We start from the raw sequence: 288,358 nt of genomic DNA, 5'->3' as shown, positions 1-288,358 counted from the left end.
AGAATTGGGATAATAATAAATTATTATTTCTACAATTCATCCGCTTGTATGAGAGGAAAAGGAAGAAGACATCGATATACGACTTTTTGGAATGATTTTCTTAAAAGAAAACAATATTTTCGGTTATAACGAAATGTTTTTTAAAAATTGGTTGAAAATGAAAAAATTTTATTTTCTCAACTGTTTCAGCACTTTATTCGCGTACGTAGCTTTGCCTTAATTCGATGTCAAGCTCAATTTCGTGGTTTATAAACGCTGCGTGTACAAGGACGAAACGAGGGGAAGTGGTTTTTTAATTGGGTATATTAAAGGACTGGCGATTCGCCAGTAGGTAAAAGAGCTTGCGTGGAGAGAGAGCACTTCGATGGTTCGTTTAAGCTACGAGCGAAGAACGGCTTAAGAGTACGTACATGTATGTATGTAGTCGCACAAACGATAACGAGGCGTAGGAAATGCTGTTCACTGTATTTAATTATAGCGACAAACATATTTTAAATGCGGACCAACTTTTTTGCGAATCGTTGGCCCGAGCACGAAAGACGTAATTCGGTTTAATTACGACGAGTAGAGAGTAGGAAATATATATATATATATATATATATATATATATATATGTATATATAGAGAGAGAGAGGGAGAAGCGCGTTATGAGCAAAAAGATGAAAAAAATATACTTCGTATATTTTCGATATGAATCTTTTTGAAAAAATGAACCCATGGCCGACGTGATATTGTTTTCAACAACACATCTCACTTTTAATATAGATAAGCCCTTAAGCGTATTCGAGTTGCGCGTTACTTGCAGCTTGTTGATTTTGACAATTTCATTTCTATCGGTCGAAGCGTCGTTCTATTGATCTTTCGAATCAAAACGTCGAATTAATAGCATTCTCGTTAAATTATTTTCCGATATTGAAATAATGCATAATTACGTTCGTATTAAGCGTTAAGTGTATCTTGTAGTTTCGATTCCCAGAAGGAATATGATATACTACGATTATCGTCGAAAATGGTTTCGTTACGTTGAGAATGTTCACGTCTGTTACATCTAAGAAACTTTAAAGCAATCAAAGGCAAGTTTCATTAGTGATAGCGATAGTTAAACTTTCCACGATTATCATGCTTCTCGATTTAATGATTTTATCTATGAAGCATGAAATAGAATCTTTTATAACATTTTGAATTTTTCAGACGTCCTTTCATTTACCCCAAAAATTCGTTCTTCGTTGATCAAAAGGAAGAAAATTCAATCTAAAATCAACTCTTTAGGAATGATTCGGAAAAGTTTGGTGTATCTTCGGTGACAGCAAAAAGTAGCTATAACAGATGGTTATCTCCGAAATTACTTGGGATATTTTTTGTTCGAAGCAAGGGACCGCTTTGACGGTTTGCTGATCCTTATTATCCCTTAATTTAAGATGTCACGTTTTTATCGTATCGTTCTTACACCTCGAAGAAAAATATAATTATATAAAGAAATATCACAGATGTCCTTGGGAGGAAAAAAAATGTTAACTTTTTCAACGGCATCAGTACCGAATACTCACCTATTTTTGTTTCAAATAATTTAAGAAACGACGAGACCGTGAAAATCAATGAAAGTAAAAAATATAATCTCTGAATTCGAGTTGAGCGAGTAAACGACAAACGGATGTGCTTTTAGAATATTTTTTGGCCTATATAAATTCTTAGAATTTAACTTGATAACTAAACAGATGCCGTACGAGATATCCGTTACTTATAAAAATTTCTTTTCCCTTTCTTTTTTTTGTATAGATTTAAAAAAATATAATATCCTTATTTTTGAAACGTTTAAAATGAACACCCATTTGTTTTAGGAAGAAGGTAAATAATTTATCGTTTTACTCGCAATTCGGATGCGCACGAGTGTTAACAAACCACGAGCATTAATGTTACAGCTGAATTGCACGGCGGGATTTATGCATATCATAATTTACAACACTCGTCTAATTTGGAACGCCTCTTGTACGAATTATTGACCGTTCCGTCGGCTAATCTAACTATTATATATCGTAGTTGACACCTCTCTGGAGATCAAATAGAAATAGAAATAATATTGATATTTTAGGATCGACTCGACGTACTCATTATTTTTTCTTTTGTTAAGTATCACGAAAATGATATATTATCACAATACAAAGCGATATTTGTATATTCTGGTAAATGATTATTAGATATCGAAGATCGATGTTGAAAATACTTTTCCTGTAATGAAAAACTCGGTTCGGATGAGGCGAGAGAGAATTCTTTTCGAAATGGCCAATCTCCCACGTACTTTACATTCTTTTTCTTTTTTCCTTTTTTTTTTTTTTTTTTTTTATCATCAAAAGCGAATTTTTTTATTTAATTTAATTACTTTAATTCTCGTATGTTCAAATAACAATGTGTATGAATAAATAAAGAGACAACGTATACAATTGAGTAACAAACAAAAAATACAGACGTTTTACGATGCGTTTTTCGATCTAAATGGTGGTTAAATGTGAGCAAATGATTCCAACTGATCTCCATCTCTGTTGCTTTTCTCAACGACGAGAGCCTCGTTTAGCGTGCTTATAGATTACGTTAATAGTATGTACAAAACTTTCCTGGTCTTGTATACGCTCACGTACGTTTTCAGTCGTGACTTTTTCTCTTCTTATTGTTAAAGCATCGACTTTTCGTTCTTATTTGATTGAAGAATTTTATAAATTCAAATTTTTTGAATTTCAATCACTCGAATAATTCGAGAAAAAAATCAAATGCAATTCGAAACTCGTTTAGAATTTCGTCCGATAGAAATTCACGGGTCTTCATGAAAGTGATAAACAATGGCAATGGTAAGTTGTTCGATGGTTTCAATATACTCAGCGCGAATCAGGGCTTCTCAATTTTTTTTTCTTTTTGCCTTTGACGGACGCATAGTTCTCGATCGTTCGCATTGCAATTGCGCGAAAGGAATGAAATAAACGTCAATCGAGTTAAAACGAAACGAATGGTAAATGTTTGTGTGTGCGTGTATGTATTTATTTTTCTTGAATTTTTCACGAGCGCAATTTCTGCTTACACACACACACGCACACAAGCGCGGGCGTTCGTGTAGTTTCAATAAAAAACGATTCAATGTGCGCAACTAAAAAACGAATCGCAAAGGTATGTATGCTTGAAAAGCTTTTTTGTCTGATATATGTGTATCTTGAATTACAAAATAACAAACGTACGTGAGTTCGTGGACGGTAAAGAAGAAAATAAAAAAAGAAGAAAAAAAAGAAATGAAAGAAAAAGAAGGCAGAGGATTCTCATAAAACTTTATCGATATGTCTTTATCTGATACAGGATCGATTGACATTCGTTTATGTGGATCACGTCGACTAGTCCGATTAATCAATTTAGACGCTTTTTCCTATCGGGGCTCGAAAAGTGCAATAGTGTTTTTCCTTCGACGATTATTCCAAACGCGTATCTCGTTAATATGCAATGCCATAACTCCTTGAAAATTTTACGAATCCGTCTAAGTGGTTACGGAAATTAATTTATTTTTTGTGATATGTTTTATTACAGAAAATTTCATCTCAGTGCATCTTTAAATGCAATCATTGATCGAACGAGAGGCTTCTTTGATAATTGGTCACATTCTTGTCGGATATTTTTATTTTCCTTTCTTTATTTTTTCGAATATTCTCTTTCTCTCATTGAATTACTACGTATGCTTTTTTTTTGCTCGTATTTCCTATCGAACAAACAGTTAACGTAATCGGAAGCCTCTCTCGCAGGATGTCCTGGAAGTTAATAAAAGCAAGAAAAGTGTGAAATGTCACTTGTCCTCCACGTTCTGTTCTCTCTCTCTCTCTCTCTCTCTATCTCCCTGTATCTCTATTTCCTCTTGGCTCATACTTTAGCTTGCAATTAAATTCGCCGAACTATAAATGAAAACCATAAAAACCAGATTGCCATCGATCGGCCCGTAACAAGTGGAAACAAAGGATATATGCCGCTTACTTCTATGCTATTGCGTTTTGAGAAAATAAAAGGATTGGAGGAAAGGAGGGGGCAAAGGTTGAAAAACGATTATCTTACTATTACTCGATTGTATATAAAACGAGGAACATTAATAACTACTGTCTGATACGCTTTTATTGCCTTTTTTTCTTCCAAATTGACCATCTACCTATTTTAAACTTTTTCCGATATTTTTTCTTACGGTCATTGCTTAAATACACATGAATAATTTCCTAATATCAGTTTAATTACGTTCCAAGAATACGCAAATGGACAACGTGAACTCGAAACACGTTGCGATTTGATTTTCTCTTACTCGCATCGTCGATCATAATTTTACCAACGTGTTCCACGTCGTTCGACGTTCGTCGATTTTGTGGTTTTGCTTTTGCGTTAAGACGTTACTCGTTTTACTAAAACTATTTCTATTGAAACAGTTATGATCTCGAGCCGTGCGCAACAGGTTCTTTGGTAGAGGAAAGAAAGATATAAGTTTTATTTATTAAAATAAAAGAGTTCTCTCGTAGGGACAAAGAAGAAAAGATAAGTTTCGATGGATTCGTACATCTTACGAAAAAGTAAATGTTCGTGTCGATTCGACTTTATTCATTTCGGTCAATTTCGATTTGTCTCTTGAGAGTTCGAAACAAATCGGCTATGTCGTTTTCTTCTCAACCTAATGGAGGTTTTTCTTGATCTTCTTCTTACTATCGGCCCTTCGTTCCACGAGCAATGTCGTTAAAACCAAATTTGATCTTCTTACTTTCTCAGGGAAAAAAGAACGTGAAGCTACCGGCACGTTTGATTAGACTCTATTAAAGATATTACGTGTCCGACGTAATCTTCACAGAAAACAGAAACGAGGAAAGTTTATTCGAGGAATAAGAATTGCGTTTGTCGAGCAGATTTTTATCCTCTACGTGAGGTAAATGGATCGGAAGATAAACTGAAATAAGTTTTATCGCAACGTCAGCACGTGCCAAAAATTTTTCATGATTTCCTTTTTTTTTCCTGAGGATCCTTACCAATGTAAAAACATTAATAAATAAATTTCTGTAAAGGGTAGAGGAGTCGATGTTAGTTACGTCGTAACGTTGCTCTATTCGTTGCTCTATTTAACGCGTCTTTAAAGAACGATTAAGTATCTAACATTTGTATCATCGAATAGTTAGAATTTTGTTAGATCTCTCTTTTAAATTCCCATAACTTTCTGCCGTTGATCTACAGATGTGTTATTTTCCCAAAGAAACGAGCAAAGTAAATATTTGAAAAAGAATTTAAAAGTATGATTTGACTCTGACGCATAATTTCTAAATAAAAATGTATTTCATATTCATATATGTAGGCGTATGTTTGTATAAAAAGAGAGTTTTCTTTTCTCCTGCGAATCCTTCCTCGTTATGTTTTAAGGATATTATCATAGATCTTATACTTTGGTTTTTAGGATGTGTTTCGCTTTCGCAACGAACTATCGTGACTAAAATTTGGATCCACTTTTCCGCAGATGACGTCAAAGTACCATTTTGACGTCGTTCTCATGGCGCTCAAGTCGTTAGAACTATCTTTACCGAGGGATCAACGTGTCTTTTCCTCTCTCTCTCTAGCGATACTCTTATGTTCTCATATCTAAATATGTGTATACGTACGTAGGCAAATTTTCAACACAGCATGTAAAGTAGCTCGGCCGAGAGTATCACGCGCAGAAGAAATTTAACATTGCCCGGAGCCGTGCCTGCCTTCCCAAAGCGAGCGTGCCAAATTTATAAAGACACAATATATATATATATATATACATATATATACGATGCTATATGATAATGCACACTCATATTCCTTACATCTCTTACACAGCAATGTATATAGGGATGTCTCTAAATATATATATATATATGTATATATATGTATGCATGTACATGTTTAACACTTGCCTATATGCATGTATCTATATACACATACGTGTTCAAAAAACAACAAAAACTAGAAGAAGACTTGGCGATTTTGGAGGCGAGTAGGCGACGAAAATTCCCGAGATGTTCGTCGGAGCGTATTATCGCTCCAAATCCCGTTTACAACAGTTCTTGTCCAGAATCAAATCCTCTTAGGCTTTTCCAGGACGCGTCTAGTCAGGAAGATAGATAAATAGAGAGAGAGAGAGAGAGAGAGAGAGAGAAAGAAACAACGTTCCCTGATACGAGAATTTCGATTTTGACGCGTACATATTTTCCAACTTTACATACGTCTCCAAACTTTTCTTTGGATTTCGGATAGGGACGCGAGGAATTTTCTCTAATTGCCAATAGAAGGAAGCGATCGTAATGGATGGCAAGTCTTCAAAGGCTGCGGCGCGTTAAAGTACTCGATGCTTTCAATCTATTAACGGTGACCTGTATAATGTATTAGCCAAAAGCTTTTAATAGCGTCAAAATGTAGAGTAATAACGAACTGTACCGCCGACGAGTGATCCACGCGCGAACACGTGCAACTTGACATTCTTTGTGACATTGGAAAGAAAAATCTTTAACGCGAGAGTACTTCTTTTCGACTCGAATGCTGCGACTCTGGATCATAAAGCGAAATTTTGTAGGATTTATATCTCGACCGAGAGAACACGTATTCCACGTATTTTAGCATGTGTTAATGAATGCACCAAAGAACGTTCTTTTGAAAATAGAAAAGAACAAAAAAAAGAAAATAAATATATATAATAATAACAGACAGAGACAGTAGCAGAAGAGATAGCTTTTATCGAAAAAATTTCATTTGATATTTAAACAAACTTTCGTAAAGATGTACAAAAGTATAGAAATCGAAATTTTGTTTCCTTCAATATTTGGTACTGCGATGAGTCAATAAAAAAAAAAATCAAAGACGTTGACATCAATGCAAAGGTCTCTAAAGGTAAAAAACATTCTACCATTTTCCAAATCACTTTATCGAACAATTTATGGACTCTCCATATCGGGTTATCGCTTTCACGGAGCTTTGTGGAAAACGGAAATGTCTTTGCCATCGTAGCGCTTCGTTTTTATCATGACCCTGCTTATGCGGAGTGGACTCAAATACTAGAATCCACTGTTGATCACAGAGCTAAGGAAAAGTTTGAGGAATAAATAAAGGCATCGATTGGATTTGAGTCGTCTTTACGATGTCTTTCGAAGCGCATCTGAAAGCACTTGGTGCCATCTTTCAATATCGTACAACACCGAACGTGCAAGGACATTACGTCTTCTTTTCTGTTCTGGCTCTTATCATGTAAACTTGATTAATCTTTTTGGTACTTTCCATTCTCCTGACCATTCTCCTGAAAAACTTCGATAAAAATAAACTGCTTTTTTTCTCGATAAGAACTAAACTTTCATTTACATAAATCAAAATCGAGAGAGAGAGAGAGAGAGAGAGAGAGAGAGAGAGAGAGAGAGAGAGAGAGAGAGAGAGAGAGAATGTCCACAACGATAATTAAAGTGAAAGATCTATGTGAGTTAATTTGTTACCAAAAAGAAAAAAGAAAAAGAAGAAAAGAGAAAAGAGTCGAGAATCTTTCCGATTCCGATGGAGAAACATAAAACAGCTTGGGAAGTCTTTAAAATTCCTTTTCACTGGTAACACCTACTTCTACCGGATTAAGTATTTACGATCGTAATCGTTTTTAGGATTAAAACGCAACGTGCACGAAATACCTTTCGACTTAGTTGCTCGCATTTCACCAACTCAAATTCCATTGTACGCTTTAATCGCAGCCCTACTCGTTACGTTCTTTTCTAAATCTCGCTTGAATACAGTTCATCGTGCATCCGAACAGCTGCTGAATTATGTTCGCGTTACTTATTTTTCTTAATATATATAATATCTTTGTAGATACTTTGAAATTTCTTATAAATCTTCCTCGTCGGGAAAGATTTCTTCGCGGAGGAATTTAATCGACGATGAAGTCCAGACGAGTGTTTCAAACGAACATTCGTTTCGGCTATATATGCGAACGTTCTTAATTATAGAAGGCAGATGCATAAGAAAAATAGAAGGCAAAATAAAATGAAGAAAAAGTTCTTTTGCGAGACATCGTTCGATCAACGAATACGTTGTGTCGTACGACAAATACGTATAAAAAGGCAGGAAAACGAAAAGGAAGACGAGTGTCTGCTTTTCTCGCTTGAAAGGTTAAAAACTGTTTACGTACGTATAGACGATCGAAGCGAGCGAAGGGAAGAAAAGGAACTTTAAAAGGTTTCTCCTCTTACAACGAGAAAATGTCTTTTCCTCGTTATAGAATCGGCAATTTATCTATAGAAGGAACTATTTCGAAAGAATTACGCATAATTTATTAAAAGACATTTCAAAGGAACGTTTCATTCAATTCTTCTGCTATATCTCGGATGAATTTTTTCAGGCGACGGGACCGTAAGTTTCGAGGAATTCGTTGAGATCGTCAGCAACATCGGCGACGAGAATTCCGGAACTTTGGCGGATCAGGATCAAGAGGAGCAAGAGTTGCGGGATGCTTTTCGCGTAAGTCCTCTTTCATTTTTATTTCAAGTAATTCCTAGGAGTTTCGAATTCTCTCTCGAAATTTTCACATCCACGTTCTCGTCATGTTTACGTGTACTTGCGTATGTACCTACTATATTATGATTATGACACGAAGTAAAGTCTTCATAAAATGTTGATTCTTTTATACGTAAACGAATGGAGGGTGGTTTCTGGTTTGTAAAGGCGAGAAAAAAAGATAAAAAGAAAAAGAAAATCGATACTCTTTTCCCCGTTTCTTCTTCATTTTCTCCATGTTCTTTCTTTCCTTTTCTTCGCGCGTCCGATTCACATAAGATGACGCAACGCTTACGTTCGAAAGGAAACGCGGAAATTCAGCGAAGTGCACGACGATACGGCTCATTGAATGTTTTTCAACCACATCATTCATCGGCTTTCTATCGCACGCCTTGCACGGAGGCCACCGATTTCCCATCTCGAATATAGACGCGTCCGTGTCAATGGCTTATTGCTCGATCTATTGAACGACACTTTTTAACACTTATTTCGAACGTATGTCCTTTCATCTCGGATAAAAAAATTTTTTTATTAAATTCTCCTTTATTTCGTGCGTTTATCGCTGGCCATGTACAAAAGATTGAAAAGATAATTACGGGCTTACTTTATTATATTTTTGTCCGCTCGTTAGTAAGAGTAATATCGTGAACGCCGTATACTTTCCATAACGTTAACGTAAACTCTATGAGATTTATCTGATTTTTCTCGGCTGTAACGGACGTAGGTATGAAAAACGAAAGGAAAGGACACGCTACGCGACGAGAACCATCCTTTTTCGATCCGCGTAAAATTGCATTCAAGCTGACGCGCGAACCTGCGAATAGCCGTGTCACCGAAGTGCTAATTAAAAGAACAGATTCACGCGCGAGAGATTTTATTGGACACTTTTCGACAGTTGAATATTCTCGCGTATACTTGGAAGTTCCTAATCCAGATAAAGTATTTATTTCTATAAAAAAAAATATTAATAATACGTCGAAGATGTTCAATTTTTTTTTCCTTCTCATTTATTACCAGGCACTATTGGTTCTCGCTTTGGAATAGGTGAGAAAAGTGGATACAGATGTTCGTTAGTTTAAGTGAAAAAGGTCGTAACGTGAATTGCAGCGAACGTAAAACGTCGAAGCAATTCGACGAGGAATTCGCTTCCTTCGTTGATTCAGTTGCGCCGATACATTTCGGTTGGATACTGAATAGTAAACTATGCCACAAAAATGACTTAAGAAGTTTTAAATGCGTTCGAGGATAATTTCGTTTAATGAGAGAGAGCAAGTTAATACCAAGATAAAGGAATTTTAAAGAAGAAGAAGAACGAGCGGTATGTTGTGTTAAAAGGAAGCTACGAACGATAGGGGAAGTTTTAAAGGGTATTACGTCTTGTCTCTATTCGAAAGATTGCAACTATTCCAAAAACGTTTCGCAGGTGCTTTATCGAAATGCAGAAAGTGAGAAGAAGGTGGAGGAAAAAGAAGCTACGGAGGAGATAGAAGTTGAGAGCTTAAAAAAGTTCGACTCGGAGTTATCTTATCGTAAAAGGAACGACGATCGCGAAATCTAGTTCGGATCCTAGTTGAAAGTTTCTAGATGAGGGCGCAAATCGCGACGAGTAAGAAGAGGACAAAATGTTGTTGCGTGCCGAAAGAGGAGGATCAAGTTTTGCCATTGGTGAATACTTGGCGGCGGTATGAGATGCGATCGAGCTTGGATCAAAACTCTACCATCCAGGCTTTTCCAGGCGTTTAAAGTCGCTGCCACTCGCCCCGAAAGGATCAACTCTTTCCTGATACTCTTTTTCTACTTTTGAGATTAAAGAGAGGATTGACGCATTGGGATGTAAATTTAATTAAAACTGATTTAATTTATATCGAAACTATAAGCGTTTATAATGTTATCCCATTAAATGGGAAATTTTCTTTCAGGAAACTTCATTTCGATTTATTATCTTCGACGAATTTCTTCTCTCTTCTTATTATCCTCTTCTTTCTTATCCTTCCCTTTGTCATTTTGATATAACATAAACGTATGCACGATTCGTATGCATATGCGATAGGACCAAACTTAAATCGCCCTACCAAAGTTACGTAAGTTATACAAGCGTGTTACTTAATACTCCTTCGTTGTAATAGCTTACTTTCAACATATTCCACGTTAAATACCTACGTGTTTAATATGGAAAAGTTATTTATTATGACCTTTTTATCGTCAGACAGAAATAAGAATCGACTTAAATATTATTTCAAAATATTCCTCCCCTTTATACGAAGGCATCAAGTTCGCGAATTAATTTATTCCATAAAATTTTTGTCATAGCCTTTCCCTCCGAAGCAAAAATGAGCTTCTTAGGAAGGATTTTAATAAGATCGTCGGTTACGCAAGATTTACTTTCTAGTTATATATTAGAATTGAATGTATTAATTAGAATGTCTTTAGCCGCTTTAAAGTAGCCGTATCCATCTTTGAAAAATTCAAAGTTCTCATAAAGTACGATATTATGCGAATACAATAAGAGGGGTTATAAAGGTTCCTCCGCGACTAGCTTTTTTCTGCTTGAAGAAAAATGTTCGGAAATTTTTCAAGCGTTCTACTGAAACGAGATAACGCTCCGTCGGGGAAAAAAGACCTATTTAGAGGCGCGAACTCAAGTAGAATTATGATATAATTCTCTTTCCGACCGAATTTAAGAACCTTCTTCTTCATCTCATGCGCGCGAGCGGCCTCTAAATTGGAGGAAGCGTAGAGTGCAAATAGTATTGGTAATACTCCTACTACGTTATGTATACGATTCGTGATATGGGAAAGGGTTAAACCTTGTAGACGCTGAAACTCGCTAACTTCGATTATAGCGCCCCTTAATGTCCTCACGAATCTGTTAATTACCAACACACACACATGCATGTATTTATATATATATATATATATATATATATATATATAGACAAATGGTGCCACAATGGAGTTTCCGTTATTTACAGACGTCTGGTTATTTGCATGGAGCGTAAAGCTCGTACGTCGTATCATCCTCGAGTATGCATCCACTTGCAACATTCATTAATGTGCGAAATATCAAAAGAAAAATGATTTTTGATCGTTATGAAAAATATCTTTGAAAAATTTTGGGCCGTCTGTTTATTTTGCGAGGATAGAATAAAAGGGAGTGATGTGATTGGAAAAATTTCATGTCATATACGATCGACGATATTTGCTTTCGTTTGAAATCGAAACGAACAAAATCCGATTTTCTCGTTTTCTCGAATCCAATAATCCGCTTCGACGCACGATCGTTTCTCGCGTTCGTCTTGATTTTTACGTTCGACGGAGAGAATATGTTCTCTATGTGCCGTCATCTTCGTGTTCGTTCGTTGCTTCGGTGGACTCTACTACGTTCGGCTAAGCCGTCACGTTTCTCCTTTTTTTCCTGTCCACATATGCATTTTTTAAATCTTGTCCTATCGAATGAAAATTTCTGTTAAAAGAAGACCCATGTCCTAAAGAGAGAGAATGAAACATATTTACACATCATAATGCAGCGATATGAGGTTTAGAAAGAACATGTCAACGATCTAATGACTTCTTTTTCTTCCTATGCGTTAATAATTCCAGAAAATTCATCAGAAAATCCTCGATTATATATATATATATATATATATAATTATATATATATATATTACGTCGGTTGGCTCGTCTAAGTGCGCGTAGGTACATACGTGCTTTCACGAAAATCTGCGTCGAATCGAGAGAAAGGAAATAGTGGAAGAGTGGTCGGTACCACCTGCAGGTGTAGCCCTGTGCAGCATAGAAAATGTGTTAAACCATTATGCGACAATACATTCTAATGACCGAATGCTGGTAACTTTAGTGGAGAACATAGTTCTATACTCGTGTTGTTCTCTTTTCGGCTTTTTACACTAATCTACTCTGCATGTAAGCTACTTCGTTCCTCTCTCTCTCTCTCTCTCTCTCTGTGCTTTTCTGAATTTCATTCGTTCATGCGTACAACATTTTTTGCTGCCTATTGTAATTCAGTAATTAATGAATTAAAATTGCGGCGATTCGTAAAACAGAATATAGAACGAAATTATTTCTCTCGATATCAAACGATACGGAAAATTAAACTTTTCTAAAGAAGAGAAAAATTTTAGAATTTGGAACTTGGAGAAGAATTGTGTATATATTTTTATATACCCATGTAGTTTATATATCTAGTGGTATACGCAATTCGCTCAAAGGCATCAGCTCTATTATCTCTTTTTCTTTTCCCTATTTATCATTCCCTATTTTTCCTCTTTTCTACTTTAACGCGGTAATTACCTACACTTACACTATCGTGCCAGTCGGAAGTACTTTTATTGCTCTATTTTTTACGCCTTTTCTCCCTTGCAATTTCTTCTGGCGAACTTTTAAAACTGTTGAATCGCTTGTAGTTTATTTAAAGACGATCAGCTTATTCTCGTAGATTCATCCATTATTGTGAACGACGATTACTTTACGTGATTTCCATATATCATGTAATTATGTTTTCTATAATTGGAAAAATTCGTACGAACGAAAAGTTCTCAATCAAGTTTTTGTTTTACGATAACGTTATAGAAATTTCCAACATTATCTTGGTCGATGATTCGAGTTTAAACGTTAAAGAGTTTAAACGTGCGGGCGATAGCATTGGGGTCAGGTTAGCCGTATTGTACTTACCAAGTCGATATTTTAATCTCCGCGACCTGGTCGTCGTACCAGTAGTGGATTGTGCCTACGACGAGAGAAAAAGGGACGGTGAATGAGGGAAATAAAGGGAGGTAAGAGTGTGACGAAGATAAAATAGGTAAAAAACGAATGGAGAGACGGTAGGATGGCATGGGAGGTGAATTAGAGGAAAACGAGAGAAAAATTCGCGTTAAAGTCGGTAGATAGTGAAATTTATTGCTTTTTCGACATGAAACGAGTGTTGAAAAACTCTTGTAATCGGTCTGACGTTAGTCGATCGGAAAAATACTCAGAGTTCGTGATCCTTCAGAAAAAATATATAATATATATTGGATACATTTCACAGACAAAGTAGATATCTATCGTTTTTATTTTGTTACGAAGGTCAGAGACTTTAAAAACTATAAGAGAAGTACAGAAATGCAAGAGGAGAATAAATCCGAGTTGACTAGCGACGAATTAGACGTGTCCGAAGGTTAAACGAGAAAATATGAGATGCTGTCTCGTCGGATAGCTTTCCTGTCTAAGGACGGCTAGGTACAACATTATCGGGATGTAAATTAGCCTTGGTATATGATACAAAAAAGACTCCGAGAGAGCAAAGAGGTCAACTGCAAATAAGGATAGGATAGAAGAAAGGAGAAAACGATGTTAGGTGTAAACAAATATAACCTTTTGGAACGAACGAGCGCTAAAGGAAAAGGGAAGAAAGTTAGGATCTGGGAGCGAAGCCGATTAGGGCAAAGGGCATAAACCGCTGACTCGAAATAAATACGTATTCCCCTCATTCTGTATTTTCCATTTTATTTCTATTCCTTCGTTTATCTTTTTCAGCTGATACTCTTCGACATTTTCATGCACTATTCTTTCGTATATTCAAATCTATGGAATTTCTTTTCCTCGCGGAAAATACTTCGACGAGATATATCCTACGTAACGTTACCATTTGTTATATACTGTTATATACTCTTTGATCGCAAGCCACTCTTTTCAATCGCATACTCTAATAATATCTTATGACACTCGTACGAATTGTTTATGTTAAACTTTTAAACTTCGTAATGTAAAAATAACGTCATTTCAATCCTTTAAAATGCAATTGTTATGAGAGGTAATTAATTAGATCAATTGTGAACTCTCGAGCCACGAAGTGCGACAAATGTTTCCGCTTGCCATGAAAAATACCGAAAAACTTATCTTCGTTTCTCCGTATTTTCTATTTTTACGTCTAACGTAAGAACTTTTCTCTTGACTTTTGTTTCGATGTATCGATCAGACCTCAGGCGGATACATAAGAGAATGAGATACCTATGTTTCTATGAAGTTTCCTTTATATCTTTACTTCGTTGGTTTGACGTGTTACATAGTACATACATACGAACATATATATATATATATATATATATATATATATATATTATGTAACGCCAAACAGTTTACCACATAATATTTGTCACGTTCGAACAGTCTCGATCTCTCCAAAGTTATAACAAGCAAAATGTAGTAGAGAAGTCAAACGTCGACGTTATTTATACAGTGGACAGGGAGTACACTCTTGTTCGCACGAAAGTACTAGTGAGAGACCCTCGACTATTTCGAGGTGTTTAATTGATCGTGTTCACGCGGTAACAGGAAACGAGGAGACGGCCCGTTGTTTTTCGAGTGATACGACTATACTAATTCATGATCGACTTAATCCACGAGAACAATTTTTATCGGTCCATCTCGATAACATAAATCGAGAATAATCGGGAAATATTATATTTTCAAATAATTTATCAGAATGATATTTCTCATTTCCTACGACGGGAGAGAACTTTCGATCGTCGATCATGGAATTCGAACGGAAATCTAAATGAGGATACGTAATTAGATAAAGTTCTACTGTCATACCTATAATACGTTTAAAAAATTCTATTTTCCGAAATATCTCTCTCTCTTTCTTTTTTATCATTACGATGTTTCTTCTTTCGTATAAAACGTAAGTTATCGAGTATTTTATTTATATACGATCTATCGTTATTTTCCTCCCCCGGTCGTATCCTTTTTTGTTTGTTATTCAGAAAATGATTCTTGAAACACGCTGACGTTTCACTACGTATGTTGACAGAGTTTTGGCTTGTACCAGTGAAAACATCTTCGTCGCGAATAAATTGATGCTGCGGTAAAATGAACTTTTAGTCGAATCGATATGCCAGCAATCAAATTTTGTTGAATTTTATTTAAGCTTTGAATCGAGTATATTCTACCCGCAATAATTAAACCTATTGAATTTGCGGTGTAAATGTTATAATGTAAATACTGTATATATTGTTTCAACGTCTATTGAAGTTTAACATTGAATGAAGCTGTTATACTATTCGGTATATAACGTATTTAACTTTTTCCAAAAAGCATATTATATGACATATGTTATGAAAGGATTTATAAATAAAACTAATAAAAAAGTTTTCGAATATTATACTATAATGATCTTTGAGTTTACATACGTATACGTATGATATATGCAGTCGATTCGGCAAAAGTAGTACCGAAAACTATGCACGAATGTAAAAAATGATGTCTTTTGTTTCAACGTAGTCTTTATATGCGCCCTGTATAAAAGCTTTCTACGTTACTTTTGTTCAAGGTTCTCAAAATGCATACTTTCGTGAGTTACTTGCGCGCAAGTGCGTAATACATACAAAAATAGAAAACGTATTTCCTTTTGTTCCCACGTTCCATCATTAAAGCTGATGAAACGTAGCATTCAAGTTTTATGAATCGTCTGTAAAATTAAAACGCGTATATACGTTAGCTTTTACGTATTTAGTTTTCATTAATCGTCTTATAGCAAGTATGTGTCCTCCAAAATTATTTATAATTTATACATTACAAATAATATAATTTATTAGTATGACTTTTAAGCTCGTTCTTTACGGGGATCAAATATCACGCCTAGGTCGTTTGTTAAAATTCTAATTTATTTCTATTTGAGAGGACGGTCAAATTTTTTTTTGCAACAGAATATTTTTATGAATGCAATGAATTGTTTTGTTTTTATTTTACAAATAAAAGAAAAAATATAGACAGACACACGTTTATGAAATTTGCTAATCAAAGGCTTTTCTTATTTCAGGTCTTCGACAAGCGTAATCGTGGTTACATCACCGCCTCCGATCTAAGAGTCGTTCTACAATGCTTAGGCGAAAACTTGTCGGAAGAAGAAAGTAAGTAATCTAATATCCGTCTCTATCGTCAAATTGTCTTATTGTTTCGCTGCATAAAAAATCTGAGGACAATGAGAGAAAGAGAGAGAGAGAGAGGGAGGGAGAGAGAGAGAGAGAAATAACGTGTTAATTTCGCAAAATAATTAGAGCCTATAAAGCATCGGTGCATAATATTCATCTTTTTGAAGAGTATCTACGTTTCACTGTGTAGCCAACCAGGTACCTAGCATGGAATGGATCAATCGAGGTTCATTCGTAGATATTCAAAGTTCGAGTATTTGCATACGGGCCAAAATGGACTTCAATAAATCAAGAATAACGATGTCGAATAACGTGAACAAACATCCCGCTCGTGTTAATACTTTGTAGAACAAAGTTTCTACATTGTTGCGAATTGATAATAGACGAGTATTATTTATTTTGAAGTTTTAACGATATAGAAGATTTGTCAAATCTTTTTCTGCTATTTCCTTTAGTTATGTCTTTAACTTTTCGTTGGAAAAATATTCCTGATATCATAGGAAGACTTCGTCAGGTGGTAAATGTACTACTTTGAAACAGAAGAAAGTGCAGAGAGAGAGAGAGAGAGAGAGAGAAAATTCTGTCAATGTTGCTCTTTGAAAGCATCCTCCTTTGCTACGTACAGGAGGAGCTTCGCTAGCAAATTTAACAATAACGAAGAATGGGAGATCGTTCTCGCAAGATGGAAATTCTTCGGTACATTTCTGAAGAATCACGAATAGAAGAAAGTACAAGCTAAAAAAGTTTAAAAGGATTTACGGTTAAGGAGATTTTTTAATAGAAGCTGTTCTCTTCCTTTTTCCCCCATCCTCTCTCACTCTCTCTTTCATTCGGCTTATTATAATGTAAAAAAAATCAGTAGTTGTAAAAGTAAAAAAAAAGTGTCTTATAAATAGACTTTTCAGAATCTTCAAAAATTTTAATTTATCTCGTTATGACTGGGAAATATTATTATATTATTATAGCTATATTATACGAAAAATCATGTAGGATTTATATTCGTTCCTTTTTTTATTTGACTATAAAACTGTCAAAACGGATAAGTTAAAGGTCGATGGAACGATAGCTTTGGTCGATTTATCGATCATTAAAGAAAGGTCAACGATAGGATTTTTTTCATACGTATTTGAAAGCAAAGGAAAAAAAAAAAATGAAATCTCCAAGGAATATCGAGATGATAAACGTACTTGCAGTGTCCTTCCCTAAAGTGTAGCTTTCGTCAACTAGAGAAGTATCTCTCAGAGATATTCTCTTCGTATATTGTATTCCCAACTTCTCTCCGAGTTCGATATTTCGAGAATCTTAACGCGTTTTCCCCTTTGGAAAGTTTGATCCTATGAATAATCTAAATGAAAAGATTTTTCGTTATTCAAATATGACAAGTTAACGTATATTTTTATCTCTTAAATATTCAATGCTATTATTACTTCGAATTATACCGAGAATTAATGATATCACTTCCATTATCTATTAACTAACGAATCAAAAAGTTCTCTGAAACTGATTTTCGAAACATTCAGATAAAAATTCTAATTTGAATCTTATTGTCATAAAGATTTTTCGCTCTCGATCGAATTTGCGACACGTCGAGTCGATTTTGAAACAATTCGATTAAATTCAATGATGCTGTCGTCGAGGAGGCACGAGAAAATACTCTAACAAAGTCCTTGGCGAAATCGATTAATCGTATTAAGATTATCTCGAAAAAGTTCTCCGCGTTGAAAAATAATTATCTCTCTTGGATGCATTTAAAGTACGATAAAAAAAAAAAAAAAAAAAAAGAACATACGATTCTCGAGAGTCGTAGTACTTATAGCTTTCCTATGACTGACGTCAGTTGGCATCGTCATTAAAAAAGTATCAATGATAGGATTCATTGAAATTATTGACATTTCGCGTAAACCTATTAATTAAGAGGATGATATTCACTAATTAGATGTCACCTTGGTTATAATCCTGTCCATTGAAATGCAAAGCTATACCTATATAATTTTTTTTTATCGATATACTACTGCAAATTATTCGTTTGACTCCGGCAATCGTGATGCAGACAACGTGACTCTAGTTCTTCGTCGAATACGAATCAAAAGTTGAACAAGGTCGCCAAGAACGACAAAGTTTTGCAACCTCCAAACACGTAATTGATTAGATTTGTCAAACTAGCGAACGATTGGAAATTGATGTAGCGACAACAATGATACAACGACATATATTTTTGATAAAAATTAAGGAAATTGGATTGTTTTGTTTTTAAACGTTATCGAGGAGAAAATAAAATATGAGATTGTAATGAGCTTGACGATAAAAGATGAAAAAGTTTGGTGATTAAAGGCTACCATTTAACAACTTTATATGTGTAACATTACGCGAATCAGTTTATCGCGGATGAATTAGCGTAAGCTGAGTATGACGGGCCGACAATTTTAATTAGTGAAATATGATTTTTGCTCTGCTCACCAAATGGCATTGTGTTCGGTGCTATATTATATCTTTCACCCGGCATTGTCACATCACTTTCCAATTACGACGATTAATCGGCGCGATATCGTGCTACCGACAAAACGCATGTTCATTATTAGGAACTTTTTATGATCGAACGTCTCGCTCTCTCTCTCTCTCTCTCTCTCTATGTCTCTTTTAAGCGAATTAACTTGACTTTGAAATGGAGAAAATGAAAAATGGACTAATCAAATGTCATTTGGTTTCAGTCGAGGATATGATCAAGGAGGTAGACGTTGACGGAGACGGCCGTATAGATTTCTATGGTAAATTCTTATTCTCTTCTTCGCTAACTTATCTTTCCAATATCGCAACGGTACGTTCATTTTGCATGCACTCATACAAAAAAATAAAAGAGAGAAGGAAAAGGGGCCTGTATGTATAAAGAGCTCGATTTCTTGATTTCTTTTTCTTCGAATGGGACCCTATCGTGAATACTCTTCACGATCCAATATACTTTAAAAAAGAGGTAGCACGATATTTCCATGAATACAAACGGTATACGGCGAAGGGTGCTAAAAAGAAACAAAACATTTTATAGACGACGGAGCTGAACGAAATTGTTAAATCGCTTCGAATGTTATTTGCACTTGGGATTCAATGTTTAGGCCGCGTAAAACGTCTCTCGTTGAAAGGAAACTCGAGGTAAAATCTTGATTAACGCTTTCTACCTTTGTCGTTCCTTTTTCTTTTTCATTCCTATTTTCGAACAAAGGAAAAGTATACATGTGTACATATATATATATATATATATATAGATATTCATAGATTTCGTCGATTACGGATTTCTCAGGCTAAACCTTCTTCTTAAGCGTTGATCAAGGTATAATCTTGGGATTAGCATCGAACCGGGAATTAATCCGATCGCTATTTAGGCTAGAAGAAGAATCAATTCGATTACGCGATGACGCGATCCTTTTGAACCTGCGATTTAGTCATTATTATTTGTACCGATTTGAACCCACTACAAAACTAATTTTGTTTTGTGTTTACGAAAGAAAATTGCACGATGCGAAAGTTACAATATTAGGAATGTAAAATGTAAAAAATATAGATGAACAATGTAAAATAAATTTTATACAAATTTATCTCTTTTAGAGTTCGTTCATGCTCTCGGTGAGCCTGGTATAGATGAGGACGAGGAAGATGAGGAAGAAGAGGAATCGCAGTCTCCGACATAGCGAGACTTTTCGATCGAAGAAATCGCACCAAGATTGAGGATCGTCGATCGTCGAAAGGAATCGTTTTCGCAACGATTCGTCTTTTATCTTTTTTTCCGTATATCTGTCTCTCTCTCTCTCTCTCTCTCCTTCGCACTGTTGTAATTAAAAATACTATGGGCAATTTAACTTTACAAAACAGAATATCGATCGTCGAACGATTACTTTTTCTTGTGAAATTTAGCACGGTAGAAAGTAGCGACCATCAATAATTTTGGATGTCGCTGCAATATTTTTTCCAATTCGATGGATAGCACTATTCATTGACTAGCACTATCAACGATAAAAGGAAGATTCTTCTATGTGATTCAATACGTTTTCTTTGTTGGTGCGAACGAGAGAAAATATTAATTAATAATATAAAAAATAAGAAAGTTGTTGGCATCGATATGCATGCACGCATGTAAGTATTTCGAATAGAAACTCAAAGTGGTTTCTTTAAACTTTTCATCGCACCAAAAAGCATTTTATTCTCGACGGTGATCGTGTCGTATATGTAATAGATCGTAAGCTCTAGGTTAATGTCTTTTCTCCAGCACACACCACTCTTGGAGTTTCTATTTCGAGATTGATCGACGTGAAATAAGATACGCGAATAGTCCGTTCCTCGAAATCTCGTCGTGGGATGCCGATAAGTAAGCGACTTTTGTGCTTGGTCATAGCATCTCTTTTCTAATTGTCTTCAAATAAAGATAATTCCAATCTTTTTAAGTAGATAAGTCGATCGATGTAATCCGATTCCAATTCGCCCGGGGAACCAATCGATCGTCGGGAACGAAAGAAATGATCGTTGATCGACGAGAAATATTTGGTAAATCAGTTTTCAATGGTCAAGCAAACAAATTCTTCGATCTTGCACTCTAATTAAAATCATTATATTAATAAAATATAAATAAATAAATGAATGAATAAATAAATAAATATAAAGTGGTTACTGCTAATTGCAATGATTAAGTCAATGATCTTTAATCTGTTATAAGCAATTGGCGATTCTCTCTTTTGCGATATCGCCTGTCTCATCCAATCAAGGGACGAATTTCGAAGATAAAGCACGAATTCAAATTCATTCTCAAATTTATCTGGACTGCTTTGTAACGCATCGAGCCTCGTACGACGTGTCTCGAACGATGTAATACTATTACACCGATAATAAAACTCGCATGCTATTTAAAATTACTTAAAGAACTAATAAATTAATAAGGAAAATCTTGTTAAGACCTTTTTGCTCACCTACCTTTCTCTCCCTCTCTCTCTCTCTCTCTCTCTCTCTATCTCTCTTAAAATAATAACTTTATCGAGATCAAATCTAGCGTATTTTCTTTAAACATTCGTTTTTATTAGCGATAAATAAACTTACATATCTTTACAGTAACAATGACCTCTCGCAATTCTCGGAAAATATAATAATATCTATTCGTAAGGATTTTATAGATCAAGATTTCCTTCTTTCACTCTCTCCCACTCTTTCTCTCTTTCTTTCGTTCTACCTCTTTTTTCCCTCCTTTTTTAGCTCTAAGCTCTCCCAATCTCTCCTTTCGTTCGTCCAATTGTCCAATTGTCTCTTTCGCGGCGTAGAGACAAAACGAACCCTTGAAAAAATCCACGCGGCACGAAGGACGTACGACAGATGGACGACTTATTTCTTTTTTTTTTTTTCTTTTTTTTTTCTTTTTTCTTTTTTTTTTCTTTTACGTTGCGTGCGTTTTACATGCGAGCTATAATGCGAGACTTACGAGTTCTAACAACAGCGAACATACAATAGCCGTATGGAACATTTGATCATACGTAAAAGAAGAGTTATGACGATTTTCCGGTTTTACTTTTCGACTATTCGCAGAATTTTTTTTCGATCGCAGCGACTTTGTAAAGGACTTTTTACGTAACGTAAGAGATTCGTCATAAACGAAGATACGATTCTCTTCTTCGCAGCAACGATCGTCCTTCCATTATTTTGACAAGATGCAGGACGGAAAAATGCTGTCGGATTTTTCTCGCGTTATGAGACAAAAATTGAAGGAAAAGAGGGAAAAAGAATCAACGAATAGACGAGAAGAAATCAATGTTATCGCCGTTTTTCTTTTACCTATGCTTCTGTATACGGCCCTGAACAAAGGAAAAAAAAAGAAAAATAAGGAAAGTTTTTACGTTAATTGAACGTGGCCGATCGGCTCGATCGAGCATTCCCTCTTATGGCCGATTAAAACGATTTAAATCGATTCATCGATACGCGACCACTTGATCTTTTTAAATTTTAAACCGGTCAGATCGAAATTAACTCTCTCGTTTGATATCCGGACGAATAATATTACGTTCGTCGTCAAGAAGTAAGAACTCCTCTGAACGATCGGTTTTTTTCTTTCTTTTTTTTTCCTTACATCTGTACCGTATTTACAACTAAGTACGTGTATAGAAAGTGCACATATTCTTCTCAATGAAAAAGTCGAACGACGGAAGATTTTTCAAAATTGTAGATCGTTTCTTCTACACAGGGACTTTCGATGCGCGCGATTCCATCTTTCCATTTTTTTTTTTTTTTGCGCATTTCATCTTCGCACTTTGCAAAATACACGATTCGCGATGGAAAAATCAATTTGAAATTTTCTTCTGCATCGTTCGAAATTCTTCCTTGCGACGAAACGTTTATCGCTCGAACGACTATTTTTACTTGGATCGGTCGCGTATCGTCTATCGCTTTACTTTGCTTTCTTTTCCTTTTTTTTCTCTCTTCTTTTTTCTTCTCTCTCCGTTCACGCCTTTCACCGCGCAAAATGTTCGTTCGCAACTACTAATGTCGGTCTAATGTAGATTACAGATATGAAGGAGCATGAATTAATGATAATGTCCATTAAGAGTTGAGTCAGATAATCCAGTTACGATAATTATCACTCGAGAAAGATAAGATTTTCGGTTGATTCGTTTAAACAGCGTTCGCTAATCTTTCATTTTCTTCGTCATTCTCCTCTTTTTGCATAAGCGTTTATGCGTGCATGCAATGCCGTGCGCCGCGGACTATCGAAATAAATGGAATCTGGAAAGCGTCGTAAAATTATCTCTCGATTCGATAATTATACGCGAGTGTATCTCTCGTAAAACGTTCGAACATATTAAGGCCGACAATTTTCTTGACCGCACGAAAAAAATCGTCTTAGAGCATTCGAAACGATACTCGAGACTCGTTTCACGGTAAGACAAATGCTTACCGTATATCTCGACGCTTTTCCATTTTCCTGCTTTTATCTACTAATCGATGAAGAATCCTAACGTCAAAATCCACTTCGAAATTCTTTCTAACGACATTATAGGCGCCAACAAGTGCGCTAAGCAGTCCGACAACCGTTCATCGCATGACAAATGCGACTAGTCACATCAGTAGATTTCCTATAGACGACTCTATGGATACCAAAAACACTCGTTATATCGTTCGTGTTTTCGTGAGTCGATCTTCGAAAAGACGACGTTTAGAACGAAAATCGATAGTAATTACCGACCAAGAGCTGTCCTTCTTCTTTTTAGATTCTCGCATGCTTTGTAACTGGCATGCCCTCTCTGTAGATCCTCCAAGTTTGCGCGCATAATACATAAACGTACATTTATTAGAAAAAGAAACCGAATGCGTTCGGCAGAAGAAAAAGAGAAGGTATTCGATGATCTCGTCGTCGCTCGTATTGTATCACATAAAGTTTCGAAGCGAACTCCAAAGTGAAAGTATGCGCGTCGTCGTCGCCGTCGTCGCCGTCGTCGCCGTCGTCGCCGTCGTTGTTCGCGGAAAAAGCGATGGGCAATCGTTTTTAGATTTTATTTCGTTTCCGTTCTTCGTTTTCCTTTCTCGTTCAACGCTCGAACGACTCCGATTCATTCGCAACGACGACAGCCGCGGTGGTCATAGCAGCGAAACGTTGTCGTCTTCTTCGTGCGAGAAGAGCTGACGTAGACGGCGGGGGTACTCGTCGACGTGCACGCGAAGATGAGACTGAAGGACGCCGCTTTGGGTCCCATCTCGCGGACGGTCCTCCTCAAAGGACCGGCTCCTCGTCGGTCTCGTCGTTGTCGTCGAGTCGTTGGGAGGACAAATGATGGACGGCCGACGACGAGGAAACCGAATTCGTTTTCGTCCTTCGATACCTCTTTTGTTGATTATTGCCGGCGCCGCCACCGCCGTTGATGCCGGTCGAGGCGGCGTTGCTGCTACTAGCGCTGCTGATGCTACTGACCCCGCTGCTACTGCTCGGGCTATTGGTCATATTACCGGAAATGTTGCTGCAAGTCACGTCGAAGTCTGGCAATTGTCCGTGTGAAATTATTAACGGGCGAAGGGCCGTACGTACGGACCAATATATACGTGGATAAGCTCGTTCCTGTTGGACCAATATATCTTTGCTGTGTTTCTGTTTCTGCAAGAGGATCGGATCGAATTAACGATTGATCGGTTCAATAAATTCCAACGATTGATCGGTTCAACGAAAAAAGAAACTCACCTCCGAAAGTTCAGCCGTTTTTGATTCGTGCGAGACAAATCGTTTGCCTCGTGAAAATTGTCTCAAAGCCTTTTCGCTGACGTAGACAAACGGTCTGATGACACGAAGATCTTGTCGACGAATATAATAATGAGCCTTCATGGTCTTTAGTTGGCCATCGTGAAAGACGGAGGATAGAAAGCTCTCGGTCAGATCGTCCAAGTGTTGCCCGAGTGCCAATACGTTGTAACCGTGACGTTTCGCGATCGCATATAATTGTGCTCTGATGGATCTGTTGCAAAAGCTGCAAGCTTCGTTGGAAAGGGATTCCTCGGCTTGACTTTCTGTACCTGTCGTCGTAGTAATATTCGTCGTCGTCGTCGTCGTCGTCGGCGTCGTAGTAACATTCGTCGTCGTCGTCGTCGTTTTCGTCTTCGTCTTCGTCTTCGTCGTCGTCGTCGTCGTCGTCGTCGTCGTCGGCGGCGGCGGCTCGACCGTCAACTCCTCGTAAAAGTAAGGAACGTCTAAAACCTTGAAATGTCTTATAGTCTCGAGCCGATCGAACGTCGTGCCACCGGTGTCGATCGTGGCAGCGCCGATCTCGAAATCGATCCCCTTTGACCTCGCGTGTAACCTGTACTGATGTAGCGTGTGCAAGAGAGACAGCGAATCCTTTCCAAGTATCGAGAGACACAGGAGTACCCTGTCGTTGTCCCGAATCATGTCGAATTCCTGTATGGCCTCCACCGTTGGTTTCCAAATGTTTCTCGGTGCCGAGTGCCACTGGACGCGCGGCTGAATGTTCCTCGTATCGTCTTTGCCTTCGAATTTCAAGCCCTCTTCCTCCGGATCGCCCTCCTCCTCTCGCAAGTCCGACGATAACTCCTCGTCCTCCGAGAGATCGTCGTTCTGACGTACGAGCTGTTTCGAGGAAGATTTACCGGATAAGCCAGACATCGAGTTCGTCGTTTTAGACTTTCGACCGTAACTGTTCGTAGAATTCGATTCGGCGCTACTGCTACGTTTCAATTCCGTCGATTCGATCGACTTGTCGCTTTCGTGAAAGGAAAGGTTGATCCCACTGTCCTGAGAACTTACCGAGTTCACGGCCGAATAAATCTTTGGTAGGATCTTCCTGGGGTCACCACCCATGTCCTCCGGTCCTCTACGCTCGTGGGAATCGTCGTCGTCCACGTCGTCGTCCACGTCGTTCTCGTCGTCGGTTTTGGCGGCACAATTACCGGCGGCGATCATCCGTTCGGTTTCGGTCGGTTTCATAACGAATATCACGGTCTCGTCGGAGGAACACTCGCTGGACATCTTGCTCTCCTGTTGCGTCAATTCGCCGATCTTGCCGGTTATCTCAGAGGTACCGTGTTTTCTAGAATTCAATAACCGAGGGGAAGCGTTCGATATGGTAACTCTACCTCTGTCTGGGGATTCACATCCGTTGGAGGATACGTCCGAGGCCGAAGCATCCGGCGAGTGCCTGTGAAGACCGTCGACCGCGTTCACCATACACCTGATCTCGGACTTAACCTCGCTCGCCATTTCCTTCGAAAATTCCATCAGATATTCGGCGATGTCGCTGGCCGTAAAGGAATCGTGCCTGAACTGCCTATCCTCGGTCGAGGACAATTGACTGATGGCGCTGTGATTCCGGGAATGATGCTGCGGCGTATTCTCGGACGTGTTCGCCTCCGATAGGGCATCGTCCACCTTCGATATCACCTCGCGAATCTCCGACTTTATCTCCGTCGCTAACTCCTTCGTAACTTCCTTCAAGTAAGCGCTCAAATCGTCGTCAGATCTTTGTCCGACGTTGGAGTATATTGGCGAGGACCTTCCACCGCCTATGAGCTTCTCCGTATATTCACCGACCGACGAATACGAGGAGGGCGGGGAGGCGACGCTGCTGTGATAATTGAAAGATGATATGGAATGGCTCAGATTACTCATCGCGTCCAACTCGAGAGAATTCAATTCCGTTTGGCTGCTGCAACTACAGTGAAGTCGTTGCTTCTGTCTCGAGGCGTTTAAGTCCGAACGCGGCGGCGTGAAACCCAAGCTCGTCAATGTTTGAGGGCTCAACGGAAGTACCGGTATGGGCGAGGACGAGGACGACATGCCGGATCGGTTGTTGGCCGCGTTATTATTCGTCCCCGTTGTACTCCCCAATGAATTGCACCTTGCACGTCCGCCGTCCCTCGCCTCTATCAAATCTCTTTGTTCCTTCAGCGGCCGACTGACCACCACCGTCGCGTGAGACATACACGATAGGGCCGAGGGAGTAACCGCTTCGCCAACGGCGAATCGTATTGGCATAGGCGAGCTCGGACAGGTGGCCGGGGATTTGTGACCGGTCGACGTATTCCCGGTCTCGGTACGTATCAATTGTTTATCATCGATCCCGTCGATCTCCGTGGGATTCGTTTTACTAGGCTCCGTCGTCGACCCAGCCACGCAGTTTCTCCTTATCGTACTCAACGCCGGAAGACTTCGATGTCGCGGCGAATTTGGCGATACCGGAATGTTTCCGGTTCGAGGAATGTCGCTGTTCAAACGTCTCATGCCGTTGGCCGAGGTCAAACTATTAACGAGACTCTCGTGCGTACTCGTAACCGGTGTCGTGTGCGCGATTCTGTGCGAAGCTAACGTAGGATTGAATGGTACTTCCTGCTTCACGTTTTGTGAATTACCTAGAAGCAGATCTTGCGCCTCGCTCGGTAACATAAACCAACGCAATGGTTCCGTTTCTTCCGAGATGAAGTTAAAGATACGATCGGTTTGCAGGGGATATCTCTGTGCTATTTTACGCGCACGATTGAAAATATTTCGAGCCATTTGTAGGCAGTCCGCGTAGCTTTGCGGAAATGCGCCCGATCCGGAGGCCCTCCTTTCGGACGCGTTCATTCTCCCGTCGGTATATCTTATCGTTCCCAACAATTTTCGTTCCTTCAATATACTGTTCGTGTGGTGTCGCCACTCCCCGGTCTGAGGATTTAAAACGTATTGCGGTAAGAGCTTCCATCCCTCGGTGGCCACCATCTTCAAGGCCTCCAAAATGAATGCGACTTCGGCCTCGGACATGAAGTAAGGGAAGGAAAGCTTAGCGAATCCCGGCCTCATTGCTTCGCTGTTAACCTCCTCGCTTGCAACTTCGTTGCGTCGACTTAAAGTAGAACGAAACGCCACTTGTTAATATTTCCAGACGTAATATACCGACGAAATAATAAAATATTTAACCTACCTCTGCGTCAATAAATCTTCGTACTCTTTCGCCAATTCCGCGTCTATTCCCATCAAATTGTGAGCGTATCGACCAACGCAAGCGCACCCACTTCTTGCCTGTATGCCGAAAACGTCGTTTAATACGGCGCACACGAAATTGTGATGGAGAAACGTGCCACGTGGGTGTCGGACCATAAACGAGAAGATGGGTAGCCTTTTAACATTTTGCGATGCACTACCGAGTAAAATCAGTTCTGGAATTGTGCGTACGTGGGCCAGCACTTGCCTGTACAGAACATAATAATAAAGAGAATTTATCTTTTATTAAGCTCGGAAAGCTCGCTATTGACGTACGGTCATGAAAGTTCACCTAGAAATTTTGTCTTGACGATTGACGATAGCCCGTGGCGTCACGTTCTCCTTCAATTGAATCGCCAATCCACAGCGAATACTTTCGACGACTCCGGCGGTTCCACTTTCGTCGCGAAGCTCGGGATTGGTCAGGTATCGGTGACTGTCTCTCATATCTTCGGCTCTTATTTCGACCATTAATAGAAATTTTTTACTGACGAGTACCCCAGGGGATTGGACGCCACCTACGAACTTGTGCCCAGCGAAGAAAATTGCATCTTTGTGCGCCGTGGATTCGCTCATACCCGGTAGATGTGGATTCATGTCGATCTGAGTGTACGGCGCTGAAACGCACAACAACGTTGATCGATGACTTTAGAAAGGAGGGAGAAAAGGGAGAAGCAAACGCTCTATGAAAATCAATCGCTCGTTCGTAATACTGAATCACTTTTCTTACCTGCAGTGGTATAATCCCAGATACTGAGGGCACCATATTGATGTAGAAGAAGGGTCGTAGCAACGTCATCCGCCAAAACCCCTGTTATACAACTGGCCGCACTAAAGCATCCGATCATTTGCGCGATGCCTTCTGCACGCATCTTGGCCAGACCTCGTTCAAGTTCGTTCAAATCCAAGAAACCCTCTCGGGTTTCGGACACTCGTACTATCTGTTAGATGTTAGGTAAAAACATATAGCTAGGCCAGAGTCTTTTTCGGGTCGAAAAGGTTAAGAGAAAGGATACGAAAGGAAAAGAAAAAAAAAAAAAAAAAAAAGGAAACGATCGAACGGTCATGATTTTCAATATCCAAGTTTTATTCTGCCTTACCTTGACACCATATTCACGCCACGGCTGTAGATTGTCGTGGTACTCGAACGGGCCCACGAAAACTACGGTGGATTTTGAGAGATCGAGATGTCGCAGAAGTGTGCGAAGGGCACCGGCCGAACCTTGACCCGTGAATAAAACCGCATCCTGGTCATCAGCACCAACGGCATGCCTAACGATGTCTCTTGTTTCGTGCCTGGAAAACAAATCCATTGATACGAGTTTAACGAAAATTCGATAACATAACGAAATAACGTTGATCGTATCGTATAATCGTTGCCATGCCATTACCTCTCGTCCAAAGTTTGCCACTTTGGAGAGGTAGCGAGCGTTTGATAATGCAGACTGAATATTGATCTATGGCACGTTAATGCCAATCTGAGCGAATCAACTTTACGCGTATAATATGCCGACATAATATATAATCACGGGAGATTAGGAACGAGCTGTGAAAAAGGGGGAGAGAGAGAGAGAGATAAACGCGAGAAACTTTGCACTTGCTAAATTTTCGTTACTTTTTTCTACATTTTTTTCTTTTTGCCAATGTAATCAAGAAATAAACGCATCGTACTCAAGAAATTTGTCATATTTGTCCATCGTATTTCGAGCGTGTAACAAACGCGCACGTTGAAAGCTCGATAGATATAAACGTTTATGAAATGACAAATCGTTTCTCGCGATCGCGAAAGGAGAATATTTCGTACGATAAGATCGTACGTTCGCTTTCGTAAGAACGCAATCCGAGTTATAGGGACCTTTAAGCGAAAACCATTCGCAGAATTGAGAACCAGGTGTATAATCGTATCGCTGACTCTAGCAGGTGGCCGCGGGCGATGCACACGTTCGCGTTTAAGAATGCATATAAGCGTTCTTTCGGCCTCGATCGTTATCGCGATCGTTCGGTGCTTGGTAGAACGGAAAAAAGAAAGAGTGAGAGTGTGGGGGCGAGGTGAAGGGGGAGGGGGGCAGCGGTTGGAAGGACACTGGGAACGGTCAGTCTATTAATTACCTGAAGAGAGAGGATTGTAGACTGCAGATGGACGTTGATGCTCGAGTGTCGCCCAAATATGGCAGGACCTCCTTCGCGATGTACTCTTCGAGAAATTGTAGCGACCTTCCTGTTGCCGTATAATCGCAAAAGACGACTGAAACAAATACATACACATATACACGCATATATGATGTAAACATCTAAGCGCGGGAGATTTGAAAAGCGTTTGAAATGACGTCATCGAATGATTTAGTCGATATACACGTTGTACTGGGATAATGAGATTCTCGAATGAAATCGAAAGTTTTTCGATAACTCCTCGACGATCGTAGAATTGTGAAAGTATTAATATCGATCCCGCCTACGAATCAACGTCAATCACAACGATCCTCCATTCATGACGGGAGAGGAGAACGTAGTAGCTGTTTTTTTTTCGCGTGCCGCAAATCGAATTGCCTTATGTCAGGGGAAAGCCAAGGTAGGTGAGGGATAATGACTCGCAGGTGTTTCTTACGAAAGAGCGAGCTCGATTGAAAGCCAACCGCTGCTGTTATACCTAGGTACATATGTATTATGTGCATATAATAAATTATACGTACACGCGTCGCTAATGTCTCGCGAAACTTTCGACGAATTAAAGAACGCCTTCTCATAGAATCTATGCTTCATCGTCCGGGAACGAGAGCCAACTTTCATTTATGAAAAAAGAACTATTATAATTACGACGCGTCGCGTCGAATTAAAAAAACAGAAAAACTTCTTGAAGAAACTTTCGTACATGTTCGTACATAATTAATCATTAATGATAGAATTTTTCAAACGCGTATGTACATATATATATATATATATATATATATAATATTGAATACGAAATCGCACGACATTCGTCGATCATAAATTCTTCGCGATATTCATTCTCCGTTCGACCGAAGAGAGAGAGAGAGAGAGAGAGAGAGAGAGAGAGAGGGAGAGGGGCGGGGAGAGAAAGAGTGAATCGGCACGTGATAAAAGCCAACAATGACGAACGGCGCATCGCATGTTATCGGAAGGTGTACGTCTAATGTCCGTTTTACGTAAGAAGGAAAGATGTTTCTCTTTCGTATACCTTTCAGGGAACGTCCGCTTTGGATTCGCGATAAAATGTATCTCGAAGCGCGATAGCGGTAAGATTTTCTATCGTGAATCCCACCGAATGCCGAAGCGTATACACCGAAGCTTGGTGTCCGTTATACGTGCGACTGAAATGCTTTCCAAGATTTACGATCGACGGGAGAACTCCTTCCTTCGAGAGGGCATTCGTCGTGACGCAATTACGCTCGGGCGTAAAGATATCTCAAGGAATAGGAACGGCGATTCTACTTTTCCGACGAAAGGAACTTGATCGATTCGTAGATCGAGCTAGATCATTAAATTTTCTATTTCGATTTGTTCGAAATAGCTTGCGCTTTGATATCATCTACTTCGATATTAGATAGGATTAATTTTGAATCGGATGATAGAAATAATTGAATAAAGATTACGAGCGTTAGGAATAGCGCTCGGAAAAATGCATCGATTTCACGTAGGACAATGGGTTAGACTTTCTCTTCTCGGGAAGAGAATCATTGTCGGTTTCGTAATCGACGCAAGAGAATCTCCGTTTCCGTTGGTTCCCGCGAAAGGATTCCTGGAGGATCATCGCCTTCCTCCTTCCTTTTCAAGTGTCTAATCGAGCCTAAAGGCGAAGCAACACGAGTTTCGCCGCAGGCATAGGTCGACCTAAATCCCGAGGGCGACGACGATTGGCCGAGCGACCGTTTGACCTCGAACGACTATCCGCTTCGAAACTGCACCGGAGAAGTTTGCAAGCAACGTACCGATTAACTAGTTCACAAGTGCAGAGAAAGAAGAAACCGAAAATGCTAAAAAGAAAATAAAATAAAATTTCGATGTCGAAAAGAAACGAATATAGGATGATCTCTTGGAAAATTGTCCTGACACTGCAAAAAAATGGTAACTACTCGCATTGCTATTATTGATGCATTTAATGAGAATTCGTTTTACGTTGGAAAAGAAACGGTTGGTTCGGTTCGTATCGAACAAATAGATGAGAATCACGCCATTTATTCACGGTATACGATTACTACCCACTGGCGACTACTTCCTCCGTTAGTCTCATTTCGCACGAACTATTTCGTCCATTGTTCACAAAGTGAATTCAGTCACGATGACACGAAACTATTGCGACGACTCATTCCAATTACACCGTATCGATATAATATGTCTGTTAGTATCGACTTTGTATGTTCTCCGGCTAATTTCTGTCTATGAAGAAAAATCAAAGAATTTGCGCACTTTAATAAAGAAAAAATAAGAAAGATTATTGGTTCGTTGGTAGAACTTTACGTTACTCGATCGTTAAATCTAGAAAGATTTCTTTTTTAAGCCAATAAACGTCGATTCTCATCGATCGAAAAGTAAAAAGATATTAGCTCGAATTTAATGCGCTTATCGACTTTAAAGCGTCGTCGCGTCGCGTTCCCTGACGAAAAAAAAAAAAAGAAAAATAATAAAAATAGAAAGAAACGTTCCGCCTCTGCCGTTGTCGTGGACTTCGTTCTCATTGCTGTAGCGTTCCTAAGCCTTATTATTTCCAGTTAGCGTGGCAACACTTTCGATGAGCGCATCGTTCAACGCCGATCGATCGGCCTGTTACGGTCTTCCAAGCCGAGCCAACGTTAAGATAATTGACTCGTAAAGTCGAAGAAATGCCTTTCGAGATTGTCACTTTACTCTTCTCTTATCTTCTTCGTATTCTCTCTCTCTCTCTCTCTCTCCCTATTTTCTATTTGGCTTAGCGTCGTTTTTCCGACTGGACTAGATCCGGACAAGATCGATGAAAATTACTCCAAGAGTAAATACGTTTGAATGCATGAGAGCACAAATTACATCTCACCTTCCAACATCGAATAATAATCGAAAGGATAATTGCACCAGGCGTGAACGCGTCTGCCGAGAAATCCAAGAGGATTTCGTAACGACGATGATGCGGATATTTCTAGATTAAAGGCAAGGCGTCAAGAGAGAGAGAGAGAGAGAGATAAAGAGATATCGATCGATCTATTGATCCGATTAACCGCATCGGAAAAAGCGCATCTTCTTCTTCGAAGCGCTCTTCTAGATTAATTAGTCCCGTCCCTTATAAGGATACCTACTCGTCATAGGCGAGATCGATGAAAGATTCATGCGAATGCAAGTAGGTACCGTTTCTTGAGAAACGAGTGGAAAATCCGGAAAAAAGAAAAGAGATAAGGGACAAGCGTAAACACCGAGCCGAGGTTAAAGAGACGACTCGATGTCGATCGAACGGTCGCGACCTAGTTTCCAGGTTCGATTATATAGCCTCTTCCCCACCTTCGTACTACCAGGAATCGGTACTATGGAATTTTCAACTCGTAAAAACACACACGCGCACAAGCTTCCATGGAATGTGTCCCTCGACACAATGGCCAACTTTGATGCCTCGTTGAGATTATTCTCGCGCGCGAATATTTCCTTTCTTTCTAAAGAAAAATGTTAACTTCGACTTAATATCGAGAATTAGTAATTATCGACAAAGAGAGAGAGAGAGAGAATATGAGCTCGCGTGATTCTATTGTCCTCGAAACAGTCGCATCCGAGATAGGACGATGAAATGTGAGATAGACGGATGCGTCAAAGATTCTTCATCGTGGAAAATGTTCTCTCCCGGAGAGAATTATTTCTGCAAGAACAATTTCCAATCCTTCTTAATAACCAATGTCGATTTCGCTCGGGTTTCTATTCTATTACTTCTAATAATTTTAATACGATTTAACTTTTACGACTATTCTTTATCTTGCATAAGTATCCGTAAAAGTAGAGTTTCGTCATATCATTGATCCTTCCGCAAATAAGCATGGTGCATAGACTCGATCACTTTTTACGATAGACCGAGTTGTAAAACTTTGCGAACGATATTATATAGTTCCAGGCTATATCCTTTGAAAGAGCTAAGAAATCGATCGTGGTCTAAATTCGTCTCACCTTGGTGGATATCGAGTTATCGGCACATTTTCGACTTTAGGTAGTCTAATTATTATTGAAACTTTTAAATTATCGCTTGCTGAGTAAGATGAAATCGACGAATAATAGTTTTTCCTCGTTAAAAATAGCTTCATTTTAAAAACAAATTGCGGGAGAAAAATTTAAAAATTTTCGATATCCTTCGAAAGGATATGCCGGATCGTAAATAGAGATAAGTGCGTGGACGTTCTACGTTCTCGATGAAAGGAAGGCACAGACGCACGATCTCTCACGTAAAGTATAAACAACTTACGTAAGTCCGATATGATTATGCGATTGATTATCATCGAATAATAGAAAGCGTAAAAGACAACGACCGAAAAGTTGTTTGTTACTTACCTCTTAAAAAACATACGTATACGTTCAATGGAGAACGACATAACATGATGAATGAAACATAATTTCTACTCTATTGTTTATTTGATACATTTACTATCGGACGTTAATTGTATTCAATAAGAAAGAATTTAATGATATGTAGATTTACATGACCGTAAATTATTAGCTCTTCTACGCGCGTTTAAATTTATTCGAATACAAAAGAAGGGAACTTGCGATTCGAGTATGACACCAAGATCGTAGAGCGAATAGGTACGTTTAGGGTAGAGAGAATAAACGATGTCGTCCTTATCTCGAATGGTTTGTTCGATATCGTTTATCGAAAGGGGTAGATTGTAAGCAATAAGTCTCACGGGAGAACGATCGCGTTCCCTCCTCTTTCTCTTCCTCCTCTTCTCTCTTTTGCACTCCTCGGTTGTTTCCTACGTGAACGACTAAATAAACAGAGTGATATACGCGGGAGGGTGGAAGCCTTTCGAGAGACCGAGCGTGTTACTAAATTTGGAACAAGGCTCATACCCAACGGCGTACGTTCCCGTGCACGGGGTGGTGCGACGAGTGTGTGCAAGCGGAGCGACCTAAATACGAAGGGAACGACGAGCGTGGACGATGCCGGGTCACTTCCATGAAGCGGCAGGACCGAAATAGTTCTTCTTTGTTCGCGTGATCGCCGCTTCTGCGAACGTTCTTCCATGTATCGCGAGAAAGTCAGCAGCTTCCTCTCGTTAACGATTCTTCCAACGAGAATGAAAGAGCTGCTGATATCTATCTGAGACGGTCCGTTGATTCTTTGTTCGTACGATTGATTTATCGTTGGTAACCAAACACGCGTAAACTTGACTCGCCCAATAGCTTCCTTCGCTTTTCTATTCATCATTTTTTACCTCATTTCTTTCTTCCGTTATAACAATATTCTGCAACATTTAACAAGTGCAACGATATTATGATTTCTATGCTTCTACGAATTCATTGTCATTGTCTCACGATCTTATAATTTGCAAGTATTGTATCGTACTCGAACGCTAACCATCGAATACCAATAGTTTATTGCATGTCTCTGATGTTTTAGCCCTTTCTCGCGTCCTTGACCGAGAGAAACAGCTATGAATGGACGGAGAAAAAGTTGGAGAATGCGGACCCATTGAAACGCATCGTTATAATCAGATGCACATCTCGCAGGATTGCAACATGTTACAAGTGAATATATATATATATATATATATATATATATATATATATATATATACATGTATATGAGCACGCACACACACGTGCGTAAGTAGGCTCTCGGACCTTGTCCGTCGTCGCAATTCGCTACGAGAGGAACGCATTGTTTCCAAGACAGTGTCCCCTTCTTCCAATATGCAGCTCGTAATCGTAAATCAAACGCCTATGCTCGCTCTTCTAGCGTAACCTGTTTGAGATTGGGTAACGAAAGTTTCTGCGATTGAATCACTGTCACGTCTGCCGAGCACTTAACCCTGGAGCAATGACGCATGAATGAAAATCGCAAAGACTAGAACGTTTAAGCTTGCACTCTCTACAATTTATATATCGATACAGATTTAGAACGACGATACTCTTATATAGCTATAATTGACGACGCTGATGAAATTGACATCCAAGTCGACGTACGAGTTATTCCGCAAGTTTTAAAACAAAATTATAGCAAGTTCTCGTGTCGCACGAATGTTTTAATTATCTAAATGCAAATCCAAGAATCGTCGAGTCCGAGTACCATATATCGACCTTTCGAACGAAATAGAACGTATTTACCGAGATGACTCATCGTAAAATTGAACGGATTTGAGCCGAGTTTACGTAGCAATCGTATAGCCACGACCGATAGCGAAGAAATCGTGCTAGCAACGTAAACTCGAGATTAAATCGAATCTAGGCTTTGCAAAGTAAGGAGAGCGCGTCCTACGTTATTTCTCAGCACCGTACTTAAATAAAAAAAGAATGAATCTTTCGACGACCAAGACGGCGACATTCGTGGTGGAACCACATAGCTTTCTTCGACCGCTCGGTCACGTGTTCCAAGGTGAAATCGCGACGAACAGCCGGCGAACCCGTTTTCTCTACATACACGCGCCTACGTGTTTACGTTGCCTTTAACATATGCGAAGAAACACGCAAATGACGAATCTTTGGCAAAACAAGCGAACGAGCCTGGAATATAGTAACAATGACGATGACAACACATCCGGTTCTTTTTCCTGGCGAGAGAGAGAGAGAGAGAGAGAGAGAGAGAGAGAGAGAGAACGAATCCATTCGTCTTCCACGCTTCTTTCTTTCTTAAAAAATACGAACCTACCGCGAGCGAGCGTCGCGCCACTTGCGATTGTGCATTCGTTCGTTTTAACGTGAAATTTAACGATTTTCAAAGAAACCATCGGAATTAGAGTCGTGACATTTGTAAATATGTATTTGCCATTAAAAATTAATGAATGATATCCATTACCATTAATTTTCATAATTCGAGATTCTAATCGTGAATATAATAAAATTCTATATCCCATAACATTGTTATATTTTTATCCGTGGATACATCGTAGGCATGCTGGAAACGATGGCTCGAGATCGTATCGAAGCGTCCTCGTCTCGACGAGGCTAAACGATCGCGAGTCAAAGCTCAACGAGCGCGCATCAATTTCGAATAAATTTGTCGCTAGGGAAACAAAGGAAGGACCATGAAAACTCGACGAGTTGACTCTTCGTACTAGATATTATATCGCGTACATATAAAATATTTATATGCAAGAAGATCTGGTTGCGTACCAGCAGAATTACACGGTCCGCTCGTGCTACTAGCAGCGACGAAGAGCGTGGACACGCGCGAGCAACCACATTAGGCGTGTGCTGCGTTAGCACGTGGCTCGTTCCGTTGGCAGTTGAATTACGTAAGCTCTCTGAGCCAGCTGAGGACAATGTCAAGGCTGAAAATCGCACTGCCGTGCACTGTTTCCGTCTCTTTCTCTTACGTGCACCCTTTCGTTTATCGATCTCTCTTCGACGATAAAGCGAGCGGGGGGATACGTTAGGCTTCGTTTCTTCGTTCCGATAACGCGAGAAACACAAAGATGCTGGTTAAATGATTTCAAGGACGAAACTAGCACGACTACTCGTTGTTTCACCGTTCGTGCCAAGAACCCCTTTCTAGATCCGATAGGCACGTATTCGAAGCTACTTTTTTACGATTTCTTTGATATATATATAAGCATTTTATATATATATATATATATATAGGTAGATACGTCATTACTTCTGGCTCGTAGACGCGTTAAAGAGATTTTCTTACTAATAGTCTCGACAACGACGCTGACGCTATGACACGATCTCAAAGACCGGACGTAGGCTGATTTTCGCAGGATTCTAGGTGTCGCCGTTGGCACGGAGTACCGTTAGATGTAATTGCGTAAACGCGGAGGCTTCCCATGTACGCCTACGTTGACGTGCCCGAAGATAACACGCGAACGTAAGTAGCTCGGCTGTAAGACGATTTCTAAGGTCTCCTCGATTCCATCGTAAACTCGAAAGCTACTTTACGAGAGAAAAGGAAAATCTTGCTCTTTAATCTCCATCTGTTTCGCTTTTCTTACGACTTTGAAAAACAAAACAAAACAAAACAAAAGAAAAAAGAAAAGAAAAAAAGAAAAAGAAAAGAGGAAAGATAAAAAAGGTTGAAATTTCTCGATCGTTCGTTGTTAGTTGGGAAACTAACGACGTACTACCTGCGTATACATGTGTTTAATATCGTTATTTTGTTACATCAACGAGTTCAGGATACGTGCACGTGACAAACCTGTTTGCACGCGTCAGGAAAGTTCTCGAATATAATTGTAAGCTGATGTTCGTGTCACGAGAAATATGCGAATCATATATCGTCGAACTACATATTATCACGAAATTTAAAATTTATGTCGCTCGTCGAAAGCAAAACGTTCGTATCGAGGGTAAACACGATTCTCTTTTTCCTTTCATCTCCATCCATCTCTTTCGCTTTTCTATTCCTTTAGCAGGCCTGCAGCTGTCGCGATCTTATCGGTGTTATTTTTAATGACATCACTCCTCCACGATCGAAGACCGAGAGAACGTATCCTTGAGCTCACACAACGAGTGTAAGAGTAAAGAGAGCGTTCTTGTTTTCTTCCATGGTGCCACTGTGTCTGCTAGAAACGTTCTTATCTATCGGTGATTAGCGTTCGCAAAAAAAGAAAAAGAAAATCCGCCATTCGACGTAAGCTTTGATCGTACGAGTCCACGTCGAGACGATCGACGTTTGTAAGAAATCTCGAAGGTCAAATTGATATCGGTGAGACGCGAAATCTGAGATCGAGATTGGTCAGGCTTCTTAATGCGTTCCATTGTTCGAATCGATCTTATATAATTCCGCATTCATCTAATATTTTTTCCCAATATTATTCTAAATAAAATATATGTATATATATATATATATATATATGTGTGTGTGTGTGTGTGTGTGTGTATAGTAAGGATTAACATTCGTACTCTTTTATTAATGTTAAGACATGAATTGAACAAAGTTTGCAAAACACCGTTGACTCTTGTAACGCGGTAAGCGCGTTAAATGCAACGATAAAAGACAAAGAATCTATGTTTGCACACGCTTTACGCGTATGTATTTTCCTTTAATATCTTTTCCATCGCATATTTGTAGGAGGAACAAAGCGTGCTCTTGTTTACGCTCGAGTAAATATCCACCTGCGAGAGGCGAGATTGCTATTTCGAATGGCGGATATTTCCGTCGTAAAGCGTGCTACTCCGAACGAAAGGAGACTATTTTCGTTAGGAGAAATTTATCGTTGTGGCCGCGACGAAAGTGTATATCTATTTCGAAATATTTGCAGATAGATTCGAAGAGGCGAATCGAACCGACGATATCACGAATGTGCCTTTCTCTTCGTCCTTATCGTTCTTCAAAGTATACAACTAACACAGAACGATTCTTAACAGTTGCTTTCAATAAACGTAGCGATAAGAATTGCAATCCGTACTATTACAAGTCGGTTCCTCTTCGCGTGCGTGCTCGTCTCTATTCGCAGTTACGTAAATTCAATCTCCGGCTTTTCGCGCGTGCGCGGAAAAGGCAAAAGGTGACTGTGTGTGTTTGTGTGTGCGCGCGTATAAGAGATAGGTGGTAATACAAGCAAAGCCCATTTTACGAAAGGAATTCGTCTCTTTTTTATATGCCGAAAGCAAAATACATATGATCCGATATATGTACCTACGTATAATATTTTTCTTTTGGTCTTCTGGATTTCACGAGATCGCAAAAGATACTCCGTCGTTGTAAATAGAACAAAAAAGAAAAGAAACTTATTTGCACGAGGACGCGTCTTAAACATTGACGTAAGTAGAGAAGAGAAAGAGCATTATATGATCCTACGTAGTACTTTTACGATGTGAAATCATCTTTGTAGGTGCAAATGTGAGATAATTTATGAACGAAAACCGAACGATCGTAATCGATTCTCGCAGGACGTTTCCGCGTTTCGCGGCGCAAGAAAATGGAGGAATTCGTCCTAGTCGTATCGCAATCGTCGAAAGCGTCGAAGAAAATGGTCGACACTTTGTTCGTCGATGCGTATGCGCGTGGTATATATCTCTATGTATAGTATTTATGCACGTAGACGGGTTTGCGAGTATGTAGGAAATACGCTGCCGAGAGTTACGTAAACTCTCGATACTTGGAGCGCGCGAAGAAGCGAGCAGTTCTACCAGCTGACTGACTCGTTCTCTTTGCCTCGAGGCCACTTTCCAGACGAGTCTGAGGAAGGTAACCGATTCTTACCTGGCAATACGTCGATGATATAATCGATTTCGCGTACGTACTTATCGATCGCAATGATCTAATTAACACCCGAGTTCTTTCCGTTTGTATGATAAAAATGAAGAAAAAACAAGGAAAAAAAAGAAAGAAAAAAACAAAGAAAAGAAGAAGAGGAATAGGACAGAGCGAGTTTGAAAAAAAGAAAAAAAATATTAATAGCTAATAATATCTGAGATTATCATAAAGGAGTAGCGAAAAATCCTATCACGTTGATCGATCCTGAAACTTTCTCTTCTTTTTTAGAGAAAGACTCTAAAGACTCTAAGACCTCTCAAGACGGTCGCTTGAAAGGAAAACTTTTAAAAGAATCGAAGAGGATCAGTTTATTGGGAGTAGGTACCTACTCGTTCGATTCTCTCGCGGGTCGATCATCCCGGACGAAAATAAACGAACGCCTCGAATCTTTGCCAACTGTACCCTCAAGAGATTAAGGCCGTTGTCTCCTACACGAGAAACATTCTAACAGCTGTAATTCGGCTGGTCGAGTGGACGAAGAGGAGAAAGATTTGTGGAAATACACCGGACGTCCCGGCGTCGTCGTCGAATTCGATATCTGCAATAATCTATATAATAAGCTCTATATACGCAAAGATTTATATGCATAACTACATAAATCAGAATCATCGATATCGCAGACCCAGTTAGACTCTCTAGGATAAATCGTTCAACGTTATAGATCGTATCAGAGATTTCCTTTTGTACAAAGACGTCCTGAAAAACGGACAGAAATAGTAATCTACCCGAATGCACCGCACTCGATTTAATTGACTGTCATCGAACAAGCTTTTCCTTGTGTACGGTGTAAAAGAAGCTCGTAGATTCGTAGATAGGAGCAATCAGAGCGAGAAAGAACATCGGAAAAACAACTTATCTTAGCATCTTTCCAATTAGTACGAATTAGTCACGCTAAATACAGAGATTTCGATCTAACAACGGAGTATCATGAAATTTTCAATACAAAAGAGGAAAATCTCTCCTTATGTAAAACCATTTTTCTCTGTCATTTCTCATGCGATCCTACCAAAAAATCTATCAGGAACGATCGAGGCGTGCATTCGCAAACCATTTCGAACGTCCCAATGCTCGCTAGTCATGCAACGTAGCTGGAAAATTCCGCTCGCAGCGATGTTTCAAAACTGATTCGCTTGGAGTTACGAAACATGTCGTTTGTTGCAATAACGATTGAAAGATTATACTCGTTGCGAACGATCGGCCAATTCGGAAATTTTCTTCATCGTTCTAAGTATTCTCTTATAAAAAGTAAGAGAAAAATACCTCTGGGCTAAACGAAGAAGAAAATTATCATTGTCTGGCTGTGATATGTCGAGGTATAAGAGTAAATTTGTTAAATTTTGCAGAAAATAAAAAATGAAAAGGATAAATGAGAGTAAAGAGAAAGAAACTAATAGCCTTCGCATTCGAAGCACATACGTGATTTATGCCCGAAAGAAAGGCAGACAATAGGAAAATATTATTCTGGCGAGTTAGAACGAGGGAATCGATTGTAGTAGGTCGAAGCAGGCGATTTCATGATTATGCGCTAAAAAACAAAATCGTGTAATTACACGCGTCAACGTCGTACGAACACGCTTCTCTCTCTCTCTCTCTCTCTCTCTCTCTCTCTCTATGTCTACAATCATCCTCCTACTTTGGAAGGTACGCTTGCGACAAAAGATATCGGCTAATGTCGCTCGGGTCTATCTTTGGTCTCGTTATCGAGCACTCTTAATATAGTCACTATCATTTATTATAAAGTGGAACAGATCCAAGTAGCGTATTCATAAAAATATTAACTCGTGTACAAGGGAAAACGTTCAGGAAGAAGGAGAACAAACTTGATAAACATGATCGATTAAAAAATATTTCTTACTGATCGTCTATCGACGAACAGAAAAAGCTGAGCCGATCCCATTTATGATAAATTTTTAAATGCGAACGAAAGGAACGTTAGATACAAGTAACTTCAATTACGTTTACACACTTTGCCCTGTATATGGGTACGTATACGGATATGAACACAGAGTCTAATTTAATAGCACAGAGGTGCGCGGCTTCGTTGGTTTCGATCTGTACGCTTACTTTCTCCAAGCCGATAAGAAATACGAATGTGTTCGTCCATCGAGTTCGAACATCGTGCTAGTTACCCTAAGATGTTTTCCATCCTATGCCGAGATAGGTGAAATATCAAAGATACTTAATCGCGAGGAACGCGTGCTCTCTCGAGATCCGTGCCAATTTCCGGTCATTGGACAAGAAGCACGAATCCCTCGATGTTATGTATATAAACGCTATTCGATATTAGAAAGTGATCGGGTCTTTTCCGGACGCGAGTTAACTACTCGTTGGCTGGCCCGGGAGCGCAGCCGGGCGTGCCGAGAACCAAGCCGAGCCGAGCCGATCGATAATCCGCAAGGAAGAGGATGGGGCTCGGAGCGTGAGCGTGCATACTACTATCTTTTTTCTGCTCGTTAGTTAGAATGCCCGAAGAGAGTCGGGGGTGGACCTTGTCGATAGCGGCTTTAAACGCGACAATGGATAAACATTTATACAAGAATATTCACGTTGTACCGATTATTCTTGTCGTTCTCACGTATCCTATCTTGAAATTTATCGAAACGATAAAATGAAATAAAATGGCAGAGATAATAGGACTAATGTTTTATAATAGAAAAAATTCGAGACAGGTCCAAGATTTCGTTTATCGAAGGCCGAATGGTATCGCGTGTTACAAGTCGACACAAGGTTTTCTTGTAATAAAAGAAATCGGAAGAGACGGAGCTAAAGAAACGCTCTTGTTTTCGAGAGAGAGAGAGAGAGAGAGAGAGAGATAAAAAGAGTGTCGAAGTTGGCATACCTCCAGATCGTTGTTTCTCTCTGCACACGACAGAGAGAAAGGGAAGGAGAAGTTCGTCCATGATCCGGAAGCAGAGGAGGACGAAGAAAATCGATCGGAATAATAGAAAGAGATTGAGCGGGAGGGAAAGGAGTAGTAGGATTCGCGAAGCTACGAATAGTCGTTTCGACGAGGGTACTCTGGGTCGATGTTCGAGGTCACGAATGAGAAGGAAGGATGGATGGATGGATAGATGGATGGATAGACGAACGGAACGAGTGGATGGATAGGTCGATCGGAGGAAACCCTACCTAGCATCGTCTATTTCCCGTTAACCGCGTGCTTGTAAATCTTCGAGAGACGGCGTGGTAGACCGAGATAAGGAGATGAAGTGACTGAATTATGACGAGAGATAGAATAACAACGATGGAAAGGTTTCGATCGGATGCACGGTTCTAACCTGATTTTTCCAATTCGATATTGCAACGAGGGAACTGAAATTTCACTCGCTCGTAGAGATAATCGATAGCGTTCTTAAGACGGGCGCTTCTATCAATTTCTGCTTCTTCTTACCGTTTGTTCGTCGGCTAATAAAGACTAACGCGTTAACGACTGAACGTTATGTAAGATTCTATTAACTGGATTGAGAGTGTTCAGAGATAACTTGAGAAAAATCAAAGGATAAGGAGGAACGAAAGATAAAATTTAGGACGGTGGGAGACGACGTTATCGAGTGTTTGCGAGCGGTGCGAAAGTCGAGACGAGCAATGGCGCGCGGAATCGGATACGAAATCGCTCGATCGATCCCTCCTCTTCCCGACGATGGCAATGCGATGAAGCGACGGATGGTGTGTGTGTGTGTGTGTGTGTGTGTGTGTGTGAGAGAGAGAGAGAGAGAGAGGGACCAGGAGACGAGGAAATAGAGAAAAAGAGAAAAGGAGAGAAGGAGAAGAGCGGGGCCTTCTTTTATAAACGCAGGCACTCGACGCGCGAGGAATGTGCTTGGCTGGCTCGAATAGGTGTGTAGGTACTACGAAGGCCGCCGCGGCGCTTCGCTCGGCACGATCGTGAAAGTGCATCGTCACAAGGTGCCGGTGCATAATGGCCGTGCAGCTTATTCCACTGTAAGCGCGCATCGATGACTACTGCCGGCCGCGAAAAATACTTTTTATCCGATGTGCCAGCCGCACGTTTCGATACCTTTGACGGGGACCGATGACGTGAAAAACGTCGAGAATTTTCTATTCGCTAAGTAACGATAACGAGCGTCGAACTTACGCAATTGTTATCAAGGATTTTGCTTTAAGATTTGTATGGTAATAAACTTGTCAAATAAAAGGCATCTAATACGGGAAAATAAACGAACGTTAAAAAAGAGCATTTTATTTTTTGACATCTCCTTTGAAATAGGATCGGCTTTTTTATTTGCACCTATGAGAGAGATTATGAAAACATTCTTGTATCGCAACGCGTGATATTTAGAAACGCGAAACGTCGCGCGAGACCACTCGCGTACCGAGCAGAAATATTATTCGATAGTCATTTCTACGCGTGCTATTAAAAGCGTAAACATTCCTACATTCGATCCATCTCGAAAATCCATGTCCAAAGAGCCCGATGGCCTTTAAAAGCGATTCTCCTAATCGAATATTATCAATCATGATCGTTTACGTGGAAGAAATATTTGCCTGTGGAAGATATTAATAAACCATATCGATAATCTAATCTCTTATTTCGGTGGCTCATTCATGAAATAGTTTTCGTTACTATTACACGAGACATCGTCGAATTGCTTCTTAAAAACGGACGATAACCGCCTATCGTTGATGTTTTCGTCATCCACTGACGCGTTTTATTTTTCTCTACGTGCATCATCGTTGCTGACGTTTCTTCTAAAAATTTATTTAGGTCAACGTCCATTCACGATTCTCTCTCGGCGACGCCAAGGTCGAATCTATCTGCAAATACACGTTCTTTCTCTTTTTTACTCGCATTAGCGAGAAAGAGAGAAAGATTTTCAAGTTTTGATCGTTCGCCTCGTTGAAATCTCGAGTCAGCTCAAAAGCCGATCGCGTTTCATTCCTTGGAATTCTCGCACGTTGGTGTCGTGAGATAAGGCCGTTCGGCCGTGATCTTTGAGCGACGGAACGCGATCTTGCATGCGAGGAGGTGAAGGGACAGGGAAGAAAAAAGAAACGGCTCGAGGGGAAAGAAGGGGCGCGGCTGTTGAAGGTAAGTACTTGCGTCCGAAGAAAAGACGGCGTCGTTTCGACGGACATAGATTATTCTCTTTGCGGATGCTCAATAACGAGCGAGCGAGTTGGCTCCTCGTTCGGCCACCCGCCGTTTCCAGGAAGAACGACGGCACGTATCTTCCATTGAGCCTCTTAAGACCTATTCTCAACGCGGATCTATCGAAACGTGACGTAAGATATGAGAGAGAGAGAGAGAGAGAGAGGGTGCCACCGACATTTCTCGATTGATCCCTTCAAGCGAGTTCAATTCTAATTAGACGTTAGAAAATGACGAAATAGACAGCGCAAAGCTTTGTTTTTACGCATTTCCCGGGAAAAAAACAAAGACGGAGAAACGAGGCTCAGCTCGCTGAATCAGCTTTTCTCTTTTGAAAGTACACACACGTCTCTTTTCGAGTTCGTCTTTCGTCTACCGTATCAACAAGGAGTTTCATCCGAGTCCGCAGTTTCGCTGCGATAAACGACTCTCTTCCGTCGTAGGAGAACTACTCCGATTCTGCTGATCTACACCGACTCGTTGTACTTGATTCAATAAATAATTCTTATCCAGTCTAAATATTTGATTAAGTTAAACCGATAACAGACGAGACGATGTCGTGCGAAAGGAGGGGCTAACGCGTATCGCCTTTAACGAATCTTCCGTCTCTCCCCTGGTCGATTCAAAGTCGACGAGATTGGCCGGAAGCGGGAAAGCTTGTCTCGGTATCCGTGTGTGTGCGCATACGTACTTACGTATACAGCTACGTACGTACATGTGACACGACGGCATACGACCCAAGACAAGACAGACGGTTTTAGGTCACGGACTATTCGAACTAACGAGCAAATATTTTCGCGCGCGTGTCGGTGCTTTTCACCAGGGAAAGGAGTCGCTCGGTCGGTCGCGCGTTATCGACGATCTTCGACGACGGGTGGATCGAACCGTCCCGACGGGCGAAAACGATGGATGCCATGGTAACGCCAGCTCTCTCTCTCTCTCTCTCTCTCCCTCTCTTTCGTTCTCGTTTCACTGCCCTCAGCACGATGTCGGCACAAAGCCTGCGACAAGGAGAAGGAGAGAGAGAGAGAGAGAGAGAGGCAAACTTTACAGGGCAAAGTCCTGTCGCTGTAAAAATGAACTTAATTCCAACACGATTTATACGTATAAGGATACAAGTTTTTAATTTTATTAAAAGAATAAAAAAAAATCTATAATTAGAGTATTAAAAATTACGCAATGTAAACATTACAAAGTGGATCGTAAAAAGAAAATTAAGCACAAGTAACTGAAGGAAAGTAGAAATTCGCGCGGTTTTACTTTATAAATAAGAATAAAAAAACGGAGAGAGAGAGAGAGAGAGAGAGAGAGAGAGAGAGAGAGTAGCCGGAAGCATAAAATCTAGCTTAGATCGAGCAAGGATAGAAATAGAAAGTGTAATCGGGACTGGAGCACGGTAAGCGAACGTTCTCACGATCGCCTTTCCTCATTTTTCTTTTTTTCTATCTCGGGAAAAGGAAAGAAAAAGGAAACTTTAACCCTTCGATAATAATTCGCGAAACGTCCTCGCGTGAAAGTTTGGCTCGCATGATTCATCGCTCGTATGTCCGGTTACGTGCATATTTTTAACCCACTTAGTTAGTTAGGATTTAAATAAAATGGAAAAAAAGAGAAGAAGAGGGAAAAATTGTTGAAGGAGTGGCAAATTTGATATACGTCTCTCTCTCTCTCTCTCTCTCTCTATCTATAGGTCTCTCAATATGCACGCGCACTCGATTCCACTGCACATTAATCGTATTATTTTTAGTTTTTCTACTTTCTATGTCTATTTACATTTATGCGACTGGTTTCATAGTCCACTTAGAATATTTCGATATATCTATAATAGTTTGTATCTTTAAAATACTATGGTAATGGACTAGTCAAAGCAGGTAATATTTTCAAACGGAAGATGAGAGAACAGGAAGCATTAGCAAAAAAGATAATAAATATTTTCAAACGACGCGAGTCACGCGCGACGAGTCGTCGGCGTAAAATCAGCTGTCGACGTCGAAAGTCAATCGGCTCTCGAACGTTGCTGCTGCCTCTGCTGTTTCCCGTCTGACGTTTAACAAGAATTTACATAGACACTTTAGAACCTGTTCGGCCGTGCAGAACTGCAAGGCGTGATTTAAATAAGCACGCCGTGTTGTCAATACCCTCACGTTCGTCTCTCGTAATATCGCTCTCTACTACTTGGCTGGGAATAATCGATATCTAGGAGAAGGGTGGTTGAATTCGGGGGTGGAGTAGAACAAAAGCAAATAAAATGGAACTGGCATGTATGTACGTCGTGGCTCGTTCGAACGTATCCGAGCCAAAGCACACCGTCTGAATTTTCGCAATCGGCCAAATTCAATTGTCGAACGTTCCAGAAATGTATATATACTCGCGTAGAATTAAGTTAACGAAGGACACTCGAGGCGAATGAAAAATTATAAAGCTAAGTTTACGGAAGGTCGCAAGACGAATTTAGTTTGGAGAGTACTGCTTGTATACGATTGGAACTCTTGACGTAGGGTCAAGGTCTCGCATATTACGATCGTTTCATTCGAAGGATACCAAATTTTAGAGAACATTTATTTCAGTCTCTTTAGAATTGGGTCGACCACGATGAGTTTTATTTCGATTACATTCGTGTCACCACCTGTTCGTCGTCGGTCAACGACTGATTACGAATTGTTAAACTAATTTTACAAAAATTGTTTGGATGCATCGAAGGAAGGCGTATAGAGATATGCGTGTTTAGAGAGCGCGCTCGGGGAACAAGATAAAACAGAGGTATACCGCTGGGAGATGAGTAGCTCGTGCGAGAGGAGGTCGGGACCAGGAGAGAGAGAGAGAGAGAGAGAGAGAGAGAGAGAGAGAGAGAGAGAGAGAGAGAGAGAGAGAGGGAGAGAGAGAGAGAGCGAGAGCGAGCGAGCGAGCGAGCGAGAAAGAGAGAAATACCCAGTCACCCCTGGCTTTGGGTCGATACCTCGACCTTGAGACGCGTCGCCGCCTCGGTACGCTCGAGCAACCTCTGCTTCTCGTAAAGGAGATTCAGCCTGGACGCATGTTACGGCATAATGTAAAAAAGCTTAACGTGAAACACTTTCGATATTAAAATCTTACATCCGTGTATACATTGGATACGGGTATTTCTTTAAACTAGGGGCCATTTCATTTATCGCATTAATGGAAAATAATAAAACTGTAAAATGTGTGAGAAAAGCTCGTTAAAAAAGAAAAAAAAAGAAAAGAAAAAAAAGGAAAAGAAAAAGAAAGGAAAAGAAAAGGGAGAAAAATAGCGCACTGCGTTGTCCCTTTCCTTCGTATCTCAAAGAAGCCTGTTGCTAAAGAAAAGAATGTATACCTATATAGATTCGCATAGATAAAATCTACTCTCGAAGATAGGTAAGCGCTTTACAAAGCGAATAGAGAATAAGAAGAATGAAGATTTTGAAAGTTGCGTTGAAAGACGACGATTCACGGTCTCGTATTTATCATTAGACGATCCTCCTTTCTTCGTGCGGTATAAAGATGAGAGACAGCTTTCTAGGCGTATAATCGATATGGAAAAGACGCGTAACGCTACGATCGAACGGTTATCGAGTTCTTCCTGCGCGAAACGTCATTCGCTTCGTCGCTCGTAAACCCTGGCCGACGATAAAGAAAGCGAAGCAAAAAAGGCATACGTCCCACAGCTCTGTTTGCGAAACAAACATTGCCTACCATTTTGATTAAATGAAACGTTAAAAGGACAATAAGAATCCTGTAGATCGCTATCGATTTAATATATATCGTAGTGCTCACTCCTATCGTACGAATACCAGGAAGTTGACGCTCGTACATCGAATTATTTTTATCGAATTTAATCTTCCGTTCTATTTCGAGAAATTTTTACCGCGCAAACAACGCGTGCGATCTTTCTCTTAGCAGCGTCATCTATTTATGGATCAGACGGTCGAATAATGCCGACTTCTAGCCTCTCCAATTTGCTCCCTTCGGCCATTTTGAGCGGACTATGACGTCAGCGTTTAGAAGCGGAAGAAGAATGTAGTAGTCACAAATTCGGGAATAAATGCCGTCTCGTTCTGGGACGGGCTTACGCCCACGCTCCTACGGTACTTTTAAAAGAAACGATGTCGTGGCTCAATTCCACTTTTCGGTACTATACAAATTTCTAGGACAATGCGTGGGAAAAGATCGATTTGTTTGAAGGATCCGAGATACAAAGAAAAAAAGGCTGTAACGAGCGCATCGGTGGTAACATTCTCGTATAACATTCTCGATAATGGACGTTAACGCTTGTTATATACCAAAATGATCGTCTTTGCTTAGATAGAGAGAAACCATCGTCCCGACTCGTAGAACAAACGACGATAACCAGAGTAACTGCTTGGAGTAGTAACATTGGCTATGTAACAGGTGCGCGCTCGAGTGTATATGTATATACTGAAAAGAAATACAGTAAGAGGGAGTATAGAGAGACGGAAAGAAGAATATACGTGCATGGTCTTGTGACGCTTCCGGTGTGCTCACGTGTGCGTAAAGGCGTTACGTAATGGCCGAGCGTGACGAACCGTGCGTGGCGATCCGTCCGGACGTCTACGGACGTAATGAAAATTCACGTTCGGCTTTCTTCGGGCGTGTCCGTGATACTAAATTCTGTCCGACTCGCATTTTGTTCCTTATTGTTAGTTTACACGACGCCCAATGGGCAAACAATGAAATTAAAGATCCAACTTTGCGCGTATTTTTGAGGCATCGCGTGCGCTACTGTCACACCCGAGACACGCAATGCGGACTTTTCCTATCGTAGGTATATAAGAGAGTTCTCTCGTTTCTTATTTCTTTCGTACGCTCGCTCTAAGACCTCAAACGACGTCCATCATTTTTATTCAAGATTTCTCACGTCCTATCATTTCTCACTCTTTCTTATTTACCGCATTTAACGTCATGCGTTATTTTATTTAGAGTACCATCGAGTATTATATACGAAGCCGATCGTGGATTATTGTGGAATACACATCGGTGATAAAGCTTCGTAATCGTTGTATGCACGCACGAGTGCGCGCGACGTGCCTCTTTGGCCATGACGTCGTACAAATGAGAACCTTCCATCGTCGCTTCATCGCGGTCGCTCTTTTCGTATCGTATCTATGCGCATATGTATGTTATATTTTCTATCGTCCTAAACTATATCCACGTCTAGCGTCTTAGTCGTACATGTACGTGCGACTAAATTTCCTTTGCCGAGCAATAACCATTCCCGTTGTCGTTACATCGACAAATAGAAACGCCGATCGATCGTCGTTGACGAGGACCACTCGACGAGGCTCGGGTCATTGCTTGCTCCACGATTGAAATGAAAAAAAAATTGATCGAGTTGGCGATAACGAAAATCGACGTCATAATAAGAAAATACTCGCATATAAGCGTCACTGCGTTTTACGCGTGTCGAAAAGGACGCTCTGACTCACGACCGCGAATACATATATAAAATGGCTCGATCGCGTTTTTTCTTCTTTTTCTTCGAGGGCCCGTCCTCGATATCGTCGACGGAGGAGCACAATCGTGTCCTTAAGAGGAAAAACCGGAACGCTCGAAGGACAAGATGGATCTCCTGAATTTTTACCCTGGAGTCGCGTTAACGGTATTTCGTCAAGTCCATCTCCTATCGCGTCGTCTACAAACGCGTTTCTTTGCCAAGTCGCTCCGAGTCGTCGGCCTCCTTTTTCTTCTTTCTTTCTTTCTTTCTTTCTTTCTTTCTTTCTTTTCTTTGTCTACTTTTTCGATCGAACTCTCGCGAACGACGAAGCTCGCCCTTTTATATTGTCGCCGACAAAGTTTTATTAGAATCATAAACGAGTCGACGATTTTCAACTTTTCCCTTTTACAACGTTTCGAACTAATTACGCCGCTTCGACCTTACGTTTAACGCGCGAGGTCACATTTTATGCAGATTCCGTGAAGCTCTTAAAAGATCTCGTAACGCGTGCACGGCATAGTAACACGGTTAAGTGGATCCTTTCCCGATTGTTAATACGCGATTGTTTCTTTTTATTCCTAGTCTTTCCGCCGAACCTTCCAACGTTTTCCTTCGACGCGGATAATAGTAATGTGCCAGTCGAGATCCGTGCGTGACGAGACTCGGTAATCTTACATTGTATGCGCTATCGTTATTTGCGTCGACGAATGCTTTTTTTTTTCTTTTTCTCGTTTTTTTTTTTTTTTTTTATCTGTTCGTACTTGAAAGAAAATAACGATCGTGGGCTGCAGGAAGATCGTACGTTCCGATTAACGTGAATTTCCGTTGCGATGGCCGACCGATTTAAGCCTCCTTGACCATTTATCGAATAAAACCATGATTTAATTATCCCATTTAATACCTTGTAAACTTTTCGCTTGTCATCGCTCGTTTAAAATTCCACGATGTCCTACTCTCCGTCTCCCTCCGTTCCTTTCTCCCAATCTTCCATGTAAAAGCGGTTTTCACCGGGACCGCTCGTGTAAGATCGAATCGGAAACTTATTGCACCGAGTCGATTCTATCTCTCGATAAATCGAAACACCTATCTTGTAAAACGTTCTCATTGAATCGTGACGCGATATGGAAAGATATTCGACGTAAATTAAGATAGCCACGTTGCCTTTTGTGAAAGTAGACACTACCGGGACGTTAAAACGCAAGATTCTATTCGAGATTGCTTTTAAAATTCGAAATTGAGAAGTTCGTGACGCTTTTTCGCTAGCGCATATAATAGGTACCTCGTCAATCAAAATGCATCTATAACGATACTAAAAGCGTTATTTAATATTTATGAATGATGCATTTGACCAAGTCTTCTTTTATACATTTGTACTTTTTCTTAATTCGATCATTCGCTTAACAAATTTCACAGTTTGTGTTACAATCCAAGACGGTAGATAAGCGACATTAATTCCTCGGATAATCTAATAAATATGCTGTCGAAAGCGATAAATTTTCTTTTACGCGTAAACGAAGAAACTTCTAATCGATCATATTTTAAGATGGACTATCTTTCTCCTCTCATATCGTACATCATAACGGATATTCGATAGCCGTGGCGTGCGTCTCTTAAAATAGGCGTGATGTCATTAAGAAGAAACGAAAGGAAATAATCGTCCTTCTTTCGGCCTGCGTTTTTCTCATCTATTTTTCGCGAGGAAGAGAAATAAAAAGAGGCGAGAGAGAGAGAGAGAGGGAGAGAGAGAGAGGAGGATAAGAGAAGAAAGGCCAAAAAATATATAAATGATAAAAAGCTACGTCTCGATACGTCCTTTAATCATTTCCCAACGACGTGGATCGTTGACGATGGAGAACGGCATATCAGATCGTGTCGGTAGCTTGAGGCGATCGTAATCTCGTTACAACCGCCACTGACGTCACTGCCGGAAGAATACGGACTCACACTTTTTCCAAGTTGCCCTCAATAAGTTTACCTTCGCGAGAAAGTCGAACTCGCCTTTTGCCAGTGCTTTGTCGTAGACATAGATCGATTCTTTTGGATTAACTATCAAAATGTTTGCTCCTACGTATATTTTAATTTATTCAAATGTACCTATACACACGGAATGTTTGTCTTCTGTTGCAAGAATAAAAATGGCCTGTACTTCCGAATTAAAATCACTCGCATGGACCGTGCTTGGAACGTTGAATGAAGACGTTTAAGTAATATTGCGTACGGTAAGGAAGTCTTTAAAGTGATAATAGTACTATGTGAGAAACTAAAAGAAAATTTACGTCGCAGGAAGAATATCTTTCAAAGTTGTACTCGTATAATGTATAAAGCAAGTAAATAAACGAAACAAAAAAAAAGAAAAAGAAAAGTACAATCAACTCCTTATAGTTTTCTTAATGATAAAGGAGATACACGACAATGTTAGCCTTGAGTACTTTATCGCTAAACTTTTAAAACTACCGAGTTCGAAGCTTTCTAAATAAAAATTGTTTGTAGACTGTGCAAGTTGAATGTCTAAAAAATGTCAAGTATCGTTGCTTCTCTTTTTACTTATCTAGTTCTAAGCGGGTAAATGTAGTTCGCTCGAAATATTCCTTAGGAAAAATTTAATCGAAACGTGTCTATGGTTTTTCCTTCTTTTTATATTTTACAAGTATGTAATATTCGAACAAATCTTCCTTCTCTCCTTTCACGGAGGAAACTTTAACAAAAGTATTTCTTTGTTTTACCAGAAAGAATTCAACCGTTCTATGTGCGTGCTTACAAATGTAGATATATTAAAGTGCCACACCTTTAAGGACCCCTGAGAATTACGTAGAACGGCTGTTAAGCGTGCAAAATAACGATGACGAAATAAGGACGGTGGCTCGAATTCCTGGCACGAGAAGGAAAAAGAACCTGTATAAAGTAACGTTATTTGCGTGTTATACGATGACGAGATTAATTCCATGGTGCGATAATAAAAAGCAGCGTTTTAAGTTCTTCAATTTCAATCGGCTTTGTCTTTTTCCTTACGAGGCGACATCTTGTAAAGTTACATCTCGTACAATGTATTCAATGTATACATCGATAAATCAATATGTGACAAGTGAATAATAAATCGAGGCAAATTTTTGTTTCTGTCGATAACTCTTTTATTCCCGCTTTCATATCTTTATGGATTGGTAAACGAGAAGAGAAGCTCGTACATATGTCGATAACGTGATTTTAGACGGAAGATTTTATTGGCTTGAGCAACGCAACAGAGAGAGAGCGAGAGAGAGATGAGATGAGAGTTCGATATTAAAATCGGTTTAACGGATCGAATTATGATCGAGTGTCACTTTGTAATAGCGTTAACGAAATCACAAACGTTCGTTAGGAAGCACGTTACGATGACGTCACTCTCCGAGATCGCTTCGACGCTTTCACGAGAGCTTAACGAATAGAACTTAAAAGCCGGTCGTTCACCCTGCTCTTCTCGTATCAACGAACCAACGTCGGACGGACAAACGGAATACCGACTGCGACGGTCTGTGCCACGCTAGGCAGGCAGAATTAAATGCTCTTTATCGAAGCATCGTACTGTGCCATTAACGAACCAGAATCGATTATAAGCAATTAACGACGATCGCGATAGATAGGGAATCGAACTTTAAACGAGATATTATTTCCTTCTTTTCTTTTTCTCATTTTATATAACGATGATCCAACCAGCTCGATAACTTTATCGAAAAGTTTTATCTGATAATAGTCTGTTTGCAAACACGTCTCTTTGACATTCGGTCCGATAGATAGGATGAGTTTCGCGTTTTTTCTCGATTGAATTTTATTGGCATCACGTAGACAAAATACGTTTACGTGTTTGCCATTTGTTCTTGGCGCATTTAGCACATAGGTGTGCCAAGCGCGACTTCACCATACACGCCAAGAGATACAAATTCCATTTCCATCGGTTTAATTTCTAAATGCTCAGCAAGAATCCAAGAAGAGAGACATCTTGGAATCATCGTCCAAGCTCTCTCTCTCTCTCTCTCTCTCTCTCGAGTCGAACGTCTCCCTTTCACGATATTCCTCAAGCGTAATAATCTCATTTTTATCGCTCTCTGCAACTCGATGATTTTTCAAAGCCATTTTAGAATTGTCCAGTCAAAATTTGTTTACTTCGCATAAGCTTCTCGAATGTTAATTAAATTATGAATAAAAGTAAAAGGGAAGGAAAAAGAAAGAAAAAAGAAAGAAATGCTCGACAGGTAAATTAATTTCAGAAAAGAGAGGGCAAATACCGAGCAAAATATCTCTACCCTTCGTACTTTTGAAGGAATGAGAAGAGGAGGAAAAAAAAAGAAAAGAAATAGTGAAAGGGCCTTGGTGTTCCGATGGAAGCCCCGGGGCCTATTCGCGGACGCCTTGAATATGGTTCTTTGTTTCGGCGTACAATGCAGGACACGAAGCAGAAATTATGCAGGAAGTCGTCGTCTCTGTATGTACTATGCACGTAATATCCACTTTTAGCTCTTCTATATACAGGGTGATCAAATAACTTTTGGCGCTTTAGTAATTAGATTTCCGAAAGAAGAAAGGAAAGAAAATCAATAAAAATTATAACAATAAGAAATTACAATGTAACGTTAGATATTTATATTTCATATTGCGAGGAAAAAGAAAAAAATAAAAAAGAAGAGCAACAAAAAACGTGAAATTTTTGTCCTCCAAATAGTTATATCGAGGAAAAAAATTGTTACCAACATTGCGTCTCTTTCTTTTTGAATAATATACATCCTTAAAATAAAAATAAAATAGTCTCCTTATGTATGTATGTATATAAACGTAATTTCGATGTCGTAGCCAACACGCGACTCCTACTGAAAGTTCCCCTTCTATCTTAACTTCCAAGGGGAGAAATAAATATTTTTTAATAACGGGTGGTCGAGCCACCCGACAAGAGATATGTTGAGCAGGACAGAAGTAGGTTAATGTTGTACTGTAACGAATTAAACTAGGTCACGCGTCTCTTCGCCCGCGCGTACATTTCTATGTTCGTGTGTGCCTGTATGGACGAGAAAAGAAGAAATGAAAGATGAAACTTAACTATAACTCGATCGTTTGAAAGAGTAAAAGCGAAAGTAAGATCGAAGATGATATAATCGAAATCGATTTTTCTCTCTCTCTCTCACTCTCTCGTTTAGATTTAGATTAAAACGTTCTTGTCTTAAAATAGATAAATCTTATCTCCATCTTTTTATCTCTTTAAGGTTACAAGAGTCATTTGTACGTCAGTATCTCAGCGAATGTGTTTTTTTCCGATAAAGAAAAAGAAGAAGAAACATCAGTTTTATTCATATCGCCAAAACGCTATTAAAAAGGGGGAATAAGTGGATATAACGTGTCTCTATAGATTACGATATCAGGCTCGACGTTGGTTGATGCGTCGGTTGCATGACGATCACGTGGCTACTACTTCGGCCCTGTACAACAACCGCGCATCTCTAGTCACGGCCAGAGAGAAATTTAATAATGCTCTGGGCTTGACCTTGAACTTGGTAAGAAAGAAACTCTCTCTCTCTCTCTGTCATCGCTTAAACGAGAGCACAATGACGTGGACTGACGGATGAAAAAATGTAAAAGGATAAAGAAACAGAGTTTCTCGAGTATGCAAGGGATAAGATCCTTTTGCTTCTTATCTTCGATAAGTCTGTCCTTCGCGAATCAAAACGCGTACATTCGTTATCGTTTACACCGTTTTAACGTATCATAAATAAATACGTAAGTTGGCACATACATATGCGTTTCTCTTTTTTTTTTTTTTTTTTTTTTTTTTTTTTACAACGATGACTCATCCCGGACAGCTGCCACTCGCAAAGCTATATTTTTGTCCAACTCTTTTCGTCCACCAACACGAGTTAGGACGAGGTCAAATACGAATTCTTCTATCCGTCCTATCGATCGATCGATCGAATTATTTTTATAACATCTCGCGATTAGTAATACTTCAGTCGATCCCTGACAACCTGTTTTTCTATCGTAGAGAAAAAGTTGCGTTCTCGTAGATAACTTTCAAAATCGTAATAAATGGACATAAATGTATTCGTAAAAATGTCTATAAACGTATTAATAAAAACACCTTGTTTTCGAGATAGCTAATGAATAACTCGAAGAATTCCACCGTAGATTCATCGTTGGCATGGCCATCAAATTCGTATTGTTTCGTGTCGACGAGCCAAGTTCTTTATCTTTAGCGCGAAAAGTCACTTATAAAATGGCTTTCGAAAGCGCAATGATCGAACTTCCTGTTGAACTAAGTCCTGCTCTTGTGTTTTCCGTTCGCTGCTCCAGTTTCCTCGCTGACTATTTGCACGGACATTATATATTTTATACATACACGCGTGTGTATATAAAGCTAAGCGACGCTTCCTGTTCTTTATATAATATTTCTTTTTTGTTTTGTTTTGTCTTTTTTCTTTTCTTTTATTCCAATCTACAAAATCCACTTCTCCATAGATAACAATTTACAGTTAGACAATGTATGTATATATACATATATATATATATATATATATATATATATATATATATATATAATTGTGTACGGATATTATGAGTAACTTCAACTCGAAATAGGCTAGAATTCATCTCTAGTTAGAACGTGCTAAACAACAGACCTCTGAGAAAAGAAACGTCGTCGATCTTTGCACGAGTAAATCTAGTTAGGAGGATTAATGGAAGGAATTTGTACGCGTGAGTACGTTCGCGGACGTTAATGATTGTGCGTGAGTAGGTAGCACTTTTAGCAATTCACTTTGCGACCACGTGGTTCGTCTCGAACGGATGTATGTACGTAAGTATACATGTATGCACGTACGTATATGCGTGCGCGTGTGTATGCTCTGTGTACGAGGCATCAAAGAGTATCATCAGAGTCGTTTGTCACTTCGTTTTACCCACTCGATTTCGAATACTCCATGTAGTCCGATGTATTTGTTTCCTTCGACGAGAAATACGATCTTGTTTCGAGAGCTCGGCCAATTCGATATTTTATCAGCCTTGCCGATTAACTTAATTGATTACACGAAATGTTTTCTTCTTTCTGATCCAAGTACACGTGCTCAGATAAGTAACAGAGAGTCGTATTTTCAACGTTCGTTTTACTGTTTTCGATCGTAGACAGAATAAAAAGATTACTACAATTAATTCCTCTCGAGAAAGATAATATCTTAGCACTATGTCCAATAAACGAGAATGATTCATTCGCTCGATCGGACGATAAAGTGAAAATAAAACTGTATGATCGATAGCGTAACGAGCAATATTTTTCTCAACGAACGACCTTGAGAACTTTGATAGTAAACAAATTCTGGCTGTTACCAAAAGTCCGAGTAGCCTTCGATAATTTGTAAAACGAAATAGTCTTTGAGAATCCGCTTGCAAAGTAAACTCGGTTAATGTTTTTTTTTTTTTTTTTTTTCTTTACATCTCGGAGGTACGAAAGAACATTATTGATCGGTCGATAAGGATAACGATAGTGTGCAGGTGCGATTGCAAGAACTCAGTTCTTTGCGAAAAAATCCTGAAAGGATTAATAAGTGAACGAGTGGTACGTTAATAAAACAAAAAAAAAAAAAAAAAAGAAACAAAAAGACCTCGAACGAGCGAAATACCGAACGGAGATCTTTTTAAGAATAAAAAACGCTACAAGAAATACAGAGTTAAACGGTGATAGGATAACAAAGAAATGGGCAGTCAAAGTAGCGCGATAATGATGTAAAAGCTTGGATAGGATTGGGGTAAATTTTCCAACACATTTGCAATTCTTACTTAATTAGCGTATATAAATTGCAAAATATAATTAAAAAAGCGGCATTATTCAGTCCGTCAATCTGTTCCTTTGTTTCGAACGATTCATCGAGGATCAATGATATCTCGAATTAGTTTTCAAAGTAGTAAAGAACAAACGAAAGGCATTTCGCGAGGAGGTGAATCAGAAAAAAAAGAAGGAAAGAAAAAGAAACACGGTACAAAAGTCCACGTTTATTAAGGACTTTGGACGATCAAAGCTACAAACGATTCACGATAATATCGATGGTCAAATGGGCTGTTTGTCGATGTTGACAAAATCGAGATAGGTGGGAAGCAAGGTGACTGAAGGATGACGAGGATAGTATGGAAGGCGTTGGTGGTGGTGGTGGTGGTGGTGGTGGTGGTGGTAGCGTTGCGCTGGAAGAACGCACATATTGATCACTGACCTTTCCTGCGGCCGAACGGTCCGAAGAAGGTGCCGTTCTTGCCGATGACGTTATCGTCGATATACTTGAGCAGCTTGCTCGTGTCTTCTCCTTTCTTCGTGGCGATCGACTTGACGGGGCGTGGCGTAGCGATCCTTTGACCGATGCCGCCTGCGGCGGTGCCACCGGCACCAAAAACACCAGCTACGTTAGCAGCCGCCGCAGCAGGACCGCCGATCGTCGTCGTCGTCGTCGTCGTCGTTGACGCCGTTGTCGCCGCCGTTGTTGTTGTAGTTATCGTTTCCAAACCCGTACTCGATGTAGTCGTGTACGTGGTGGCGAGCGAGGACGCGACCAATACGTTATTGGTCGTTTGAATCGTCTGTAAGAGGGCGCAACTCGAAGCAGCGCCGTTAGGAGAAGGGCATGTATTCTCCTCCGCCAACGAGCTGATTCTCCTCTGCGATCCGCTCCAACTCTTCCCAGACGAGATCTTTACCGAGCAGCTCATTATCTCATAGTAATAAACGTGCTCTCAGGGCGCATAGTAAGCGCGTACGAGTCAAGATATAGATACGGAAAAGAGCGAGCGGAAAGCTGCGTGCGTACGTGTGTGCGCGCGCGAGCGCGCGCAAGAGGGAGAGAGAGAGAGAGAGAGAGAGAAAGAGAACACAACGCATATATGTGTACCTGTATATATATATATATATATATATATATATATATATATATATGCGCAAGTATAGGAAAGGTGGACAGACCTTACGCGACACCACAGTGTTACATAAATCGATCTTTCGCGTCCAGAGATAAAAGTTAACACGCAGGACCCTTCTCCCCCTCTTCCTCCACAACTTTGTCCTCTTTCTTCACTTTTGGCTCCACAATGATTATCCTTTCAATCTTCGATCGGCCGCGCGACTATCTATTAAACTATCGTTGTCCCGAAATGACATCTAACACGTAGTATCACCTATTTCTTTCTCCCTTTTTTCCTTCTCGTCAATCACTATATCGCCAAATATCGTCACTTTTCTACGATCGCGTACGTTGAAACGAAAGAAAACGTATAGAGTTATGCCTCACTCCGATTGGCTCTCACAATGGAATTGACTTTCGCAAAAGGCGTAGATACCACGAGCAGGTGCGATAGCCCGACTTAGGATAGAACGACGATAGATATGTTCTCGCGCTCGTTATACTCGTTATATATCGTGTGATTTCGGCGTAGAGGGAGCGACGCGCGACAAACTTGCGACCTCTTCGAGTGCTAAGACGAGACTGAATGTCTGGCGGGTGATGGGCTGCCCGGTTCGCCAATGACGTCACTCGACCACGCAGGCGCCCAAGAGTCTCGCTTCGCCACGGGCGTATCTTACGCGCTCTCTGGGCTCGGTTGTACGTGTTGCCGTGGAAACTTGAAGTGCAAATTAACGAGAACTCGCCGATTAAAGTTCGCCGATCGCGACCTCGTAATCCTCCCGCTTCTTCCCTTACTTCTCCGCAGTCGGCTTTCCCGATCAACGCGATTTTATCGCGCAATAACGATTGCCTATGCGAATTAGTTCTTTCTCGAGAAAGAGAGAGGAGACTCGAGCCGATCGAACGACGCCTATTTATTTATTGGACTCGCGCCAAAATCGTTCGTTCCTTCGAACGAAATTATCCGAGCGAAACTAATGCGAATGCACGTAGGGTAACAATCGTCGAATCTTCATTTTATCGATTTATGCCTGATAAAAAAAAAAAAAGAAAAAACTATGCCCGAAGATCTTATTACCGTTTGGACGGACGATTTTATAATTCTTTTTTTTTTCTTCTTAACAACCTTATCCTTCGTATTCCCTCGTGTTATCGTTATATATTGTTGTCGTTATTATTATTATTATTCCGGTTTACTCATTACCATCCGACTCATTAATTTACGTTCCATCTGTCGAAGTTAGATATGCCTCGGGAGAGACATGCTATCTAGAATGATGTCAAAAGAGAGCGACCGGACATCGTCTGCACGAGCTCGCTTTATTTATTTATACGTATGACGGTATAACGAGTATGCTAAAATACGAAAACAAATACATATACTTCTGTAATGAACATCGTACTCGCATTACGAGGAGATAGCGATTATCTTTGCGTGCCAATTTCTCGTGGATATTCGCGTGCGATCGAAGAGGTCCTCCTCTTCGTTCGTATCGCTCCCGACTGCCACGACGGGAGCGATACGACGTTGTTTCGACTATAATCTCTCGTCCCTCTCCAATGACATAACGCGTATAGGTCATCGCTGTACGTGTCATTGATATTATCAGAAAGCTTCTCACAAATCGTATTTTCTATTTCGCCAATATGGAAAAGAAAATCGCAACGAGAAACGATAACGCGCATTGATCGCGTTGAAAATCAAAAAGTAGAGAAACACTTGATGAAACGTGACTCTTCATTTTTATACACCCAGTACATGTATATTATGATATTTTACTCGAATCGTACAACGACGAGCGAAAGCAAAACGAATTATTCTACGAAGAATAATGGATTATACATCGTCGCGATGGAAAGCCGTGGAGAAAGTGACATGTATTATGTCCAAGAATCGTAAGGATTCTCTTGCCGAATACGATCCCGAGTTGCTCGAATAACGATACATATATACGTATATATATATATATGTATATATAAAGCACGAACTCTTATTTATTCTTTACGCTCCGCTCGAGTCTCAAATAATGCCAACCGTCATTCTCTCTTCTTCGAGAATTTCCAAATTTTTCACTTCTACGGGACATTTCTCTTCTTTTTTCTTTCTTCTACTTCTCTATAATTTCATAATGTCTACGCGATCAAAGGGGCAATTAATGATAATGAGTAGTGGGAGAAAGGGAAGAGAAAGAGAGTTGATTGCGTTATCATCGGTGCAGACGTTAGATATGACTCTTGTTTATCCATACGATGTACAATTCGGTCGGCAAGCTTTTCTCATTTGCGCGTATCCGGAAGAAGATTTATAAGGTTCTTACGTAAGAAACGCGAACGTGCGGCATTAAAATCAAAATAGATCTTGGAAGTTGTAAAATTTGATTTCTGTAAATATCAACTGTTAAGAACGTAGACGAGAAGTGGATGTGCCACGTAATAAAGTATTGCTACTCTACGGAGAGTAGTTTTTTAGAAAATAAAAATTTCTAAAGTGACTGAAAAGAATATTTAAGGATATCGTCTCTTTGGGTCTTATTACAAAACGCGAAGCACGGCGGAGACAGCGCGCGATCGTGCCTTGCATCCGTTACTTTGTCTCTCTTCTCGCGTTCGTTTATGCATCACACATCGCGAGTATTCGCGATCATTTACGATCTTCGCTTTACACTTTGATGCACCGACACGATAACGAAGCAAACGCACACGCGTCGAACGCGTGCGATGCTCGTGTACGGCTAAGCTCCATTCCCGTTGAGACGCGCTTTAAACTCGAAGTAGCCCCCACATTAGCAAGATAATAAATGAAACACGTTCTGTTTTGAGGGAACCGATGAAAGAGCATCAAAGAAAAATGTCTAAATTTTCCTTCGACTTTCCCCTCTACGTAATGTATGTTTTTATTGAAATATTTATCGAAAATCCTCTCTCTATACGCATTTAATATATGCTTCGCCTATCGAGATCACTCTTCGTATTAAACGCTAATAAATCTAATGAGATTTCAATTAATGGAAGATATTTCATTCGCTTCTGTCAAAAGGAAAAAAAGAAAAAAAGAAAAAAAAAAAAAAGAAAGGAGAGAAATAAAGGAGAAAAAAAGGCGAACGACACGATTCGGAATCACGTTTCGTGATCAAACTCGCCATGGTAACCAAGTACGCCCTTTTATTCTCTCCCCTATTGCCCGTACGCCTTTTCGTAGGGTTTCTGTGAACATGCTCGCGCTCGACGATCGTTCGACGTTTTATTATAACCTGTACATACGCACAGCAAGAGACCGCTTGAATTGGCTCGTCGTCGAACTTGCATCGAGATGCTAAAATTTCCACGTACCACCGGGGAGGATCGAAGAATCGCGGCGAGTATCGAAAGGAGACGACAAATAGAAGAAGAAAGAAAAAAACGTATCTTTAATCCTCGCTTCAGAAATATCGGAGTGAGTTAATCGTCGCGAGCTATCTTTTATCAATTTTCCTAATATTTCCTTTTTCCCGAAATATTTATAAGATCGACAAGGAATTCTTGGATCGACAAGTGGAGGAAAAGAGACAGCAACGCGAGGAAGAACGCGCTAAGGAATGCCAGCTAGACGAGAGTCTTGTACGCAGCAGCAAGATAGCTTTGCAATTGGAAAAGGAACAAGCAGAGGTAAGAGGTTGACCTCGTTCGATCTAACGTTCTCATGAAATTCTTACAAAGCTTTCCTCCTAAGAGAATCGCTTCGTTCTTTCTCTTACCTTTTACTTCGCGTCCGTCAGGAAAAACGACGAATAAACGAAGAGATCGAAGCGTTTCGTCGACTCCATCAGAGACGCGAGGACCGTCGGGATTACGATCTTTACGATCCGGATGCTCTGAAGACGTCGCTACCTTGTCGAGTCAGTGACGATGATCCACGTTTGGGACTGGCCTCGGCCCAAAAGTATCCTACAATTACTTTTCGTCGTTATCCTGGTCATTAAAAAAAAAAAAAAAATATAGTTTAACTGACCGATAGGCATATACGTACCTTATCTTTATATTCCTCTTTCCTATAATTTGGCATATCGGCTTCGGCTGTTCGTCCAAGAATTTTAAATGCTGAAATAAATAAGGAATTAAGTATTTACTCCAATAGACTTTTTTACATAGAGACTTTCTAGACGTTCTGCAACTCTATTCCAAGTAACAAAAGGCAGAACATATAGACATAACATATAGCTCAATGTATTCGCAATTTATTACAAGCAGAGGCGTGCGTACTTTTGTATAGATTCGAAGGCGAGGATTACAACTTTCGAGAACAAGATCGAATGAAGAAAGAGGAAATGCGTTGGTGGGTCGAGAAGCAAAGGAAGGAACGCGAGATGGCGGAAAAGGAACGAAAGGATGCCGAGAAAGCGTACCAGGAAGCCGTTGTCTCGAGGGACAAACGTGCCGTCGAGTTGGAAAAGTTGGAGCGAGAATGTCGTCGAAGGTTGACCGAGGCCAACGCGAGTTTCAACAGGGCAATGGTGAGATCTCTTTAATCCTTTTAAAGAAAAACGAATAATTGCTCGCTCGAGAAAGAGAGCTTTTTTTTTTTTCTTGGATAATAATTTCATTTATAACGAAATTCGGTTTATAAATATCGTTGATATTCACGTTTCCCTTGATCCTCGAGTCCTTGATTTCACGCTCGCGAAGAAACTAGAATTTATAAAGCTTTCCATCGGTCGCAAGGCGGAGGAGCAAGAACACCGACGACTTTGCGAAGCCGCTCAAGACGAGGAGGACAAGAAGGCGGAAATCTACAATCACGTGACCGGAGATTTCCTGACGGAAGCCCCCGAGCAAGCGGAGAGCAACCGTGGACCGAAGAAACCGCTCGCATCGCGTTACAAGGGCATGACGGCCGATCAACTCAAGGTCTTCAGAGATGAGCAAGCACGACAAATGGAGGAAATCCAGGTAATAATACGAGCCACCCAATGATCTCTTCTCTCCTTCGAGTATATCCAGAAATAGACGTCTATAAATTTTCTCGGCCTTCTCGCGTCGAGGATCCTTGTCGAGGATCATAAAATCGTCTCCTTACTTTGTCCTTCCCTTGTCGTTCCCTCGTTAACTCGTTATTTTCTTCTTAGAAAATGAAATTGGATGAGAAACGAATAAATGTGGAATGGGACCGACTGATGAACGCGCACGCTCAAACTGCCGAGGCTTATCAACGTGAGCTCGATCGAAAGAAGACGTAAGAGATGTTTTCCCTTAACCTTTATTGGACTTGCTTACTATCAACGAAACATCTTTTAGGGAACTCAATAAGAAGATCGCGGAGGAAAACTTGAGGCTCGCCGAGCAACAAAAGTCTTATCAGGAGTATTTGAATCGCGTCGTATATAAGAACAAACCATCCCTTGAATATTTCTTGCAGTTCAACAAGGGAACGCGTTAAATGAATTATTTCCCTCCTGGAATATGAATTTGATTATTCTATGATTTTTATCATTACCTCATTATCCATTCCGTTTTTAATCGACTAAATACATATCTCGTCTCGTATTTCTCTCCATTCGAATGTATCTTATTAAATCCATAACTTTATGATAAAATAAATTCGAAGAAGGAGCAAACCCGTTATTTTACGGAATTCTTTCGAGGCGCCTTCTTAAAAAAAAAAAAAAAAAGGAATTCGCATTTCATCTCTTTCGTTATCTATGTTTGTTTTCTATCTGTTTGAAGAAATTTGCGTCACATATATGATTACCACGAGATTCTATTAACTCATGCATACGCTTTGTTACGCCGTCAGTTTCAGGTTAACGAACAACCAAGTACGCACACACTTGGAGGGAAATTAACGATAATGAGGTTTCGTAAAAAAGTCAAGTTATTCGCAAATATGCTTGGTAAAGCACTTGATAGATTTTTCGCTTAAACAGATGCATGTACCACCGGGACGGGTTTTGTTATGGCAAATTGTTATGCGAGAGTATTGTGACATAATCCGGCGGCATATATATATATATATATATATATATAAGATATTCACGTTATGCTGCACGCGGTTATAAATGCGTTACGTAGTCGCAATGGACACGCGCGCGCGCGCACATGCCTGCCTATAAGGTACATACAATATACAACCGGTGTCTGTTCGCGCGAAATGCAGTACGAACTAAAATGTTTGTGAGTAAACTCGAGCGATATAATTGATGGCAATTGAACAATTCGAAGAGAAACGCTATCCTTATCTACTTCCTATATTATCGTCGCTTATTAGCGACGCATAAGCGTTATCTCTTTCAACGAGTCGTATTCAACAAATTGTTTGTCCGGCTCGTGTCATTTGCATTTGCGAGATATTAAATCAAAAGGAAAAGATAGGAAAAATTTCGATGATAAAGAAGAAAGAAATGTATCATATAGATGTGCACAAATGTGTCATAGAGCAATCGTTTTATATACCTATATATCCTGATGGGTCGATTTCTTCCATTTGATGGAGGTTAATATCAAGGTTTTAAGACACGTTACTTAACTTACTCGTACCTTCCTTACTCTCTCTCTCTCTCTCTAATCATCCAAATCGTCCATTCTTTTTCTATTTTCTATCTATTATCTTCTATTCTAAAGAAATGAAGCGTTTCCCAATCGATTGCGGAATTACATTCTGTGCTCTGGCTTTGAGTGCGTCCGTCGTCTACTAGGTCGGTGTATGCAGACGCACGCACACGGTGGGTAAAAAGATGTGGCCGGTACGGTCGGTAAAGAAGTTCCGTTGTGTTTACAAAAGCAGACGTTTGCGTTTTCGGATAGACTTTTCGTTCCGATTGTTTGGCGAATTATACAGGCGAACGGGATATAAAATAATGCCCTTTTCCTATTAAACAACGTTCGCAAACGTCGTTCGTTTTTAAGTCATCGCACGAGTTAATATGATCGCTTCGGAACTGGAAAATATATCGAAAGACGGGTAAGTTTTGAGGTTATACGACATATATATATATATATATATGTATATATATATACCGATGATTTGTGTGCCTGTATCTAAATTTGTCATTGTTTATGATTTACATAAAAACAGTAACCACGACAAAAATACAATTTTACAAGAGTATGATGAAGTAGTGGAAACTCTTAAAAAAGACTTAACTATGTGCAAGGTAAAAGTTTTGCTAAAATATCTTTTTTCTTAGAATTAATATTCTATGAGTTTTGAAAGAAAACTTTTTCGTAGACGGAACAAAACAAGATCAGGTCTTTGCTGGAAGCTCTACAAAATGATAGCAGAGATACTGGTGATCAGATTAAGGATCATTTCTCTCGCATTCATATAGATACTTGTAGCAGCGAGAGCATACATAATAAGGAGCTTATAATGAATCTACAAGAACGCCTTGCTGTTTTACAAATGGAAAAAGATTCTGTCTTTCAATTATGGCAAATAGCATTGAAAACTGTGACTGCTCTGGAGGATGAATTAAGGTGTCTTAGAACCGATGGTAAAAGTACCAAGTTATACGAGGAGCATATCGATAATGTCAAAGAGACTTATTCCGAGGCTATCAAAGCATTGGAGGGCAAGTTATTACAAGCGAGGGAAAATTTTTTGAAGCAGCAAGCATTGTGGGAAACTAGCAAGGATAAAATTGAGGACTTGCTTAAAGAAAAAGCTGATATTACGAGGAAACATGAGGTTTATCAAAAGGACACTCTGGAAAAAGGTACGTCGAGGTATCTAATAATATTTTTGATTTATTACTATAGTAATGCATTATGTGCGTTTTTTTCATTTTTAAGATAGGAACAATATGCGGATAGTTGAAACGTTGAAAACCGAATTAGCTGCTGCAAAAGCGGATACCCAAAGGGCAATGGATTTAAAAGGAGAGTTGGAGAGTAAATTGAACGAAGCTATGAAATTTACGGCATCCTTGATAGCCAGAAATGAAGAAACAAAAAATAAAATGTCCGAGGCTTTGGAATTGGTAGAAATTGCGGTAAGAGAAAAGGATCTTGTATTACAAAGGGAAGCACATGTATTAGAGGAAAAAGGTAGGCTCGAGGTACGATTGTCTAAAATAACTGAAGAACATACCGTCATGTTACAAGATGAGATAACGAAAATGAAAGATGGTTATGAAAGAAGCGGGAAAAAATATATATCCGAAATCAAAGAGCTTAAAGCAGAATTAAGACAAAGAACGATGCTATTGGATAATGCGCAAAAAGATTATAGAGTTTCTCAGGAAGAACTTGAAAAGGTACGTCAGAATTCTGAGGATGTATTGCAAAAGTCGAGAACGAAAATATTGGATTTTGAACAAAAATTACACTGTATGGAACGACAACTTCGTGACAATGACGATACGCAGAGGAAGAAGTATGACGCGGAGATCAGGCATTTAGAAGCTAAAGTAATTGAATTAGAAGAAAAGTTGAGCGCCGCTAATGATGAATTAAGAAAAATGCAACAAGAGAATCGCGATAGTATGGAGCATCAGGTAAAACAAGCTAATGAAAAAACAAAAAACCTAATAGAGCAGTGCAATGATTTAGAGAAACGTTTGGCTAGATCTTTGGAAGATAGAGACAATTTTCAGACAGAAATCAAACGCCTACAAATGACTTGTGATCGTGAAATGCAAAAGCGAGAGTACGAGAGACATAGTCTTGAAAATAAAATTCGCGATTTAGAGATCAATTTTCAAAAAGCAACTTATTTGGCACAGGACGGTCCATATGCGAATGTACTTGCGACTCAAGTATATACCATGGAAAGGGAAACGAAGAAGCCCAGTTCACCCGTAACGTAATTATCGATCAATAAATCCCTTTTAGTTTCATTTACATTGATTCTTTCACAAATACTATAATGTATATTTCTTTCAGGATAGAAACCAAGGAACATTGTTGTCGACCGGTCCTATTGGAGCAGATGAATAAAGCGCAGGAACGATACGATAGGAAGATGAAGGAATTATCGCATCATGTGGAAGTTCATCGGAAACTTAGTAGAAAGTAATTGAAATGTATTTTCTTTTTCTTTTCTTTTCTTTTTTTTTTTTTTTTTTTATTTCTTCTTTTTTCCTGTTCCTTTTTCCACGTTTTTTTCCTTTTCTTTTTTTCTTCTGGTTGTTCAAGGTGGAAGGAAGAAGCCAAGTCAATGACAACGAAGTTTCAAGAAAAGTCTAAGGAACACAGAGCTAAAATAAATGCCCTAAGAAAGGAGAACGAGGAATTGAATAAACGATTATTTTCGTGTCAGCAAGAACTTACTAAACATAAAGTACAAAGTGTTCCGAGGTATGTTAAAATATTTATTTTATTGTCTATGGCGGATGTAGAATTTCTTTGTGTATTTAAGTATCTTTGTATGTTTTAGATGCAGCGAAGAAAATAAAGTCAGGTGACATTATAATGTCATACTCGTAGTAGGATTAATATCACGTCATCTTGGCTTCTGTAAATATCGCAAAATACGGCGGATTTGTCTATTTTGGAAATACATGTTCATACAGGAAATATAAACTAAATCTTAAATGTGATTCCTACCTGAGATAAAATCTATAAAAAATATTATTCTTTGGACGCGATGCAGCCCGTAAACAAACTAGGAAACCAATACAAGGCTTCATGTTCTCCTTGTTCGTCCAACCAAGCCAATCCTTCCTTCACCATGTGATCCAATGCTTTCTGAGCTCTCTCTCTTTCCCATCTTAATTCATTTTCTAGCATAGACCTTGATACGTGCGCATTTCCAGACAAGCTAGCTTGCTGCAGCACAGCGGTATGATCCATACTTAATTCACCTGGAACAGACTGGACTAGATGCTTTCCTCTACCTATTGGAACTATCGCGAATCCATTTCCAAAAATTTTCAATTTTTTAGATGCTGCCAGGAGATCCTCATTCGTTATCTCTTGATGTTCTTTACGACGGCCTCTTGCCTGTATCAAACGTGTCCTTAATTCGTCCAAAGATATGAGGCCACCATTTTTGTAATTGGTAGCCATACATACTTCCACAATCTGTACCGCTAGTTCGTAATAAAAGTCACCAATTCCTAACACCGACCAAAAACCTTTACCAGAGGCTAACGGATCTACACCTATGGAGGCACACATCTCGGTGAATTGACGGCGAAATTGAGCATTCTTTTTAATCTCGTTTTTGTGCTTCGTTGCAAATTCCTCCAAGTTAACACGAAACGTTTCCATTTGTTTGGTCATCTGCTCAAATTGATTTTCTTGTATCTCTGTACCCTTATCCTTGTATTTTTCTTGTTCAAGTTTCTGCTTGTGAATTGCGCCAATGCCTGCCTTTCTCCTCATATTTCAATCTTACGAAGGTACAAATATATTAAATTGAATTCGTAACAGGTGTATAGAATGATCGAGTACGTGCTTACGCTACGATAACCGTTGAATTAGTTCCAAAGAGTAATTTAAAATTCAAACTACTTGTTCGATAAAAATAACCTATCAATCGTACACGATCGTTTTATAATCGATGATGATAGGTGCGTGCGAGCGCATTTATTCGGTACGATACTATTAAGACGATACTGTATACCGTAACATGTTTTTCTTTTTTTTAATATCCAAAAGAACTCAATATTATTTACGCATTTCCAAATTTTCAGTCACTCTTATCAAGCATGTCGCTTTAAATACGGCCCAAGTACAACGCTAGATGTCATTCGGCTAAACATATCAAAATTTAAAGATGGCGTCCGCAATGGAAATCGACGACGAAGAGAGTGATTTGCCTACTTCGAGTAGCGGTAAAGGAGAAAAAAAGCGTTTCGAAGTGAAGAAGGTTCGTAACGTAGTGAAGAAAGAAAATATAAGTTTTATATTTATCTATTTTTATTCATCACGAATATACGATGCCAAATTTATAACCTCATTTTTGCCGTCTCATTATAACGCACGTTTGTTTGTTTCAGTGGAATGCCGTGGCACTTTGGGCTTGGGGTATGTATTCTATCTGGTAATATTGCTAAGTGCCAAAAAAACAAATGTAAACGATCAAGTATGTCCCGAAAGATGTCTTATTTAATAACATTCGTATAATTGTAACATTATTATTCTATTCCAGACATCGTCGTGGACAATTGTGCCATTTGCCGGAATCATATAATGGATTTATGTATAGAATGTCAGGCTAATCAAGCCTCTGCTACCAGCGACGAATGTACCGTAGCCTGGGGTGTATGCAATGTAAGCTTTAAATTGCTCCGTATAGATATTATTTTGAACAAATTTCTCTTATATATTTTCCATTCAAATATACCATAGAACGATACATCTATATTTATGTTTTTACAACGACATTATGTTTTATCTACTTAATAAATATAGCTTTGCATTTTGTTGCACAGCATGCGTTCCATTTCCATTGCATCTCTCGGTGGTTGAAGACCCGACAGGTTTGCCCTCTTGATAATCGCGAATGGGAATTTCAAAAGTAAGTATTATATTGTGAAATATCTACGATGGAAGCTTCTTATAGCTTTGAAAGTGCACATTGAATGTCTTTGTTGAAGCGATCCTACTTTTCTTAATGTATTTGGGAATTGTTTCTCAAATTTTCATCTTCTTTTTCTTTTTTTATTCTCAACAGATACGGTCATTAACCAGGTGTGTACCACAGCGACTAATGTCATAACTTATGGGAATTCGAAAAGCGACACAAGATATCATATAAGACGCGTGGATATGAAAAACAACTCTCGTAATAATATAATAAAGGTAATATCAATGGAAAGAGAAAAAGTAATGATGATTAAATTTGATGATAACGCATTGTCGAAATAAGAGGATACGAATAGGATCTTTAATTTGATATTTTATGTTATATGATATAAAGTATAATTGTAAGCTTTGGAATAAATAAGAATCTATGAAATAGAATTTACATTATACCTTGATATAAAAAGTTTGTTATATCTCTTGTCTAAGTCACGTATTTCGTCGAAAGAAAACTTAGTAATAACTGTATCATTGAATATACACGATATATATATATATATATATGTATATGTGTGTGTGTGTGTGTGTATATATATATATATATATATATATAATTTATTACTATATATATATTAGCCAATTCAGTTATATCATTTGCAAAATGAAAGCGACTCCTTTGCAGTGGCTGCGCCGAATACCCGCAACCTTTTTATTCGTGAGTCTTTTTACCGAAGCTACCGGATGATCCGATTATCCGCAAGATTCTCCCGAGCAAAAGTTTCGTCCTGTCGTCTCGAATCCCAATCTGTCTTATTCGAAAAGCGAAATAGAACGGCGCAATGCGAGACGTTTCTTTCGACTTTCGACGTTTTTAAATGTTAGTTTGAAAGAAAAAAGTTTTGTCGTTGATCTATTATGACATTGATAAATGTTCATAAATGATAGATAATTCAAAGTACGTTCGCTTGAATAAAATTTCTATCTAATAGTAATAAATGAAATTAATTTGTCGATCGTCCAATTGTCCAAATTCGCCATTTATCCTCGTCAGCGAGTAGATCTCTTTTTGTAGAGGAAAAATACGATTGTTCAATAAAGCTTATCTAACATTATCACAGGTTTAACGTTTTTAATGTCGGCTATGACGATATATTTCCAATCACGGATATTCTTCCTATATCCCAAAGAGACGTCTTCATTGAATGAGGTTCGAGCATGTACGAGGCAACGTCTCTTCTTGATAACGAATAGCCGGCCTTTGTATGAGCGGCGCGGTTCCTGACGTCATGTGGAGGCCGATCGATCGCTTCAAGATCATCTCGAATACCTTTTCCAGTCGCGACGCATTGAAGAAGAAGCATCGGGCAATACTTATCAGGCCGCAAAACGAGAACTCGACGAGCTGGCTTCTAATCCGGGCATACATAGCGAAAATTACATTCGCGAACGTCGACCGACTTTTACGATGGCCCTGAGAAAGAGTATCGACGAATGCGCGACGCACACGGAGAATTCTTCTCTTTCCTTTCCTTCCCTTTCCTTTCCTTTCCTTTTCTTTTTACGTTTAATCGCAGAACCTATATACTTTTCTCATTAAAAAGGCGATAACTACCTTTCGCGGTATATTAAGTAATATAAAAATTCTTTTTCCTTTCCTCTTTTCTTTTTTGCGTTCAAATACGTTAGAACGTAAAATAATTGGAGAAAATTTGTAAGCTCGTAAACCGTACTAGGCGGAAAATAGGACGCCCTTGGGGATAAAAAAGAAAGAAAAAAAAAGAAAAAAAAAAAAAAAAAAAAGAAAAAGATTTTTGGATAAATTCGTAAGACGCTCGGTAGCCCGTGGAACGACGTTGATTTTTAGGGTAGCTTCCCCCTTCTTGGAGAATTTCGTTTCGCGACACTCTCAGGTGCGTACCCACTGGAAATATTTACCTGAGCTCGAGAGATGGAATATAAATACGATTTTCGTCGTCCTTGTCGAACGCGAAAGGATGCTCGGTTATCGGGCAAAGAGGAGAACGGGGACGATAGAGGCGAGATAGGGGAGAGAGAGAGGAAAAGCGAAGCCCTCATTTCCTCCGGAAACAGAGGTTCTCTCAACCCCCACAATGGTCTGGCATCCCGCCTCGTCCTCTTGCCACCCTTCTCGTCTGCTTGCCCGATGGCGGCAAAGGCCAATCGAATTAAATACATTCTCAAGAATCGACCGATCGACCATCTCCCTTCTTTCCATTTCGATGTTATTCACTAGACGAGCATCCTCCGCGAGTCCCTGTGGCTTCTCTTTAACGTTCGCTCGAAGCACTTGAAACTTTGCCGTTCCGTCAAGAATGCGCTTAATAATCGGCATTAACTGAAAAAGGTCGGAGCTCCTCCGGGCTATTAGGTATATTTCCTTACGAATCTTATTTTCCATCCTGTCTACGTTTAAGTTTTAAAAAGAAACTAAGGCGATATCGACGACATTTACGTTTTAATGCGGAAACGTGTTCAGATTTTCGGACCCGTTGATCGTCTATGGTTGAGTACTTAACGTATTATTTAAAAAAGTGTTCTCGTCTAGACCATCCATTATCCGTAGTACCGATAAATCCGATGGGCGTTCGAGATCCCGCTGTTTGGCGGATATATCAGGGTTTCCTCGGTTCCTCGTCGTTTTATCCATCGTTCTCTTTTCCATACACCTGGAATCAGCGTAGGTTGTTGGCAGGGAGGGTGTCTCGGTACACCGATAAATCGTGAGATTTCTCGGTGTGAACGGCCGAACGGGCGGTTTGTCGACCCGCTTTCGCCAACGTCAAACATATAAAACGTCCGGGAAATCAAGGAAATCCTTCTCGAAGGAGCTTTGCATCGGAGAAAAAGAAAATAATTTTTACGACGTACGAACTACGAATGCTTTTTCCACGAAGACTTTATTCCAGACTACGGTGCATTGCATTTGAGGTTTGAGGGAGAATTTCACGAAGATCAAAATGAGAAAACATTATGAAAAGTTTTGAAAGAACCACGAAGAAGAGATATCACGTGCGAGAATGGCGATAAAACAATCGTGGCGATGGCGGTAATGGCGATAGTTCGCGGAGTTTAGCGCTAGTTGAGCTACGATAAATTCTCGTTAGATGCTAGTGGAAAAGAGAAAGAAAGAAAAAAATATAGGGGAAGGACACTCGAACGACCCTTCTACCACGTCGCTTTTCGAGTTCTTTAGCGGACCACTAACGAATTCGAACGATTTCCGACTTTTCTCGGACAGCTACTTTTCGTTTTCTTCAAACGAACCCTTGACCAGGACTCGACCGAAATCCGAATCAACCGTGCTCGAAAGAGCAACGTTAGATATAGATTGAGCCGAATAAAATCTTGGCACCAAAGGCCAACAGGGAGAAGGAAATCTCTAATGGGAGGTACTAATGGAGATCCTACCTGAATATATACTCGGTGCAAGGAAGAGAAAGAGAGAGAGAGAGAGAGAAATAGTTAATTTATGTAGGTTAGTTTATAAGGTAGCCGAGAAGACGTAGTCGTACAAGGTCGAAATTCGTCGAAAGCGGTAGCACGGTAGAACGACGGCACAGAGAAGCGTAGTTTGTAGTAGAAGCGCATATACAGTATTCTTGGGCGGACGAGTCCGAGAGCACTCGATGGGCTAAGTAAATCAGAGGGCTTTGGCCGAGAGAAGCCGGGTCGCCCTCTTCAGGGCCAGAGAGGCAGAGGTGCTAGGAGCAACACAAAGGGTTGGCTAAGAGCTCTTCACCGGGCACACTCGCTCTCTCCTCGTCTCTCTCCGAGTTAGCGAGCATCGGCTACTTCTCTTGCTCTCGGACCGACTTGCTCCCTTCGTGACGTGATTGCTACCGAAATGTGTTTACGGCGTAAACCGTATCAAAATGTCGACGTTCGCCATCGTTCGCAACCTCCTACGACGCTATCGTCCTTCGTCCCTTTTTTCTCGAGCACATCGATAAAACCTACTAAGGTCGGCCTTCCGTCAATTTCGAACCATTGCTATCCTTCTCTTTTTATCTCATTCTCATCGAGCCTTTCCACTCTCTTACTTTTCTTCGTCGTCTCGACTTTTTCAAAAGAGGGCCAAACTCCTTCCCTTCTCTCTTCTTCTATTTCAGTGGACGCGATCTTCGAAATTGCGGCTCGCCCCGTTTCTTTCATCCATGGCTGACTTTTCACGGGAAGGAACGAGAAGTTGTTCTGCGAGGGGGAGAGATAGAGAGAAAGCACAATGGAAATGCGTTTGCTCGAACTCGCGCAATAATATTTTTACATTTTACATTAAAAGCTTCGAACTCTGCTACGGTTTAAGATCGCGAATGATCGACGAACCTGTTTTTATTTTATTCGGAAAGGTTAGAAAGAAAGTAGAGGTTTCTTACTGTTAAAAGAAAATACTTTCTTTTTACACCGAAGATATTTTCAATTTAATACGTAGTAGAAAATATTTGCTAGCGACTACGTTATAGACAGAGAATCGACATCTTTTCAACAAAGTGTACGAGCATTTTCGTTGTACGGTCTGTACTTGTAGCAACTCTTCCACACCTCGAAGAGACAAATAGCGGAATGGAATCGATAAAAGATAGCGAGCGGCATGGAGACATGGGTAATAATGGTCCAAGCCCAGACACCAAACAAACGAAGATGATCCGGTCGCACACCTGCACGAGACTTCTCCAAGGTATTTACCGTCCATAGAGCTATATTCACGACGATGAGGAACGTGATCAGTTCCTTGCCCGGTTTCTCCTTTCCAGTGGTACAACGCCGTCTCCATGCGATCTAAACACGATACCATTCGTGGAATCAGAGAGAGAGAGAGAGAGAGAGAGAGAGAAAGCGTCAAAAGAAAATTTTCCGGACTTTTCTCGCGATAAAATCGATGAAATCGACGACAGCCTTTGAGCACTTCGAAAAGAGACTTACTTTAACGAGTAAAGTTTGACAGGTGCTCTGCAACAAAGCTAAGAAATCCGTAATTAACGACAGCACCCACATCGGACCCATGGTTAAGAGGCTACCGACTATTCCAAAAAGACAGTGCAGATAAATTCCAGCCTGAGCTGCCGTCAAAAGGGTCGAATCTAGTCGTGGCGCTTTCGACGATACTTTTTCCTCTAAATTTTGAATCTTCCAAGCACCGGATATCGAAGCAGCTACACCTGTTGTACGTAATATCGAATCATCGAGATATCAAAGTTCGATTAAATTAACGCCATGAGAGATTTAAATTTGTTACATCGGTTAAACTCGATTACCTAAGGATAAGATCGCGGCTTCTAGGGCAGTAACTTGTTGTATCGCCATCTTGTGCTTTGCTTCTTTCAGAACGAAAAACATGATCAAACTTAAAATCGTAGCAGCTACTAAAAGTATTCCACCAAAGAGGCCTCTGAAGAAAAAGGAAATGTTACGTTTAAATTACGGATTAAAGTTTCATTTTTCTCTTAAATTCCTAATAAATAATACCTATGAGCACTGGTGCAATCGATACTAAGTCTATGCATCGATCTTGCCGAATTTTCACTCTTCGTTTCGGTTCTTTCGTCCGTTCTCTTCCACATTTCGAAAAGTATTACCGAGCATATCAAACTGAACTCGATCGTGCAAGGGAAGAGAAAAGGACTTGCGTCGCTTAAAAGCGATTTCAGAATTCCTTCGTCGCCCTCGTATGCGTGGCCCAATTGATCGATCTCGTTGTGTGTTTCCTCGATGAGAGCCTGAAACCAAAGGTGTCATACAAGAAGCGTATACAGAAAATCGTACAAAATCTGGACGCTTTTTATTAATCGCTTTTATATCAATCAATTAGGAATTAATTTTGATCGCGAGAATCGCCCTTCTTTCTTTCTCGTTTTTACGACATACGTGTGTATATATTTTGTCGACACACACACACACACACACACGTATGCATCAATTGCTATTCATGTGACTCGTGGTAGACACGAATGCCGAAAGTTCATCTCGCTTTATCGCGAAATTATTATTTTCAATATCGATAAGCACCGACTTCGATTTCGACAAACATCGGGGTTGCGGGCTTTGCTTTATAAACGCATGAGACTTGTTTCCGATATTCATATCGAATTGAATACCGATAAATATTACGTTCGATTTCGATAAATACTAAATTCGTTTAATCGATTCACATAGGTATTAAAAGCTTATCGATCATGGGAAGGTAATTTGAATTTTGCATTTATTGGTCGAACCTTTGCCTCGTATTTTTATCTTTTCTCGAACAAAGTGTTCTTACATATTCTTTCTCACAATTTCCGATTTTTTCCGAATCGAGGCCGGAATAAAACAATAATCTTCCTAAAATATTTCTAAACGTAACATTTTTAAAACGTAGCATTGGTAAAGCCATCGGAAGGATTTTACCTAATATTTTTCAAATTAGTTTGAATTACTGCGCTCGAATTACGTCATATTGATTTGGACTGAGAGGAGGCGTACGAAGTACTCCATTATTCGCTGTGGAAGTAATGATATGTTGATAATATGCGCATCTATGTTGTACACTTAACGGATAACGTATATCGAAATTATCGTTTATGCGTGTAGGCATATAGGTAGATATATAGGTATACGAAAGGTGTACCACGTTCCCTAATGACTATTAACAGAAATTCAAAGTAGAGATAGTGAATTGTAAATAATTACGATGTAAATCACCTGAAATCGGGATCTTTGAAAAGAAGATAACATCGAGTTACTCGTCGATAGAAAAATATAGGGGGGAGGGGGGAAAAAAGGAAATAGTAGATAGGTGTTTTTGACTTACCTGAAGCCACTCGCAAAGATTCGTCGCGATCATATGCATCAGACCTAATTTTGCGAGTGCTCCGAGTCTCACAAATTCAAGATTTTTACTGTTAAGGAATATAAAGTGCATTTGAGCTGTGATCAGGAGTAATCTCGCGGCTGGTGTAATCGCCCTGAATGGCCCGGAAGCTATTTCCGCCCCAATTTGCAATCCGGTAAATACCAATGAACCGGCACCAAATCCTACAGCGCCGAATCTCAAACAAAAGCTTCCATATTGTTGTGCCTGAGAAAAGGAAAAAGAAGAAACCCCTACTTTGCTCTCTTTCGTTACTACAAATCTATATGTTCGAGCTAACGATGAGCAAATGAGTGGTAGTACGTTAATAAAGAATGACAAAAAATAATAGAGGGAATTGTACCTGGCTAGTGTGAACACGTGCACCCTTTTCATCAAAGGTAAAGGTCTCTTCCTGTCTTTTGCCTTGCAGTATCAGCTTTTTTACAGCTTTGTCTTTCAGCATGCTGGCGTACATGGCGATCACGAAAGTAACGCTTCCAAGGTAGAGGTATAAATAAAACCCCTGAAAAGTCGAGTTCCGTCGTATCCTTTGATGTATGGCATTTAAAAAAAGTACAACGGAGAAAGAGAGGGGAGAGAGAGAGAGAGAGAGAGAGAGAGAAAAGAAGGAATATTTAACTTTTAGCCTCAACGTCGCAAATTATCCAATTTTTTTTCTCTTTTCTTTTTTCTTCTTCATTCGACCATTATCAAATAATTTCCACTGCCATTCGATTCGTGAAAAGGAATAGAAAAGAAATGGATAAGCTTGCTCCGACGTACCTGATTCAAAGCAATCGGTACTTTATGACTGATGCTGGCTGTAACTGGCAATGCGAATCCTATCACTATCAACAATTTGGCGTAAAGCATGCTTACGGTGGATACCAGTTCTCTCGGATGTTTATGTTTTGATTCGTGCGTCGTGGATTGCGTGACTTTCAAGATCGGTGCTTTTGCTAATGTAATCGAGTACGTTTACATATCTTTTCCTTGAAAAAAATGTAAAGAATATTCTGGGAAAAGTGAAAAAAGATATTTACCTTTATCGACGTCGAGAGCGTTCAAAGACGCGCAAGCCGTATTGACTGGCGTTAATTGTAAATAATTTGTTCGCAACTTTCGACGATCATCGTCGGACTGATACTGATCTATGTGTTTTGGATTCGTACGGAGGGATATCGGTAGTCCTACGCTCGGGGCGTGTCCTTGCATGAAATCCTGATCGTGCGGCATACAAGAAGGCAACGACATATTACTGCCTATACCAGAAATAAGCGCTCTGCCGATAGATAAATGGAAAATCTTATATTTTCGTTTGCACGTTTCACATTTGCATGTCTTACGATTTCTTTTCCTTTTTGTCGAAACGTACGATAACGTAAATCTTGCTTTGGTTTATGCACGTTCTACGTATGTATGTTCAAAGGTATAATCCTTTTCGATATTCGCGCGGTGTTTCGACGAGACAATTTGAAACGAATCGAAGAAGGATCGATTCTCTTTGCGAGATATCTGTACGTACATATTCGAATAAGATCATTTGATAACGTTACCCTAGGAGACCCCGTTTGTGATGGATGACGGCATTAAATCCGTTGCTTTCTCTTCTAGGACCGTTGTTTCTTCCATGAGAGGAAGGCAAATACTTGTTGTTCTCTAGTTCCGTGGTGATCGTCATCGGGTTAGACACAACTCCCGTTGATTCCTTAAATTCAGAACTTTACGAGTGCCAAGGTATTAGTAATAAGGTAAGGACTTGTAACGAATAATCATCAATGAAAATTTGCAACTTACTTTGCGACGTTAGCCATTTGCTTAAATAAAATGAGTTAAGGATTAATATTTAGGCACGGATGCGAGAAGGAAAGAAACGCGTTTAAAATTCTCCCCTTTTCACGCTCTCTCTCACCTCCCCCGCCCTCTCTTTTCTTTATTCGAAGGTGGCGCGACAATCGCTTCCGATTATTCACCGACAATGCGTCAAACTTTTCAGGTTGGCCGTGCTTGGATGAGGCCAGAGAGGATTCGCCTTCTGACTGAAACTTGGAAATTTATTCTCTAGTAAATTCGCGAGTTTGAATTTTTAGCAGGGAGGCCAACTACTTTCTCTTCTTCTTCTCCTTCTCTTTTTTCCTCTTATTCGTCCTTTTTGTCCTCTATTTCGAAGTCATGCTCTTAATCGTTTCTCTCGAAATATAAATCGAGTGTGCGCGAACGTAAAAAGTTATTTTCTTTTTTTCTAACTATATCTCTTTACGTTAACGAAATACAAGACAAGGTTGGTTTATCGATGATAATTTGCACGGCGTGTAAAACTAGTCGATTGTGTCGGCGTTAAACTGACAAACTTTTGTTTAAATCGCTCTGAAAGGATCCTGGAAACTGTGACGTTATCATCAGAAACGCGTCACGGAGCGAAATGAAACGCGCATTATAGACGCGTAGCCTAGTTTGTTTCTGCTGTGGAAAGCACGATCGCGCACAATTCTCTTTGCGAAAATTAAGGAAACCGTTTCTATTCCGACGTTATAACTTTGCTTACTCGTTATCTTTGGAAAAAATCGAAGGATCTTATTCGGAAGGAGTAATGAAAGAAATACGAATGAAATAAAAAGCCAGAGGACGAGTCTTACTTCTTCTTTGACCGTTTCGATCGTACTCGCACCGATGATTCCTTCGACCGGCGAATGGAGTTTCGTTTTACTTGCACGTTTTATTAGCACTTTGTAAAACGAAGAATGAAGCGATATACATATATTTTAAACGCATTCGTTTTACCGGAATATTTAGCAGAAGCAGAGATAATCGATAATTCTCGATTGGACAAACGCGTGTAACGTTTCGGTCGTTTCTCGAAATTATAAATTTCATTCGGTCGAGCGAGTATCGTCCTAATGAGTTATCGATAATGGCGGCATCCTTTTAATTTGTGCGCCGAATGAAACGTGAAAATCGTTGCTCTTAAGCTAAATAGTACGAGTTATTCTCTCTGTTACAATACACATAAATACGATCGACTTTTTCCCATAAAGAGGTAGATCACAAAAGCGAATATGATTTGTCTTTCTCAAGTCGAGAGTTACGGAAGAGTAAAAAGTATCGTTCCTTACGAAATTCCTTGAGATTTCCTCGATTTTCGATAAAGTCGAGTGACAATCGGCAAGAGGAACGCTGAATTTTCAATGATATCGCATAGATTTTTATAAGATCGTACCAGTGAATTTCGCATAATTATATCAGACTTTTTTTAAGCAGACTTTATATAGGGCAATCTCTTAAAGGGTAACGAGTAAAAACGGGCGAGTGTTGGATGTGGACCGTAAACCGATAATGACGTCTGCATCATGCTTTGCTCGCGAGACTGCCCGGAATATACATATTTGCCGAAACGATTCGAAAATTTAGATTGTTCCCGCTAAACGATACTAATTGTAAGCATTGCCGATACTTGTTAACGAGCCAAGGCTCGATTATCGTCCGTTCCTCAGTTCGTACATCGTCGTACGTAATACAGGCATACATTTCGTTTATTCGGAAGAACGCGAATTTCGTTCCGATCCCTCGATGATTGACTTTCTTCCTTTGCTCACCTCTCCTTCTACTATCGTTTAACTCGAAATTACATACGGTCAAACATCGTCGCGCCAAAAATAAAAAGTTCGTCGAGAGAAACTAATCAATTTAAGCCACCGACGTGTTCGAGAATCTCATAATGTTAGATGGACGGAGAGTTAACGACTGTTTCATTATTTTCAATGGAAAAACGACGAAAGAAAGAACGTTGAGAGGCCGACTTACGTTCAGGTGAAACTCGGTTCCTCGATGATGTTCTATGGAGCGAAATGGATTCTGAAGAGGAGGACGAGGATGAGGAGAAGGGGATTGGGGAGGGAGCAACCGGAAAGGAGTTCGTCGCTCATCCGCGTTGCTCAGCTAGAAGAGCCATCCTCCATCGGGTTCGACTGCGATGGCGGCGGTGGCGGCGACAGCGGCGGCGGCGGTGGTTCCCTGTTTCTGGGACTCCTCGTCGTCCTTGAAAGAGAGAGAGAGAGAGAGAGAGAGAGAGCTCTTTCCTGGGGTGGGGACCAAAGCGATGGAAGAGGGAGAACCGGAAGTGCCCGGATATGAGTTTCCGGCAAGGACAATTTGCAGCGCGAAATTGAATGATCGACTTCGATAAGCGGTCGAAAGAGAGAGCGAGAGAGAGAGAGAGAGAGAGAGAGAGAGTGCAGGTCCTATATTGGGAAAAGAGGGGAAAGGAGAGAGAGAGGAGAGATAGAGTCGATCGTGACGACTCGAAATGTCGCTATTACGATGATTCGTTAGCGTCATTACCGCCTGTCGCAAGAACCGGGAAAGAGGGCGCGCCCGCGCGCATACGAAATCCATTTGTCCTCCGTTAATTGTTATAATCGCGGAGGTACGAGCCTATTCGCACCGGACAGAGCTTACATGCTGATCGGGGATTCAAAACATAGCCCGAAGCTAGTTAGCTCTTTCTGTATATCGCCGAAAATGATCTTCTTATTTTGTTATCATTCGCGAAAAATAAATAGCATATAGCGTATAATAGAGATTTTCCCTTCATTCGGCCAAATTTTCTTTAGTACGGACACATGTATAAAAATATATCACTCTGTGCTAATAACATGTTTACACACGTATCGAAGATGCGAAAAGCCAATGGTGTCAATTTTCTCGTTGCTATGATTATTTGTAAATAATAAAGTTTACAAATAGTCTGCTTGTCTGTACGTTAAACGAAAAGTAATTCTCGATTTAGATAAATATTGAATATCCATTCCATGCAATTATCATTATTACATGGTTGCTTTTAGATAGACCGGTCAGTAGCTTTTCACATTTTTGATCATACAAACATTATTGATACGAATTAATATTTGTCGTTGAATAAGATCAAAGGGATGACACAAGTGGTATAATAAATGAAATGGAGGGTGAAACTCCATTGTGCATCGATTTTTTCTACAGATGTATTTGCTTATATGGATAAAAAAGAAAAAAAAAGAAAAAGATTAGAGAATGTTTCGACGACTCCGATTTCTTTCTCTACACGGAACAACGATGACGATGATGCAATATACATATTTCGAATACGAGGCAACGGACCGAACTTGATTTGCCGGATCACTGAAATTGTTGATGCAACGCGTGCCGTGATTGTGTCGTGCGGAAATAAAGGTGAAAGAGAAATAGGCGCTGGCACCGATCGACCGACGACCGCTTGGTTGGCGCTCTTTCGATCGTCCAAAAACGCTCGAATGATTGCGAGAATCGAGTGTCATTTTTGCACGAACGATACGCGCCGTTATAAATCGAACCGCGAACGGGCTATTTACCTGTCCTTTCTCACCAACGTCCCTGCTCTCTCTATCTCTCTCTCTCTCTCTCTCTCTCTCTTTCTCTCGTTCTTTTTCTCTTTCATCTGTACATCGTGGTCAACGCAACCATCACTGGCCACCAGGCTCCGCGATACAGAGGCAGAGACAGAGAGAGAGAGAGAGAGAGAGAGAGAGAGAGAGAGAGAGAGAGAGAGAAAAGAGAAAGCGGCCACACGGCCTGCCGACAGTTTCATTGGCGGCATCTATTGGAAAATTTATTCCAATATTTTCAATTAAAGTTAGACAATGCTTGGTTTGATAACGCTACCTGCTATACGCCGTTCTAGTTTACCGAGAGAAAAATAATATAGTACGCGCGAATGATCAGGAACCGCTTTCAGAGGCCGTCCGCGGTTGCGTCGTCGTCGACGACGACGACGACGACGACGACGAACGAGAGGAAAAGAGAAGAAAGGAGCCCTCCGAGCGGAGAGAGAAGCATCGAAACGAGTGGTAGTGGTAGTAATCGTTCTATGCCAGCAACTACTGAGAACGAACGGAAGAAGAGGGTGGTATTGGTTGGCCGTCGTCGAGTTCTCGAACAATACCCGATTTTGTTCGGTTACGTAGCTATGTGAGCAAGCTATCGACCAACTTTTTGTTCAATCGACTAACGTAATTATAATTCATCCCTTTCGCGATATTGAGCCTTTACCTTCTTGATACGCAAACGAGAAATTGTACCTACTTTTTCGTCTATCCATAAACTATATTATATAACATGATTCGCGTGGTGCAAATCGTAATGACATCGGCAAAAATAGAGAATGACAACTTTCTTTGTAATACATCCACGTATTGTAGTACAACTTGTTTTACATTCAACACGTACACGGTGTTGCGTAACGGTATAAAGAAAATTGTACATACTCGTATTATCGTTCGCTCCGTTTCAGATGCATGTACCTAATCTTCTAGACGAAATCTGCCAAAGGATCGATTCCAAATACGCGTCCTAGCTTTTGAATGAAAAGACATCGACGTCTACTACTGGCAGGATATTTTGTAAAAGGACACCCGGTACTTTAGTCCGCCCACGCATGGAACGATAATTAGATGCCTACCGGCATGGCCGCAAACGTCACGTGGCTGTCACAAGAGCTGTCATCGCTTCCTGTTAGCGCCGACGTTCGCGAACAACCGAGAAGGAAAGAGAACGAGAGAATGGTCGAAGGTACGATAAGCGAGAGAGAAGGAGCGAAATACGAGAAGCGTAGAGAAGCTTAGTAGCGCGAACTGGACGATACTGTGATTTGCTCGGACAGTTCGATCACCGTTCTTCGTATACTTCGACTGTGGTCTGTGTCAGAGTATTTTCTGTCCCTCCACGGGTTCTTTCACGTAGAAATGTTGAGAATGCATCTTTAATGACGTTCGAATGTTTTCCTCAATTTTTTCTTCCCTAAAAATCCTAATGTACATATCGTTAAGTTTCAATTTATTGCATTATTATCAATATGCGTTCTTTTCAAACAAATTAATACCTTTGGAAATGAAAGAATTTTTCCGCATGTTCTTGAATAAAGATTATGAGTTGGTAGATAGACGGAATAAACGTATATATTAAGAGAGAGAGAGAGAGAGAGAGAGAGAGAGAGGGAGAGGGAGGGCAGAGAAGAGAAGTAAAAAGAGAGCCGACCAATAATATGTTACTGCGAAAAGAAGGAGAAGGGAAAAGGGAGAAATCGAATGAACGTACCGAGGAGATAGATGATCTAATGAAATAATAGGATCCAGCGAGGCAGCCAGCGAGTACGGCGAAGCAAGGGTGAAAAAGACTGCCCGAAGTTCAATGGAAGCGGATGAATGTCCTCGCGTGCAAAGCAGTCGTCGGTACGGGTTTCGGGAGAAAAAACGAAGCCTCTGGCTTTAATACCACGCCTGGTGCTCACCACTTTGCGATACAACACTGTTTATAATTGAAATCGTCCCTATCTACCATTCGTTCTGTCTTTCGATTTCTCTCCATTATACGCACTTATCGATATTCGCGTCTTTATATTCTGCTACCTACTCGCGCAGTCAATTATCCTGGATTTTGCGATAGAAAATCGTCGTATAAGGAATCCTTGAAACTACAAAGAAACTTATACGTATCTCCCTTTATTTGAATTATATTCGATATCGAAATTGTGCGTGACTTGTGTATCCTTCGTTTCGAAAGGCTAGAGAAAAGGATTCCAGCGATAGAGGCTGAAGTAAACGTGTTGCTGGCTTCGTATAGCCTGGTTCTTTTAAAGAACTCGAAAGAGTAAGAGAGAAGAATAAGAGAGGGAAGAAAGATAAAGTTCGATTTACGATATGCCGTGCAATTTAATACAGTGCATTTCAATGTGTTTACGTTTCGGTGCGAAGAGTTTTCGCGAAATTGTTAGGGATAAATCCACTCGTTGGTGGAAATGAGCGCGATCGTGCTTCAAGAGGAACCCTTCGAATGAGTTCGATGTCAAAAAAGAAGCTTCGAAATAGAAAATCTGTGAAATTGGATATCTACTATCGCGTATTACAATGAATCGTTAGATTACGAATCTGTAGATCAAAAGAGGAACAATTTTTTGTCTATCAGGAAAGAAGGAAATTCGTGAAACGATGTGGTTTCGTTTTATGCTCGGCGATTGGAAAGTTGTTCTCTGTCGGACAGGCGTGGTCCATTCGCGAGGTCGCTCGAATGACTCTTCGAGTGGCCGGGCGCTAGAATTTACGTTCCCGTTTTCACCGATGGACGATAGACGAACGATTCGTTATCGCTATTCTTACCGGCCGAATCGGACGCGTTACGCGCGAATTTCGATTGGCGTTTAAACGGAAAACGCGACCGGTCCACTCTTGGGGTCTCTTCTATTCAGAGAAATCCATGCTATTTTATAACCAACGAGCGATACGATTAGCGATCTCGCCTTCAACGAGATTGAATCGTATAGATGCGATCGAAAGGGAATTGAAGGGTATTCGTAGAATAGAAAAAAAATCTTTTCGTTTGGAGAATCGAACGGGGGAAAAAAAAAAGACAAAATAGTATACGATAATGAAAGGAAAAGAGAAACGTCATTGCAACGGAGGAACTCAGGAGAACGTTTATAGTCGCGTTTATGACTCATTCGCGAATGATCGTCATTGAGATTCGTTGTTATACGCCCAGACGCTTAATGATTTTCAAGCGATTCTAACGGCCTAACAGTTTTGTATTTTTTGTACGAACCAAGAGAAGAACCCCTGCTTGATTTTACGCTGAATTTTCTCCCGACTTCGTTTATTTCCGACTCTTGCGGAAATCCGAAAAAGTCGTTATTAGAGGCGACGAAGGTCGTCGGGAGGAAATAGAACGGTCTTACTACGTTCCTAAAATCTTCTCGTTAATTTTCGGATCTATCCGCTTTCTCATAGGGAATCTCCGACGGCTCGAGATAGCGTAGTTACGTGCAATAGAAAAGGAACGAGAGAAAGATACATATAGAAGGGAGCATATGTGAACAGAGTGGAAGGGGAAAGAGAGACGGTGCATGCCCTGGTAACGGGACTCGAGTAAACTGGTAATACTAATGCTAGTAGTAATACCTAATAGCAGCCCGAAGCAGTGCCCGAGCCCGACTCCTTCTAAGTGAATTAACCTCGAGCTAATCTCAAGTTAAGTAAACCCCTAAGCAGACCTCGAGTGATGCATACCTACTACTTCGTACCAACGCCGCACCGGTCCCCAATCTCCTTTCCCTTAACGCGTTTTCTCCTACCGTATGTCTGACGCATAACGAAAGGATAGAGCGAGTTTATCGGAAACGACTATGAGATAATAAAGCTTCTTGACTTTGAGCAAAAATTCTTGTCGAAGAATATTCGATCGCAGTAATATGCTTTACAACGTATCATGGCGAAAATTATAAAGAAAGGATATACGATATATAATATTTCGCCGATGGAAATAATTATTTTTGAATATTATCTTTATATCAGGTCTTAATGAATAAATCAAACAGCTCTCTTTTCCCGAGGAGTTCTTTATATACGTGCCCATTTCTTTGCGATCTTGTTACCACTTTTTTTCTCAAAAGAAATAAAAAAAGAAAAAAAAAAAAAAAGGCCACAGACTTTATTTTTATTCCATCAGACGCAGCCGCTACACGGCTGCGTTATACTATCGCTGCCGATATTAATCTCTCTCTAATTTCATAGTAGCGGGGAGACTTCGGTAATTAACGACGGCGTTGAATTTTTTTTTTCTTTTTTTCATTTCTTCTTTTTTCTTTTCTTTCTTTCTTTTTTTTTTTTTTTCTATACTCGCGACACGTGCCGCTTGACGTGGAAAGAAGCCAACATAGTATACGTACCTGCTAGCTGCGTTAATCATCGTCGGTGCAGGTGACACGCTTGGCCAGTCTTCCTTTTTCCTCGCCTTTTCTTTCTCGCGGTATCACATTTTCTCGCTCTCTCTCTCTCTCTCTCTCTCTCTCTCTCTCTCTCTCTCTCTCTCTCTCTCTCTCTTTACCGCTCGAAAATAATTCGCGATAAGGAGTCACAAGAGTAAAGATTCGTAACGACATACCTCTATGAATTTCTATTGGATCATTGCTCTTAAATCGCAGCAAGACCGTCTTCCCTCGTAGATTAATAAATTTCGAATCGTCGACGTGGTTACAGATCGTGCAGGTTTCGTCGACAACGAACCAAGTTTTATGGAACGGCTCGCCTGTCACGAAACCCGGACGTCTGCGTCCATGCTTGCTTCGCTTTTTCTCCGCTTTCTTTATTCCTTCTTCCGCTTTCTTTTCTTTGCGACTTATCCTCATAGGACCTCTCTACCTGGATTATGAAAAAACATGGAATCTTGTAATATCGATCTTCTCGGGGCGTCTACGTATTATTGTGTGCCTTACGTATCTAGTTATCGTTTTTCTAACGAGAGGAAATAAAATGAACGATGAGAGACGATGGTAACGTAGGTGCCATCCCGATTTTCTCAATCGAATATCATTTGATCCGTAACGAGGATCGTTTTTATTTAAAATTAAACGAACAGTTTTAGCTCTTACCTATCCTTTTTCTCTTCTCCCACCATAGTAGTTTAAATTAAATGCTCGATCGATCGTAAAATTCAACGATTTACCCGAACAACAACAATTATAGAAACAAAATATGCGTTCTCGTATTCCCCGAGCACACCTCCCCGATTAAGAGGACTTACCTGCTACGTTCACGCGTGCATAATTATTATTGATTCTATTACATCCCGGTGGTAATACGCAGTCAAATTACGCTAGTCGCCCTATCAGCGCGATCGTTACGCACGACTCGCATTTAATTAGTGCTTACGATATTATGTCGGGTATGCAACAAAATTATAACCCGGCGATCGTTAAACATTCTGTTTTGTCGATTAATCGTTGCCCTAATGAACTTGATAAGCGCGCCCGATATATGCACTATTATCGATGGCCTTTTATGACGCATCTACGTTTTGACGTAAATAACGGATATTCGTACGATACCCGTAGGTGGACGATTGGAAAAGACGAGAGGAAAAGATAGAATGATCAAATGTTGACGTAAAATTTATTTAATCGGGGATAATGAATGGAAAGAAAAAGAAATGGATGAGATGTCTGAAAGATAACTGAAATGAAAATGATAAGAAACCTAATGAAATTACAATGTTACTTCTTTGAAAGGTATATCCCAGGGGGAATGTGAGTGGTTAGATTGCGAGCCACTATAGCATAGCATTGTTACAACCTAGTCCAGAGTAACTTGTGCTCGGTGGTGACAATTTCGTACCAACACGGGTACGGATACTCGTCACGTATTCGTATGCGTGCGCGAGCGATTACGAGAAATAGTGGTAGAAGATCGTGTGCATCCTATGCACCCATACATTCCTGTCGTAACTGTGCTCTTTTTCCATAGAAAAGCCGTCTGTACAGAGAGAGAGAGAGAGAGAGAGAGAGAAGGAGAGACAGCTTCGTGAAAAGCGCAATTTGACAGGGCATCCTATTAGTAGACGAGAGAATATCGGGGAAAGGGAGACAGCGGCAGGGAAGCTTAAAAAGGCGACTTCATAGTGCCGAGGATCACCGAGAATCGACGAGAGTGTGAGTGCATGCGTGCGCGCGTGCATAGATCGAGGCGTCAGCTAAAGCGCTCGTTTTTTACATTAAGCGACTAAATTTCCTTCCCTCCGGCTATAGTGAATATTCGCCCGAAAAGCGATTCGATCGTTTCTCGTCCTTTGATTTCGTTCCCGCCTTCATTTTTTTTTTTTTCTGTAAGCGCGCTATACCGAAAACCTGGCATTTCGCTCTGGCTTTGGTCCTTCTCTTTGGTACTACTTCGATCGATCTTGTTCCAACGAGACAGAAGTGCAATTTTGACAATTGTCTCGGACTTCATAAAAAATTTCTACTCTTTTTAGATGATTATTGTTTCATCGATTATACCAATCGACAAATTTTGATAGGTGCACATTGCATAAATATATAGAAATGGTTCGTTACGTATATAGGAAATCGTAGAGAACCGGTCAGCATGGAGAAACGACGCGATCGCACCAAAGTTCGACCTTTATCGCCGCTTGTCCCGAAGGCATCGTGACGCGAAACAATGCGACAGCGTCCTGTAATTATGTTAAGTACGCCGGCGGAGCATGGAAACTACGGTGCGCCGACTAAACTACCACCGCGCTCGTAAGTAGTTTGGTTTACAGAGATTCGCCCTTGTATACAGGATGGGAAGGACCGGAGAAGGACCGAGAGAGTGACGTAGAAGGGGACGAGAGAACGAGTGTATATTGCAAGCTAGCCTATAACGTAACGCTGTTATGGAGCAGTACAACCGACCGCCCTTGTGATCAGACAGTAACTAGCTACTCCATTCTCGCATACATACTTAATATATAGGTTGAACGGGCTACCACTTTCCTTTCTACCTCCGGCTACAACGATCCGTTAACGTGTTTTTCGTGCTTTCTTAATAGATTTCCATCCTCTTCTTGAAATACAATCGGAACGTCGAATCGTCTTTTCTTCCTTTTAATGATTTTTCAACGTTCGATTTTGTGCTCGTTAATATGTACGAATGCATTTTACTCGAATAAAGGATAAAACAATGAAAATGTCATTCGAGAGGAAATGAAACTTATTTATGAAAATGTAAAATATTATTCTAATCTTCACAATTCACAAAGCTCGCATAAACTTTCTAGGGTACTTGTAACTTTCGATTGATGTTGCATATTACATATGCATATATCGATTAACTTTCGTATTCGTGATCGTTGCATAGACAACATTACTCTTCACTTTTCCATCGGAGGTGCTGGCCGGTCGAATACGTCGGTGCGCGTACGTTTATACAAATGAACGTGTTTCACGCTGACAGATGACACTAATGTTTCTCGATGACTGAATTACATCGATGACAAAATTACGGACCGTGCATAATCAGAATTGAATGACATTTCAACCGCAGTAAATCCGTTCCGTTACGTAGATGATGCCGCCATTTCAGTGGATGCGGGTCAACGCAGTCGTGAATTATGAAATATAATATAAGGTACTTAAATAACTTGTTAGAGTATCTTATAAGGGAACAAAATATTTTGAAAAATTTATAGGTGTTCTTAATAGGTATTCTTAATCATATATAATCGCGTAAAGTCGTAGGTTTAAAGGAAAATCAGGGGCTAGCATTAAAGCGACTCTTTTTTTCTCGCTTGCAAAGACGTAAAAAAAGGGGCCGTCCAGAAAGAAGAGTAACAATTACCGGTCGAGAGAGAAAAGGAATGACAAAGCCGCGAAGAGGAGGACATTGATGACTGACGTATCTGTATTCCACAGTGATGGCAGACAAGCACGTATATCAAATAATTAGATTGCAGACTGAAACGTCAATAACCATGTCAAACCATTACCCGTACGAGACCCTGTCGACCGGTTCGACGTTGGTCGGTAGAACGGATCGGGTGATAGCTGGTTGGCTGGCCGCCTGTCTGCCTGGCTGCTTGCGAATTTAACCGAGTTAGCAAACAACTCATTTAACGAAATTAGGGCTCGGAGCATCGCTTAAAATCGTAGAAATAAAATTACGTTCGGAGCAAGGGGTCGATCAGTCGGTCGGCCGGTCGGTCGGTCGGTCGATCATTTGGTTTTACGTCGGTTGGACGAGAAAATTAAAAAATATGAAAATTCATGTTTTGTCATATGAAAAACTTCTTTCTCTCTTATTTATTTCTCTATGTTTCCTTGAAAATTATTTTCTCCGAATGAAAGCCACTCTTAAAAGCGTCCTTTTATCTCGGAGAAGAAAAGTTTACCGCTAGGTTCTAGCGAGAAGAAGGCGTTAAGAGCGACGCCATTAGGTTAATAAATATAACGGCGAGTGTCTGGCAACAAGCGTGATTCCTCAACGTACCGGACAAGTCCCGCGGTCTCGTTATAAACGAGATGAAGAGCGTACCTATAAAGACGACCTTTCAATCTTTTTCATCGATCCTCTTCGTCACGGTTCCATGATCATCACCAACGTCGTACGCGTATAAGCCTAGCCTTACCCTCGAGTTTACAGAGCGCCGGCTCCGTCATCCCCCTACCTATTTGCTCCCTTCTCTTTCTACCTCCCTTTCCCACTATCTCTATCTTTCTTTAAGGTCTGCAATATCGTGCGTTCCTATCTGTTAATATAATTTGCAAAAACGTAAGAGCAAACAATGATAAATCGAACGCGTGGAATGAGTCGCGGAACGACGAATGAATAATATATATGTGAAAGTAATGCGAAAGACTAGGGAGCTAGTCTTCGGTGCGATTCAAAATTCAAAGGAGGAAAGAAGCTTTGTCGAAAAAGACAGAAAGGAAGGAAGAATTTTCTATTTGCTATTCTCAAGCAAAAAATATACTCGAGATACTCTCTGATGTGACAGCTTGAAGCATTGACCTCGGTCAGATCTCTCTCTCTCTCTCTGTCTCTCTCGGCACGTATCTACAATGCTCGCGATCGAACCGTCGTCGTCGTCCTCGTAGTTGTTCGCGTGGAAGCGCAGCGTAACGCTTCCGGCTGGCTGACTGGAGTCGAGTCGAGGCTGACTGCTCTTGGTGCTAGTCGAAGGGTCGGAGGTGATGCTCTTCCGAGGTCGCTCGTTCGCGAAGGGAGGAAGAGTCGCAAGGCGAGAGACGACGAGAGACAGCGAGCGGTTTAAGGCACCCACACGTCGGCGCACGCCTCGTTGCTCTCTCTCTCTCTCTCTCTCTCTCTCTCTCTTCTCGTTCGAACTAGACGCGAAGGGTAAAGCGGCCTGAGTGAACCGAGCGATAAGACGGATGAAACGAACGAACGAGGTGAACGGCTGCCTCGAGCATGCTTCCCTCTTTGAGGGTCCTCGCGCGCCCTCGAGGTCGAGATCGATTTTCACGCGATGTTAATCGTCGCTAAATCCTGAGACACGAGTTTTGCAAACGAACGAGACGAAATGGTACGACTAATATATCCTGTTGAATTTAAAAAAGACATTTTCAATGGAGAAGAATATGTGTAGTCGTTTCTAATCGCAGTATCGATCGAGTCCACGAGTTAAACATTTATATGAATACAATTCGAAGATACGAGACGTGGTAATAATCGAAAAGTTTCTAAAGGATCGCTTCAATTTAATAAGTTTGGATCAGTGCGATCGTATACGCGAGTGTACGCGTAGAAGTCGAAAGCGACGATCCAAACGATACAAGCAAGGGTGTCTATAAAGTTGCACGGTGGTTGGTTCGAAGGAAACGTCTGTTTCACCGGCGTCGTCAAACGTCGGGGAGCTCGGCGAAACAATGCGCATTGCGCCTTCCGTTTGAGATACGATTCGTCGTCGTCGTCGTCGGCGTCGTCGTCGTCGTCGTCGTCGTCGTGGTCGTCGTCGTCGTCGTCGTCGTTGGTGTCGTCGTCGTCGTTTGGTTGGTCGCTCGCTCGTGCACAAGTTGCCGTCTATGTTACTACTGTGACCGCACACATTGTGTCTTCGACGTGTGTATGGAGAGACGCGTTGTTCACGAATACTAGCTCGACACGGTGCGCATCGACTATCATGACTTTGCCATCTGACAGCCTTCTCTCCTTCTCCTCCTAACTTCATTGTCTCTGCTATATTGAGAGAGGGTGTGTGTGTGTGTGTCTGTGTGCGTGTACGTGAGCGAGAGAGAGAGAGAGAGAGAGAGAGAGAGAGAGCTTGCATGCGCGTCTCTTCATGTGTGCGTTCAAGCTATATACGTCTATGCCACTCGCACGTTCTCATTGTCACAGGGGGGTAACTTTGAAAAGCAATGTCCTTCTGGACGTTCTCATTTACATGGACGATTTCCCGCTCGAAAATTAGAACGATGCGGCGCGGCGCCGAGGCGATAATTGAGACGCGCTCTCTTTCTCTCTCTCTCTCCCTCTCTTTCTCTAGTATAAAGCAATAGATTAAGAAGATACAAGTTAAATTTGTACATTTTCTCCTTTTTTTCTTTCCACTTGTACTCTGATTAAACTGTACAATTGACGATGCATATTTATATTTAATCCTATTCCCCAGTGTGCGATCATTGATCTGGATTAAAGTCATACAACCGTGTTTCGTGCTACGATTCGTTGATTGCAGAATAAAATTTAGACAAACTTGTTTTCCAATATTTGTCGTACGCGTTATGAATTTTTACGCTACTCAAACTTGTCCGAATATCGAGCTAAACTTTTATTTTATTCTTTTGTTTCTTCTTGACTAGAACGTTCAAATGGCAAATGTTATGCATCTGATTTGAGAGTCATACATGTCGCAGGAGTAATGGATAGATTGTTTTTATGATTTTACGAGAAACATGTTCGAAAGCTCACTGATAGTATATACGATAGAAAAGTAATAATATTTGTAATTGATACATCCTATTGTTGTGAATTTCATTAATTGTTACATATTGTCAAAGTAAATTGTTCTTGTTAAAATTTCGAGATTGTTACAATTACGCATATTGCAATATCCGAGATTATTAAATTAGCTTTAAAGTTTCATTTTAATTTTGACGGACGTAAAGTTTTCACGAACAATTTCATATTTTTATGCTAGCTCATATCCTTGTCATTTATTTACAAATTTAAACGTATAAAACGTATAAGTGGAAAAAATAGAAAAGGCGCTCTTTAAACGTTCAAAAAAAAAAAAAAGAAAAAGAAGAAGAAAATTAAAGGACAGATATATATTTCTTTTTCTTTTTTGAAAAGAAAAAAAAACATAAACGCTTGTTCGGTTCGAAGCGTTCGACTTTCGATACTTTCGTTTCTTTCTCGAAAGCTTTATTGTCGTTTCTCCTTCGTTCTCCTTCTCCTCCGATCAACGAAAGATCCTCTTCCTTAGAGTTTCTTATTTAATTAAACTTCGCGAAATAGACTGTAATGAATTTAGATACACCTTCCGTCTTCCGCCTTTTCTCGTCTCTGAGATTCCATTAGGAATTACTCGATACTGGATAGGGATATGCTTCGAGATTAAGGCGACCACAGTAGTGTAAGTCGATATAAGCCGAGCAAGATACGGAAGTGGAAGTAGTTACGAACCGTTATGGTCGACCGACGATTTTTCTCCTTTTTATCTTTGGAAAATTCATTACGCGTTTAATCGCTTGCATATTAATTATTTTATCGGATTAACGCGGTATTCCGAGTTCACGAAATAAGTTGTCGGTCTTATCGCGATTATTATTATTATTATTATTATTATTATTATTATTATTATTATTATTATTATTATTGTAGAACGTTAAATCGTCTTAATACGATTCACCAAGATGATTTAATTTATTCGTGTCACGAACAAAGTTTCTAAGAGACCCTGACAAAAGTATTGAGTCAACGATCTGCTTGTTACTGAAATATTCAACGTCCCATGTTTCTTTCATTCTCATTGAACGACCGCGTAATCGTCTTCATACGTTACTGCTTCGCTTTGAAACTCGATTGCTCGCACGCAAAAGAGGGGACGATGGAGTACTTGCGTTTGAAAAGCTTGAAAAAGACAGAACGAGGAAGATTTTCGTCTCTCGCTCTTACGTCCTTTTCGTCCTTTCGCATAAGTCTCTGTCGTTTCCATTCATCTAATATCGACCGTGAAAGTAGCAAGCGACGAAAGAGAAAACTGAGATAGCGAAGGAAAGTCGAGAAAGGAATAAATTCGCGTAGACGTCCTGGCGAAACAATTTGATTGCAATTTTCTCTTCTCTTTTCTTTTTTCTTCTTTCACTCCTTTCTCTCGAAATTTTCGACCTACGTATCCAACGTTTTTGTTTGCCTCTTCTTTTTTTTTTTCTCTGTAATTTTAATTTAAAGAAAAGACGCGTTTGAGTGATTCGCGATTCAAGGTCGACGGCCGTCCATTCTCCTACTCCTCTTCGTCTTTTCCAATTAAAGACTTCGCTAAAGTTTCTGTAACTGCAAAGCATCAATCTCTTCCACTAGCTTGCGAAAGACCGGGTGCGAAATACTCGCCAATCTAAGTTCTCGTTGACTTTAATTATGCGTAGAGACTACGTCGATCGCGCGAGTCGAGTAAAAAAAGAAAAAGGAAAAGAAAGAAAAGAAAAAAGAAACGGAAAGAAATTCAAGTGCCATTAGAGGAGTATCGATGACCCAAGTAATAACTCGAAAATATTCTCTCTCGCGTTGTTTTTGCTTCTTGCTGGAAGGAATCGATACTCGTATTTTCGGGAGAAAAAAAGCACGTTCAGAGAATGCGAAACAAGGGAAAGAAATAGGTACGGGCTAAATCCGCTGGTCGAAAATATCGCGACGATAACTCCAAGGTATACTACACGTGCCTATACCATCGTGTTTGGAAACACGAGAAAGATAGAGAGATAGGATGTGGTAGGGACTGGATGGTTGCAGGAAGAATAAAAAAAAAAAAAAAAAAAAAGAAAAAAAAAAATACGTAGTAAATAGCAGCATAGCCCACGGTAGGAGTGTGCAACGAGTCATGGCAACGATCGTAAGCGATGTATAGTATCGTGGCTTTTCTCTCGTTGTACATACGTATATGTTCGCTGGATGCGCCGAATATCCGAGTGCTCTAACCCGAAGCTTATCGGGATCAACGATCGTTTAGAATTGCTTTATCTAGGGGGGCTTAAGCGTTAATTTTTGCGAACGAACTAGGTGACCTGCGTATGCGCATTGTTCCGCCGTTGTTACTCCGATTTACGATTTCGAGATCTACCTCGAATTTACTGCTCGAATCGAATGATTTTTCTCTCCCTTTCTCTCTCTCTCTCTCTCTCTCTCCACCCCTCTCCCCCGATTCTCAATGATGTTCGAACCTACGAATCGTATACCATTTCTCGATTAAAAAATATCGACGAGTTCTTGGAGGAGGAATTAACGATCAGTCCGCTCGGCCGTCGATGAATCGAACGACGAAGCGAAAGGGGCCGCATCGTTCCACAAGGTCAATTTCATCGGGACACGCAATTCCTCCGTGCATAGTAGCACGTTGAAAATCGTTGGATTCGAAGCAACGTTTTCCGTATATCGACGATTACAGGCGCGACTGTACTTAATGAGAGACACGGCTAATCGCTTACGGCTCGGCGAACGAACAAGCGGTTAATGATCCAACGTTACGGCTGGATTATGAAGTTGAACGACGCTCGTGATCGCGCCTATATGGCCGGCACGTGCGCCTATGTATTTACGTATCTAAATAAATGTAGATGCGTATATTCAGGTACGAGTGTACCGCAGAGCGGAACAATTTAAAATCGTAGAACCGCGATGTTTCCCAAACGCCAAAGTTAATGAGCGAGAATGAAACGAACGTGGTCAGAGTCGCCGATCGAACTTTAATCATTTATTAAACATGCCGCGTCATGAAACTTTGCAATTTTCCTCAAGAGCCTATCGGGGAGATCGTTAAAGTAAAGTCTAGGTAAGCATATCTAATTCCTCGAGAATTAGCTGTTAAGTACCTACATACGAACGAAAAGAAGCACGTACGTCGGCAATGAGCTTACGAAGAAATAAAATTGTTGGAAGATTGCGTCAAACAAGGAGATACGGTAATAGAGTGATATTCCTAGGAGAGAACTCGGTAATCGTAACTATTTGGCTCGGTAAAGCGGTAATCGCTGAGCGACGATTCTCCGCTCGCAAAGTGCCGGATCAAGATCAATTCTCTCTCTCTCTCTCTCTCCTTCTCGCATGCGCACTATAATAGGGGTGACCAGTCGAAGGCGACCCCACAGGTGCGGCCTAAAAAGAGTCAGCCTAAACGGGGATTGAGTACACGTAAATGGTCAGAAGGGTCTTGGTATGCATTGCGGCGTTGCTTGCGTATATCCATTATAATGCGTTCTCTCTTTTTATCTTTCACGCACGTTCTCTCCATCTCTCTCTCTCTCTCTGGATTCCTATACTTTACCGTATTCAGCGAAAGAGATTTTCTGCCGGATGGTTCAGCCGCTATTACTCGGGTGCCAGCTCGACTACCCTCCTCGTCACATACGCATATACGCGCGTACACACATACAGACACACTTTATTTCTCTCTCTCTCTCTATTCCCATGTACTTCTTCTTTAGGTACTCCCGTTATATAGAAAGGGTATTTACCAGAATGGGATTCCACCTCTCACGTGCTCTTCACGCAAGCCAACGCTTCCGTTCGACGATGCATCGTCGAGCATTTGTGGCAGGTAGCACCCGCTTCGAGCGCAATTCGTTCACGTTTATCGAGAATCTTTCTTTTCAGATGGGTTTGCACCGATCATCGATCGGGTATCATCGAGTTTCACTATTATTAATTCGTTTATTTTTACTACAGTTGAAATAATTTCGATAGGACGCACAATCGGCACGTATGGTTATAAGTTCTCGGAGGGGGAAATATTAGAGATTAGTAGAAGATAGGAAAACTGGACTATACGAGAAGGCGTTCCTTTCGAAGAACGATCGACGATGCACGTGAATGGTAAAGCTCGAAGCTGGCAACGACAAATCCAAAGCGAATTGCCGACCGACGAATAAAATAAAATTTTATAACTCTTCGAGGCTTCGCTTCTAATTTGATCCTCGGTCGTTTCCGACGAACGCCCGGTTGGCCGTTCTATTAGAGACGGAAGTGGGGAATTTAATTTTTTGCGCTTCGAATCGTTAAGACTCACGATTTTGGCCGCTCTTGAAACGATCGTTGTGAGTACCGACGTACTTTGTCCTTCGCTCTTACCAGAAATTCTCCTCGTTTGCCAACGAGCATCGTTATTTTTCTAATTGTAAGTCTGCTTAGGAAAAAGAAAGTGAAAGAGGGGGAAAAAGAGAGGAGTATTATAATAAATTTCGAAGGTAACGATTCAGTGATTTTTACACGATACTACCGAAGAAGATATCGATATGTACATAATCAGGAAGGCAATTCGGTGCATTCGTAAAAAGCTTCTCCTCCTTGCTGAATTCAAGCGCGAAGAAATATGGTTATCGTGGCACGAAGCGGAATTTATCTGCGAAATCAATCATCTTCTGAATTCAACGTTGCTCCTACTTACGTTCGAGTTCGAGACGATTCGACGGTCTTGACTCTTCACGGTTCCTTTCACGACACTCTCGATTCCTTTCGAGCCAGAGGAAAATACATAAACGAGGGCGGATGTATGCACGCAGATAGGATAGCCTGGCGCATATACTACCCTGCGTATAACTACATACTACGTCGAATGCTCTTCTATGCTCTTCCCTTTCGCTATGTAAGAATCGGTGCGAGCTGTCGACTATATACCTTCACCGTCGAGCGATATTCTTCGGAGAATGTTCTTCTAGACGAGTATGTTATATCTGCACGCGAAAATACTTTTACATCCGGAATACACGTACCTACGTATATACATATGCATACTTGTACATACATGCATATATATATATATATATAAATATATATATATAAATATATATATATATAAATATATATATATATAAATATATATATATATATATATATGCTCGATAATCACGTTTTCCGGCCGTTCCTTCCTCCTTTTTACCTTTTACGCCATTTTCACAATGACATCCTATTCCCTTCTCCTATCGATCTCATCTTCTTAGAGATTTTACCTTTTTATCGTCTAACTACTCGGTAATTTCGATTGCTCGAGGTGTTAGACTTATCGGAGGATGCTCGATAAATTCTTCGCCGACGGACACGCAATTCGCTAGAGTAGTCTTGTTTTCTTTTGGTTCCGGTCTCTTCATTTTCCTCTTCGTTTCTCCTTCGGCCCTCTCAGTCTAGTTCATTTCGTCTTTCTCTCTTCTTCCTTCTATCCCTTCGACGACGGCAAACCCGTGTCTAGTCAGCCATGTAAGAAGCTTCTTGCTTTTTCTAATCTAGCTGCTGGGATTGACGCGCACGATCGGGCTTTAAGCAGCAATTTACATGTAAGCCTCTACCTCGTACCTCGTCCTATCGTAATTACGTTCGCACCAGGGGTAATCGTTTCCTGTCTTTCCCGGAAAAATATATAGTCTCGCGCGTTCCACCCGACGACGCCCCTAATGCGTTTTCCCTTTTTTATATTCATCGCCGAATGCATTAAGGACGAGGCGTGAATCTTTCAAAGAGGCAAATTCTCTTATGTCGCTAACGTATTATTTATCGACTCGACTCAAACGAAAAGTATCGCTGGACGATCTTCTTTTAACTCGCGATACCTCCAATAATGGCACCAATGTCGAAGTCGCCGAGACTAACCGAGTATCTCCGACGAGCTCGCCGAGGGTTGCGGGCGTCGAACTTTTCCGACAGGACACAGATACCCTATCTAATTGCAATTACGTCATAATTAAGGGCGGTAGGAAGGCGCGATAATTAAAGATTAAGATATCACGAAGGCAAGTTGCCTTTAAAGGGACAACGTCGCCGGAAGCGGCCTGTGCAGGCGATAACGCCTTGATTTTCGATATTTCCTTCGACTCGAGTTTGAGCTAAGCCGTTTCGAGAAAAAAAAAAAAAAGACAAGACAAATGTATCGAGTTACGGATAAAAAATAATATATTTTTTTCTTCTTAACGCTTTCAATGAAATAATTGGATATATTTTACTGACGTAATATAAGAAAAAAAAAATATATTCGTATTAGACCGAATGACTTCATTTCTCGACACGAGAGACGAATGCGTATTTGTTTTGAAACACAGAGTCCGAATAAAAGTCTTACGCATCCTATTATATTCTCAAAGCGAAAGAGGCCAAAGGCAATAAATGAAACAGATAATAAATCTCATTCCTTTAAAAATTCCGTCAATTCCGTGTCTTATCGAGCGTCTGTTGGTCGATCTTGAAAATAATATATGCGAATATTAAAATGTTCGAAATAAATTAACTCTTGCGAGTATTAGGATCGTTTACTTATAGAAAATTCAATAATTTTGTAAACGAGAAAACACATTATCCCTTTGTTTCGAAGGACAAATTTCTTATTCGCGGAGCAAATAAAAAAATTGCCGAACGAGCAAACAAACAAGATGAGGTGCTGTCTCACGAGTACAACGATCGAACAACGAAAATTTAATTTCGCTAACGTACACTCGGCTGTGATTGTTATTGACTGGAAAGCTCAGCTTTCGCATCGTTGGTCTAGCGGTGACGCGCGCGAAGCATCGTAAAAACGACGAACCGATTCCCGATGTCATAAAATTTTAGGAGTTTCACAATGAAATATTTTATCCGTCGAGAAAAAGGAAAAAAAAAAAAAAGAAAGGCTCAGTGGGGACGCGTCGGCTTTTTTCATCGATGAGGGAACGAGCGAGGAACATAGAGGCAACCTTTTGTTGAAAGAAAAAAAAAATGGTTCGTCGGAAAAAGTCTTTCGATGCGTAACAATGAACGATACCGCCTGTTATTTAATCGGTGACCTATACGATGATAGATGGATCGTGAAAAATATAACTGGGATAATTTTAGGCTAGAAAGAAAAATCAAGTGGTTCGTACAATGGGGGCTCGTTACTTCCATCGCATTGCCCTTTCGCGCAGGAAAAACGAATTTTCCAGGAAGCGCGCGCAATCATCGAATCATTCAACGCTCGCTTTTCGACCTTTCACCCACTCGGCATGGCCATTCGCGAGCTAGTTCCGTTCCATCCTGTTTTACGTTTAATGAAGATCATCCTCCGGAATAAGATTTTCAATTATTGCCGATTGCAAATGTATCGCTCCATGCTTCTCTCTCTCTCTCTCTCTCTCTCTCTCTCTCTCTCTCTCTATTTTCTTTCTTTTTCTCTCGCAAGTATAAAATCCAACAATCTTTTTTCGACTACATCGAGCTCCTTTATCGTCGCTACGTCGTTACGTCCTTCGTCCGAGAAAGTCTCATTTGTTCGGATGCTTTGAATCTCGCTTTGCAAAACACGACGGCTTTGTGCGAACGATATCGTAATAAATTACGAAACGAGCGAGTCTATGTGCGTATGGTGTTCACGTTGGAAAATAGAACACGAAGCGTAGTGTAAATTGAACTTACAATCCAATCAGACAATTCGTTCCGTCTTTCTTTTGGTTGACTGTAGTGACTAGTTCTTTCCCGGAAACTGGAGGAGTGTTGGAGCGTGGGATACAAAAAGAAAGGAAAAGGGAGAAGGAGAAGGAAAGAGAGAGGAGAGTTAAGGAAAAGAAGGAAGGAGAGTGTCGAGTAAGGAGAGATGGGATAAAGGAGGATGATCGCTGGGCTGTAGAAATAGCCTAGGGGGTTAAAGGGGAGAAGAAAAGTAAAGAGAGAGAGAGAAAGAGGGTTGAGGAACAGACAGAGAGAGAGAGGTGGTGAAGGAAGGAACACGCAGATATTTCCAAGTACATTTTTGATGGGATTTTTAAATGAGCCCCAATTGCGTTAAACGGTACGGGCCTTCGACTTAAGGGAAGATTTCCTTAAACATCATTTCAGCTTCTCTCAGGAGTTTCTCGCTGTTTCATCGAGGGTCGAATATTACGGAGCTTGTCGTCATCGTACTCGTTGTCGTCGTCTCGTAGTTATTCTCATCTTTTTCATTTTCGTCACCTCATACTATCTCTCTCTCTCTCTCTCTCTCTCTCTCTCTCCCCCTCCCTCTCTGTCTTTCTCACATATACTACTCTTTCCGTCGAAATTCATTAGCGCGAAGATCGGGGAATGGTAATTAGCCGCGTAATGCAGCGATTCGTTTAACTTTTCCGGTCACATTAAATCAGAATACTCGTATTAAATCCTCGATTATCTTTATCAGAAACGTATAGATATATTCTACTTCTCTCTCTTTTTTCCCTTCCCTTTCTCCTGTCATCTTCTTTATTCCAATTCTTCTTCTCGTGCCCTTCTTAAACTATTACAATTATCTTAATAGTTGATTTAGCCAGAATTTTTCCTTCTATTTAACGAACTTTGCCTTCTAGATCGTTCGCTTTATCCTCTTATCTCTCAAAGAAAAAGTAAAAGTAAGTTTAAATTCCGTATTCTCCGAGTCAATGACGACGTGATATACGGACGAGAGGAACATCATTTTTACGTATAGCGAAGTTCGTGATAATAATCTTTCTCGCCTATAAAAACTCGTCGGACGAGTGTAACTCGTTTTATTCTTTTAAAAAAGAAAAAAATTTTCTGCTTTCGTCGTCTATCATTTCTCAATGATAAAAGTAGAGCTATGATAAGGGTAGATATATTCCATGTAGAAGGAATTAAATAGATGTATATACGAAGCGTATGTACAAAGGATTTAAATGCAACGTTTTCATGCAACGTTTCCTGTTCGTTATTCTACGTCCCGTTAACATCGAAGAGTATATCCTCGTATCATATATCCTTAGGACAATAACGAAAAGTCAGGAAAATTAAGTTAATTAAGTTAAGGAAACGGAAATAATGACGATGATATTATGAAATAATTTGCGAACGTTTTTACAATGCGACAATGGCAATACGGAGATTTTGAAACGTTAAAGTTTCATGATCGAGCGTCAAAAGTGATACGAAGGAAAGGATGGCCGGTGATAAGCGGAGATAGGAGGAGGGCTTGAAACTAGAAAGGAACGGTGCGTACTTGACGAGTAACGCAGCAGGCTCGAGAGGCCGGCTCTTCCGAACTTTCATTTCGGCCGCGAGCTCCACTTTTTAAAAGAGTTATACGTAGGTTTGACTAGATCGACGCAACGACGAGAAATCGATCCGTACGATCGATATCGGAAGAATTACGATCTCGATCGTTATCGATCCATACCTATATAACTACGTGCAACTACGTACGTCCGATCGAAAAGTTACGAGGAACTATGCATCTCGCATAGGAATTTCGCATATTAAGGAGCATGTTCCGTTAGAACGTCGTAAAGATTACAAATATGCGATTGTGCAAGACGCAAGAGAGATCTGCCTCTTTGCATCTGGTCGACTGGACGACGCGCCATATTCGCTTGTCTCTTGCTTATATACCTTCTTTGTTCTACGATCAAATATTCATTTAATTCTTTTTTCCTTTTATCCACTTTGATATCGTACTATACTTTATTACAAAATGATGTAAGAAAAAGTTGAGTTACAAAGTGTTGAGTTGATCATAGCGATATTAACATGTCGCACGGTATATACGATCTAAATATCTCTCAAGAATAGAATTCGAGAGATAACTCGGTATCGATACGACACGATATCGGTCGTTCGATGCGCGGTGAATAAAGGCGAGTTTACGTTCTGGCGTACGACGAAACGGTCTTTGGAAAATAGCGATCGTTTTCGATATATCCGAATGAAAGAAACGGTGCAAAGGAAGATGTGCTATAAAATCTATATTTGCTCGCGAGACGATGACACGACGACGTCGTAAAAGTTACGCGAATCGTGTAAATTGTAATTCGTTTTGTGTCGTTATGCGTTCGAAAAGAGCTTGGAGCAAAGAGCGCGCGATACACAGATACTGCCGATATCGATACAATAGTGATTCGAACGAGTAAAAAAAAGATCTAAGTCATAAAGTTTTATCTCGATCGAGTATTTTCTCCCTTGGGAGATAGTCCACGATGTTCCTTCGAGCTTCTACGAGGCGTATTCTCTTCTTCGAAACGATCGCGAGAAATATAATTAAACGAAGAGTTACCTTTGTCAATCTTTGAGGAGTTTTCTTTCGACGAGACCAAAGTATAAGCGCGTAGAAAAGATCTTCCGGAAAAGGATCTGCGCGATGGATCGTCGGCACCTGCTCCACTGACCGGGTCCAACGATTATGGGTCGGCACTCCTCTTGGCGAAAGGAGAAGAAGAAATGAAGGAGGAAAATAAAAGAAGAAGAAGAAAAAGAAGACGATTAGAAATAGATTGGACGACGACGAGAAAATAGTAGGCGGCACGTGATAAGCGAGTAGGTCGTAGAAAGGAAAAAGGAGTAGTGTGCGTCGGTCGACGAGAGAGGGAGCAGTTTCGGGGGTAGTTACGGCGGTAGCGTTACGTAGAACCTTCGTACGTGCTTTCCTTCGGGAGTTTGACGCGCGACTGGCATACTGGAGCCACCCCGGGCCACCATCAACCCTCTTATGGCTCTGTCCCTTCGTTCGAAGCCCCCTTCGCGCCTCTCCTCGCGGTGTCGTTCGTCTCCCACCCTTTCTCGCACTCCCACCACCGCCAGCACCACCGCCAGCATCGTGCCGTGACATCTTCCTCTACCTCTCTCTCTCTCTCTCTCTCTCTCTCTCTCTCTCTCCCTCTTCCTCGCCCTATCCCTCTCTGTTCTCTTCTCGCAGCTACCGTCTCTCTTTTTCTCCCTCTTTCAAGCGCCACCCCTTCGCCCTCTTTCCCTCTCTCTTTCGACCTGTTAGCAGCTTCCTCCTCGCTCTTCTCATCTTCATCGACCCATCTCTCGCGTCCGCGTCCCTTCCCGCGAGGCTTCATTACAACACCCTCTCTCTCTCTCTCTCTCTTTCTCTCCTTCGAGCCCTTTCGAGGCTCTCTCTTCTACTCTTCGCCGCTGCCATCTCCGTTCTCTCCTCTCGACCACTTTTGCCGAGCCATCCTACCGCTGTCCGCTTCCGCTTTTCTCTCGTATCCTCTCTCCTCCATTCTTTTCTCCTTCTACCCCACCTTCTACTTTGCGCCAGGTACCACCACCATCTCCTGCCGTTCTCCCTCCTAGCAACCCCTTCCTTTCTTTCTTCCTTCCTTCCTTCCTTCCTTCCTTCCTTCCTTCCTTCCTTCCTTCCTTTTCACCTAACTACCCTCCCTTATGCGATAGCCGTTGACGTGACCAACGGTTAGCGGCGATGCGCGCGCTGCGATTTAAAATTGCGATCTCGGCTAGGCTATAAGCTCGAGTCTGAAATCTAGCGAAACATCGCTTCTTAAGATTCCCTCCGAGTCTAAAGTTTTCTCTGTTCGATTAGGAAGCTCCGACATTTGCGATCACCGATCGGCAGTCTTTGCATTTGACAACGCCAAGCCCAACCCTCGAGTGGAAAGGAAACTGTCGTGAGTCGATGGCGTAAGTCGTGGCACAGCTCGCTTATAAATAAGGAAGGGCTAAGCCTCGTCCTGGCCTGTAATTACGAGCGAACTAAGCCGGGTATTCCGTGGATCGGTGATCCTTCGTCATGGGAGAGACACCGTTAGCGTCTCTCCGCTTGCCCAAAATCAATTTGGAATTAATGTAACGTCCTGCCGGAATTAACGCGATGTTCTCTCGGATGGAAACGACGATACTCTTCTCTCCCTCTTTCTCCCTATCTCTGGCCTTTGTAAAATTTCAGAAAAATTCTGCAGGATGGGTCGCTTCTCAAACGAAACGATTCTCGAGTCTCGATTAGCAACTATCCTGTGCAATATATTCGGTTGAATCCTCGTGGAAAGTTAAAAATTATGATAAAAATATTTAGGAGATTCCTCAGAAACCGGAAGGGTGGATAATGAATTACGTTTTATTTCCTCGCTAATTTCATGGTACGAATATAAAGGTACGATGGCTCGCGAGCGTTAGCATGCGACGTGCGTTATTTACGAATGAACGTCACGTCGGCTATTTGATTTAACGTGTACAATCGCACGCTATATCCCTTTCTCGACGGGACGAAGGGGGCACTGGGATTACTATTGCAAGATTAGTCCGTGGAACGAGGAAACGTTAAATGAAAGGAGACATCGAAAGCTGCCATTATTTCGTCTATGCGTCCAATACAGCCAAAATTGACTACTGAGCGATTATCCATAGTTTGTGTTTACACTTTTTCGAATAAGAGAAGACAAATAGTCTATTCGCTGCTCGGATATTTATGCAACGAGTTGCGATGCAACGAATTAACGCTGAATTAAATATTATAGATATATCGCTTTTTCTCTCTCTCTCTCTTTTTGTATATTTTTTTATATAATCTTTTAATTACAAATCTTTTCTTTTAGCTTCTTTATTGAACATTCTTTCCTCTACATATAGCATAAATTCAAAGGTTATTTTGTAAACCATTCCTCCCGGGTGAATGGAAAAATTTTATTTTACGGCCTCTTCAGCAACATTCATCGTCACTGGTGGCCGACGAAAGATCGAATGGATATATAAAGCGTCCTTGGTGGTTAATGAGGACAACGTTAACGATCCATTATACTTCCACATTAATTGTCATCCTCTTATAGATCGCGATTCATCGAATTCGTTCCAAGCGAATCGGCCTATTCCGAACGAGCTTACGTTTGTCAATGCTCATCGGAGATCAAACGAGACGTTTAAGCGTTAATTTACAAGAAGCTTCTAAGACGTCTAGAAACGTCGAAGAATCCGTGTCCTATTTCACATCGGATGTCCATTGTTTGGATGTCGACGAAAAACGAATGAGAGCGACGATAGTATACCTAAATATGAAACCCGATGGGAATTTTTAAAGGAAAGAGGGGTGGAGGAAAGGGAAGGAGAAACTGCAATGATTTACTAGAGAGCGAGAGAGAGAGAGAGAGAGAGAGAGAGATGAGGGGAAGGAAAAGAAAGAGTTGGCCTCTCCGGACGAAGCTTTCCCGATAACTTGACACGTTCCAAACCCTTTCCCCTGTTGACAGTTTACGCGCGGTTCGCTTGTCATCGGCAAAGATACAGAGATAATTGGTCATTGGGGTATGTCGTCGTGGGGAATAGAGAGAGATGGACGAAACGAAGTACTTTGAAGAGGGCAAGCACTTTGAGCAGATTTGCTTTGGCCGTTGTTTCGGGCTTGTATTTTAGTTTAGATCAAAAGACTGTCGCTATTGGTCAATTCGACCGTATCTAAGCCGTCGTCTCTTCGTCTATCGTTCGTCTCCCTCGTTTTCGCTTTCGTTCTCGCTTTCGCGCTTCGATCATCCACATCTATTTATCTATCCGTTCGTGAGCAGTCTCGACGTATCTAATTCGTTCGCACTTGCCGGAACGATATAGCGAATAATCCGATATCGGAGTGTTCCGCAGCAACAAGTCGTCGAATGAAACGGCATCAGCGGTACACCTGGCGAGCGGATGATCCTTCAAAAACGAAAGACGAGTTCTAACATAATTTAGACAAAAAGCAAAAGAGAGAGAGAGAGAGAGAGAGAGAGAGAGAGAGAAAATAATCAGAACGAAATCCAAGGATCAGAGGAGCGTTTCGGTTCGCCTCGAAATTCTATTCCTTCAAAGTGTAATTTTAAACGGTCGTACGGTCTCCGGTAGTGACCGCGTAGCGCAGAAATGAAAGAAATTACCGAGAAATGCGATGGCAAGAGGGGTCGAGGTAGAAGTCGTACAAAATTGTGGAACGAACAGAGTTTGAGGTAGGAGAGAGAGAGGGAGAAAAAGAGAGAGAGAGAGAGAGAGAGAGAGAGAGAGGGAAGAGGAAGAGGTGGGTGTCGGAAAGACGGACGAGTTAGGAGGGCGATGGGGTGGGCAGAGGTGTGAGCAGAGAGGTGGGCAGAGGGATGAGAGTAGTACCACGGAAGATATCAGGGACAGACATGCATGGCTCGCGTGGATTTGCATGTCAATGGCAAGTAATATAAATTACACGTAATTACCTTCCTATTCGAGAGAGCCGTGAATTTTATTCCGCTCTATTTCGAGGCGCAATCACATGACGGCGTACGAGGCGAGACTCGAGTTGGTTCCGCGAGCGAAGAATTTGTCCGCCGGGCTTATTTTGATCGTTACATTTTCCGACTGTTCTCTCTCTCTCTCTCTCTCTCTCTCTCTCTCCCTTTCTTTTTCTATTTTTCTCAAACTCCACCGAGCGAAATTGAATCGAAAATCCTTTTTTTTCCCTCTTTACTGCTTCAGATCCTTTTTCCATTTTCTTGGAAGATCGCCGCTCGACCTACGTACAAATCGATCCTTTTTTCGTGCCTCTCCGAGAACCTTCTTTCTTCTTCTTTACATGGTACCAATTTTTCGACTCTTTAAGACATCCAATTATCGTCCGAGCTTTCCAACTTCTTGTAATAAACATCGTGCACGATAACGAAGCTCGTTTCGGAAGCGAGGAAAGTGTAGTTGGCGAGATTCTTTCTTCTGTAAGGCGTCTAGAATAATAGTTGTCTTATATTCGTGGCCTGCCACTCCGACTAACTGTTATTGAATATTTTACAAGGCTAACGCTTTGTACGAGTATTATGCTTCGTTTTTATATCACTACTAGTTGCTTTGTTAAATCGGTAGTTAACATCTACTCGGTTTCCTCGTAATAGTGACAGATTTAAGGATCATGAAGATTTTACGAAAATTCAGCTTGAATTTTTGATAATTTGACGGCGATAACAATGGTAATAATGATAACAATGGTAATGATGACGATGACGATGACGATGACGATGACGATGACGACGATGATAATGGTAATGACAATGATAATAATTACAAAGACGAGCGTACCGAGTTAGACGCAATGTCTGTAGATTTCTTTTGCACAACATGCGGTATCATGGCGTTTAATTTCCCAACTTCTTTCTCGGAACATTGGAAGTTTCTTGCTTCTGAGCGGAAACAGAAAGTGAGAAGGAATAGGAAAGGAAATAATAAGAAAGAAGGGAAAGAGAAAGAGAAAAAAATACGAAGGCAAGCGTACTCGCTCGCATTCTCTTTTTCCGTTTCTCTGATGTTTATGTATCCGAGTAGCTTAACTTTCGACCAACGTGCACTTTTGCCGCTTTATGCGAGTACGCGTAGATTCGGATGCGCAAGGAGCACATCGTAAGAGAAATAATTAGGGAAATATCGCTTAATAAATATTGCTCGCGCTTGAGCACCAAACGCGAGGCAAGCGTACACCTGCTAACCAGCTCTCTCTCTCTCTCTCTCTCTCTCTCTCTCTCTATCTATCTATCTCTCGTTTGGCTGCTTCTTACCAGCCGAAGGAGACGATGAGGAGGCAACGTTTCTGGTATCATGCACGAAGAGTACAATTGAAACTTTGCTAAGCACCTGGCAACGGCTTGAATTACTCGAGCATGATATCTATTTCCGAGAGCTAAGTATCCAGGCAAAACGCTTAAATCTTCTTGATATCTCTCGTACGCATTCCTTTTACGTAAAAAGCTCTTCGATATTTCGATGCGTTTTCTATATATTTCCGAGGAATTTTATCCACAAAAAAGAGAGAGAGAGAGAAGAATTAAGAAAGGCACAATTTGGCGCGATATCAATCAAAGTTTATCTAAAATACATTTGCCGAAGTTTGTCAGGAAGCAGTACGGGTACGCAAGGGTCGCAGCCTTTTGACACTGATTTAGAAGCTATAAGTCAAACCCGACGCGCAATTACCCTCCTCCCCTCTTCGATCGTCAGTGACACCCTCGATCGCCCTCCGCCTTTTCCGTTCGCCACAGGATGCCTCGCGTGATTTTACCCCACGGGCTTATCTTACTCGAAAATGCTGAAAAATATGAGTCGAGAGAGAGAGAGAGAGAGACCCTTTCGATTGGTTCTCGGTGTCCTACAACCCCGAAGCGTTCGCGAGAAGTAAACTATCAGAGAAGGTCGTTTAGAAATTTTCTAACTTTTTCTATGATAACAAGTATGTTGTTTTATGGAGAAAATCGAGAAATAGAGAGTAGACGAGTTTCGATGAGTTTTGTCGATGAGAAAATAAAGTTCACGTGATGCGGAACGTCGAGGCGCGGGGTTTCGAAATTTCGTTTAGAAATTTCTACTCGAGGTGCACGGATTTGCGAGAGTATCATTCTAAATTCGGTCGAATAAGAGAACGATAGTGGATTCTCCGTCCAGCGGAGAATGCCGTGGCAGGAGACGAGTGCATGAATACTCGTGCAAAGTAAAGGCTTTGACCGAGGCTCCGTATGTAAATATACTTTGCGGCCTTCTCTGCAACGATGCGAACCTATGCCACCCTATGCAGAGCTCGGCATCCCCTATCGATCCCCCATACCCGTCGTTCGCTTCCAGAACGTAGGAGAAAGAGAAGCCCTCTGTCCGGGGTGTTGTAAGATCGAACACGTAGAGAGAACCAAGTGTGTATTGCGTTATGCACTTTTTCTACTAATGGATAATGCAAGTGCGTTTTCAATGTACGTATTCACGTCGTATACGGACGTAGAAAGTAAGGTAATACCTTTAGGATTTTCTTCGATGTATCCGATAACGCGTGTCTCGACGGCTATCTTCCAATGTACTCGTCGGATATGCGTCGTTTTATTTTATTTTTCTTGAAAATTGAAAAGAATGAAACTAATTTTCGATTGATGTTATCGCAATACAACTGCGTAATCTCAAGTGGTGTCCCATATACGTAAGTATATCGCATGCGGCAGGGACGTAACGCGTCCGGATCTCTCGAGAGACTAGGGGTTTGAAAAGAAGACGACGATGTATGCTCGTCCATGGTCGAGGGTTTGGTTAAACCAAGTGGAAGTGTCGACCACCCACTTTTCACCCGGCTTGCTCCCTTTTTACGCGCGCTTTCTCTCTCTCTCTCTCTCTCTCTCTCTCTCTCTATTTCTCATTCTCTTTCCTTCGTAATTCTGTCTAATTGCTTTGCTTACTTTTGAAGAAGGAGGGTCCCGATGTCAGGCGTTTGAGAGAAGTAGTAGCGTTTGAATAAGCCTACGCAAAAGCTCTCGTGCCTTTCTCTGTTTCTCTCTGTTTCTCTATCCATCCATCTTCTTTGCGATGCATAGAACTCAGAAACGTGGAAACGTAGAAAGGGATGGAAACCCGTCGAGTTTTCCACGTTCTTCGAAACACGTTAATTGTTCCTCCGAATAACGATTCCCTTGCCGAGGATCGATCGACTCGCTTAAAGCTTCAAATCCATTCGAGTTGAACGTCCAGAATGCCATTTTAAATAAGCTCCGTTAGAGCGTACCCTTTCACGAACGATCGCTTTCACGTACGATAGAAAATTTGGACGAACCTTTTGCTCGTTACTTTTTTCACATCGAATTCGATCGAGGAACGATCGCTAACCGCTTCTAACGCGATAGCTTTTACCATTTATCAAGCGTAAATCGATCGTACGTAAATTATTAAAACTGAACAGAGATGTCAACGGTTCAAAGGATACCGAGAGACTGAGCGACTCGGACAAAAGCGGAGAAGAGGAGGAAGAGGAGGAGGAAACAAGCTAAAGGCTCGTCATCAACGCTAGCGTCCTTTACAATAATACGTGACGCACGAACGAAACAGAAGAATCGTTGTTGGTTTCGGTGTGTTTGCATCGATGTAACGATACCGAGAGAGTCTACTGTAATGGGAGTGGCCTTCCGGGTAAAACCGGATGTCAGCCAAAGTTCATTACGGGCTTTGAATCGGCTACGAAAGCGAGATTCGTTTCTACAAGCGTTTATGAGAGCGCGGAGCGCAAAATGCGTTGGAATGGTTTGAAATTAACCGCCAGCAGGAAGAGCTCGAACTTACTTTCAACGTTTGCTTCTCTTTGGAACGAGATTATTACAAGGATCTTCTCTTCCTTTTTTAGGGACTCGAATCGATGCAAAAGTAAGAGAAAGAAAAAGATAAAAAAAAGAGTAGGACGAAGAAGAAGAGAGAAAGAAAGAAAAAAAAGAGAAAAAGAAAAAGCGTATCTTCATTTTCTTCCCACTCGCTGTAACTAATTCGCAAGGATAGGCATCGACGTTCCGTTTAGCGCCGGGCTAAATTTCATTCGAGCATCCTCGGTTCTTCATCTTCTTCATCACTGTTCGTCCTTTACAAGGATCCACTCTTATCCACTTTTGTACGTATGTGTTAACGATTCAATCGAAAAAAGTAGAGAAAATAAAGAGATTGAATGTTCTCTAGAGTTTTCGCGGGTTACGATATTTTCTTTTCTTTTTTCTCTTTTTTTTCCTTTTTTTCCTTTTTTTTTTTCTTCTCTCACCTCACATACTTTTTTCGGTTCCTGCCAATTAATTCGAGAACAAGCGGCTACGTTTTGTATCGTGGATCAAAAGAAACTCTCGTTTATTCGTTTGGTCCACACTTCGTTAGCTTTAACGTTGTTTTATCGTTGGACTGCTCCGGAAAACGATAACAGAGTTGCTCGCGGATCGATGGACCATAGGTGCCGACGCGTGGAAATCGGAAGAGTCGAGTATTGCATTTACGTGTGTACCAACATACATCATATCATTTATGTATTTACTCGTATATACGTGGGATACGTGTATGGGCGAAAGGAAAAGGAACGGACACAAAAGAGAGAGAGAGAGAGAGAGAGAGAGAGAGAGAGAGAGAGAAGCAGGGCTGCGAAAAGTGGCAACAACCATTGGCAAAGGCAATGAAGATAGAACTCATAATAGGCTCATGTGGACATTACGGGCACGGTTAGAGACTTTACAACAATAGATCGAACGAGCTCGTACTGCCAGCAGGAAACGCTTCCCATCTGATTTACGAAAGAGCATACATACGCGTCACTTTCTCCCCCACCAATTTTTTCTTCACATACATGTTCACATACATGATACTGTATGTACAAATAGATACGCTTACAACGTTCGCGCCGTTTCGTATGTCACGAGCAACGAACGTGTTACGAAGCGAATCGCCCTAGAAGCACGTTTCTTTTAGCCACCTGTATTTTAAAACGAAAAAAGGGATAGTTGGTTTTCATTGTTTGTCGGGATCGCTTCTCTCTTCCTTCGTCATTTTTTATTTCTCTTTCTTTTTTGAAAATAGTCGTTTCGACGAGTTGTCATCATTTGAATAAACCAAGGTTTATAAAAATCACGAGTTTGTTCCACTTACGCGAATGTGTACATATGTACATTATACACGTTATATAACTCCTCGACACGTACCAGGATCGTTCGTCCTAGTTTTATTCATGAAATCTTTAATAGGACGATCGACGAGAGGGAATAATAATAATAATAATAATTGTTTGAAATTGGAGTATAATATAAGAGAAAGGCACTAACAAAACGTAAAGAGATTTTGTAAAGAGATACGGAGAAAGGAAAGGGAGAATCGTCGATAGACAGGGAGGACGAATCCTCGTACACATTTCTATCTTGATACTAAACGAAACGACAGATTGTAATTACATGTACCGAGGCGATAATAGTAAAACCGCAGAACGATTTCAGGATCCAGTCGTTGTAAACGTACGAGAGACTGCAGTGTGTTTGCGAGCTTAATTTCGTATCGTATCGCTGCTAGGAACGCGTAATCGAAAGAACGATAAGGTATAATGCATTAACGTTTCGCTTACTGCGCCTTACACAATTAAGCGCGATTATCGTTTTTCGTTTCAATTTCATTGAGAGAATGCGACATTAAGTAGTGCGTTTTCTATCGTTATTTCAATCAATCGATTCTCTCTCTCTCTCTCTCTTTCTCTCTCTCTGAGATGATTCATTCAACGAGATCACTTTGCGAATGATATAGACATAAAGGTAATCGATGTTTCAGAAATTAGTCGATGCGTTGAGATTTACTCGTTGATCTCCCGTCGATACAAAAAATTTCAATTTCCCTTGAAATTCCACTCGATTCGCGATCTCGATCTCGTGTATTCATAGCAAAGAGTATGAGAGAGAGAGAGGGAGAGGAATAGAGGGGAAAGAAATAGAGCGTCGTGAAGCAATTCTTCGCGTATTCCCTTCGTATCTACTTTGCAGTCAATCTACTTTGCGAAGGGCCCGACTACCTACGTACGTACTTCCTTCCTTTGTGACTTTGCTTCGAAATCTCGAACGAGAAGTTGTGGCTCGAGATAGGCGATCGAAAGGCAGAATTTTTAAGTGCGAACTTGGCGAAATGAATAATACATGATGGGAAAACGGGAAAGAGAGAGAGAGAGAGAGAGAGAGAGAGAGAGAGAGAGAGAGAGAGAGAGAGATATGACGAGGAGATGGTTCGATCTACCAGACACGTTCGATGCTCCCGACAAATACATCGAATTTTCCAAAGACCTTCGAACGTCTCTTCGACCATTTATAAAATCAATGAGGGTGAAACAAAATTAACGGGCTTTGCTAGTGCTACCAAACTCGAGTTCATTAAGCGGAGGTACAAGGACGTTGACGTTGCGACATCGAACCCACTTAATTACTTAAAATCGAGCAAGCGATCGATAACGACTTTGTAAATTTTCTAATAAAGTGCCCGTAGACGAAGGCAATGATATAAGCAACGCACTTATTCTACATTACGTATGGATATTTTCGTCAGAAGGTTGACCGATTCGTTCCGAAAAGATACTTTTGCTCTCGTATGCAAGTCAAAAAGACGGACGGATAAACGAAGAGAAAGAGGAGATGACCAAGTGGAAGTTGAAATTGAAGTAATTAAAATCGGAGCATTCGACGGGGCACATAAAGTTGGCTATTGTCGGTCTCGGAAGCGTGTGCCTTGTTAAATTTCTCGCTCGAGCGCAAGTCTTCGTTCCAAGTGAAGCGAAACGAACGGGCGATGACCAATGCGCCAATACTCTCTTCTCTCCTCCCTCTCATACACCTCATTCAGCTTCGTTCTTCATGCTCGTCCTCTTTTCTCGTAGCACAGTCCCTTTGTGCTTTCTTTCGGGATCTCCATTCCGCCGCCCTTTCGTTCTCTTCCTCTCTCTTCAGCGCCACCAAGTGAGTGAGAAAGAGAGAGAGGAGAGAAAGGGCCGCTGGCCTCGTGGGAAATTCCTGGGAAAGAAAGAATAAAGAGCTGCGCGAATAACGAATAACCGAGTACGCAGGCAAACGTACGACGACGCTCTTTTTTCTTCTTTTTAGCTCAATTAACGTGAGGGAAAGGATTGAACGTGGCGGAGGAACGTCGAGGGCTGTCTTTGCGGTGAGCGGCTAGATTTTTCCACGTGTTTGCGCGTAACAATGACGAAGGAACAGCAGGCAGAACACATCCTTCTCCTTCGTCTCAAACCTTTTTTCTTTTCATCGTTTTATCATATATTTTTGACAAGAGCCTCTATTTTTCACAAGATTACTTTTCTTCAACAAATCGTCCAAGTTTTATACCTATTATCCTTCTATATTGCTACGTGGAAAGTTTAAAAAAATTTGAAAATCTTTATTCTCGCATCGAGTTGGTGGCACGAATGCGAAGCGTTTGACATCGATTCGATGCTCGTTATCACGAAATTATTTGCTAGGAGAGAAACGAAACCGAGAAGGTGGACGAAGCCTGCCAAAGAGAGAGAGAGAGAGAGAGAGAGAGAGAGAGAGAGAGAGAGGAAGAAAAGAGTTCTTCTTTTTTATTTATTTTTTCCTTATCTCGCCTCGGGTTTGAAACCAACGATAGAGAAGGCGATATCCCGAACGTGTTCCTGTCGTAAGCAGATGCTACGAGTCGAGTTTGGCTTTACGTTACGTTTTTTGATATTTCTTACGGTCGGGAGTCCTACGTCATTATCGACGGCGCGCTTAACGATGATCCATGATAAGTTACACGTCTAACGTGGAAGATACTCCGTTAATACCCTTCCACGAACGATTTTCGAGGTATATTTAATGCGTTCGATCGAGCGGGGAGAGGATCTAAGAAAAAAAAAAATAAATAAATAAAAACAAATAGAAGAAGGCGATAGATCAATTAAACAGACCGCGAGAGAACGTCATCGTTTATGATAGTTTTCGGTGAATAGTCACATTAACGCTATGGTTTCGCGCTCGTAGATTTTTCACCCTCGATTCCTAATCGTTCGGGATACTACGTTGGCTTTAGGGGTTAACCGTACGCCACATACACGAAACGGGCGTTTGGTATCGTGTCATCGAACGGTATTATTGGTTGGCACGCCTGCTCGTGTTTGCGCGTAGAAAATCCGAGCTAAACCATTGGTTACATGGTATCCCATCCAGAGACATTTTCTTCGTTATATTGTAAATCGATTAGCTCGTTTAGAAATCTCCGAACGTTAAATAATCTGACATAAATTTACGTTCGATGTTGTCCAGTATTGACGTCCTTTTATATATCTCTGCTATTTTCCTTGACAAACGCCAGTTTTCGGACGGTTTTCGGAAGTACAGCACGTTTGAACATTTTAGGTAGACTAACCTACAATGATTAAATATAGATCATCGATCGTTCGATCCTATAGAAATGAGAAAATAACATATGACCGATTAAATGAGATACCTTCGGGTGCATGCGTAAGCACTTAACGAAAGCTTGCACGCTCTCCAAATGAATTATCCCATCCCAAACTACGTCCATCGTTTCGAGTTCTCGTGGCACGTTTTTACACTTGAGCCAGGTTTCTCGAACGCGATTACTAGGCGGTATGAATAATAGATCGGTTGGCATTGATGTACCAAATGCCAAGGTGCGTTTAGGTCTACTTTCAGCCTTGGCATCCCTCTCGAGTTGTTTCCTCGTTGTCGCCAATACGCTCGTCCCGTGACACAATCTCGCCAATGCCACGTCCGTCGGAACGGTAGCCATCTCTTTCACACTGATCTATTTAAATATTATATTTAATCATTATACGAAATATCCCAATGTCGTCCAATAGAAATCGTTTACTCGCTTGTGTCGTTTTACAGGCGTCCGCTGAAAAATTAATTTCGAACATGTCCTTGAGAACCCTCTCATCGATGTCTCTTTCTAAGCCCCCCAAGCTTCTCAGCCAATCGCAAAATTCCATGCATATGTCCGTGGTAATCTTGTCGGCCCTCATGCGAAGAGTGGCTTGCGGATCGTAGCCCTTTAAGTCGAATTCCGTCAAGGGACGCCAAATGACAGCCTGGCAGACAACAAAGCGTAAACGTAGGATAAAGATAGGAAAATAATAAGTTTGAAAAATGGAGACTCTCTTTACCTTGCGTCTCTCTTTTCTCATAAAAAGTCCGTAAGGATTGTAACGCGCCGTTCCGATCTCATCGCACGAGACCGTGCTGTCCCTCGAAGACGGCGGGTGTACCTAGAAATTATAAAAGAAAATTTCTCGTCGTCGTCGGCAAAATAAAATCCAAGATTAATACCGAAGCGAAAGATCATCGTTGCGTTCTTAACAAATTGATTATCGAGCCGCGAGCGATCGGTATTAAACGCTTGGTTGGGTGTGTATGACGTAGCCCTACGTCACACCACTCCTATAGCTTTTGCATTATTTACGCTGTTCTAGCATGACCGTATAATATACCTCTAATAAAATGTCCGTTTCGTTTTCTATTAGACGATATGGATCTATTTATTATGTACGTACGATCAGATCGTCCAGAGTATCCTGGATCAAATCCAATTTATCGGATCGTTCCTTCGTCGATTCAACCGGTTTCTCCATTTTATGAGGGGCCATGTGTAACCTCGGGTAGTATTCGGGAATTCCCAGCAAAGGTGCGATCAGATTGTAAGAATCAAGGGGTAGGATGCGCCTTAATCGCTGCCCGTTCAACAACGGTCGCTGTTTCGAGGAAAATATCAGGTCAGATGGAAACTTATCAGGATTCGAATAACGTCTCGATTCTACTAATAATTTCACCAAGCGTTTCGCTATGTTATCGCGTCTCCTATCTCGCTTATCGTTCGACTCTAAAATTCGATTTAAAAACATATCGCAAAGAGTGGACAAAGCGAACGTCGGCGATGCGTTACGTTTCTCGAAATTTTTTAACGTTTCTTCGATCTCCTCCTTCGTAAACAACGGTTCGTCCTCGGCCAGCGAGCGTAAGACCGGCGGTGGCAACGACGTACCTCTCGTAGAATCCCTCAAAGTCCATTCGAAATTTTTACAACTGGAGCTCCTTCTGAACAGAGATTTTTTCTTTGCTTCGTTGACTTCGGCGTCGATGATCAAATTCTCCGAAACGGATTTTATTTTAATCAATTTTTTCATCGACTTGGAATCACCCTCGATTATCCCTCCTTTCGTATCCATCGGAATCGTCGTTTGTCCCGTTTTTTTCAATCCGATCTCACGACTTCTCTCGTTGGCCTCGATGATAGTCGGCGACTCGTCGTTGATTTCGTTGAAAGTCATGCGTGCTTGCATATTCGTCAACTTTTTTAATTTCAACGCTCTGAGAGGCTCCAAGGAGTGAGAAAAAATGGTCGGTGCGTGACAAGCCGGCCTGTATTTCGATCTCCTCGACGAATATTCCATATATGCGACGCTCGAGTCGTCGTCGTCGTCGTCCGTATTAGAGGTACTACCTCTAGATCTTTCCGACGACATGGATTTGAAAGCTATCCTCTTATCATTTGGACTCGTTGATTCTAATTCCGGAACTGGCAGACATCCTTCCGTCTCCTTAACTTCGTTGACGGACGTTCTCCTCTCTCCGGTTCCTTGTATATTCGGAAAGCCGAATTTGTTTGCCTCCTCTATATTATCGCCATTACTATCGCTACTATTACGTTCCGTTGCGAATCCAACCTCCTCGTTCACCCTGAAATCACACTGATTTTGTTCGTCTTTGAACTCGGCTAAACTAACGTCACCATTGCTCTCGCCCTCGACGGATATATTTCGTTGATACTTTCCTTCCTCCTCCCGTTCCTTCCTCCTATCGTATGCGTTCTTTCTCGAGGATATGCCGATCTCCTCGAGGGATTTATATAAACACGAGAGACATCGATCGCGTTTCTTTCGTGGAAAATACGACATCTTTGGTAATCCGTTTAGAAAATTCTCTGTTAGACTCAACGTATGCGGCAAATAATCTTCGACTTCCTCGATGCGATCGTGACTGGATAGAGGTTTCAACGAGATAGGGGAAATGTTTATAAACTTTTTTTCATATTTTTCAGAATCCTCCATTGTTCGAACCTTCTTCGTCATTTCGTTTATTCCCAAATTCCCAGAGCGCAAATCTTTCGTTACACGTTTCAATGCTTCGTGAGCATATCGAACGGAATATTTCAAGAAGTCGCCATCGGCCGAGGCTCCTTTATTTCGCTCGGTATGTTTCGTTAAAGCAGATATCGCGCATTCGGATTTATTTTCTAAATCTGAATTAAATTGTATTCGATCGTTATCCTTGTTTCGCGTCGTTCTAAATTGTAAATCGAAACGATCGTCGGTGTCGTCGAAATGAAAACTTTCTCGATTAAAATCAAAATCGTCGGACAATTCGATCTTATCGACGAGTTTCCCGATTGATTCTAAATCGTTTTTATTTAAAAGAGTCCCCCTGGTTTGACTCGTCGATGACTTCCTTCCATTTCGGCTCGTTCCTGTTGGACGATCGTTTTCATAAAAAGAACGACTTTTTTTCAAATAACTTTTTATCTTAATTTTCTCGTTCTCATTGGAAGCATTACGTGGGTTTACAGGAAAAAGAGAGGAATATACTTTTCGAAATGATATATCTTCAGCAAGAGCCCTCTTGTACTCCTCTTTGCGGGTACTAAATATTTTAGTAGGTCGTTTCGATGGCGTAGGAGGAAAGACCGTAACTATAGGCTGACTAATACTCGCGAGATCGTTTTCTTTGGTAAACGACTTTAACCTACAAGGCGGAAAATTCGTTGCGAAAGATTTTCTTTCGTTACCAGTTAAATAATCGACATTATTCGCGTCGTCGTCATTACGAATCCAACGATATAAACTTTGAGGATATCTGTGGATCGAAGGGAAATTGGTTAAATTTGGATAGGAATCTCTTACTATTAGGTTTTTTTCTTCCTTACGAATGTATCGCTCCCAATAATCCTCATCCTTTGGAATTTGACGTTCCCATCTGTAATAACGTGACATATGATAAAGAATAATTCATTCCAACGATTAGAACGTATTTTATACACACTTTGTGCTTGGAACGGATTTTATCTTCTTCGTGGAGTAACAATACGACCTCGGCTTCCATTTCGATCGATTGCACATACCAACGATAGAAAGTACACCTTGTTTTGTCGTAACGTTTATTTATAATTATCGTACCGTAGACGCTCCAATGATTTTTCTTCGACCTACTCCTCGACACGTAAATTTAGTAGCGACCGAAGTTTATACCGAATAAAAAACTTTGAAAGAGTTTATCGATCAAACGTAGATGCTCGTACGTTGATACGCTTTTTCGTTCCTTCGACTCTCCCAAAGAGGACACTTTCTTTTTAAGATTATGGAAGATGTGTTTCGTCTTTGTAATTCCTACATTGCCGGAAGTCGACCTCGTCGGTAACGTCCCTATCGATTTTTTCAATGGGTCGCTTCTCGACGGTTGGTTAAGTCTCAATGATTATACATTGGTGCAAAGGATAAAAACGGTTCGCAATTAATTGTAGTTATCCGAAGCGACGATTAAGGCCGCTGCGAAGATTCTCAGAAAAACGGCGCTCTCGAAAATACGTTGTGAAAATCGTTCTGCCTCTTCTCAAATTTATTAATTTACATCCATTACATCGCAGTTCGACTAAATGGTAAGAAGCATTAAGAATATTATATATATATATAATTAACACACGTGATAATTACTTGATATATATGTATATATATATATATCTTATCTATTTGCCCGTAAAAGTATTGTTGGTTATGTAAAGTGTTAATAATGCTTAGTGTTTGATCGGAACTAAATTGAAGGGATTTCGAAAATACATTGAAATATGCAGCCATTCAGTACTTGTAATAGTACTCGCATTACGTGATTTACAATTAGATTTCCATATATATCGCAAGTACTGCCAAGCCAGATCTGTAGTACTTGCAAGTTGTTGCATGTGGAGACTAACAATGACTCTATTCTAAAATCGGCATTCGCGACGTAATCCAATCGAATATTTCGAGCAAATAAAACGAAATCCCGAAGGTAGGAATTTTAATCATGCGCGCAAACGTTCTCTCTATCCTTTCCGTATTCTCGCAAAATAATCGATGATGAATCTATCCCTCGATGATACTTGGAAAAGAAGAAAAGAAAGATAAGATATATGAGATAGAAAAGAGAGCCGAAGAAAGAAAAGAATTGACCAATTTGATTGATAGACAAGATTTCATTTTTAAAGACCAAGATTTCATCTAGGATATAAAATATCATTTTTAAGACGACCTTTTTCTCAGAGAAGATGAAGACTTTTCTCAAAAATTCGAAAAAAAATATGTTCTAGGTTAAATTTGCGCCCTCTATATTGTGATCTCGTTCATCAAGATCGGTCACCATTATCCAAAGTAGGAGTAGCGAACAGCCTTAAATAAATTAAACGTCGAATGGAAGGCGTAAAGATTATGCGCATTTACGTGCACTTGGGCGAGATTAGAATGGTTCGGAAAGAAAAGTTAGTCGATCGACGTGACATCGACACGACGATTAATAAATGAAAAGAACAAATAAAATAAAGTTGATTTAACTGGATTCGTAAATGTTGCTTGTCGTTGACGTAGCTTTCGTCGCATGCTTCAACGATTTCACTCGAGCTGACGATAATGGGCGAGAATAGTCGTTGGTAGAATAGACGCCGGTGTGTAGTCGCCATCTTTCTTCCGGAGTCTCAGCTGCCGCCACTTCCTGTCGACCGGACTGCGTCGTCGTTCCTTCGTCTCCGTTCGTCGACGTCTCATTCGCTACTCGACGAAAGGGACAATGAGACGAAAATAATTGCTCGTCGGGGAAGGTTTCCGCATTGAAACTGCACGAACGCCGGAATCGTTGCTCCTTCTCAAAAGGATATACACTTTGCGATTTTCTCTCTTGAGCGATCAACGATTCTCCTACTTTTCTTTCTTTCCACGATAAAAAGCAATCTCTCTTTTCTTTCTTTCTTTCTTTCTTTCTTTCTTTCTTTCTTTCTTTCTTTCTTTCTTTTAATTCCCCTTTAATTTCTACGTGCATAGCACGTATAGTTATTTGCACTTGTATTTAAAAATATATTTCGATATTTTAACATTTCATTTTAACATTATTCTATTTCAGAAAACGAATACTTTTTTCTATAACTTATTGAATTTAAACGACTATTCAAATTAGAAAATAACGAAGAAACGAATGGTCGGAGCTCGGTCGTTTATATACACTCGCATGTTTTATATCTTTTTTCTACGCGTATTCATGGTTTACATTCGTATATATAATTTTTATTCTTTTCTATTTTTTATTTTTTCCATGTTTATGCCTATAAATATTATCGCCGACGCGATGACGTTTAGGGTGATAAACGATTGAACTAATAATATTCATGAAAATGTATCTACTCGCGTTCCCATTCGGAACGTAATATTTCCATTTATATCGTACAATATGGTATATGTATCTAGTACTTTTACTTATCGGTGGTAAATTCAAATTATTTTATACGCCAAATATGACTTTATTCATAGCGCACAAATATCAATATTCTATCGGAGAATTTCCTGTAATTTATGTTTCTTTTGATTTATTTATTCGTCCAACGATTTCACGATTGACGAACAGAATATTATTATATATGATAGTGTTCGAACTTCGATTGAGTCTTTTAAAGACCGTTGCTAAATTTTCAATGCATTTCATTTATTTAATAACAGTTTATAGAACGATGATATGACGATACGTCTGACGTTTGAAACGAAGTAAGCTTTCGGTCGATATTATTAAAGTAATGGAACATGGATACAAGCTCGAAGCTATTAAAATCGCGTTATGCGAAAAGGACGATCAAAAGTAAAATAAAAAGAAGAAAAGGAAACGAGGAAAAAGGAATGTGTAGTGGGTGGGGTGGGGTGGGGTGGGGTGGGGGGAAGGGAAAAAAAAACGCGTCAAAACGAACCGAGGAGATAAGGCGCAACAGGTCGAACGTGGCATAAATAAAATTACAAAGGAGCGTACGTGAGCGATCGATAGGTAGATGCCGATTCGCTATACTCCGATCGTCGTCTCTGCATTTTTCTTCTTATGCTACTTCCATTCCTCACGCTTTTTCTTCATATTTCTCACGCTGGTTCTTATAAAGCACCCTTCGAATTCCTTCGGACAGAGCTTAGATTTCCTTGAATCTGAACAATTTATATACTAGACGGTAAAAACTTTCTTTCATATTATTCCTAAATGAAATGTGAAACTAAAAAAAGAAAAGAAAAAATATTTCTCTCTTATATGCATCATATTATTTCATCATATACTCTCTTTATAGTCTCTTAGTAAACTCGGTCAATTACAATGAGCGATCGAATATCAATCAAATACATCCCCCTCTCGTCTCGCGCGATCGACTCTGTGGCATGATGGGCGGAAAAGGGAAGAGAAGTGAGCAGGGAGCTATCGGAAATGTACGTGTGTACGTGTGTGAGAAAGAGAGAGACAGCAGAAAACGAAATTGCAAACGGGATCGAAAGGTATTGTTAGAACTTTTTACATGAGACTTAATTAAATGAGATTTACAATACCCGATAGGAAAGAACGTAATAGGTTAACGCATTGGTTGCGGGTCAATCGGTTTACAATGAATGGCGTACGAAAAGCTTGAAATAATTCCTCCGAAAATAACTCATTCGTCTGTTTAGTTAAAGTCCTTCGATCGAAAATCGATAACATTTAGCAAGCGAAAGAGGATTGTATTTCTTTCAATGTTGATTGAAAGAGGAAAAGAGACGGACCAAAGTATGTTTCGTGTTTCTGAAATTCTAATCCATTTCGCGCTGGAGTCTTTGATCTCTGTTATGTTCAATGAAAGCGCACTGAGGGGAATGCGTTGGAACGAGTAATTCGTGGCTCGACAAAGTTTGACAGTTCACTAAAAAGTTCTCTCTCTCTCTCTCTCTCTCTCTCTCTCTCTCTCTACGTAGAAGTGGGAGTAAAAGCGGGAGTTTGGTCGACAGTCATGAGAATGCGTTAGAGATCGTCTTTCTCTTTCTCTCCTTTATCTCTATCTCTATCTTACTCTTACTGCGCATTTATACGTATGTGTGTCTTGGTGCAGTAAGTACCTGTCGTGTCAGGTTTGCATCCTTCGCACACCCTTGATACCTACGAGTCTTTTCTCTCTCTCTCTCTCTCTCTCTCTCTCTCTCTCTCTCTCTCTTTCCACGCTACTCGAGAATTGTTCCTTCTTGTAGAATTCTCTGTGTGTCCCGAGACGTTCGTTGTATGCGTCGCTTATAAATGTGTGTGCTCAGTTAGGTGTCTCCGGCGTCTCTGGCGATCCGCGCTCGAAGCACAAGCGGAGACTCCAGGAATATTTGAGCAGCGAATGTCTAAGCAGCATCGGATATCAGAACTGCTCCGATGTTGTTTCAACGCCGACTCCAACATACCTAAAGTTACTGTTAATTGCGTCGACAATGACGACAGCTGTCTCGCGATAAAGTTTTCTCAATCGTTCTCCGTACATCTTTCTGTGTTTCTTTCCCGTCTTTTTCTACAATTCGGGATCGTAGTTTACGCATATCGTTTATCGATGCTTTATAAAGGGAAAGGTAATTATGATAGTAAATATTTGTCTTGTTGAACTCTGCATAAATAAACTCGCTGCTCTTTCATTCTGAGAAACGACCTTTTTGTTACCTTTCTTCTTATGTTTTTAAATACACCTACTTATTATTTTCTATCAAAGAAAATAACCTTCTCAAAAGTATGCATTTGTTTATTAAGACAATTATGTCGTAAACAGTATTTTTCTTTCTAGTACGGTATACCATGGTTCTCGAGTTGTCGACTATAAATTCACCGACCGCGCTTCTCTTTATCTTTATTATATCGTTAATCTCAAGCAGAGAAAATTGAAAATTACATGGATAATGGAAGAGACCGCTTTATTTCCCTAAGAAACGTTACTACCACCGGCAAGAGTGGCATTCTCGCGTACCTACTCGAAAAAAAACTTTTATATATATATATATATATGTGTGTGTGTGTATACGCGCATACACAAACACACACACACACATTAGCTAGATTCTAATCCAAGAAACATGCTAGACTCGTCGCAGCCGTGTACAAATTTTCAAGTAGGCGAAGAAAGAGAGAGTTAGAGAAAAAACTAATGGATATTCGCGGCACATTCGTAATTCAAAGTTTTCTACGCTAATGCTAAACCAATTGGACGCTTTGGATCGTATCTAAATAGGAACGTCGCGAGAAACATTGATGTTTCCTAAAGAAAGAAAGTAAGTTTTGTTAAACGAGCTTAGAAGAGAATAACTATGTTCGTTAAATAGAATGAATGAAATACGACAAAAAATCGTAGGCTCATTTTACGGTTTCGATCTTATTAAATGTCAACAATAGTTTAAATTATTTTCAGTAATTGAAACTTTTCTTGATATTTCGAATAAAAGATCGCTCTTGTTTCCATAAATTGCACGCTTTTCTAATCGATTTTATGATTAATCTTTCTACTTTGTTCTTTTTTTCTCTCTTGCATTCTATCGAACGAACGCTTTCAAGTCGACGTTAGCGTATCGCTTGAAAAGTCGTAACGACACATAGAAATTATGGAGTGGGTGCGAGCCGGGTAGTAAATCAAGCGTTTTACATTTGCCCCATGTAAAACGTATGCGATGCGGAACAAGCAGCGAGCATGGAAATCAGTCCTGGCAGATAAATTTTCCCAACCGCGAAATGTAGCAAATTAATGCATGCAACCTACTTACTCAAAAACTAGCGTTACTTTTTTTTTTTTATATTCCCCGAAGCTTACTACAATAGCCATACGTTCCGTGTCGCTACGACCTCTCGATTTGCAATGCAAAGTCGTAAAAATTTAAGAACTCTTCTTGTTCTCTCTCTCTCTCTCTCTCTTTCTCTCCACCTTTCTTCTTATATAGAACGCTGCTTCGAAGGCGTTAGATAAAAGTTTACGACTACCGGAGTACGCTTCGTACTGCAGGTTCGATTACGTAGTTAACATACCGATCGCTACTACCTCTTTAAAATCTTATTTCACCTAGTAGAATGTGAACGGTGCGACGACACATCTATTGGAAAAGGGGAAGTCTTAGGTTAGGTAGATCTGCGAAAGGAAGAAAGGGCCGAAAGAAAGAGCTTGGCACGTTCACGAGAGTAGGAAGAGAACTGGTGAGATTCTCGGTCCGAGAAGGAGCTAGAGAAGCGAAGAGAGGAGGCTGACTGGAGCTAGGAGGGGAGAGGACTCGAATCACAGGAGAATGGACCATCTCCTGTTATCAGCTTGGAGCCAGCCGCCTTCCCAAGCCGACAAATTACTACATCCCCACTATCGCCGTTCTGTTACCGAATCAAAACCCCACCTATACTCTCGCTGTCTCTCTCTCCCTCTCTCTTTCTCACTTTCGCCGTCTTTCCCACTCCTATGCTTGTATGTTAACAATAGTCACCTTCTAGGGCTTTATTCTTTTGTCCTTCGTATAATTTACAAACTCGTAAGGCGAGATTCGGAGCAATGAATTCTTGGAAAAAGTCAAAAATAAGTATCGTTTGTAAACAAGCGTCGTCATTTCTTTTCTATTATTTTTCGTTATTGCGAAACTACGTTGTTGGTGCCTTTACCAGTATCAACTTGAGAAAGAGACCGGAGATTGTCCCGAGCTGAGGGCGAAACGACATCGAAACGTATGGCCGCTGATTTATAAGGGAAATAATTTCGCGAAAGCAATTCCTTACGTCTCGAGTACCGTGCAGCTCGTAACGTATATAGGTACATATACATATATCTGTACATAGACGAAGGATGTCCGCTCCTGCGAATGGCCGAGATGCGTGGTCAGAAATAGAAAAACTAGAGAATCATAAAAGTGCATCGCTGTTTAAAAAATTCACTACGGTCACTAAAAATACTATTTAATATTGTCTACATTCTTATTTTATATGTTAAAAGTATTACAATTAGTGTAATTAACGTATACTTATTTAATTTTTCTCTTTTGCGATAACAACAGAAATCACTCTTCTATAATTCTTGATTAGAAAATTCTTTTAAATATATTATTAAAACTATTTGGATTGGGATCATGAGTTGTCGTAAAAATAATAAGAGAAAAGAGACAAATGGATTAATTTAGATAAAGGGTCAAACAAAAGTTAATTTAAGTTAATTTATTTAGTTTAGCAAAAGTTAATTTATGAAACTTACTACATCGAATTCGTCGGTTTACGTTCCTTCCAAATTTGTTTCCTTTAATTTCGTTCGTTTTTGTTTTGCTACCAACACTGAACTCTATTTTTTTGTCAGTATATCTAAATATCGATAACGATAGATACACATATCGTCAACAAATACCACACGTCTATTGCTTTCATTTCTATATAAATAATAAAAAAAAGGGGGCCTCTTCTCAAACAGTTTTCAGTTAGAAATAGATAGATAGAATTAAATTCCTATCGAAAAAGCGGGAGATGAAAAATAAAAGAAGAGAAAGATGATCGAACGAAAGGGATGCTCGCCTGGAGAGAATTCGAATCGTTTCGCGAATTGTTCGCGAGGAAAATAGTTGAAAGAAAAGAAGAAAAATAGAGTGGAGATGAAGTGGATGGCATTTTCTTACGAACTGATTCTTGTAAAATACTTAGACATACTTTGCGCGTCCCATTCCCGTTCTTCGATAAGAGGTGGGATCAGGATAGGTTTCTCTTCCCAGGAGCGAGGACGACGAAGACGAGGAAATCCTGTAGGCAACAGGGACTCGATGCCAGTAAGAATTCAGGGGCATCTTCTCCCCTCCTTTCATATTTCCCTTCACTCTTACCATGCCTTCTTTCCATTCCTTTTCTTCGAGTCGAGGTGGGAAGGCGATTGGTGGGAGGAAAGCTCGAAGAAAGCAACGAAAAAGAAAGAATAAGAAAGTTGATGAAATATTGGAGAGCGGCTTAGACGGGACAATATTCCGTTGTAAACCGTCTTCCCTGCGCCAATAGATACTACTATACAGCCGATTGTATACCTCTCTCTCTCTCTCTCTCTCTCTCTAGCACTTTTCTTTTTCTCTCATTGTCTCTGTTTATCTGCTTTCTTTCGATCTCCCTTTGCTTTTCATTCTCTTGCTCTTTTTCTTGCTTCACGAAACACACTCCTAAAATCTGGCCGCCTGTGTCGTCGTCGTCGTCGTCGTCGTCGTAGTATTGGTCTTCTTGCGGGGAGAAACTCGGCGATGTAAGTAGGGATGATAAAATTCGATATATCGTAGCTACCCCATCCACCGTGTTGCAAATTTAAAGTTTACAACATGCTAGGAAAAAGCTAATATGCTTTCGGCGATATATATATATATATATATATATATATATATATATATATGTATATATAAATGTATATTTATATATTTATTTATTTATTTTGAATTTTATTCTCTCTTTTCTCAATTTTCATCTGTATATGTAACTCTTTCGCGAGCTCACGTATTTTGTTTGCGAACGAACGAACGCAAAACTTTTTCTCCGTAGAAAAGTTGAAAAACGAATGGCACAGGACGGAGTAGATGGAGTAGATTTTAGTCTCCTGGTATTCCTAGGCTACGGTTCGACGACTACCACGGCTCTTTCTCTCTCGGGCTATGATGGATAATGATACTCTAACGCGTAGAAACTCGTAGGAGGTTAACAAGAAAAAGCTCGTGCGAGAGACAAGAAAAAGAAGGAGAATGAACGTGCTAAAATAGTCGTTCGAATCGAGAGTAACGAGAAAAATAAAGGGATGTTATCATCCATAGAGTACGAGATTGTTTTTAAAGGTTTTTTCAAAACGAGCTTTTTCTCTTAATGAACGTTCCTATCGTCCCATCTTTACGTTATCTCTTCTAAAAAGTGAAAAAGAAATGAACACTTTCTGAATCATCCGTGAATGTCGATCATGTTACAGGAATAGATATCATCGATGGCAATTCAAAGACCTTCTCGTACGAGTGTCTCTTCGATTTCTAATAAACGACCACTGCTCTTTTTCAGTTTCTCCCCAACCCCCCCCTCTCTCTCTCTCTCTTATTTTCTCTTCACCATCATCCATCCATAACGTCTCTTTTCCCGCAATTAAATCGACGAAGAAAAATCTCGAACAAGACAAAAGCTTTAAGCTTCTCTTCTCTTTTCCCTGTATTCTAGTTCATTCTCCTCCTTTGTCTCTCTTTCCCCCATTTCGAAGGAACGATCCAAGAATACTTGAAATAAGAAAGAACGTCTTTTCGATTTGTATTTACGTGACAGTGTCTGGTATTTGGCCCTTTCTTTTCTTTTTTTTTTTCTATCTTCGCCTCTCTCGTGCTCTCGAAAGAAATATCGTCGGCATCTCTCAATTATTTCCATCTAACGAATGACTTAACGTTTCTTACAACGTCGTCGTATCTTTCTATTCATGATCGTGGTTATTTCGCCAGATGAACATTCTTTCGTAATGTAGAAGGGGAGAACTCAGGAGTACGCTTCTTTAAAAAATCGTGCATTATTTGTCCTTTCAACGAATCTTTCTCACGAATTTGATCGAAGATTTTCAAAGTTGAAAGGAAGAAGGAGTGAGAGAGAGTAGGGTGAGACAGGAACATCAAGGACGTCGAGAAGCTTGGAGCAAGTTTTATATTTGCAACTCGTTATCCTTCGTCCTGGATTACAGTGAATTCCTTCTCGTTGACTCTCGCGAAAGAAATAACGCACCACTCACGGTTGTCGTGACGTTTATTAGACATTAAGTAGTAATACCTGCGAATAAGGAAGACGGGAGTCTAGCAGGGTAATAAGAACAGGTCAGAAGAGCAGTCATACTAATTGTAGTAATTCCGGCATCCACTTTGGATATTTAATTAAGTTTCCGCTGACAAGCATCTACTTAGCGGGGAGACTCGTGGGTGGTGGTTCTTACATAGTGCCGTTCTCGATCTTCTCCTGCTTCGTTCTCTCTTCCCCCCCCCCCCCCCTCTCTCTCTCTCTCTCTCTCTCTCTCCGGTTCTCTCTCCTTAGAGCCACCGAAGCACTGCTTAGCTACTACCTACGTATAACGGAAGGACCGCTTAAATTAGGGCTTCGGCACTCCCACGGTATATACTAATTATTTATTAGAGTAAAGTAGGCATTCGTCGGAGGGTTGTATATTCGCCTTGCTAGGTCTATTCCATTTACAGGAACGAGCTAGAGGATAAAGGATATACTTTACATACATATGCGACGTGCGCTCCACAACTCTCTATATAGATAATAATGTGTATAATAATATCGTTTCTTTTCGATGTGACATGTCCGATATGCGATCGTATACATTGCTTTAAAAATAATTGAGAAAAATGTAATGAAACGCGCAATCGATACTTGCACATGCTCAAATATTACGCTGGACGATCGTTCTTTCGCGTGGACGAAGAGAATATTCCTTCTATTATCTATTGTCCCGGGCCAAGATTTTAGTGCAGCAGTATATAAAAGAAGGAGCTAGACACGATTGCGGACTTCTATTCGATTCTATAAAGTATGAAGCTATCAAAGGCAATGGTCCGAGAAGGCCAGTGCAATTACCGATAACTCTTTGACATGCTTCGTCTACGTATTTCTTTCTTCTCGAAACATTTCGCCGTCTTCCTCGTGTCTTTGTGTCTCGTATTACGTACAACGTGTCGTTAAAAACGTATTTTTTGTGAGCTTCGACGATTAAATTCGACTTTGGACTTTTTAAATCCAAATCCAGGGAGATTACGAGAATTCTCGATAAATCGGAATGTTTAAACGTTTTTAAATAATTTAATTCAATTTATCGTCGAGAGGAAATAATACTTTTATTGCTCTCTCAATTCCAAATATAAAAGAGAAAAGAAAAAGGGAGAGGTTAAGAGGGAAAATTCGAAAAGCAAGAGAGAAAGGCCTTCTCTTTTCGCTTCGATAAATTCCTTCTGTTAAGTAATCCCTGCTCGTGGATTCGAAATGGAAACAGTGCGAGAGCGAGGATAAGAGAGATAAGGATCCTCCGGCACCTCCTTCTGTTGTTCCTGTACCTTCCATCCTCTTGCCCTCTCCTATCCTTTCTGCGCTACATCCGTCTTCTCCTTGAGCAACCTCGCCTGTTTCACAGTCGAGATGTACATACATACAGGATGAACGGAAGTCTTACTTGGAGGCTTGCCATAGAATTGCTATTGTTTACCAAATATCGAAATCCAATCGAACGTCGATGGACCGTTGAAATACTCCACGGGGCGCTAAAACTAACAAGAAGATTCGATGCTACGATGAAATTATTTCAAACATTCGACGAATTCGTTAAAATCCTTGAATAATTATACCTTTATTTCGTAGTTAGATCGTCGCGTATTCTGTCGCGTTAATTCCAATGAAAGACAAGGATCGAGACAGATAGGAGTTACTTCTCCGCGTTCTTATTATATCTCCGGGATGTTCGAGTTGGAAAACGTATTGTGATACTAGTGCAGGCTAGAATAACATTTAAGCTTCTTCGTTGCCGTTTTGCCAGGTTCAATGAATATTCTCAACTCTTTCTCGCCTAACAATAGAAAAGTTACGTACTTCTGTTCGAAACTTTCATTTCTATAACGTGAGAGTGCATACGTATATGTATACTGTACATATGTACTGTAAGATCGCCGTATCTTTTTCGTACAATAAATTCTGGATCAAGAAGGAATCAACTATGCGACTATTCTGCATCTCCATTTAATCCCTCTTATCGTCTTGATTTTAAATTAGGGTAAAAAGTAGATCGATGAAGAAAACGGAACGAGATAAGCTTTGGTAAGACATAGACGTGGAAAAGAAAATGAATCGTCACGAATAGATATATCTATGTATATATACCTTTGTGCCGGGCGTCTCTACTGAAATAAAATAGCCGGCGTCGTTCTTTACTCGTTGGCACTTCCGAACGGTCGCTCGTGGCTCGACTTCCGGTAACCGAGATTGCACACTTGATCGATGGGATCGTGCAAAAATGGTGTAGGAGAAGATGTCGGCTCGGTGAATTTCGAGCGTAACGGCCTCGCCAAGAACGAACGAACCTCTTCGTTCGAACGGTCTTGATCTACATGCCGGAACCATTCGATTCCAGGCTCTCATTTTTAGGATGTTCCTGTATCGTTACTATTCTTTAAGTATCGATTATCAATGTGTATTATGACAATTGTCGAGCCGTAAGCTCGAATTCAATGAGGAGGCAATTGGAATTTCGTTGAATTTAATCACGTTGAATGAGTGCAACACGATCGCGCTATTCACATTTCATGTCGAAAAGTACCTGAGCATTGGCCTCGGTGTCCTTTGGTCTATCGAGGTTTATTGAAACAAGCGTTATCGCGCCGATACTTATTTTTTGACAAGATTTCATTAAAGATTGACTTGGCAGTCGACCAAGTTTATAAGTCATAATCTCGCATTAGATTGTCAAAATTGGTCGAATTTCATTAAATTGAAATTAGAAAGAAACGTAATGAGAAGACTGAAGAGACGTCGCGTTGGTAAAAGAGACAGACAAGTGACGCGAAACTGGAAAGAGACATTACCGTGTGACTGCGGCCAAGCGTGGAGCTGTAGACCATTTCGATCGGTCGTACGTCGCATTAATTACAGCCATTACGTGCGCGTCCGTCGGAACGAGCGTTACAAAGGCTATATATCCAGAGCTACGGACGTTACTCTCCCTCTCTCTCTCTCTCTCTCTCTCTCATCCTATAGCTCTCTCCTTACGTACGGTATAGCAGCTTCGCCATGCTCTCTCCTCCTATAGTCATGCTAAACAACACGGCTGCCTTGTGTAGGACGCTACAAAGTGACGGCGGCGCGCGTTTGGTGTCGGACGTTGAACGTGCATGAATAATTAATTTGTTACTTTCGTAGTTGTATTCACTATCACTGCTAATATCGTTGCTGTCCTCCTATTATTTCTCATCTTCTCCCCTATTTCTTTTTTTTTATTTTACCCTAATCATAAAACTTTCTTTATCGAAAATAAATGGCGTCTATATATTTCAAAGATTTATTTCGAAACTTAGGGTTTAAAGTATCACTTTATTTTTCCTTATTATTATATAGATATTCTCCCAACCAGTAGGCATTGTAGGCCGAATAACAGAAGGCACGCTGTTGTCTCTTCTCGTGAATAGGAAGCCTAATCACGTAATAATGCCCTTCATCGCTTTGTGCTCGCGATTCCACCTATAGTTGCATAGATACGCGCGTAATGTGTCCGACGATACAACGACATACATACATACATACATATAAGGGAAGGATTAATCTTAACGATCGTTTCTAATCGCAAACGATAAGGCTTGATAAAATAAATAACAAAGGGGAAAAAGTAATGTATGAGAAAGGTTGAGGATAAAGAACAGATTGTGATTTCCATAACAAGCGATGATTTGCGTTCGAGTTGAAAAAGGTGGGAAGAAGAAAAAAGAAGAAAATACAAAAAGGACATAAGCGGAAATCAACCATGCATATTTGGCGAAATTCGCGTAATCGAAAGCGTTTATTCGAATCGGTGCGAAAGACGGCCGAGGACCGACGTAATTACCAAGGGGTTTTCGATTATTAGCATTTTAATGTTAGCGGCCACGGCGCTTTAATGTTGGCGAGGGAAATTTGAAAATCGTAAAAGGCGTGAAGTATGCGCAATGAAGAAGAAAGAAGAAGAATTCGGACGAACATTAAGCATCGTCGCATCATGCATAATGCACGGAACATCGCACACCTGCTGCTCTTTCAAATATAAGTGGCTCTCGCTTTCAGAGAAAAGAAAGACCGATGCCTTCTTCTCTTTTGTCTTTTGCCTCCAAGTCCTCTCTCTCTCTCTCTCTCTCTCTCTCTCTCTCTCTCTTTCTCTCGCTCTACCTCGCACAGGATTCGTCGTCCTGGTGCTAAGTACCTTGGGAGAGAAAGCAGGCGGAAGAGGCTGAACAAGCCGGATTACGGATTAGGATCAATTTCGAGTACTCCAGGATACGCAGTGTCTTTACTCGCTGTCCGGAATTTACCCGTCGAGTATCTATCGACATAATATAATTAATTTGAATACAAAACGCTTTGGAATTGCATTATTATAGATTAGAAGTAGAAATCGCGTTTTTTACTAAACGATGAAGCGCGAAGCCCAATCTCTCTAATATCCCTTTTCTTGTTTTTCCAAATTAAATTCATACTATTGTGTTTCGTAAATAGTTATATTTCTTATTTTTATAAAATCTAGTTTTATTAAAGACATAGTCACGAAAGGTATAAAAAATGGCAATTGTGGGGATCACCGAAAAGGATTACCGAATGAAGGTGCGTATGGGGTTGAAACAAGCACATTAGAATGTGTCCCAAGATTCTCCCTTTGCCACGCGTTCCGCGAAAAGAATATTTGTTTAGATTAGGCTCGAAAATTTATCATTTTCTTGTACTTTTTTAATATTAAAGTAAATTAACTTCAAAATTTCACCTTTTATATATATACGTAAAGATATTTCTTTTTTTTTTTTTTCCTTATCTCTATCATTTTTTATAAAATCAAGTAATATCAGAGCTATTAAATTAGGGCTTTTCAAAAACGAATCACGGTAGTCGTATACGCTACGAGTGAAAGGTAGTGAATTTTTTTACTATTATCTCGCAGCTCCACTTTTGTTTTACTATTGTATGTATGCATGAAAATACACGAAAGAAAAAGAAAGAGAGAAAGTTGGCGTCAAAGAGAAAATGGCTTGTAAATGAATTAACTCGAACGGCAGTCGTCTTTGCATTCATGAAAATAATCATAATCATAAAAAATAAAGGAACGAAGGAGAGAAATGGAAGCTTTGTGAGAAACAAAAGGATAGCTAGTGAAACATTGCGTTCGTTCGCCCGGAATCGTTGCTTTCATGAGATCGACGTGCGCGAGAGATGAAATCTCATTTCTACGTACAATCGTGCGCGGATTTCACGATTTTCCCTCGGCGCACCGCACCGAGCGAATCGTCCAAAAGAGAGGAAGTGAAAGAGAGAGAGATGGCGAAAGAGGGGTTGAAGAGCAGCGATCGGGGACTCACTCCTTGCTCTCCATACAGAGGATGGTTATACGATATGGAGGGTTGATGCCTGACGAGAATGCAAGCTGGCTCGTTCGCGGAGACACGCCGCTAAACTTTGGATGACGGCAGTTAACCGAAATCAGGCCGAATCGATTATAACGGTCGGATCGTTGCCGCGAGATAGCACGAATTGACAGGAGGGAATTTAATGGGAAATTCCCACCCACTTCGCGTCCCACCTCTCGTTGTTGCTGTTGTCGCCAATGAAAGTTTGAACACGTTGCGGAGAAGAGCGATAGGAGTTGTCGTTTGTGTGTGTGTGTGTGTGTGTAAGATAGAGAGAGAGAGAGAGAGAGAGAGAGAGAAAAGGTATGAGAAGAAAGTAAAAAACAGCATTCTTCGTGAAAGAACCTTCTCGTCTCGCGAGTTTGCCTGTCTCTTCTTTCTTCATCTACCTCATTTTTTCTTTCTCCTGTTCCTTTTATATTTTCTTCTTTTTTTTCCTACTCGGCTCGTTAACGCGAAGTTTCAGCGGAGAACGCCAAGGTCTTTGCCGGATATCACGTCACAGACTTTCAATTTCCGGAATACGAAAGTTGCGCCCGGTAATTGAGAACCGCTGGTTTCTTTCTCTCTCTCTCTCTCTCTCTCTCTCTCTCTTTCCCTCTCTCTCTCTTTATATTACTTCTTTCTTTCTGGTTTATTCTTTATGCAAAATGATCGTTGACACTGATCGAGGGTACAAGATGCATCGCGAGAAAGTCTTTTTAAGGTTGACATACGAATAGAAATAAATTCACATAAGGGAGACTAAAATATAGGAACGTTAGGTATAATAGCGAACAAAAAATATCCTTTTCGTGGTTACAACAAATATTCCAAGGGAAACGAATGCGGGGAACATTGCGAGAAATTTTACGATATTGTACGAGATTCGTCAACGTCCGCGGTTATTTCGTTGGAAGGATTGCAAGTTCCGAGGAAATGGAAAAGGCGATTCGAAGTAAAATTTTCAAGAAGTAGACGATTTTGTTCATTGTAGGTAGATAGCTAAAAGTTCAAAAGGACGCGTAATGACGTATAATTGGTGTTTCTCTGAGCGTAAGCACTCTCGTCAGTGTTTTAGCTTTTCGCGTCTTTTTGGAAACTTGTGTTTCAACGTTGTAATGATTTTAATGCTAGCTAGTGTGTATGTGAGTGTCTTGTCTGAGGTTAGTATCAGAGTAGTATTATCGAAGGACAAAGTAGAGTAGCCGATGAGTGTGCCGGGTAGATATCGTGTAAGTCCGACTTAAACCCCTCCCGAGGCCTTTGCGGCGGGGTACCTTTCTTCCTTCTCTCTGTCTCTCTCTCTCTCTCTCTCTCTTTTCTTCCCTTTATGTCTTTCTCAACCCTCACCTTTCGACGAGAAACGGCTAGTAGCACACTCTCTAAAAAGTGCTCGCTTGGATTTCTAGCCTCGTCCATCCAGCAGGTTACAAGTGTTGGAGAGATCGAAAATGTGGCTCTTTCAACGGATGAACGAGAAAGTAACGAGAAATTGTGTTCAGGTTGATGCGACGTAAAAAGAAAAAATCTTTAATACGATTTTTTTCACTTCAAAGAGAAGTTATTATTTTACTTTTGGGCAATCGCAGGTTTGATTCTCTCTCTCTCTCTCTCTCTCTCTCGTTTCCATTAATTGCGATTAGCTTTTCCCGTATTCATTCTCTCTCTCTCTCTTTTGCTCTTCCATATTTTGACATTAAGTAAAATACCTATAGAAATACTATCGAAAACGAACTGGCAGGAACAGCGTATTTCTATACTTTGCGGGAATTATACATATCCATTCAAGCAGAGTCTCTATAGAAAGGTTTACATTGCAAATCGTTCCTTTCATTTGAATCGGTATGAATCAATTTAATAGACAGCGGATAATCGCGAACTGATCATTATTCAGCACGTTCATTAGGTTATCATGTCCGGACCAGTTCATGATTCGATCACGCGGTATCTCCTACACCATCTACACACATAACGGAATGATAAAGAGGTGGTTAACGTTACATTTACCTGTCGACGTATCCCGACTATTGCAAGGATTCGCCATAAGATTAATTAAATCGAACATCGATTGACGTAGACGTTCTCGTCACGCGATTTACGAGTTTCTAGGCCAGAAGGACGAGAAAAAGCACACTAAGCCTATGTGACTCGAGAGAATATCAAGAAAGATTGAATCGTTCGTAATACTTTCTTATCACGTAATTTGAATCCTCGAAAGGTATCATTCTCTTGTCAACAAGTAGTCTCGCGTGAACATTCAAAGTGTCCTATTCTCGTCGAAGTATACGTTTCTGAATAATCAGCCGACTGTCTTTTCTTTAAGTTTCCTTAGTATTTCGTAAAAGTTTGTTAAGAAGTGGTCGCGGAAAGGCGAGAAAAAACTTGGAAGAGAATGACGCAAAGAAAAAGAAAGAAGAGAAACAGAACGAACGAAAAAGAGAGAAAGGCGGGAGATTCGCAAAGAAGAGCGGTTGCGTCGTCCGGGACGGTCCGTTTCAAAGGTTTTCAAAACATTGTAAACCCCGCCTACTCTGTGTACGCGGATATACGTACGCGGGATACAAAGATAAGAGCTAAACTAGCGGCGAGCGACGTGTACACGCTGAGCTTCGTATTGTTGTCGTTGTCGAGGTGAGCTCGCTGGTAATGAAAAGAACTCCAAACTCTGCCTCTGTATTTCGCTTCTTCCTTCCTCTCTTTCTCCTCACTTTATCCTCTATCTTTCTCCCTCAGCCTATGGCAAGCCAACTCGGAGTAAAAGAGAAAAGAGACGAACATCCATTCCCTCTCTGCCTCCTCTTATTTTACCCCTCTTCTCTGTTTCTTTCTCTCCCTCCCTCCACCCCCCCCCCCCTCTCTCTCTCTCTCTCTCTCTCTCTCTCTCTCTTGCTCTCATGTTTCTTCATGCGCTCGTTGTGTTCGCCCTCTTGTTTTAATCACGACGCCACAAAGTACACCATTGTCTTTCTAGAATCGGTCCTGAGAAACTACCGTAGGAACGCTATAGCTCAACTCTTTTTCTCTCTATGCTCCAGTCCAGTGTGAGTAGATCGTAGAAAAATTCGCCTGAGATAGCAAACTGTTCATCGTCGCGCGCGACCTGCATCCGTTTTTTTCGATACTGATCCTCTTTTCTTTTCTCTGTTTCTCTCTTTCTTCTTCTTGTTTCTTTTTTTTTCTTTGCGAAAGCAATAAAAAATCAAAAAAGAAATTTTCTACAAGTCTATCCCTTTGGTCGCATTTGGCTTCGTTATAAACCAATTCCGTGCAATGATTTTGCTCGGAAAGCGAGGATTTATAGTGAAAATACGTGCACGAAAGGGTGGACTTCGGTGGAGGGATTCTTGTATAGGGAAAGGGATAAATTGAGAAGGACGCTTAGAGAAAGAAAGGGGGAGAATGAGAGAGAGAGAGAGAGAGAGAGAGAGAATATCGATCCTAGCGATCGCGTTTCATGGAAACTTGCGAAACGTTCCGTTCCACCGCGAACATCTACGTGCCGGATTGGTTTGTAATTCTATTACGTCGTCGGCGAGCCGTGGTAAGAGCAGTCGAGATGTGTATACACGTGGACGGGTTTACAAGAAAATGCATCGGTGCTCGTCCGGGTGCGAGTCTATCGGGTTTTAGTTTTCGATTCAATCGAACATTCCCCGAGACTCGATATTAATAACTGGAAATGTGCGATTTTCCTATCTTCTCCCTTTATCTCTATTTCTCTCAGCTTGCTCGAATACGAATAGAGAGAGAGAGAGAGAGAGAGAGAGAGAGAGAGAGTCCATCGTGAACACGCCCTAGCAAATCTTCTAGCGCGATCGTTTAAGGGCTCGATATAGATGACAAAGAATCGCGTTTGAAGGCTGAGAGTCTTTGAAGAGAGACGGAGAGCGGCACGACGGGAAGGAAGATTTTCTTTCTGAAGTATCTAAACGAGGAGCGCGCACGAAGAGTTAGAAGGGTGCGCCGAGTTTTGGAGACAAACGGCCGTAAGTTGTTGGCGCTGGCTGTCGAGGGATGTGGCGGCAGAAGTACCAGCGGCACTATCACTATCATTGGTCGTTCACCAATACACAGGCAACGGCACGTTGGAAGAAGGCAAACGTAAGGGAGACGAAGTTGCGCAGTGGTGTAAGAGAGGAGAGCTGGAGGGAAGAGAGGACAAGTAATTTCCTTGGAGGAGGCGTGAGGAGCATGCCGAAGGGGGTGGGTGCCGTGCAAGGAGGTGGAGGTGGTCCAAACTAAACTAAATAATATTGATGGCCAACGGAAATTGAAAGCCGTTAAGGTCTTCGGCGGTGTGAACTGCGAAAACGGCGGTGCTGCATAAATAAGACGACGTCGGTATTAGGATTAGGTCAATGCCTCTCGATTGTGAATTCATGAATATGATTTTACGCGAGAGAACTTTTTTTTCCAAGTGTCCTGGACATATTCGCCTGACTCACGAAAGGGAAAGAAGAAGAAGAAGAAGGAGAAAAAGTTATCGATACGAAATTTGTTGCAAAGACGAGACTCGATCGTTTTCACTTTTAAAGAATATTTATGTAGCGCCATTCGTTTGAATTTCTCGCGGCTTCATTTCTTTCTTGTTTTTAATCGATTCGGTGGATCGTCATATTTTCCTTTTCTTTTCGTAGCTAAAGATAGAACGTATTAAAAGGGAGCTGACTAAAGTTAAGGGTCAGGTGTGTGCCTGTCTCTAAGTACTCGCAGGTTGGAAGTTAAGCCCATACGGCTTTTCCAAGCGGTTTCGTAGAAACACCAAAAGTTTTGCGGAACAAGCCTCGAATCGTCGGTTCATGCAAATTCGACGTGGATGTATAGCACAAATGCTGAAAAATGGCCGGCTTAAAATATGCGAGAGTGTACCGGCGGCGATAGGTAAAGTTCTCGGCGCAATGCGCGTAATAAGCCTTTCCGATGTTTCAACCGTACCAGAACTCTTCTTTCTCTCTTTCTCCAGGGGAGAATCTTCAAAAGCGGACCTTTTTCGACCAAGTTCTTTAATGCACCCATGTGCATATTTTGTTAAGTATATATATGTCTGAATTAAAAAAACCGATTTATTTGAATTTTCGCGAGAAATCCCTTAATGGGAAACGCCTAATCAGATATCAATAATAAACATTTCCAATAATAGAGAATTCTTTGGCGCTAATTAACGTTTCCTTTCGATTCTCGAAAGTTTAGACCAAAAGTTTAGACTCGGCCGTGGATTTACAAATTTTTTCCATCGATATTAGCTTGTCCCGATATTCGTATCGACGTTCGTAGCAAGCTCACTTCGTTCCTCTACGCTTCCTATCGCTAGTACACCTAGTTCGTTGATGGAAATACGTCGATTAATCTTCCAACTTCAAGAAGATTCTATCGATGCGCGTAAAACAACTCTCGAGACGCAAAACGTAAAGAGAAAGATATCCTTGATATATTCGGTATATCGAGGTAAGAAGAGCAACGGCTTTAATTTCGAGCGGTCGTTATAGGAACGGTAGATATCCATCTGAGGCTACGTCACGAAGCATCGCGGGTCGATGAGGAGTGAGAGAGAATTTTCAAGATCCCCACGATCATTCATTCGAGATATCGTTTCGGTGTGCGCCGATGAAAAGAGAGAAATCTCGCCTTGGCTTCGTTATCCTGACAATGGCCGATGCCGGAATCCAAAGAGCACTTCCTCGTTCCAACCTTTCTAACGCCTTAGACTCCATCCCTTACCCTTATCCTCACTCTTTGCCTTTCGAGTCTCTCTCTCTCTCTCTCTCTCCATCTCTTTTTCTTTCTTCAGGTTCTGACTATCCGAAATCATATACGCTCGTTCACCGATGCGGCGTTCTCCATTAACGCGCAACCTGCAATCCTCCCTCGTCCCGACCACCAACGACCGGCCGATGCACGCATAATAGCGGCAAAGCCGTGCCATAAAGCGGTACCCAGTCATAAAGGCCTCTTCAATCTGAGAACGCGAAGGAAAAGCAGAATCGGAATGAGAATACTCCCACTCCGTATTCCCTGCTCTCCCTTTCCTTTTTTGTCGTTTTTCTCCGTTGCAAACGTACCACGAGATAGATATATATAGATGGATGGAGAGAGAGAGAGAGAGAGAGAAAGACGAGAGTATGAGACTCCGAGGAGTTCGCGGAGGTTATGCGAAGAAAAAGCGCGGTGGAGGAGAAGTGAGTTTTGTAGATAAAAAAGAAAGTAAAAAAAACACAAGGGAATTCTTGATCTCTTAGCGGGTTGACGCTTTTAATTCACGAGACGCGCGCGTCTCTTTTAATCGCGCCCCTTCCTCCACATCTTCCTTATCGCGACTCTTTTATTTATCTTTCTTCAAACTCTTTCTCCTCTCTATCTATCTCTTTCTTTCCTTTTTCCTATCCTTCATTCTCGGCACCTTCGAGCCCTCTCAGTTTAGCCCTTTTCCAGGTACCCCTTTCGCTTGCTCTTTGTACTACGAAGGTATTAGAATCCCCGATGTCGAGAGAATCGAGACGATAAAATCGTTCGATTAAATATAAATCACCGTCGATTCGGTACGTTCAAAGGAATTCGTGGATTCGTCGTCTTTCTCGTCCGACGATAAATTATACGAATCGTAGAACCACTTTGGGCTTATACATTATGTAAGAAGGGCATGATATTTGAGGACGGTGAGACTTCGAAAATGATGAGATAACATCTGGCTCAGCTTTCTGTTAATCGAATAAACCACTCGAGTGATATCTAACGTCAGTTAACTTATGGCTTATCAATTTTAATCGTGAACTTTAACATTTTCCATGTTTACTCGGAGGATGGATAAATTTTTCATTCGGTCGTTCCTATATTCTGTATATCCGGAGCGTGAAAGTATGATCTGAAGAAGAATGTGGAAGGAAGGAAGGAAGGAAGAAAGAAGAGAATCGGTAGTCGATGACCAAGGCAATGCGGAGGAAACAAAGGCAACGAAGAAGAAGAAGAGAATCTGTGTCCCTGGATTTTCCCTAGACGAAGCCAAGGACCGAGTTACGAGAGTCTTATATTTCAATTTGTCGAGTCCGGCATAAAATCGCGTTTTACGAGTCGTCGTTCGTGTTTCCGACCCACGGCGTCGATCTTCCTCGAATCTCTCGTCGTATCGCGCGGAAAATTCCTGTGGCGGTTAATCGCAGTGATTTTCTCGAGATCGACCGATAAGATCGAACGCACCAAAACTAACATTCAAGATAACACGTAAGTGAGCACTTACCTATCATCGATCGCGAAAAATCGATGAACGGATCGATCGAAAATATTTATTCTTTATTATTTGTTTTTTCACCTATTCGACTATCCCAAGAGACAAAAGTAATGGACAATTTCAATGGGAAATGAAAAATTTACGCAAGAACAGAGAAATTTTAAAGATACGTAAAGGAATCTGTATTTTTTTTTTTTTTTTTTTTTTTTTAAAGGTCAAAAGAAAATGGCCATTTTCGAGGAAATCTCTAAGAAATAATTCATCGGCAAGGTGATATAATTTTTTAATTACACAATGTCTTAGGATACGAATTTTTTAGCTTATTTAACAAACTTTCTTCGAATTTTCGATTAGAATAAACTATTCAAGAGAGTATGTATTTTTTTCTTGAAGTATTGAAAATAGATTCGAATAATTGACTCGGTCGAACGTTATTCTGTTAATTTTTCAGAAAACTATAATTCCTGCCGTAGATCGCATCGCGAAAGACTTGTGCTTGCGATAAGAAAGGATACTAAGATAAAGAATATGAAGAGGAGAGAAGGAAGAGAAAGGATGAGAGGCAGGTGGTAGAAGAACGCCAGAGTCGGAATGAAGGAAGGGGGAAAGAAAGAGGATGGTGGTAGGGGTAGAGTCTAGCGAGAGAGAGAGAGAGACTCGAAAAGTAGAAGACGGACGTAAAGTATCCTGGAGGGGGACGGGAGGAACGATAGGGAAAGGGAGGGAGAAGATAGGCGTCGGTGCATGCGCAAGAATTTCACACGTGAGCCCGCGAATCTGCGAGAGGCTCGCCTTGAGCGCGAGACTTCCTGCTGTTCAGTGTCGTGCGCGGTTTCGTACGCGACGCTTCGTTGTTATTATCGTCGTCCTTGTCGTCGTTCTCGCTGGCTCCTTCCCTACGGCTTCGATCCAGATACGACGATTGAAACTATTCGTCTTCCTGTTGGACACGTTTGTTTTCTGAATACGAAAACGAAATATGTCGAAGAAAGTAGCGTTTATAGGCGGATCGTTGCTTGAAACTATTAAAATTCTAAAAAAGTCTTTGATATTATCGGGCGTTTTTTGAAAGGTCACGTCTGCTCGGTCTGCTTCGTAATGCGAAGCTCCTCGAAAGAGAAAATCTTCCGAATAAGAACGAAAGACCGAGAGAGAATGGACCGATGGAACTTGCAAGGAGAAAAAGAACCTGATTCTCTGTACAATTAAATCCCTCAAAAGTGTTCGTTCACCGTAATCGAAGAGAGATCTCATTTCGATTCTCTTTAGATGAATTAATTCGGAAAACGTCAAAGGAAAGGGAGTCATTTGCGAGAAGTATTACATATTCGACGATATACCGATTTTAAAACGATAAAAGTGTTGAGAAAATCGTATGAAAAGGATCATCGTACCTTGTTCGATTTATCGAAAACGCGTTATCATCGTGTTACCGTCGAAGCGATCGAATCGATGACCGAATAACCGATAAGTGGCACTTCGCTGTAACGCCCGTGACGATCTAGTGCGTGAAATCTCAGCGCGTAATGACTCGTGATTGAAGGAAGGCCGTGAGTTCCGTTGGAACACGCTCGAGGGACACCTAGAGAGCGGGCATTTGCTGTATAATTGGACCTACCATAATGACAAGGTGCACGCGAGCCGGCGAATCGACTGCGTGACCGTGAGTGAGTAAAAGCAAACTGGAGAGAGAGAGAGAGAGAGAGAGAGAGAATCGGAGCACATTCAATGATTTTCTCGGCGTAAAACAAAGAAAAGTGTCCTCGTAACGGCGACAACTCTTCGCCCTAAAGCGCAAGGACACGGCAGGATTTAATTAAGGAGTAAGTGCTAGCATGGTCGCCATGGCTATTGTCATTCTACTCTTTCTTCCATTTTTCCTATCTTAATCGCGATGCGTTTCGTGTCGAGTCGTAGTCGGACATTCATCTCCTTAATGATCGTTGACGATCCTTAAATCCCATTGAAAAACGTACTCCACCACATTTTCTCCTATTATCTGAGATTTTCTTTCTAGGAAAAGCAGCTACCGTTCTTCACTCGAGATAACGAACTCGATTATCTAGCCTCATTGAATCCTTTCACTTAGCTTTGCAACATTTTCCGTTATCTCCTAATTTGCGTTCAATTATTTTCTCGATGTATCTATAATTTTTATTCTTTTATCTTTTGTATTGACCTTCGAGTATCCTCAATGTTTATCTTCCAATATATGTCCGTAGACGTGAGTAATATGCGTGCAAGTGACGATTCACTGAGGTTATTATCGTACTATCGCGAGTTCAGATAAGATCTCCAAAGTAGATTCTGCATACAGAAAGAGAGAAGAATAAGGGAAGAAGTAGAAGAATAGAGAGAGAGAGAGAGAAAGAGAGAGAGAGAGAGACAGAGGGAGAGGGAGAGGGAGAGAGGTATAGAGACACGTAATGTAATTTGGAACACCGGTGTGCGTTATATAACTTTATGGAACGAATAAACTTTTAATAGCTTCGTGATACGCATGGCCCAATCGTAATTTTCAAAATATTCGTACGCCACTGGTCTTTAAATGTATAATATTTTTCCGTAAAATTGTTTGAAATTTCACCGTCATTTTATTTATTCTTCATCGAGATAACAGTCGAGTACGCCTCTTACAGAATTTTTACGAAGAATAATAAATTGATTACAGCGTAGTTCGTTGTAATTACGAGATCGAAGAATAGGCGAAAAAAAAAAGAAAGAAAGAGCGCGTATTCAATGCCTCTTTCGATGCGCAATCTGAAGCTGACGGAGCTCGTTATTTTCGATGAATCCCGTCCAATCTCGTTTGCCTACTTATCACGCCGAAAAGCTCAAGAAGAAACGAAGTAGCTCGTTTCATCGACTAGCGAGCGTTTCGGTTTTTTAATTAATTTTTTTTTCTATCGATCAAACACGAAAGTTTCTCTTTGATGATGCACGCTGCAATACGGATCTTTCATTAACGAAACGCGATGCTTTTCTAAAACGATTAATGAAATCGAAATAACGAAGGACAACTTTTTTCATTCAATGAAAATATTCATAAGGTGTTAAAGAGCGAAGATATAATAGCAAGCGGTGTTTTTTTTACGTTTCTTTTTGTGACAGTAGTAAAATGGATACGTCACCGACTCTAAGTATTGGCGGATCGAGAGCCAGAGCAGCTCTTTTGACGACCACCGGCACAGGAAGTGGCGGTACCGACAGGAGGGTCGTTTTTCTGACGAGTCAAACGGTCGACGGTAATGGACACGAGACGAAAACTTGGCCGCATCATTGGTCACCCCACACGGTGAGTTGTTCTTTTTTTTTTTTTTTTATAAGTACCTTCGACGTCTTACGAAGGAAATTTTTGCAGCGAATCCTGCCAGAAATAGAGAAATCGTTGGGGGATGATTTTTTCCCCCTAATAATTTCAATACCCATGCGATATTTGTTTTTATGAATTCATGCTTTCTGATAATTAATAATTAATTAAAAATCAATATTATACGAAGTGATTCGTAATGATTCGTAAGAAAGAAATTTTTCGACATTACGAATCATTATGAAAGTGTTTTATTATTTCGTAGAGAATGGATCCTCCTTGAATTTGGTCAAAGTGCATTTCGTATGGGTCAAAGTATCGGCCATTATCGAGTATTTCGTGAAACATGACGGTGATAGGGGATCCCTTTAGCTATTGTGATTCCCCCTTTGGCGATTAGATATCGTACTTGGCCGCAAATTCTCCGTAATTCTGAATTCTGCTCATCACCCGCACGTATTCATACAACGCGTGCACATTTGAACCATACTATATAGATCAAATTCGCACGACTATATATTGTACCACTACATACGCTTCGAAATACATCTCGGTGGTACTCTTGGAGTTACTAGCGAAGAAAATAATAGTTGAATGAAATGGGTAGTTCTTGTAGCACTTACATCGAAATAGAAATGTGCGAGATAAAATGTTTTTATGATTATTCGAAAGGATTATTCGTGGGCGTTTAAAAATCATGAGAAAGGAATAGCTCGATCTCGAACGTGCGTGCATTTATGAGTCCGTTTCCTGATGGGCCAAAGCACACAAGAGAGAGAGAGAGAGAGAGAGAGAGAGTAAGGCGCCATCAGAGAAACCTTCGTACTTAGGTAACTCGTGGTAGAATTTGCATAGTTATTTGCCGTGCCGGATGAAAGTCGTTACAGGCTAGCTTCGAGAATTTCAAAGCCAAAATTACCTTAGAACTGGATCCCGTCTTCCGAGAGCATTGTGTTACTGTCATGATTTAAAGGATGGGCCTATAAACTGGCTTTACGCCTCGTAAACGCGTCTTATAATTTACCGTATTCCAACGTGATTCATCATGCGGCGAAAAAATTCATATCGCCTACCATCCGCGATATCATATAAAGCACTCGAATAAGTTATCACGCTGAATGAGTTTTGCATTTACTAGAACTCACGTACAAATATCTAATTTCGCGTAAATGAATATCTCGCTTGTGATCCTTACCCTTTGCGTCAATGAGGCGTACATGTTTCTGAAGAAAGACTGCATCCTTTTTATCCAAATCGAGAGGATATTCGTGAAAATGTTACATTCGCCGTTCTAATCGATCGTTTCGATATAAACTGAGAGAATGAAAAGTAAATGAGACTTTAGTTCCATTTAGTCGGTCCTACTTTTATCCTCGTATATCGATATAACTTTTCTATTTATAATTATTCGCTAATAAATGTGTTAGCAACGTAATGCGTTACGAATTTGTATAAGAGAATGCGACGATGATAGGTTATAAATCCATCGGAAAGCTCGGTACTTTTGTCGAATGAAATCGATCGAAAACGACATATCGAAGAGTACGGACCGCGGAGATACATTAAAAGCTCAGGACTTTGCCTTCCCTTTTTTCTCGTTTTAATCGTCGGTCGTTCCCGTCGAGTGCCGTGGAAAGCCACGGGAAAAAAAAATTTGTTGGCTCCCGTTTGCGAGCGCAAAGTTCACCGCACCGATTTCCTGCCACTGTAAATCAGGATCTTCCGATGACGTTTTTCCGTTCTCACGCAGTCTGTCCTTCTTTCTCCGACCGTCTCCACTTTTCTGCCCAATGGGCGCACATATTTTCTCTATTCTCTTCCTCTCTTCCTTCTCGCTATCCTGGACGCGAAACTTTTCCCGAAATCCCCCTCCACCTCTCTCCCCCGTCTCTCTGTGTCGTCGTTCGTAGCTCATATATATTCAGCTGCACGTTCGTTCGCGCCCATGGTCGAGAGTGAGAGAGAGAGAGAGAGAGAGAGAGAGAGAGAGAGAGAGAGAGAAAGAGCTATATCATAGCGTATCAACTGTTTTGTCAGTTTCTCGTAGGTACGCTGAATGAATGGGACTTGTTCCGTTTCTTCGTCCTCTCCTTCGGCCTTTATTCCCTTCTCTTTTCCATTGGAATTATCATCACTTCCCTCGTGTCACGATAGCTCGTACTTATCTGATATTTTTCTTTTATTCTCTGAATATTAATATTACAAGGTGAACCGTATAAATCTTTTTCTTTTCTTTTTCCTTTTTTTTTTTCTTCTTCTTTTTATTTCGAGCCTCTAAATGATCGAGTTAAATAAGTTACTTTCTATGTTAAAATATCGAGGAGTGGGCGAATCTTTCAAAAGTTCTTTAAAAGTTGACTTTAGAAATAATACAGTGACTGATAACTCTCGGATACGTTTCGATTACTCGGAGGAAAAGAGAAGAGTAAGAGGAGGAAGGCGAACGTCGTACGTGTTTTAGTTCTATCCACGTAGAAACGGTAAGGCGACGATCCGGCTCGATCGTGGAACTCCGATTTCAAGCGTGATGTATGGCCTCCTATTTATTTGGATCCCGGATCGAACGGAAAGCCTTCCTGTCTTTCGTACAACACATTGGTTAAAGGGGGTGAAGAGGGAGCTAAGAGTATACGAAGTTGGGACTTGACAAGGAGATCGGAGACAAGGGTACTGAATTAGTGCCACTCGACTAGAATAGCGAGATTGATGATTGCACGTACCTTCTGTTTCTCTCTTTTCCTCTTTCAGTTTCTACATATGTACTGAAATCTACGCATACGAATAGATACAGCTGATTAAGATCGGAGGAGGAACCCTTTCTGAAACTAGATTTAAACTATGATATATCGTAGAGAGAGAGAGAGAGAGAGAGAGAGAGAGAGAGAGAGAGAGAGAGAGAGAGAGATAGAGAGAAGGGGGGAGGGAGAGAGAGAGAGTGAGAGAGATTTGATTAATCGTGACGAATACATGAGATACATGGATATATCTAATTTAAATGAAAATACCAGGGTGCAAATGGCAGGGTCAAAGGTAGTGTAATTCAAAAGGATCGAAACGTTACGATTTATTCGCGGTATTCGAGAGGTAGGTTATATCGAATCCTACTTAAATTCCAAAATATAGGAGATTCGTACGGCGATCGATTCCGCTTCGGTCGACGAGTCGAGTTGGTTCGTTCGTTTTTGGTGACGCGCAGCCAGCAAGTATTTCGAGCATTTTGTCGTGATGTAAATAGGAACGGTTGGTCTTGTTGCGCAACAAACAACGCGATCTGCATCGAGCACGGAATCGTGTACTATCATAAATCAAGTACACGGTACGTTAAATCTAGCACGTAAAGGAGAGGATTAATTGAAGCGAGCATATCAATGAAGTTGCGTGCAAGTTCGGCCTTGTATTCCAAATCGAACTCAACTATCAAGCTTTTCGTGACGAGCAATGCCGGATTTCTCGAGTAATAAGCTGTCCGTGGTAAATGCAAAGGCCAAGACGCCGTTATCGTTTCCCTCTCGAACGAGTTCCGCGTTCCGATGGAACATGAGGAACGCGGCGCGTCGATAAAGTCCGCTATTCGTCTGGAATTAACGCTCCGATAAATTGAACGAACCGAATTCTTCTCTTCGTTTCTCTTCTAGTTCTCCTCGCGATTCCAAGATGTAAAGACTTCGCGAGAATCTATTTCCCGCGGACGAATCGAGTCGGCCCTCCCAGGAAATCGACTTTTCGTGTTTCATTCGCTGCCTTACGAGGTATTGCCCTTCTCGAAACGATAGGTCGGATCACGTTTTTTTTTTTTTTTCTTCCATCGAGCTGAAGCACGCATTTCATTTCCACGATAGATAAGCCGATGACTCCTCTCCTCTTATCTTTCGAAAACGATAGACAGGAATTCTATCTTTTTTTAACTTTTTTGTTTTAATCCTTCCCTCGGGTCGACTATAACAGGAAGTTATGTGTTCTTCTTTGAAGGTTCAAGAGGTACAAAAAATTGAATTTTACGATAATTAAGAATACTCCAAAGCAAATGCTTGGACCGAGGCTCGTATTCGACCATGGTTCGGAAACGATCTGGATTTAATTAGTTTCATGTTAATCGCGAAACTAATTGAAAATGGGAATTGATCCTTTGAAGTTTTTCTGACGGACTCTTCGTAATAATTGTGTTATCACTTTTTCTTTCTTTTGCCCTCTTATCGAGCTCTTCTCTTCGTTCTTTTTTAAATACTCATAAGATACCTTTCGATTCTATTCCTTCTGTTCCATGCGTATTTAAAGAATACGCGATGTCCCGTATTCGGGGTAAAGATTGAATATTTCCTATTCGATAGATCACCTCGATATTCGTAGACGAATGAGTTTCATCGAGTTGCGCATGAGTTGTTCGTGCGTATGGTAATTCGATTTCCCGGCAAAACCTCTGATAAAATTATTATACATTTCATCTTATACATAAGATATGAAAGAGAGAATCTTCGTTTGATGATTCAAACGAATTTTCGTATACATTGTCGTCGTAGATGCATAACGTGACCGTGTGTAAATTGAATCGAGGCAACAAACGTGATTCTTAAAAAAAAAAGACGGTCATGCTCGATCGAGTAGAATCTTGTCACGAAGCCTTTTATTCGATCGTCGACCTCGCAGTACGGCACGCGAAACTTTTTAGGCATCGCCGTAGAAAATTCCTTATGCAAAATAAGAAAAAATGATTATCCTCTGAACTAGCTGAGATATTTTTTCCTGGGAATAAGTTACTGTCTTTTGTATGTGCTTTAAAAAAATAATAATAATACGTAATTAAGTATGTCGCGTGTAAGAACGTAATTCGTATTGAGCAATTCGAGAGTTGGCTTCATCGAATCAAGGATAAAAGCGTGACACACGTATGTTTTCGACAAAATCCTTAGAAAAATTCATGTATTTTCGTTAGAAAAATTCAATTAGGGACATCGAAAAATAAATATTATTTCACGATGTACCAAGTAGAGAGACATCGCTGACCTATATACATTTTCAAATATCGACGTAAAATAGATTTTAACAAATTGTATCGCTGGCACCTATAAATTCATAGACTTTTATATATTGTCGATTAATACGTAGCCATCTACTAAAAATATTCTCCCTTTATATAAATTCTCAAAATTAGTCTTGTCATTCAACATTTATTTTAAGGATAACCGTATTCGTTCGTTCTAAATTAAAATCCACGTATTCATCGGTTTATTCTGCTTTTATTACAATAAGAGCTTTCTTTATAAAAAAAAAAAGTGCTTTCTTTGCTGGATGAAAAATTTTTTTATATCCTATGCCGAAATATACGTCGTCGTATTTATTACATTATAGTTCCTTTTTATTAAGTTCGATGTTATATCGGCGAGCGAAGGGTGTCTTTATGATCCCACAACGAGATCGGAAAGCTCGTAAAGAGGATATCGGACGAGGGTCGCGTTCCGATAGGAAGAGGAAGGCTAGTAAATGCGAGTCAAAACACAATTAGAAGTTCGAAAGGAAGGAATGAGAGAGAGAGAGAGAGAGAGAGAGAGAGAGGGAGGAAAACGCGTCAATGAATTTCTGACGATTTTTATAACATCGCATTCGTAATTGGGCATTGTATCGTAGCGTTTGCTTAAAGGAAAGATCAAAGTCGAATTGTTTACAATCGTTTGTGTTTTCCAGACTAAACAATGATAAATACTAAATGCCGATGCAACTAGACGTTGCCATGTGCTTGTTCAAACGAGAGAGAGAGAGAGAGAGAGTAACTCACGACAAACGCTTAAACGTGATTTATTAATGGTCGTAACGTGTTCAACATTGAGATCGTATCAGCTCGCTGCCTCTTTGTATATTCGTGTACTCACTTGATATCTCTACGAATGATATTTTTATCTTAACAACTTTCAACAAACTTGTAGTATCAAGGGTCGTATCTAAAAGAATTCCTTTCTTTAAAAATTGCACGTATTTAATTATCATTTAGATTGGCATTGTATATAAAATAACGCAATTACCGGATTGGATGATAGTACGATTTATGGTTTTAATTTTAGCCATTTAATCGTGGAAAGTTTGCAAGTACCCTTGGACGTTTTGTCTCTCGCTAGTTTTTGAGAGTCCATAATTCAAACGACATTCTCTGGTAAAAAAAAAAAAAAGAAAAATGAAAAGTTTTTCGGTTTTAAGTAAGGAATATTCGATCGATTGTTTCCTTTAAAAATTGCACGATTTTATTTATCATTTAGATTGGCATTGCATGGAAGTGAACGCAACGACCGATTGAAAGATCGTACGATTTATGGTTTTAATTTTATCCGTTTAACCATGGGAAATATGAAAGTATCCCTGTACGTTTCGTATTTCGTTGGAGCTCGCTTTTAAGAGTCCATGATTCAAACCGCATTCTCTATCTCAGACCCTTCCTCTCTCTCTCTCTCCCTTTTCGGTCTCTCCTCATCTCTAGAGCGGAAAATCTCTTTGACGATGTATACGTACGCTTGCACGTCCTTTCGTGCTTGAAAGTATGCGACAATAATAAAGTATCCGGGTGTAGCCAGGTCAGGAAAATAGGCGTCGTAAACTGAATTCATCGTCTTGCGAGAGTGCGCGCGCGCGCACGCCTTCTCCTATACTTGTTACTGCACTGCCGTATTATGAAGAGCTAGGGAAAGGAGAAGGGCCACATTCGAACGCTCGACGGTGTGTACGGCATTAAATATACTTTTAGATGAAATGCCCAAGGCAGTGTTAAGCGCCCGACACGCGGTACAACAACGTTTCCTCGTTCCTCCTCCTCGATACTTCTCTACCTACATCATATTCTCTTCCTCCTGACGAATATGAAAAAAAAAAGAAAAATAAAGAAAAAAAGAAATTAGATTCTTTTGAAGAAATACATTCTCTCTAATAGAACGCGTTTTCGAGAGGATAAAGCTTGAATTAAAAGTGATAAATACTTAATGACGTAGGGAACGAGAAAAAGAAGATGGAGAAAGGTGTAAGGGGAGGGGGCAAAAGTGGATCCTCTGCATCTCCTCTCTCTCTCGCTCCCTTCTCTAGCTATGCCCCGACGATCGGCAGAACGAGCTGGAATCGTTAATTCCATTTACCAGGAAGCACGAATAATTGGTTTAACGTCGAGCTTGACGATTGAAATGATCGTCGAATTCACGAAACGAGGCCCCCATCGTGCGTCGGCCGTTTTCTCCTTCCACCATTGCTCGTCGATCGAGTAACTCTGTACCTTCGACGGTACCTTCGAAACCAGTTCCGATAGATTTTAGTCCCCGAAACTGCGTGAACACTTCGAGAGTCAACGATCCTCGCTAAAGAGATTACGTGCATTAAATTTTTCCGTCGACTTTCTCTACCCGATGGAAATTTTACAATTCGATCTCAACCATAAGTTTTTTGCCCTCTGAATCGAGTCAATTACAAATTTAAAATGCATAAATTAATAAAAGAAAATGCTACTTACCTACGTATGCATTATTCCAATGAAATTGTATAAATCACGATTACATCTAGAATGCTCGGATCATCGGGCAAAAGAGAAAGATCTGCTGTTCGATCGAGTTGGAGTAAAAAAACTTAACATCGTTATCGACAAAGTATCCCTAGTCGATAACCACTATGATATTGTAAACTTTGCTATAGAATGGTTTACATGTACGAGAAAAAGACATAAAGAGAGAGAGAGAGAGAGAGAGAGAGAGAGAGAGAGAGAGAGCGCGAAAAAGATGAAAAATCCGCTCGTTTCTTTTTTTCTTTTCTTCTATCGTATCCGCTTCACTTACTCCAAAGGGGCGTGTCGATCGACGTCGTGTTTGACCCCGGAAGACAGGTCGTTAATTTTTTACGCGCTCAGCCAACGAGGGTGCAATGCAAACCGCCGAGCCTCTTTCACGTACAGTGAACCAGAATGATTAAAGATTCATACGCGTAGTTCTAAACGATAATAGTTAACGTTGAGAAATCCGGCTAAAGCGAGTCATCCACGTTTAAATCTATAGGAATACTTTATTTCTATCCCTTCGTCTTTCATTTGAACGATATGAAACAGAGAGGAGAATCTTATTTTATCCTTTTTCTTTGTTTTACCGTTTTATATATCGAAGAAAGATTCCCGGTCGTCTCGTTCGTCTCAGAAACGAAGTGGATCAAGCCTTAAGTCATCATACAATTTACATTTTATGGTAGTCTCGTTTTTCTACGAGGGTCACCGAAGGAAGAACTACGGGAAAGCAAGAAGGGGGAGGATGCCCTTACTAGGTAAACCTCAAGACAAGAAACCCTTGAATCGGTTCAATTGCTGTTCCGCTCGGATCGCGATTTCAATTTCGTTTCGTTCCATCTTTCGTTCGTTCGTTCGTTCGTTCGCCGAACAAAACTTCATTCCACGAAAGCAGCAATTTTGCGCGGGTTCTGCAAACAGGAATGCCGCTTCGATCTTACAGAGGCAGAACACCGAGCAAGTAGTTAAGTACGGGCGAAGGGTAGTCAGGTTTAAGCGCCACCTGTGCTTGTCAATTAAGTTTACGCGTCCCTCGTTCCAGCATTGTGCAGCCCTTGCCACTTTTCTCTCTCTCTCTCTCTCCCTCTCTCTCTTACCCTCTCTCTATCTTTCTCTGACTCAGTCACTCGCTCGCTCGCTCGTTCACTCACTCACTCACTCACTCTTTCGCTCCCATCACTGTTAGTTATTCTCGCCTTCGACTATCTCGCACCTTTTCTTCCTCTCAGCCTTTATCCGTTCACACTCTCACCCTTTTGTCTTTCTCCTTCCGCCCACCTACCGTCTTCTCAACCATTCTAATTTTCTCTCATTCACGTCTCTCTCTCTCTCTCTCTCTCTCTCTCTCTCTCTTACCCTTCTTCTCTTACCCGCTTCGACTTTCCCGGGCCAACGGTGGTGCTTCTAGTGCCGCTGCTGATGCTGCTGCAATAGTGGTAGTGATGCTTCTATAATCACTATACACCGACATATTTTTACATTTTATTTTCTAATTACGTATTATTTTCTGCATTATATTACCACTTTGAGTTTGACTCTTTCGATAGCGAAATTATTGCACTGAGAGAGATGGATAGAGAGGGAATAGTAACGGGCCTCGATTGCTTTACTACAGGCATCATCCTAGCGCTCTCATACTTTATCCTTTCTCTCTTTAATCTTGTTGTAGGCCACAAAGCCTTGCGCGCACGATGGGCTTTCGAGGCATCCCGGAACATTATGAGTTGCCGGTCATAAACGTAAAAATTTTTGCATGCACCTTCGGTAAATTGGATCACGCTTATATATCATAGCAATATCCATTTTTTAGTGGTCCGCATATTCGAAGAAGGAATATATGCATCTAGTAGAATGTACACATATGTATGAATTCGGAATAACGAGTGGCGATAGACAAGAGTATTCGGTATGGATCACTCGTTCGTTGTTTGTTCCGCGTATCTACTTTATATGGGTTAAATCTTTTAGATGTTTAGAAAATCATTAGAGGCTGAACAATAGAATTAATGATTCAGGAGGTCGTTTAACTTGCCTCTCGCGGCACGTTCCTTTTTTACTTTTCCCCGGGCGTTCGTTTTTCGTGCCACGGTAATACTGCATCGGATGATTGTAAACCGTGTTATTTCCTTTTGGCCATAACGCCAAATCGGAAGATACGAGCGTTTTACGATGTAAGGAATCTTCCCGTATCACTCCTAACTATACTTCGTAAGAAGACGTATCTCTGTCTCTTCTCTTTTCTTTCTCTAACGACCATATCATTTTTCTCATTTTTATGTACGCGCATTTATAAAGATACAGAGAGAATAATATCTTGCATAAGTGAAATGTCGAACGTTCTTGGTCTCATAAGCTTGTTCTCGCATGGTGCGCAGGACATCCTTTTCCTACTTTTAGATTGATTGTCCAAATAGGAGGCTGTTTTGTCCGCGCGTGCTCGAAAGAATCGTTGTGTTTTGGTATCGTCGGCTGTCCTCGTCTACGTACCATCTATTTCGGCCGCTTGTCTTCCATCCGATATCTGGAAAAATGCACTCGCAGATATTGGGCCGACGCGAAAGTAGTACTCCAGTCTCGGTTACCCCCACTCTCTCTCTCTCTCTCTCTCTTAGTCCGTTCCATCTTTCTCTTTTTCTCTCCCTTTATATCGAGCTTCTTCCTCCTGTTCAGCTGAGTGCACCGAATTGTTATTGCCGAACAATCGATTTCTGATTCCTGCAGCGACCGAAACTGTCCTCCTCTTCAAAGAGCGTCCATCATCGTGTCTCCGTGTTTCTTTTTTCTTCTTTTATCTCGCTTCGCCCTACTCTCTCGTGCATGTATATATACACACACACACACATATATATGTATATATGTATGTATATGTATAGGGGCCTTTATTATCCTAGATAATTATATGTTCAACGTACATTCTTTTAACTTACCTCTGATCGATGTGCACTTAAAGAGAATGGTGTTTCTTAAAAATTGATAAGATAGCATTGAGTTGTAGGGGTCTGGGAACAAACTGGTAAGTACTAAAACATTTAGAAAATCGGAAAGTACTGGTTGTAACTTTAGGTACGCATTGAAAACGATTCATAAAATTTCGAGTAAGTCGATCCACTGGAATACAAAGCGGAAGTTTAACAGACATCTTGTTAACGGTGGCAAAGGTAAAAATTTTAGTTGATACTTTGTTTTTATAAACGATCTATCGGACGTACAGATATCGGAGATCGCCCTGGGAGATAAAAATAAAAAACGACTTCGGTAAGAAAGTACGATCTATCATCGTTTGTCCCGCGTGTCCTTGCGATCGCGAGGATGCGGCTCAGAGATTTCCTTTCGCTCTTACTATCTCGAGTAAGGTCCGACCACAACCGATCGTTGTTTTCGAGATCTCTAGGGGCGCATAGATAATGATTGTACTCGCAGGAGATGGCATAGTGTTCGTGTTAGTTTTCATTTCTACTATTCTTCTTTTTGTCGTCGGCTTTCCTGTGATCTCAGGCCATTTTCAAAAGTTGCGAAATCGTAAAATCTTGAGAGACGACAAATCGTTCTTGTGCCAAATGTAATTCTTTATTTTTTCTTTCTTTTTTTTTTTTTCTTTTTTTTTTTTTTTTATAACAGGTTTTAATAATTCAACTCTCTTTCTCTCTCTGCCTCTGTCGAGTTGTCAAATGGATGCATAAATGATTAAAAAGGCGCGTAGATTAAAATGGCGTACGATTAAAGAAAAGCAATCTCCAAATTAACTTTAAAAATAATCAAGTTCTCTGTCCTTGAATGAAGAGGGAGAGGCTATTCATGACTTGATTGTTTCGTAACATTTTGCCGGTGAAAGCGATCAACATCGAACTCTATAGGAATCTACATCAATCTTGATTGACTTGCAAGAACCACGATCGATGGTGTATGTTTCGTAACCTTCGAGAGGTCCTATGTACTTCTATAGTCCAGGTTACTAAACGGTCGACACTGCTTGTGGCTTCGAGAGATGTCGAAGGAAGCTGGAAAAGCGAGTACTTGCATATCGATGGCAGTTACGTGTTGTCCTACCCATCCAACCCTCTCTGACTAGAGCGAGGTTGGCAACACCAACGGGAATGGCAGCTTTCTCGTCGACTGATTTACTACCGTTGCCTTTGCCACCGGTGTATCGGATTCGTCGAAGGTCCGGTCGAAGGTGCCGATCGGAAAGTAATATTAAAGCGATGCTGTCTAACGAGAGATTCGGCCATTCTTCTTTCACTGTCACCGACTTTTTCAGTTCTTTGAAACCTCCTATTATAAATTATCTCTTATCGCCCTTAGAGATAGGAAAGAATAATATTCGATATAAACTATACTTGTTCCTAAATCAATTTTTTTTACAAAATTGATTCCTTTTATATATCACTCTTGTAAAATATTAAGGAAAGTTTTTGGATAATGCCATTTTAATCGATCGTACGTGCGCACTTTTGTCTTTCCGATGACTCAGTAATATCCGAGTAATTGTTTAAATGGTCGTTCTTATCGCTTTCCGTTCGTTCATTCTCTAGTTCTCCGAATTACGACCAAATGAAAAACGACTTAAACAAATCTTTATAGCCGGCCGCTAAGGAATGTTACTTTATTCATCGGCTTCCTTTGTTTAAGTTCTTTGTGCTTGTTTCTTGCCAGAAGCAACGATCATTATACACAGTCGTAGAAAACGGTTCGATATCAGCTTAAAGCGATCAAGTATTGCGACTCGTACTATTACTTTTTTTTACACTCCAAATAATAAACACGTTGATAAAACAAATCCTATCCTTTTTTAATTGCAATATTTTAATAAAATCTAAAGGACGCAGAGAGAGAGAGAGAGAGAGAGAGAGAGAGAGAGAGAGAGAGAGAGAGAGAAATATACGTAGCTATTTCAACGTTCGTAATGAGTAAGCGCTCAAGATACGGACGAGTGTTGTCTATAGAAATCATATTTTGCTTAATTAGGGCAGAGAGCAGATCGCGTGCTATAACATTTATCACGATGATGGTAATCGACATATCAGCGCTTACGCGATATATAACAATGTTTTTATACGATTGGAATAAGAGATATTTTGATAGCAATATATTTTCATTTCGATACGAACGCACTCGTAGAACGAAATAGACGTTAATAACATCACATGATATATTGTCGACGCGCTAATGATCCAACTATACGTAACAGAAAAAAAATAATTGGTAATTAGCAGGATCGACCTTTTTATTTCTCCGTTGCCATTAATAACTCATTTCATTTTCTTCGTTTTTGTTGTATCGTTCACGAGAACATATTTATTCGAAGTTAAGGCTATATGGAGAGATCAACACGTATCTTAAAAATCACAATTCCACTATACCCAAATTCAGAGAACGGAATACAGTGCTGATCGGCTTTAAAATGGGTAAACCTACGCGAGATGTAAACTATTCAGGAAAGGTAGAAATATTTTGTGAATTTTCCTTCTCCAACGCCCTTCTCCTTTCCTTTTTCTCCCTTTATTCACCCAGCCGACCTACGCTTCTCTAGTTTCCTTCGTTGAAAAATATGCGGACGGAAATACGGTGCCATATCGTGCGAAATATTACCTGCGTATTTCGCGAAATACTGTTAAATAAATATGTTCCTAGTGAAACGAACGAGCGAATTAGCGAAGCTATAATGAGCATCGATACATAATTAAAAGGTCGATAGTGCGGGATGTGTATTACGAAAGGGTATAGAAAGGGGATTGTCGTCGAATGATCATGATCAGCTCGTCACGATTCGAACGAGCCCGTTGTTTCAACATTTTAAGATCAAAAAGATACGAAAGGTCGTTGAGAATCGAGGGAAAGTTTTGGGAGGAGCCGACACCCCGTTAAAAAAATTTCTCAAGGGAGACAAATGACAGTGATCCTTATCGCCAGTCGTACGAGTGCCTATTAACAACTGCCACAAAAACCTGCAATCTGAGGTCGAAGAGAAATAACCCCTCGGTGTGCCGCGATCTTCCTCGTAACTTGACGTAGCCGTCATTTGTTTAAGGCCACGAATCGCGGCTTCGCGTTACGCCACGCCTGAAAGGGCTCGTTTATTTTTATCACCTCGTTCTCGTTAAACGGATGAAGCAGAGATATCGGTGTCTAAAAAAAGAAAGGAAAAAAAAAAGGAAAGAAAAAAAAGGAAAAAAAGGAAATAAAAAAAAGAAAAAAAAAAAGAAGAAGGAAGAAAGAAAAATCGGAACGTATTACCTTTCAACGCTTGGTATTTCGAACGGAAATACGTTCTCGATTTTTCGCGACAAACCTTTCCGCGAGGTAGCGAGGAAGGCGAAAAGTATTACGTTACGCGGACCGGCTCGGCTCCGAATCTCGTAAAATCAGGAAAAATGAAATTCAAGAGGAGATAGATGTATACATGGTGGGTGTACACTTGCAGACATATCGGGCTGTGGGATCGCCGAAAAGGATGGATTCGAGAGGAACGTAAACGCATAAGGGTAAAGATCTCTGGGTCGCGGAGAGGTCATGGTGACGTATCCACCCGCGGTACGTCCTAAATATATTATACGGGAACAAGGTCTATAAATAATCCGAAGGTAGAGGCTCGAAATATCGTCCCTCGGTGGCCCCTGGTTACAAGAATTCCCGCGGATTAGAATTCGAATGTAGTCGCGCGAACTCGATCTCTCGCTAGAGAGAAAGCTAGAACGTATAATATAATGTATTATAAAATTTTTTCGAGTAAAAGAAAGAGGCAAAACACTCTTTCGAATAGCAGGCAGAGAGACAACGAGCACGAGAGGTTTCCTAAATAAATTGTGATATATCCGACGACTGAGAGAATAATTCGGCAATTTTTTTTTTTTTTAACTCCTCTTACCCGAGCGAATTTTCTCGCTTTTCTCTTCGTTTTCCCTCGACTCTTCTTCTCATTTCTCTAGTTCTATTCTTTTTCTATTTCGTTGTCTCCCTTCGAAAGGTTTATACAAACGTTTAAGGATTTTTACACCCGACGACGTTTATAGCAGAGCTTTTAAAAGCCTTAGGATATCTCGCATTTTCTTATGTTTCGTGAAAACAAAGGGAAAATGAGCGGGCGAATGACGATTGGGGAATCTCGAGACAGGAAATTTCTTTAGAGCTGCCCGCGAACTTTTCCAAGGCGTCGATACACCGAGTTATTATTTTGAAGTGGCCGAAGGAAATCTGAAAAACTACTTCTACCCGCGGAGTTGCTATCTCCTGAGAATACACCGGCGTATTATCGTCGCCATATTGTCCTCGAAATAATTTCTACGTTGAGAAAGAAAGAGAAAAGGGGAAAGGAAGTCACACCAACGACGGAAACGTAGTTTCTCCGCTTGTTTGCGTAAATGCCGAGAGGGTAAAGTCGACCGTCGGATTCCACCCCGAGGGACGATCCATCTCTGAAAGTTCTTGGAGATTACCCCGAGAAGGAAAGCACCGCGGACACGCTTCGCGTAGAAAAGTGATCGAGGAGAAGGGATGGGTTGAAAGGAGGAAAATAAAAAGGAGAAACAAGTTTCAAGCTTTTCACTCTCTCTCTCTCTCTCTCTCTCTCTCTCTCTCTCTCTCTCTCTCTCTCTCTCTCTCAACTCCCGTATATGTATCTATTATCAATAAAATCGGCTCGCGTACAAATTACTTATCGGATCGTTTCCTTATCGTCCTAAATATCTTTCCTATAGAGAGAAAGAGAAGGAAAGAAAAAAGAAAAAACTTGGAAGCTTGATACGTGTCGGAATCATTTAAGAAGGCGAAAGCTACGAAATTGCTACCTTCTCCGAAGTTGACATGGCAAAGTGGGGGAAGGAGAGAGAAAAGTTGGAGATGGAGAGTTAGAGGAGGGGTGGCTTGAAAGCGCAAGACAGGGGTTGCTCGTAAAACCACAGGTAGAGAGAACGTTTCTTCGGAGTATCTCGTAGATAGGATAGGGCTCGTCGAGGAAGGCGTCAAAGGACGTCAAAGGGATGTAGAAGGGATGTAGGAGAGGGAGAAGGTGACTCTTTGGAAGGCCTTACGGGTGAGAAGTCCGATCACGTCCGAAGCTCCTCAGGTGACACGAGTCTACCTTAACCTTTGCTTTTTCTTCCGACCTCTGTCAAAGCACTCGCATCCTTCTTCCTCTTTTTCTTCTTCTTTTTTCCTCTTTTCCCTCTCTTCTTTTTACGCTTTCATTGGTTCTCTTCTCGAATGTACTTTCCGGAGACACCTATACGAGTACGGAAACGTCGACGTCGAGAAAGCGAGAGAGGCCGAGAGAGAGAGAGAGAGAGAGAGAGAGAGAGAGACAGAGACGTGGAAGGGAGGACGACAGCTCGAGAACGTACGATCGCGTTGGACTTTCTTCACGGCACTATCTTCTCGCGATACATTAACCCATCCCACGCGTTGATAAACTACGATCTTTGCGTCAGTTTCAAGCGTACAGGGACACGTTCGCGGGATAAAAGTTTAAAGCTTTTTTCTACTCTACTCGTGCGCGTTAAGACGTTCGCTTTCACGCATACGAGAAACGTAATCCACGTTTTGATTTTTCATATTTCTCGCTTTCCTGTTTTTCTTTTTTATAATCCGAGAGAATAACATATTTCCGTTCGGTCCGAATGAGAAAAAGAAAATAAAGAGGAATATTTTCGATAATACGAAACAGCACCGATCGGAAAATTTGAATACGTGAGAGAGAAAGAGATGGTTGTCGAGGACGAATAGAGAAAAAAAATGGGGGTTGCTTTAGAAAAAGTCGACGAGTTTCCGGTAGAAAACAACGCCGTGCTGCGCTCGTTCGTCGCGCCTGGTTATTTAGCGAGCCGGGTCAGACGCGTTATTTGAACGAGCAAACCTCTCTTTCGTGCTTCGCTTTGTTTAGCATTTTACAACCAACGAATCGACGGTCTCTTCTCTCTTTCTCCCTTTCTCTCTCTCTCTCTCTCTCTCCTCATGGCTGGTCGGGAGCACTAGTCTGGTCATGGTAAATTTTTCAGACGCTCCTCTCAAATTCGTGTTTCCCGCCAAATAGAGAGCCGGTCGAAACGACAAATGCCATCTTCTCGAAATCATAATGACCGTATTATTTTATTATTATAGATATATGATTGTTCGTTAAACTTGTAAAGTTGTATAAGTTTTATTTAAAAAAATTTATTTGGTTTATTTAAATAATTTATGAATGAAATAATTTTGCATCAAATCGAATTGTAAGGTTTTTAACAATTGGTCCGACTGCGATAACAAATGGTACGTCCTAAAAGGGCTTAAGCGTTATTTGAGAAACATAGATATATTAAAAACTGGCTAGGTATAAATTCAGCGATGCGAGGGTTTTCGTGTAAAATGTGGCTCGCTTGAAGTTTCATTGTATAGTTTGCCCCTTGTCTAGAATTACATCGAGAATCGATAATATTTTATCAGAATATAATAAAATAATGTTCGAGATCGATATTCAAAGAGCTTTAGTACAACAGAACGTTTAAACTTTTATTTCATTTACTTTCGGTTCTTTAGTTTCTCTCTCTCTCTCTCTCTCTCCTTTTCTTTTTTAAAAATATTTATACATACATAGAAACGTACGAACAAATCGTGTATACGAGAGATTTTGCAGGTTATTTGCTCTTATCAAACGGAACAACGCGATAGGATTTATATGCATTTCATTTCGAAGGTGTGCGCGTGTGTGTCGAATAACCGGTCGCAATAACGAGTCAATTTATTATTAAAAAGTTAATAAATCATTCGGCGCAACGTTAGTTAGATGGAACGATGATGAAGCGCGCAAGATGTTAAATCGCATTTATCCAAATTTGGTCAAATTTGGGACAAGAGGTCGCGAGATCGCTGTATTTCTCTTTCGAAAATCTTCTTAGGGGATTAGCGAATGGTCGAGCAATGTTCTTTTCAACGATCGAATAACGATTAGCAGCATTCTCTTACGTTTCACGAGGTTGGTATGTTTATCTTACGGTATTTATCGTCGAGAACGTTTTCCCGCTTCCGTAATCACCCTGCTTTCTTTTTTCTCATAAATTGCCCGCAACTACCCCATTAACATGATGTATCTCGCGTAAGGAAAAAATATTAGGATAAAATATTTTGCAATCGCTGGCGATATTACGGCACATGGCCGTGCGCTCTTCTTTCCTCTCGGTTTTCCTTTTTTTTTCTCTCGACATGCCGAGTATCGAATTAAGAATGCAACGGTTAAGCGATATCGGTGAACCCGTTCTAAATTTGAACTATATGTAAGTGCACTCTAAAAGATCGATAAAGGTGTTTTTACTCGGGCGATTCTTCTGTCGGTTATCCTACATCTTTTTCGACATTTATCCGTTGTTGTTATTTTAGTTATTTTAAAATAGAAGAAAGAAGCTCAACGATCGCAATCTTCTTATACGTTACTTAAATAATTGCCTTAAGGCATGTATTATGTAATTATGTAGAATTTTAATAAATGTAGAAAATAATATAAGACGTAATCAAAATAGATATTGAAATATTTATGTAATATTTCTTGACACATTCGATCGCACAATCGTTCTTCTACAATGTTCAAATTATTTCTTATCGCTTTGGCATAACGTAGAGAGAGAGAGAGAGAGAGAGAGAGAGAGAGAGAGAGAGAGAGAGAGAGAGAGAGAGAGAGAGAGAAAGAGTCCTCTTCGAAAATAGGTGAACGTGTTACCCGCATGTATACATTCAATGTCACTCATACAATATTCATTCTCATACTTTATGTCATTCACTCTATAAAATTTCATTATTATATTATTATACCTCGTTATTTCCCCAGTAATAACCGGATAAATACATGAAAAAGGACTTTATTATAAATCGATTTCGTATATTTTTTCTTTTCCCTAATGAACAACAAGTGTGATGCTTTTGCAGAATCATAAAATACGAATATTTCATTTTGAATACAATTTGTCGATTATTTCTCATTCTCAAATTTATAACCTTCAACGTGAAAGCTCACATTTCTCGCTTGATAAATTCGAAGATAAAAATCGTGGACCTTTGTACGCATTTGAAAAGGGACGACGTCTGTCGAGCACACGTCCATATTCATATTTGTTCTATTTTCAAGGAAGAAATGTGTCAAGTTTTTGTAGAAGCGATGTGTCAGTGACTCTTTGGAAGTTCGCCTATCTTAACCACTTCCGTGGTAAGTACTTTAGAAAACGGATAGGAAGCAAAACAGAATGGTACTGTAAATTACGTAATATATTTTAATTTCTTCTTTTCTCGACATTTAATAATATATATATATATAGATATATATATATATATATATATATATATATATATATATATATATATCTATATAATATATCTATAAAGTAAACGAATTGATTTAACTTGTTCGCGCTATAAACATTGTAAAGATCGATATAATATTTTATTCGTTTAATTTAATTGATAATAATCGAATTATGAAATTGTATTATACATTTGTGCATTTTTATAAATATTAATTTTATATCATGAATATTCTTACGAAATATATCATGTTTCCTAAATTCCTGTAAACTGTACTTTTCTGTTTGCTCATTGATGAGAGGTAGCATATAACTAGGTAGTTGAAATTCCACGACAGAGAAAACGCATGCTGCGGATGTGAGAGATTAACGGTGGCGATTTCACGCATCGCGTATATTTATGCAAATTATAGTAATTAATCATTTCGGACGAGCCCTCGTCGAAGTACACGTACGTTCCTCGTGAACTCGCTGGCCAAAATAGAAAGGATCGATCGCTCGTAGAACTGCGTTGATGAAAGTCGAGGAGTTTCGAGGCAGTGCTTAGCTGCGCCACCAGATTACATCGGGATGTTTCGATTAAATGACATACATCCAGTACCCTCGCGACGGTATTTAAACAAGCGGTGAAGAGGAGGACGAGGAAGAGGAGGAAGAGAAACGGGAAGTGGAAAGGGACTTCAATAGCCATCGTTCTGTCGGATAACCGCGAGAGAGATCGGCGTTCGAGCCGGAGGTCGATGCAACAGCTTGCGGTACGAGTTTCCCATTTTCCGTGAAATGGAAAGAGGGAGGAGGAGGAGGCTTCTGCGGGGGAGAGAGAGAGAGAGAAAGAGAGAGAGCGAACGGGGTTTCGACAATCGGATCTAGAACCAAAGGGAATCACGCCATAGCATTCTCCCTCCTTCTCCGTTCTCTTTCTCATTCGTTCGCTCCTGGTGCGAGCGATTGCGTCCATCGGGAAAATTTGAGCGGAAACGCGGTCGTCCGCCGTGGCGGTGAAGCTCTCGTTGGTTTTCGGATAGGACGAATAGAGTAAGCAAGGGAGAGAAGGGAACGTTGGTTGACGGATCGGAGAATGAGAGAGAGAGAGAGAGAGAGAGAGAGAGAGAGAGAGAGAGAGAGAGAGAGAGAGAGAGAGAGAGAGAGGGAACGGGAGAAACGAGCGATCGAGCGGAAGGCAAAACAAAAATAGAGACGCATCGCTTCGCGGTGGACGAGGAGATTGGCATTCACGGTTAGAGGAAAGCTTTCGGTGGTCGCGTATGGAGGAGCTTTCGGTTTGCGCACCCGTCGGGAGACGGTTGGGAAATGGCAGAGATAGCGAGAGCACCTATCGGCCACGCTTGGTCGATTTAAGCCGAAAATACAAAAAGTAAATTAGCCGGACAGAACGAGCGTTCGGTGGTTTGTCCCGCCGCACGGTCGAGCCGTGGCTGAAACGGTCCTTCTCCCTCTACCACTGCCCTACCCCATTCTTTTCCCTCTCAACCCCTCGAGTCCGACGTCCTCCACCTATAACCCCGCACGCTTGGCCAGCGTCACGTGTGTCGGATCGTGCGGTGCTTGCGGTTCGCGGATTTTACGGACACCCGGTATATTATTGCGAAACGACCGGGCCACGATGCCACGTCGAAACACGACAGTTTTGCGCGCGCGCACACATTTAGTGCGCACGTGTATATACATACGTGCCAGATCGAATCGCCATATGTTGGCGTAGACCGATGGAGAAATGCCGAAAGCTACGTACCTGCGTTAATTCGTGGACGAAAAGGGCTTTTCCGAAGCTAAGCGTAACCCCACGTTTACTTCTTTCTTTCTTCCTTTTACGAATCCCCCGGAGAAAGCGTACGGGCACGCGTACAATGCCTTATAATGCAATTCGAGTACCGCTTTATAGAAGTAATCGTTGGAATTGGTAAAGTCTATTTAACTTTTGAATAGAGGAACTTGACGAATAGGAATATGACGAACGACGAATGCACCATTGTACAAGCGATTTTTCATTCGATTTTTCTTCTGATCTCTCTTCCGACGGATTTCGCATTTTTTCAAAACTAGTCATGCAAACGTGCTTTCCTTTTAACATTCATTGGTCGGTTGGTTACATGATTTTCCTTCTGTTCTTTCAAACAACTGCAGTTGAGATCGTCGAGATCGCTTCATTCCTTCGGCAGCAATTTCTATCGTCTTTTCTCTCTTGAAACAAGAGAAGACGCTGAATACTCTGCGAGAGCTTTTCGCCAAAGTCATATCGTCGGACTAGGCACGATTAACGTTGTACCGTGCGCGTTGTTTCCTCGGTGGGTTTACTCGTTACGACGGCAGACGCGTCGTATTAAAGCACACAAAAGCCACGCTAGCCAATGCGAGATGATACGTAACTTCGCGGTAGCAACTTGAGGTTACCAACGTCCCCTTATTCGCAACTTCCAGCGTGCATGTAGCTTAGCTCGTATCAACGATAAGAAGATATATTTCAACTTTTTCACTCGATCCCCATGTATTTTTAGTTCTTTCATTAGTCGGCGTTAACTATAAGGTTACAATCGCAGAGTACTTTCTGGCTTCCTTCCGTTCGATTAAATTATCCAAAGGATTACTTGATATTGTCTCCGTCCTAAATACGAAGAGAGGTGTTGTGCTCAAACAAGAGAAACGAAAACTTTAATTCGGTCCAACGAGTAGGCCATAAAGGATGATGCAGCGACAAAGAAAATTCATTTAATATCGATCTTGCCGTCGAGTTTTGTTCGAGGAGTGCGATGCCTTGGCTCTTGTACAGTCTCTCCTTAATTCATGGAAAAACGAATTACATTGCTCACGCGAGAGAATTTTATTTAAGACGATCTCTCGATCATTCGCCGATGGATTTGAATTTTTAAATAAATCCAAAAACTTTGGATTAAAGTACGATTAAAAAAGAAACAAAGCGAACGATCTTAAAATCAATTATTAATTTCTCTCAAACTTGCTTTCTGTAATAACATCGATAATTTGTCGACTTTTTCTTTTTTTTTTTTTTTGTTTAGAATTCATTCCTTCAAACAGCGTCTCCGATCGAAAAAAATTTAATTTAATGTCGTATGAATGGAAACAATTTTTTATTACGATATTGTCGATCCCCAGCTATAACACGAGTCAAATTCTCAAGAAGGGAATAAACACGGCGGCTCGACTTTTCAATATACGAGAACGAACAATTTCAATACCTGTAATAATGACAAAATTCTCGTCAAGGACTAGCGAGAAACGAAGGCATTTTCTTGCATTTATGCGTTCTCCAACGATTATTTCTTCTCGAAGATAAAGAAGCAATCGGAACGAAACGTACTCGAGGATATCGTCTGTCTAAGAAAATGATTACATTTTCCGCGATATATCGATAACAGCCTCCGAGCTAGGCACCGAGAGGAGAGAGGGGGAGAGAGAGAGAGAGAGAGCAAGAAGATATCGCTGATTCGTCGATATCGTAAATAGAAGTTTAATTAATTCGCCGCTCGGTTAACTCGGCTGACAGATCGTCGGAAAGGAGGCGGAGTTGAGATTACACCGACGGTATATAAGGGTTGCTTTAAGCCGCTGTGATATAGTTTGCGAGCTTTCTAGCCCCCCTCCCTCTTTCCTCTTGCTAAGCATCCACTCTCTTTCCGTCGCTCTCGCGATCGCTTATATCGCTTCTCGAAGCTGCTCTTCCATTCCTTCTTCAAGTAACTGCGGTCAGCAGATAGAAACTCTTCTATTGGATTCGATAAACCTTGTTTGTTTCCTTACTACCGAAAGTGCAACTTAAGAAACCACGATGTTTCGTTTTGTTTTCGATCGTTCAGAGTATTATACAGTTTATCATTACTATTGTTTAAGATACGAGCTAAAAGATGCGCTCTAGGTTATCGACGTATTCATTTTCAAAGTGTTTATTACAGATGCGTACATAATATGCATAATTAATGCACGCTAAACGAGATTCTATACCGACGATCTCGCTAATGGATAAGATTAAACATATGAATACGATAATATTCTGTATTCATAACAGTAGTATCCAAATCAAGCCAATTAGACAGCATTATGAGTTACTTTTTCTTTTTTTGTTTTCTTTCTTTTTTTTTTTCTTTTGTTTTGTTTTGTTTTTTCTTTTCTTTTCCTTTACGTCGATAGATACGAAAATGTTGTATTTCTAAGCGAATGCTTTCAGACGCTTAGCGTCTTGACCAAAATTCGTATGTCATCGGATCAAATCCAATCAAATTAACCAGACCTAGAGGTAGCCTCGATAAGCTTGGATAACAAGGAACGGGACGAAGATTATCCTCCCGTGTTCGTGGCCTTATCAACTATATATTCGACTTCCATAAATCGTACATTATGTGTCGTGTATCGATGTGCACGTCTACGAACGCGCGTCCCTCATGGCTCGGTCTTTTTCCATTGATCTTACTCATCGATAAAATAGTTATTACGCCGATGGATCATCGATCATTGAGGTTTGCGACAGACTCGGGAATGGCTGTAGTTTGATAACGCCGAAACGAAGTAACCATTAATGTTTTCTGTGATTGAAAGCCGAAAACAGAAGGAGCAAAAACGGAGAAATTTTTGCTTTTATACATTTACCAAAATTGGTTTTATTAAATTGCTATTAGCTGATATTTCTGAAATATGATTTTATATTTAATTCAATCTTGTGTTCGTTCAACGAAAGATCGAGTGCACGTTGCGGACCGGGAGAAACGGTACGAGAGAAAGAGGGTTTCCTCTCTGACGATGAATAACGTCATTTATAAGTAGGTACGCGGTAATAATTTTCTAAGCGACTCTTTGTCCATTGATATATAACGACAACGTCGAAAAAGCGATTATGTAGTTTCACAATTTTGCAACAGCTCGTTGATAAAATATTAACCTTCAGTCATTGTCATCGATTTTCTGAGATAAACTGAAATTCGCGAAGGGAAATTCGTTAAAATATTAGACATCGTGCGTAAAGCAGGAATATTATGGAATTTCATGGAGGTAAAGGTAACAAAACGTAGACGAGAAATTCATATTGAGAAGAAATTTTGTAGCGGCAAGCTCGTTCGCATGCTGCCGATAGAAGGTAGGAAAAGCAGATATTTCTTGTCTGCGCGAGATTTTTAATTCTCGGTCGTACGACACTCGATGCTATTCGACGGAGATTGGAACATGGACTTCTTTACGATTTTTGAACGATACTTTCGAATTTACGATACGACGCGGTGTCAAGGATAAATCATCGACGAAGCGATAGACGGGAAATTGGAAAAGCCGTTCGCAATTGCCGATTCGTCCATGCGAGAACGCATACCGATGCATATTTTAATGACGAATGGTCAAACGTAGTTCGTCGGTAACTTTGCGACAAATCAATCTCCTCCTCTCGTCTCTCTCTCTCTCTCTCTCTCTCTCTCTCTCTCTCTCTCATCTCTCTATTCCTTATTCGGGTACTTTGTTTTTCAATGTCCTCTACCGTCGACGTTGTTATTCGATTTCTGTACGCGCGGTATTTTTCAAAAAGCATCGTTCTTGCTGAGAGAATATCGATCAAGGAATTAAAATGGCCAGCAGAAAACTCCCGGACGTATCTACTTATTCTCATTTTTACTTTTTCGTATAATTCTAGAAATGTGGAGTTTAGGAGTGTATACCGCATACCTATATACCTGTATACATCACTGGCAGCCGCTTAAAGCTTACACCGAGTACTCGGCTCATGACACTAAAAAAGAAATATCAGGAGTAAGCGCGTTAAACAAACCGCAGAGTTTGCGGTGCTTCGGCCGAAAACAGGAACGGAAAATAAAGAGCAGGTCTACCCGTTAACGTGCGTTCCGTGCGTCAACTTTGATCCGGCGTACATAAACGAAAACTAAGGATCTCTCGTCGTGCGACTCGAATTGAAAAGGAGCAGCTCATTGCGGTTAGATCGTAGGACTAATTTCGAAAGTAGAGGAACACTCTGTGTCGTCGGGTTGCCTCTTCGTTTTCGTTCTCCACGTTGAGTACCACGTTGAATCGCCAAGAGACTGAATAGCGAGTCTCTCTCCTATCTCACCCTATCTGGCCCTTTTCTCTTTCCAACTCTGTACCATGGCTTGCACATTAACGGTTAAATTGTCACCGGCAATTATTCCCAGACATTTGATTACACGTTCGCCAAGATATATTTGTTAAACTCTTGTATAATAGTATTTGAATTTGTAATCTCATTTAGTGGGTGCGCGCGTCGTTATACCCGACGATTTCGCTGATATTTAACGCATTTATCGTTGCCACACGATATTTCGTTGCTTTTGCGCTATCGTAAACGACGTTCTCGTTTACGTCTATTCGAACGTAAATTGAAAAGGGTAAAAGCAGTCGTTTTGTCTGACAATAAAGGCGAAAACTATAGATTGATTTGAAAACGACTGATCGTCGATACAGAAACAAATCTTTCCTCACGCAGTTTCCACGAGCGCCTATCTCATTCATTATCGATAGAGTATATTCGACTTAATCAATAACTGTAGAAACCGTATTCAGAGAGCATCCTTAATGCTTTCATTGTCTTCGAATAAACGCTCCGCGAGACTGAAGTGATATACGTGGATATATGTTCCCATCATCTTTCTCTCCTTTTCGTCCCGAGAAAGAGCAATGAGAGCGCAAGTCGAATTTGCTCCTGCCTAATTTCGTCTTCTCAATGTATCTACGTGAATACATACGTAAGTATGTAATGTATAAGATAGTTAGGTTTCCCTTCGAGTTCTTGACTTCTATTCGCGATTAATTTCGTCCTTATCACGAATGGTATCGTCGTCTTCGTAAACTCAGACCACCTTCTGTAAAGGAAAGATACGTAGAGAATACAATACAATTGAAACTTTGGCATTAAAAATGTTCTACCGATCTAAGAAAGGAGAGAAGTTTTCCGAATGGTTCGTGATCGGAAAGAGCTTCGATGCGAACTTACAAGCTGACCTTTCTAAATCGATATTGCACAAAAATACTGCTTACGGTATCGGTCCATCGCAATTACAACTATGTTGGAGCTTTAATAGGAAGAGTATTAAAATTTACGGAAGGAGAAATTTGTGTGTGTGTGTGTGTGTGTGTGTGTATGTATGTATATATACATATATATATATAGAGTTAAGGCTACGATTAATCTACGTGTCGTACGAGACGAGCACGATGGAGTCTGGTAAACGTATAGCCAAGCGAAAGAGTTGGAAACTCGTGTTCCGAAGCGTTTGGCCAAGTTGTCTCGCGTAATCTTGAGATTGCAACGTAGAACGAAGGCGGCGGGTAGACAGGGCTAGCGAGATGCCGGTGCTTGAGGAAAGTGGAAGAAAAAGCGTAGAAAGAGGCGGAGGTGTCTGGAAGAGAGGAAAGGAAACGAAGAAGGCTAGAGTAAAAGTAGGAAGAGAAAGGTAGTCTATCCGTAGGAACGTGCGACTAAATGAAAGGAATGTAAATCATAAAAAGTTACGAGCTTTTAAATCTCCTACAAGATGGTGCACGTTCGCTTTAATTACCTTACATCTCTCATTCCTCCCCTGACCCCCGACAAGGTTGGCTTGCCTTCTACAGTGCTCTACTCTTCGAGAGAGTGAGGGAGGAAGAGGAAACGGTGGGTGGGTGTGTGTGTGTGTGTGTGTGTGTCTGTCTGTGCGAGAGAGAGAGAGAGAGAGAGAAGAAGAGAGAAGTTCCCTCCTTGGCTCTTCACTACTTTTCCTTCTCTCATTTGCATTCCTCCTTCCTCGCTGACCCTCTTTCTATTCGTCCTTTTACATTTTCTTCTTCCCGTTCCCCTATCTCATTCTCTCTCTCTCTCTCTCTCTCGGTCCTTCTCTTTCTCATCTACCTCATCGCTTCGCTTTCACTCGAAGAAATTCCTTGCAGCGAATAGATCACCTTCAGGACCTTCGTACGCTCTTGGGGATAATTAGCTACGTGGCTGTGGCGCACTCACGTTTTGATACGCCGCATGTAACAGCACGAAAAAGGATAAAGAGGAAGAAGATGAAGACGAAGAATGACGAAGACGAAGGCAAACGTAAGAAAGAAAGGAAGAATGGAAAAACCGTACGTACACGTAGCGCACCCGTTATCAACGGCACCACCGAGGGATTTGCTTGCAAATGCTGCTGCTTCGCGAAGATATGCAATTTTACCAGCTCGAGGACTGGTCGTGCTCCGGAGGTGGAGTCTGAGGAGAGGATCGCTTTCTAAGTGATTGTGAGATAAGTGGAGTGCTCCTCTTCGCTTTGATGCCCTCGCCACGACAATCCTGCTCAATGAGCGCGACCAAGTGCTTCTATCTTCTTGGTGGCAGCTAAACTCCATTGGAGAGTACCGAGAAACCAATCGATTTGGAAGCTTAACTCGGATCGAAAAATGAGAGGCTATTCTTTTACGAATAGACGAGAGATCCAACGGGTAACTTAGATTCCGGGACTTAGTTTTCAAAGACGAATTTTGGTTCGTAGATTTTTCAATTTTCACTTCGGATATAGGAGTTGAATTAGCTTGAAAGGAAACGGGAGGAAAAGCTTGTAGCGTGACCGATGAGATAGTTCTTGCTATCGCTCGAATGCCGCAACAAAGTTTTTTAAGAATTAACGGTGTTTGTCGAAGTCGTTTTAAGACTTACGTCCAATAAATTTCTTCTCTACCTTTTCTCTCTCTCTCTCTCTCTCTCTCTCTCTCTCTCTGTCTGTCGGTCTGTCTGTCTGTCTGTCTGTCTGCCTGCCTGCCTGCCTGTCTGTCCGTCTACCTCCACCTTTTCCATTTTGGTGTCTTCCTCCCTTCTCTCGAAACCTCTGGGAACAACCCTTGTTTACGTTACGAAGAGTGTTTAGAACAGCAGAGTCGATTGAGAGTCTTCGATATTTCACTACACTACTCGGTAAGGAGTTAACTCGCTCTCTCGACTGTTTGTATTACATGAAACATTTTAGATGTTTGGAAATTCGTTGGAAAGAGGAAATTAAGGTCACAATTAACGAAAATCATGTTTAATCGAAATAACTTGGGCAATAACGTACTCATAATTAATTAAAAACTTCAGTATGCTTTGCATCGTTAATATCTCTTTTATGAAGCAATTACATAATGCTACCTATCCTACAAGTTATACGCAAAGAGCCATCACGGTGGAGAAAGTGTAGGGCGTACGTATGTCGGCACGGTTGGGACATATGTCATAGGTTGACAGGCGGAACAAATGGAATCTGATCTAGCAATCCTTCGGTGTAAACTGTTTATATATAGTGACTCATCGCGCCTTTCCTCCTTACCAAATTATCTAATTTAGAGATAGCGTATTTACACAGCCTTTTTTTCTCATAGATTATTTATCCATACTTATTACTGATATAATGAGTTTGAATGAAGAAAATCGATTGTAAGCAACGCGATCCTGGGACATCGTCTTTAAAAACACGTAAGAAGTAGGCTATTTAAAAACATATATTTGACCTACTTCTTTGGTCGATTTTCGTATCCTAAGAATGGACGAGTTCGGTGGGAGGACATGATCGAGGTCCTCCTGGTACTAAACTTGGCCCTCGGGATTGCGCATGTGCAGGATCACTACGATCGACGTATGATTTCGGATGTCATATCACGTAAGGAAATCGTCGCGTAAGGATCGTTCGATCGATCTTTTGAGAAGATACATTGAAAGGTCGTTTATGGTGTTCGAAGAGTTACGCGAACAGTGAAGATAAATTATAAATATTTACATAATATATCGGTTCAAGTTATTTCGAGTTGATCGCTTGCCTTCGATGAATTTTACTCGTAAAGTGGAGTGATCTGTAAATAAGTTCGTACCTTCGCGTTTTTGACTTTCGCGTTTGACGTTTCTTTCAAAGGATCATGTCAGTAGGATGGCACAAACGATGTAATCGATATCGACCGGTTCCTTCTGGATACTTGGATATTTCTTAGATCGATCTAGAGAGTTTATTTAAGCGAGGTATATAAAAAATATAATTCAACTTGGTAACTCAACAGAAATTAGGTCAGTATATTGATTAAACAGATAACGAGTATGAAATACAGAAAAATGTATTTCATATTTATACAATACGTGTGTATTCAAACGTTTCTCCCTTGTTAGAGAGATTAGTAAGACTTTAAAGAGTTGTATCCTCTGCATATGTTGCCTTCGAGAATTTCAAATCGCAGAATTTTTATCGGTAATCGGTATTCGTACATGAAACACATAGATTAAAGACATATGACAGTGTTACCCAGCTGTTTTTCGAGAAATTATGTAGGTCACTGTACTAACGCGCTTCTTTTGAGAATTTATATGCTCCAACGACGTTCATGTTTATGGGAGATTTACGTCGGAAACACGGAACTTCGAATTGGAGGAAGCTTTTTTCGGTTACCTCGTTGGTATGGACTCTGATTCTGTGAATTTACGTTAGCGATCGCCTTCTATACGTAAACGCATATATTAACGGATACGCTTCGACTTTTTGTTTTACCTGTTTTCTGAAAGAATCTATGCAGTGAGTAAAAATAATACGATTGCATGTTATTTAAAATTAAGCTCGTTATATATTAAGACAAGGAGTTTTGAATTTTTTAATGAATATAGATAAATTAATGAGCTAGATGAAATAAAGTATGTAACAAATTCTTTATTCAGAACTTTTTTATAAAATAGAACACGTACATGCTGTAAATGTGATTATTATTGATATATATTGCGATAGTGTCACATTAATATCAATCAATTCTAAAGATTTTTCCGTTAGCTTTATAAAAAATAATTCTCTTGATCCATTATGTATCAACGTTTTATTTCGCAAAAATAGTTGGCAAAAAAAATTTCTTTTAGAGATCAAAAAGAATTATAATTTTGGCCGGAAATGACGTCAATCTTTAACCTGCTTCCGGACACGAATTATTCGATACTTTGTAAGTAGAAATGTCTGACGAACGCATATATTATTCAAACCTCTTTACTTGCACTGTCCTTGGATACTTCACTCAGATGACCCACTTTTCTTTTTTTCTCTTTCTTTTTTCCTTTTATTCTTTCTTTTATTTCTGTATCTTACAAAGGACACGAGGTGATGACCGCTTAAGGTAGGTCAGTTTATCTCTTAAAGATCAATCGAACGATTAGTTTGGTTTCAATGGCATTTTATTCGAAGCTCCGATCTTTATGTCATTTATTATTTAGTCTCTGCCATTCGATAGTCCTGAATGATCATAAAATATGCACTATTAGTAGATCGTTACGACAGTAATTACAATTAGATTGTAATTTGTTTTTTGTTTGTTTCGGTAATAAGATAAGACGCGTTCGCTTCTTGTTTTACTTCTGTGTTTACGGAGAACACAGCGTCACTCGTGTTGGAAAGTCCTCGGACTAATACGAGCCGTTGGTATAGAAAATCCTTGATAAATAAGAGTATAATTTTTTCTTAAAGTTAATTGTAAACGCAATAGAATTAATATACAATAATTTCGTATAATTATTTAAATTAACATGTATGATAAAACTGTCTGAAAATAGTCGAATGTTATTTGCTATAGAGATGGTATAATATTCGCCAATGTCTGGCCAAAAAGCTTTCGTAAATCCCACGTGGTTCGAAGTCATGGGCAAAGGATTATGGCGAAAGAGCCGTTTCCTATCTTAAGGTCTTTGAATAGCGAGCTAGGAGAGCTGGTCTGGCCGTACCGGGATCAAACAATCGTCGCGAATTAGCAGCGAGAGAAGATGGTAGAAATGGAAAGGCGACAGCGACGGCGACGGCGACGACGACGGCGACGGCGACGACGACGACGACGACACGTAAAAGGAAGAGTAGGGGGATGGGGAGGAAGAGGATGAGGACAACGGATGTGGGAGAATAAAAGCGTACGAGGAAAAAAAGAAGATGTGGAATAAAAAAATATGTAACTCGTTGACACGGGTGATCCCGCGAGACTGGAATGCGATTATGCAGTCAAATGAGATTGTGGCATATGCATGAGCTCTTTCTCTCCCTTTCACAAAACCCCCTACCAACAAGAGGTCTTTCTTCTCGATTCTCTCGTAGATCCCTCCCGCACGGTTTCCATTCTTTCAAATTCGTCTTGTCTCATCCCATTAGTTTTCTTGCGACGATTTAAATATATGTATTTACGTACGAAGATGTTTAAACTTTTAATGACTCACGATGGTATCGTTAAGAATTCGATGATCGATATGACAAGATATCTTCTTGTGGATAATTGATCGAACCGGAATGTCAAAGCAACTACGACTCGTCTACAAAGTTTTTCTCTCTTAATCCCGCATTCCAGAAAATCTTAGCATTGAGATTGCGAGTCTTAAGATGCTTTTACTTTCTCCGGTATATTCGGCGGCGTTTCTTTTCGCCGAAGAAACCATTGAGGGTTCTTTTTTAAGCTCCTTACGACGAGTTCTACTCTCAGGAATTCTATTTCGAAAAATCGCTCGACCGGACTTATCAGCTTCTTTCGATGGATTTTCCAAGTACAGAAAGAAAGAGAGAGAGAGAGAGAGAGAGAGAGAGAGAGAGAGAGGGAGAGAGAGAGAAAGAGGACGTAATTAGTCCGACTTCAAGAAAAGCGAGCAATTGACCAAAGAAATATTCCGTCCAGCTTGAATAACGTAGATTGTTTTTTTTTCCTTTTCTCAACAATACTATCTTTTCTTCTAATTAAAGTCGCTCGAAAATCCAATCGTAGGATAAGAATTTGTTGACGGATGAATATAGTTTGGTAACGAAAATGGAACAAAATTAATACCAATGATTTTTTCCCATATTCCTTCAAAACTGTCGGGGAATCAGATCGATCTTTAAATTTCTCCGGTTTGTACTTACAGAGAAGAATAGTGGATGAGAATTGTAAAGGAAAAGGGGTAAGAGAGAGAAAGAAAAAGAACGATTGCATTTGTTATCGCGCGAAGAGAAAGATAGCGGGAAGAGTCAGTGGAGTTCGTCGCATAGGCGCTCCTTCATTACGGTGATGTATCATTACGTCAGACTTATGCCGTAGCCTAACGTCGCTCGAGCTCCACCTTATATCTCGCGTTATTTTATATTTATACGTTCTACGTCTTAGTAATTCATGGGGTTTCGAGCACGTTCCTTCCAGCAACCGACGGCTGCAAGCTTCGTTGCTCTTCTATTCGAAATATTTCTACGTTCGTTGCAACTTTATTATTTCCTTTTCAGAAACGTTCGATTTCATTTTTCCGTTCGTACATAATACGAATTACTTGGAAATATGCATATATATATATATATATATATATATATATATATACACTTGGTGACGTCGGATGACCCTGAACAATCGTGTTAGTTGGAATCGAGAATGTCATGATTTTATTTCAGGCGTGTGATATCTTTAGAAAAGGTTAAGAGGTCGTAGCGTATCACGAGACAATGCATTCAATCCTTGAAATTTTAAATCATTCCCAGGGGGTGGTATTATCCTCTGTAACTGCTTTAGAAGATAAAGAATACGCGAGAAATAATAGGAGGGTGGAAATTTGAAATTTATGAAAAAGTAGGTCGTAACCGTTAGGTATCTACTCGGAGAAGAGGACTTATTGTTAATGCTCAAGCATTGGATTCCTATAATTATGTATACGTTTCAAAATCGACGTCGCAAAAACGGTGACGATATTCGACGATTTTCTACGCGTGATCTAGCTTATCTACTTTCAAACACGTTAGAACGTTTCTCGCTTTAAGTAGAATCTTCAAACAGTTATCATCGAAGTCTCCGGCGTATACTCCTACGGGAATCAGGATTCCGAATACCTAGACTTTGTCCGTGGTAATGTTCGCAATTTTGGGAATTTCTCTCGATCAGAACATATACGTAGAAGAGGTACACGCATGAAGTCTAGAAGCTCGGGAAACCATTGCGATTTCTATGAAATGACTCGACTGCGAGCGCATTATCCTAACTGAGACCCTCACTGGCTTCCTATCCTCTTTCTCCTCTACAATCAAGAAGATTCTCTCTCTCTCTCTCTCTCTCTCTCTCTCTCTTTCTCTCTCTATTGCTACGGAATCTCTCGAAGGTGTCTTTAGTATCCATTGGTCTAGCAAGTCTTCAGATAAATACAGGGAAAGAGAGAGAGAGAGAGAGACTCTCTTGGATGTTCACGGTATCGAAAAGCCACGAGATCGAATTTGAGGAGCTTCATAGGTTGACCTTCGCCACAATCTTCGACCAATTCGATATTCCAATGATATCGTTAGGAAACGCGCGATAATCCAGCTGTAAAGTAAGATTCCATGAGTATTATCTTCGCATTTATGACCTTTATTCTCTCTCTCTCTCTCTCTCGGTCCCTCTTTTTCTTTGATCCAATCGTTCCATTTATATTCCAAGACGTATATTCTGTCCGAATAGTCGGCCCGAATCAAAGCTGTCTACCGGAAAGAAGACGTAAAACGTTGAAGATGCGTTTTAAGCGCGGGGACACTCCAAGAGCATAATTACTACTCCGCTTAACCTACATTTTCTAGTGTAAATTCTTACTGGAATAAAGAAAGACAGAAAAGGGAAGATTGAAGTAATCTCGTGTCCTTCAAGCGATGACATCAAAGGGCAAAGAAAAGGAAGAGATGAAAAAGGAATCGATTCGAGCATAGGAAGAGTTGGAAGGAAAAGAAAAAAGTAAAAAATAATTTCGTAGCTTTCGTAGGATTGTGAGAAAAAGCACGTTTTATAGATCGAAGAAGATAGAAGGATAAATCGGTGCAGAGTATAAAGAGGGAATACCAATGGCGGTTAAATCCGTAGCGAGGCCCGATGCCGAGGGTAAATTTACGATCAGCATCGAAGCGTTATTATGTCGAGCGTTCGATGTTAGCCAGCACCTCTACGTGCTTGAATATAGACCGCGACAAAATTTACGATACTTCGTGGATAGCCACCACCACCGATCCTCACTGGACGAACCTATCGACTCGTTGTTTCATTTCGATTGCCAGCTTATATCTCTATTTTAATTACCTCTATATCTTCTATCTTTCGTTTTCACCGATGGTAGTTTCATCGAATTTCGAATAAACAAGATAAAGTCGTTCTTTTCCCATCCACGAATGGACGGGTTGAAAAATCGAACGTGACCGAGGGAAAACTTGCTTTCTCGAAGCTTGAAAAATATAATAGTGGATTAGTACTCCCGTGTAATCATTGCCGAAACACGAGTACCTACTTGTTTATGTATCAAAGGAAGGGAGAAGGTCACGAAAGGGTTGTTTGGTAAGTTTGCTTAGTTGATTGCACGCGGATTCGCACGGACCCTTACCTCTCTCTCTCTCTCTCTCTCTCTCTCTCTCTCTCTCTCTCTCTCTCTCTCTCTCTCTCTCTCTCTCTCTCTCTCTCTCTCTCTCCATCCCTTTCGCGTTTTCTTTGTTATCTTTCTTTCTCAAGTTTCCTTTTTAAAAAGCCCCTTTTCATTATTTTCACTCAACCTCTAAAAAAAAATTGTAGGCGAAAGAACGAGCGCAGACTTTTTGCAATACCATTCCCCAAGTATAATACGTTGGAGTCTGACAAAACATTATTCTTCGAGTGTTTTAATTACTTCTCTCAATATGGAGCGCGCGTGTTTGTTCGTTCATTCGTCCGTCAGTCCTATGATGCGATCCTTTCCCTTTTCCTTCTCTTATTATTTTTCTCATTTTTCCTTTGTGCAACATTTTTTTTACCCCCTCCCCCCCACTCCCCTTAGCAAACACAAGTAAACGCAATATCAACCAACGCAAATATTTTAATAGATATAATATCACGTTAAAACTGATGGAAAATCCACCGAGATCAGGGATTCGTTGAAATAACGAATATTTGATATAATACAGACAAAATTTACCTTTAAGGAAAATATCGATTGAAATCTTTTTTTTTTTTTTTCTTTCTATATCGTTTTTACATACAATCTAAATATTACGAATAACTGTAATTTATATTCTAGTTTTACATAATAACACGAATCGAAGCCTCAAATAAAATAATTCTAACAACTTGCAACGGCGAAATAAGCTGGAAAAGAAGGTGCGCGATGACAGAAGTTTACTGCTGATGGAGTTACATCTTCTTCGATTTCAGTTTTACGGTCAAATGACGAAACCAAAGTTCGTTCTTCTGCGTTTGCCATTTCTCGAATATATCGTTCCTTGATTCGAGTCATTCCGTGTTCTCATCATCCCCTTCTCTAAACTACTATCAGCTCTTCTCTCAGATAACCATTTTCGATCGGTCGAATCGTGGTACCCGCGGCATTGCCAGCCGGTAGCTAATTTTCCGCGCGAACTAGCGCCGCGAAATACCAACCAAAAAATACTAGTACGATGGGGCTCACCTATTAGCGCAACGCCGAGCGATTTTTAATTATTACAAGGCGAAAGCACCAGACTTGGCCGGTAATAGAGGATAGCCTGAATCGTTAATTTAATCGGCCACCGTGTGTAGTCGTGTAATTCAGGCTCGTATTAACGGGGCGCCAGCTTGGCAATAATTTCGTAATGTAAACAAGACTGTTTTGTGCTAATATTATATCACCAACACTTATATCTCGTTCCATCTTTCTCTCACTGCTTGGTATAGGTATATTCTTTTAAAGAGACGTACGAAGTAAAAAAAAAAAGAAGAAAAAGCTTATAATAGTATTAAAAAGTAGAAAAAGGACTCGTGGATCTTCTTGAAATAAATAAAGTCAATGAGCTTTTCGTCGGCGCTTTTGCAAGTTAAGGTATCGATTAAAAAGACAAGGGAAAACGTCGTGAAACGGACTTAACAGTTTTAACGCGACGCGAGTTTCATCCACCGATTACGAGGAGAGTTTAGAATAGCCAAGCGTAAAAAGGTTCGAGAGCGCGTTCCTACCTTATCGGACAATATTTATGCATTAGCGAAAGAGAGAAGGGAGTCGTAAAGTTTGGCCGACAGGCGGGAAAAGTTTGGTCTCGCGGTGGGTGATTAACGCGGTTAATTTGTTGCAATTTGACCCGACTCCCAGCACCCTCGATTCAGAACTACTGGCTCGCACAGCCCTCGCCCTTCTCGCTGCTCATCTTCTCTCTCTCTCTCTCTCTCTCTCTCTCTCTCTCTCTCTCTCTCTAGGGTGGCTTAGCCAGCGTTCCACCTTCGTCGTTGGCCAGAACGTTCCTAAATAATTTACGAGGTGTAATTGTAATTTTGTCCCGACGAGCAAGCAGCAGACACACACCGGCTCGTCTCTCTAACTCGTTGCGAGTGGATCGACGGCTATGGATAAACGGACCAACTCGAATTGACATCCCGATTTTCGGTTCGTCGACGGGTGATACCACGAGACCGAGGATCGACGTACCATAGATAGAGGAGAAGTAGGAGGTGAATGGCCAGCGTCGATACGATTGGTTCCGTCCTAAAGCCGATGATCGAACGTTCTGTTCTCGCAGTTGTTGTCTGGATTTCCGTCTACGTATAGCACGCTCGAGAGACGAGAGCAGTTGCTTGCCTTTGTGCTCGAACGATCACTTAGAAAACGGCCTTCTTTTGCGTAAAGCTCAGTTTTTGACCATCGAGAGATCGAAAAGTTTCTTTTTCCTCTTCTTTTCTTTTTCTTTTTTCTTTTTTCGTTGTCATTCTCGTAGAAACGTATCTCTTAAAAATTTATCCCTCTCTTTTGGTTTTTCTCGTTGAATTTCAATTAGGAACGTCAATCAAAATTCTTAACATCGCCGAAAAGATATCGCACGGAGAAAGAAAATTTACGATTAGAATTGTCCCGGAAAATCGGACTTTATTCGATGCGCGAGTTTTCCCTTAGGACACGGCACGAAGAAAAAGCGATACGATATGTGAGAGCGCGTCGAAATACGTTTTAAATCCCGCTGAAATCGTCGCATCGATCACGATGAAATTCCTATTGAAAAACCTTGCACATCGTACAACTGTGACATTCGGATATTCGGAGATATCACGAGATTCTTGTTTTAAACTTGTCTTTCTGGATTGTCAGTCGTATAAAAAGTATCGGTCCGATAAAACGTACGTCGTAGATATGGTTTCTAATTGATTAAAACAATTAAGAAAAATGCTATTTGAGTTATTAAATCAAACTTTCTGGCATCAAAGTATTCGTTAAAAGTTCTAGATGACATCGAAGCTCGGTAATTATTTCCAAAGCTCCACTCTTTTTCAATCCGCGAAAATGAAAGAGAACCGTTTTCATTCGTCGAGTTGTACGCTCTGATGTTTGTTATTTATTTTTCATTTTTTTTCTCTTTCCCCCCTTTCTTATCGGAAAATAGAAAAAATTTTGCGATGGTACAAAAGGGAATTTTTCAAATATAAAAAGGACAAGCGACGACTCGTGCTGCATTTAATTTTTTTCGATGAAAGTTATTGTTGAAAAGCGTTTTAATAAGAGAAACAAATTTCTACCTTCCTATTATCCTGTCAAGGAAAAAGAAAGGTAGAGATACGTCCTTTGCAACGACCACGACGATTTTTCTAATATTATAAGCGGAGACAAGTAGAGCGCGAAAAGTCGGACAGGTTTAACCAGCATCGTGCAAAACTCCGTGGAGTATAACCTCGGACGTGAGATTTTTCATCCGAGATCTTAGAGAGAACTCGGTAGGATCTCTAATTGCGAAACATTAATCCCCGCGTTCCAATTTCTGCTGGCGAAACGGCGGAAGCATAAAGACGAGGTACTGTCCCTCGAGAATCCGCCTCCGCTCGAAGCCGAGGTCCGAACTGAAACGATGCGAGGATATACGCGATGGAAACTATATAGGGGGTGTCCCGTGTTGAAATTACCTAACCCCAAACATCTCTATTCTCAACGAAAATGCGACTAAATTATTCAGGCATGCAGAAGCCGAGAGGTTTCCACGAAAACATGTACAATTCGTATAAAATGTATGTTTCCGTTTCTAGAAAGCGTACGTACTCGTATATCGAGATCGACTCTTCCTCTTTAACTCCGTTTCTCTTCCTTTCTCCGTTACAATTTGATTTCATTTAGATTTTTATTCTATCAACGACCATTTCTATCGTTTCACCGTTAACAATTACCTTTATTTCACTTTTGATGAACGACAAAGGCTTCTTTCTATTAATCGATCGATCAATCGATCCATCCATTAAGAATGCTACGCCACGAAATGCAAAGCAAAGGCAGAATCTCTAATTTTCCAGTACTGCCGCTGCGGGGATTTGGCTTTTCGTCGAAATCCAAGAGTGACAAGCGAGAGAAACTCCGTACTGCATCGAGACAAGTTCGTCCCGGTCAGAATCGGAAAAGCTTTCCTATACGTTTGGTATATATCTACTATGTAGGTACCTACTACTGTATATACGGATGGAGTTTGTTCAGGAATAGGGCATGGAAGAGGAAACAGAGAGAGAGAGAGAGAGGGAGGAAGGAAGGGAGGTTCGCTTTTCGACTCGAAGGATGATTCGTCTCGCTCGTGACTAATAACGAAAGTGCTTCACCGTTTCTCCATTGGACTGTTTTGCCTCGAGTAATCGGCTTATTTGATTAAACTTAAGATTTGAAAATGACGCTTCGACGATGAAAGATAATGAAAAGATGTCTCGAAGATGGAAAGAGGATCGCTGAGTGGTCTTTTTTAACAGTAGGATGTAAGAAAGTGTAAAATGAGAAAAATGGTAAGAATGCCTGTCAATTCAAAACAAGGAGCGTTCTCTACCTATTTCACGCATCCTTTCCCGTATAAAATTAACTATCAACCAAAGACGCTCTGGTTCGTCTTGACATCATTGCGAGTAAACGCTTCTTTGCTCGGTATTCCAATGAAAAGCTTTAATATCGCTCGGGAAGAAAGCTTCGTCCTTCTTCGAGGAAACGTCGTTTCCTCATTCGAGATATATTCTCAAATTGGCTCTCTCGCTTTCTCCCTCACTCTCACTCTCGTATCTTTTCCTCTTTTCTTTTGTGGAACACTTTCAAGCGATAAGTTTAAAGCAACGAGCTATTCAGTGATTCTAGTAGCAGATAAAAATTTCCAGTTATATAGTACTCTCGAGTAACGTAAGCTTTGAGGATCATCGTCAGCTAGAAGAAAGAATAATCGCGTAAGAGAAACGACCAACAATAAGTTCGTATTGTCCTTAGATGAAAGAAAAAGAGAGGGGTTGGGTAGACGGAAGAGAGATGATCCTTAACGCGTAACTCGATACACTGTGCGTGTGCTCAAAGTATGACCTGCACGAAGACAGTCACTTAATCCGTTTAATCCGGCTTACGAGATACGGCCTGTTATCGCGAAATCCTTCTCTGGTATTACTTACGCCGCTATCGGTCGTAGCAAAAGTCTTCGTAGCCCGTGCTCATAGTAGGTGCATAGGAAGAAGTAAAACAAGGATAGAATAAAGGGAGTGAGAGAAGGGAACAGTTGCGCGAGTAACTCGACTCCAAACTTTAGGCAGTCCGACTTTGCCGGTAGATCCGGTAGTAGTCCGCCGAAAAATAAATGGAAGATTGCGATATGCTTTGGAACGATGCCAAATGTTAATAGAATGTACCTACCTACCTGCGCGTGGTTGCACGTCGTAAGCTCGGAAGACTTATTTCGAGAGGAAGAATTTTTATTTAACATTGAGCACACGGACTATCAATGAACAATTTTTTTTTCTTTCGTTATCAGCGCGATATTTGTAAATATTTCAAGCGAAATATTTAAATTTAAATTATTTAAATCTAGAGGAAATTGTGTAGAATAATTAGAAACGGCGCGTCAAACTTGTTGACCAGCAAAAAGCTCGAATCTGCGGGATAGAGTCAATTTGATAGTCGCAGAGCTGAGAGATCCACAGGTTCGGGTGTCGTAAAGCTTAGAGCTTGCAAGTCCGTAAGATGGGCATTAGCATGCATAGGTTGGTCCAACGCATTTAACCACCCCCGCGTCTTTCCACTCTCTATCCCCATCCCTTCCTCTTTCATCCTACTTTCCTCCCCGAGGGTGTACTCTACCTCGGAGGTGGGCCAAACGGCACGAGAGTGTGCTGGGATCGGTGAAAGTTGTAAATTTTCAAAAGGAATTCGACACGGCGATGACATCGCGATAGCGAATACAGATTTGATCATTCGCATTTTTTTCTCTCGTTCAAGTATCTAACGCTATATCGTGATTGATTCTTATTACGCTAGAAATAATATATCATGTACTTTGTTCTCTCGAAATAATCATTATTTCGCTCGACTAATGGTTCAGCTCGTTATTATTTCTAAAAAAGGGCGTTCCCTTGACGTACGACGAGCCTCTTCTCGTTGACTTTCTCGGCAGACGGTAAAAATATTGTACAAGACGAAAAGCGGCCAAAAGAGCTGGCACAGGTATAAAAAGGCGAAAGAAAGAACGTTGTATATCGTTGTAAATTCGCTGTATCACTCTTTAAGTGTGCGAAAGAGTACGAAATAATCTTGAGTAAAAAATTAGAAGAGAGTAAAAGTAAGGAAAGGATCTTGGACGAGCTTGTTGCGATACATTAAATTAATCGATTTCCAATATCGATGTCGGTAATTTCCTTTATTCGGGTCACGATAGCGTTGGACGTTTCGATACTAAATCAAATTATCCATTAATAATGAAGAAATCTCTCCCCTTATAATTCGATCAATAAATTCTCGTATTAGTTGCGCTACAAAAATACGCATGAATAGTCGTCTTCTTGTTAGTTTCTCCGTTCTCGATTATTCGCGACGCCGTTCGTGATAAGTAGAAACGGGCGAGAGAGAGAGAGAGAGAGAGAGAGAGAGAGAGAGAGAGAGGTAGAGACAGAGTGACTATTAGAATAGTGGGAGGTACCCGAACGGTGTTTCGGTAAATGCGAGTCGGGTAACATGTGCGAGATAATCCAAAACTGTTCCCAACGGTGCCGTCTTAACCCAATTTCAGTCGTATCTATCCTAAGGCTGACCTGTTATGCACCATTTCGGCTGTTCTCCTCGAAACGTCGTCGTACACCTTCCTTGTTCGTATACACCACAACCATATCTTACATTATGCTTCCTTTCATCACTTCTACCCATCCATAGATAGACCTTCCAACCGTAACGGCACTATGAATCTTAGCTGGCTAACCGCTTAATTATCGAACGCGTATCTATTTCTTCCTATTCTTTTTTTGTTCCGCTTGTAACTACGTTACTGCTATAACTCAAATACAATTAGCGCTATTCGAAGTTGTCTTTTCCTTCCTCTTCTTCTTCTTCTTCTTCTTCTTCTTCTTCTTCTTCTTCTTCTTCTTGTCGACTTAGTCTTCAACTAAGGGCCGATTAAAGGAGAAGAAGAGATAAGGAGTAAGATGAGGATCAGAACATTTTCCCTTTCTATTTGGGATAATAAAGAGAGACGTAAGTACGAAAAAAGTCCTTTCAATTTTATTGCAGTACTTATTAATTAATATTCGATTTTCAATGTTCACTTTCTGTTTGAATTTTGTGATTTTATATTTATGAAGATAGATATATTTTCGTTTATTATTACATTCGTGAGCGAACTGATATTGAAAAGTTTGAAGAGATTATTGAGAAGCCCCATCGTGAACGTTGATAGCGTCTATCTTCTATACATACACACATACACACACAGAGAAAGAGAGAGAGAGAGAGAGCTACTCCTTCACTGTGCTATAATTTTTCGACCAGATGATAGGGAACAGAGCTCACGGAAGCAGCTATCGTTTTCCCGACAAAGCCTTTTATTCTTGAATCTGGTGTGGTCCTGTCGAGCACCGGTAGCTGCAACGATATCGTCTAAGCTGACGCTCGAGAACCATAAAGCAAAATTATGTGTATATCCGTGTGCGTTTTCACGAAAGTACATTGCCTAGAAAGATACCTGACGACAAAAGAGACTCAGGATAAGCTAAGCGTTTGACAAACCAGAGATTTTCTCTTTCGTTGAAAACGTTAGAAACTTTGCCATTTCACCTAAGATAAAAATAATAGAACATATTTTCCGGATACGTTGACTTCTTCATTAAATTTTGACGGATGAGAAACACTTTGTGTCGCTGATATTAATTGAACGTTAAAAATCGTTCGGGAAGACTGTGAGTAATTGGCAAATCGATTTTACGAAAGGGCAATACTTAGAAGAAATAGATGAAATATGACCTAGAAAGAATTCTTTCGTTCGACCGTTCTATGGTAGTTTTATGAAGATAACAAGATGATAAGCAAAGCTAATGTAATTTTTTAAGATAGGTTTCCCTTACATGCTCGTTATATTAGAGCATTTCTATAATGAATCCATGTACCTATTTTTACAATGATCGCAGAAGAGATCGTTAGTTTAAAACTCGAAAGAGTTTTTTAAATAGAAATGTCGTAATAAAGAGGAAAATAGAGAGAGAGAGAGAGAGAGAGAGAGAGAGAGAGAGAGAGAGAGAGAGAGAGAGAGAGAGAGCGCGCGAGAGGAACAGAGCGAAGGAGTAGGAGGGAGAGAAGAAGAGGAAAGAGGAGAGATGAGCAAAGTTTCGACGTTGTTAGGGGACTCTAAGCGTGATATAAGGAAGGAGACATTATTAGGCAGTTGTTATGAGTCCCCACAGGTACATACGCGCGTGTTCCCGCGAGCGGAGACGCGTGGATTGCGCTTTTAACTCGACGTGCACGTGTATTCGGATGGTCGTGCATGCGAAGCGAGACGGGTATGCTAATAACGGCTCGGATCCAAGTGGGCCCCGTACACAGAATCGCACTCACATTACGAACTTCAACGCCCGAATAATTTCGCTATTAACGTTTTCGACTATGAGCTAGGCGGATACGTTTCTCCGTCATTTCGTGGGATACATTCTCCGATTTCATTTTGAAAAACGAGACTTCTTTGACCGAAATTTTTTCCTTCGAGTTATTCGACAATTATTCACAATCGGGTTATCCTGAAGTTTCTATTCAAATTAGTTTATCATAAAGGCTAATTCATTCTTTCTGCCTTCATTCGTTGTTATCGTTAACCCTTATATCTAATTGTATACACCCTATACGTACAAGATTACAAGACACTCGTTGGAAAATGTTGCTTTGAGAGTTGTAGCGAAATAATAATAATAGAATGTACAGCATAGAGAAAAAATCGTCGCTTTTATCTCTCAAACGAAATACTTTTCGACTTCAAATGCACCTACACAGCTCGTCAAGAAGTTAAATCGAAATGTAGTTTCGCTCTCGCGGCCGGAGAATACCTGGTACATATGTATGTATGCGAAACGTAGAACGCAGCGGGATTGCAAACGGCCATTTAAACGCCTTTTCCAAGTGAACTAAATAAAGAAGAACACGTGACTCTTTAATCGATGATTCTGCAAAACGAACGAGGCTGAAGGCTCGCAATGATGATCGTAGTGGACGTTCGATTTGTCAAGCCATTTGACGAGCGGAAATTCCTTCTTCCGGTCTACTAATGCCTTTCCGACGAAGATAAGTTTGTTACCTTCCGTCCGTTCTCAGATACAAATAAGCTTTTAAATTTTCTTTATATTATCATTTTATATATACAGCCCTTTTATTCGTAACGCTTTTATAAGTAAGTACTTCCTCTTTCGATATCCTTCCAATACGATTGGAATCGAATGTGTCAATATTAATCGTTTCTTCGCGACTCACGCACGGTCTTATAATTATAGCGACGAAAATTCTACACTTAGTATCGTTCGTCTTGTAATATACCTTTGCGACCAATTTGCATGGAGTCTGAGAGTAGAGCCTTTCTTTCTGCAGAGATCAAAGAATAACGAAAAGATCTTCGTTCTCTCGAAGGATCATTTTCCATGATGAGACACTACGGGGATTAAAGTTAAGGGAAAAGAGAAAGGATATTACGAAAGGGAACAATGTTTTTTTAAAGATTCCTTGGTTTAAGCCCACTTTAGTCCGTTTTAAAATCTTATCATTGTTGGTTCGTCGTTTCCTCCCAACGAATCCGCTTAATGTTAGAAAATGTTAGAAAAAGGATTTTTCAAGATCTGACGTAAGTGCGGAATTATATATTTTCACCATTGTTTAGTATAATACTTTATTCCTTCTATTTATGAAAATAGTTGTAAATCAGAAGTCTCGAGCTAATATAACTCGTCTTACATATCGCATTATGCAAAATAAAAAGTTTCGCTTTATATTCGACCTACCTTCGTTCGTTATAACATCGAGAGAAATATAACATCTTGTTTGTTAAACGTATCAGGAGAATCGAAATGTTAAGGAAAACTAACATTTTTTTTAATTTTTCAACGGCTTTGATGCAAGAAGGGCAAAAAGGCAAGAACCGGAACTCGGATATAATTAAAGTAATTACAAGTCCTCTTTCTCCGTTTTTTTTTCTCTTCTCTCTTGCCGGTTTATAGAGAAGTGACTTGTTCGAAAGGCTTCTCGACAACTTTTACCACGTGTTTTTTTCGTATGTATTCTATACGAGTATGGTTATATAAGTGCACATATGCAACCTACGATATCGCAATTAAAGCGAAGAAACCACGCTTAACGTTGCTATTAAAATAACGACGGTTAGTTGGACACAAATAGGTGCATTATCGTCCTTCTCCAGGTGCCTGCTTCATTTGTGATATTCGAGGAACAAGCCGATACAAGAAGAAAACGTTTTCCACTTGTATGCAGCATCATATAAATTTTATTTTTCGTTAATTACGATGGCGTTAGAAATAGGACCTTGTCGAGATTATGCTTAGAGAGAGCGTGCGAGCGAGCGAGCGAGCGAGAGAGAGAGAGAGAGAGAGAGAGAATATAACGCAATCTTCTTCCGGTTCTCTTTTTATATTTGGTAAATTTCGTAGCCGGTGCATGCCTCGACTCGCGTTGAACAATCCACCGGCCGACTTCATTTCGGCATCCAAAGTAGAAATTAATTATGTGGGATAATCTAGAGTGTTGGAGCTAGCAACATGAATATGAGTTGCTCCTTTTCAATTTTCAAAAGCTCATATAGCGCCTGTGTGTAGCAATAACTGCAAAAGTACCAGAGTACCTAAGTGACAAAGTGTGAGAATGAACATTATATCAGTGACATTGAATATCCAAATAAATTAAGGTTCACCTAATTTATCATAGCGTGCAGCACAAAAGGATGACAAAAATTACGCATTAACCTGTTTACATATTTTAAAAAATATTTTCATTATTTTCACATTTTTTTTTTCTTTCCATATATTAAACTATATATCGCCAAATTTTCTTTTCATAAAAATTTTACATAATAAATTAATACAAATAACTATCGAAAACATTTAGATTCTTTGGTACACATTATTTATAGCTGGAAAAAATTGTCGTTAGTGCTCCCGTTTTTAACAAATACGCATAGTATTTTCTTTAGGAAGTAGGTTGTAAAAATCTTGCTGAACAATTTCTTTCATTCTTGCGTCACGTTCTCCTTTCGTTTCCGTCTTTTTTCGCATACGTATTACTTTCAAAACTGTTTTCCATAACATCTTATCTCATCTCTTGTTCCATCTTTTAAATATTTCCCTTGATACCACACCATATCTCGTATTATTTCCTTTCTCCTTATTCACACCTGTCTATAGCACGAGTTACTTTGGTTTGTTCTTCTCTTTCCGTTCTCTCTCAACTTTAATTCTTTCCTTGTTGACCTTTTCTCTTATACGCTTGGTTTTTTTTTTTTCTTTTTTTATTTCTTTTATTTCCCCTATATTTCTTCTCGTCGTTTATATCGATTTTTATATAATCGCAGAACGCGCGCATAGGAAAACCCGAAAAGAGGGAGAAAATTAGTGGGAAAGAGAAAGAGGAAGGTAGAAAGAAAGAGAGAGTACCGATTTGCATGCGCCGACAATCGTATCTAATTGCACCGTTCTTCGCCCTCTTTTTCTTTTTTCTCTCTTCCTTTCTCTCTTGGTCCGTTAGTTTATTATTCTTTCGTTTTTTCTCGTTTTTTCCTTTTATTTCGTGCGCTCGATATTTCGCGAGACGACTCATCTAATTCAAAGAAATAAAAAAAGGTCAAAGGAGGGGGGTGCTGGTCGGGCTCGTCAAAGGTAACGAGCCACAAGGGAAAAAGCGTCGACGACAATGCCACGAGGATTCTCGCGAAACGAATCTACGCAATTTCGAAATAAGCAGCTTGCCGTGTCGTCATAAAGAAGGAAGAAAGGTTAGAGGTGGATACAGACACGTAGATGGAATCAAAGATAAACGCCGGGTAATTGCAGTTTAAGATGGTACTTGAGAGTTAAGAGAGAGAGAGAGAGAGAGAGAGTGAACGAAGGAACGTGACAAAGGGCGTTAACAAGGGACAGGAGCATTTTTTCTAAACGACCAAGATTAACAAACGTGATAGAATTTTCTTAAGATTGTACAATTTTGATAAAATTTATTTTGTTTTTTTCACGCTTAGGAAGATTTTCGTTATGGTTTGAAAAAGAGTGTTACTATGAGATCAAATCAAAATAAAATTTTAAGAGTTTCAGACAGTAATATTTTGATGAGATTTGACTAATTTAATTTTGGATAGGATATACGGGTGTTAAATTTGAAGAGCTTCGAGAGAGGTAATTTTTAATGAGATTTGACTAATTTGATTTCCAATAGGAAGTACGAATATAAGGGAAAGGGACTAGACTAACTAAAGTCGAAAACTTCTTTCACGTCGCTTTTTACGTATTAACTATTCGTTAGTAGCACGAGTACACGTTGGCACCCTCATTAGCGACCACTGCGTATAAGCAGCGATGCGGGGTAACGAATTACCGAGTGTTCGCAGCTGCAAAGCAAATTGCATGAAAACTACAGGTACCAGTACGCTTTGCGCCGAACCATTTTGTCTTACTATTGCCACCACTGTTAAACGCATGTTAATGTTGTCGCCAGAAGTTTGACTTTCGGGGCTTTGTCCCTTACTTTCTTTGTTTTTTCTTTTTTCAAAGATGCCAATCCATTTTTCTTTTCTTCTTTTCTTTTTGTATATATATATGTGTGTGTGTGTGTGTGTGTGTGTACTTTAAGAATCGTTGTGCGATCAATTCGTCCGAAAAAAGAAGGAAGAGCTTGGCACCTTAATTAATAATAATTAATCGAGACAATCGAGATATTACATTAATTCCGGTTCAATGGCCTCCCGTCCAATTCTCTTCGCCTAGTTTGCATTATTCCATAGGGGTTCGACTATAATTCTTTTGCCAATAGATTACAGTGCAAATATGGCATCCAACGATATCAAGATAATCCTGGGAATGACATAGTTGGTAGTATTAGCTAAATTCAATTGAAGTACTAGTGGATATATGTTAATAATCGAATAGTCAAATATTTTTTTGATGAAAGATCCATTTTTCATTTTTTGGCATAGAAAACAAAAGAGGTTAGAAGGACAGAAGACGACAGGAATTCTTCGATCTACGTTTTCTCTTTCCGTTTCTATCGGAAGCATTCTTACCGTTTACTTTTAACCTCGCTAAAGCAGATAAGAGAGAAAGCGATATTCAGGTAAAAGAAAAGATCGACATCGGAGTAGTTCCTCTCCTTTTCCTAGGAAAAGAGTTTTCGCTCGAAAGAGTTTGAGCCCTCAAGCTTATTTTTGGTCCTCTTGCTCTCTCGAGCTTTCTCCGTGTGACTGCCATGGAGGAATCGAGGAGGAAAGCGGTGGACTGTGAGAAGAGAGGAATCGGGATTCGAAGCTTTTACGTATCGACGAAGGGTAAATCTTTTCCTTGTAAATGTGTCTCTAACATACGAAAACTCTCAAGGACGCGTTAGCATTAGGTGTGAATCGAGCTTGCTTCCATCTTCTCACCTTATGCGTTTCGTCTATCCTTTACGACAATTTAGAACGGATTGGCCTATCTCTTGAAATCGAAATCCCGATTGATCGGCTACGGTTCCTAAGTATAGGAAAAATGGTAAGCGAAGTTGGGGGTGTGTGTTCTGGCGATGGTATCGGAAAAAAAAGCTTGTCCTCGACGGAACCGTGCCAAGTGGTTCGTCGTAGCGTGCCAACTTCTACTGCGGAGAGTACATCGAGCTAGGTTTCGAGCATGAGCCAAGGCATGAGATAGGAAATGGTATTAGGTGCTTCCTAACGCGTATGCGGGAGGACCTGTCTCCTAGGTAGCTTCGAGACGACCGACGTACTAGGGGGAGGTGCAAGGGCCATCGCTAGTGTTTCCCCAAAATATGTAGCGTGCATGAGGGTTCCGTGTGTACGTCGGAGTGTGTATCAGAGGTCGGTGCCCGTCCAGTGGCCGTCCGATGAGCGTTCGGTCGACTCTGTTGGCGTTACTCCTACACATGGCATAGCTTTCACGTACACCGAAGACGTGTGCTTGTGTTCGAAGTGCTAGCAATTTCCCCTTCCTTGTACATATCGTCGAGGAAACCAGACTATGGCAGTGCGGACCCCACGTATCCTACTCCGGTTTACCGTGCGTACATACGAAAGATGTAAGGGCGTGTCTGTATTGTGTGCGTATGTATCTATATGGATTGTGTTTGTTGCTCTCTCTCTCTCTCTCTCTCTCTCTCTCTCTCTCTCTCTCTCTCTCTCTCTCTCTCTCTCTCTCTCTCTCTCTTACGTACTTGTACGCACGGGTGCGCTACTGGTAGCGGTTAACCCATCTAGTAGGGTGTGAATGGAGTGCTTCGTGGAAACTACACGATGTCGGACACCCCTCTTGAACTTACAGGAAAACGGGAAACGATTTTCGTCTTATTTACCGGGTGTATCGCGAAAAGTGGAAAGTATATCCCACAAGAATTCGCTTTGGATATAAATATTTCAATCTTAGAGGAAGGAAGGAATTCTCACGGAAAAAGAATGACATTGGTTTGATGAGAAAAGAGAGATAGAGAGACTAGGAGAAGAAGGTCTATTCGAAAAAATACTCCGACGATGCATAAACTCTCAAGGCGACGGCAGTAAAGTCGAAGTAAGAGGAAAACCGCCAACTGTGATCCTCCTAGGAGTGACCTCTTCTTTATATTCCACGTAGCGAGCGCTGATGCAAGCCTTTCCCTTCGTTCGTCGTTCTCTAACCATTTTTATCTTTCTCTTTTCCTGTTTTTCTTCTCAACGTCGCAACGACTCGCGATCTTGCTTTACCTAAACGTAAATTGAGCGTCTTCACGACGCTCATCGATTTTTCTTCCCTTTTTCTCTTCCTTTACTATTTACTCCTTCTACGATTATATTCTAGCCTTATTTCTCCTTTTATTTTTATACTCCTACAACCGAGGTAAACTGCTACAACCGAGGTAGATAGTTGAATCGAAAGTCGTTACAAGTAATAAATCTACAATTAACAATAAGTCAATAATATTGAGTTTCTACAAGTTGGTAAAATATCTTGAAAATTTAACTCGATCGAAACGTAGTTCTTGCCGATTGATACTCTCTTGAAAGAGAGAAGCTGATCACTCGATCGAAAGAAAGCGTGAAATAGGGAAGGAGGAAGAGACTGACGCGATTTTGACATGGCAAGCATATCTAAAAGGATAGTGCTTGCACGCGCCATTCGTGCGGCAAATTAATCGTCTCGCTTGCCAAAAATCCATTACGCTCTTACTGCGCTACCTTCCACGTCGCTTCGACCCTCTCGTATTCAACCCCTCTTCCCGTCGTTGATGTCGTAGCCCCAGGAACGTTAAACGAGAAATAAAAAAAAAAAGCGGTGAACGCGGCGGCGGAACGGAGGGCCAGGAAAAACACTCGCGAATAATGCCGCGATGCGAAATGCACGGTTCACCGCGCATAATTACGAGTGCACGACACGACGGCGTACCCCTCAGAGTTCTGGAATTATTGCGGGGCCAAAACGAGCACGGCCTCTACCATCACCGCCACCATGGCGTATCTAAACGAGAGAGGCAAAAATGCGGGAGAGAGAAAGCTCCGGTGGAAAAAAGTAAACGAGAGGGAGGGAGAGAGTACGTGGCGGGGAAAATAGAAGGAGGTAAAACAGGCAAATAATAATATCCGAGGCTTTTGAGTCCCTGAAGAATTAGCCAAGGCACTTGAGAAGCTATGCAGTTAAAATCTAATAACAGGGTAGTTTCTTTATTCATCCTTCGTCCTTCCTTTTCCACTCTTTTTATTTCTCTCTTACATTCTGTCCTTGTTTCTAGCCTATCGCTCAACGTTTTTCTCTCGCTCAGTCCTGCCCTTCCTCATTTTCGTTTTCCTGTTACACTTTTCTCTCTGCTTCTTTCCTTCTACAATAATATCCTTACACTTTCTCTTCGCTACGGGAAATCTCGACTCAGTCTTTCGACCGAAATTCAAGCGCACCAACACACCGACGGCTGGGTAATTATTTTATTATTCCTTGTAATTTCGCACGAAAGCAAAAAAGAAAGCTAATATCGCTTTAAGATCCTCTTTTTACTTGCTATTCACTTTTTTATTCTTCCAACAATTTGTGTATACGTGCGTATATGTGTCTTATTAGAAAGGTTCATATATTTTTTCATATAGTTTCCGCTTACGGATCGCAAGGCTGTTGAAAAAATAAAAAAAAAAAGAAAAGAATTCTTTCCTTAATCTCGAGCGATAAAAAAGAGAAGCAAATATTCATACCGGCATATTTATTTGAGAAAAAAAAAAAAAAAAAGAAAAAAAAGAAAAAAGAGAAAAAAATCGCAGTTGACCAAAGCTTTGATTCGCGACTACCGAGCTTTTTTTGAAGATACCTCGAGTATATTCAGCTACTCGCTTTACTAGGGAATGAATATTGAAAAAACGAACATCAAGGTAGCCGCCACTGAATAAAGACGGTTCTTTCACCAGTAGAGAAGCCATCGTCCATCTATCATAAATTCATAAAACTTGCACGCAAGTAAAATTAACATCTTTTCTTATGAAGGATCGACGGTATAGAATCCAACGGTCTATTTCCATTGTCAAAATGAATTTGTTAAACGATTTGTATTCTTTGACGGGTCAATGAATTTTGGTACTCAGCTATGGTACGATTAACCGAATACGGTTTTGGCACGTCGTTGAGTCTCGCGTTTGATTTCATCGGAGAAATGCCGTATTGTTGGTCAAGGTACGGGCCAGCTAGTTCGACTAACGAAGCACCCACGCGGAGAGTGAGAAATTAGAGAGGTTTAACGGTGGCCACAATGCGGCAGCCCGCGCTCTAAGTGATCATGGATTAGCTCGCAGGAGGAAAGCTAGATCGTCAGGGGCGATATAGCGAGGGTGGTGCTACCGACAGGGAAAGGGGCTTGCTTGGCAAAACCATACGCTAGCCGACTAATTACCGTAGTACGGTCCTCGATTTTGCTCTAACTAGATCGCGGCTAGCTTCGCCGATGATCGTTACGGCCATCCGCTGCTTGCTAAGTATACATTCGATCTTTCCTCTCTCTCTCTCTCTCTCTCTCTCTCTCTCTCTCTCTCTCTCTGCATCTCTCTATCGTAGGCATATGTGCTAGGTGGATGAGAATATTAAAAAGGAACATTTTTATGTGATTTTTTTTCTAATGGTTAATTGACTACACTATCTTCCATTAAAGGCTAAAGACGAGACATAGGTCGGAATAACTCGTTAGACTTTTCTCAAGCTATCCCTTTAACGTTAGTAATTAACGCGATTTTTTTAGAACACGAATCGATTCGGCGAAATTACGTTCGTGTAAAAGTGGATGCTGGGTAAAAAAAGAGGGAGAAGAAGGGCTGGCGGGAGAATAGGATGGAGAGGAAGGAAAGAGGGAGATTATCGCCTCTTATTTGGAAAGCCTGTGAAATGACTGGAACGGTGCTAGTTAAGCAAGTACTCGGAGTGCTCTTCGTTTCCTGACACGAGGCATCCCCCTCGGAAGATGTTTATGCCGTGAGAGGATGCTTTAATCGAGTTGAAGAGGCGACTCGAGTAACCCAATTAAGTCTCTCTTCCGTTACTTCTACGCTTTCCTCAATACCCTCTTACCATCGTACGCTTACCCCTCCATCCGTTTCCCTTCTTTCCTTCCTTCCTTTTGCCTCCGTCTCGAGGCTAATGTCGCGGGACATTTGAGGCGGCTACATAAACATCGTTCCGTCTCTTTAACCGTACCACAAGGATTTTCACGACTCTCGAAGGAGATCGCTTGCCCAAGCGCATTTTGATACCACGATTTTCTCGTCAAAGGCGAAACCGACGACTATGCTTTATCTGCGACTTGATGTGCTAAATCTATTTACTTTTTCCTCGAGTTTATTCTCAAATCGTGTTACAGGAGTAACGAAAAAAAGGTGCAATATAATATTATATATGTCGTATATGTGAGTATCCTTAAAATAAGCGATAATTAATAAAGATAATATTTTCGCACTTTTCTTTATCGATTTAAATCGTTCTCGTCGTCAATTTTCCATCGATTACGATACGAAATAACCAATATGAGAATATTAAAGAGCGAGATTTCCGATATAAAGTCATTAAAACAATTTCCTTATGACGTTGTCTTCTTTCGATTATACTTATGTACTATATTCTTGTCTGTGTTTTTTTTTTCTCTCTTTTTTTTTCCTATTGTAATATAATCGAAAAAATTAAATTCTTTTTTATAGGAATACGAGCAAATATCAAAGTACTTTTTATCAGAGTAATGGACTCTCCGGCCGAAGATATCGACTCTTTCCTTTTCTTCGAACTCGTCGAACTACTTCCGGAATGCAAAAGTCACGCGTGACTTATGACGTTCTAGGAAAAACTTTCTGTATTTCCTGACGAGCATCGGTATACGTGTGCACGTATATCTATAGCTACCGCCCACACCGTTATACGATATATTTGAAAGTATTCTCGCACTTTAAACGAATAGTTTGAGCTTCTCTCATTATGCGAACTGAGCGTCGAAAAATGTCCCGTTTTCTTGTTCCCGTTGAAAGTACTAAAGAGAATCTCGCATACGAAATACCTTTATTCTTTATATCAAAACAAATAATATCTTGATCGTTTTACCATGAACGACGATAAACACTTTGTACAACTAAATAAGTCATTATTATTATACGTTTTTCTTTGGTTCTCTTTAATTTACATCGTAATAAAAAGTGCATACGCTTTTATCAACGATAAAAGCAAATAACGAATAGTTTAAACACGTAAAACCGTAAATATATGTCAACGAGAAAGTTGGGAAAAAAAAGAAAAAAAAGGAAGAAAAAAATGAAAAAAACATTACATATATGCGTGGAATTTTTGTTGCAAAAGTTAAATAACGCGCGTAGTCGAGTAGTCACTTAAATAACTCGACGCGGTACGTTCTTTAAAGCAACGAGTTATACAACACTGGCGGGCAAGTGGGGTAGAGGAGGAAGGGAAGGTACACACTTTTACCTCATCTCGTTCGGAGGGTCGAGCTCCGATCGATAATCGATCCTCGGTGGACTCCTCGATATCGTTATATCGCACGCCAGCGGAAAAATGAGTTGCCGCGAGAAGGTGTATCGTAAAGAAAAATTATAGTCAAGCTTACGTGTTTCGGTCGCGTCACAAACAACGCCGCGAAATTAATCCTAAAGGGATGAAGAAAATTTGATCGTACCATCAAACTTGGAAGCGTTAGCCCCATTGGAAATAACACGCTCGATAAGTATCGTCTTACGGACGATATCGTTTAAACGTCCATCGTGTTTTCGAAGCCGCGAAAAACTATTCTTTCCTTCCTTCCTTCCTCCGGCTGCGAGTGACGGACGAAAGGAACGTTCTTATTCTTTTATTTTTTTTTTTTTGTATTATTTTCTTTTTTTTTTTTCGTTTCCGACGCCGACGCTTCGAAATTGCTTTTCCATTCGGTTTTAAATATGCTCGAGGAGTAGGAGAAAAAGCTCGTTATATAAATTTTTCCAATAACGCTTCTATTATAGTTTTACGTGGCATAAACATTATCAGTGGTGGATTCGAACGAGCATTTGACGTCTATATAAACGATGGATAAGGGGGGAACGAGTGCTCTTTACGCTCTACGAGCTCGCTCTTATGGCGTCAAATTGAAATTTCATTGTATCGGACGGATCGAAAATCAATGATCCGAAAAAATGCAAGGGTGATTTTCCCAAAAGGGGACATCGTACAGCGATGAAAGGGCATGGTCGTTTAATGACAGATGGTACTGTCGCGTAACGTAGCGATCGTCTAACGAAGAGTTAAGTTTAAAATCAGAAAATAATGCGGGTTCTCGGACGGTAGAGTTAAGGGAATCGCTGTGGTAATTGCTGTAAAAAAGATATGATTATAGGAGACTCCTTGCGAGGGTCACCGGTAACATAAATGCGTTTAGGCTCGACTCTCTCTCTTTCTCTCTCATTTATGCATTTTTCTTTTCTCATTCTTTTCTTTCTTCTCCTCTTCTCCTTTCATTTAGCTCGTTTCAACGTACGCTCGTATACACGTACACTCACATCCTCATAGACGTAGTTCGTCTCGTTTCATGCTTTCTGTACCCTTTCTTACCCTTTCATACTCCCGTTTTCTCTCTCTCTCTCTCTCTCCTCTCTTTCTTTTACATTCTCTTCTCTCAGGCGCGGCAAGCATTAAAGCCAAGAGGGACGATTTGTTGCCTCGCCGGAGTTATGGCTAATAAACTACGCACGCGAATATAACGCCTCGAGTGTATCGAGCGTGGAGAAGGGAGAAGATACGACGGAACGAAGAAGAGAGAAGAAAGAGAGAGAGAGAGAGAGAGAGAGAGAGAGAGAGAGAGAGAGAGAGAGAGAGAGAAAGTACTCAAAGGGTGTAAAAGGGTGAAGGATAGATGCAAGACCGCCTACGCCGACACCACCACCACCACCACCACCACTGCCGCAGCTCCGCAATAAATGAATATTTAATCGATCTTCTCGCGTGAATGTACCTAATTTCGTGGTATCGCGAGGTTGCTTTTAAATTACGCGTTAAATCTCACGAATTTTCAAGCCCGAAACGAAGAAGTGTCAATGAATAATTTATAATGAATTAATTATTCGTTGGCTCGTTTACTTGGCTGTAAAACGCAAGGAGAATCGAATCAATTCGAAAGCTCTTTGTGCCTTTGCTTTCCCGTGTGTTGGATACCATACAATTCTTGCGTAGTTTTAGTCAACGAAACGAGGAGTCTTTGCTGGGGTAGTAGGATCCTTTGAAAAGCCGATTTGGGACAGTCACGTTTAGAGTAATAGGAGCTTTACGTATAAGGAAAAGCACCTCTCTCCTAAATGATAACAGGAAAAATTAAAAAAATATACTCGCTGTATTCCGAGGAAATCTTTTCTATTAATAACGTTCAAATATTTTAATTATTCGATATTATTTAAAAATAAAAAGCCGAACGTTTCGAACAGAAATTCGTTACGTAATCGACTCGCTGTCGTATTTCCGTTATAGACAATATATAGTACAGTTTGCATCTTTCATAATTATGTTTCGTAGATATGACTTGGTTTATAAGAAGATTTATTTGCTCCGTTTACGTCTAAATGCTTTATTTTCTTAATAGCCGCCTGAGAAAAGTAGCCTCGTTTTCTTCGTCAGAATGAGAGGAAGAGAAAAAAAGTATGGGTAAGGAGTGTGTGTTTCGTATAGCTACGAAAAAGGAAAAGAAATGAAAAGAAGGGAAAGGAAAAAGGAAAGAAAGGTAGACGTTACGTCACGGAAAACCGAGCCATTCGATCGAAACGTTTTAGTCCTTTTGTCGCGAAATTACGTACGTTCGGATATCTTTCGACTACTTGTCGTGAAATATTTTTCAGTGAAAAATGTTTTCATAAATACGCTCAAATCGAACGGGTCACAGGCAGATGGATTACGTGAATTATGTAAAGGAAAACTTACAGCGACAGTCGTAAACGTAAGAGTATTTACACTCGTGTATACTCAATGTACGAAGTTAATTGAGAAAAGTGATAAAATCGATATTGAATTTATATTCTTTAATTTAGAAAAAGATCTTTCGATCGTGCGTGTTTCGTGCTCTTGTAGGATTATCGAAACGTATCGTCGGTTCTTTCAATCGGATTTCATCGATTTTACGGCGAAAGAAATTTCTAAGAAGAAAGTAGAAGAAAAGAAAATCTTATCAGCTCGTCGTTCTCATCGAACGTAAGGGCAAAGGATAGAGCAGGGGCCATGGTATAAGGGTCAAATGCAAGGGAGGTTTGCGCGATTGAAAGCTTGCCGTGAAACGACTCGGGAAGTCTCGGTGTTATGCATTATGTATGGGCCTATGCAACGGCACCTGTAGTTTGGCATGCGAACCCCATACGTTCGAACGTACTACGTACGTACTACGTCCGATCAGCGATTCCGCAACACGAACGTGAACTTGCGACCCCCTGCGCTTCCTCGACCTCGGGAGTCGATGCACTTCTTTTGCGAGCTCCTCGATATTTCTAACGTTTTACGTTAACATCCAACTTTTCGTTTTATTCCTGAACAGACTCTCTTTCTTCCCTTTTTCTCTTCTTTCCTTGCTTAATCCTTAATGATGAAGTTTATCTTTAGAGCTCGCCTCTCCCTTTCATTCCTATCTTAACTCGTTCTTTTTTTCTTCTTGTCATTTGCACGATCGTTCAAAAAATAAAGGAACAGTCGAAAATGAATAAAGAACGTTTTATGAGTACTTGGTAAAAAGTAAATCAAAGTGGGAACATAAAATTCCATTCAAAGAATCCTTTATCTCTCAGCAATCGTCCGTTAAGTTCTATCTGCTATCGATAGTTATTTCAACGGAGTCCGATAGACACGTTATAATTAATTTTATTGCCGAAAGCGATAGAAAGTGTTAGCACGAACCAAAGTTCAGGTTCAACGATAGAGATTGACCATGCGCTTGGTCAAATGTGTATCTTTCGAACTATCGCGTACAAAGCTATCACGTCCGCTCATTTTTTTGTTTTCTTTTTCCCTATTTTTTCTCTTTCGTTTAATATCATAAAACATGAAAATTTAACCATCCTGTTATTCTCAACAAGATGAAATTGCTGCGATATGTATACATATTTCAAAAGAGGGAGTAAAAAAAGGCGGCTACATTTTATACTCGGTATCCTTTAAAGTACCTCGGGTAACTCGTAGCCTCGTTCAATCGTTTCTATCTGCTTCCTTTTTATCGTCTCCTTCTCTCTCTTCCTTTCTATATTTATTCTTTTTGTCTGTTACAACCATTATGCTTGAGAAATCGTCGAACGAAATGTTTCGAAGAATGGACAAATCGATGATTCATTTAACGCATACCTGCATTATATGGAATCTGAAAGAAGAGGAGCAACAAAAGAGTGAATATAGAGGACGACGATTTTACCCTCTCCTTACTTTTATCTATTCTCCACCTTTTTTTCTTTTCACCGAAAAGCGTTTAACCATTAATAAGATTTTTATACGAAATGATAATGAAAGCTTACTAAATGCAATTCAATTTGTAAGTTCTTTAACGAAATGTGAAAAAGATCAAGCTGGAGATTGCCCATTGGATTCCTCCTGGCTATCATTGAAAACTCATACCTATTCGATATATTTTCCAGCGATGTATTGCAGTGCCGTGACGTCGTTAGGCAATGCGATTATTTAGTGGTTAGAGAGTGGGATCGTTGAGAAATATGGTCGACGGGCCTGCTGCGGGTCGAGCAGCTAATAGATAATTTATCCGCAAAGTTCTGACGCCCTTTAATACACCGTTCTACGGATACCATGTAGAAAGGAACAACGCAGTAGGCAGCTCATCGGCGAACAACCAAACGAAAAAGTCGATGTGAGAAAGTTTCGCTTCTTTTCAGATTATAACGAACATAAAATTTACGTAAAATTCACGTAATCAGGTAATTGTCTTATAAACTTTTTTCTCTTTCGATCGAAAGTATTTAAAGTACTGTCTTCTCTCCCACCCCCCCCCCCTCCCCCACCTCTCTCTCTCTCTCTCTCTCTCTCTCATCTATCTTGGAAGAATTTGAGAATTATTGGAGAAAATCACTTTCGCGTTTACCGTCATCTAAGAGACGGCAGGAAGATTTCTTTGGCAAGTTTTCCCATTTAGTTGCACTTCACGCATACGCAATCGGTTGAGAAGGGTACATCCTCGTTTCACCGATGGAACCGGAGAGATACTCACGGCAGGTTAATTACCATCGAGATTGACTCGAGGCAACTGTAATTAAGACGTACTTCGAGCTTTGAGGTCTTAGGAATCTGAGAGAGAAAGATGGATAGGTTAGCGAATAGAAACGATATTCGTTTGTCTGTGTGCCCGCATGTGTTTGTGCGTGTGTACTCGTTGAAAGAGCCGTGCCAACCATACGAATTGGTCGCTGGGCTTATTTGCATCTAATGGTCTGTGTCTGACTCGATAACGAATTCGTCTATTCGTGCTATCGTGTAAGCACCAGTGAGATTAGCAATCGTATACACCATCTTATTTCGACGATTAATCGTGACAAAAGTTATGGACCTCGTGAAGTTACGATGACGATTAAAAGGTCGATGTTACGAAAACCCTTTTTAAGGGTGACAAACGTTAGATAACTGTAATACGAAAAATGTACTACGATGAGAAATAACGAGCTAATTTTGTGAGTCAAACTTTGATATTACGTTATAATCGCCGTAATTAAAACACTACAGTCACTCCCACGGCTTTCTTTGGCGGAATGAAACGCGTTCGACTGTGTTAACATTTTTTATATTTTTCATTCGTCCTTAATGACTTCGAAGCAGCAAGGACGATACGCAAGAGAATAAAGGAGAGAATCAAAATGTAAGTGAAAAGAGAAGGAGATAAAGAATAGGGAAAGGAGCAGGGAAAGAGAGAATGGGAGCAAGAAATGGTAAGCCGATGCAACTCTAAGTGCGTACAGAGGATACAAATTCATTTCCAACACCGAAAGAAACTTGAACTCAAAGAATACCACATTCCCTCGACTTTTTGATTTTCTCCCAGTGCCTTTGGGCTCTTCTTGTCTCTATTTATGTTTCATTATCTTCCGTCTTCGAGATTTCCAAGATTCGCTCCCAATCTTGATTTTTCTCTATCTCTATGTGCTCTCCTTGTACCATCAGTTTCTTTTGTTCGGCGATCTTTCGACTACGTCTCTTCTTCCTTTTTCATTTCTTTTACACGTTTGTAAGGAGAGCCATTCGCATTTTAAAATTACATCAATATTTCCTTGTCGCAGTCGAAGGATGCGCGCGCGTAATAAGGAATCAACGCACGTATAATATCCTCTTTCCACAAGGATTCTCGAGAAATCTTTTTTCACTTTTCTCCTTGACAACCGAGACACACTTCAAATGACCCTTTAGATTCTCCCTTGGTCGTACTTTCTATGAAGAGCATCTATGAAGATGTACATATACCACTATGCATGTAAGTGTTAGAACCGAAGGGTAAACGATCTAAGAAGATCCGTTCGCTTGGGAGAAAATGTATTCGTGCGAACGTGCACGCGCTTCGACTCTTTAGAAATTTCCGATAAACTGGAATCGAATACGACGCATAATGGATACAGCTGCCTTTAAATATATCTCGATCATTGCATCTACGTGCATACGTATAGAAGCAAATGTCCAGTTATAAACGTCGTGCGGTAGTAAGATATTTTTTTACTTCTCTATTACTTCTAGTGTTTTGTACCTTTAATTTAAAATTTCTACGAGAGAGATGAGAAGAAAAAAATGTCAAGAATTTTCTTATATAGTTAATTCTTGTCGGAGACAAAATAATTTCAACTTTTCATTCCGCGTAAAATAAGAGGACTATTCATAAAATTTACCGAAAGGCATCTATATCTTCAAAGTACGATGTTTCTTTTCATGGTTTTCTTCGTCTTTCCCTTTGCCTCCTTCGAGGATAATATTTTACAATATCCGATTGTTGGGAGAAAAAGCGATATCCACTATTTTCAACGGTCGATGCGATGATTAAGCGATCGCATGGTCGCTCGTAAAACTTTACCCTGAAAAGCTGCAGCTCGATGATTTTAGCCGAGAATTTTTTTGGAAACAAAAATAGAAAAAAATGCAAGAGAGAGGGAGAGAGAGAGAGCGCGAGCGAGCGAGCGAGCGAGCGTGGGAGGAAGAGAAAGAGAAAGAACAACCGACTGCCGGCGTTCGTTCGAAAATTTGCGGACGAAACGGACGAAAGTTGGAAGGATTTCTAAATTGGTTAAAATTGACGGCGAACGAGGATAATGGGAATTTATCGCTTTTGTCTTCGGCACACCGTGGTAGGAGGATACCACGAGCGAGCTTTTTCTGCGATTCGAGAACTTTCGACGGGCGACTAGTTTGACTGTTTCTTTTTCACCCTTTTTCTTTTTGTAAATCTAATCGTTCGGAGGAAAAAAAAATTTAAGGAGTAGAGAAATCTCCCGAGTAGATTATAGTCTTGTATCATACGTTAGATCGAAAATAAAAAGATCGTGATAAAACAATAATATCGGATCGTGATCGTTACGTTTGGAAACGTTATTCGATCCATTCGCGTAGTAGCTCTCAATTATAAACGTTAATGAAGTTGGCGAGAGCATACGTCGACGTAGCGGGGATATGCCGAGCGCATTTATAATGGCTCAGATCGGAACGTGTAGAACGTAAATTTCACTGCCATTAGTCGCATGTATATTCATCGTAGGATCCAATGTCGTAATTCATCAAGCACCCAACGGAAGCTTATTGTCGATCGTATTTCATTCAGATCTTTTCGAGGCTATCGCTTAATCATCCTTCTGACGCATATGCACGCAGTCGTTAAAGACGTTCCACTTGCCGATATCGAAAGCATATAAATAACTCTTACTAATATAATACTTATAAGTACTCGTGGTCGCGAAATCGATGAAATTGCTCTTCGAGGAGAAACATCGTTTCGCGATGAAAGCTCGAATCGTTTTGCGATGAAAACGGGGAAGGGGGGCGGGAAGGATATGCAAGAAAAAAGTAAACGTTAGAGATACTCCTATCGTTTTTCCTTAAACTTTCTACTTCTTCTGTGAAAAGCTTTTCGCGGTCGAATATCAACGATCGTTTAAAACATTAACGGTGAGCTTACCTTCGGCAAAAGCTTCGTTTCCAGATATTATCCTACGTTTTTCCGTATTCGACTATTTGTTGGACGTTTGTGTATTTATAAATCACGATGAAATAAAATTCGGTATGTGAAATAAAATCGATTCGCTTGAAAAGTGTACTACCGTGAAAAACGAAACGACGATGTTGATAGAAGAAAAGAGAGAGAGAGAGAGAGAGAGAGAGAGAGAGAGAGAGTGAGTTAGAGAAATAGCGATAACGTCGGCAGAAACGAATTTTTTGTTAATTATAACAACCATTATCAAAATAACGAATTAATGTTTTATTTCGTTTGATCGGAGAAACAAAAGGAGTAAAAAATTAATGTTGGATAATTGCCACGTCATGACTGTACCAAAATGATTCAATAAAGTTTGTAGAATAAAGGATTAAGAATTAATTACGAATCATTGAGCGAGCCGAAATTGTAGAAAGGATTCGTGGACTACGTGAGCCTCTGCTCGGTATTTGGCAGTTTCGTCGTCGTCGTCGTCGTCGTCGTCATCGTCGACTGCGGTATGAGTTATCAAAGAGAAGTTCATTTGTAAACGCGAGCTTGATTAGAAGGGAAAACGCGAGATGCGTGCTAGAGAACGTTTCATCCATACCGATTGCACGTTCGACTATGGCTCCATAATAATAATAATCTACGTCTACTCTTCAATAATTATTTATAAATAATCCAATTTGTTTTAAGTTTCGTTTAGAAAAAAATATCGGACCGTTCTGGCGCAGTGTTTGCCAATTGATCTCGTCTGGAAAAAGTACGTTATCGCTATTGTTACGAAATAGGTTGGTAGTAAAACGCGTGCCGTTTAAGCAAACAGACAGAAAAATGGAATACCTTGTTGTCACTATGGATCGTCGATAAATCGAGAAGAGCGGGAAGCGAGGGTAGATAGGAAGAAAGAGAAAGAAAACAGACATGATATAAAAAATAGAGAGAAATAGATAGATAAATAGATAGGTAGACAGAGAGAGAGAGAGAGAGAGAGAGAGAGAGAGAGGTAAGCAAAAAAGAGACGATACACTGGTATGGAGTCAATACGTTTAACGAGCGAATCGTGTAAGAGAGAGAATTCCCTTTGCAGAGGGGGACCAGGTCGGTGTCACGTACTCAATAGCCTCTGGGACGCGGCTGGCACGTGACAGCATCAACGCGTCAACCCCTTTATGCTATATTGGGTGGCATTATGCTACTGTATTATCGCGTTCACCTACAACGACCGGGCCCGTCTCTGCATTTCGGTGCGGTTTATAGTGCTGTCTCTCTCTCCCTCTCTCTCTCATTCACTCCCACTCTGCCTTATACTCCCTATTCCTATATTTACCATTGTATGTACGTACGACGTATATATACAGTTACGTGTATGTATGGGTTTCATCGTCGATTGAGATCGAAACAGAAATTCATCGGGTATAAATGCATCAATACCTTTACGAACGTTAAGTCCTGTGTCTGTGATCCGAAATTTTTATCGTGAAATTCGACTTTTCAGCTTCTTTCTTCTTCTCTTTTCCATTGAAAGATAATCGAACAGATAAATTCGAGTAATCGATTGAATCACGGAGCGTGGCCTTACGTAAGGAATAAAAGAGATCGCGAAGATAAATGGAGATTCTTGAAAATCTCTGTAACGAGGAAAACTACACGCGGAAAACTTGTAAAGCTTCGAGACGATGGAAAAAAGAGAGAGAGAGAGAGAGAGGTAGATAGGACAAAGAAGCATTGTTCCGTGCATTAATTACGAGGAGAAAAAAGTGGTCGTCTTTCGAACTTTGCGATCTGGACTTCGACAAGAACGGTGGTAGGATTTGTCTCTATTTCGCTGACGTTTGCGTTCGTTCGAACCAATTTGCTAGCTTTGATATTGTTACTTGAAGAAAAATTTCATCGCGTTGAATCGACTTTGATAAAGTATTATTTCAATTTTGAAAGATCGACTGGATATTTGACAAGATCACCTATTTTTAAGCTTGGCACACTTTGTTTTCTCTTTTTTTTGGGGGGGGGGGGGGGGGGGCAACGGAAGCTCGTTTTGTTTATTAAAGTCAACAACGAAGTCACACCGGAATAATAACTTCTGCACGTATCTCCGATACGCGGCTCTTTTCCAGTATTATCAACAAAGCTATTACTTTAGTCTATTTAACGTTGTGGCGTGATCCATATCCATCCGCGCGAAATCGCGTAAAATATTCAGACTGTGCTTAATGAAGGTATGTTTAATAAATGACCATCCAAAATCGCGGCGCTCGCTCTCACGAACAAATTTTGTACGGGCCGAAAACGCAACTCCGCTGTATTTGTCCTCGCAAGCAAATTCGAGTAGGTATGTACGTGCTCGAACCTATATTTTACAAAAAATGATTTCCCTCGTACAACGTGACGAAAGCATAGACCGTGTTTGGCCGAGCTCGTTGAAAAATTATTCACTTTGATTATTTCGATTCGCTTGGACCTTTAATTTTTTTTTCGTTTTCTTTTTTTTTCTACACAAAATTTACGGTCTTAAGGAATTTCCTTTGTTTTCCATTCGATTTCTCTCTCTCTCTCTCTCATTCTCTTTCGTTTTTTTTCTCTTGTCTCTTTGTCACTCTCGTCTTTTTTACGTGAAATTATATTTCTATACAAAACTGCGAGATAATTTCATTTTCTCAATGGTTTTATCGAAAATCCTCGATGCACATCGCGATAGTAGCTTCATTACGTTTATGTTAAAAAGTAGTACTGGCATTCGACGAAACTATCAATCGGAATTTAATCCGCGGGAAAATTTCACCCGATAGAGCGGAAAATCGCTTCCTTCTCTTCTTTCTCTCTTTACCTTTTTCAACGACCCGTCCCATTCCTCTCTTTCGCTTCGTTCGCTCTTTTCCCATCCAAAGAAAAGGAACGCGGGACGCAAACTTTTCGACGTCCGCAACGATCAACTTCCTTTGCGGCAGCACTGATCGGTTATGTTTGAACGAAAAAAAAAAGAAAAAAAAAAAAAAGAGAGGAAGCAAATACTTTAATCGATCGATTAATTCAAATATTACAATAGAAAACTCGATAAGTCAAGCGTTTACTTTTTCGAGAATCTCTGGGAAAGAAAAAAAAAAATTAAAATAAATGATGAAATCTAATGATATTTTTCGTTGACGGGATTGAAAAAAGAAAAAGGGGTTTGAAAAATCGTGGTATCCTGGAAGGAATCTCGACATAAGAAAAATCTTTCTTCGGTGCAGTGAGCTAGAGAAAGAAACGAAGAAGCGAAAAAAAAGAGAAAGAGAGAGAGAGAGAGAGAGAATGAGAGAGGAGCGCATGGCTTCTGGCATCGGATATGTATGACATCGTGCCAACGATACGTTTCAGATTCGGAACAGCGATGTATCAGATCGCGAGAGCGCATCCGTGCGTGATCGTTCGAATCTCTCTCGACCCTTCTCTCCGTGATACGCACGTAGTTATATCTCTGCCATCGTTCTCGACTCACCGCCAAGAAATAGAGATAGTAAGAAACAGAAGGAAAACAAACCGATCTTCTTGCATCACCCTCCCGTAACGTGCTTACTTTCTCTTATCATAACTCTGTGTTCTATTGACTTTTCTCTACTAAATTCAATTCGGATATTTAATACAACTCATTGTATTTTACATATGCATTGATATACGGTATATATCAATATTGTAAATCTCGAATCAAAATCATAATCGACGAAAGTTTTTAGACGAAAGAAGGAATCAAAGTAGTTGCTAAGATCACGATTCAAATATCGCGTTATGAGAAAACTTGCTGCAGCTTTGCCCAAGAGTTATATCATACATTCGACTAAATGAACGTTTTAACAAATTCACGACGCAATTATAAAAACGAGTTTGTTACTTTCCCGTTATACTCGTTTCGTTGTGAGAACAAAATATCCCACGTTCTTTCCTTTATAATATCCATTTTATCGGACATCAAATGCTCGTCAAAAGTGACTATGTTAAAGAATCAAAGAAGCGCCTATTCCACAAAGCGATTTTCCCTTTTCCGTTTATTTCCATTCTACCCTACGTTTTATTTTTTAATTTCATCGTGGTAAAGTCATTTTAATATTAATTCGTTTCTTTGTTGCAAAGCGTAACGTTTGGTCGATACAAGCGATAATAGCAGAGTGTATATTCAGAGCGATAAATATTCAAAATACTCATTACTTTCAAAAGCATATCCCGTTAAATATTTCAAAACAATGATTCTTTAATTTCATAAACTAATAACGAGCGAGTAGTATCAATAAATTTAAAACACATATAATTCGTATATTAGCTTTTTGTAAGAATAACGATAAAACTCGATGAATGTGGTTCGCAGAGCACGTGAATGTCCGATATCGAATTTATCGAAGTGGTTCTCGTCGGTGGTGCTCGTCGACGAAGATTTCCTGTCCACGGTGCGCTTGATAAACAACCTCTCGATCCCAAAGGGAGGAAGGAAGGAAGGAAGGAAGGAAGGAAGGATGGAGGGAAAAGGAGGAAGGTTAGAGTAGGAAGGGAGATCAGGAGAAGGAGAATAGATCTTGGGGAACTCGAAAAGAGCTCCTTCGAGGGCGCTCGGGACAAGAGATGGTTGGTTAGAGCGAAAAGAGAAACGATCGAGTAGTAGTAGCGAGAGCGAGCGAATAGGAAGTGTGTACGTTGACAGCTAAGGTGCGTGCCAAAGAGACATGAACTCTGACATAGGTGAATAATGGGCTGGCACTTTGACATCAGGAGTTGTTGGTGCAGTTTGCTGTCGAAGTTGCTAACGGTAAAGATGAAGAAGAGAGAAATAGACTCCTTGAAAAAGCTTGGAAAGAGATGCAAAGAAAGGCCTCGCTACGTGTACACCTCTTACGGGTGTAAGAGTATGAGATAGACAGAGAGAGAGAGAGAGAGAGAGAGAGAGAGAGAGAGAGAGAGAGGGCGGGGGGCGGGGGTGGGAGGGAGAGAGGAAGGTAAAAAAGAAGAGGGAACGAGCGGTTCGTGATTTATATTCATAACTTTAATACGAACGAAGCTGCAGTCACGTCGCCAGAAGCCACACTACCCACCCACGTAATTTACGTATTTCTCTCGGCTCGTGCTCTCCTTGAAAATGGAAGGATGCTCTCGATGAAGAAAGAGAGAGAGAAAGAGTAGCTTGACGAGTCAGTGATATTTCGAAGATAGAAGTGGAAACAAGAGCGTTAACTCGAAACGCGATAGATCGTTGGTGAGATGTCGTGTGTACATAGCTACGTGTACACGTGCATCTACGGTTAGCAAATAACGGCTTTCTACTACGAGACAAGTTCGAACATCTTCTTGAGAAAAACCGATGGCTTGATCGTTCAATCTCTTTCTTTTCTTTTTTCTTTGTAATGGTAAAACTTTTGCATCGGTCAAAAGTGTGATCTTGGAATAGTTTCTTTCCTTGTAGTTTCCTCGGCGATATTTCTTTCCACCTTGACATTTGAGAGAACAGCTCGAAACGCTTGGATACAATGGGAGACAATGTTAAGTTCGAAAAAAGCTTCTTTCGTGTTCCTCGATAAAAGGATAAAAGGATCGATTCGAAATAGAATTGGTGGTTTAGAACCAGACACGTTCTTGGCGAAACTAAGCCATAGCGAGAGAATGATTAGGCGAAACTACCTTTGAGATCGATAATGGATTGCTTACTCAGGTGGTAGGATAATTTCCTTGAACCCTAGCAGCGTATAATAGTCGAACGTTAGATAATAACGATTCGAGCGTGTATGCCGCGAGGCAATCGAACGCGTTTAAGGATCACTGCCACGTTATAAATGTCTTCGTACGTTCAACGTTTGTTATAAAGTGTTCATCGGCTTGCAAAAAGGGCTTGCGAAGCTCTTTCCGTGCATTTCGTTTCGATCGATGCGATAACATTGCCGGATGAATCGTATAAAGTACAGTTAAAACTATGTATATTCAGCCAGCTGGCTATACGTTACAAAATATCCATACCTACAAAAGGCAATAGCCGGCTTTACATTCGCAATAAAGAAATGAAAAGTCAGATCCAATGTTTTTCTTTTCTCAACTGCGAGACAGCGATTTAAATTTTCATTGTAGAAAAATGGAGTCCCATTGGAAAAGTGAACGCGTCGAAAGAGATAGAAAAAAAGTACCGAAAGCTCGACGTTCAAGTATCCGTTGTCCCGTGTATTTTCAGAGAGGTCAAGAGTGCGAGAGTGAGAAAGGAGTAACAAATTTGTGGGAAGGATGCAGAGAGAGAGAGAGAGAGAGAGAGAGAGAGAGAGAGAGAGAGAGAGAATGGACCGAGCATTAAAGCTTTATGCGTGGAAAAGCTCTCGTGGTCGGACTAACTGTAAAGGGTAGCACGTACAACGCGGTAACACGATGCGACTCAAAGCTGTCCCGTTTAATTACAGATTCTAAGGCTCGTTCGAATTTTCCTATCCAAATACGCAAGTAATACGTTCGGTTACCCTCCCGTTATTGCTACTTTTATGATCTTCCTTCCGCTAAAGTCGCCGTAAAGAAATCGATTTTCCATGTACTGCCGGCACTCGATGTTTCTCTCGAAGCATTGAGAAGAGGCTTGCGTAGAACGAATCCTGATTAGAGAAGCTTCCTTTCTTTACTTTCTCCTATCTTCATCGTCGATTCCCATCTATGACCTCTTATTTGATCCTCGTATTACCGAAGCGAATTAGCGTCCGATTAATCTCCAATTATAAATATAACTCTCGCACATATATATGCTTTTCGAACCACGTACGGACTTTTAAATTGAATGCTCAAAAGATTTACTATTCTATTTCCTTATCTCCCGTTATTATTCTTATTATTAGAGATCAACTACGTGTACGTATAGAGAGGGAAAGAAAAAAATAATATATAAAGAAGGAAATTCATTTCAATGATTTCAACGTCGTTAAATTAAATTGCTCTTCCCGCTTTCATTTCTCTCGGATCTTGTGCATCTCTATCTCTCTCTCTCGCTTCAGCTTAAGAAGTCGTTCAAATTGATGAAATACCTAAGGGAAGTTTAATGCTTGTTTACGATTATTGGAACGTACAATCAATTGTTTAGCCTTAATACGCAGCACGACTACGGATCCTAATCAATAACCACGCAGAAGCACGTGGGCAATGAGAGAAAGAGAGAGAGAGAGAGAGAGAGAGAGAGAGAGGATTTGAGTGGACAGTGAAACGGGGAAAGAGAGAGGAAAAGGTCAAAGTTACTCGAGTCAAGATAGAATCGTTAAAAATGCGAACGAGTCATGACGTTTCAACGGCGAGAGTAATTCACTTGGCTTTGCATTGGATCTTTTCTTTTTTTTTTTTCTTTTTTTTTTTTTTCCTTCTTTCTACTGCTATCGCTGAATTAATGTTTACCGTGCGAGAGACGTATTATTACGACGCTCTTCTTCGCTCGAGGCATTTAAAATTTTTCACTAGGTGTGAATTACCGGCGTATACGAGCTGTTATTTTCGGACACATCAAAGCGTAATTCTCCCTTGGAACATATACAAATTGTATATTCCAAGTGAATCATAAATATTGTCAATTTAAAGTGCAAAATAATTAATACAAATTATTATTAGTAATATTAGTATAATTGAAAATATCGACGGTATTAGGATAATATTTGTTTTCTCTCTTTTCAACAAAGTTTTGCGAGACATGTAAGATCCTTCGAAAATACGAGCATTTATTTCTTTTTCCGGTTAAGCGTAATTACCGCGCAGTTAGGCGATCATAATCCGTGGCTCGTTGCTGGAAACGACGCGAACTTAAGGCGCTCTTCGAAAATAAGGACTGGAAAGCTTTTCATTAAAGAGGACGAATTCCCCGTCTTGCGCTTAAAATACTAGCGAAATGTTTAATTTACGCGCCTTACTGCTACAGAAGTCTCGAGCTTCCGGTCGGAGGGCTGCTCCCAGTCGTGAATATTCGCGAAAGTCTGTGCTCGTTAAACATCCGAGCCCGATCGCCGATTTGTATAACCTTAATGACGACCGTCCTTTTCAACACCCCTTCGTCCCTTCCCTATCTTCCCAACGACCTCGTAGTTTCATCTCCCCCGTTATAATGATTCGCTTCTGAAACTCGAATTTCCTTGGTTTTCTTCGACTGAACGTTCAACGAAGTCGACCACCTTATCGACTTATTTTTAATTAATGCTCGTCGCTCGTATACCACCTTTTTTAATGACGTAACTCTTTAAGCGTTCGCATGTTAAGCTACGTAAAAAGAAGGAGGTATAAGCATCGCGCGGTTAATGTGCGAAGGTTATAGTAGTCGTGACACGACATTAGTTTTCCTCGATGGAGATCTAAGATTTCTTCGTATTTCTTATTTTGAAAGGATTTACTGTTTCGCTTGACTACGAGGAAATATAATGTTCCTATTAATAATCGTAAAGGATGCCTCTCTGGAATAGCAACACTTGAGAAAATTCACGTGTAGTCCACGTTCGTAAATAAAAAAGAAATTAAGAAGAAAAACGACCGACAAAGACGTCGTGCGAATTAAAGCGAGAATTCTTGCGCGAGTACCGCTTTAATTTCGAAACGATTTTATTGCCCGCGTTTAAAAGATCGTCGAGAAAGTTTCGTGAATTTTGCGTCATTGTAAATGCGAAATTATGCATTAAATGGAACACCGAAGGTTAAGGAATAACTAACCTTTAATGAAATTCGTGTCAGAAACGAAAGAAAATGACGGCATTCGTAGATATATTCACTTGAATTTTTAAATACATCGTAATGTAAGTTCTTTGTAAAATTTCACGTTGCTCGTAAAAATATCATTTTACTGATCTTATTTATAATTAATATTCCTTGCAAGATAGAAGCTTTTATAAAATTTTAGAGAAGAATTTATTGTTTTAATTTTTTCAACTTATGGTAACAGAATTGGATCACTAAAATGAAATACTATATGTATTTAATACATATACATACATATATATATATATATATTTATTTATTTATTTATTTACCAACATCGATATGCATTTTTGAGCATTGCGGATGCCGTTTTTAATCAAAAACGACATTATTAATATCAACCGGCCAAAATCACAGAACAAAGATGGAAAAACCGATGGAAAAGCGGCGAATTTTCGATCGCTACTATAGCAAAATGTTATTTATAGTTACGAAGCTTTAACGATAACGAAAAAGCAAAAAAAGAAATACTTGCATCTCGTATTTTTGAAGTCTCCCAATTATCACTTTCAATATATCGTTGTAACACGCGAACGCGTATCCAATTAAGGGAAACTAGTACATGTGAACGATGAACAGCTACAATATAATGTAAATTTGTTAATATTCTAATTAAACTAAATGTAATAAAACGCCCATAGAACTGTGAGGATATAGACATTTGAATATTCACAGTTAAATAAAATTTATTTGCATGGGAAAATGTGCAATATAAAAATAAAAACGAAGTGACATTGATAACGAGAAATAGAAATTTGTATGTTCCAAACTTTCATTTGAGATAGATAAAAGATTACCATTAACGTTAATTACAAATTTTCCACGGGCATACTTTAAATGTACTTGCATTTCGGAAGAAGAGAGCGAATAAGTACGAAATGGGACGAAGAAGGTGAGAGAGAGAGAGAGAGAGAGAGAGAACGAGGAGAGAAGACGGTATTCGTCGCACGATAAAGGAGAATTCCAGTACTTACTTGGGACGCAAGTGTGCAACTTAAAGCTACGAAGAGATCATCTCATCGAGTTTCGTTCGTTCTTTCGCTCTCTGTCTCTTTTTTCTTTTCGTGCCGAGCTTTCTTAACCCTCCGTGGTGATGCGGTGAAACGCAAATAGAAGAGTAAACTTGACTGAAGTTCAATATATAGTTGGCACGAGGTGAAACGAAAGCAGATAGATAGATAGATAGAGAGAGAGAGAGAGAGAGAGAGAGACGAGCAAGGTGAAACTCTTAAGGTTACAAACTCAGTCGAACTCTTCCTCTCTCGCACACGACGATGGATTGATTTTAATATCGACTTTGTTCTCAAACTCACCGATTGGAGCCGAGCTACCATGTCGGTACTTTCGTGGTTTCCTTCCTGCGAGATCGAATGAAAAGGGAGACTGTTCTTTATTTCATTTTCAAAACCTACGCGCCAGATATACCATCGATTTTCCTCGCCTGTGCGTTTAACGAAAGAGAAAAAGGAACTAATAAACTTTTGCTTCGTTAGATTCAACGGAGTTCGATACTTTGTTCGCTGAATAGAAGATTCACTGGATAGAATTTGAAAATTTCGTTTAATTACACATTTCAAAGATTTCATGATATCATACATCGCTTTAAAATATAACGGATAAGTTTTGTTCAAAGTTTTGTTCAAAGTATCGATATTATCGTCTTTACTAGCTTTAAAGTAATCATTCTGTGACAGCTGGAAAATCGTTTTGCAGTAAGATTAAAGCCATTCTGTGGTTTTCAGGCGAGGTTCACACTTTTGTGCCACGTAGATACCACGAATGGTTTAATAATTCAACGGACGGATACAGATCGACGCTGGGAAGCTTTATACCTCTCTATGAAATACTTTTCGCGATATTGCTGGCCAGTAAGCCGGATATGTGCTTTAAAATACGCGGAAACTTTTCGCGTGCTTACCTTTCTTGTGCAAAAATCTTTCACTATTTCTCTCTCTCTTGCTCTCGCTCTCATCCTGTACACGTAGTTTATATCAACGTCAGCAGCAAACAAATAAACGAATTCTTCTGCAGGACTTTTTCTTTCTTTTTTTTCTTTTTTTTTTTTTTTTTTTTTTTAGAAACGCTTTGAGAGGACCGAGAGAAAATTATTGTTGATCATTCAGGAGTAAACGAAGGGATGAATCAAAGTGCTTCTCAAATCGAATAGAACTGTTCCTCTTTCTTTTTCTTTTGCGAAAACGGGAAGGAAGTTTTGATTAGTTGTAAGAGAAATTGACGAGAAAGTACTTTTCGTGAAAAGCCCTTGTAAATCGGATAGTTAATTTCAAAAGTCGACCGTCACATCGCTTACTTCCGCTTTTCAAAGTATTTCTTTGAATTCTCGCATGTACACGTATACACGCGCATTTTTTTGTCATGCATTCTTTTTCTCCATTTGAAAAATGTGAACTTTATTACTAACGTTGTTTTATCAATTAGATGATTGCACGCGTAAAATTACAATGATCTTCTTTATTAGAATAAAGCGAATCGTTTATTAAAGCAAATTGTTATTTGAAAATTTGGACACGATATTTTAGTCTAACAAATACGTTCGTTTTTGGGATTTCACGCGGCAACGAGAGGCCCCTTCCGTGTCTCGTTATCTCGAATTTGTATCAAAGCAGTTTCCAATAACGTCCTATAGGCGAACGCGCATAGTCGAAATTACTCATGCAAGCTACGATGCATCGTTACGAAAGCGTATTTGGTGTGCGGGAGTCCGTGTGTCTACGATAATATGACATGAGAGATGCACCGCTATGGAACGTCGCGTACTTGCACCAAACTCTCTAAGACAAATCGCTCTTGCAAACTATTTTAACTTCATTTAAATACCGAATTATATCAAATCATTGAATTATCGTCACGATTAGGAATACACGTCGTGATTTTAACCCTAAGTAATTATTCAAAGTAATACTCTCTCTCTCTAGCAATTATTGTCAGATTTTTTTTGCATTCGTAATCATTACCATCGCTCGTTCGATAGGAATAAGAATCTATTGTTGAGTGTACTCGTTGCTCGAGTTTCGAGTACTCGACTTTTTCGAGAGAGCGTATCGACCGATCGTAGAACGAGTTAGGCGAGGACGAGAGCTGCGCCTAATGTCGTTCGAACGAAGTTAACGAGTGGCTCCTTTAACCGATTCCAACAAGAGCGATCAGGCATTCGGGGCACGCGCCGCTAACTGAGTATTTCACTAGCGTATTCAAATCACAACCGACGAGCCGTAAAAGTAAGAGAAATAGTTTTATCCCCTTCTACCATTTTCTCGAATCGTACCGTCGACTATTTAGCCGGTTTTCTCTCGCGTCCTCTTCTTACTCCTCCGCGTCCTCCTTCTCCACTCGACCCTCCTTCGAAGAGCAAGCTTGTTGCCCTGGAAATCTAATAATCGTCTCCTTCGTCGACAATCTCAATACCGATCGAGTAAACTTGATTTTTAGTCGTAATTAAAAACTCTTCCTGAAAAGACCGATCTTAGTCGTCTAACGTTAATCTTTTCTTAAAAAGCCAATGCATCTCGATACATCGATAAATAGATACTTACTTATCTAGCTAACCTTCGATTTAACGTGCAGACACTTTTATCGTTGAATTAGCACGTAACGCTTTTCTAATTTCGTTCGAAACGAATAACCTTGTCTCATTCGTAGACTTTTAGCCATAACTTACGTAATAACTACAAGAAACGTGCTCGGTTCTCGATCAGCTATCTCAGAAGGCAGACCGTGGAACCATCTTCGTTTAGTTGCCTCCAAATAGTTCACTGGCTACTTCAAAGGTGCTCACGAGATAATTACTCTCTCGAAGTGGATCTCTTCGAAATGGTGGTTTCCTATAGAAATCTACCACAAAGTTTATCAAGCGGCAAAAGCAAACGCTATATGAATCGGTCCGTACGTTCCTATTACTCTCTCTTCTCTTCTCTTCTCTTCTCTTCTCTTTCTCTGCCTCTGTCTCTTATCCTGTCTCATCCTCAACGTTATGAAAATAAATTGGAAAAAAGCGAAAGCGACTTCTCGGCCAAGCAACATCCGTCACCGAGCTTTTATTAGATACGTAAATTATTTACCATCAGAGTTTGGCCGTGCAAATTTTTCGGATGCGTAGGATTAATTACCCTTTAATTTGCAAACTCGATTCCACTGGAATGTAATCCACGGGATTATCATGCAATTATTTAATTTCCCTGACGAATGTGACGTAACGACGAAGGTTCAGCATGGAAACGAAATCAGTGGACGCGAGACTCGAGCCGATTCTCCGACTAAAATGGATAGAAAAAAAAACGAGGACGACAAGAGTGGAACGAGCGAGAACGAAAGTTAGTTACGAGAGGTGCAAAACGAACTTTTCCACGTGATTCTATCCATTTTTGCGGAAGCGGAATCACATTATTCCTTTCTTTCCTCTCCCTCTCTCCTCTCTCTCTCTCTCTCTCTCTCTCTCTCTCTATCCTTCATTTCCCCCTTTTCTTTTTGTTTTCTGAAACTATAATACAAGTTTCACTGTGAAAATATCTTTTTCTCTTTTTATTCTTTACTATTCATTTTCTCATCGAATCTTCATCGGATAATCCAAATCGTTCATAATTTGGGCGATGCAAGAGGGAACAAATGGCATGTCCAATGGATTCCAAGTTAACGGATAGAGATAAAGTAGATTGAGAAGCATTCGAGTTAGGAACAATTCTTAGTTAAGAGACATTCCATTCGCTAATGAAAACGGTACCTTTCATTCACAGAGGGATGTCGTTATTCTCGCAATTGCGAACGAACTTCCTTATCTTTCTCTCTCTCTCTCTCTCTCTCTCCTTGCCTCTTTCATTTATTCTCTCAAAGCATTTTTATCTTGTATTTTATTAATATTAAGAAAAAGCAACATTTTATTTGCATTTTATTTCTATGAATGTGAGCAGAGAAGATAAAATTATTCGTTATTCATAAGAGAGAATCGTCGTGAAACCATTAATGGTGTAACAATAATTGGAATACTTACACACACAGAGAGGGAGAGAGAGAGAGAGAGAGAGACACACCTACATACATATCTATCTCTTTCCCACTCTCCTGTCGTTTCTTGTTCGCCTCGGTTAGCGACACTTACGGATCATTAATAAAACGTGAGACAGGGAATGCACGCGGGCGCACACCTGTGTGTTAAGGCTTAGTAGCACCGTTCAGGTATGAATGTAGATGTAAAATGCAAATGTAACCTGCACGGCTGTGCGGCCAAGGGAACGCTAAGGTACGAGATTTGCATAGAGAAATCTTAAGAGAACAAATTTTTCCCTAAGTATCCTCCTACTCTTATTCCTTCCTTTCTTCCTTCCTTCTTTCTTTCCTTTCCTTTCTTTCTTTCTTTCTACTTCTTCTTTTCCTTACCCACCTCTTTCTTTCAGTAATTCACCTTTCTCTCTCCTTTCCTCCCCCCCCCCTCATCTCTCTGACCACCCCATTCCATTCTATTCAGCCCCTTCGTTCTCCACGTTTCAACTTCCTCCTACCCCTCAATTTGCATGTGAGATTGCTAGCTATGTTCTTCGATGCGACACGTTTTAAATTCTTTTTTTTCCTACGATGCGACAGGTTTTAAATTCTTTTTCTTTCTTCTTTCGCCTTCGTTTGTTTGCTTTCGTTCACGAATTTTTACGAAATATATGAATATCGAATCGCGACAATCTATAATTTATCCTAATTTCTTTCATTGAGACAAATAATTCGTACGTATTGCTTTTTCATTGTAGGAGAAAAGTTTTACAATTAATTTTAATTAACATTTTGTTCATTCAATTTTGATAACGCGTAAAAGATTTTTAAAGAAGAAGATTGGATTATCAAGTTCAATAAAATCCACGTTACGTTCTTCTTTTTATTCATATTATTAATGAATTTATTCTCCCGTATATACGAGTTTCACCTTTTTCATTAAACTATAAAAGAAATCATTACAGTATACTCATTGAGCCTCTCATTTGCAGATATATCTTGTAGCTTTCGTGTCGAGCAAATTTTCCCCTTCCAACAATATTCAGGCTTGAGTTTCGAGAAAAGAAAATATCGGACTTTAGCGGAAATGCGCGTCGTCGACCTCGGGTATTCAGATTTATTCAGTTAAACCGCAACAACGAATCTCAAGCCCTTCCTGCCACGGGTGGATCGAAAAGGGAATGAGACTGAAAGGTAACTCCGTATATACAAGCGCCTACGTAGAAAACCAGCCGCGAGACTCGGCAAACAAAGTATCGTATATCGGATAGCGTGGTGGCAGATGCCGCGAGCATAACAACCCCTTCTATCGCAAGTACCAAAACCACCCTGTCGGCCGACCCTCCGTCTACTACTACCACAAACGCCACTACCACCAACCAGCCTCTGTAACAAACTCGACGGTCTTATTTCGCAAATAGGAAAAGCATCGTCTTCTTTATGAAAGTGGTCGGTGGATCGCTTTGGATATTAGCATAAGAAGTGAGACTCTTTCCTGTTTCATCTTGTTCAAACTGCGGGTAGTTTCAGATTTCTTTTCCTCTTTCTTTCTCTTCTATACTCCTTTCGCTCGTTCCTGTAATTCTTTTTTTAAAATTTTTTTCTAATTTGACATCGTCGGGGATAAAAAAATTGGCGTGGTCTTTTTCAGAAATTCTGCAAAATGAATTCGTTAATGGTTAATTTCTTTTCGTTTGAATTTTTTCTTCTAATTTTACAATGGAAAAGATTTAGATGAAATCATCTGTTTACCGGTACTTTGGAAATGTTTCTATTAAAGAGTCCATTCGTGTCGTGTAATCTCACGTTCCCTCTGGAATTCTTTTGTCTAGAAAATGGGAGGGAGAGAGAGAGAGAGAGAGAGAGAGACAGCCCGGAGGGTTCTAGCCGGAAAGGACCTCGGTAACATTTATTGCACGTTTCTTTTTCATGCTCTTCGGTCACTTTGAGATGCAAAACCGAGTTGGTTTATATGAAGGAAAGAGAGACAGATCAAAAGAAAGGAGGGGATAGAACGAAAATGAAGATCAACTAGAATCTTCCGCTTTTCGAAAATGTCGTATGTTCCATGTTCAAATATTTAATTCTGACTAAATTAACATCGTACTAAAAATTTTACCGCAGTTTAAAGTTTTCCGAAATGCGAGAGCATTGAGAAAAGAATTTTTATTATTTTCATCAACGGCGAATATAAACCTCCGTTTTATATCGCCTTTAAATTTAACTTTATGAGCTCGAAAAACATGAAGGTGACTTAAATAATTTTTCGTGACTAATCGCGTGGAAACGCACGTGGTTATTTCGCTGATAGAACTTTACACCAACGAGATTGTATAAATTTCAATGGAAAATTTCGCATCTCGTTCCTATCTATCTTTCTCAGAACGGTACGCTTTTTATAAGATTAAAATCTGTAAAAGATAATTCTTTTCCATTTCTCTTCTTCCTTTTTCACGCAATTCTGTTGGTCGATGATTCTAAAACAAAAAAAAAAAAAAAAAAAGAAAAAAAAGAAAAGGAAAAGTATTTTAAAACTCTTAACGTCTTCTTTTCTTGTCGTCACGAAATCACAAAAGTCGTTTTATACTTTCTCGTCTTTATCTCTCACTGTCACCACTCTATGTATTTACGACGTGCGAGCGAGAGAACGTTTTGAATTACGTTTGGTTAATGTACCCTATCTGCGAAAGGAGAATCCGTGCTATTCGCGATACTAAAGAGTGAGACACCAAGAGAAGGAGGAAGGGAGGGAGGAGTTCCGATAAGCAGAGGCTCGGTCGTTAATGCGAAACTGATCGAGGGAAACGACATTTTCAGGGCGGCGTTACAAGGCAACGCGGGTCGCCTGGTATTTTCCGGCGAGTTCACCCCATTAAACATTTTTGCTATCTCTCTGGGATCAGCTCGTAGGGTAGAGACAGCAGCTCCCGGTACTGCTGGAGGTGCTGCCTGGAGGTGCTGCTTGGAGGTGGAACGATGGGAACAGGAGGAAGAGGAGGAGGCGCGAAGTTGCGATGGAAGCTATAGGGGGGTGCTTGCCTGCTAGCTAGACGTCGCCACCTGTTGCTCTTCCAGTCGACCTCCTTCTCTCTCTCTCTCTCTCTCTCTCTCTCTTTCTCTCGTTCGTTCGAGCATAGCCTCGTACCTCGCGCCTCGTATTCTTCTACAAGTCTTTCTCTTCGTCTACTTTTCTCGATTCTTCATGGTGGGCAGAGGGTCGGCTCGAAAAGGCAAGACGTGTCGCTCAAGGACACTTGTGAGATTCAGATTCAATCGAACGGATTGTCCGTCTTGAAATCTGCCCGCTCTCCAATTGCTCTCCTCTTTGTACGATCTTCTTATCTCTTCGCTAACTCCATTTTCTTTGGTCGTCATCTCTCTCTCTCTCTCTCTCTCTCTCTCTCTCTCTCTCTCTTTATATATATTCTCGTGTAGCGAAACGTCGGCTCTTATTATTATTTTCAAGAGAAAGTTTTCTTTTTCTCTCGTTAATTGCAAATTGATGGTTTCTCAAATAATAGTCGTACTCGTGTAATTCGAATGTATCCACCGATAGAGTCCAAGGTGATCAAGTGTTAGTCGATTTAAAACACCAGATATTCGTTATCTCGAATACGATGACAGGCCTAGAATAGGGAGAGAGACAGTAGATCGCTGCTCTTTGCTATAGGGGTTGCAATAATCAGTGGCTGCTGTTAGTGTCTCATACAGGTATCCTATATCCTCGTACTATCCGGCACGTGAGTATCTCCTATTCAGTCGGTCGATGTTCCAATACAGAGAACGCTCGTACGTACAAGCGGAATACCATTGTGACGTGCATGATTATGTGACACATACCAGCGAACATCGTCCCTCTTCCTATGGTCTCATTGCTTCCTCCTTGTTTCACTGGGAGAGACCAAGCCGACGTTGTGTTTTGCGAGACCCATATTGCTTGCAGAGTACTGTATGAGGATCGTCTCTGGACATCGTCGAGCATTATTACGTCGGTCATTATCTCGTCACGACAAAGGAGGAGTCGATAGTTCACCGTTAGCTTTATCTTTGAAAAAATCCTCAATCTATCCTCTACCAATAATCGATGACCGGCGAATTTTACTATTTCTATTTTCTAGTTAACCAAAAAGTACGATAAATCAGTGCCGATAAACGAACGCCTTACAAATTGTACTACCCAGCGCAATAAAATTCAATCGTAATCAAGCGTCTAAATATGTCGCGTTGCTATTTCCGTTAAATGATTATGAACGCTGATAATGTATTTTTATCAGCGATACGCTTCTGTGAAAGTGCATTGATTGTAAATTCAGTGCGAAGCAGTCTCGCGGGGCCGATGCCGTTACGGTGAATCGTCGATCATTGCCCTTTAACGATGCTCAATCGAATGCTCTGACAGAAGGGGAAAAGTAAAGGACGATGAGAAGAGGAAAAAGGGTGCCCGATGTTTCTTGTATATAACCGAATGAAATTATTCATGAGTATCGTTCTAGTTTTGCTGTTGTCGACGAATGTTTCTCTTACTCGATTCTTCTTTCAGCTTTCCTATCGTGAATTCGATGGGAAAATATAGAATGCTTCTGAAAACTCGAAACATGCTTCCTTCTTCTCTCCACCTTTATTTCTCTTTCCATAAGAAAAATTCCATACCTTGGTATTTTCAAGGATCTGAAAACCGCGAATGTTCAAGATATAAATGACGGTGACTTGGTCCGTTTTTTTTCTTCTTTCCCCTCTTTTTTCTATCGCGTCCTCCTTGAACTCTGAGAACTTTTGGCAACGTTCTAGCGATAAATTCACGTTGGATCATAAGAGGTATGGTATACAAACAGCGACGTTCCCGTAGAAACACCATCGATCATCGACCTTTTTCCGGCAAGTAGGTGCTGCTGGGTCCACTGTCGGCGTTCGGAAAGATGTCATAGAAAGCGAGAAAGAGAGAGAGAGAGAGAGAGAGAGAGAGAGAGAGAGAATGGGTGCGTGTGTATGAGCAAAAGAAAAATTGTCATCTTTCTTAAAGCATCGAATCTCTTTCCACTTTTCAAAGACGATCTTTGAAAAACTCTCATGGGTTTCTTTCTACTTTCATACAAATGGATTACAAATTATTATAACTCTCGTCGAAAGTATAACTTAAGCGTTCTCCGTACGATTCTATATCTTAGGAAAAAGGAAGAGAAAAAGACATTTAATATCTTTCGCTTTTTTTTTCGCAAGCGACATTTTATTCATAATCGCAGTATGATCGCACTATTAGCAGTATCTCGAACGACGAGGCGAGCGAAATTAATTTGGCCTGTGCAGTCGAAACAGAGAACTAATCGGAGTACAAAGGAGTCTATGGAAGAGGTTTGTGAGGGTTGAAAAGGAAAAGAATCAGATAGAATAGTCGAGAACGATCGGTGTAAGAGAGCGGAAGGTTAAGAAGATGGTGTGAGTGTAAAGGCAACAGGGTTCGAAGGGAAGAGAGGGAGAGAGAGAGAGAGAGAAGGAAAGATCTCAACGAAGAGATAACCGGTACGGGAGCAAATGAGTTTCACCGAGTTCGGACAAGACTTTAACCGTTTAACCACGGCGTGTACAGCGGCCGCCGTTTTAACACCGGCTGAAAGTGACTACTACGACGAAAACGGAATGTTATCTGATGGCGTTGAGACGGCCGAGGGTAAAAGTGTTGACCGCTCGACTTTCGCGTTTTCCTATCATGCACCCCTCTTAGCAACCCTTCGCGAGCCGACTCGACCACTTCTCGAGGAAGTCTCCTCGTTAAGGCAACCATACTACGGGAGCAGCTAGTTCTTTCATCTATATATATATACCATTCGTGACGCAGTACGATTATCGCGATTATTCCGTGGGCGTAACGCGGGAAGATTTAAAATGGACGATTCATCTGAATGATTTCTCACACGTAAACGTCGAGAGTCAATTTTATTAGAGCCATCTCCAAAGTTCATCCTTCATCTTTTAAATATTTGATTGTCTCTTGCTCCGATAATATTTATCTTTCGTAATACCATTTTTCTTATAATACTATTATCGACTTCGATATTTTCATGATAAGGGAAATGTAATAATTATTATTAAAAGATAATTGTAATAATAGTGAATAATTTTGTCTAGTAGTGTGCTGCCTACCTATCATTTTCCATTTTACGCCATTACATTATAACTCTTAATCATTTATGGAACGACTTTAATTAATCTTCGAGGAAGACTCGAAAGTTTACTAACGTTAATAGCTAATAGTTAACATGGTAGCTGCAAGCGAAGGATTTTAGGATAAAGCAACAACGTCGAATGAGAAGATGGAGGAGGTAGAAAGAGGAAGAAAGAGGAGTCACGGTGAAGCTATAAATACGGCACACCACCTGCACTTAACGTCCAGCGACACCGAGACTGTTCGCAGACCGAACCGAATCGTGGCTCGTAGTCCGTGCCTGCGTAGGATTAAACGCAGTTTCGCGTGTCATCGTGCTGCCTTTAACGAAACTCTCACCTCGACTTTGGTCTCGAAATCGCTTATTCATTTTATTCCGTGTTAATGCCACGCAAATGGTTCGCACGCACGAGCTAGGTCAAATTTGTCCTATCTTAAACAGGAGAACTTGTTATTGAAGAACTCCGTCCACGGTCATTGTAAAAAATACAAGGTGACATTATATCTTCTTTTTTTTCGAAATTTCACTTTGTTTTTTAATGAATTTCAAATACTTTCAAGAGTTAGAGGGAGAGAGAGAGAGGGAGAGAGGGAGAGAGAGAGAGAGAGAGAGAGAGCTAAAAGTAACTTTGATAGAATTAAAATTATCAGAGTCGAGATTTAATCAGTCATTGAAATCAAAGTAGTCTTCTTTTGAAAAAAGCTAAAAGAGAAAATCGATTGAAGTACGATATCGAAAGTCTCGCCTTTTGTTGCCTAACGCATTCGAGCTCGTTGAAAAAGAAGACTAGAGAGAAGAAAAGAAAAGAGAAAGCTCGTTTGCTCGCACGAACTCGTTCGTTTGAGGACACCCTTTTTAAACTCGACACCCTTGAATACGAATTTTAAGCAAACTAATACTCATCGAATGTATCACGAAAAGCGAGTACGACGTTGAGGAAAAGAGGAGAAAGAGATGAAGGGAGGGTAAGAGGAAAAAGAGAGAGAATGAGAAAGGCGAGTGTTAGGAGGAAGACACGTTGAAGGTTGAAAAAGGAGAGTATAAAATATGGGCTTGTAGAAGAAACGAGCAGGTAGGGGTTAGGCAGTACGTAGCTGTAGTTTACTACAAGCGTGTTAATTAAACAAAAAGCCACTTCGTATACCAAGCTAATTAGAGAGGGGCTCTCTCTAACGCGCGCGTTCTTCGCTTTAAAAATATTTACCTCCTCCGCTCATGCCGACACCGTTTTTCCTTCTTTTCCACGCACGGCTCTTTTTCTTTCGCCTTTCTCATTTTTCCCGCGCTTTTTCCTACTCTCTCTTTCTCTCTTTTTACCTTTATCCCTTATTCTTTTTCCTTTTTTTTTTATTCAACGCTTTTTCTCTGCTTTTTTTCCCCTCTTTCTTCCTCATCTTTTTAAACCGACTCTTGAGACTCGAACGAAAAATACGAGACGTCCTGTATACTTCACTTGTGCCTTTTGCGTGAACAAAAAGAGCAGATTTAACTAGAGCTTGATTGAATTATTGACCAAACCATAAAAAGAAAAAAAAAGAAAAAAAAGATAAATGAAATTACACGCTTTCGAATCGAACAAGCGAGACAATTCACATGCGTTTGAATATTCGATCGTCCTGTGATTCCTGCTGGCGAAGATAACTAAATTCAATGATGCATCGTTATAGTCCCGCATTTCGTACGGGTTTGAAAGCGTCCATCATCAGTGAATTTCATGACACTTCCCTATAGATGTGCAGAGAAGCGATTTACAATGAAATGTCTGCTCTAAGCCACGTTTCGAATATATAGCTTTCTATAATGTTTCTTTAAAACATTAGCCTAAAGTCGTGAAGAATAATGAATTCGTTCGAAGACGAACGAAATACTCTGCACCGTACTGTTTACGTACACAAGGACTACCATTACTCGTTTCTTGTTTATTCAAATGGAAACGTTGAAATCGTGCACAAGATAGACAGGCGAGTCCCTATTGTTTAATTCAACGCGTAGTTCTCGTCAATCGCAGATTTCGGACGAAAGCAGGCCGACCACGATTAGGATACACTAACGTAGCCGCAAACAAACACTGCGGGTGAAACGCGATGAGCGAGTAGCAATGTAGAGCGAGCGAGAGAAAGAGAGAGAGAGAGAGAGAGAGAGAGGAAGAAGGGGAACAAACGGGACATGGCCGGATGCGAGTGGATGGACAGTCGGAGACAGTGAAAGGGAGAGAGCGAATGAAGGGAGAGAGAGAAAGAGAGAGAGAGAGAGAGAGAGAGAACGAAAGGAGCATCTGCGATCGGATTAGCACCGTGTAGTGGCGACACTTCCCGGTGATTAGGCTGATTTCACATCAGCCCTAAGCCCGCGCTTACAATGCCTGCAACCGATAGAACGCCAAAGCACTCTCCATACAATTGCCATTAGATCCGCTTGAACTGGAAACACTTGATGCACGGAACATACATTCGCGATCGATCGCATGTTTGTCTTTCTTACATTATCTCTATTTTACTTTCTTTTTCTTGCCTTTCATCTTATCTCTTTATCAAAGAAGAACTTACAGAGTACCGACTCGCAACGAAGAAATGAGTAATAATTCTTAAAAAAGAAAAAAAATCTAAACGTATAAATATTAATTCGTGTGAAAACTTATGTCAATTAGAACAATATGACAAGTTGTACGTCTCTATCGTAATAGTAGGAAGAAGAATATTAGGGTCACTTGAAAGAGGTAACGAATCGAATGGTAACGCGTGAATTCATAATGCGTATCGCTCGATGAAAATACGCCAACTGGTTGGCCGCACCGGCACATGGTTTGGACGAAGCCGTTTTTCTGATCGGTCAAAACATCGCTCGGCCATCGACAAAAATTTTATTCCCAGGGCTTTTCAACGTTGTTAACTCGGCACGCGCGTCATTTACGGAAAATCGGCGCACCAACAGGGCTGACGGTTAGTGGCGGCTATTCGACGATTCCGAATGCGCGGGAGATCTGCTTGTTTTTTATCAAAGTCGCCGTTGCTCGGTGAAGCATTATAATGTAACGAGTCCGTGATTGGTTTTTGCAATAACGAACATTACGCTTACTTTATTTTGTTGAAAGTGTATCATAGAGGATTGCTCTTGCCACGAGCAATTGATCGACCAAGTCGATGATTTATCGATTTATTTATTTCCTTTTTTCTCTTCTCTGTTACAGCCAGGCAAGAGATATAAGTCGCCGGAGGATTCACCACGTTCGGAGCAAAGCAAAGTGAGGTGAGTCGTTCGACGTTTCGATTAGGTACAATTAATTTGAAACTTTACAAATTGTCTTCCTCCGTATCTGTTCTTTACATTTCAAGATGGGAATAATTTTAGTAGTGCAACCGGTGCACATGGCGTCACTAAAATTATCGCATAGAATTCTTGGAAAAGTTGAACGGCTGCCAGGTCGAAGTCGTATCGGAGAGACCGGAATAACGACTTATTTTCTCCAAGATCTTCTCGCTATTCTATTATACATTCTCAAACTTAATTGCGATTACGACGAATGTGAACTTAATAACGATTACGTACGATAACGATAAAGTCCTCGAAAACGTAAATATTGCTCTAGCGAAGATCAAGGAGCAAAAAGTTTTCCGATAAAAGATATGCGAAGAGGATGAATTTAAGCGGGAAAGCGATCGAACTCGTCTCGCTGAAAATCGCGATGCGTGCAACAGAGAAGGGAGAGTATCCTTCGGTATTTCTCGCCTAGGTAGAGAAAGATAGGAAGGAAGGATTTGATCGTAGTAAGGAAATCCCATTCGCTATACGCTCGGTATATCGATTTCCGTGTGACGGCCAGTATATTCTCGTCTCGTAACCACAATATCCATTCCTCCGAAGCTATTTTGAAAATGCACTAGCCCTATGGACCACCAAAGGAAGCGCTGCGACTCTCGATCTATATTCGAAGCCCGAAGAGGATATTGAACGACAGTAAAAATCAAGATCCTCGTCGTCGTCGTTCGATCCGACGATGAACTCCGGTTTTATTATTCCCCTCCGTTTCATTTCGCCATCGTCCCCTGCAGTCGGATTTTATGCGTTTTATCTACCTAACTACCTACATATCTGTACTCAGCACTGCTGTAATCATTTTCAAAATCGACGAGTTTTATGGGCATTAGAAAACGGCTCGCGTTAAAGCCGTCGAAAATACATTCGAAGCGCACAAAACCCTTTTCATCCAACATCTCGGCACGCACACCCGCAAACTCGTTGTCCCTTTGAACGATCGTGCTTGTATTTCTGATATCCGTTTTGATACTTTTCATGTTGAAATTCGTAGGCGATTCTCGTTGTTACTACCTCGATGTAATTTGAACCAAACAGCTAGTAGGTCGAACCGATTATCTTTCGTTACACCCTGTGATTCCCAGGTGCAACGCGTGCCGCAACATAGGTCGGTAAGCGTTTAGAGTTCGGCGTTGGCAAAGATTGGAGATATCGGTAAAGACCATATATGTATATAAATAAAAATTGCTGCTCGGGCACGAAGGAAACGTCGAAAAACGAGAATAGACGAGAACGAAATATACGCGTTTCTTCGTTTTTCTTATTACGTGTCGTCAGTTTGACAAATGGCTGTGTGAAAAAAAAAAAAAAAAAAACAATTCAGAACTTTGCAATTCCTTTACCTTTTGCTTACTCCTTCTTTTTTCCTTCGATCATTCTCACCTTGGATAAATATTTCCTTTCGACGAATTTTTATCTATTTTCATATACGAAATATGTTACTTCTTTATAAATCAACTTACAAAAGTATCTTAACGAAATTAACTTTGTCGAATGGAATAACGTAGACTATATTTCGAATGTCTATTCCGATTAATAAAAAAAGAAGTACATTGTTTCAAACAGAATGTCCTTCTTTGATACATGGATTGTTCGAACTCGAACAAATTTCAAACGGGACATTTTTTTACAATTTTGTGAGAACGAAACGCGTGATCGATTGGTTTCTCTTCGCTGACCCATTCTCATCATACTGCCAAAAATAGTAATGGATATTTTTCAACTTGAAGAATAATTACATTCTCATTTCGACGATACTATAGGGAATATAATTGATTCCGAACGTAAAAGTGTAAGTGTCGTTAAAAATATTTCTATTTAGAAAGTAAAATATTACAAATGTATATTTCCTATTGGATACTTTTGCACGAGTCCTATTTTTTCCGATCAGTTTTAATGTGTGGTTTTGCGACGGCGAATGCATAGAACTGATTTCGATTGATACGAATTCTGTTATTTTTCTTTTTTTTTTTTTTTCCTCGTTTATTCATTATCTCTCCGATATCGATTGTTACGTACGATGGAAAATGTCGAGAGCGTGGGATACGAGCGCGAACGCTATTTGTTTTTCGTTGACGGAAAACGCACCTTCTCCAAAAGTATAAGCTATCCAACTATCGTTAACGAGTAACAAGAGTACGCCGTTTTAAATCCAGATATACCACGATTCGTTGCATTTATAAACATGTAGACACGAATTATGGAAATCGATTTTATCATATCTACGAGTAAATTAAATTTTTATTCCGCATTTTTTAGCTCGATTTAATTCTCATAACGTTAAGATTATTCATCATCTTTCGCTTAGTCTTCGTCGTTGTTCTTTTTACGAGCATTACGAAGGAAACTGTTAAACGGCAAAAATTGAAGAGTCTATGATGTAGGACAATTGTTTTTTTTTTTTTTTTTTTTCATATAAAAAAGCTTATAACGTTTTGATTTCGCAAAATGCTTGTCGCTAATTTCACGATTCTCATTTACTAAAAACTTGTACACTCTGATCCGTCCTTGGAAAGCTTTCGTAGTTGCGTTTATGGTAAAAAAAAAAAAAAAAAAACTTCGTTTCCTTTTTATCTACGAATAATTGCGTCCTTTGTTATAAATCAAAAAAATATTTCAAAAAATTAATTTTGAAGATTTAGAAGAAAAGTTCGACGACATTTTGTTTATCTCTTAAAAGCATGTGATTACAAAATGATAATGTTTAATGTAGTTTATTACGCGATAAGAGACACGCAATAATCTAATATTTTATTCCTTTTCAGTAAACAAAAGTTTGATAATATAATTTTTATTATCATTATTTTCGCTTTAATATTTATTCATTAATTAATGTATTATTTATTCCTATAAATTTGAGACAAATTAAAACGTGCATAAGAAGATTATTCTAATATAACGAGAAGGAGGTCCATTTGCTTTATTCGAGTTGCACAATACAACAATTTATGAAACGTCTCTTTCATTTTCTAATTTGCTCTTTTACGGAACACATATTTTCCGTCAAAGACAGTGAAAAATTTTTAAGTAGCTCCTTTAAAAGCATGAAAATATTTGCTTCCTCCTCTCGAACTTCCTTCCCGTCGTCGTTGTCGTCTTTCGTTCGACAAAACAAACGCGATCTCGCGTTTTCGAACAAAGACAATTTTCGAAGCACCCTAACTATATTCTCCTTGCACCAATGTAGACAATTGGCTTCGTTGGCCGCGAACTTTTAATTGGTTCCACCATCCCCGCGTATCCGTGACGTCATACGTTCATTTCTGCGCGAGATCTTCGCAACAGTTGGATGAAGATCTCCATTTTTTTCCATTTTTCTTTTTGCCTACCTTTTATCCGTTGGCAAATCACTGTTGGGCAAATAATAAGCACGCGTCTCAATGCGAACCTTTGGCCCGTCATAAAAGCTGAACGTTATCAAATTTTCAAAGGAGCGTGCGTTGGATTATCGCGCTAATTACCGTAGAACTTCCAATTATGTATGACGATAGAATGTGTTGTAATTAACGGTAACTTTTTAACGCGTGCGTCCATACGTACCTGGTGACGAGGGAGAAATTACACGCATTACCTTGGTCGTTGTGACTAAATTAAATTAGCGTCGAGGTATCGTAGATGTATGCAGTCCGATGATGAATCCTCGTGTCTGCGAAGTTAAAATTATCATTCGAAAATTTTGAAAAATCAATAATTGTACTGACTCCCGTTAAAATTTTTATTCGAAGAAATTATAAACAAAAAAGTTCCTTTTCTATTTTTCTTTTTCTTTTTTCTTTTTTTTTTTCTTTTTTTTTTTTTTGCAAATAATCGGCATAATATTTGAAAGCTTTATTGGTTTTCATTCTTTTAGGATATATAATAATAATACTAATAATAATAATAAAATATTTTAATGCTGATGGAAGAGAGTGCATAAGAGTAAAATATAAGCGCAAGCTATCGCTTTTAGTCCCGCTATCGTATTAATTTTTCAAAATCCTAAAAATTCCCGGAAAGCTCTCTCTTTCGCTTTATTATTTTTCATATTTCAAAAGTAAAATCGCGAAATCGAGTTTTCCGTTCGAATCCTTTCCCCGATTCCATTTGCCCGAAAAGATGATGTTTTTCTCGAGTGCGGATTTCTAACGACTTTTCGGAAAATTAACGAGCCTCCTCCTTCGATACCTTATCGCGATACGTTCCGTCGATTCAGGCGATCGTCGGACCTTCCGATTCCTTCAGTTCGGTCGGTAGAATCGAAAGAAAATACCATGACGTTATTTCAACCATCCTTTCCGTGGCTGCAGCACCGAGAGAATTCCGCTAGCAACCATCGTTGCTAACCTTTTTCGCTATCTCGTTCGGAGATATCTCTTCTTATTCCTTATTTCGACAAAACTTTTCGCTTTTCCCTCCGAGGCAAGAGGCTCGCACGAGTTATCGCGATTTACCCGCTTCTTCTTGCGATATTTCCTCGACTCTTCCCATATAATACTCGAGTTTCTTTACGACCTATCGGCTTTGTCTTTTTTTTTTCGCCGTTTTCTCCCTCCCACTTTCTCACTCTCTCCTGCACACGCAGCAGCCTTACGATCTTTGGGTAAGACGTCGCTAATATTTGCGTTTCCGCTCTTGGGAAAATTTAGAAACGCATAAAGGATCCCGCGCCCGCCCTCCCCCGTAAACCCCAGTAAATGGGATTAGCAGAAGTATGTATATTTAAAACTAATCGAGGTTAAATCTCCTTCTTCTATTTCTGCACTTTCTCTAAGCAAATTTGTTTAATGAGAATACTAACTCTTTACTCTTAAAATTTTTAAAGCTCTTTAATAGAGTATTATACCATTTCTCATATGATTCATAGGATGATCGTCGATAAACATCGTGGGAACTTCCCTTTCGTGGTTAAAGTGACAAACCTTGTCCGTGGTCGCGCACGTATTCACATTCTATGCGCAATAAGAGGAAGGGGAAAGCGCGTTTAGGTGGATTTACCGCCGATACGACTCTCGTGGCTTGTTTCCAAGTTAAACTCGAAGAGACTTTCGGGTGAGTACGCTTCCGCAATAGCCCTCGTGTCGAAACTGCGTCCTCGAGGATAAACAAAAGCGTAAGCTTTGGACAAATCGTATTTGCCTTGTTCTCCTCGGCCGTGTATTAAACGAAATTTAACCCCGCTCGACCCCATCGCTCAAGCTCCTGTACGTCAGAACAACGAGATTTTCAATGGAGAACCTCGATAAATAGAAAACATTGTAGACGAAAATCCTCTACTTCTCGGGAGAAAAGAGGAGAAAGCACAATGGAGGGAAAAAAATTCGACGGATTCTTTTTGTACATAGTCTATGTATACGTCCGTGTATGTATTTATGTGATATAACGTGGAATACGAAAAATAAGCATCATTTCGTTCCCGTTCCGCACGATTTCTCGAGTGGAAACGTTCCGACGACTTAGGGGCGGCGACGTCGAGGGAGGTGAGAAGATGATACTTTTGACAGATTCGCGTAATACTCCATAGGATCAAGAAAGATTCACAAGGGGGCGCACGCTCCTACCGTCTTTCTTTTCTTCGTCCAACAACGACGACGACGACGACGACGACGACGACGACGACGACGACGGCGAAGACGAAACTCGAGAACTTTGCGAATAAACTTTCCACATGCGAGATAACGCGTGAAAAGAAGAGACCGAAGGAAGGAAGGAAGGAAGGAAGGAAGGAAAGTGGATGCCTAGACTGCTAGCTACGGAGGACGCGGTATCATCTTGACGTAAAATATGGATTATTCCGGATATTTGCATTTGGAAAATAAGCCAAAGAGTTTGTTCGGCTCAGAGGGAGAAAAGGGGGAAAGTAAAAGTTCGCCAAACTTCTTCTAGTCGTCGACGTCGTTTCACGCGCTAGCCTTTCTCGTTTTTTCAATAATTATTGAATCGTTCGTCGATTTATTCCCGATCGATCTAGTCTCTCGCCTAGCATCGAGACAATCCAACTTTTTCGGTTTTTATTTATTATTCAATCTTATTCAATTTGATATCAGTAAATCTTCATAGAGATGCTAGATTAAGTAAGAAATTTTTTTTCTTTCTTTTCTTTTCTTCCATGAAACCATTTCTCTGTTGCAGTGTTCGATAGACGAAGATTTTTTTTTCTTTCCATTATATGCAGGCATAGCAATAGTTTCTATGATAATTAAAATAGCAAGGCGATCACCGACAATCGGCATTATCTCTCGCGATATTATTACTCGTTCGCAATATTATTACTTCTCCTCCTCTTATCGTACAGTGGCGCTTCGATCGAGGATAGATTGACGTTTCGCCACATATCCCGCGAAATCGCGTGAAATTTATATCGCAAAGCATATTGCAGAACTGGCGCGTTGCAGCGATACGCGAACCAGGCGTTTATTTCACGTCGGGAACCACGAAAATAATCGTTATTACCAGCGACAAGCGTGAGCAACGATGACGAGATTACATTACTCTAGCCCGATGCGCCCGTTTAGGTGCGTTTTCGGCTTTCTCTACTCCCCATCCCTTTTGCATACCCACTATTCCCTTCCCTTACCCTCTGTCGTTCACACTACTAACGCTCTCGAAATCGACGCCTCTGGCGTAAAGGTTCCCTCGTACTATACATAATCTATCGTTTCGAATCACTTCGTATCGTTTCGAGATTCGTATTTTGGCGTCGTAGAAGAAGAAAGAGAAAGCGAGATAGAAAGAAAGATACAGATTCTTTATTCGGCGATACGCGTGAAACTAGGTTGAATGCTAACGCTTCGAAAGCTCGATCACGTTCTTCTTCCTACTTGATGGAAGAATTCTTCTCTGTTTGGCAGATACTTCACTGCTATAGCGAGCGTTACTACGACACAAAGAACATACTTTATACACTTTACAGACGCCTGATAAATTCCAAGAGTAGTCGAATAGAATAAAAATAGATTCGAATAAGTTTTCGATAGATGCTTGCTTCGAGGCCTGTAAAAGCTGCGCTTCTTCGTTTATTCGCCCCCCTCCTCTCTCTCTCTCTCTCTCTCTCTCTCTCTCTCTCTTTCCTTTCTTTCTTTGAGATAGATTTTTATCAAAATAAATGGAAGTTCGAAAGTATCGAAGTGAAGATAAGTATCGTAACATTTTGAAAGTGGAAATAATTATCTTTGGCTTTATCCGAGAATGGTGGGGAGGTATTTGTAACGATCGATGAACTATTTGTCCCTAGGAACTTTGATTTAACTAAAATTACCAACTGTTATACGAAATATTGACTTTTCGCCGTTTCGATATCAACGATAAATCGTTATTATATCAAGTAATATTATTTGTAATTCGATAACGTGACAGCGTATTTCCTAGTTCAAACTGCGAAGCGTTGCTTTTCCCCCAAAGTTCCGGCAATTTATTCTGACGTCGCTGAAATATAGATTAATTTTAGCACGTCTTTTCTATCTGTTATGATGAATTACACTACGACGGCAATGTAGGAAAATTAGAAAATCTAATTAATTCGTCGATATCTGCATTTTCTCTCTCTCTCTCTCTCTCGCTCTCGCTCTCGCTCTCTCTCCTCTCTTCGTGGGAAAATAAAGAACTTTTATGGTTTCATCGAAAAGAAATCTATTTTACTTTCCTCATAAAATCATTTCGTCGACGAGCGCAAGCCTGTCTCAGAAAAAATATTTATCGCCTCTCGACGTACGCGTAAATTTATTCCTCGTTTCTATATTCCATGTTCGACACGGGAATCCAGGATTATATCCTTTTCCCAAGCGAATCGCCAATAGATTCGTAAAAAAGAAAGGAAAAAGATTGTGCTACCTCGAATTCTTTTCCCTTCGAACAATCCTACTGCTATGACCAATTCACCTTTGGTCCTAGAATATCAAAACTGGCAATGACTGGCATTATGAACCGACAGATACGTGTTGCAATATTTAGAGATCAGAATTTATCAGTAGGAATATTTTTCTCCTTTACATTAGCAATCATACATTTTATTAATTTTATTATTGTTCTCGGCTTACATAATAATTTAATGCTAATTGAAAATTTCTATTATTATTATATACAATAAAACAGTGAAATACCGCAGTACTAATTGCTGTATTAACTGCATCAAAAATTTTATTGATTCCATAACTATTTTATACTTACATAACATATTCCTGTTTCCAAATGATTATAATTATTATATTCAATGAAACAGTAGATTAATAATAATTGTTCTGCATTAAATACCAAAAACTAATCGTCTATAAGTTGGAAAAAATATAATCGGTTTACGTCATTTACTGCAATCGTGCTAAAATAGCGCGTACGGCGAAGTATCAAACGAGGACAAGTATCGAGGATTGGAAATATTTTTCTTTCGTAGACAACGTCCATCGTTGATAGTAGTGTTCTCGCGAGGGGAAGAAAAAAAAGAATATTGGCGAAGCAAGATGTAAAAAAAGTGTGGAGAGCGAAAAAGCGAGACGCTAGGATGCGGATGAGTTGGAAAGGGGGAAAAAAAACAGAAGAATGAAAATGTAGGGGCAGCGAACGGGCTGGAATGTCTTCGTTCACTAGCGGAGGGCTGCTTCGTGCGAAAATGAAAAAATCACGAGACCGGAAGGTAAGGGTGCACATCTAGATACATGGACATAGTTATATGCAAAATAAGAACAAAGAGAAACAGAATCAAAAAACTCTTTTCATAGCCGTGTTTTACCTATTGGACGAATAATGAATGAATATCTACCTTTATTGCTTGAATGAGAAAGAGAGAGAATGATATTACGAAAAATGTTTCTTCTAATCGTTTTATCATTTATACGAAGCTAATAATCTATTGAATCTATTCGATTCTATCTACAGAATCGATATTATCTCATCTCGCAATAGTGAATGTACAATCGGAACGTTTTCTCTCTTCGATCATAGGAAATTCTCGTTCATGAAACCGTGATTCAGCGTTACGAAAATGTCAAAAATAAAAGATCTAGTCGCGCTGTTAACGGTGCCGTGTTACGTGCACACGAAAGAGGGAGAGGGAGAGAGAGAGAGAGAGAGAGAGAGAGAAGAGACACGCACAGAGTGCTACATCTATCTTGTTGGCCGTATTGAAGCGTACATCGGCTCTAGAGTTAAACCTCGCTGTAACTCGATATCGATATCAATAGGATCGGTGGCGAAACCGTTTGATATTCGATACTGCCTATTTATGTATTTACAATTGGGGGAAAGGGAGGGAGGGAGAGAGAGAGAGAGAGAAGAGGGGAAGAAGGAGAGAAAATTTCGAACGCGTACAAGTTACGTATATTTTCTAACGATGAACGTGTTATGTAGAACGGTTTTGTGCGCGTGCGTCCACACACGCATGAATGTAAAGGATGCATCAGGAGAAAGAGAGAGAGAGAGAGAGAGAGAGAGAGAGAGAGAGAAACATACATACACGTATAGTATTCTATGATGTGCAGCTGTGACGTATGGGGAAGAGAAGGCTACAAGTCCCGACTGTTACACTCGGAGAGAACATGGACGCGCGACCTGTGACTGGAATACGGCACGTGACGAAAATGCCGGTAGAATTTAATAGAAATTAACTAAAGTTACTTGCAGCTTGTAATGCTTTGCATCGTCAGCGAAAAAGAAAGATAGGAATATAGATGGATAAGTACGTATGTGTTACATACGCTTATGCATATCGAAAGTGTTCGGATTCTCACGTACTAGTTCCTATACATTGATTCTTGTCCGAATATCGTTTATTTAAACCATAGGAAATTCTATGTGATGTATTACAGCTGCTTTAGTATTTCATATGGGATATGAGAGATAGAAGAATCTCGGTCGTTCGAATGAACATATCGATAAAGTTGAATTCCCATTGTATTTGGAATTTTGAGATACTCTCTTTTTTCTCTTTTTTTCACTCTCTGTTTTCTTCTCATACGAACTACGTGAATCTCACGGTAAGCGAAGACAATGAAAAGGGTTTTTACGTTGGCAGAACGAGAGGCCACGGAACGATTAATATCGTAAAATAGGTCGAAACGGTCGAATAATCTGGGAGAAACAATCCTCGAGTTCGGCGTCCATCTTATCGAGGCACTCGAAAATACGGCCTCGAGATATAGGAGTAGATCGTGTATATTTTTGAGTGGAAATACAACGCCATTGTCCGCCAAGACCCTAAATACATACACCCGTATATTTACATATACTATATTATCGCGTTTATAAATATACATATGTGGTACACTCACGTACCACAATCTATATATTACTTCTACGTATACCTATATTCCCGAATAAAGGAAACCTTTCATCCGTCGAAGCAAGGCATTATCGTACATACATACAACATATCGCTGCCTCCCGTAGCATTTTGCCAGTGTGCTTACCGAGCGAAAGACGGAAACGTTTCTACGAATCAAGAGATAACAATACGATTATGCACCTACGTCTTTTTACGCTAGCCCTTTTAAAAACTGGCATTTTTATGGGCACGATAAAGGAAAACGAATCGATACTTTCCTTTATATATACATATACATATATATATATATATATATATATATATATATATATATATATATATAATGTATATATTCTTCTTTCCTTTTATTCTTTCGTTCTCGAAGTCATTTCTATTTCGTTAGGCGTATCAAGAGTGTGCGTACGTTGTAAATAATCGAGTAAAGCCTTAATTATAATTGTTAACTCAATTTCTATTCGTATACCTGTATATATCCTTGAGATAAGGTTTGCGTTTCAAACGTTAAAATGAACTTGTAAAACGCGAGTTGCCAAGAAAAGCGGTTGGTAAAGAAAAGAAGAGTTTCTTTGCGAGTCATATTAACGAAGCGTCACTGTCATTCGACCGATAGAGAAAAGTGGTATTTCCGTCATAGGAAAGAGACAAAACGACGCGACAAACGACGTTCCTTTCATCCATTGTGAGGCAGACGTATATCTCGATTCAAGGATTACCGGAATAGGATGCACCAGGTGTCTACCTTTTTCCAAACTGCGACGGCGTCGCTCTCGAAGATGGAACATACTCGTCTTCCGTTTCCTTCTCGATGCACAAGCCGTGTTTCTCGAAGCGTCCTCGTTTGATCAGCATCGGCCTTTTTTACATACAACCGAGAAAGCAACATAGAGAGAGAGAGAGAGAGAGAGAGAGGAGAGGGAGAAGGAGAGCAGCTGGAGGTAGAGAAAGAGAGAGGAAGGGTTGGGCGTACAAAGAAACGTTCTTCTATTTGGCTTCCTCGCTTCATTCCTCTTCTCTCTCTCTCTCTCTCTCTCTCTCTCTCTTTACTCTCATCCTGCATCATTCTTCCCTTTCTCGCTGTCTGCTGTCGAACGCACGTCGGAAATAAAGGGACTCGGGAAGCAGGAAAACCTCAATCGGGGAAACACCGATGAAACGTCGCGAATATCGAAAAATTGGAAATGGGTTAACCCTCGGGACTCGAGGACATTGGACTTTTGTCGTAAGTCGTAGAGAAATATTTTTATTTCTCCTTTTGTTTCTTTTCTTTTTTTTTTTCTTCGAAATCGTTCCCTTTGTTTTTTTGCGAATTAATGTTTTCGATTTCTTTTTTACCCGGCGTATCGAGAATCACGGAAAACGTTTTATCCTTGTAACAGAAAAGCAGCAATACGATGTTCGATGTAGCGACGTTTGAATCGGAGAAAGATGGAAGATACTTTTGAATTGATCGAGTGGATATGCGATTCGCCAGCTTGCCGATATTTTAACGATCATCCGTGCGTCTTTGGATCCTCTCTCACTTTCTCCTCTTCCCTCTTTCTCTCTTCGATAAACGGTTATACTCAAAGAAGAGAGGATAAGAGATTGCGTCGAGGCAAAATCCAGCGCGTAAAGTTGCAGACGTCTACTAAGGAGGCCTTGCATGGACGGAGAAAGAGAGATCGAGGTTGGAAAGTATAAGGTATAAGATGCGCAGGATCATTGCCAAGATGAACAGGCTCCTTTAGATTTATTCCTCGCTTCCATTCAGACATGATCGTTTATATTCCTGGAAATAGGATCTGGCATGGGATCCCATCTCAAGTTGTACTTTTCAAATACCCTTTCACCTTATATGCCGCCTCGACTGCCACAATCTTGGAAATACGCAGAAAATCTTCGGTTTCTACGAGTCGCACGTGAGATATCAAGAATGGCAGGATGGATATATCACGCGTGCCAAATATAATGCACGTGTACTCTTATATGCATATTTAGAACCATAATGAAAGTTTGGACAGTATACAAGTAATATGAATTTTATGGTGACACCGATGTCAAATCGTTTGGCGAAGGATCCCTTATTTCTCGCTCATCTCGTTGAAGGATAAAACACAAAGGGAGGATCTCTGAGAGAGAGATATGCATAAGGCGGTCATGTGGCATGAGACGAAAAGGCTCCCATGGGTCTGTATTATCATCTCTCAACGTTAGGTACCTTGTTCGAGGCTAGAGAAGAGGGAGAGAGAGAGAGAGAGAAGTCAGTGTCGGATATATCGCAACTCTCGACATATACCTGCAACTAGGCGTACAACACGTGTATACGACTTGCATAACGTGCGATTTCTATGGGAATGCAGCCAGGCGCAGGACCGCGTTTGCATGCGAAAGATAACCCTGGATGCCCTGGCATCGCCACGTCTCTACCCAATCCTCCCCATTCGGTCTCTCTCTCTCTCTCTCTCTCTCCCTCTCTCTAGCAACTACCCTTGGCGAAGCACACACGCCGCGCGTTGGTAAACCCATCGGCATCACGACGCCTCTCAATGTCCGAGAGCAATGCTCACGGCCTGGCGATGCTTTTCCTCCCAAATTCTCCACCAGAATTCTCCTCTCTACGGAGTTTCGCCACACCTCTTGCTCGAGACTCCCCAGAGAATCGTTCGGACTCTCACTCCAAGAGATACACGAATTATTTGCCAGCAAAAAGGTACGATTTAGTTTGTCACATACCATTCAAAAGTTTGTCTTTAAAATTTGCATTATCTTTAAAAAGGTATCGCCTCGCAAAGAACGAAACGTTTCGTAAAATGACTATTTCCAGTGGAAAACAAAAAGGTTCTCGTCTATTTATCTTGATCGTCCTCTTAGGTGCACGCTTCCTCTAACGTCAGCAAGCTCGTTTTGTTTGTTTCAGTATGTGATCTTCCGAAAATTGCACTTTAGCTCGGGGAAGCGTGTAACAACATTATTCTAGATACTCGTCCTTCTCGTTCTCTCGCGAGACGAGCCAACCTCCCCTTTCCACCGACTGGTAAAACACTGACAAGGCGAAACTTTGTTGCTGCCACAGCTGAAGTACGGTTAAACTCGCTTCTTCTGTTATATTCTTGCTTCTTCTTCCTCTTCCCACCCGCGAATAATCTTGCTGTCTTCGAAATAGGAGGAATTTCAAAATACGAAATTAGATGCAACGACGTGGACGTTTGCTTTTAGTGCCCTTCGTTCCACAGCTCGTTCACTGCGACGACGACATTGTCGCGATGCCTGTGAATGAAACAATTAACCGCGTTACCGAGCTAGTCGTCTCATTTTCTAAACGAATCCTGTGCAGTGGTCGCGTTAATCGAATCGGTCCTCGGTGTGGAAATCCAGCGAGCAGCTAATTGCGTATTTCGATGACAACGTTTAACGAAAAGCATCTCTAAGCTAATATTTCGTCGAGTTTTACTTAACACCTTTTACGATTGTTCTACAAGACATATATCATTTTACATCAATTTATTCTTTTTTTATCTTCCAATACCGTATTACGTTCATATATTACCGTAATAATAATCGTTACTTAATTAAGAACGTCGAGTTCGTACTCGTAAATTCTCCATTTGCTAAGCTCTCGCAAGTAGATATAAATAAAAAAAAGCTTTTTTCTCCAAATCTTGGAGAAGCTCCTCGTTCTGTTCTATCCGCGAAGAGTTCTAGCAATAACGAGGAAAGAAACAGTTGAGAATTACGTTGGGAAACAGTTGAGCGGCCACGCTGTGCGTCCAAATGGACATCATCAACAACGGTGTTGATGCTAGTAGTCTTACGTGGCGTCCATAAACCGGAGACAAATGGCGTTTAAGAGTTCATCGTTCCTCGAAGAGAGGACGAGAGAGACAGACAGAGAGAGAGAGAGAGAGAGAGAGAGAGAGAGAGAGAGATAAGAATGGTGGAATCCGTCTTGCCATGTGATGAAGGGCGACGGAAGCGTTGGACGAAATGGTAAAGAAAAATAAATAAAGACGACTAACAAGGAAAGAAAAGAAACGACTAACCATGTATGTATAAAAGAGAGAGGGAGAGAGAGAGGAAGAGAGAGAGAGAGAGAGAGAGAGAGAGAATGAGAAAAGAAAACAGTCGGAAGTGGAAGCCCTGTTGGATGATAGAGAGGAAGAGTATTCCGGCTTCGTACGTGTTCGTTTTGCTTTACTCCAGCACACATCCGCGCGTACGAATTCAGGCAAGACTTCTACACATTCGGGCACACGTACGACACCACCATTAACATTTTTACGAGATCACGTAACCCGCTACTGTAGGACTTAGCGGTTCCTTCAACATAGAATGCGCGACCTGAGAGATTTAATAGAGAAGCTACCTCGGGTACTAATTTTCTGATATACCTTTTTTTGAGATATAGAAGTGTCGGATGATCGAGACGAATATTCCCAATAGAGGTTAAGAATTATCGTAGCTTAAATAATCGATATGCTTACATGTAATGTACGAAGATAAGAAGAATATGACCTTGTGTACATAAATGTTATTCTCATTAACAGTTTTGTTTTCTTCTAATCGATATCATTGCCAAGTTCCTCGCTACTATTTACTCTCATTTCTATACGCTTACTCGTTAACTAACGATGTACATGGATGATTTACATGGTTGATTTTTGGTAAAGAGGACTAGGCATAGGCGATGTCGAGTAAGAAATAATGGTATAAGATGGATGCAGTGTCACTATCTTCGGCTGAAACTTTTAGAATCTTGAAAGTAAGAAAACGAGAGGTACATATCGGTACGACGTGTCTTGTTTCTTATTCCCTAGACTCTTAAACCTCTTTCGGTCTCTGTCGTGTCTCTATTCCTTCGAGACTCTCTTTCTCTATCCCTCTTTTACTCTTATCGCTTGGTTAAAGAAAGAGAGACAGAAGGTAAGGAAAAGGTGGTAAAAGACTCGGCTGGATGGCGGTGGCACCGATGTTGATCGGTCTTGCGCGCATCTTTCCCTTCTTGGATCTTAGAAAGGAAGGATAAAGTTCGCGGCAGTATGCTGATACGTCAGTCGCGCACGGCAGGTGTGCTGTATGACCTAACGCAAACGGAGCGACCCTTTTTCTTCCCTTCCTACCTTCCCTCCTTCATTTCTTTTTCCTTTCGTTCAACTTTTCCTCTAAATAAACTACACTTTGAGAGTTTTTTCCATTAGCGGTATTTTCGAAAAATATCGAATTTTAATAGGGTAGTTTAACGTTATACTTTCTCGATTTAACGAGAAAAGAAAAACAAAAAAAGAAAAAGAAAAAAAATTTCCTTCATGTTAAATATTTCAGAAATTTTTTTATTGATTTTAGTTACTTCCTATTAAAACTATTAAGTCCAAATCGCGAATTCTGATTTTTCATTTTTATCGAATTCTTTTCAGAGAAGCTGACGCTACTTTTAAAATAGTTGAGATCTTTTTTGTTCGATTCGATCGATACAAGATACAATCCTGAAGACCTACGTACATACTGACGCTAAAAAAAACACGAACGCTCGTATCCGATGAGAAACCGAAGATCCGTGGTTTTAATGCGCGGAGACGTAACCATAAGAACAAGACTTTAGAACGAAATGATTATTATAAAACGTGACATACTCGTGTGAAAAAGAGTGACAAAGCAAATACCGACGAAAGGTAGAACTTGTAAATGCCGTCTGTTCTTCACGTATAAAAGTATATTTTTTAAGCTTTCACGTTTTCTCTATTTAAAATGGCATGCGATTAACAATGATGATTAATTTCGGTAGGTATATATTTTTCTTTCCTACGAAATCGAAAAAAATTTAATCAAGAATATCTATAAAATTTATAGAAACTATAAGAACGTCGAGGAGCAAGAAGAAAAAGGGAAAAAGGAACAGTTTAATTTCAGTTAACGTACTATGATTTCTGAAAGCAGCGCGAGTTAACTGTTTATGCGCTATAACGTTGATCTGGCAAGTTGCCATAGAAATTCCTGTGGTAGCGGTTTGCCACTTTGGAACGGCAACTGGATGAACTGGACTAAATGAGGATGCTGTATCAAGGAGAAGTTCGTTATCATTGGCCGACAATATAATAATCTTAGAAAGTGGTAGTTACGAACATATGGTTATACGATTTGGCATTTGCCAGGATCGAATTTGATTCGGAGAAACGGGAGTAAATGAAATCCTGCATGGGTTGCGTCTAGATTACTACGTCTCGGTAATCGTCTTAAATGATACCGTTTGCCTAACGCTGCTTTCACGGTGTTACTTCGATGGCAAATTGTAAGCAACTGACTCGAATGTCAACTTGGCTACATATATTTATACATGTAAACAACAACGTGTATACGTAGTACAATATAAACGTAGTAGATAGATCTTTGTTTACACTTGGTCTCGAATAAATGAAACGAAATAATTATTAGATTAAACAAATTGATCTCGTGAAAGATTCAAGGACATTTTCATATTTCTAAATGAATAGAGGTCGCTTTATTTTTATAACCTGAGAAGGTTAACGTAAGATCGTTTAAAGCACAGAAGAAACGCAAAGTTGCGCAAGAGAACGAGATAAAAGGAGAGAAAAAGTAAACCATACAGAATGAAATAGAGAGAGAGAGAGAGAGAGAGAGAGAGAGAGAGTTGGAAATATGGTAGGCGAGGTAAAGCTCCGAGAATTTCTTTTGGCTCTTCCGCAGGCAACGTGCTTACCGTACTATCGTTCGTCGTTTTACCTCGAAACCACGTGTTCGACCACTATCGTCCATAGCATTTTATTAAATAAATACCTTAGACTCGTATGCGAATAGTAGAAGCTATGCTAATAGGAAATAAACAGACTATCCTTTGTTCGTAGGCACCTCAAAGAAGAAAAAGCCTTTTCGTGCCTCGTTTGTGCTTTTTGTTTGATACCATCTTTCTTCTTTGTTCTTCGCTCATCTACCGTTTTTATATCTATAGTCCTTCTTCGCTAAAAAAAAAAAGAAAAGAAAAAAAAAGAAAAAAAAAAGGAAGAGACAATTGTCGAAAGCTCCAATCTTTTATAACAGTCTCAGGAAAATTCTTGGTCGATAAATACGATTACGATGACGTTACAAATAAAAGGATCGATTTTATTCGCGATAGATCGTACTTCGACTGGAATAAAATGAACGCCTCGTACTCGAGGAAATATTTGTCGGAGCAACCAAATTTATCTCATAGCTTAAATCATTTCCACAGTAATAGGTTTACGTCCGGTGTACTTTCCCATACACACATAGACGAGCGATAATGACGATCGATATATTTGCGCGAGCGCGCACTGTATACAAACCGTTAAAAACACGCTGGACGGATAAATGATATCAAGGCGTTTGATGCATACCGACGCTCGTATGTAACCATTTCACGAGCTACGACCGATTTATTTTTCGGACATTTCTGGTAATGTAACGACGCAACGCGCATGATCGAAATTAGAAAGAGATCGACATTTATATTTCTCTTTCTCTCGAAATTTGATATATGTACATATACCGATTTCCCTGTTAAATTCTCTTGCTCGGATCGTCTCCGAAAGGGAATAGGGAGGGAGGAAGGAAGATAATAGGAAGGAATCGCTCGTCGAATTTAACGAGCGCGACGTCAAACGAGAAAAGCAAACGCTTTCGTTCGAACAACTAAATACACCCCTCTTTCTCCTTTTTTTTTTGCCTTCTTCCCTCTTTTATCCCCCAAATCTCATTCCATCGTACGGAGAAATCCAAGAGATGCCTCGCGTACGTTGAAAGTCCATACTGGAATTTGTCCATTTCATTTACCACAAGATATTTTCGGTTGGATCGCGAGGAAGCACGCTCTCGTACAAAACGGAAGTTATATTGCATTTATTGCGAAATAAAGTTCGTTCGTCGGCCTCTTCCCTGCAACTCCCTCGACCACCTTCCTCTTCCTTCTCCGCGACAAAATGTTTCCATCGTCGAGTCGATACGAGTCGTACGTAGACGTAGAGGTAAAGGAAAAGGTGAAAGCAACTTTCCTTCTATCCAGCTCCTTCCATTCCAGGTCTTTCCGTTAGAGCTGCTATTCCCGGGGGAAAGGGCTGGACCGGAGACAGGGTGAACGTCTCTCCACCCGACCATCTGGAATGACCAATGTATGACCATTGTGAAAATGTTCATTGTGCGCCGCAAGAGCGAGGAAGCGAAAGGTTCGGCCGGCTTCGTGGAGTTTCTAACGAATTGCTAAGCCGGAAACTGTCTCCTACCCTCGAGGCGATCTGCCCGAGATCTTCGCTAAATAGGAACTCTCCCGTCGCTACCTATTCTTTCCACCTTCACCTTCCCCAACCCTTCTTTCTTCTTCTCTTTTTTTCCATTTTTCTCCCTTTCTCTCGCTTTCTCCGTCTAAATTCGTTCCTCATCCTCTTTTACTTATCTCAACTATTTCTGAATCCCTCGATTTCTTCCATTTTCTCTATTACATTTTCGCCTCTAATGTTTCCTCCAATATTAATCGAAAGGAAGGAAGAAACTTATTCGATATTCACTCGATCTATACAATATGCAAATTGTTAGAAAGACGATTTATAATGGAGTCTTGATGTAATTGAATCACAGTTTACCACTCCTTTTTCTTTTCTTTTCTTTTTTTTTTTTTTTTTCTTTTTTCTATTAGAAATAATGTTCGTCTTTGTTATATATGATATACAGACTAATGTATGGATATATTTCAAAATTATATTGAATATTGAGAATTTCGTTAAATTGAGAGATAGATAAGTTTAGATATTAGAACTACTAGTTTAATTGCTCCATGCGTTTATGCTTTTATTTGATAACAAACGTAATAATTTACTGACATAAAGAGATTTAGAAGAGTTAATATCATGTTATTAAGCGATAGAAACTCTAATAAGAACGAACTAATTAGATGGCCTAATTTCGTTTGCTCCCAGTAAATTTGATAAAATACTTTCCTTATTATCTACAAAACGTTCAGCAATCTTCTTTTGTCCTCGTTCACTTTTAATTCCTCGAGAAAACAAAGAAATGAGAGAATTCGACTTTATTTCGGCACGTTTTATCACGTCGAAAATACGTACGTGTAATTTTTAATAATGAAATGAGTCCAAAAGAATCTGTTGTGCTAAGATCCAAATTGATCTAAATCATTTTCATATTTCACCTGGCACCGAGCGCTCATTTTGAATCTATAATAACGATATTAAAAATAATTGAACAAATATTAAGATCGTCCGATGATTTATAAATCAGTAGAAATATTCCAAAATTGAACTGAAAGGAAATAGATTGCGAAGAGAAAAAAATGTAAAATAATTTTTCTCGAGAAAGGTGTAAAATAACTTTTATCGGAGGCAAGATAAACGCGCTCACAATATCTGACGTCGATAACAGATTAAATGGCTTGAAATTCTTCGATCGCACAGCCAAGACGCTATGTACGCTTGACGCTTAATCACTTACCTATGTCGCCATCGTCGTAGCAAGCATCCTCTTCTTCGAACTGGATAGGAAAGCGCTTAGGAAAGTTTCAAAGATGGGAATATAAGTTCGTTGTTCGGAGAGACGTCGAAGGGGAGAGGATAGAAAGGAGGATGCGCGCACCGCTTAGAAAACGACGTAGGTGGACGAAGGCGAAAATTGAAAGCTCCTATATAGATCGCTGCTGCTCCTTCTTTTTCCCTTTCAACCTCCCTCTTCGCCCTTTTCCATAGATAGTTGTATTCAACGCGACGGCTAGATTTTACCAATCTCGGAAAAATGCACCACTCGAAAGTTTTTGTTTGCCCCGATTTTTCCACATCTCATCTTCATTCTCGACAAAATCGAGCCTACGGAGTTGCACTTCGAACCGCTTATATCTTCGTATTTCATCGAATTTCTCCAAAAACAAGGCCTCGTAATTTCATGAAAAAGTTTGATAATCAGAAATCCTAAGCTCGAGGGAAGAAAATCGCGTTGACTTTCTTCGAGTTATCCCGATGATAGTCGAGAACAAAGGCAGTGAACGGAGCAAGGAGTACCGTGATAGGAGACAAGTCTAAACCATGGAATATTCCACGGGGGTATCTCAAGACGTCGACTCGACGATAATGGAATCACCCTGTGCGCTCAGGTTTGGGCGGTACGATGCAAAAGGCGCAGTGTGTAAAGGAGAGGAAGTAGGAAAAGCTCGAGCGATGCCGCCGCTCTGTTTCCTACAAGGCGATGTGAAAGGAGATGGGAGATAAAGTAAAGAGACAACAGAATGGCGTCGGTGACAAACAAAGTTTAGGTCGAATTTCGCTCGGAACCAAACTGTTCTCATCCCAGCGAGTTAACCTGCCGTGTCGATTTTACCGTATGTCATCTTCCTTCCATCTACTGTTTTGTTTTGCGCTTTTCGTCTTACTCTATTCCTTTATGTTTATCCATCTATTCATCTTATGTGTACGAGCATACATACTTCGCACGAACGTCGAGAAGCTAAATAACTACTAACTTGCGATATTCACGCCAGAGAAGGTCTAATGCGTTTAAATCGTGTTTGTATAGAATACTTGGCCGAACTAGTAATGAAATGTCAAGTAGATTCATGGGCTTACCGCGTGATTAGAGTCATTCTCGATTACTTTCTTTCTTTCTTCTTTTTATATCATTCTCCTTTCAAAAAATTCCTATTCAGTATTCATTTTGTTATCAAGTCGAGCAAGTCGAAGCAAGTCGTAACTCAAAGTCATGCCTCGTAATTTTCTAATCGATCTCCAGTTTTAAAGATTCTGAATAAATGTTGAAAAGATTGCGTAAAACTTGAGGTATAATCTGAAATCTTGATTATCGCATAGACTCGATTATACTATAGAAAAGAGAAAGAGAGAGAGAGAGAGTTGGCGAATAGGTAGAAAATTTATCTACATAGAAACCGTGACAACGACCAGGTCCAAGTCCACCGATGAGTAAGAGACGAGACACGAATAGGAGAGCAGGAGAAGAGAGAAAGAGTAAAAGAGGAAGGGAGAGCGAGCTAGAGAGAGAGAGAGAGAAAGAGAATCGCGGTCGTTACGATCCGACCGGTGCGACCTTATCTCCTACAAGGTAGATACGTGCCTGCCGGATTAACGCATTACGGAAGTTCCGCGAGAGCTTACCCGACCTAAAAGCCGAGAGGAAGTCTAGGAGTAGATAGAATGCAAGGAGGAACGATATACTTCTCTCTCCGTTCATGTCTTTGTCTTTCTCTAGACGAGGAGAGGAGCTTCTCGGTGACACGTACACGTCGAGCAAATCTTGAAATTCCAGACGCGAACCTCGATGTACCTACCGTTCGGCTTCCTTCCGCGCGCGTTCCCCACTTAAACCGCTCTCCTGTCCATCTCTCTATCCTTAACCATCCCATTTTCGAGACTGGCGTTTCGACGATCGTAATTCGACATACGCGAGTCATGGAATGTTTATCGAAACATTACTCCTTACTATGTATACCAGTTCTTGTATAACTCTAACGATCCTTTCGTGTTAATGAGTATCATTTCAAAATCGGATACAAAATAATATCGCGAAGCTTGATTAATGAAAAAATTGCTAGAAAAAAAAAAAAAAAAGTATAAAATAGAAGAGGTGAATGGGAGATCAAAGATCGTAAACTCGAAGCCCCGCTATCTGTTCGTTTGTTTGACTTGTAAGCCGCGCGGGTAACTAGATAATATAAGCTGGTAGCTACGCAGAGAGGGCACCGTGCCTCGGTTGACTTTGCGGCTGTACGCTCGCGCAAATGTGTACGTAAGTGTATGTATACACGAGGGTGAGGGGGTGAGGGAGAGAGAGAGAGAGAGAGAGATTGGGAGAGAATGAGAGAGGGAATTAAAGGCTACGCCAATGTTTGAGTTCCGTCTCGAATGTCGCTTTGCTCGCTCTCTCTCTCTCTCTCTCTCTCTTCGTCTTTCTGTATCCCTTCGCATCCACATACACGTGGATTCCGATCTGCCTTCCACTTTAACGCCGCTTCTCCTTTTCTCCGTCTTTCTCTCTCTCTCCCCCTTTCTAACTTTCCCTTTCTTTTTCACTCATTTACTCTTTACATTTACTTATCTACTTATTGCGAAAGCACAGCGACAATAACTTCCGGAGTTTACAAGCGAGATATTAACGCTTAGAATTTATCGTTTGTTCATTATTAGTCATTTTACATGTACTCTTATGAAACATTAAAAATGGTTACGTTACAAGCGGTAATAAATTCTAAATTTAAAACAAAGAATTCGTAATGAATGTTGTAGTTAGGTTTTATATCAATCGTTAGTAGAAAATAATTTATTTGTGAATAACTCGGAAAATGTAACTTCTTGCTTATCTTCTTCTTCTTCACCAACATAACTTGGCTCAAAGTTGTTCGTGAAGAGACAACGTTGAGTTTTCGGACAACGCTTGAATAATTTCGTGCGAGCTTATGCTCGCGTCCGACGAAGTTAGACTAAACGGATTGTCGTCCCTTTTACTATCTCTCTCTATCTCTACCATAGTATTCTCGCTGACGTACTATTTGAGAGAGAGAGGATGTGTTTCAAGCCGGTAGGTAATGTGATTCTATGTTCTCTCTTCCTTTCTCTCAGACTCTCTACGAGTCGATGCGGTCGGTCCTTCCAACTCGACAACGACTATGGCGACGGCTTTGGTCCGAGTAGCCCACTTGGATGTGTCGACCAAAATGATGGCATTTTAACGGAGAAGACAACGCATCCTGTATCGCATTTGTCCGCGCAAGACTAAACTTCAATTAATCGCGTCAAGTTAATGTTAAAACGGTAGAATTAAAACGAGAAGAAACTTAATAAGAAATAAGATATAATTGACTAAAGAAATTTGTTAACTCAAGGGCTCAATTATCTCAAAGGCTTACAAATTTCTTACAAATGAGCTTTGGAACGACATGACTTTGGCTTCAAACCTATGGAAAATTTCTGAGTGAAGGACCAATTGTCCAAAAAATTATTTGATTCTCATTTGACATGCGTTACGCAAGATTCGCGGATAGCTCGACAAAGTACATAAACTTGATCATACAAAAGCGGCATTTAATATTTCCTTTAGGAACGAACGCGATTCCATTAGCAAAGTTTCTAGAACGGCGCTACCGTGGCCAAGAGGGACCGACCCGTTCGTTAACGGCTGCTGTTTTATTCATTCGATTAGTTTCGCCAGAGGGTGAAGGCTCAAACCCTGTGTATAGAGAGTCCCAGTGGCCAAAGGGGAACGAGGATGAAAGGGCAAGGAAGGAGAACGACTCTCGATTTCGCTCGAGGCTGAAATTAATATCATATCGAATTAATATCGACACGATTTACTCGACGACGAATCGAAATTCGAAGCGAACCTCGAGAAAATATTAGAATCTATTCGTCTTGCGAATATAGTCGATTCAGATTTAGCCGAGCGACCATTCGACGACGATTAGTCCTGCGGCCGATCATTTTCGGAAATCCCCGATAATTTCCGGCGAATCGAGGTCGATGTTGAATTTATCGACATGATCGTTCACGCGCCTTTGAGATAGTTTGGCCAAGTTTCCGACGAGTTATCGCACGTCGTGGGATTCGATTTTGCGCGCGACTGCTAAGGTGACTTGATTCGTCTATGGACATCTCGCGCGTTAGAATTTCAGAGCAAGAGATCGTTGCTCCTCTCGAGAATGAACGGCGACATCGAGTCGAAATTTTCGAGGCATATGTACGTATAAAATATTGTTAACAGAGTACTCCGGCAAATTTAATTCCCAGGGTTTGCATTCCTTGAAAACGTCGGTGGATCGAAAATGAGAGAGACATAGGATAGGAAATGCTAAGGACGAAGAAGAAGAGATGGCGAGAAAGAGAGAGAGAGAGAGAGAGAGAGAGAGAGAGAGAGAGAGATAGTGGGCGAGGATAGTCACCTTGTGCTACTCTCGTTGAGATAAATCTTTCCGTCGATGGTTCACCACCTCTCGGATTAGAGTCTACATTTGCACATATTCTTCGCTTTTCCACTATCCCGTGCTCCCTTTTCTATTCTTGCCAATGCTTTAGTACTAGCAAGAGCGACTTGGATAGGGACACGAAGCCCACGTAGCTTCGATCCCGAAAATACCGTCTCATAAATTCGCTAGGGCTCGTTATAAATTCAACCCTCGTCGGACGCGACCACTGGCACCGACTTCGAAGCTCCCAAACGTCCAGCGCGTTGCCTAGGATTTACACCAACCCGCATCCGACCGAAACCTCGACGACGTTCGACTCCGAAGGTGAGAAGGAAGGAAAGAAAGAGAGAGAGAGAGAGAGAGAGGCAAAAAGTATGAAGCTTAACTTAGTTTAACCCAAACGCGTCACGAAAAGGAGCATGATCGTTTTTTGAAAATCGAATATAACTCGAGAATGGTAGGGGCGTGACGACGCGTGAACGTTTCGAGCAAGAGGTACGACGAACAAGTGGTTTCCTCTAATTTTAAATTTAAAGGAAGCTATACTGAAAGCAAATATCACTTTGTTCCTGATCGATAGCTGACATCATTTTCATTCGTAGAGAAAATAGCGAAGCCAGTCTCGTAGCGTCAAAGCGAAAAAAGAAAAAGATAGAGTGTAAGAGAGAAAAGAATTATTACGGTGCAGGTGACGTTAGTTCATGGAAAATCCCATGTGTATCGGATCCAAGTACGCATCCTCTCTATCTCCCGACCTTTCTAACCTTTTTGTTCACAACGGTATACACAATTTATGGGTAGATCGAACGTGTGTATATGTTAAGCTGAACGTATCGAGCGACTTTATCCCTTAAAATATACTTCTCAATCTCAATTTTATTCTCCAAGGTTATCGATCGACATTTTTAATCGTTTTCTGTAAGAGGTCTCGACCAATTTTATGGCGTGAAGATACTCTCTCTTTCTAGGAGGACAGAGTTAGAAAGTACCATCTCTTACAATGTTCTCTTTCTCTCCCCCTCCCCATTCTATCTCTTTTCCACTTTCTTTTCGTCTTACGGAGAGCAGTTTAGGATTTTCAATTAGTTTTAGAAAATTGGCTGACGTAACCGGTGTGGTATTAAGCAGCAGCGACCTTAGCTATCTTCGTTCTCTGCGTAGTTCCATGAGCCTCGTAGAATCGTTTTTGTTTAAATAGAAAAGGACAGACAGAACAGACAGGAATGGGGAGACGAAGAAAGGGTCGTTGGAATTCTACGGATAACATCAACCATCGCGTTCTCCGTTTATACAAGACCAAAGTCTCTATCTTCCTCTCTCTCTCTCTCTCCCTCTCTCTCTCTCTCTCTCTCTCTCTCTCTCTCTCTTTCTCTTTCCGTTCACATGAAAGAGGAAGTAGAAGAAGGGTATTACTTTATTACCCGGCAAGTCGTAATACTCGCTGCGTACGTACGGATAATAAAAACGTAGCGCGAAAATAAAAGTTAGCGTGCATCGAAAGTTAAACCGCGAGCGAGAGCTGGATAAAAACATCGACTTGTTCCGTCGTGATAGATGAATGTAGAAGAAAAATTAAAGAATACAGCTCGATCGATTTTTCCACAAGGAAGGAAAAAAGGGAATATCGCTTTTAAATTGGCACGTATACGAGAAAAGAATTGGTTAAGTTTATCAAACGCAATTAAAGTCGACGTTGACTTTTGAATTTCTACTCGAAGTTATATCGCGGACGAGCGAGTAACGTGATTGCACGATGATCGAGTTTAATTCCTGTGACTTTGAAATCGTTGACGCGCGTTTGAAAGCGGAAAATGTTCACCGTCAACTTTGAACCGTCCTCGCTCGCAAAGATTTTAGTTTCTTGACGAAAGTAATCGGCATTTAATTTGTTCGCTTGACGAATTTGTACTTAAGAAGGACGAGAGAATAGAGAGGGAGAAAGGGAGAGAGAGAGAGAGAGAGAGAGAGAGAGAGAAAGAGAAAGAGAAATGTTGAATAGAATTCTCGTCTATGATCGTCAATGCATTAAAGCTTTATGACGTCCTATACTGGTGTGATACGATATGCACATAGGAACCGATGCCCTTCATGATCCCACCTACATTACGCTGTCAATATACGGAGGTCTACGCTAAAGTTTACATATTACCAGCACGTAGTTTCGCGTCCATACGCGTGTCCGTTCGTACGTGAGCGTGTTACCTCGATCGAGGAAATGTGTACGCGGATATACATATCCAATGGGCGTACTGTATCCATTAGGAGATATATTCGGATAACGTAAAATGTTATATATCTGGATGCACGTAGACGTATGTAATATAATGTAACCTTGTCGTTTTCTTCGTGAGCTCGTTCGTAAAATAGAAGTAGACAGAGAAAGAGAGAAAAAGAGAGAGATAGATAGAGAGAGAGAGAGAGAGAGAGAGAAGCGAAAATTTAAAGCGAAATTAATCGAAATTCGATAAATCCATTATCCGAGATACGGTTGCGCGCGCGCGCGAATATATATATATATCTTCTTCTCTTTTCCTCCTTCTTTTACCAGTCGTTCTTTCAACCTCGAAGGGGAATTGCCCGAACGCTTCTGGCCAGGATATTACTTACGCGTACCTTCGACGATGCTCCAGCTTCTTCTTCGCTTCGAAGAGCCGTTCGGTGTGCCTTTATAGAAGCCATGGATACACGTAAAGCGGTTAAGAGCGAGGTGGAGTGAGAGCTATAGCTACGGTTATAAAGCTCGAGGGCGAAGAGATCGAAGCTGGCAGCATCACCTTCCTTGTCGTCGTCTTCTTTGCCTGCCCGTTGGGAAATGTCAACGATGCCAAAGCGAAAAGTCAACAGCACCCTTTCCACTCTTTCTGTCTCTGTCTTTCTCTCTCTCTCTCTCTCTCTCTCTCCCTCCCTCCCTCCCTCCCTCCCTCCCTCCCTTTCTCCTTTCTCTTTCTATTTAACCGCAACGAATTAGTCGCCTCACGGACTTTCCTTCCTCACTTCGTCTAATGTCGGTCGCGTTTGCCGATTCACGGTGACTCGCATTTCGTTTATCGTCAGAGAAATATCAAGCGTCAATTTAAGTGCGACAATGCGATTACAATGAAATTCGATTGAAATATCTACAGTTTTGGTTCGATGAAAGTACGAAGAAGATGCAATGGCTGGAATGAGAAAGTGACATAGAGTTTTAGGTAGAGGGTGAACTAAGCGAGGGTAAAAAAAGTAAAGAAGACGGGGAGAGCTGGGTTCGAAGAGATGAAGACTAACAGACTAACGTTAAGAGAAAGAAAGTCGAAGATCGTTCGTAATCCGCGAGATAGGGCCGGTAACGCGATCAAAGCACCTTCCGGTCGCTAAACCGATTTCCTCTGACTCCTAGAAACGTGCCGCACGAAGCATTGCCTCTTTTTCCTCTCCGTCGCTTCTACTTTCTGCTATTCCGAGTCCTTTTTACCTCTGTCTCTTCATTCCACTTCTTTGTACCCCTTGTTTTCTCTCTTTTTCCTGACAAATTCTCCGAAGTGCTACATTTTATTCCGAGTCTTTCTTGACCCACCAGGATCACAGCATTTCTTTCATTCTCATGGCTCAAGAATTCTCTTCTAACGTTATTGTAATTTTTTTCTTCCATTTTTTTTTCTTCTTCTTTTTCTTATCGGGGCGTTATTCATTCTGTGTCTTCGATATCTCGTCTCTTCTCGACTTTTTCATTTCTCACGATCGTATTTTTAGATCCATTGGATATCGCAAAATAAATTCAATAGCAACGATGGAGGAGGATCTCTTGAACCTTTTGGTTTGCAGAAATGCACGATCAAGTTTGAACATGTTGACTTTTTTATTCTTCTATTAATTCACAATAACGTTTTAACCTACGTAGTAGAATGACGTGCAATGTAATCTACAATTGTGGCACGAGTTATTCTTGAAAGATTAAAAAATCTTCGCGTGCATTCTAACAAATTATCCTTTTTCTATTTTTTTTTTTTTTTTTTTTTTTTTTTTTTATTCTTAGAAGAGGCTGGTAGATTCGCGTCCATTTTTATCAGCAAAAGTAACGGTAACTAAAATCGCTCGAGTTCAACGACGTACCGTTGGCTTTTAAATTTTGCTCCTCCAGTTTCTCGGTATAAGAAAAAGAAAAAGAAAGGAAAAAGATAAAAATGCACTTGTTATAGCTAGAATGGTTGAAGCGAAGCGACTCGAAAATGCAAGAACTTTCTCGAAGTGATTCTGGTAAGCAGCCAAAGTGAGAGTGCAATGGACCCAAGAGACAGGAGCTCGGTACGTCGATTCTACGACGGTTTACTCAGCCTTCTTCCTCTTGTTCTCGTTGTCTCTCCCATTTTCAGCCTAAGAACTGAAGGCTAAGGTTGGATTAGGTAGAATGAACAACGATGATGCAATATTATAGATCATGCTACATTTTACAGTGAGAGAGAGAGAGAGAGAGAACCAATACTTTACTTATCAATGAGTTTTAACGAGTCACTCCTGCAAAGATTATAAAGGACGATAGGATGATTAATCGGTAATAGATTTCTAAAAATGAAAATAATCTGTTTTCCCAGAGATATTTTTATAAATATCATAGCCAAACATTATAATAATTTCAGTCTGGATTCGGCGATATATTCTCGTCGTTATTATTCCAATAAACCAACGTAAATTACGATTTTTAATGATTCCCGATGCGGTCAGCTAATAAACATTTATAGTTTATGCATAAATGTACGAGCATAACTGTTCTCTCCCGTTGATATCTCTTTGGAAATGTCGGAAGTGAACCAATTTACTGTCATTATTATCGCGTTGTTTCGCGACCAACCAATCGTTGTCCTTTCAAATAGAATCTCCCTACCCTTTTTCATCATTTGAGCCTCCATCTTTGAAGCTAGTGAAAATTCCCGAGGGAGTACGATCAGGGCAAGAGATTTTCTCTTCTTTAATAGTGCTTTTTTTCGCGGTTACCGAGTGTTTACACAGAGGGAGAGTAATTCGGCAGGAAGTCACACGAAGCTGCAACGACGACACGAGTTTTCACAAGAGTAGAGAGAGAGAGAGAGAGAGAGAGAGAGAAACGTTGATGCGGTAGAACATAGTGCCCACTTGTCGTCTACCGTTTGATTACTTACGCTCACCGACTCTTGCGTGAAATTTATTATCGTACCGAGCGGGTACTTGTAAAGAGCGAACCAACTCGAGAGAATGGCTGGTATATTTATTTTTAGCACGGATTAGTGTTCCTAATGAGAAAAGGGCTTGCTAGAGGGGTAACCCGCATAAATTAAGACAAGTTTTAACTCATGCTAGACGCTCGAAAGAGGATGAAAGTTTGGGAACTCATAATTGAACGATTTCTAAAGTAGTATCGATCGATCGTCTTTTGTTTCTATTTCCAATAACTAAGTCAGCGTTAACTAAGCTCACTCTTATCTCCATTACTTTTCATTCGATTGTATTTATAACTTGATTTATTATCTTGAGGGAAGAAGAATAGATTTCTAGATTCTTTTATATACGACGAAAAGATGGTAGACTTGCCACGTTTCATCTTCCGATTGAATCGTATGACCAATAACTGACCACCCTTAAGGGTTTACCCATTCCCTCGGGAAATATCGAGCCCCTTAACATCTTGCTCCAGAGTCATTTTACCTTTTCGCTCTTGTCCCTCGATTTTTCTTCTTCTTTGAGCATCCTCCTATTCCGCGAGCGAGTGCAATCGACAAAATGTTCTTCCCATTCTCGGCTCGTAAACTCGATAACCATCACACGAGTAATTTCGTCGATATTTGCTTCTGCGATGATACCTTTTTTCTCTCTCTCTCTTTTTTTTTTTTATTTTAATACAACTCGAAAGAAACGTTGTCGTTCACGGCAATCGCGACAAGCATAGTAAAATTGTTCTCACCAGCCTCTAAAATGCAACAGAGAGAGAGAGAGAGAGAGAGAGGTTAGGAGATGGGAAGACAGAAGAGAAGAAATGAAAATACTCGCTGTATCAGTACTAGTAATTCTTAGTAATACTTGTGCGCCTTTAAACACGACTTTGCTACGGTCGTTATATCGCAATGAAGGTCGTCGTAGCCGGAGGAAAATTGGAAACGAGGATGTAATTTCCGTAGCACACGTCCCCTACAAACGAGAACGAGGATGGCCTTCGAACGGTCGTATTGTAAACCTCTGGCATTTTTCATGAAAATTACCGAGCAATTTCCGCTCTACCCTATTCTTTGTGTGAAAGGCTTCAAGAAGAAAGAGAAAGAGACAGAATGAGAAATAGAGAGAGAGAGAGAGAGAGAAAGGTCGTACGAAAAACGAGTCTATTAGCGGCGATTCGAGTTAAATTATGTTTGACTTGTGGCAGAGCGATCCTCGCCAATGTATAAAGCAACGTGTCCCTTTTCAAACTACACAAATACTATCTCTCCACTGACGAAATGAATTGGTCAACGTAGCCTAAAGTCTAACTCACTCCTTTTAGAGAAGGATCGCAAGAGACCGCAGAATTGTGGCTTTCGAAGGACCACCTGATAACCCCTTGGCTTTCCAATGGAGGCTCGACGTGGATGCCGGAAAATTAACTCGTCCGTGTCCTTGAAACACTCGCTATCTCTTTCCTTCTTCCTCTCTCTCTCTCTCTCTCTCTCTCTCTCGCGCCCATTTCTCGAGAACCTCTCCAAGCCCATTCCTCGAGGAGTTTCCGCCTGGAAGCGTTGCGTAGTCTCCATTTCCTCTGTTGTTCTTTTTATTAGGTCAGTAGGCAAGGCAAAAGTTTCTCCCGGCGTTGTTTCAGAGGAAACGAATGTGTAGCGTATGCCCGGAGCGTATAGCAAGTAGGAAGCCTTGTTGATGCAAAGATCAGATGATATACATTTCTCTTTCCTCTTCTCTTGTCTTTCTAGTTTTCGATGGATGTGTATTTGTCGAAGAAAAATAGAATACGCGTCCGTTGCTTCTTTCCTTTTAATGATGCAATCGAGAAAGTTCCGTTAGGTGCCTGCTCGATTTGTAGTTTTCGCTCGAACAACTTTCGCCAAATAAAAGTTCTCTCACGAACCGATAGAAACCGGAGAAATAGCGGTTGAGTTAAAAATATCCAAGTATCTTGAAAACGTTTCTCCTATTCGTTGTATCATTTTATCGGGATACTCGTCGCTCTTAAGCTCTTTGTCGATCGAAGAGGAACGAAGGATTCGTTCACTACGATCCACTACGGTCCACCGCGATCCTTTCATCGTGATCGAACGAGCTCGTGGTTGGATCTATTGTACCGGTCAGCATGGAAAGAATTTAACGACAGATTTACATTCCCTGTAGTCGAATAGGCTTTTATAAAAGGATGAAAGATTTTCGTAATTTCATCGCATTCCACGTGATATTCCCATGTGATATTTTTCCTTCGCGCAATATCGTTTTATTATCTATTTTAATATTGTACGTGGCCGTAAGATTGATCGCATACTTTTGTTTAAATATTTTATTTAAGTACCAGAGACTATAAACGAAAAGTATAATGGTTGACTACGCTTGAAAACAGTCAAGCATATTCGCTTTGTAGACACGATTTTCCAGCAACAGTGAATATAGAATAATAACGAACAATAGTAGTGATAATACTAGCTGTTGGTTATAAGACCGAGGTATATTCGCTTGAAATTCGAATCAAATGCGTGCAACGTGGAATTCGATGGCAGTCGGTATGAGCTCGGAATACAGTATTACATAAGCGTAAGCAATAGATACTGGCTTACTAATGACAGGAAACTTGGGCTTTTAGAACGTTAGATTTTCCTATCTTCGTAAACGCACATCCTTCGACGTACTTTCGTGTCATACCGAAATAAATTAATTTAATTACTTCTATAAAATTTTAATTAATAAAATTAACCGTTTAAACGTTGGATTAGACATTTAAATTTTGATATTAAACGTAAGGAACTAGAAAAAATTTTATGTATCTCAAGTATTTCAGGATATGCCTGTCGTGTCTGAAAATCAGAACAACAATTGGATTAGCCAAGAGAAAAATGGTCCACTTTGCTTGGAAATTCATTTTGAAGTAAAGTACGTAGCGTATAATTTTATTAAAGTACCTTCGTACTTGGCCGCGTAAATTATATGAACGTTTTACAAATGGCTTTGCTTCTCGTCTGAATTTCTTTCTTCTTTCTTCTTAACGTTGTTTCATTCTCTTCTTTCCTCTTAACGTTGTCGTGACTGCGAATCGTTATCTTCCGGACTCCTTTTCGTGCCCGCAACTTTCCCGTGCGTCTCTTTCGCCAATGAATCGTACCAATCGACGGTACGAAGTTATATCTTTGCGTGCTCACGATCGTTTATCGAGGCGCCAAGCAGACGACCGCGCGAATATGCGCGATTATCGACACTCCCATGCACGCCTATAATTCCTGAGAATACAGCTTTACGAGTAACGGCAAATATAATATTGTAATTAACTACCTTAAATGTTACGAAATTTATCGAATATACGATCAACGTAACAACGGTGTTAAGCAGGACTTACAACGCGTTCAATGAAAGATGAAGTTAACTTATCCTTGGACGTGGAAACGTGCGTGTATCCAAACGAAACTAAGAGAAAGAGATAGATAAAGAAGGGAAAGGAATAAAAGCTGCGAGAGTGAGAAAGAGAGATGGAGAAGGGACGGCGGCGCGGGTGAAGGACGGGGGGGCGGGGGGAAGAGGGTGAAAGAGTCGAGTTTCCACGTACCACGTCGGACGCTCTTAAGGGATTTAAACAGGGTTTTAAGTATACAATGATGATTTCGTGCGCGGTTAAACCAACACGTAACTTTTTCATTCTACCTCTTCGTTGCTTGGTACTTACTCGTTTCAACTCGTACTAGGTACATTATTCATTTGAACTTGCGGAAACGTACATGGAAAACATACGTTCCTGTACAAGGATTACAATTGTTAATTAATTAGACGTAATGAGTAAAAATTGGATTTATTAAAAAAGAAATTAAATGATAGACGATCGATGACACTAATGGTTATTTTCTCTAGATCGATTATATATATGTGCACGCTGATATCTATGCACGCGCACGAAGAAGCGCCATAGTTCGTTTTCATATTTCGAGAAAAAGGTACGTGCAAGGGTGTGAAATAAATTCATACTCTCCTTCTACCCTTGGTTCACACCATAAAGGTGTAAATATGCTGATTACGTTTTAATCCAAATTTATGATATCGTAAAGGAAATTTTCGGAAAAGCTTTTTCCAATTTCCCCGGAGGCCTTTTTCCATGAGCAGACGCGAAAGAAATCTCTTTTCGAGGACGCGAAGACATCCCTCAGGAGGAAATGAGGGGGGAGGGGGTGATGAAAGAGAAGTGGTGGAAAAATGCAAATAGAGAAAACGTTTCGAACGTTTAATGCTAACGGTGAATAATGAAACATCAAGCTCCTTGGCATTTTTCGTTTCTTTTTAACCTTCCTCCTTTTAGTCTTTTCGAGTTCTTAATCAGCGGCACGATTTGCTCGAAAGGGAAAAGGAAAAAAAAGAGAAGCAAACGCCGTGCTCGTTTTCACGTTTTCGTCTAGACCGGCCGTAAGAAAAATTCGTACGCCAGAAGCGTTAGTACCGACAACGGCATCGGCAGCACCAACGGCAAAGAATCCTTTCCTCGGGAGAGTTTATCTTCGGAGCTTTTAATTTCAAGCAGACCGAGCTCTTTACTGCCACGAGAGGCATAATTATCGCGAAACTTGGGACTGAATATTTCAGCTTTCTCTCTCTCTCTCTCTCTCTCTCTCTCTTACTCTTTCTCTTTTTTTTTTCTCCTACGGCAGGCTTCTTCCATGCTCGATTCCTTTCGAAGATACAAACGAGCTAAGAGAAGAAGAGGGAGCACGAGGGTGAGAAAAGGAGGTAGATGAATAGAGGCGATGACAGTGGGGGGGGGGGGGGGAAGAAAAAAAAAGAAGTAATAGCGAGCGAAGGTGGCTTGTTCGTTCGAGAAACTCCAACCGAGGGATTAGGAAGGAAAGTAATGTCAGGCATTTTGCGGACAGATTTGCATAAGTTCTCCTCCACCTACCACGTTCTCACGCTTCTCCGTACTTCTAATCTTTCTCTTTCCATTGCTCGAAGAATACAAACGAGTCTTAACTTTTATTCTATTACTTTTATTTTGCCCAGAAGATCCTTTTCGAAAGATTAGATCCTAAGCGAGTCAATCAGAATGAAATTCGATCGATTTTATTATCGACAAGGGGGGGGGGAGGGCTCCATCAAATCTAACGCGTCGAATCGTGTTAATGGTAGATTGAACGATACGCTTGCTACCCCTGCTAATCGCCAGGCCGTTAGAAGTGTGAGAAAAGCGATTTTCCATTAACATGCACAATCGCTCTTTAGTCCGTTGCTAATTATTATCATAATTTATTCATTCGTGGGTTACCACTGTTTTCGTTTGAGACACGAACACATACATATACGCATGAGGACAGATCCAATAGGGAAGATACTATCTTGTATTTTACATAACCCTGCGGGTCTTCTATGCTTCGATTTTCTATCTAGCATAAGCTATTCTCCGCTTTCTCTCTCTACATCTACCTCTACCTCTCTTCCTCACTTACTGCACGGGCTTTATCAATCTACATGAAACTTTAAGTGGTTCGCAGCGATGTTAGATTTCTATTGCCGACTAGTCTATTTAAAAATACCATAGTAAAGATTATTAAATATTTCCAACTCGTGTCAATTTAAAACTCTTATTATCCATTTTCAACAATATTGTCATTTAATTTGGATACATTTTATCCCTATTTGAATTCACTTCGATATCAGTTTATAGTGAGTACTAACGGAACTATTCTAATCATCGATTTTCCAGAATGTCCCGTAATCAAAGTGGTTGGTCGGAGGAGGCAGGAAGTTCGGAGGGTGTTCAACGACGAAGCGGAACGAGACAGACGCTCGGTACAACGCAATCCTTAAAAACAAGCAGCGCCGTTCTCGAAGATAGAACGTCTTCTGCTGCAACCTGCAAAGGTGGATTCAGGTTAGGCATCTACGGTTGGAGGAAAAGGTGTTTGTATTCTCTGGTCCTCACACTCATGGTCATCGTCATCCTCAATCTCGCTCTCACTGTATGGCTTCTTAAAGTCATGGGATTCACTTCCGTAAGTATCGATTCTTTGAGTATCCTTGTGGATGCTCGAAAAACGATATGGGATTTTTCCCGATTCTAATCCAAAAAATATAGTCGCAATTGCGTATTTGTTGATTTATGTTATGACACTTGTGAAATGTGATAGAACAATTTGAAAGGAAGTGGCAAAAATTAATAGAGAATTAGTAGCGAGCAAATAAAAAATACTAATGTATACGATTCATAAAAGGCTTCGCGATCACTCGAGAAGATCAAGCAAACGTGTATGATGGCTTTGTTCGATAATGAATCCTAAGTTTGGAGGTTCGTCACGGCCGTTGCACATCCTCACTCGCGATCGGTGCGAACGAGGATCCATTGTGTTTCTACCACTCGAATGTTGCACGTACTTTCGATTCTAGGTGCTCTTTTTTCCTACGAATTTCGAGTATTGTTATCAACGTTGTCCCAGAATCCGTCCTACAAATGGAGATTTCTCGAGGTTCAACTACATCTCGTTCCAATTTACATTTCAACCAAAAATTTCAACGTTTGTTTCGTAGGGACACCAATGATTTTTTTCTTTTTTCGGAAAAATCGTCGGAAAGAGATCTGTCATACGTATAACAAACCAACCGATGATCATTCGTTTCCATTGGTGCACGAAGAGGAAAGGGAGAAGACAAAAGAAAAGGTGTGGCGAAAGAGAGGTTAAAAGGTCCACTACTGGCGGTTAATATAATTTCTTCTAATTGCCGGAAACGTTATATCGGTACGCGGAGAAAATCGTCGCTTACACTTCTTCTCTTCGTGGGCTTTAATTCGAGCAATCATAATTAACCGACCCTTCTCAGCCGAGACTCGTAATTCCCAAGGGAGGCGCAAAAGCAAACGCGTTTAAACTACTACAGAGAACCAGTTACTGGTGGTCCGTACGAGCATAATTTCCTAAGGAAAACACTCCTTTTATTTCTCTTTCCGTTCGATGTGTCACCGATCGATTTATCTCGGCACTATGGTCAGTCTTTTGACTGCGTTCTTCTACGCCCTTTCATGATGAACATTCACATAATTTTTTTCGATGATTATTTTTAACAAACACCAAACTTTTCACTAAGAAAATCTCTCCAGTCTTGCCAGCATAACCGGTTCTTCAACTACCTCCATTATCGAATTTATTCGAAATCGAAAAGAGCCTCGCGATTTGGCGCAATGATCCCTCGATGGTAGCTAAATTCGCTGGAAATTGAGTATCAATCCGTAAGTAAGAAGGAGTCTGGGAGCAGCCAAGAATGCCCCGTGGGAAATGTAAGCCCTTCTGCTTCTTTTTTCCGCTCTTCTTCCTCTAGTTATCCCTTTCAACTTCCTCTCGAAAGCATCTCGCGCGAGCCAGCTCCAAGTCGCTTCTGATCAAGACACGTCGAGACACGTCGAATCACGTCGATTTCTCTCTCTCTCTCTCTCTCTCCCCCCTCTCTATCTCTCTTTCATACACAGCAAAGTAATTCTCACGTTTGACTTTTATTACATATACATTCCCTGTCGTTCCTCTTTTATTTACAAACTCATATTATAAACATTTTATTCATAAATGAACGTTCTCGTAAGAACTATTGAAATGTACAAAGGAAAAAATCAAAATAATAGTACGAAATAATATTCAACGTAATAGTACAATAATAATAAAGTTCTTTTGACGGATATACTCGCAATACCATTGTTCGCGAGAATTCATAGAAATCGAATTCATAAAAACGATGCGAATAGAATTTTGACGTTTTTTTTTTGTCGAGCGACGACACGTGCAACGAGAGTCTAGTATAGTCGAATAGTCCGTCGCTTTTACGCAAGGCATCTTTCTCGGTTGCGTGAAAAGAATAAGAAGAGAAAGAAGAAGAGAAGACTGGAATGCATTCCGCGAGCCAGCAAATATTTTATGTCCTCCGTGCTTTTCTCTTCTCCTTCATCCACCATTCTTTTCCATCTATTCATATTTGATGAGTGTCTCGTCCTCCCTTTTTTCCCGTCGACCTCTCACCCTTTACTATTCTATACCATTCTATCTTCGAGCTTCTTTCTCTCTCTTTTCAAACGCCGCCGTTACTTCAACTCGCTTCGAGCAATATCTCGACGAAATTAAATCATTTTCCCGATTAAAGGATCGTCCTATGATGGCATTAATTAAAACATAGTAGAAGGGTATTCGTTATTAAAGACCAGAATGCTCGGCGTTTCACATAACTATATCATCGAATGCTCAAATGAATCTCGGATAATAATCAATCCGTTGCTCCTAGCTTGCAAAAGCAAGTCGTTATAGTTGGAACAACTATAATAACTAAATCATGTTTATTCTCATTACGGAAGGAGCAAGAAATTCATTGCGTTTAGCTTGTCTATGTGTTTTGTGTTCAAGCCACGCATACACGCACTTTTGTTTGTACATACAAACGCAAATTCTCATACTCTCTTTCTCCTTCCCTCGCGTACAAATGTACGGCAGGTCGGTATTAAAGGATATCCATTATAACACCTAGCCACCAAGTGCGAGTGTAATATAGTACGTAGGGCTCCATGAATTTTGAGTCGTATAGTAAGCAGTATCATGGTGGTAGCTTAGTGCATATAGGCCCTTCCTAGTTCTCTCTCTCTCTCTCTCTCTCTCTCTCTCTCTCTCTCTCTCTCTCTCTCTAGTTCGCTCGGTCGCACGCTCGTTCGCTTTCCGAGACACGGAGAAAGTCGAGTTTATTGTTTCCAGCGAGATTATATCTAGCAGGATTGGACGTAGACCTTCGGCTGTTACTCCTAAACCACATTTTCATCTAGCACGATCGCAAAGATTTACTATAACGGTTTAATACTGAGAGACTTTAATGAAAGTAATCAATCGGATCAAAATTTCTACTGAAAACAAATATTCGTTTTGCAATATAATTCTATATCTTCATATTGACGTATAAAGCTGTATTACTATCGCCTTGAGTCTTTTCACTTTCAGCTGTAATTAAACGCGCGACGTGAAAACACGCACTCGAGAGAAAAAGAGAAAAGCTCTTCCCGTCCTCACTCGCCATCCTCGGGACCTTCATCGTTTTGAGCAACGAAGGCAAAAAGTAATTAGAGAACGAAACGTACGATAAATTATTGTGCTAGAACGAATGAGAGTGGCAATACGAAGATAAAGTTGGGTGGGTTGAGAGGACGAAGAAGAAGGAAGATGGTAGGATGGAGAAGGAACGAGGCAACGTTATAAGAGAAAATCGGACTCGGAGGCATTAATGATGCCCTTCGGGCACGCTGCCTCTCGGAGTCGTCTTTATATAATTGTTACCATTAGCACAAATATATATCTTTTTCTATATAAAGATAGTATATGTTATAAATAAGGCAAGAAAAACAGTAGCCGCTAGTGACGTCATTGCCGTCACCAGGCAGCTCGTTATTTTTTAAGAGAGAGACAGAGAGAGAGAGAGAGAGATCGACGAACGAGTTCGTTGCAAGTCGTACCCTTTTTTTCTTATAGCATCCGGATTTGCTCCAAGGAAAGAGTATTTCTGAATAGCAAGTATGATCGATAATTCCTATTACGCGTACGTAGCAATTAAATCAATCGAACGAAAAAAAGAAAGAGATGAAATAAAAGAGAAGAGTGGGACAATAACTTTGATCATCTTGAATATCTCCGCTCTTTTTAAAGACATGGAGAAGAAACTTTGTTCACAAAAATTGTTGTTTCGCGAGAGTAGGCCATAATATGGCAATAATAATTTTGTTATAGAAGGATGCGTGAAGGAAAGGAAGTTTTTTTTTTTTTTTTTATAGAATTATATTTTTAATAACATTGGTCGAAGCTGCTGGACATTCTCTATAGAAAGGTATTAATCCATTTTTGTCGAAAAATTATTAGTTTGAGAGATATTTTAATTTAAATACCGCTAAGGAACGATGTAGAGAGTTACGACTAAAACGTTGTAATAGTAGTAGTAAGTAAACAGTAGTAGTAAGATAATAATGATTTCTTAGTTTATTTTATGTATTATTATTCTGTGCTTACGTATAATAAATTACGAAAGGAAAATCTTTCAAATTTTCGGTCGTTCGGTTACATACGTTAGCGACTGCTAATAAATCTTCTATTCATTATTTTAAATAAACAAAATAAAATTTATGTAATTATAATAAAAATTTTAATGATTACATTATAATTATCTCCTTATAACGAAAGAAAAGAAAAAAAATTAATTTTAAAAATTATTAACAATATCGATTTTATTATAACAATATTATTGTAATATTTAAATAAATAAAGAATAAATTACATTTGAAAACGGTCTTTGAATCAAGTCTCTACGACTTTCCGTTCCAAAGATATCGCCTTCGAAAGATTTCATTCATTATTCGTATGCTACAGCTGTTCGTAGTAATAGTAGTAGTAGTAGTACGGTCGCGTAAATTCTCGGAATTTATGTAGGTCAGTGTGTCACCTAGCTAATGAATGAAATTATATAGGTTAGTGTGTCAACATAAACGTCTTGCATTTACATGGAATATCTCTGGAACTAAAAGTCATAGAGACTTGATTCAAACGCCATTTTAAAGAGCAAAATTTTCTCTATTTTTCCAGCGTATTGTTAATAATTAATTAACAATTTGTTATAAACAATTTTTATAAACAAATTCTTATGAACTAAATTTCTTATTTTATCAAAAAAAAAAAAATAAATAAAAAAAATGAAACGAAGCAGATCGAGATTGACTTATAAGTTTACTTAAATTCATAATTAATAAACAAATTATTTTTCTACTAGAGAAATAATTATTTATAGGCACGTCGTTCATAAACATGGGAATATCTCTGGAATTAAAAGTCGTAGAGAGTTGAATCAGATACCATTCTAAAGGGCAGAATTTTCTCTACTTTTTCCAGCGTATTGTTAATAATTAATTAACAATTTGTTATAAACAATTTGTTATAAACAAATTCTTATGAACTAAATTTCTTATTTTATCAAAAAAATAAAAAAAATGAAACGAAGCAGATCTAGATTGCGTTATAAGTTTACTTAAATTCATAATTAATAAACAAATTATTTTTCTACTAGAGAAATAATTATTTATAAGCACGTCTTTCATAAACATGGGAATATCTCTGGAATTAAAAGTCGTAGAGACTTGAATCAGATACCATTCTAAAGGGCAAAATTTTCTCTACTTTTTCCAGCGTATTGTTAATAATTAATTAACAATTTGTTATAAACAATTTGTTATAAACAAATTCTTATGAACTAAATTTCTTATTTTATCAAAAAAATAAAAAAAATGAAACGAAGCAGATCTAGATTGACTTACAAGTTTACTTAAATTCATAATTAATAAACAAATTATTTTTCTACTAGAGAAATAATTATTTATAAGCACGTCTTTCATAAACATGGGAATATCTCTGGAATTAAAAGTCGTAGAGACTTGAATCAGATACCATTCTAAAGGGCAAAATTTTCTCTACTTTTTCCAGCGTATTGTTAATAATTAATTAACAATTTGTTATAAACAATTTGTTATAAACAAATTCTTATGAACTAAATTTCTTATTTTATCAAAAAAATAAAAAAAATGAAACGAAGCAGATCTAGATTGACTTACAAGTTTACTTAAATTCATAATTAATAAACAAATTATTTTTCTACTAGAGAAATAATTATTTATAAGCACGTCTTTCATAAACATGGGAATATCTCTGGAATTAAAAGTCGTAGAGACTTGAATCAGATACCATTCTAAAGGGCAAAATTTTCTCTACTTTTTTCAGCGTATTGTTAATAGTTAATTAATAATTTGTTATAAACAATTTTTTTATAAACAAATTCTCACGAACTAAAAACTCATTTTATTTTACCAAGAAAAAGTTTAGATTGGTACTGATTTATAATATAAGAAAAATTAATAATATCTAAAAAAAAAGGGAGATAGTCAAAGTGATCAAAGTTATTACTTCATCCTGCATATAATTGTACGAGAAAGGGAATGTTTCCATATATTCGCCTGAAGCACGAATTTTGTAGAGGTTGTCATCGGCTTTGAGATCGGCATTGTATGCTTCGATTTCTCCTAAAGCTGATCTAATCTGTAAGCCGTGCGAGAGAAAGCTCGTGGAGCAAGACGAAATTGGAATACCCTAGAGTGAAGCGAATAAAGGTGGATGGAGAGGGTGGCGAAGAAGGTGGAAGGTCGTTCTCTGCAGGGCGATGACAGTAGGTTTCGAGTCAGATTATCTTAGTCATGGCGAGAGTTGGGCGAGTTTCGTCCAGCTCAGGATAATTACGTGAGGTAGGTAGGTACATTAGCATCGGTGTATGTACCGCATGCTTACATACGTGTAATTAGCAGTACGCAAGGATGTGCTTTTGCATTCACGTTTCCACGTGTAAGCACCGCACACCGCACACCGCACACGTATAAAACACGCGCAGTTAAACGAGCATCCAACGTGTCGTTGCGCTCAACCTCGTACAATCCGCGCATGATTTTCCATTTCTGTCTTGATAAGACTGTTTTCTCTATCCCTTATGCGGAAAAAATGCTTCCCTTGGTATGGATTAAAGTGGCTTCCCTTCGAAGTATTATAATCTCTGTCTTACATCCTTCTTTGTTAACTTAAAGTATAATTATGCGACGTAAAACGTAACTTTTCACATAATAAAAAGTTTTTGATTATTCGTCGATAATGTATCTGCCGTATCTCGATGTACGATCGGAAAACAAAGAACAAGTTGACGAAAGTAAAACCGTACCAAGGGTCTATAGTAAGGGCGAGGGCGTGAAAATGAAATGCTCTTATAATCCTTGTAAATAACGCGCTTTGTATTAATTTATGGACGGCGAGCAGCCGACTAACGTCCGGGGGCGTCGTTACGATGATATACGCTTACAGGAGGGAGGGGGGATGTTATTTGGATTTCATTACGTCCTCCAACCTGGAAGAGAGAGGAAGAGGGAGAAACGAGGAGCTCCTCCTACACGTATGCTTCGCCGTCGAATCGTGTTTCCGCATTTCTGGCGATATCGAAGGGGAGAAATTGGAGCAATGCCCGTGCCACGAACGACACCCTTGCACCACACCGGACGCCTGTAAATATACATATCTATTCGTGTATTATAATATGTATATATCTAGCACACCCGCACGGGTAATAAATTTAAATCGATCACCACGATGAACGAGAAATATTCTTCGAGTTGTAAAAGCACGAATAATTTAAACGATCAATGGACGCGACGATGAATAAAATTATCTATTTAAAATGTAAAAATTGCGATCTATGAGAGACGAAAAAAAGTAAACGGATAATATTTTTACGTAAGATCGAACTATCTTGTGCTTCTACGAAAACGATACTTTAAGCGATTATAAGGAGAAACGCGAGTACATTAATCATCGGTCACGTCGAAGGATATAATCTACAAGTATACGAAGTAAGTATATTAATCGATTATCACGGATTTTCATTGACCATTAAGTAATTTCAATCTACTCCTTCGATCACACTTTGACGCAACCAGAAAAAGGTCTCCGTTATTAATCTTATTATTGGCGTTGGATCTTTATTTATTATTGCAAACATCTCTTCCTTGGGATGAATAATCTACCGTTTGAACGATGTGGACGAGTGAGGAAAAAAAATATAGGAAAAAACGTCCGTTTTCCTATAATCTGAGGATTAAAATTTCATAATAGCATACCATTAAAAAAAGTAGTATGCGAAAGAGCCAAGAAGTTTTTATAACGTTCGGGTGGTACGATTGTAACTTTAACGTTCAATTATTTCGCGTTTGATTCAACTCGCACTCATCTCGGTTACAGCCAACGTATCATGATCGTAAAATAAAAATGGCTTTATACTTTTTTTTTTTTTTTTTTTTATTATCATCTGTTTATTCTTTCCTTCAACATATAATATATCAATCAACGTGTCAATAAAAACCAATAACCACAAACGAAAGAACAATAGATAAAATTGATTTATTTAATTTTTAGAAATAGAACTTTCAAAGATATTACGAGGAAAGATAAATTTTACTGCTCTAATTAAAAATTGGTATATTAATCTACGTTCCTTGCATAAATCTTTTTAATAAAAATTATATAACAACTTACTGTCATATCACTTATTATACATGTTACTCTTATTAACAAGTCTGCTTTTAGTTTTTTATATGTCACAAAATAAATTTCAAAAATCTTCATTTTAAACATTTTTAACATTTTTTAAATCTTCGAAATTGAATGCCCGTCACTGGAGATTTGGCATTCAATGTATTAGATATAAGAATAAAAAGGAAGATCAGAAAAATATCCACTTTAATTCTAAATTCAGCTCGTAGAAAGGTATTAAAGAAAAGAAGATCGAAAAAAAAAGGAAAAAAAAAAAAAAAATAGGGATGAACGTTATCTCTCGTTCTTCGAACTCTCATCGTTCTCGATGGTATCGAAGTTTACGGTTACGGTTAAGTAGAAGAGGCACAAAGATCGTATCGTTTTCCGAACGATTTGGCTAATCGAGTGGCAGTACCTTGAAAACCTACTGCAACCACAATGACGCTCGCCCGATCGATGCAGGATTCTGAAAGAGCACTGCCGTTATAAAGGTAGTCCGCAAAAAATACGGATCTATTCCATTCCCTTTCAAGATTTCGACGGACTATAACGTAGCTGGAGTTTAACACTTTAAAAAGACGTTTGTATGTCGTAGCTTAAGTCGAATCGATTACGATTCATTTTAATGAATTCCTTCACGTTTCCGAGCATTAAAAATTCATCAACGCGGTGAACTCGAATCAACGTGTCGTATACGCGCCCATACCGAGAGGGAAATTAGTCGGTAGTTTAGATTTATCGTAGGTTTGGCGACTACCCAACGACCACGTTCTTCCTTTCTTCCACAGCAATAACAGATAAATTGTCCCTCGATCGAACGACCAATCATTGGAAATCAATCAAAATGGATGAATAAAGAAGATGTACCTTGGCGATATAAAATCTTTAAAATGCCCTCATTCGTTCCATGACTGTGAAAGTTAAACCTCCAAGATAAGTTAACTTTTTCGTATAGACCAATTGTTTGAAGCTATAACTAAGAAAGCGTTAGAACATTTTTATCATTTATCCACAATGCTCCCTACGTATTCATTTCAATAGAATTTTATTTTTAATAAAAAAAAAAAAAAAATAAATTTTATATATTCCCATTAGCTGATGGAAAATCTAATAAATTAACATATCGGTTTTTGATTTGACAATTTATAAATACATTTCATTTTTGCGATCCGTTTTCTAATCTTATTCCTTGTTCGATATATATTTTATGTACGAGGTAGACGAACCTCGTAGAAATAAAATTCTGCCTACGCCGATTTTCCAATATTACACGAAATATTTCAAGCGGCGGCGGCGGCGGCGGCGGCGGCGGCGGTAGTAGTGGCACAATAGAGGCCGTAGCGTATAGAGTGCACGTGGCTCATCACTGGATTTATTATTGAAAGGTTCGAAACGATAAGAGGCAGATAGCTATTGCATGCTTACAAAGCTCGAAGAATGCCAAATGCTAGCCATTTTATTATACAAGATACATTTTTGACATTATCACGAGATACAATTCCTTCGAATTGAAATTTTTTGATTTGCTCTCTTTTCCATTTTCTATTTCTTTTTTTGCATAATACGCAAGCTCGTAAAGGCGGTCGCGTACAATGCGAGCGTTTCGCAAGGAAAATAGCGGATATCGATAGAGAGATAGAGAGGGAGATGCATTTTTATCGACGTTCTCGTCGCAAGAAAAGTTCGATAGTCCGTTTCTTTCCCTGACAATCATTTCCTCTTCTTTCAGGAGGGTATCGGTTCGCTAAAAGTGGTGCCCGGGGGGATCGAGCTAAGAGGTCAGGCCGCTATTCTAGACGCCCTCGTGGCCTCGAGCCTTAGGTCTCGAAGAGGTAAAAATTTAGTGCTCGAATCATGGAGCAATTTTACGGCCACGGCGAGGTCGCATGATGGTCGATTGTTAGCGAAATTAACCGTGGGTAAGAAAAAATAACAATACGTTATAGGTTTGAGAGAACTGAACGAGCGATTTATTTAATCGCTCGTTCTAAAAGCAAAAAGAACGTATAAAGAACGTTTCGATTTTGAAGAGTTTCGATGTTGTTTCAGGCGAGGATCGCGTGGACTGCATTTCTAGAAGTTTCCGAATAACCGATCCACGAGGAGGAGTTATTTTCTCCGCGAATAGAGAACAAGTTCTGGTAGGAGCAGACATGTTGAAGGTAACCGGTGATGGGGGTGCCGTTTTCCAGGGCAGCGTGCAGACCCCGTTAGTTAGAGGAGAATCTGGCAGAGGTCTCAGGTAAGCATAAAAGAACATTACGAATGTCATCGAAAATAAATCATTGGAAAAGTCGAGGAAGATTGATAAATGTTCTCCATCTGTTTTCTCGTAGGTTGGAATCTGCGACAAGATCATTAAAGATCAGTGCACCTCAGCGGGTAGTATTGGAATCGTGGGCGAACGAGATTTCGGCGTCTTGTTTGACCGACTTGAAATTACAAAGCATTCACGGTGCTATAAAGCTCGATTCCAAATCCGTCTTTCTAAAAGGTCTGAAGACAGCTGTAACGGTCCAAGGACGATCCTCGAGGGAGCAACAGCAACAACAACCAGAACAAGAGCAACAACAGCAGCAGCAACAGCAGCAACCACAACAACAACAACAACAACAACAACAACGCTCTTCTAGATCCTCTACTCATCAAAATCAAAGAGAAACGAGCATTTATCAGCTCTGTGCCTGCGCAAACGGGAAGCTCTTTCTTGCCAGACCTGAGGGTATCTGTCAAGCGGACAAATCCGTTTGCTAATGCGCCGACGCATCGATCAAATAAAGTTCGTAGAAACGTCTGTGCAACTTAAGATCCTCGTACGGACGACGGAAAACACACCGCGATCTACCGCAGGTGGATCAAAGGACGAGGCCTTTTTTTGGAAAACATTGCAACAGTATCAAACGAATCGAACCCGTTGAAGAAGCGATTGAATTACTCCTCGATACTCGCTCGACCTGAGATTTTCTACGTAGCGAAAAGGAGAGAGTCGCTAGGAAGTTCGATCGCTCCTTCGATTCGTTGGATTTCGATCGCACATTGTATATTACCCTTTGTAGAGTGCGTCCGCGTCGACCCACGGAGTAGCTTCGCGCAAGTCGTGTGTGCCCGGTGATGCGCGGAGACTCGATCAACGACAACGACGACGACGACGACGACGACGACGACGACGACGACGACGACGACGACGACGACGACGACGACGATGCGGATTTCCTAGGGTTTTGCGGACATCTATGTGTATGTAGCATTGTTGCTGGCGCTACCCCGCGATGTATATCTTGTATAGCAGTGAAAACGTAACGTGCGGTTACCATTTAGACATCAGAAGCATCATTAAATAACAAAAGTCTACGGCTCCTCGTCTATCCGCTTTCCGTAAACCATTTAATTTTTTTTTGTTTTTTTTCTTCTAAATTTTCTTTACTTCTTAGTTCAACTTTTTATTTCTCCTCCTTTTTCTTAGACACACTGTCTTTTATTTTCGCAAATGAGCGAACGAAGAAGTGGTCTAACATCGATTACATTGCGAGAGGTAACCTCGATCCGACAAACGATATTCTCTCCTTTAGCGACGACAAACGAATCTTTCTTCAATACGCGATAAAACGCCTAATTCGTAATGCCAATTAGTGGTAAATCGTATAATTCAGGATTGTTTATTTTCGATCGCGTTTTGTGGTAAACCTGAAGGAAAAGAAAAAATGTAGTTATTGTAAAAGGATCAGGATGCGATCCAGCTTGTACGCTGTACGTCGGCCATGTCCATCTATTTATGTATGTGGCAATAAAGTCGTTATTGTTACTATTATTATTAATCGTCGCGACGAGCCTCTTACTTTTCCCGTAGCTGTAAGTAACGTCACAGAATCATCATTTGCCGTCAGACAACCAGCACGTCAGAATTCTACGAAATCGTAAGTAAATAGAATCATAAGAATCAGCAGCTTATTCTTTCGAATAATTATTAAAAGTCGAAATATCGAGCTATATAATAGCGTATAAAAAATGTCTATTCGAATAGGTATAAATTAAATATATTATTCCCATATGATCTTCTATTTATCGCAAGTATGATATTTTCTGAAAAGTAAGCGGCGGTATAGATAGCGATAGATATAACAGGCATGCAATCTCGTGCATTGGTCGCTTAAGCCGTTCCAACGGGAGGATAATTTTCGTGAAATTCCCGAGATTAAAATTGCATCGGATACGAAGGGAGGGGCAAATAAAAGGCAAGTAAAACAATATGCGAGACAACGAGAGAAAAGAAAAGCCGTCTAAAAGTGAGTGATCTCTAAGCAAGTCTGATTGGAGATCCACCGGCGATATAGAGAGTTAGTATTAGCCGATAAAAAAATTGTCAAGGGAGGAAAAATATTGGCGTGAAATTCTTTGAGCGGAATAAATGTGCAAGTATCAGTACTTTAGTGATAAGAGCGGTGTAAGAGGAGGAGGGTAAGGAGAAGGAATAAAGGCGGAAAAAGAAAGTAGTCTTGAAAAGGCATCGTAGCGAGCGCAGGGTTAGCCGGTAAACTTAGAGTCTTGTTGAGTTTCCGCTTGGTCAAACGATCAAACTCCTTCAGCTTTTACTCGATCTTTCGATTGTGTAGCTTTGCGCTTTAGAGAGTCGAGAAGCACGTTGAACCGATCGTATAGTCGTCTATGGACGGATAGATACAACGAAGATGAAACTCCCTTAATGTACGATCGTTTTGATTAATCCTCGAAGTGGATTCACGCGCTCGTAGACGTTTAATCCTCGTAAGGGCGTTACCGTCGCGTTTAATTCGGCGTTCCTGCTTCGACGTTCGTTCTCAACCGTTCATCCCTCCATTACCATATTAAATATAAATTGTTGAAGAATGCGACGAATAAATTATAACGTATCGTTGAACAGAACGAATTACAGGAAGGATTTATACGCATGGGTTTTAGCCTAGACGTTCCCATAGATTCAAGTGCCGTTGGAAAAGGGCTGTACCTTCGGGGGTTGCGAAGAATTAGTTCGCGTTGAGTATGAGCACGATTATACGTTCGTAATATATACGCAAGCCTGTAGGGAGTTGAATGGGAATGGCGGTAAAATCGTACTGTTACCCACGGCGCTGCCTGCAGGATGCGTTCTGTGAACCATGAAATTGTTGTACGGATACGCGTGCGTTCGATAAAGCTTTAAATACGAATTAGTGGCAGTCGCCGCGGCATACGGAAGTCTTCTCTCCGCATAACAGTACGGCTTAACACAATGCAGCGCAGTGCAGCGCGGCACACGTGTTGTCCGAAACAATGTAGACCCAATGTATGCGCTCTTCTCTCATGCTATTGGAAATCTTGTTCCTCTCTGTAATTATTATCGAATAGCGGACAAGATAGGTACAAGAAGCGTTTTAAGGATTGAATTCGTGCGCGGCGCTACCATCGACATCGGGACGCGTTAAATGTGGTCTGCCGTTAATGACGATAGTCGTGTGCTACGCTTTTACCACTATGTCGCGCGATACGCGCATAATCGAAGCGTTTTACTTTACGCATCGTCCTCGGTACGATCGGAGAAAAGAGGGAGGAAGGATGGAGGTAGGTAGATGGAGGAAGTTGCAAATAGATATTTGCCGAAGGCGGACCCGTTGCAGAAATTAAAAAGGAAGTGGTATCGATCGTGGTATTGCCGCACCATCATTGAAATTATGTAAGCTAGAAATGTAGGTTAATGCATACTCGAACCGCGTTCTTAATGCCGCCGACGCAAATTGTCGAGCTGTGTATTTTTGCGAAAATTTAAGAGCACCATCCAACGTCGATGTTTATCGTAACTCCGTAAAGAAAGCCGTCGTTGAGGTTTTTCTTCGTTTTACGAAAATGAAAAGGCAGAGAAGGTAATTCATCAATCGGTCGATCGACCCGATCCTTTGGCGAATAAATTAGCTTATCTTCGATTCTTCTCGATACCCGTGATATACATATATTATTAAAAGTCCTACTGGCGAAGGATCATCAAGACTTTATTTTCAATACCTAGCTTTATGAATAAAAAATCACAAAAAGCTGGTTTCGCCGGGTTGTCTATTAGAGCAAATGTCATCATTTTTTGTACGTATGAACATTTCAAGCAGACGAATGAACATGAAATACTATTTAGTGTACAATCGCTTGAAAATCGTAGATCGTAGATCAAACGTAGATATGAAACGCGCAAAAAACTTTTCAAAATGACCAATATTTTTACTTGAGTCTGGTGCGTTCGTTTAAAGTGTAAATGCAAATTATGATAGGGAGTATAACAGGTTGTTGTTTCGTAAAGAGAACTACGGTATGGAACGTGAGTGGATCGAGTAAACGTTGCCGCGTTAAGCATATATGTAGTAGTAGTGGTGGTGGTGACGTCGGTGATGTCGGTGGTGCTGGTTGGTGAGAGCTGCGGGCTAAGAGGCAGCAGAGGTGGATCGCTTCCACGAGAGAGATCCACCGAGAGGGGATTGTCTGAGGTCGGAGTTTAGGACACTCGTGCCTCGAGGGCTCTTACTCTGATCAAAACCGCCAAATGGATAAATTACTCATCCTCTCGTCCATCTTCACTCCTGAGATTCTAAGCGAAAGGTAGAAAGAGAGAGAGAGAGAGAGAGAGAGAGAATAGAAAAAAATATATCGGATCTCGTTTTTCATAGGATCATGATTTCCCTTTTGAAACATATTGAAAAAATTACTCGTCGTTAGTCGTAATTAATCCTTCTTTTTTTTTATTTTAATTATTAAAATATAAGGATCAATATCAATGAGAGTATAAAAATACATTAATCAGTTTATAAACAATTTGACAAATATAATAAGGACGAATTATCTAGAAATATTTGATGATTTCCGTTAGGACAGAAATACCAGATAGATTCTCGAAAATGCGGGTCGAGCTAGGAATAGATATCTAAGGTGTCTAATGGAAACCTAATGAGAAAGCGAGGAATCCATCCATATTCGCTCGTCGATTACTATCACGAAGCGTTATCCTTGGAACACCTGACGCGTCTTCCTACCGTCTTCCACCTAACTTTACGTACGTGTCTCCGAGTATGTGTCACATATAGAGGATCGTAGTCTTCCGAAACGGGCGGTTTCAGTTTCGGCCCAAGGAGCTGGAGTCTCTCAGAGAGTCGGTGCCGTGCGAGGGACACGGTAATGGCGGCTAAATTCCTGCAACGACCGGATGCAATTTAATGCCAGTCGTCGTGGCGCTATCATCGCTTCGCTGATGCAATATCTTTCGAGTTTCCGCCGTCTAGTTAGTGCGAAACGAGCTGTTGATAAATCTCTCTCCTCGTTCTCTCTCTCTCTCTCTCTCTCCCCCCCTCTCTCTTTCTCTTCTGCACACCGAGACATCTACTCGGCCCCACTACCACCATCAGCCGGGAGTCTCGGTATGTGGAGGCCATTTCTCCCGGCCGGAATTACATCCCCCAAATTGTAATTTTGTCGGGCACCACTCTCCTCCAGCATCCGCATTATTTCCCTCCTTCTCTTCTTCCTCCTACTCCCCTCTTCTTATTCCTCCTTTCAACTACTTACACGTCTTTTTTTTTTCTAATACCATCTCATTTTCTATATTTCTTTCTCTATTACTTTCTTTACCCACTTTTCTTCAACTCGTACTTTTTTCCTCCATCATTTTCGATCTCCTTCTTAAAAAATGTTTAGAATTACCAAGGGGACCGTCTTCGAAGCCACCAAGTTAACGTTAGAGAATCGAGCTCGAAGGTAGCTCGATGCACTAAAGTAGAGAGAATCGACAAAGTTAAAGAGACCTTAATGGGAACGCGGTGAAGCGTCGATGTAGTCGTAGCAGCGAAATGAATTATTAAAATCGTTCGATAATCGTCGCCAAAGAACGCGAAGTAGTCGGAGCTTTTACTTTTACGGACGATCTCCGAGTACTTCGGATCTTTGCGAGGCAAATTGTATCGAGTTAACTTGGGAGTTTACTTCGTACAGCTCCAGCCAAGGGTTTGCTTCGAATGTTAAAAAATTAACGCTACGGAAGAGGAATCTTCGGATAGATAGAAAGAGAGAAACGTTTGAACGTACTTCTTATTTGCGTCTCCTTCATTAGTTCGAGTTCAAAGAGTTTCTTCGCTTATAAGATATTGATTTAAATCGAAAGATTCGATATAACGAAGATACATCGAAACGAAGCGATGGCGTTTCCGTCGAAGCTGCCGTTGGATCTGCGCAATATCCGGCAAGGTTTTATCGGCGAACCATGGAAATTGTCGGCCGTCTTACGTTCGGCACCGTGTGAGTTCACGTAAAACTTTCTTGATAATTAATTAAATTAATTAGACTCGCGGCGGGAGTGCGAGGCATCGATGTCTCGGAAGGTTGACGGCGAAGATGCGGATAAGAAGGACGGGAGGAAAAGAGGGTTCTTCGTCGCTAACTCTTCAACGATAAGTTCGCCGATAAAGTAAGAACTTTCGGTAAAACGGAATACGCTTCACTATCAATCATTATCTTCCACCATCTTCCTTCCCCTCAGGATCACAGTTATCTTCTCTGTGAGAATGTTACCCGAAGCAATCCTCAATGGAAATAAACACACGTTCGAACGAACGAAGCGACGTATGCCTAATGACTACGTGTTGTTTTCTTTTTTTCTACACAGCGTATATAGTTTCATCATTCATAGCTAAAGGACGTTTTCAAAGTTTATGCTCGTTTAGTAAATACTAATAGAAATAAGAATGTTCAGTCAATATTGAATTCATAAAGCAATTCCGTTCAAGACAATTTTCTGTTTATCGATAATAATGGAAATTATTATCTAAAAGAAAAAAAAAGGAAGAAGAAAAAGAGATCGAAGGAAGATATTCTGTGGAAAATTGATTTGTTATAAGTCGACATCGCAATCTTTCGTAGAAATATACTCGCAGCACGCCACTGAATTACAGTTGTTCTGACATTCGGATAATTTCTTTTATCAAGAACGTCACGCGCGAAAGCGTTAGCTTCGTCGGAAGATCGATGAACGAGAAGGACGAATGATAGAGGGAGAAAACAAGATTGACCCTGAGGCCGTACGAACGTTAACGCCGTTATTAGTACCGTGACTGTAGCGGCTGAAAGGAAGAGGGAGACGGATGGAAAGATAGACTGACAGATGGAGGGACACCTAGTGAGTGAGAGAAAGAAAGAGGTGGTATGTGTGCGCGCGCGCGCGCGTGTCTCTATGTGTGTGTGTATGTCTGTGTGTCTGTGAGCATGGACGGGAGAAAGCCACTCACTGAAATCGAGTTCCATCGTGCTCAATCAATCAAACGGAGGCAAATCGAGACGGTAAATGGAGAAAAGAGGGCGGAAGAACAAAGGAAAAAGAAAGTTGGCGCGAAAACGGAGAAAGCCACGGCGGAAAGCTAGCGAATCGATGTATATGGGAGAATGCGGCGAAGTAAAAGCATGTACGAAGGAGAGAGAGAGAGAGAGAGAGAGAGAGAGAGAGAGAGAGAGAGAGAGAGAGAGAGAGAGAGAGAGAAGAGTAAGAGAAAGAGCAGAGAGACGTCACAAATCAAAGACGTGGTGACAGTTAATTCATAACTCGCAACCCCATGGCACTTTCCAGTCCCATTCTCTCCTACTTTCTCTTTCTATCTCTTTCTCTCATTCTACTACGCGCGGCCACCCTCATCCCCGTTTCAATCTGGGCGCTCATGGGAGTTGCGTACAACATATGCACTTTCACGTTGGAACCACCCCCCATATTTCGTATTGCCACTCGAGAGACGAGCGTATTGTTGTACTTTTGTTTCTCCTCGTTCCTTCCCCTTGTCCTCCTCTTCCTCCACCTCTTGGATCCTTTTTTACTATCCTTTTGCGTATCTAGCGCGTTACGAGCGCCACAAGGGAATTATTGCGACGGGGATAACGTGATTCGAAGGAGGAAAAACGAAAAAGAATTGAAGGAACGACAGAAAGGAATAAGAAAAATGTTCTAAATCGATATTCTCAATCGTGAAAACACGTAGAAAGGCTGGAATCCATCTTTGTTTCTCATCGTTTCCTTCTCACTTTCCTCGCGATAATCATTTCTCAATTCCGGTAATCAAGCTAATGAGGGAGCTAGGCGAACAGCACCAGCGATGCTCGATTGCCGGTGCTTTAAAGGGCCTAATCGATGCCTGATAGGGTAACATTATTACCTAACGCTAGCTCTACGGATCGTGCCATTATCTCGCAGCTAGCTACTATTACACAGCCACCTACTACCTTTCCATTCCTGGATTATGTCGCTGAAACACGCCATCTTGTTTCCTTCCTCGAGTTATATTCTGCTCGATGCACGAGACAGTTGGCCAAATTTTGAACAACGAATTTTTAACATTTACTCGTGCGTTTTTATACACGACTAGGTAAAACGTGTAACAATCTTTGCAAAGTATTTCATAACATTTTACAATGAGATTATCTACCTATCAAAGATACATACCATCTTGTTCGATCAAATTAACACGGTGCGTCGTCATTTTGTTCTTTCTCTCTCTCTCTCTTTCTCTCTCTTAGGACTACTACGAAACTTAATCTGGCAAAGCGTTTTCAATTATTCCAAGGCGAACTGGAAAACGAAGGAAATTCGCGTTTCCTTCTACGTCGGCGGTAGAATTGTCTTTCCGTTTCGAAGTGTGAAAACTCGACTCGTTCCTTGCGACCGCCCATTTAATCACTTTGTCCGTTTATTCAGAGAAAACTTCTCGAATTCAACTTCTTGATTATTGTTACAAACGTCTTCGATAGATGCGACCCGTAGATGTTGATAATTATAAATGGAAAGAGAGAGAGAGAGAGAGAGAGAGAGAAGAGAAAGAAAACAAGAGAATGTACAAACTCGAAACGTTCAACAATCTTGAAAACGTAGCAATGTAACGAGTGACTGAAAAATATCGGGCATTTGTTTGATTCTTTCTTCTATTTCTCTTTTCTCCTTTTACTGGAACAGCAATATGGAAAAAAATAAAACAGAAAGAAAGAGAGAGAGAGAGAGAGAGAGAGAGAGAGAGAGGGAGGAAGGGAGGTAGAGAGAGAAACAGAACGAAACGAATATTCTCTTGGACAAGAATTTCCCCAACAAAGCCAGGAACGATTCCCAAGAGAAACATCCTCCCCCCGTTTCAATCCGCTTCACGAACGACGAGATCGAATGCTAATTCCTTTAGGCGCATCGAGGCCGGAAATTTGAACGGGATTAGGTCCGATCTACTCGTTCTGCACTTACGCCTCTTTCTCGAAAATGTCCTGACACAAGCAACAAAAACTCGCCACAATTCTAGCCTATCTGACGAGAATTGGCTATCTTTCTCTTCTTCCAATTTTCCGCCTGTAATTTGATAATGTCAATTACATCATTCGGGAAGTTGTGCCAATGAAATCGACGTAATGCGTTTTTCCGACCGCTTTCTTTTTCCTCGTGGAAATTTAAATTTTTCTTTCCACAAAATTATTCTTTTTGGAATGGAATATTAGTCGAATATCGTCACGATGACAACATGGGGAGAAAAGAGGATGAATCTTGGAAACGCACGTGCCGCGGATTGCAGTCGAAGATTTAGCAGGTCCGAAGAGAGAAAGAGAAAGAGAGATAGAGAGAGAGCCGGGGGGGAGCTTCTAAGAGATTTCAGACAAAAAGCATCGCGGAAACACGTGTTTTACCCTTTTCTGTCTGTGTCCTCGAACGAGGGAGTATGAGAAAGCAAGTGAGAGAGAAAGAGAGATAGCGAAAACAGAATCGAAACGAAGAGAGACAAAGACAAACGGAGCTTTACCTAATGGTCCGGATCACACACCACAGATCATTGCATACTTGTTGGATTTGATCTTTCCACTAGAACCTCTTCGACCTTCTCTTGCATCCCTTTAACCTCTCTCTCTCTCTCTCTCTCTCTCTCTCCTGCTCTCTTACTTTCTCTCTTACTCTCGCTTTACCATTTTCTCTCTTCTACCAGCAGCACAGGAATTCTAACGTAGCCTGACGATTTGAATAATCATTATATGCGCAAGCGTACCTCGCAAACGAATTGGTTATCGGAGGATCGTGAGCCTGCGAAGGGCCTCTCCCGACACCATCGTTGTTCCCACTGCTACTGCTACGACTCTGTAGGATCAGCAACGGCGGGAATGGCAGGTGGAATAGAAAGTACTCGGAATACAAACGTCCTATTAAGTGGCAGGCCCGAGGACGGTCAACGATAAGAGAATTATGCGCGGAGAATTAATTCGCCGTATCCACCGTTCCCCCTTCAACCTCTTCCCATCCCACCACCCTTTTCAAACCCACCCACCATTTATAAAACCGTCGAATCGGGAAGAGTAGGTACCATTTTACCCTTCTGGAATATTCCGATTTCTTTGCTCGCTTAAGAGAACGTGTCGACGCGTCGACCTTACCTATTACATCGACTGTAAAAATTTACTCTAGATTACTACCCCATTCACGAACAATGAATTTACACTCGTCGTTACCTTATATCGTTCAAACATCACATTTGATAATGTTCAAAGCGATTCGTAATTACGAATTTTTTATCGAGACTGCACAATTCCATCTTGAATTTTTTTTTCTTTTTTCTTTTTTCCTTTTTGAAATAACCCAATGAACACGAAGATTTTGATGCATGACGTAATAAATGGTAAATATAAGCTTTAATCGATCCGTCGATCGGTTCATTTCGTTAAAAAACAGAAGAGAGGATGATAAAAGATGACGAAACCGGTTTCCGATGAGCCTTTCGGAACGTTTTATTTATCCCCATCTCATCCTTCTTCTTCTTCCTTAAAGAATGGGATACCATCGCGAAGAAATAATTCAGGATAAGGGATGATCCAAGTCGGAAATGAGAAAGTATCGCGCTGGGCTTTACTCGAAAGGCCATCCGCGGAAACGTATATTTGGATCTGCTTCCATTATTAATACACAAGGAAAAGGGGATGAAAGATATTTTCTCTTTCTCTCTTTCTCTCTCTCTCTCTCTCTCTCTCTCTCCCTCTCTCTTTCCCTCGCTTTCGTTCTCTCTGTCTCTCAGTTCCATGGTTGCGAGCGCGTATCGTTTCTGACGAAATGTTTTGCTCTCGTTTTCCAAAGAGTCTACACCGTCATCGAGGTAAGCTTCTTAAAGGCTTTCACTCCAAGCGGCGTCGACGTCGCTGCTGCCGCCCAGTCCACACTACTTCCCCTTGAAAATTGTTACTTCCATCCTAGCTGGTTCAGCTTCCTTTTAATCGTTACGACCATATCCTTCCTCAAAGAATTCTCATCGTTGGATGATAAAAGCATCAGCCACGAATTTTCCCGTAAAAGAGAAAAAACATTTTCCAGTAAGTTTTTCACGTACAACGAAATAATAATGAAAAGAAAAAAAAAAAAAGAAAAAGAAAGAACATACAAAATTAACATAGAAATAAATAAGACGCGAGATACGATGGCGCCAAATTCATTGCAACTAAATGAGAGGAGAAAATGATTGGTACCGTTAATACTCTCATGAAAAGGAAAGACTCAACTCTTGCGTTATTTACCACGACAAAGAAATGTCTGACGAAAAATTCTCTTTGTGTAGTGATTACCATGAACCAGGATGAAAAGAGGCGAATAAAACATCAATGGAGTCATTCTCGTTCTCGTCGTCGTCGTCCAAGCCGGTCGAGCTTTTTTAAAAATCGGCAAATACGTAGGAAAAGTCATAAACATATATATATATATATAAATGAATGGAAAACTAGGATATTTATAATATACCTACGTATTTAGTAGGTACGTGGTTAATACATAGATATGTATGCCCTTGTTTGAACGAAGAGACGAAGTTACATACCAAACGGCAGATTCCTGTCGATTGCCGTGGATTTTCGATTACCGCGATAGAAGATAAGAGCGCGAAGCGAATGGAGTTTGGCCGGATTCGGGTGAATTCGCGGCAGAGGCTATTTGCGGTCGGCGGCGAACGACTCGCTCCTCGTTTCACGGTTAAATTGCTGTTCCGCGACTGGCAGCTCGTCAGCGATTCGACCTCCGACGGAGTCTCGTTTCGTTATTATATTTTAACGAACCAAATACGATATCGTCGCTCGTTCACTCGATCGAAAACGCCCCGTATTCCTCACTTCTTTTTCCTCTTTTCCAGAGAAATAGAGAGAGAGAGAGAGAGAGAGAGAGAGAAATCAATCTGGGAGGACCATGTTTTTTCGTCAACTTGTTAGCCACGATTCGTTCGCTTATTTTTTTTCTTTCTCTCTCTCCCCTTTTTTTCTCTCTCAAAAATGCGAGACTGGAATTGGACATCTGTTTTTTACTAAAAATTCAATGAAAGAGAAGAAAAGATAGTGACGTTCCCGATTGAATCATCTTACTTCTCGATCGAAGCGTATCGCGTTCCCTTTGAAAGCTGAAGCCAATCTCTAGCAAACGCTACGCGCTTTCTTCCGCCTTTTCTCTCTCTCTCTCTCTCTCTCTCTCTCTCTCTCTCTCTCTCTCTCTCTCACGTACTGCGTCGGTAAAAGTATTCATAAAAATTCTTGCGCGCCATCCACACGAAGCCCTTCGTTCTTTCTTTACTCGCTTTTCCCGCGTTGAAAAACGCGGCCCGTTTTCTCCGGCTTTTTTTATTTTCCAACGTATCGTTGACGGCCATAAGTCAACTCCAGAAGCATCGAG

The 288,358-nt window shown here is 40.3% G+C and overlaps 9 protein-coding genes across 37 annotated transcripts in view; 5 read left to right on the top strand and 4 right to left on the bottom strand.

The window, feature by feature from the left end:
- LOC124431777 (calmodulin) overlaps positions 1-21,392 on the top strand; it is a 37,483-nt gene extending 16,091 nt beyond the window's left edge. For both annotated transcript variants that reach the window (XM_046980052.1, XM_046980053.1), the window contains exons 4-7: positions 8,384-8,502; positions 16,355-16,445; positions 19,175-19,231; positions 20,064-21,392. In XM_046980052.1, coding sequence (XP_046836008.1) covers positions 8,384-8,502; positions 16,355-16,445; positions 19,175-19,231; positions 20,064-20,146 — 350 coding nt within the window. In that variant the 3' untranslated portion in view covers positions 20,147-21,392. The remainder of the gene's footprint in view (positions 1-8,383; positions 8,503-16,354; positions 16,446-19,174; positions 19,232-20,063) is intronic.
- Positions 21,393-21,499: 107 nt separating this feature from the next.
- LOC124431772 lies at positions 21,500-60,364 on the bottom strand. Of its 2 annotated transcripts, XM_046980030.1 has the most exons (9): positions 59,109-60,364; positions 30,058-30,193; positions 29,049-29,244; positions 28,679-28,889; positions 28,241-28,565; positions 27,890-28,156; positions 25,738-27,811; positions 24,661-25,560; positions 21,500-24,576 (listed from the first exon to the last, which is right to left on the bottom strand). In XM_046980030.1, exons 1-9 carry the CDS (start codon positions 59,596-59,598, stop codon positions 24,199-24,201), a joined length of 4,977 nt encoding a protein of 1,658 aa, XP_046835986.1. In that variant the 5' UTR covers positions 59,599-60,364; the 3' UTR covers positions 21,500-24,198. The 2 variants fall into 2 exon arrangements, with proteins under 2 accessions (XP_046835986.1, XP_046835984.1); XM_046980028.1 differs by having other exon boundaries at positions 24,661-27,811.
- Positions 30,201-66,191, top strand: LOC124431776 (RIB43A-like with coiled-coils protein 2). 3 transcript variants are annotated; one of them, XM_046980051.1, is made up of 9 exons: positions 30,201-39,834; positions 39,906-45,380; positions 62,989-63,222; positions 63,294-63,434; positions 63,545-63,708; positions 64,039-64,279; positions 64,488-64,715; positions 64,892-64,998; positions 65,061-66,191. In XM_046980051.1, exons 3-9 carry the CDS (start codon positions 63,100-63,102, stop codon positions 65,200-65,202), a joined length of 1,146 nt encoding a protein of 381 aa, XP_046836007.1. In that variant the 5' UTR covers positions 30,201-39,834; positions 39,906-45,380; positions 62,989-63,099; the 3' UTR covers positions 65,203-66,191. The 3 variants fall into 3 exon arrangements, with proteins under 3 accessions (XP_046836007.1, XP_046836006.1, XP_046836004.1); XM_046980050.1 differs by having other exon boundaries at positions 30,201-45,380; XM_046980048.1 differs by lacking the exons at positions 30,201-39,834; positions 39,906-45,380 and adding an exon at positions 60,607-62,941 and having other exon boundaries at positions 63,057-63,222.
- A 41-nt stretch (positions 66,192-66,232) lies between these two features.
- On the top strand, positions 66,233-69,289 carry LOC124431773 (sodium channel and clathrin linker 1-like). Of its 5 annotated transcripts, none has more exons than XR_006944096.1 (7): positions 66,234-66,723; positions 66,838-66,916; positions 66,991-67,477; positions 67,554-68,565; positions 68,646-68,774; positions 68,888-69,059; positions 69,139-69,289. XR_006944096.1 is itself a non-coding variant. In XM_046980034.1 (7 exons), exons 1-7 carry the CDS (start codon positions 66,686-66,688, stop codon positions 69,136-69,138), a joined length of 1,758 nt encoding a protein of 585 aa, XP_046835990.1. In that variant the 5' UTR covers positions 66,234-66,685; the 3' UTR covers positions 69,139-69,289. The 5 variants fall into 5 exon arrangements, 4 of the variants coding, with proteins under 4 accessions (XP_046835989.1, XP_046835990.1, XP_046835987.1 ...); XM_046980034.1 differs by having other exon boundaries at positions 67,554-68,257; positions 68,486-68,565; positions 68,898-69,289; XM_046980032.1 differs by having other exon boundaries at positions 66,236-66,723; positions 68,898-69,059.
- LOC124431778 (vacuolar-sorting protein SNF8) lies at positions 69,053-70,088 on the bottom strand. Its single transcript, XM_046980055.1, has 2 exons — positions 69,309-70,088; positions 69,053-69,216 (listed from the first exon to the last, which is right to left on the bottom strand). The coding sequence occupies exon 1, from the start codon at positions 70,086-70,088 to the stop codon at positions 69,333-69,335; it is 756 nt and encodes a 251-aa protein (XP_046836011.1). The 3' UTR covers positions 69,053-69,216; positions 69,309-69,332.
- LOC124431779 (RING-box protein 1A) lies at positions 69,966-71,672 on the top strand. Of its 2 annotated transcripts, XM_046980056.1 has the most exons (6): positions 69,966-70,105; positions 70,400-70,575; positions 70,706-70,733; positions 70,858-70,979; positions 71,141-71,226; positions 71,383-71,672. In XM_046980056.1, the coding sequence occupies exons 2-6, from the start codon at positions 70,483-70,485 to the stop codon at positions 71,393-71,395; spliced, it is 342 nt and encodes a 113-aa protein (XP_046836012.1). In that variant the 5' UTR covers positions 69,966-70,105; positions 70,400-70,482; the 3' UTR covers positions 71,396-71,672. The 2 variants fall into 2 exon arrangements, with proteins under 2 accessions (XP_046836012.1, XP_046836013.1); XM_046980057.1 differs by lacking the exon at positions 69,966-70,105 and having other exon boundaries at positions 70,436-70,575; positions 70,706-70,791.
- Positions 71,673-75,621: 3,949 nt separating this feature from the next.
- Positions 75,622-105,012, bottom strand: LOC124431774 (proton channel OtopLc-like). Of its 12 annotated transcripts, none has more exons than XM_046980038.1 (12): positions 104,581-105,012; positions 81,880-82,113; positions 79,876-80,123; positions 79,635-79,799; positions 79,122-79,360; positions 78,862-79,037; positions 78,440-78,601; positions 78,037-78,303; positions 76,716-76,966; positions 76,505-76,638; positions 76,173-76,408; positions 75,622-76,028 (listed from the first exon to the last, which is right to left on the bottom strand). In XM_046980038.1, the coding sequence occupies exons 3-12, from the start codon at positions 79,890-79,892 to the stop codon at positions 75,732-75,734; spliced, it is 1,944 nt and encodes a 647-aa protein (XP_046835994.1). In that variant the 5' UTR covers positions 79,893-80,123; positions 81,880-82,113; positions 104,581-105,012; the 3' UTR covers positions 75,622-75,731. The 12 variants fall into 12 exon arrangements, with proteins under 12 accessions (XP_046835994.1, XP_046835995.1, XP_046835993.1 ...); XM_046980039.1 differs by lacking the exon at positions 104,581-105,012 and adding an exon at positions 83,442-83,459; XM_046980037.1 differs by lacking the exon at positions 104,581-105,012 and having other exon boundaries at positions 81,880-82,748.
- An 11,089-nt stretch (positions 105,013-116,101) lies between these two features.
- LOC124431860 lies at positions 116,102-120,988 on the bottom strand. Its single transcript, XM_046980203.1, has 6 exons — positions 120,617-120,988; positions 118,075-120,550; positions 117,688-117,789; positions 117,397-117,612; positions 117,006-117,326; positions 116,102-116,924 (listed from the first exon to the last, which is right to left on the bottom strand). Exons 1-6 carry the CDS (start codon positions 120,691-120,693, stop codon positions 116,835-116,837), a joined length of 3,282 nt encoding a protein of 1,093 aa, XP_046836159.1. The 5' UTR covers positions 120,694-120,988; the 3' UTR covers positions 116,102-116,834.
- Positions 120,989-121,158: 170 nt separating this feature from the next.
- On the top strand, positions 121,159-277,493 carry LOC124431718 (zeta-sarcoglycan). Of its 9 annotated transcripts, none has more exons than XM_046979918.1 (7): positions 121,159-121,229; positions 146,051-146,234; positions 230,110-230,168; positions 265,266-265,554; positions 275,408-275,597; positions 275,728-275,920; positions 276,015-277,493. In XM_046979918.1, the coding sequence occupies exons 2-7, from the start codon at positions 146,058-146,060 to the stop codon at positions 276,430-276,432; spliced, it is 1,326 nt and encodes a 441-aa protein (XP_046835874.1). In that variant the 5' UTR covers positions 121,159-121,229; positions 146,051-146,057; the 3' UTR covers positions 276,433-277,493. The 9 variants fall into 9 exon arrangements, with proteins under 9 accessions (XP_046835874.1, XP_046835873.1, XP_046835872.1 ...); XM_046979917.1 differs by lacking the exon at positions 121,159-121,229 and adding an exon at positions 143,684-144,762 and having other exon boundaries at positions 146,054-146,234; XM_046979916.1 differs by lacking the exon at positions 121,159-121,229 and adding an exon at positions 143,684-144,762.
- Positions 277,494-288,358: the final 10,865 nt, after the last annotated feature.

Source organism: Vespa crabro, chromosome 22 (genome assembly GCF_910589235.1).
Source record: "Vespa crabro chromosome 22, iyVesCrab1.2, whole genome shotgun sequence".
In the NCBI taxonomy this organism is placed as follows: Eukaryota; Metazoa; Arthropoda; class Insecta; order Hymenoptera; family Vespidae; genus Vespa; species Vespa crabro.
Note: the sequence above shows the minus strand (reverse complement) of the source record. Positions and strands in the feature narration are given on the sequence as shown.

Bases quoted from the DNA above. Each gene is read 5' to 3' on its own strand.
- LOC124431772 (XM_046980028.1), bottom strand. From the start codon at position 59,598: ATGAGCTGCTCGGTAAAGATCTCGTCTGGGAAGAGTTGGAGCGGATCG. The intron at 28,157-28,240 runs GTGAACTTTCAT...TGTTCTGTACAG, and splicing joins CGTCAAGACAAAATTTCTAG to GCAAGTGCTGGCCCACGTAC. The intron at 24,577-24,660 runs GTGAGTTTCTTT...ATCCTCTTGCAG, and splicing joins AAACGGCTGAACTTTCGGAG to AAACAGAAACACAGCAAAGA.
- LOC124431776 (XM_046980048.1), top strand. The intron at 63,435-63,544 runs GTAAGAGGTTGA...CGCGTCCGTCAG, and splicing joins TGGAAAAGGAACAAGCAGAG to GAAAAACGACGAATAAACGA. The intron at 64,280-64,487 runs GTGAGATCTCTT...ATCGGTCGCAAG, and splicing joins CGAGTTTCAACAGGGCAATG to GCGGAGGAGCAAGAACACCG.
- LOC124431773 (XM_046980031.1), top strand. From the start codon at position 66,686: ATGATCGCTTCGGAACTGGAAAATATATCGAAAGACGG. The intron at 66,724-66,837 runs GTAAGTTTTGAG...ACATAAAAACAG, and splicing joins GAAAATATATCGAAAGACGG to TAACCACGACAAAAATACAA. The intron at 68,775-68,897 runs GTAATTGAAATG...TGGTTGTTCAAG, and splicing joins CATCGGAAACTTAGTAGAAA to GTGGAAGGAAGAAGCCAAGT.
- LOC124431778 (XM_046980055.1), bottom strand. From the start codon at position 70,088: ATGAGGAGAAAGGCAGGCATTGGCGCAATTCACAAGCAGAAACTTGAA.
- LOC124431779 (XM_046980056.1), top strand. From the start codon at position 70,483: ATGGCGTCCGCAATGGAAATCGACGACGAAGAGAGTGATTTGCCTACT. The intron at 70,576-70,705 runs GTTCGTAACGTA...TGTTTGTTTCAG, and splicing joins AGCGTTTCGAAGTGAAGAAG to TGGAATGCCGTGGCACTTTG. The intron at 70,980-71,140 runs GTAAGCTTTAAA...TTTGTTGCACAG, and splicing joins TAGCCTGGGGTGTATGCAAT to CATGCGTTCCATTTCCATTG.
- LOC124431774 (XM_046980038.1), bottom strand. The intron at 79,361-79,634 runs GTAACGTTATCA...ATCTATCGGCAG, and splicing joins CACAAACGGGGTCTCCTAGG to AGCGCTTATTTCTGGTATAG. The intron at 78,602-78,861 runs GTACGTCGGAGC...TCGACTTTTCAG, and splicing joins TACCGATTGCTTTGAATCAG to GGGTTTTATTTATACCTCTA.
- LOC124431860 (XM_046980203.1), bottom strand. From the start codon at position 120,693: ATGTGCAATCGATCGAAATGGAAGCCGAGGTCGTATTGTTACTCCACG. The intron at 117,613-117,687 runs GTAAAGAGAGTC...GTTGTCTGCCAG, and splicing joins TGAGAAAAGAGAGACGCAAG to GCTGTCATTTGGCGTCCCTT. The intron at 117,327-117,396 runs GCGAGTAAACGA...ATATTTAAATAG, and splicing joins ACGCCTGTAAAACGACACAA to ATCAGTGTGAAAGAGATGGC.
- LOC124431718 (XM_046979918.1), top strand. From the start codon at position 146,058: ATGGATACGTCACCGACTCTAAGTATTGGCGGATCGAGAGCCAGAGCA. The intron at 265,555-275,407 runs GTAAGTATCGAT...CTCTTCTTTCAG, and splicing joins AAGTCATGGGATTCACTTCC to GAGGGTATCGGTTCGCTAAA. The intron at 275,598-275,727 runs GTAAGAAAAAAT...ATGTTGTTTCAG, and splicing joins GTTAGCGAAATTAACCGTGG to GCGAGGATCGCGTGGACTGC.